Genomic DNA, 275027 nt, shown 5'->3' on the forward strand with positions numbered 1-275027 from the left:
CATCTATGGAAACCTCTGGAGCTGACTCGACTTTCCCCTGTAACTTCCAAGAGCAAACTCCTCTCCAGGAACCAGCAAGGGAACCTTTAGACAGCACATATGGACGCTGCTGGTTCTGGCCGAGAGAAGGCAGTGGACTCCCAGAAGGTGCGTCTCTCTGTCAGCAGCGCAGAGGCTCCAGCCCATGACTCCGAGAGCCCAGGCAGCATTCCTTGGCCCTCACAGAGCTGTTTTTGATGGCTATGCTTGTAGCAACAGGCTCCGAGGCCCCAGATGGACTTCCCCTGCCCTCAGCCTAGACAGTGTGGGTGAGGATCCTCCATGTGTCAGGGGGGGAAACCCAAGAGGAAGGGGAGGGTCACCTGAGAGAGATACTGCCGGGGGCGTCTTTGCATCAACATTCGGAAACGTATGAAAATCAATCAGTCCATGAATGCATGTATTGTAAAGAAACGTCAGGTGTTTTATTTCCGGTTCCTTTCCTTCAGTCGGGACATCCAAGAAAGATTTTTAGAAACTTCACTTATTAGCATTCCTAGGAGAGTTTCTGTGATCTAATTTAGTGCCTTTTAAGCACCTATTTGTCTGCATCCAGCACTTCATGTTCTGCCTGGAGAAAAGAGATTTGGACAAATTCATGGAGGAGAGGAAGCACCTTAGAGACCAACTAAGTTTGTTATTGGTATGAGCTTCCGTGTGCATGCACACTTCTTCAGATAGCACACAAAAGCTCATGCCAAGAACAAACTTAGTTGGTCTCTAAGGTGCTACTGGAAGGATTTATTTTTTTTGTTTCGACTACGACAGTCCAACACGGCTACCTACCTGTAACTAGAACTATGGAGGAGAGGGAGAGCAATGGCTTCTGGCCCTGATGCCTCTGCATCATGGGATCAGGTCACCTTCTGTGAAAACAGGGCGCTGGACCAGATGGGTTTCCTTGGGCCTGATCCATCCAGGCCGGTGGTCGTCACTGCCTTGTGAGAGTGACTTTCAAAGTTCAACTATATTGGGAAATGATTCATAAAGAATTGAAAAAGATGCTTAAAAGTACTTCCCCCCCAAAAAAAACCACAACCTCAGAGTCCTTTCTGTTGGGGATAATTGAGACTGAAATTCCCAGGTGTCAAAAAAGGTTATTTATGTATGCTACTACCGCAGCCCATGCTTTGTTAGTCCAAAAATGGAAAATGAGCAAGGTCCCAACTAAAGAAGAATGGCAACTTAAACTATGGAATATGCGCAGCTTGCAGACGTAACATAGAATAAGGGAACAAGAAGAACATACATTTAGAGAAGATTGGAAAATGTTTATTGAATATATGGGAAATAGTTGTGTACAGCTGAGAACACTGGCAGCATTAAGATAAATTCAACGGTGTAGATAAGCTTTGATGGATGCAATAATGGAACACTGAATGGTCTTTGTTGTTGTTGTTGTTTAGTCGTTTAGTCGTGTCCGCCTCTTCGTGACCCCCTGGACCAGAGCACGCCAAGCCCTCCTGTCTTCCACTGCCTCCCGCAGTTTGGTCAAACTCATGTTGGTAGCTTCAAGAACACTGTCCCACCATCTCGTCCTCCGTCGTCCCCTTCTCCTTGCGCCCTCCATCTTTCCCAACATCAGGGTCTTTTCCAGGGAGTCTTCTCTTCACTGAATGGTCTAGTTTTTGTAAAATATGCAGGGATTATTGAGATGTAAAATGAACCATGGAAAGAGAAGAGCAGAACTCATTGATATTTTAAGGATGTAAAAAAAAAATGAGTGTTTTAAATTGTAAAACAGAAAATTTAATAAACATTATATACAAAGTTCAGCTATGCCCTGCATGAAAAAGTGCCTCCTTTTATCCACAGTTTCTTTCCCGGTTTGCCATTAGCAGTGCGGACACCAACAACCGCATGTGCACGAAGGTCTGCTGCTTTGCGTTCACTCGGGGGCTTTGCAAAAATCTCTCATGTTCTCAAGAGAGGCTGAGCAGTCCGACTCTGAGCTGTTGAGACACCTTTCAAAGGATTTCCACACTCACTTCCCACATGAGATCACCCGCAACCTCTCAAGATCCTCAGTCTATATATGGTCCCAAAACCCAAGTCTTTTTCTTTGTCACCCTGAGTCCCCTAGAATTAATCACCCTCCCCTGAGCCCCAGAACCACTTCTCTGTTTGGTGGAACAGCAGCAGATGAGGAGAGAGTCCAGGAAGAGGTGGCTGCAGGGTCCTGGTGGGGGGCTCGCCTGCAGACCCTTGAAAATTGGAGGGTCCTTGCTGGCCAGAGGGGTGGACAGCTTGGAGAACCAGGCCAGATTTATCAGAAGCAGGTGATTCCACAAGCTCTCGAGCCACCCTAAGAACGGGCTCAGCCTTTCCTCTCCCCCTGGCCAGGTTGTGCATGAGTCTGCAGATTCCCACAGGCCGAAAAGGGAAGAGGGCTCAAGAAATCAGCACCCACTGCCTCTTGAGTCACAGCAGCCAGTCTCTCTGACACATGGGTGTTCTCTGGGAATCCCCACCCGGCGCTGCTCCCGCTCTCTTTGCAGCAGGACCCGTCAAATCCCAGCTGATTCGGGAGCAGGAGAGGACACGAATGTAGTTGTGCAACAACCCTTCTCTCCAGCACCAGAGGCAGCTCTTGTGCAGCAGGTCTGGTCCATTCTGAAACACCGGGCCATCACCCACTGCTTTGTCCAGGGCTGGAGAAGGACTCTTAAAACCCTCACACACACACACACACACACCACACACACCCCACAGCTAGAGAGGTCCAGGCATGGGTCTGAGAGGTTCTGTTTTGGTCCTACCGCTTTCCCTGGGAAAACCAGATGTTTTCTGCTGAGTCAGAACAAACATCAATTGGGACAAAGAAATAATATCTCGGACCCACGACAAAGGAAGTGTGGATGAGACCAAGTTTTGGAGCGATACCATTTTGGGGCAGCTCCAGTTTCAACATGCAGGAGGCAGGGAAGACGCCCCCTGGTTTGCAAGATCGCCCTTCCATAGTTAAAGCCACGCTCAAGGCGGCTGACAACACAACAAGATTTGCATTGTTACAAACACAACAAAAGTCAGAAGCAATAGAGAAAACACAACAAAAAGCACACAGCCAAACTGAAACCATTTCCACATAGATAATAATAAGATACAAAAATAAAGATACAAATAATAATAGCAAGAAGAAAACCAACAAATATGATCTCTGCGCAGCTAGTGGAGGGGAAAGGTGCCAAGCTGCAAAAAGCTTCCCAAGCTATCACAGACTGGTAGCACTGCGTGGGTCTGGGGGAGCCCAGTCCCTTCCAGGGGGCAGGAGAAGGCGAGGGATCCCAGCCAGAAGCCCAGCAAGCTCAGGTGGTACCTGGTGCAGGAAATTTTTGTCACACCCCCACACACATTGATGGCTCAGGGTAGGCTTGGGAGTCATGGGTGGGCAGTGGGCAGAATGTCACCCCCCTCAGCGATGACACCTGGGGCAGTTCGCCCCCCCCACCGCCCCCCTTCCTACGCTTCTGACCCCACCATGGCATGTTTGTGTGTGTTCACTGTCAGCTCCCATCGGCCCAGCCACTACGACTGAGATTAAGAGCCCCCAGAACATGAGAGCCCCAGGTTGGGGGTGGGCTGTCCATCAGTTAACTGGGAGGGTGTCTCCTCCAGACAGCCATGAAACTGCAGTGGGGGGGGGGAAGGCTTCAGTCCTTCCCATTGTGAGGAGGCCACAGACTCACAACCTGCAAGCCTGATATTCGTGATTCATGCTCTTTCCGATTGATTGATTGATTGATTGATTGGCTCCCAGTATGTTTCTGAGCACCATTCCGTGTTGGTGCTGACCTTTAAAGCCCTAAATGCCCTCAGCCCAGTATACCTGAAGGAGTGTCTCCACCCCCATCGTTCAGCCCAGACACCGGGGTCCATCTCTGAGGGCCTCCTGGCGGTTCCCTCATTGCGAGAAATGAGGTTGCAGGGAACCAGGCAGAGGGCCTTCTTGGTGGTGGCACCCACCCTGTGGAACACCCTTCCTACAGGTGACAAGGAGATGAACAGCTATAAAACCTCTGAAGGCAGCCCTTTATTGGGAGGCTTTTAATGTTTGGTGTTTTATTATGTTTTTATATGTTTTGGAAGCCGCCCAGAGTGGCTGGGGAAACCCAGTGAGATGGGTGGGGTACAAATAACACAATTACATCCATAGCCCCCATTTCCTGCAAGGAGGTCAAGGTGGTGTGCAGAGTTCTCCTCCCTCCCCCATTTTATCCTCACAACAGCCCTGTGAGGTAGGTTAGGCTGGCCCAAGGTCACCCAGTGAGCTTCATGGCTCAGGTTGAACCCTAACCATTTCTCTCCTCTGCCTCCCCCGCAGCATTCCTCCTCTGCAAGGCCTGCCTCCTCCCATGACAAAGTCTGCTCACACACTCTCAAGCCCCCTAAACAGTCTACATGGATGGCTGAGACAGGTAAGTGTTGGAGGAGGGCAGGAGCAGGCAAGGTGAGCCATGCCCCCAAAGGAGGCAGCTGCAGCAGCCCCCACCTCCTGCTGCCCTCCAGAATCAGGACCGGGAGGGACCAGCCCCCAGGAAGGACATCTTTGCCTCCATCTGCAGAGGTCAGAACAAGAGGGGAATGAGCCCTCTGGAGCACGGAAGGGCTCACCTACCTGGGGGAGGGGGGACTGCCTTCCTGGCAGGCAGTGGGGTCCGTTTCCCAGCCAGGGCTGGGCTTGAGCCAAGAGCCAGAGGAAGTCAGCAGAATGTGAAAGTGACGCCAGCCCAGGATGAACATAGCTCACGTTGCCACATCAAAGCCGGCCTGAGCCAGGAGCAGGTCGTGGTGCAGGAGCCCAGCTGAGGCGCCTGCTCAGCACCAGCCACAAACACCTCGTCCCGAGGGGCACAGAAGCAGCCAGGCCTGCCGGGATCCTTCCTCCAGCACCCCCAAAGCAGCCAACTGATTCCCAGGTCCTGTTTCCGATCTCCAGGAAGAGCTTAAGGAATAGGTTGGGATTGGTGCGCCCACCGTGGGGCTGGTGATGTCAGCCTGGTGGGGAGGAAGGGGCAGCAGTGGACTCCTTCCCATTACAGAGCCGTGGAGGCGTGAGATGCTCACTGCCCACGGCCACAGCAAATCCACCGTCACTGCTGGGGAGAGAGGGAGGCTTCCTGCTTCCATGCACAGAGCGCATGGATCATGCCAGGCCTGGCTCTGCTCCCAAGGATTCTGAAAGGTGACTTTGCCTCTCACACACCCATTAGGGGGTTCCCTGCGAAAGCAGGTCATGGGCTCACGTCCAGAGAGCCTGATATCCCCTATCTGTACCCTAGCCCAGCCCCATTACCCTCCCACTCCAGGGATAGTCCTCTTCAGGTCCACTGAATTGTTTCAGCTCCATCAGAGGCCCCTGGAACTCATCTAATCACACCATTTGGGGTCAGTTTCGGATGTTGCAGTGTCAGGCTATCTGCCCCCTTGGTCCCTGCCCATCAGGGCTGATAAAATGCCCTTTGCCTTGGAAGGGGCAGCGGTGAAGCTCCTCTTGAAGAAGCCCTCTCTGGATCCATAGGGTTTTGAGAAAACTGCTGTCCAGCCTCTAACACTCCCTTCCTGGACGAAGGGAGGTCAAGATATGCCTGGAGGAAGCAGGACAGCTAGAACCACTGCAGTCTGGTTTCAGGCCCAGCGTTGGCACCAAAACAGCCTTGACATCTCTGGTTGATTGCCTTTATTGGGAAACAGGGTAAGTGTGACTCTGTTGGTACTCCTTGACCTCTCAGTGGCTTTTGGCACCACAGACTCCTTCTGGAGCAACTCAGGGAGGTGGGAGCTGAATGTCCAGTATTACAGTGATTCGGTTCCTACCTATACAGTGGTACCTCGGGTTAAGTACTTAATTCGTTCTGGAGGTCCGTTCTTAACCTGAAACTGTTCTTAACCTGAAGCACCACTTTAGCTAATGGGGCCTCCCACTGCTGCCACACTATTTCTGTTCTCATCCTGAAGCGAAGTTCTTAACCCGAGGTACTATTTCTGGGTAAGCAGAGTCTGTAACCTGAAGCGCATGTAACCCGAGGTGCCACTGTAGTTGCTAACAGATAGTGGTAGGAGGCCGCTGCTCAGTCCCATGGCTTTGAGTTGTGGGATCCCACAAGGGCCTGGCCTGTCTCCTATGCCATTCCGCATGAGACCACAGGGAGCTGTCCTCCTTGGATGGGGAGCACAGCACCACCAATATGCTAAGAGCAAACAGCTCTCCCTCTCCAGTCCATTAAGATCAGGAGAGGCTGTGAAGATGCTGAGTTGGGGTCTGGGAACAGTGAGGATCCGGAAGGGGGCTAAGAAACTGACGTTGACTCCTGATAAGACAGAGGTGGGCCCATGCGGGGTTCCCAGGTGAAGGAGGGAGGTTTCTGACCTGTTCTGGAAAGGGCAGCTCTCCTCCTGAAGGAACAAGAGCCTAAGGCTGTTCCTGGATTCCAACTTGTCACTGGAGTCTCAAGTGGCTTCTGTGTCCAGGAGTGCTTGTGCCCAGTTTAGGCTGGCTCACCAGCTCTTCCTGGACCTCAGCTGTCCACGCTCTGGTGACCTCCCAGCTGGACTACTGTAATACGCTCTGTGTGAGGCTGCCCTTGAAGACGGTCTGGAGGCTGTTGCTATGCAGACAGCAGCCGCTCGTTTGGCAAACAGGGCAGCCTGATGCAAGCATGTGTCACTGGTTCTCAGAGCAATGGACTGGCTAGTTCAAGGCATTAGTAATAGCACACAAGGCTCATAAGACTCCTTAAATGGCTTGGGACCCAAGGACTTCCCCAAAACCAACCATCTCAGGAGCAGCAAAAACAGGGGAATGCCCTCCTTAGTGAGGCATGTCTCTTCCTCACTGGGAACTCCTAGGGGAAATTTAAAGGCACACCTGTCTGCCCAGGGATGTGGTGGCTGAAAGTTCTGCCCCTGGCAACCCTGAAATCACCAAGTCTGAGAGCAGGTGACTGCTTTGAGGAGTTCTTAACTGTTTTAAAGCAATTTATTTGGAACCATTTTCCAGAAGTTTTTGTGGCATTGTTCTAGGATCAACAAGTGGGGCACCTGGGCTCTTTGGGGGAAAGTGCAGGATGTACGTTTAATGGAAGGGTCATTTGGCTCAACCCCTCGCAATGCAGGAGTCACAGCTAAAGAACCCCTGGAACTAGTAAAACCTTGCAGCCCATCACACTGGCAATGCTCTCACACATCGTGAACAAAAAGCATGAGGGGAGTCTCGGGGGCACTTTCCCAGACTCACAGAACCGTAGCTGGCGGGAACCCCAAAGGTCATCAGGCCCAACCACCTGCAGTGCAGGAATCACAGCTCGAGAATCCTTGACTGGAGGCTTTCCAGTCTCTGCTTAGAAACCTCCAAGGAAGGAGAGCGCACCGCCTCTCCAGGGCGTCTGTTCCACTGTCTCCACATCAGAAAGGCCTTCCTGCACAAACTCTTGCCGCCTTCTGCAAGGGCAGGAGCAGGTACAGACACCTTGGGAAAGGCTTGAGGAGAGAGAGAGATGCATGGCATGGAAAGAGCAGCAGAAGAGCTCAGTGGGCATCGCTGGACCACGGAAGGGAGGCAGTGCTGGGATTGCTGGAACAGCCCCTGGTGGTGAATTGGTTAAGAGTGGACCAGGGAAACGAGGGTCTGCAACCCCACTAGGCCAGCCGCTGCCTCTCACTCTAACCTACCTCACAGGGTTGCTGTGAGGATAAAAGGAGGGGGATAAAAGGCCACCTTGAACTTCTTGGAGGTGGGATAGAAATGCAATAACAGAAATAAACACTATGCTCATGAGGTAGAACCTGCTGCAGGCAAGGAGTTGCTTGTCTCCAAAGCAGCCGAGGGAGGCAAACTGAATGCTCCTCCACCAGGAGTCTCCCAAGCTAGCAGCCCCTGTGAGGATGGATAACACAGATGACGATGTGGTCAGAGGTTGAATGATGGATGGATGAGGTCTCTGCACTGGAGGTCCAAGAGACTCTGCCATCCTCATTTGTAGGGTTGTGCATTTTTTGAAATGGTTTTCAATATTCTTTTTGTATTTTATTATTATTATAGTAATCACTTGTATTCCGCCTTTTTCCCTGACGGGAACTCAAGGTGGTTTACAGATAAAAATTGAAACAGCTAACAACATAGGAAAAGTAAGAATAAAAACCAATTAAGCATTCAGAATTAAAACTACACATTCATGCGTACACATTCTATTAAAACATACAAATCATTACAATAAAAATATCACAGCGCCAGCCTTTTCCTTAAAAGCAGTCCGTTCCCAAAGGCCTGTTGGAATAGGAAGTTCTTCACCCGTTGGCCAAAGGACAGCAAGGAGGGAGCCAGTAACTTCTCCAGGAATGAAGTTCCAAAGTTGCCTGGGAGCAGCCAGAACCAGCCGCCCTGGACCCTCAGGTCAAGGCTGGGGAAATGATCAGTGCAAGTCTCTGGCAAGCTGGCGTCTCCAAATGTTTCTGCCGCAGCTAAGGGGAGCTGCAGGTCAAAATGTCTGCAGGGCCTCAGCTTGGGGAAGGCTGATGGGAGCAAATCGTAGGAAAGGGTCCTCCGGGCAGAGGCCAAAGGGCCAGGGGTCAGCCCCAGAGCAGCGTGGTCACCGCCCAGGCCCCTCATTCCCAGCCAGCCCCGCAGCTCACGTGACCCAACCGCCCAGGCTCCGTGTCTCCAGCCCAGCCTTGTTGTTCTCGCTCGTTTTGCCACACTCGGCTGGTTTTTCTCCCCCTTTTGTAAACCAACCTGGCTGATGAATCAGCAACCCCTGAGATGTGCTGGAAGCCAGGAAACCTCAACGCTGGGACTGCAGAAGGCCAAGGAGGAGCCTCTGGGGAAATAACAAAACCCCGAGAGCCTCTCGCTGGAGGTCAAGGAGAGGGCTTGGGGCAGGCTCCAGCCTCCAGCAGAAACCATGGGGTAAGAAGAGCATCTGCTGGGTCAGGCCCGTGGCCCACCTAGTCCAGCTTCTTCTTCTCACAGTGGATTCAGCACTCCTGGGACCCCCTCCTCCTTCCAGGGCATCTCCTCTGTTCTGTCTCTTGGGCTAAGAGGCCACTTCTGAGCCAGGAGGAGGCAGATTCCCTGGGCCACATCCTGACTGGCAACAAGGTCCCTGAACCCAGAGATATGGTGGACATTAAGACTTTACTGCATTGCATCAATTGTTGTGATGAATTTCTAGCAGTACAGTCAGACCTCGTGTTAGAGACGCTTCAGGTTGTGTTTTTTCGGGTTACAGACATGCCAAAACCCAGAAGTACCAGAACGGGTTACTTCCGGGTTTCGGCAGTCACACATGCACAGAAGCGCCAAATTGCAACCCGCGCATGCGCAGATGCGGCGCTGCTGGTTGCAAACGCTGCGGGTTGCGAACGTGCCTCCCGCACAGATCACGTTTGCAAGCCAAGCGTCCACTGTAGTAGCTTGCTTTTTTTGCTATTGTGTTTTTGGGTGTTGGGGAAGGGGTGGTACCTCTGGTGGGGAACAGTGTGTGTTTGTAGATTGTCTGCCTTTGATCCCCACCCTGCACTCAGCTCTCACCTGTGGCTCCTAGCAGCTGTCAGCATGCCAGAGCAGCGACAACCCTGGGAAAGGCTTCGACTGGCTGGCTAAACAGGCGAGGGGAGCTGGTGGGTCTCAAACTCTTGGGGAGTTAGCGACACACCCTACGTGTGAAGACTGGCTCCAGTGGATCGAGTGGATGAGACCAGCAGTGGGTTCAACAGTCGAGAAGGTGGTTTCTGCACATGCTTCAGAGGGAATTTGGGGGCAGGTGAGGCTTGCTGCCTGGAAAGGTAGTGTTATAGGAATTTAAGGTATCAAATATATAAATTAAATGTTCATAAATTTACAAGGCAAACACATACATAAGTACAGTATATAAACCACATGTCTGAAATAGTACAGGAGAACAATCCTGAAACCATTTTGACTCTCCCAAATTGACCTCAAATGTTTCTCTGCAAGGAGGAAGGAAATGAGAAAGCCTCTCCATTGCCTTTTGCTTACCTGTCCTAAGAGCATATTTGTGTATGAATAGGGTGAGCCTGCGACCTGGATTCAGGAATTAAAGTATTTACCTTCACAAAAGAATGGCAGGCTGCCCAGGTAAAGTAATCAGTGACCACTGTCAGGTATCCTGGCAGACAGGATTTCTGTTGTAGACTGCCTCCTTCTGTGACGTATGTATGATGTTTTGGGGGTGGTCTTGAGCTACAGGGCAGGCAATTTCAAAAGTTTATTTAAGGCCTTGCGCACCATTGTCCTGGGTTCCTCCTCCCTCCTGCGTGTGGTGAGTGAGGACCCTGTTGCAACAGTTTAATAAAGATCAGGCTTACTAGCCGCTTTGCTTCTCAATATTCTCTGGTTGGTCTCTGTTATTTTCTCCTACCAATAGGGAGCCCACTTAAGGACTTTATACGGGCTCTTGGAGACCCCCATAAGGGGAAAGGAGCAGGTTTTTTTCTACATCAATAGCCCAGCTAGGAAAAGGAAGTCTCTGATCCCAAACCTCCGTTGCCTTGCAGGACATCTTTGGGAGAAGAAAGGCCCGGGGGGTAAACCCCAATACACAAATCCGTAGCACAGTCCCTAAGGTGGTTGGATGGCACCTCGGGTGCCTCCCTCCAGCAGCTCCTGCAGCCAAGCTGGTGCCAAATGTCTTGCTCTGCTTTCCTTTGGACCCCTTCAGTAAGGCCGAGAAAGGGGGTCTTGTCATCTGGGCAGCCCAGCACCTCTCCACACTGCCCAGGCTGGCGTCCCAGAAAGGTTACTTTGGCACTGCTAACAGCAAAAACACCGCAGGTAGCAGTTAGAACAGGGGTAGGCAACCTAAGGCCCATGGGATGGATCAGGCCCAATTGCCTTCTCAATCCGGCCCACAGATAGTCCGGGAATCGGAATGTTTTTACATGAGTAGAATATGTCCTTTCATTTAAAATGCATCTCTGGGTTATTTGTGGGGCATAGGAATTCATTCATTTTTGTTTTTATTTTTAAAATATAGTCTGGCCCACCACATGGTCTGAGGGACGGTGGACCGGTCCACAGCTGACAAAGGTTGCTGACCCCTGAGTTAGAAGTCCCCAGTCTCTGCATCCACAGCAGCTGCCGTGATTCTCCAGCAGTTTGACTTGACCCCTGGAGGCACACTCCATTGTCTCTCAAGACAGACAGTTGCCAACAACTAGGTTTTTTTATGTTGTAGCGATTGCAATGTATGTATATTGCTGTTGTGATTCTTGTGAGCTGCTTTGTTGTTGGAAAAGCAGCATGTGAGTATTGAATGGAATGGAATCAATTCCTCAGAGGTGACCTAGCTTAGAGAAGGAAACTCAGGAGTTGGCCACTGTGAGAAGAGGATGCTGGACTACATAGGCCTTGGGCTTGATCCTGCAGAAGCTCTTCTGATGTTCTTAACACCACCCTAAACTGGTCATTTGAACCAGTCCCAAGCCCAACACTCTCTTCTTTGGACCAGATCAGTCCAGGGCACTTTGGGAACCAGATTAAGAATGGCACCATAAGCCTAGCAAGCCTCAGTCTCTGGTCAACAGATCTGGAACGGCCTCCAAGGGAAGGAAGCCCCCCCCCCCCCCGTGACAAATGTACCCTCTGAGCAATGTGTCCCCTCCCTCCTCTCCGGAAGAGACCAGACAGGGGTGAAGCAAGAGGGGTGAAGTAAGGCCCGTTTCTGGCACAGGCAGAGGCAGCAGCTTTGCTCAGCCTCTGATGACACAGCTGCTGCTGATGCAAGAGCCGCTTGCCTAGGTGGAAATGAGCCAGCCAGAGCCACAGAGCGCATGCCCCCCCCCTGCAGGCTCCTAGTAAGGAGGGCATGTTGGTGGGCAGGAGGAAGGCCCATGCCCACAGAAGCCTGGGCACCAGGCCAGGGAGAGGGGGCCACAAGCCCAGGGCTGGCTCTGCTGGCAGCAGCCCTTGGAAGGAGGGGAATCGTAGATTTATGGTTGGAAGGGGGGTTGTGGTCATTTCAAACTCTGGAATCACAGCTAAAAAACCCCTGGCAGATGCCCATCCAACCACTGTGTAAAAGCTTCCCTTCTGAGGGGGCCCATGCCATTGTCAAGCAGCTCTCACCCTCAGGAAGCTCTTCCCGATTCTTAGACTGAAACAAGCTCCATCTTCCACGAGTCAGTTCTCATATCTCCTCTTTTTCAGGCTAAACATACCCAGCTCCTTCAACCGCTCCTCATCAGGCCAGGTTTCCAGATCCTTGACCATCTCGTTCACCCTCCTCTCTACACATCCCAGCTTGTAAGCATCCAATTCCAGGTGTGGTCTGACCAAGGCAGAATAGAGCAGGACTATGACTTCCCTTGGGATGCGGGAGGCGCTGTGGGTTAAACCACAGAGCCTAGGACTTGCCAATCAGAAGGTCGGCGGTTCGAATCCCCGCGATTGGGTGAGCTCCCGTTGCTCGGTCCCTGCTCCTGCCAACCTAGCAGTTCGAAAGCACGTCAAAGTGCAAGTAGATAAATAGGTACCACTCTGGAGGGAAGGTAAACGGCGTTTCCGTGCACTGCTCTGGTTCACCGGAAGCAGCTTAGTCCTGCTGGCCACATGACCCGGAAGCTGTACGCCAGCTCCCTCGGCCAATAAAGCGAGATGAGAGCCGCAACCCCAGAGTCGGCCACCACTGGACCTAATGGTCAGGGTTCCCTTTACCTTTATGACTTCCCTTGATCAGCTCATGATGCTTCTGTTGATGCTGCTTGCCTCAAGCTAAGCTTGTGGTTCTAGTAAGCCAGGTCTTCCCCATCTTATATTTGTGCACCTGGTTCTTCCTTCCGGAGTACAGAACCTGGCATTTGTCCCTACTGAAATTCATTTTGTTAGCTTGGGCCCAGCTCCCCAATCGGTTAAGGTCATTTTGAATTCTGATTCCATCAGCAAAAAGAGCCCTGCAAAGCAGTGGGTGGAGGAAGTCTATATGTGTACACACACACACACACACACACACACACAGATAATCACAGCTGAGCTGAGTTTTTCAGTCTGCAGGGTGGGCCTCACCGGACACCCTTGTCTTCAAAAGGATACCTGATGGGAAGGGATCACCTCTCCAAAGACAAGGTTTGGATCCTTGAGGAAGAGGGTCAATGAAGGGCGTATGGGGAACTTTCTAACATCACGGGAGGGAATTAAATCTCAACCGTTTCTCAAAATGCAGAGACACCATCCGCTTAAAACTCCTGAGAGCAGATTTAAAGGTAAATGAGGACATGTGGGGAACTTTTTAACATTGCTGGGAGTGGAAAGGAAATAGGATCTGACAACAGTTTCTGAAGAACAGAAACACCATTCACTGAGATTCCTGGAAACAAGATTTAAATAAAAAGGGAAGGTTTTTCCCCCCTGAACACCATAAATAATTATCCCAAGGAATTCAACCACAGATGATTTTGCAGTGGCCATTCTCACAAATGGCTTTAAAGATGTGGGGAAGGCATGGAGGATATTGGGGGGGAGTAGTTATGAGTAATCACTGGCTTTGAGAACAGTATCCTGGTCTCTCTTCTTTGACAGCATAGATGTCACAGCACAACTGACCAGCCCAAATATGGTGTGCATAAGCATCAAATGCCCTTTTCCTGGACCCATGAAGTATCTGGCTGACCCCTGCCTCTATCAGCTGTCCCCAGCTAGGTGCCCCCCCCAAACCCTGAATTCGACAAATTCATGAAGAGGACTATTGTGACCATATAACACTGGTCTTGAAAGACCTTCATTGGCTCCCAGTCCGTTTCTGAGCACAATTCAAAGTATTGGTGCTGACCTTGAAAGCCCTAAACGGCCTTGGTCCGGTATACTTGAAGAGCATCTCCACCCCCATCGTTCTGCCCGGACACTGAGGTCGAGAGCCAAGGGCCTTCTGGCAGTTCCCTCGCTGCGAGAAGTTACAGGGAACCAGGCAGAGGGCCTTCTCGGTGGTGGCACCCACCCTGTGGAACGCCCTCCCACCAGATGTCAAAGAGAAGAACAACCACCAGACTTCTAGAAGACATCTGAAGGCAGCCCTGTGTAGGGAAGCTTTTAATGTTTACTAGGTTATTGTATTTTAATATTCCGTTGGAAGCTGCCCAGAGTGGCTGGGGAAACCCAGCCAAATGGGCAGGGTATAAATAAATTATTATTATTATTATTATTATTATTATTATTATTATTATTATTACTATTGGCACCTAGCCAGGATGGCTCTGCTCTGCCTTCACACCCGAGGCAGCAAGTTGCTGGAAACCCCAGGAGTGGCGAGTTGCCCTTGTGCTTGAATCCTGCTTGTGGGTTCCCCTTTCGAGCATCTGGCGGCCCCTGTGAGAACAGGAGGCTGGACTAGGTGGGCCTTGGGCAGCCAGGCTCTTCTCATTCATGTTCTTATGTTCGTGTGCCAGGATTCCCGAAGGTGGGCCACTTCTGTCATCACATCATCTATCATTATTACCCAGACAGTGGGATAATAATGTATTAGCTTCACTACTTAAGGTGCAATTAGATTTAAAATTAAGACTAAAACAACAGAAAATAATATTCAGAGTTTATTGAACCCCTTTACGGTAGTATAAGGGTTAGCAAAGATAGCTCAGTGTTGGAGATGAACAAAGACAATGTCTCTCTGAAACACGTGTCTTTACTTAACAAGTCTGGGGAGAAAGTCCTGACTGCGCAGGAAAACTTAAATCTTTATACTATATACCTGTAGTATGGAAATTATCAAAAGGACAACGGAAATGGATTTTCCAGGAAATTTATATGATATCTGAAAGATTACTGTAAGCAATTAACAGGGATGTTTGAAGACTTGTAATGAGAAACTTTCTACCTTTCTATATTGATTTAAATTTTGAGTTATTTTGTAAGGTATGTAATTAGAATTGGAAAATGTACAAAATGCAGTAACATAAAGGTAAATTCTGAAAGCCATTAGGTGGGAGGGAAGGAAGTGGACAGGCTCTAAAAAGCCAGGGACGTAAAGTGGAGGGAAATGATGTGAACGTATATTATTAAATAGAAAATAAATAAAAAAATTATACACACACGCACACACACATATATGAGAAATGGATTTTCCATGCCCTAATGATGGCCAAGAGATTGATACTGAGGAATTGGAAAAACAAAGATATGATATCCTTCAGCCAATTTATGAACGAACTGCTTACAGACTCTGTATGGATAAATATGGTAACATGTGGAATGAGTTTATACAAAATGTAGTAGGCTATTAGCATTTACATAAGCACTTGAACAATAATACTATACCAATTTATACCAGAATGTATGGGAATATATTGCTTTTTTGGCATATATTCCATTTTATGTGTATCTTTGTTGTTGTTTTTCTCCCTCACTTTTCCTTCTATTTTTTTCTGTAGCACTTTATTTCTTTTAACTGAAATCACCTTAATAAAATATAAATAAATATATTTAAATTCCCTTCCAGCATTTGATTCTGCCACCGCACCAAGATGGGCTGTGCCGCAAGTCTTAGGGCCTCAGTGCTGCCTCCTGGTGGCCGCCTCCTGCCTGATGACAACACTCCTGCAGAGTGGCTGGGGAGAATGTTGGTCCGAGATGCCAGGCAACTTTCATCACTGCGGATGCTGCATCCTAAGGCTCAAGGAAGACAAAAACAAGCATCTCTTCACACAACACGCAACCTTCCAAAGGGGCTCCTCGACCCCCTCAAAAATTCTTACATTCAGAAAATGAGTTTTCAAGTACTCCTGGGGAGCAGGATTAAGTGCTCCTTGCTCATTTTAATATTAGATGCTTTAAGAGCAGGGCTTCTGTTTTGCCCTCCGTAGAACAAAAGGACCGTTTGGGGAGAGGGAGAGAAGAAAGCGGAATCAGCTGCATGGGTTCAAGAGAGGATTAGACAAATTGATGGAGAGGACCGCTGATGGCTCCTATCCACCACAGCTATGCTCTGCCCTCCACAGTTGAAGACAGGGGTGCTTCTGAACATCACTTGCTGGAAAGCACAGGAGACGGCTTTTGGGCATGAAGGAGCATCTCCACCTCCATCGTTCTGCCCAGACACTGAGATCCTGCGCTGAGGGCCTTTTGGCAGTTCCCTCACTGCGAGAAGCCAAGTTACAGGGAACCAGGCAGAGGGCCTTCTCAGTAGTGGCACCCACCCTGTGGAACACCCTCCCATCAGATGTCAAAGAGATAAACAACTATCTGACTTTTAGAAGACTTCTGAAGGCAGCCCTGTTCAGGGAAGTTTTTAATGTTTAATAGAATATTGTATTTTAATATTCTGTTGGAAGACACCTAGAGTGGCTGGAGAAATAAATTATTATTATTGTTGTTGTTGTTGTTGTTGTTGTTGTTGTTATTTCCCCTGCCCAACTGTTCAGCCATTGTGAGAACAGGATCCTGCACTAGACGGGCCACTGGCCTGGCCAGCAGACTCTCCTTATCCTCTTTTGTTCATAGTGCTTGTCATGATGCAAAGCATTTTGTTATTGTTCTTGTTTAGTCGTTTAGTCGTGTCCGCCTCTTCGTGACCCCCTGGACCAGAGCACGCCAGGCCCTCCTGTCTTCCACTGCCTCCCGCAGTTTGGTCAAACTCATGCTGGTAGCTTTGAGAACACTGTCCCACCATCTCGTCCTCTGTCGTCCCCTTCTCCTTGTGCCCTCCATCTTTCCCAACATCAGGGTCTTTTCCAGGGAGTCTTCTCTTCTCATGAGGTGGCCAAAGTCTTGGAGCCTCAGCTTCAGGATCTGTCCTTCCAGTGAGCACTCAGGGCTGATTTCCTTCAGAATGGAGAGGTTTGATCTTCTTGCAGTCCATGGGACTCTCAAGAGTCTCCTCCAGCACCAGAATTCAAAAGCATCAATTCTTCGGCGATCAGCCTTCTTTATGGTCCAGCTATACATCACTACTCGGAAAACTATAGCTTTAACTATACAGACCTTTGTCTTTTAACTTCATGACTGCTGTCACCATCTGCAGTGATCATGGAGCCCAAGAAAGTAAAATCTCTCACTGCCTCCATTTCTTCCCCTTCTATTTGCAAGTAAGTGATAGGACCAGTGGCTATGGGCATTACTGGACAGCAACGAGGAAGGAAACTTCATGGACTTTCAGAGGCTACATGAAGACCAGACCATTCTGCATCACAGCCACAAACTCCCAGCTAGGGGCTGAAATATGGCAAACCCAGAAGCCAGGGACCCAGCCCTGCCAGATCCTTCTGCAAGGCCAGGGGCACGGACCTCGGTCACTGGTTTCTTCATGCTCTGAGCAAAAGGGTCTTGGAGAAACTTTGGTCACTCCTGGCTCTCGGTGGAGAGGTTTCCAGGGCTTATGAACATGAAACGGAGAATTGCGTCCTGAATATGCAAAGCCAACTTTTCATTTCCAAGGCATTATCGCCTAAGGGGAGGCATTTTCCCTCCCCCGTCCCCCTTTGAAAAAAACATGCAAAAGGATTTAGGCAGATATTCAAACTTCAAATGGAGAATTACACAGCAGATGCAAATATCATCTTCCACTGTGAAACAGGTAGCTGCAGGGGCAAGATTAACAATATTAATAAGAGAGTAGGCAGATAAAATAATAAAATGGCATCAGTGGAACTGGTGCTTGACAGGAATAATAGACCACTGCCTGCCTAGAGGTGGTTACAATCTGAAATCCAATGCAGGAGAGCCAGGGAAGAACGATGGCAGGAAATGCTTGCAGGTCACTTGCTGTTTCTGTAGGGCAGGCATGGCCAAAGTGCATTTCGGAGGCATAATCTGGCCTGCCGGTCGGTTTAATCTGGGGCCCTCGTGGCAGTTCATTTCCTGGGGTAAAATCCCTTTTTAAAAGCTCAACAACTTTGGTTGGCCCTTTGGTTGGCCCTCACAGCCCTTCATTTCATCAAATCTGGCCCTCTTTGAAAAAAAGTTTGGGCACCCCTGCTGTAGGGGTTTGGGGATTATGGGGCTGTGTCAAAGGCACTGAGGGGACTTCTGAGGCAAGATGCAGGGAGTGGTCCAGCAGGAACTGCCCCTCTCTTCCTTCAGATGTTGTTTGAAAACTTCTTTGTTCACACAGGCCTTCAAAACATGACTTTTAACTAGCCAGCAATTATTGATATTTTAAAATGATTTTATGCATCTTTCGTTGACTTTGTAAGTTGTACGTAATTTTTTTTACATCATCTTTATTGAATTAAAATACAAATACAGATACACACATAAAGATAAAAAAGAAAAGATTAAGAAAAGAAAGAGGGGGAAAACATGCAAAACAAGAATTTGCATTACTGTATTATACAATCGTTCACTGAATTTCTAAATAAAAGATTTCCAATTCTTCTCATTGTACTTGTATTGTTATTTACGTTTAACACACAGCCTTCTATTACCCTAAATTGTTTTCGTGGACTCTAACAAATTAACATTTGCTCATTGTATTTTACAAGGATCAGTTTAATTCTGCAAGGAGATTGTTATTTGGACAATATGTTTTTAGGTAATCTTTGAATATTTCCCATTCTTTGCATACTTTCTGGTTTGAGAGCCCTCTTACTTTCCCCGTCATCTTTGCCAGTTCGAGGTATTCAATCATAAGAGTCTGCCATTTTATTACTGTGGGTGGTGTTTCATTTTTCCCGTTTTTTGCCACTAATATTCTGCCTGCTGTTGTTCCGTACATAAACAATGGTCTTATATCTTTTCTGATTTCCGCTGACATTATTCCTAGGAGGAAGGCTTCTGGTCCTTTTCTGAATGTAAATCAGAATAGCTTTTTGAATTCATTATATAATTTGTCCCAAAATTCCCAGATGACTGTGCAATTCCACCACATGTGTAATTATGTCCCTGTCTCTTTTTTGCACCTGCAGCAGGTTGGTGATCTACCTTTATACATTTTAGCAAGTTTTGCTGGAGTTTGGTGCCATCTATAAAGCCTATTTGATATATGATAAAGTGAGGGTCCATAAGGGTTTCTTGAATCATGTGATAAGAAAATCCCTGTATAAGATCTGGGAGAAATAGAAAAGGTTGTTAGAGCCAAAGATACCCTTGTGGACCTCTCCTGCAGAAGCCATAGCAGTCAAAAAAAGGAATATGAAAAAGGAATGGCCCACCTATCGAGTACTGCTAGAATTTGTTGAAGATAAGCCAATGTTGAATAAATATGACGAAATTAAAAGCCACTTGACAGACTGGCTCCAATACTTTCAAAGATTGAGTTTAGACAAGAGAGATGGTCTGGCAAAAGAAACATCCAAGTTTGAAAAAGAGCAAACTCACAATAAAGGAAAACATATCTCAGGAACATACAACTATTTATTAGAATGGGAAGTGAAAGAAGAGCAAGTTAAAGTTGTAATGGCGAGATGGGCACAAGATCTTGGATATAGTATCTATATGGAACAATGGAAAAGATTATGGAAGAAGGATATAAAATTCACGGTGTGCTATAATTTTAGGGAGAATGCAAGTTGTACATAATTAAATAAATGTGATCTGAAAGAAGAGTGGGACAGGGGTGGCTCCCCCCCCCATGTGATGCTGGCAGCATGTGATGCTGCGGGTGGGGCTGGCAGGCACCGTCCCACTAGTCCCACTCTACCTCTGGGTGTCTTGTCTTCTCGTGGTATCAAACCTCTGAGAAGGGCCCCAGAAAGCCCTGAGACAGAAATATTCCAAGAGTTCAAGGCACCTGGGGCAGAAGCGTTCAAGGGTCCGGGCGATCTCTGCGTGGCTGAGGGTGGAGGAGCAGAGGCCACAGGAAGCAGAGAGGGCAGGCTGGCATAGAAGGCTTCAAAAAGGAGGAGTTTGTGGTGGACCTGAGAGCAAACAGAAAGCCAGCACACTGATTTAAACTGGGGTGCATGTCACATAGCCTGAAAGGCAAGAGAGGTGAATGATTTGAGCACCAAACCATTCTGTGCACTGGGCAGAGGTGAAGCAACCGAAAGCCAGAGAGGAGGATCGATGGGGGAGCCTGGGCCATTGGAAGGCTCACCCCAATTCAAAGGCTTTGTCTGCCCTTTGGGGACATCACCCTGCAAGCAAGGCTCTGGCTAGTGTCTCTGATGCCTGGTGTGCTGTCTGGACCCCTGGCAAAAGAGAAGGGGGTTACATGACCAACTGGAACACTGCTGCAGCACCCACCCCGCTAGTCCTCTTGGCCCAGACTCCCTCCAGCCCCACTGAGACAGACTGTGTCAATACTAAATCACTTAGCAGAGCCAAAAACCAAATTGTTGGCTCCCTAATCAGAGTGTGAAAGAAGAACCCAAGAGGTGGAAAGCAGAGCAGAGCAACCGGGAGATGGAAAGAGGCAGATGAGGAGGGAGGGCGAGAAACAGAGAGCTGCTCTGGCATTAGCCAAGAGCTCACTTTTAGACAGAGAGGAAAATGTGTCCGGATCTGGGCATTACTGCAGAGCTACCCCCACTGCCCGCGGGACAGCAAGCTCAGTACAAGGAAAGCAGCACCCCTCTCAGCAGGACAAGAGGACAGGACTGGTCCCAGATTTCCAGACACAATAAATGGACATATTCACTCCAGACTACTCCATCACCAATCAAACTAGGTTTATAAAATTATTCATGGCATTGAGAAAAAGTCTTCTCCCTCTCTCCTAACACATGAAGCTGAATGTTAGAAGATTTGGGACAGATAAAAGGAAAGACTACAATGCAAAGCACAGAAATTAAACTGTGGAACTCAATCTGAAAGGAGGCAGTAATGGCCACCAACCTAAATAGCAAGGCTTCCGAACAAGAGCTGCTGGAAACCCCAGGAGGGGAGAGTTGCTCTTGTGCTCAAATCCTGCTTGGGGGTTTTCCAGTGGGGCACTTGGGTTGGCCACTGTGGGAACACGATGCGGGTCTAGATGAGCCGTTGGCCTAATCCAGCAGGCTCCTGTGTTCTTAGGTATCAACTGTTATACAACTAAAAAGAGAGCAAAGAGGAAACTAGGGGGAACTCCTTTAGCAGTATTAAATGTTAATCAGAGTATGCCCATTACTTTCAACAGGTCTCCTCTGAGCAATACTGTTTGGTATTACTCTGAGTCCTAGCACTTGGGAGTTTGCAGAGCAAGCCTTCAGCTGAACCCCAAAGGAACTGTGCACAAAGGTCTGCATTTTGAGACGACTGCTGGCTTTCATTCTCGGGTCACACAGTAGATAAACAGAATCCCCCTTCCCAAAATGATGTCTTACCTCTGGCCATGCCAAGCCACCAAGAGCCTTGGTGGCTGCAATTGTTCCATCCACCCTTTTTGAGACACTGAACCTCTGGGAACTATGCAGAACACCGTAAGGTCCAAACATTTGTCACTTTCCAAGCATGCTGGTCTGACAGCATCTCTCCCATTTTATGGAAGCAACAGTTAGTTACAAACACTCTCATAGAATCATAGAATCATAGAGTTGGAAGAGACCACAAGGGCCATCGAGTCCAACCCCCTGCCAAGCAGGAAACACCATCAGAGCACTCCTGATATATGGTTGTCAAGCCTCTGCTTAAAGACCTCCAAAGAAGGAGACTCCACCACACTCCTTGGCAGCAAATTTCACTGTCAAACAGCTCTTACTGTCAGGAAGTTCTTCCTAATGTTTAGGTGGAATCTTTTTTCTTGTAGTTTGGAACCATTGCTCCGTGTCCGCTTCTCTGGAGCAGCAGAAAACAACCTTTCTCCCTCCTCTATGTGACATCCTTTTATATATTTGAACATGGCTATCATATCACCCCTTAACCTCCTCTTCTCCAGGCTAAACATGCCCAGCTCCCTTAGCCGTTCCTCATAAGGCATCGTTTCCAGGCCTTTGACCATTTTGGTTGCCCTCCTCTGGACACGTTCCAGTTTGTCAGTGTCCTTCTTGAACTGTGGTGCCCAGAACTGGACACAGTACTCCAGGTGAGGTCTGACCAGAGCAGAATATAGTGGCACTATTACTTCCCTTGATCTAGATGCTATACTCCTATTGATGCAGCCCAGAATTGCATTGGCTTTTATATATTTGAACATGGCTATCATATCACCCCCCCTTTTTTAATATTTTTATTAAGTTTTGCATATCACCCCTTAACCTCCTCTTCTCCAGGCTAAACATGCCCAGCTCCCTTAGCCGTTCCTCATAAGGCATCGTTTCCAGGCCTTTGACCATTTTGGTTGCCCTCCTCTGGACACGTTCCAGTTTGTCAGTGTCCTTCTTGAACTGTGGTGCCCAGAACTGGACACAGTACTCCAGGTGAGGTCTGACCAGAGCAGAATACAGTGGCACTATTACTTCCCTTGATCTAGATGCTATACTCCTATTGATGCAGCCCAGAATTGCATTGGCTTTTTTAGCTGCCGCGTCACACTTTTGGCTCATGTCAAGTTTGTGGTCAACCAAGACTCCTAGATCCTTTTCACATGTACTGCTCTCAAGCCAGGTGTCACCCATCTTGTATTTGTGCCTCTCATTTTTTTTGCCCAAGTGCAATACTTTACATTTCTCCCTGTTAAAATTCATCTTGTTTGTTTTGGCCCAGTTCTCTAATCTGTCAAGGTCATTTTGAAGTGTGATCCTGTCCTCTGGGGTGTTTGCCACCCCTCCCAGTTTGGTGTCATCTGCAAATTTGATCAGGATGCCCTTGAGTCCATCATCCAAGTCATTGATAAAGATGTTGAATAAGACCGGGCCCAAGACAGAACCCTGTGGCACCCCACTAGTCACTCTTCTCCAGGATGAAGAGGAACCATTGATGAGCACCCTTTGGGTTTGGTCAGTCAGCCAGGTACAAATCCACTGAGTGGTAGCATAGTCAAGTCCACATTTTACCAGCTTCTTTACAAGAATATCATGGGGCACCTTGTCAAATGCCTTGCTGAAATCAAGGTAGGCTACATCCACTGCGTTCCCTTCATCTACCAGGCTTGTAATTCTGTCAAAAAACGAGATCAGCTTAGTCTGACATGACTTATTTTTCAGAAATCCATGCTGACTATTGGTGATCACAGTATTCCTTTCTAGGTGCTCACAGACTGTTTGCTTAATGATCTGCTCCAGAATCTTCCCTGGTATTGATGTCAGACTGACTGGGCGGTAATTATTTGGGTCCTCTCTTTTCCCCTTTTTGAAAATAGGGACAACATTTGCCCTCCTCCAGTCTGCCGGGACTTCGCCTGTTCTCCAGGAATTCTCAAAGATGACTGCCAGTGGTTCTGAGATCACATCTGCCAGTTCTTTTAATACTCTTGGATGCAGTTCATCTGGCCCTGGAGACTTGAATACATCTAAACTAGCCAAGTATTCTTGTACTATTTCCTTAGTTATTCTGGGCTGTGTTTCCTCTGCTGAATCATTTGCTCCAAATTCTTCAGGTTGGGCATTGTTTTCTTTATCGGAGAAGACTGAGGCAAAGAAGGCATTGAGGAGTTCAGCCCTTTCTGTGCCCCCTGTTTGCATTTCACCATCTTCTCCTCTGAGTGACCCCACTGTTTCTTTGTTCTTCCTTTTGCTACGAACATACCCATAAAAGCCGTTTTTGTTGCTTTTAACCTCTCTAGCAAGCCTGAGTTCATTCTGTGCTTTAGCTTTTCTGACTTTGTGTCTACACGTGCTGGCTATTTGTTTGAATTCCTCTTTGGTGGTTTCCCCCCTTTTCCATTTTTTGTACACATCCTTTTTTAATCTTAACTCAGTTAAAAGTTCTTTAGATAGCCACCCTGGCTTCTTTAGGCACCTTCCATGTTTCCCTTTCATTGGTATTGCCTGAAGTTGTGCTTTTACTATCTCCCTCTTAACGAACTCCCAACCATCATGAACTCCCTTTCCCTTTAGTATTACTGTCCATGGGATCTCACCCAGCACTTCCCTAAGTTTTATGAAGTCGGCTTTCTTAAAGTCAAGAAATTGAGTCCTAGTATGCTTGGCTGCTCCTTTCCGCTGTATAGTAAACTTCAGAAGAGCATGATCACTCGCGCCTAATTATCCTTCCACTTCTACCCCACTAACCAGGTCATCAACATTGGTTAGGACCAGATCTAAAATGGCTGTTCCTCTTGTTGCTTCTCCCACTTTCTGGACAACGAAGTTGTCTGCAAGGCCAGTGAGGAATCTGTTTGACCTTATGCTCTTGGCTGAGTTTGACATCCAGCAAATATCCGGGTAATTGAAGTCCCCCATTACTACTATCTCCCTTCCTTTTGCATGCTTGGCCATCTGTTCCAGGAAGGCATCATCTATGTCCTCCGTTTGGCTTGGGGATCTATAGTAAACTCCCACAATGAGGTCCCTGTTATTCTTCTCTCCCTTAATTTTGACCCAAATGCTCTCACTTTGGCCTCGAGGTTCTAAATCTTGGATCTCTTCACAGGTATACACATCCCTGACATATAACGCCACTCCTCCTCCTTTCTTGTCTGGTCTGTTTCTCTGAAATAGATTGTATCCCTCCATTATTACATTCCAGTCATGGGACTTATCCCACCAGGTTTCAGTGATGCCTATTATGTCATATTTAGTTTGCTGTACCAAGAGCTCAAGCTCATCTTGTTTATTTCCCATGCTTTGTGCATTAGTGTATAGACATTGAAGTCCATTAATCATTTCCCCGTGTCTCTTATTTAAGGATTTTTTCCTCCCACCACTAGGTCTGCGTGCTGTTTGCTCCATTTGGTCTATGACATTTGGATGATCATCTTTATCAATTGATAGACTCCTACCTTCAGGAGCACTGTCTCCCTCCCCCACATTAGTCAGTTTAAAGCCCTCCTGATGAGGTTTCTGAGATTTTTGGCAAAAACATTCCTCCCAACCGTTGTGAGGTGCAGCCCATCGCTTGCCAGAAGTCCATCTTCAAGAAACTGCAGTCCGTGATCTAAGAATCCAAACCGTTCCTGTTTACACCATTTGCGAAGCCAGCTGTTCACTTCCACTATTTTTCTCTCTCTCCCTGGGCCATGTCATTCAACTGGGAGGACAGATGAGATGACAATTTGTGCATTTAATTGCTTCAATTTCCTGCCCAGAGCCTCATAGTCTCTTTTGATCTTCTGGAGGCTATTGCTTGCAGTGTCATTGGTTCCCACATGAACCAAGAGGAAGGGGTATTTGTCAGTGGGTTTTATGATTCCTTGCAGTCGTTCAGTTACATCTTGGATCTTAGCCCCGGGGAGACAGCACACTTCCCGAGACATCTTGTCAGGCCCACAGATCACTGCTTCTGTTCCCCTCAGTAGGGAATCCCCTATCACCACTACACGCCTCCTCTTAGGTTTGGTCGGGGTTCTTCCGTGAGCTGTCCGTTCCAAGGTCGCCTGCACATTCCCTGAGGACTGACTTTGCTGCTCGTCTTCATATATCTGATCGACTGTAATGAGGGAGAGATCCTCAAATGGAGTCTGCTCTTCGTCTTCCATGCTAGGGGAGAGGACCTCAAAGCGATTGTGTATTTCTAAACAATCAGAGCGAACCCTAGGCTTCCTACTTCTTTGAGTCACGTTTCTCCATATATCTGGCTCCTGTGTTGGTGAACTAGCCTCCTTCTCAGGGGAGTCCCCTGTCTCCTCCTTGGTGGAGACGGTGCGCTCTGTTGCTTCCAAGAAGAGCTCCACCTCTCTAATTCTTTGGAGCGTAGCTACACGTTCCTCCAGTTGCTGGACTTTGTCTTTTAAGAGGGCAATCAGCATGCAATTGCTGCAGGTAAAGCTGCCTGCAACCTTTGGCAAGATGGCTAACATTGTGCAGGAACCGCAGGCGACTGCAGCTGTTCCCTCACTCTCCATCTTGAGAACATGTCGTTGTGGGTGGCTACAGCGGTCCTCCATCATAAGAAGCGTGCAGACAGGACAAATAACTCCCCCCCAAAAAACACTAGGTCTCCCCCACAGCTAATCACCTGCTAATCACCTGCCTCAACAGAAACCCTGCCCCCTCTGACCTTTGCACAGGGAGAGCAGCTAATCAGCCACAAGAAACACACACACAAGAAAACCTTTTTTACTCCTTCTTCAGCTGCTGCCCTGCAAGCTCTGATAAGCTCCTGACTCTTCTGCAGGCGTTTTGTGGAGGGACCCTCTTCTCACTTCTCTCAGAAAGCACCCAAGGGGGCATCGTGCAATATTTCCCTGTCAGAAGTGCATTACGTAACCCTTAGGTGTCCAAACTACTGAAGACACACAAAATTTCTAGCACATAACAAGCCTCTGGAGCTCTCACGAGACACGGAAGAGGCGGGTCTAAAACAGAGACCCTGGCAGAAATGGGGGTGGGGGCAGCAAAGACCCAAACTGAACACTCTAGACCAGGCATGTCCAACAGGTAGATCATGGGGTGTTCCTGGTAGATCTTTGGCCCCTCAGGGATCTCCCCCCCCCCAACAACTTTGGTCCATCCAATGACAATGGGCAGATCACTGCCAGTTTTTTTATACTGTGAGTAGATCGCAGTCTATTGGGAGTTGGACGTCCCTGCTCTAGACCTAACAGATCTGGTGAGATTCTGGCCTTTCCACTGTTTTGAAAAAAGGGTCCGCAGCTTGAGGGTGAGGGAGGGAGGGAGGGAGGGAGCAGGAGCACAGCCAGGAAGTCCTGCAAGGTGTCACTGTTTTTGCTGCCTTCAACCCCAAATTATTGTACTTCTCTGTGTGTAAGATGGGGCTTTTTTTAATTAAGAAATTAGGTTAAAAATTGGGGGTCATCTTATACATGGGTAGTGCATGGGGGGGGGGGGAATGTGGGATTGGTTGGTGCTGCGAGCCAGATATTGTCAGTGTGTTATTGGTGGCTGCTGCAAGGGCTGGTGTTGATATGCTGTCGCTGTGGCAACTGGACAGGCGACTGGCAGCAAGGGGACCGATGATCGTGGTTTTTCCTACATGCACTAGTGGCAGCGTAGGTCAGGCGGATGATCGGTTTTTGGCAATCCCCCCTAAAAAAAAAGCTCAACTACTCACTACTCTGGGCAATCTCCCCTTTTTTTCTTAATTCTGAGTCCCCCCCAAATAGGGGGTGTGTTATACACGAGGGTGTGTTACACACAGGAAAATACGGTATGTCAGCAGTAGTGGAGATTTCTAAATCTCTAGAAATGCCGCTGCTTTGCCGGGGTTCTTGAGACTGTTTTCCGGGGATCCTTACATACCTGAGGCTTTGGGGGGAGGGGTGACAGCGGCATGGATGCCTCAGGGCAGAGCCAAAGAAGCCCCTGCTGCTCCCCGTTGCCCCAGACCCAATGCCCACAGCTGTCAACTGTCCCGTATTTGGCGGGAAACTCCCTTATCCCAGTGCTGTGTCCCACTGCTGTCCCAGATTGATGATGTCCCTTAAATTTCCTGGGTTTCAAAGGAAGCAGCTCCTCTTCCTCCTTCCCTGCCAGCCAGGGAGGAGGGAGGCTCCAACTGTGTTGATTGGCTGCCCGGCCCCCTCCCACCAGCCTCGGCCCCCGGGAGCCCTCCCCGCTGGGACGGGCGGGAACCTCGGACCCTTCCGCCGCCATCCTCCTTGTGGCCGCTGAACTGAGCGTCTCTACCTGGGGCCTCCCCTCTGCCTGTTGCCACCGCTCCCGCCAAAGGACCCAGATGAGATGGGCAGCCTGGCATGGCCTATGAATTGCTGAGGAGCCTTGAGAGGAGAGCGAGGGCAACCATAGAAAAAGCAGTTCAGAGAGAGGAGGAAGAGGAGGAGGCGGAAGCGCGGGCAGGTGTTCCAAGGGCTACAAGGGAAGGACCGCAAGCGCTTCTCCCACAGATTTGTCGTGGCAGACTAGCATAGATGGTCTGATCTGCGGATTTACTTTGGGCGCTATTCCCCCCCCCTCCTCCCGCCCCGCCTGATGGAACTGAGAGCTGCAGATGGAGCACGAGAGAAAAGAGAGGAGAAAAGCAGCAGCATCTTCGTAGCTTGGACTTCGTTTTGCGCCCAAAGTGGTTGCTGCTGGTGGTTCTTTAATTGCAGTGTTTCATCGGCTGGTGTCTTGAGCAGCAACCTCTGGAAATGAAGGGCTAAAAAGCGGCGCTGCTCCCTTTTCCCTTCGCATTTCAGCCGGTTGACTAAAATCCCTCGTTTCCGAGGCTGCTGGTCCCTTATCATCAAATCTGGAAGGTTGAGGGCTATGCCACGTGGTCGGAGGCTCCCCCCCCCGCCCAGGCCCCAGCCCCTCTTCCGCTCCGGCACGTGACGCCCAGCGATCATGTGACACGCTCCGCACGCACGCCCCTTCACCTCGCGCACATACGTAACTGACGCCCTCGAAGCCTTCCGCGGAGAAAAAGTAGTTCCCCGCGGGCCGCCAGATTTCTCCGAGGAAACGGCCGGCTTGACGCTTCCCCCGAGGAGTGAGCAGCCAGGCTCCGGGGAAAAGAAGCCGGAGCAGCGCCGCCGCCGCCCGCCCGCCCAGCGCCGCCGCGGCGCCCTCGGAAGTAGTCCCGGCGCCGGCGGGGTCCGGCGGAAGAATCCCTCCGCCGCCGGGCGAGGGAAGCGGCGATGGCGGCCTGGCGGGTGCCGGGCGGGAGGGAGCGGGCGGCCGAGGGGCCGCGGGGGCGTCTGCGAGAGGCCCCCGGCGGTAAGGAGGCTGCGGTGGCGCGGAGGGTCCCCGGCGCGCTTGGGCGAGGGGAGGGGGCCTGGCGCAAGATGGCGGCGGGCGGGGGCTCAGGCAGCGCCGAGGGCAGCCCGCCTCGGACAAGGCCCCGCGGGAGGGAAGGCAGAGCGCGGCAGCCCCCCCCCGCACGCACGTCACGCCAGGGCGCTGGGCCAATAGGAAAAGGGGAGGCGGGGAGAGGGAGGCGGGGGCCCCCTGGCCTCTCCAGGTGCATTGTGGGAGAATCTCTCCATCCCTGCCCGGTGGGCGACCCGGCAGAAGGGACCAGGCAGCCCTTGCCGGCCCCGAGCCCTCCCGCTCCCTGGGCTCAGCTGCCTCCGCTGGAACCCTAGGGCTGCAAGGGACCCCCAGGGTCATCTAGGCCAACCCCCTGAGATGCAGGAATCGGGGCAAAGTCTGCTATCCATGCCCCCCCCCCCAGCCCCACAGCAGGGGGAATGGTTGGCCTCTGTTAACGGAGAAATCTGAGGGCTCCCTTGGACAAAAAAACAAGGACACCAGCCAGGGATACCAGAGCAAAAGAGCAACCAGGAGGCTTGGTCTTGATTGAAGACTGTGGTGACAGGACTCCCACCTGCCACCAGGTGGAACGAGATGGGAGCCCCCAACAAAGGAGAACCCAAACTTTTATTAGCTGCTAATCCCCATGTTAAACCCCCCCCCCAAAAACTGCATCACGGTTACATCATGAAAGGGGAGGTCTGGTGGCCGGAATCTGAGCCATCCTGGACCCTGCCCCATGGTTCCCCTTGCCCTCCACCAAACACCCATCAAGTGTAGCAAAAGAAATATTTGCATTTCCCTGTTTCCCAGCCAAGTTCATCCCACCCTTTTGTCTTCATCTGGGTTTGGTATTTCTGGAATGGCTACCTCTCTGGCACTCAGGTATCAGGATGCCAGGAATGATCACTCAGGCAGAGGGGCTGCTGAGCAGCTGAGCTCACATGTCTATATGAATTTCTGAAGTTTCCCCAGTGAGCCAGTACATAGATACATTGATCAGTGAATTCCAACATTTGGTATCGTGCAGCAAAGGCCCTTGGAATAGATAGGAAGAAACTGCGACGAAGTGTTTTGTGGGGACAAGTCACAAAAGCGATTGTGCTTGTTTTGGCAGTGGGCTGCATGTGCATGATATCTGCTGGAGGGGCAACCCCCCCCCCAACCTATACATAAATTCCTGCAACACCTCCCAACTCCTGCTCAGGGCAAAAACCCTTCTCTGCCACTGCCCCCTCCACTCTTGCTCTGCTCCAGCCTCAAAGGCTGCCATGCACAACTTTGGTCTTTGCAACCCTCAATTTAGGGAGCCCTGCAAGGAGTGCTCTCGGACACCTGCCTGCCTGGCTTCCTCCCCCACGGGGTGAATTGTGGGTTGCAAACACTGAAGTTGTGCAGGGCAGCCTCCCAGATCCTGGTCTGATACTCTAACCACTATCCCAACCAATATGAGCAATTAAGCGCTCAGCAATAGGAGCTCCGCTTTTCTTTCTACTTAGATCAAACTGTACTCTGGCATTTCTGGAACAGCAATACTCCCTCCAGCAGCTTGTTCAGTTTTACATTAAATTTCGGTGGTTAAACTGCTGGGAGGGGGGTGGGCAATAAGCAAACCAAGGCACAGGGTCACCTGGACTCCAAACCCAGTGCCTAGCAAGCTCAAGTTTTCCTGCCCAAAGGGACATGTAGGGTGACAAGCAGACTCTGGAGGTAGCAAAGTAATGAGATTGTCATTTGAATATTAGTTACCTTCCTGCTGCCAATATATCTCATTAGAGATTAGGGGATACACTAGTTGCTTGCTGCTTTCATCTTTGGTTCCCTGATGGAACAAAGAACCTGGAATTTGGTGCACATCTTGTGACTTTGAAGCCATCCAGGTTCAGAGATATGAAGCTGTGTTATGGAACACAGTGAGCCTTGCAGCTGGATCAATCTATACCAGCATTTTGCTTTTAAAGTGGCAGCCAGGTGCCCCAGTGAGAAACCCCTCAAGCACGATGTAAGCTCAGCAGCCCTCTCTTATGCCTCAGAATGTCAGAAGAGGCCATCTCGTCCAGCATCTTCTTCATGGCCAGGAAGATGCCTCTTCTGGGAGCCCCCACAGGCAGGATCTCATTCCCAGCAGCGCTTTGGATTCCCGACCTCTGATCCCAGGTCCCTCTGATCCAGCCATCATGACTAGTAGCCCTTGGTAGCCTTATTTTCTTTAAGTCCTCTTCTAAAAGCCTTAAGTTTACTGTCTCCTCTCTTCTCTCTTGCCTAGTCTGAGGTGCCCTAGATGTTGGTCGCTTTCTGGCCTCACTCAAGCACAGTTAGAGGAATTGTATCTGGCTCTGGCTGTAGTTGGGATATCCCCATTCAGGTATGTGCCACCAATATGTACCATGCAATGGACAGGCAAGATAGTTCCTGGGGTTGTCATGAGGGGGGCAAGATGGTGCACCAAAGAGTGTTGAACTGGCCTGGGTGCTAGGTTTGCAAGAGAGCTTCAGAAATATGACTTGGAAAGAGCTGGCATGGATTATAAAATAATAATAATAATAATAATAATAATAATAATAATAATAATAATAATAATAATAATTTATTATTTATACCCCGCCCATCTGGCTGGATTTCCCCAGCAACTCTGGGCGGCTTCCAACAGAACACTAAAATACAATAACCTATTAAACATTAAAAGCTTCCCTAAACAGGGCTGCCTTCAGATGTCTTCTAAAAGTTTGATAGTTATTTTTCTCTTTGACATCTGGTGGGAGGGCATTCCACAGGGCAGATGTCACTACCGAGAAGGCCCTCTGCCTGGTTCCCTGTAACTTGGCTTCTCATAGTGAGGGAACCGCCAGAAGGCCCTCGGAGCTGGACCTCAGTGTCTGGGCAGAAGGATGGAGGTGGAGACGCTCCTTCAAGTAGCATTGATTCCATTCCTGATTTTTTTTTTGGTGGGGAGGTGCTGTTGCATGAACACTCCTCTTTTGCAGTCAGAAGCTTCTGTTTCTCGTTCCACCTTTCACTGATGGGCAGTGTCAAGTGCCACATCCCAGTAGGGGGCGACTGAAGATTGGGGTTTCTTCCCACCATGACACACACGCTCTGCTTTTCCAGACTTGGCCATGGAAGCAGAAAATGAAGTGGAGAGCAGCAGCGATGCTGCCCCTCGGCTGGGGCAGCAAGAGGAGCCCTCCGAGAGCGGCCTGGGCATGGAGACCTCAGAGACCATGTCTGCAGACAGCAGCGATGCTGCCTCGGTGCCCGTCACCCTCTCGGAGGCAGATGAATCCGGGGTCGGCCAGAGCTCGGACAGTGGAGGGATCTCTCTGGTACGGACCAAGTCTCTTTTGCCTCTTTGGGGCCAGGCTTTCTGCCAGGGTGGGGGACACAGCAGGCCAGGCCCATTCCGCAAGAGCGGAAGATAGCAAGTCTGACCTGGTGGAAGAATGAGAGGCTAGTAGGAAGTCTCCTCTTGCCTTTCCTCATGGAATGATGGACTTGCCTTTATTTATTTGTGTAGAGTTGGAAAGGGACTCATCCAGTCCAACCCCCTTGCAATGCAGGAATTGCAACTAAAGAGTCTCTGACAGATGGCCACCTAAATTGTTCTTCAAATCCTCCTATGAGGGAGCGTCCACCACGTTCCTCTCTCTGCCACCTCTGAGTCGAGTTCCAGCCTCTGATTCTTTCCCCTCTCTGCCTCGCAGGCCGAAGTACCGGAGAGCAGCTCCAGCACGGACGCCTTGCCCAGGGCCTACCTGCCAGACTCCTCCTCCATTGCGCAGTCCACCCTGGTGTCCAGCGTCTCCACTGTCAGCCAGTCCGTCCTGGTCTCCCAGTCTCCCCAGGGCCTCGTTCACTCCAGCGTCCTCGCGGAAGGAGCCCCCGTCGTCTCCAACTCCACGGCCTCCACCTCCTCGGATCTGAGTGCCGCCATTGACAAGATCATAGAGTCCACCATTGGGCCAGACATCATTCAGCGTGAGCAGGCAGAGGGCTGTGGGTGGGGAGTCCGTGGTGGGAGGGTGCAGAGGGAGTCGGGGGAAGCAAACAGACTCTGGAAGTCGCTTCTCACAGCCGTTCTTAGGAGGCACCCCCACATGTGCCATTTGTGCAGGAGCTGACGCTGGTTCTCTTTATTCCCTGGTTCAGGGTGCATTGCTGTGACAAGTGAGGAGGATGGTGGGGCCCAAACCACCCAGTACCTCATCCTGCAGGGACCAGATGATGGTAAGGAAAGGGTCTTACGTATCCATTTCTTTGCCTTCCTCTCCCACCCTTTTCTCCAAGGAGCTCAAGGTGGCGTACGCGATTCTCCCTCTCCTCGTGTGATCCCCACAACAACCCTGTGAGGTTGGCCTAGTGGGGGATTCAAACCCTCTCCCAGGTCCTAGCCCGACACTCTTAACCGCTACACCTCACTGGCTCCAGCTGGTTGTGGTCTACCTGCCTTGCTTCATGAACTGCGGTGGCCTGAGGGCTCCCTCCTGGCCAGCCTAGAGAGGAGGGAGGGTGTTGGGAGGAGCTGTCCCTTGACCTGGCCCCTGCACTCGCTCCCTCTGCCGCAGGGGCCCCCGTGATATCCCACATGGCCAGCTCTGCCCTGGCCCGCAGCTTGGCCGTGGAAGCCCTTGCGGACGGCCCCACCTCGACGTGCGTGGAGCACCCTGGGCCCCTGGAGCCGCTGGAGCAGCCGGAGGAACCCGACCTGGGGAGCCTGGAGGAGCTGATGGAGGTGGTCATGGTGCAGCAGTTCAAATGCAAGATGTGTCAGCACAAGAGCGCCTCAAAGAGGGTCCTCATCCAGCACATGAGGGAGCGCCACTTCCAGCCAGGTGCGTGGGGCTCGGCCGGGGCTCGGCAAGCTCCAGGGGCGGAGTGGAGTTTTGGAGCGGTTCGTAGACTCAGAGAGTCGGAAGGGACCCCGAGGGCAAGGCAGGATTGGTGCACGAGGGCACGGAGTCGGCTCTTGCGCAGGCTTGCCAAGAGAACTCTGGCTCTGCACCATGAATCTATCAGCTTCTGTAGTTTGTGTGCAGTCAACTTTTGGGAGCTGAGGGGGAAAGGCGAGGGTTAGCAATATGAGAGGGAGGGGAGATTCTGTGGCACAAACAGGGCAGTATAAGAACATAAGAAGAGCCTGCCTGGATCAGGCCAATGGCCCATCTAGTCCAGCGTCCTGTTTTCACAGTGGCCAAACAGATGCCTCCTTTGAAACCCCGAAGCAGGATTTGAGCACAAGAGCATAACTATCCCTGCTGTGGTTTCCAGTAACTGGCATTCAGAAGCGCCGCTGCCTCTCACCCTGGAGGCAGAGCAGAGCCATCCTGGCTAGGAGCCCTCGGTAGCCCTCTCCTTCTTCTCCATCAATCTGTCTAATCCTCTTTTAAAACCCTCCAAGGCGGTGGTCTTCACTGCCTCCTGCGAGAGCGAGTTCCATAGTTTTACTCTGCATGAAGAAGGACTTCCATCCATCCAGAGTCTTCCAATGTGCAGTACTATTGGGCATCCACAAGGTCCAGCGTCATGAGAGGGGGGGGAAATACCTTTCCCTCTCCAGTTCCTCCAGGCCAGGGATCCTTTTCTCAACTCTGCTGCTTGCAAGTCAAGCTGCTGTACGATGGGAGAGATGGGAGGGGCACAATATATGGACTCAATCCAAATCAAAAATTTAAAAAGGAGTGAAAATGTTTTGATGAATATATGACAAATATTGCTCAAAGAAAGATATACTAATATGCCTAGATTAAAATGTGAAGTACTGGGCGGAAGAAAAATTAGTAAGGAAAGAGAATAAGAATATATAGATAATTTGAGAAGATTGTAGAATGCAAAGATTATTGTAAATTGTATAATGTGGAGGAAATCGAGTGGGGGCGGAGGGAAGTGGGATGAGGGAGAAAAGAATAATATGATGGATTGAGGAAATAGAAATGCAAATGTATGGGGGGATGGGGAGGAAATGGTGTTGGCTTTGGTACATTTGTATTGTAATGTAATATTTGAAACCTATATATATATATATATATATATATATATATATATATATGGACTGAATCGTGCTGTTTCCTCCCCACTAGCGTCAGCCCCCGGTGTGAAGAAAGGGCGCCCCCGGAAGGGGGCTCCTGTGCCCAAGGCCCCGGAAAAGAGGAAGGCAGAAGAAGCAGAGGACGAGGAGGAAGACGACATTGTGGACGCAGGGGCTATCGATGACCCTGAAGGTATTTCTCACGCAACCCCCCCAGCTGCAGTCACTCCCCTGGCTCCCCCGCCCCGCTCACCTGGCCTGCCTTTGCCACTCTTCTGCAGGGGACAGCGATTACAACCCAGCGGAGGACGAGCCCCGAGGGCGCCTGCCCAAGACCAGCAGCCGCCCTGTGCCCACGTCCAGCGAGGAGCGGCTGCGCCGGCGGCCGGGACGACCCCGCAAGGTCCCCTGCCTGGAGGTGGTCCCTCAGCCAGAGGGTAAGCAGTGGTGGCAGAGCAGGGAGAGTGTGCGGAAATGCACACAGAGGTGCGCTCCGAGGGGCAAGGTCAGCCGCACCTGCTCAGCATGGCGGATTCTCCATTTTCCACGTCATTGCCAGATTTAGGGCCAAAGTGAAACACTTCCAGTTGCTGGCTGCATATCAGAAACGGAGGTTTTCAGCGCTGACTTCCCTCCTTCCTTCTTCTGGTTTTTTATATCACATATAATTTTATCGCTTAGGAGCAAGTGTAAATGTAAAATGCAACACATTATGTGTGTGTGGAGTATGTAACCGGAAAACTAATAAAGATTATTTGGAGGGAAAAAGAAAGAAAGAAACGGAGGTTTTCAGATTCTCCAGGGGATGCTTGGGCGCCCCATTGGAGTTCGGTGGGACTACTCACAAGCAAATAGGCGTTCTTGCAAATAAGTGTGTTTCACAGTAGGGCAGTTTCTTCTACTCGGCTGCTGGTAGGAGGTTGGCAGAGCTTGCTGCCTTTGAGAGAGCCTCGCTCAGATCCCCCTGTGGGTCGAGTCGTGAGGGGAGCAAGGCAGTGGCACCAAGCAAAGACATAGAGAGGGTCCCCTGGGACATCAGAGAACAAGTTTGCTCCATCTCCCTGTCAGTTTGCATTTCTTGGTGCAGAAAGTATTGATCTGATGTGTAGAGATCTTTCCTATTCCAATTAGTTCAAGAAGGTTCTGGAAGCTTTTCTTTGTGAAAGAAACAAGCAGAAGGGTCATGATGTTTGGGTTATTCCTTCAGAGAAGCTGAGTACAGCTGATGTAAACTGGTTATCTCTTCTGTCAGGGTCACGCTGACTATCATAATAAGGCCAGAAGGAGTCTAGGCTTCACTTTCTCTTTCTATCTGTTTTCTTTCTGGTGTGCTGTTCTGTATAGCATGTAGCATTAAAGCTTAGACTTATAAGTTATTGTAAGCTTAAGTTAAGTCAGCTGCAACTGGATTTCTTACAGACAGGGCCAATCCTGAATGTATTGGATTTCTAACCATTGTGCTCATTTGCCTTCAGTAGCAGTAAAGCTCTGCTGGATGAAATATTCATTCCCTGTGGTCTATTTTTGGGGAATCCTGCAACGTGTTTAGGTTTTTCCTCTGCCAACTATATGTTGGAGCTCTGCTCTGGATCAATAGGAGCAGAATTCAATGACACTCCCGTGGGACAGCCCATCACATATTTGAAGATGGTTCCTTTGACACCTGTCAGTCTTCTCTTCTCCAGGCTAAACAGATTTCTTCATGCTAAATAGTTCTCGTCCTAGTTTTTTATGCTCTCTTTTCCTCCCCCTCCCCCAATTCGCACAATGGTGTTCCTGGATTGGCTTTGCGCTTGCTGTGGCTTCAGGCCCCCTCCCCTTCCTCCCCCCCCCCCAAAATAAGCTGACTGACTGTTTCCCTTGGGCAGGTGGCAACGCAGAGCCCGTGGTCTCATCCCAGGGCCTCCCCCAGGGCGACCCCCAAGGCCCTGAGGCGGCCAGCTCCTCGGACCAAGTGCCTGTGGGGGGCCAAAGCCATGGGGAGCAGGCCGTGAGCCAGTCCGACTCCGAAAACAGGGACCCTTCCTCCTGCGAGAAGCTGGAAGCGCTCCCCCGCCGGCGCGGCCGTCCGTCCCACCGCTTCCTGGGCAAGAAATACCGCAAGTACATCGGGCGAAGGTGATTGGTGGGGATGGCAGGCGGGGCTGGTTCCGTGGGGCTCCCTTCAAGAGACCCTGGGGCCTCCGTGGGGCTGGGCTCTCTGCGCTGAGCACCCCTGTGATGTCACGCCGCAGGTACTGTTACAAGTCAGCCAAGCCCTTGATGCGTCCCTACCTGTGCCGGATCTGCGGCTCCCGCTTCCTGACGCCCGAGGACCTGCGCTTCCACGTGAACTCGCACGAGGCCGGAGACCCCCAGCTCTTCCGCTGCCTGCAGTGCAGCTACCGCTCTCGGCGCTGGTCGTCCCTCAAGGTGAGCTGCTGGCCGCTGTCTCCCTTCTCCCGTCTCCTCCTAAACGCCACTGAGCAGGTGGGAGGAAGACAAATAAATGGAGAGCAGGGGACGTTTATGTATTCATTTTCTCTTCCCCACCTGTCTGTAATAAATAATAATAATAATACATTTTATTTATACCCCGCTCTCCCTGGCCAGAGCCAGGCTCAGGGCAGTTAACACCAGTAAAATTACAGTAAAATCATAATGGGGGGGGGGGATTAAAATACAGGTTAAAATGCAATTTAAAATTCGAGCCTTATTTTAAAAATAGCCCATAGATCAAAACCATAAGGGAAGGAAAAACATAAGGGTCAGACTGAGTCCAAACCAAAGGCCAGGCGGAACAGCTCTGACTTGCAGGCCCTGCGGAAAGATGTCAAGTCCCGCAGGGCCCTGGTCTCTTGTGACAGAGCGTCCCACCAAGTCGGGGCCAGTGCTGAAAAGGCCCTGGCCCTAGTTGAGACCAGTCTAACCACCTTGTGACTTGGGACCTCCAAAATGTTGTAATTTGTGAACCTTAAGGTCCTCCGTGGGGCAGACCAGGAGAGGTGGTCCTGTAGGTACGAGGGTCCTAGGCCGTGAAGGGCTTTAAAGGTCAAAACCAGCACCTTAAACCTGACCCTGGACTCCACCGGGAGCCAGCGCAGTTGGTAAAGCACTGTGTAAGTTTCTGATCACTTCTGTCAAGCGAGCGTCATGTTGCAGGTCTGCTGCATACAAAAGATCTATTAAAACATACGAACGATCAGTTTGTCCAATCAAAACATCACAGCGCAAGGCCTTTCTTTAAAAGCAATCTGTTCCCCAAAGCCTGTTTGAACACGAAAGCCTCTGTCTGCCAGTGGGAGGACAGCAAGGAGGGAGCCAGTATAACTTCTCTAGGCGGGGAGTTCCAAAGTTGCTTGTCATCAGCCAGCGCTGCGGAGGCCCTGTCCTGCATCCCCTGCAGACCTGCCTGAGAGGGAATCGGGACGGAGAGAGGGAATTTGAGCAGGTGGAGAGAGGCCAAGGAGCCAGAACCAGCCCAGGTTTATTTTTTAATATTGGAAGAATAGGAAGACGATGGTGTGAGCTACTTCATCTATACTTTATTTAGTCACAGCCACCGTTGAAGTTGCAGCATTTTCAGTTTCCTTTGATGGATTTGTACGTACAATTGACTTTTTCTGCTGTTCTTTCTAAAAGTAATAAACATGTTTTTTAATATATATATTCATCTGAGGTAGCAAAATATGATACAGAACAAACAATGAACTATAAAAATGGTTCTAACGTAACAGATGAACTCCTTCACATGGGGCTGCTCTGTGCTGTATATACCTTTACCTTTACCTTTTTACCTATATAGAAGAAATGAAGTTATTTGCATGGGCCATTTTAAAGTGCAATAAGAAATCACAGGTCAAAAGCGAAATATTTATTTCATAAAATCTGCTTTTAGTCTACTGCTGCTTTTAACTTCTCTAAAACTTTTGAGAAATATTGTTGTCAATTTTTCTGGGTGATAATTTTGTCAGCTGAAAATCTCAGGGCTGCTCACGGCATCAAAATACATTATGAGAACAATCAGGTGGTATATAAACTTCCTGAAACAAGCTAGATGGAAGTGCCTGGCGCTCTGCTCCTCCAGCCTCCTCCTTCCCCTTGCAGGAGCACATGTTCAACCACGTGGGGAGCAAGCCCTACAAGTGTGAGGCGTGCGACTACACCAGCGTCTACAGGAAGGACGTCATCCGCCACTCGGCCGTCCACAATCGCGACAAGTAGGTGTCCTCAGGGGCCCCGGCATACGCAGGCGGGCAGCAGAGGGGTGGCAGCGGGGCCTCCCCTCCCATGTCCAGGTCACGGGGTGGGTGGGTGGCTGCCTGTCAAGGGTTCTTCGGCTGACATTCATGCATTGCAGGGCATTGAGCTAGATGTCCCCTGGGGGCCCCTTCCTACTCTACGATTTTGTGATTTCTCAGTGGCCTCACTTGCTTCTTCTTCCCTTCCTTCCTTTGTTTTTTGTTTGTTTTTTTATTAAAGATTTCAACACAATAATTTAACAAAAATACATCATCCACATTGTTCCCCCCCCCTCCATTCCCCCCCCCCCCCAAATAGAACACTCCTGAACTTCCCTCATCTCCTTCCTCTGGCTTCTCAACACATATTTCTGTCTGCATGTTACAAAATTGTAAAAATCCTCAAATTATCTATCTGTATATTGCAGTAAAGAGTTTGTGAATGTTTATTCCAAACCTGCCAAAGAGTCCAATTCATTTTGTTGCTTCTTCAAATATTTCATAAAAGGTTCCCATTCATCTTTGAAATCAGAGTTATCCTTCTCACGTAGTTTGTGTGTCAGTTTTGCCAGTTCCACATAGTCCATCAGTTTTTCTTGCCACAGTTCTTTCGTCGGGGTTTCTTCGTTCTTCCATCCTTGTGCTATTAAGACTCTTGCTATCATTGTCGCGTACATAAAAATATTTTTAAATTCCTTTGGCAAATCTTTTCCCACAAACCCTAACAAGAAAGCCTCGGGCTTTTTCACAAATGTTGAATGGAATATTTTCTTTTAACTCATTATATATCATATCCCAAAACTTTTAATTTAACTGCAATCCCACCACATATGATAAAAAGTCCCTTCTTTTTCCTTGCATTCCCAACATAGGTTTGAGCCAGTTTTATACATTTCCCCTAATTGTACTGGTGTTATGTACCATCTATCCTTTTTTTTGTTTGTTTTTAGGAAGAAGCGAGCTGACCCGGTGAGTGTCCTCCTTCGCCTCCACCTGACTCCTGCGTGTGAATCTTTCTTGGTTCCCCAAGAGGGCGTTCCTTGCTGTGTGTGCCCTCATGGACAACCCTGCGAGGGAGGCTGCTTCTGCTTGGGAACTGAGAGGCTGTGACTTGGCAAAGCCACACACAGAGTCCAGAGCAGGACCAGGAGGGGAGCTTCAGCCCCAGAATAAGGGCCAGCTCTCTGGGCTGAGCATAGCCAGCTGCTCCTCATGGGGTGGGGGGGGCGTCTCACCTGAGCCAGGCAGTTCTGACCATACCTTAACCTCTCTCTGGGCAGCCCCCCAAGCGCAGTTCCTTCCCCTGCCCCGTCTGCAGCCGCGTCTACCCCATGCAGAAGAGGCTCACGCAGCACATGAAGACGCACAGCACGGAGAAGCCCCACATGTGTGACAAGGTGGGTGTCAAAGCAGGGGGGCCCCTCTTTGGCTGATGCATTGTGCCTGGGCATGGGGGGGCAGGTGGCGAGGTCCGCAGCTGCCACCCTGCATCAGCGGCAGAGGAAGCTGCTTGGGCGCCTGGGGTGGCACGCCCATAGGGGCAGGGAGCACCACGGGGACTCCGAGGAATCTGCCTGCCTCCTCCCACTCAGCCGCCCTACAGCTGTGGGGGGAGGCAGTGGGTGGACTGTTTGGGGCAGCGCAGAGCCTGTGGGCGCCCAAACCACTGCCTCACTCCCAGGAGAGACGCCTGGCTCAAGCGCGCTGCAGGCCCCGCGCTGAGTGCCCCCCAGCATTTTGTCACCCCCTCAATGTTGACACCCGGGTTGGACCTGTTAGGATATAGTTCCATTCCACCTTTAGAAGAGGCATCTGGAGTTGTTGCATATCACACATGTCTGTTTACTTCCAGCACAGTCGGCTGGGAACTTCCGTTGTATATTGCTTTTGTCTATACTGCTGTTTGCTTGGACACAAAGGGAAGCAGGCATGTTTTTCCTTTGTTCCTGATGCTGAATAAATGCCTGTAAATATGCTTGCATCTGCCTCTGTCCGCTACTTCTGTTGCGAAGAGTTCTTATCTCTGCTAGCTTGCGTGCTCAGTCCCTAATGGTCTCTGAGGCTCGAGTCCCTGATAGATGCTGTTCTGAGAACCAGAGTTTGCCCAGCTGCCGGCCGGTGGCTGGAGCCAGCTGGGGGCTTGCCAATTGCCCCCATTCCCCCAACGCATCCCAACAGGACCGCCCCCACCGCCCCCCCCCTCCTCCGCCCCTGCCCTGCATGACCTGAGCCCGTCCTTCCTCTCTCCTGCAGTGCGGGAAGTCCTTCAAGAAGCGGTACACCTTCAAAATGCACCTGCTGACCCACATCCAGCCTGTGGCCAACCGCCGGTGAGCACCCCCTGCATTGCCCTTGCGGGGTGGGGGGAGGAATAACAGGAGCGACAGCTGTGCACATAGGCCGCCACCCCCCATTGGCCCCGGTGACGGCCGTCTCCTCCTCCTCCTCCTCCTCCAGGTTCAAGTGTGAGTTCTGCGACCACGTCTGCGAGGACAAGAAGCTGCTCCTCAAGCACCAGCTGCTGCACATCCACGACAAGCCCTACCGCTGCAGCCTCTGCCCTTACGCCACCGTCCGGGAGGACTTCCTCCTCTCCCACATGGCCGTCAAGCACACAGGTGAGCAGCGCCATCGCATGTCATTGATTACTTAGGTTCACAAGGCAGAAGCACAAGTACTGTATTTTTTGCTCTATAAGACTCACTTTTTCCCTCCTAAAAAGTAAGGGGAAATGTGTGTGTGTCTTATGGAGCGAATGCAGGCTGCGCAGCTATCCCAGAAGCCAGAACAGCAAGAGGGATTGCTGCTTTCACTGCGCAGCGATCCCTCTTGCTGTTCTGGCTTCTGGGATTCAGAATATTTTGTTTTGTTTTCCTCCTCCAAAAACTGGGTGCATCTTGTGGTCTGGTGCGTCTTATAGAGTGAAAAATACAGTAAATGGTTAAACCAGAAGCAACAAGGCAATAACACAAAGACATTTAAAAGGCTATGGAATATGAATCAGCCCAAGGCCTGGCTGAGGAGGAACATTTTCACCTGGCGCCTACAGGTGTGCAATGAAGGCACCAGGCGAACCTCCCTGGGGAGCCACTGTGGAAAAGGCCTCCCCCTGGACTTCACTTGGAGAAGGCACACAAAGAAGGGCAGAGGCAGATTTGGGGCAGCAAGACCAGTCCCCGGCAGAGAGGACATTGCAGGAAGAGGGCTGGCGCTCGCTCTGCCCTCTTCCTGGGAGGTTTCTAAGCAGGGGTTGGATGACTGTCCTTCAGAGATCCTTTGGCTGAGATTCCTGCAGTGCAGGGGGTGGGACCCGGGGGCCCTCTGCAATTCTGTGTTTAGGACTGTTCAACGTGTGTGGACAGTCCCCCTGGGCTTTTTTGGAATCTTGCTTCCCGCAAAAAGGAAAGGGGGGGGCAGACTCTCTCCCCAATTGCCAAGCTGTCCCTCCCCCTGGCCCCAGCCAGGCAGGCTCCATCCTCACCCTGCGGCTGCTGCTGTCTCCCCTGCAGGCGGGAAGCCCTTTGCCTGCGAGTTCTGCCACTTCACCACCAAGCACAAGAAGAACCTGCGCCTCCACATCCAGTGCCGCCACGCGGAGAACTTTGAGGAGTGGGTGCGGAGGCACCCGGAGGAGCCCCCCTGCCGCCGCCGCCCCTTCTTCACCCTCCAGCAGATCGAGGAGCTCAAGCAGCAGCACAGCCAGGGCCAGGCGGCCGCGGAGGCAGCGCCCACCAGCTCCCCCGTGAGTCCCCGGCCATCGCCCCCCCTCACTTCTGCTGCCCCGTCCTTCCCACCAGCTCTGAGCTGCCCTCACCGCTTTCTCCCTCCAGCAGGTCACCTACCAACCTGCCCAAACCCCGCCTGCTCCAGAGCCCCCCATCCTCACGCAGGAGCCGCTGGAGGCAGCCACCATCATCTACGAGCCAGGTAGGGACGGGCCCTTCGAGTGCAGCACCTTCTTCTCACAGGGGCCAGCCAGGGGCCCCACTGAGAAACCCACAAGCAGCAGCCTTCCCCCCTCCTGCGGTTTCCAACAACTGGGATTCAGAAGCCTTTCTGCCTCTGCCTGGGAAGGCAGATCATTGCCACTGGGGCTGGTAGTCAACAGTGGCCCTCTCCTCCTCCTCTTTTAAAGCCATCTAAGCTGGTGGCCGTCACTGCCTCCTGTGGGAGGGAGTTCCACAGTTTAACTCGGCACTGCATGAAGAAGGACTTTCCTTTTTCTTCCCACGTTCGGCTTCACTGGACGTCCGCAAGTTCCAGTGTCACGAGAGAGGGAGAGAAACTTTCCTCTATCCACTCTTTCCAAGCCATGCAATAATTTTATAAACTTCTGCCATGTTGCCATTCCTTACTTGCCATTCCCCAAAGCTAAAAGGTCCCAAATGCTGCAACGTTTCTTCATAGGGGAGTCAGATTTTATTGGTCAACCAAATACCAGTTACAGTGGTACCTCTGGATGCGAACAGGATCGGTTCCGTAGCCCTGTTCGCATCCTGAAAGGAACGTAAGACGCGACTGCATCTGCGCATGTGTGGGTCGCGTTTCGCCTCTTCTGCACATGCACATGACATCATTTTGAGCGTCTGTGCATGCGCGAGCAGCAAAACCTGGAAGTAACGCTCAACCTGAAGTTTATTCATCCCGAGATATGACCGTATAGCCAAAAACAAACATACAAAAAACAGGTCTCAAAAACATGGGGTCTCACTCCACCCCCTTGATAATGTGGGTGGCCCTTTTCTGAAGGCGTGTCCTGGAGCAGCAGGAGGGGAGATAGAGAAGGAGCGCAGAAGGGACCCTGCGGAGTTTTGAGCAGGAGGTCTCCGATCTGAGCGTTGCCATTCTGCCAGCATCGGAGGACCCAGCACCAAAAGAGCTTTCAAGATCACTGCCTTCCTTGGGTGGAACTAGTGAGGTTTCAGCCAGCCTGCCTACAACTGCATACAGTGGTACCTCGGAAATAGTGTCCCGGTTTGAGAACTTTCCCTCGGTCTAAGAACGGAAGCCGAACTGTGGAAGGGCACTGGCAGAGGGAGGCCTCGTTAGGGAAAGCGCGCCTTGGTTTAAGAATGGTTTTGGTTTAAGAACGGACTTTCGGAACGGATTAAGTTCGTAAACCGAGGTACCACTGTACAGTCGTACCTCAGGATAAATATGCTTCAGGATAAGTATTTTCGGGTTGCGCTCCGCGGCGACCTGGAAGTAACAGAGCATGTTACTTCTGGGTTTTGCCGCTCACGCATGCACAGACGGTCAAAATGACGTCACGCGCATGCACGGAAGCGGCGACATGCGCAGTCACGTCTTACGTTCTGTTCAAGATGCGAACGGGGCTCTGGAACAGATCCGGTTCGCATCCCAAGGTACCACTGTATTGTTGAAATTGTGCAAGTTGCAATCGTACTGTACTCTCAAGCAAGCAAGCCCTCCCTCCCTCCCTCCCTCCCTCCCTCCCTCCCTCGTGGCTGGCTAAGGGCGTAGCAATGTCGGGAGCAGGAGCCCAGCTGACCTCCCTCTTGCTCCCCCCACAGATGTAGAAGGCTCTGCTGAGCTGGCCACACAGACAGCGCTGGACCTCTTGCTGAACATGAGCAGCCAGCGGGAACTGCCCGCCAGCAGCACCCTGGAGGTGAGGCCAGGGAGGCATTTGCAAGCCCCAGCTCCCTGGTGGGCCCTTCCATCTGTGTCATGCCATGACCCACGGCTGCTTTCTCCCCCCTCTCCCCCCCACAGGTGGCCGTGGTGAAGGCCGACGGCTTCTCCAAGGCCTCCGAGCCCCAGGGGCAGCAAGAGGAGGAGGAGGAGGAGGCCCAGAACAAGGTGCTGACGCTGCACGTCACAGAGGAGGCAGCCCTGGAGGGCGCCGAGATACAGCAGGTCACCATCCCCTTCAGCAGCAGCACGGAGTACAGCATCATTGCCCCAAGCGAGGAGGAGGCCACCAGCACGCTCTACGGGTGAGAGCAGGGAAGCCGGCCGCCTCCAGGCAGAAGGGCTCTGGCCGCAGGGAGTCGATAGCGGGAGGCAGCATGGTGCAGGGCTTAGAGTGCCAGGCTAGGACCTGGGAGACCGGGGTTTGAATCCCCACTCAGACACGAAGCTCACGTGCCATCTGGCATCCCAGCCAGATGGGCAGGGAATTAATAATAATAATAATAATAATTACTATTTACTATTTATTTTATTTATTACTTGGACCAGTCGCAGCCTTTCAGCCTCACCTACCTCACAGGGTGGTTGTGGAGATTAAATGAGGGAGCTTTGAGCTTCTGGAAAGGAAGGTGAGAGATAAATATATTGGGGGAGGTAGAAGGTGGAGCTTGTACGGCTTCTCAGACCAAGGCTCCCTCTGCATTCCTACTGCCCCTGTGGCTTCAGGGTTTTCTCTGGATCCACATGATTAATAATAATAATAACAACAACAACAACAACAACAACAACAACAACAACAACAATAATTTATTATTTATAGTGTGCCCATCCGGCTGGTTTCCCCAGCCACTCTGGGCAGCTCCCAAAAGATTAAAAACAGAATAAAACATCACACATTAAAAACTTCCCTAAACAGGGCTGCCTTCAGATGTCTTTTAAAAATAGGATAGCTGTTTATTTCCTTGACATCTGATGGGAGGGCGTTCCACAGGGCGGGCGCCACCACCAAGAAGGCCCTCTGCCAGGTTCCCCGTAGCTTTGCTTCTCGCAGCGAGGGAACCGCCAGAAGGCCCTCAGCGCTGGACCTCAGTGTCCGGGCAGAACGATGGGGGTGGAGACGCTCCTTCAGGAGGGAGCCAAAGGTGTGACGTGGCAGCTAAAACAGCCAATGCAATTCTGGGCTGCATCAATAGAAGTATAGCATCTAGATCAAGGGAAGTAATAGTGCCACTGTATTCTGCTCTGGTCAGACCTCACCTGGAGTACTGTGTCCAGTTCTGGGCACCACAGTTCAAGAAGGACACTGACAAACTGGAACGTGTCCAGAGGAGGGCAACCAAAATGGTCAAAGGCCTGGAAACGATGCCTTATGAGGAACGGCTAAGGGAGCTGGGCATGTTTAGCCTGGAGAAGAGGAGGTTAAGGGGTGATATGATAGCCATGTTCAAATATATAAAAGGATGTCACATAGAGGAGGGAGAAAGGTTGTTTTCTGCTGCTCCAGAGAAGCGGACACGGAGCAATGGATCCAAACTACAAGAAAAAAGATTCCACCTAAACATTAGGAAGAACTTCCTGACAGTAAGAGCTGTTTGACAGTGGAATTTGCTGCCAAGGAGTGTGGTGGAGTCTCCTTCTTTGGAGGTCTTTAAGCAGAGGCTTGACAACCATATGTCAGGAGTGCTCTGATGGTGTTTCCTGCTTGGCAGGGGGTTGGACTCGATGGCCCTTGTGGTCTCTTCCAACTCTAGGATTCTGTGATTCTACGTATACTGGACCGAGGCTGTTTAGGGCTTTCAAGGTCAGCGCCAACACTTTGAATTGTGCTCAGAAATGTACTGGGAGCCAATGCAGATCTCTCAGGACTGGTGTTCTAAGGTCTTGGCGGCCACTCCCAGTCACCCGTCTAGCTGCTGCATTCTGGATTTTCTGAGTCGCCTTCAAAGGTAGCCCCACATAGAGCACATTGCAGTAGTTCAAGCAGGAGATAACCAGAGCATGCACCACTCTGGCAAGATAGTCCGCAGGCAGGGAGGGTCTCATCCTGCATACCAGGTGGAGCTGGTAGACAGCTGCCCTGGACACAGAATTGACCTGCGTCTCCATGGACAGCTGTGAGTCCAGAATGACTCCCAGGCTGCGCACCTGGTCCTTCAGGGCCACAGTTACCCATTCAGGACCAGGGAATCCTCCACACCTGCCCTCCTCCTGTCCCCCCAAAACAGTACTTCTGTCTTGTCAGGATTCTACCTCAATCTGTTAGCCGCCATCCGTCCTCCAAAAGATGAGATTTGGGGTAACTGAAAGACCACCCTCACCAGCCTTGGCTCACTCTTCTGCCTCTCTAAGAGCCTGCTGGAAAGTCAGGAAAGTGGCCCACCTGGGCCAGCATCATGTTCTGGCAGAGGCCAACCAGATGCGCCCAATGGGAAACCCACAAGGAGGATCCGAGCGCAAGAGCAGCACTCTCCTCTCCTGGGGCCTCCAGCAACCGGCCTTTCGAAGCATCGGCCATCGATAGGCCTCTGCTCCTCCATGGGTTTGTCTGATGTCTCTTGGCAGGGAGGGGGAGAGTCCCAGCGAAGTCGTCCAGGCAGTGGTCAGAAGCTGCACCCTGAAGGATGCCCCAACTCCCAGCAGCACGCCAGAGAGCCAGCAGCACACCGTGGAGGTGAGGAGGAGGAGGAGGAGGAGGAGGAAGAAGGGGCCTGTCTGTCGCCCAGGGAGGAGGGAGCCCAGCCCAGCCCCAGGTCCAGGAAGTGCCACTCTAACCAGCCTCCCTCCTGTCCCTGCAGATGAGTGGGGAGCGGCCAGAGGCCCAGTGCGGTGTCCCCTGGCCTTTGGTCCAGTGCCTGGCCTGGCCAGCCCACAAGGCCGTTTCGCTGGCCCCCGCCGATCAGGAACCGGCCCCCGGCAAGGGCAGGCCTCCCGCCAGGCAGGGGGCACCCAAGCAGGCCTCCGGCAACGACGCTTCCCCCAAGAAGCTGCCGGCAGCCCCGGCGGGCAAGGTGCCCTCGGCCAAGAAGTTCTCCTGCAAGATCTGCATGGCAACCTTTGCGGGCCGAGCGGAGATGGAGAGCCACAAGCGTGCCCACGTCGGACCCAGCGCCTTCAAGTGCCCCGACTGCCCCTTCACGGCAGCTCTGTGGCCCGATGTCCGGGTAGGTAGAGGGGAGGGGGGGTCCCTTGCAAATGGAGGTGGAGGGTGCAGGCGGCTGGGAAGTGCCCACAGCGCTGCGGCCAGAGGAGAGAGGCCTGGCACAACTGCCGCTCTCCCCGGGTGCAGTTGGAGAGGCCCCTGGGCTCCCAAGCTGGGGGGGGGGGGTTGGGGTGTGCCTGAGTCACCCCTCAGTGCCACCCCCCGCAAGAGAAGGTCTGAAGGTCCCCATTCAGGGCCACTTTGCTCTGTGTGGGGTGCATTAGAAGATTTGGGGAGGGCTCTGATGGACTATGCAGAATTGGCGAAGTTGACACATAAACTGTGTGATAAGGACAACTGTGAATTTTAAGAAGAATGGGAACCATTTACGAAGTACTTAAAGAAACAACAATATGAACTGGGCTCCTTGGCAGGGTTTGAATAAACATACACAAACTTTTTATTGGTAACATATAGATAGATAAATTAAGGATCTTTACAATTTTATAATATGCAGAGAGTAACATGTGCTGAAATACCGGAGAGAGGAGCTGAGGGAGGTCTGGGGGTGGGGTGGGAGGGGGGGGTTCTTTTTTAGGGGGGAGGGGGAAATGGGGGGGGGAATGAGGATGATGTGTTTTTGGTAAATTGTTATGTTGAAATTCCTAATAAAAACTATTTTTTTAAAAAAAAAAGATTTGGGGAGGGCTCTTTCCTGGGGGGAGAGTGGCTGGGCAAGTGACTCATCTGAATTGTGGGAGTAGATTTAGGGAGCTGCCCCCGGGGAGGGCGAGGAGGAGGGGCCCCCGGGCTTCTCTCTCTGCTCCCTTCCTCCTCCGATTCCCGAGGCCCCTGACCTGGTTTCTCCCTCTCCCCCCTCCCAAACCAGAGCCACATGGAACAGCACGCCAGCCTCCGGCCCCACAAGTGCCAGCACTGCAGCTTTGCCTCTAAGAACAAGAAGGACCTCCGGCGCCACACCCTGACGCACACCAACGAGAAGCCCTTCGCTTGCCACGTCTGCGGGCAGAGGTGGGCGAGGCCGCTGCTGCCAGCATGGGGGGGGGGCGTTTCCCTTCACACAGCAGAGCCACCCTAGGGGAGCAGGGAGTCCAGCTCCCCACCTCAGCCTCTCCACTGTTCTCTCCTCCGCAGGTTCAACCGCAACGGGCACCTGAAATTCCACATGCAGAGGCTGCACAGCGCAGAAGGGGGGAAGCAGGCGCCTGAGCTGGCCCCCAGCGCCTCCCAGACCATCATCCTGAACAGCGACGACGAGGCCCTGGCCATGCTGCAGAGTGAGCAGAGCAGAGACTCCGCCTCCCTTCCTCTCCCTGCTGCCCATCGGCCACAGGGCGGGCAAAGGGCACGTCTCTGCTCCTCTCGAGAGTCCCAAATTGGGGGCCGGGGGGGGCAGAAATGCAAAATGGCACTGTGCACAGCTGAGACCACTAGTTCCCCAATTGGGGTTACCTAGAGGGGTGCTAAGAGGCAAGGGGCAGTGGGGGGGGGCCACTGGAGGGCCCCCCTCCAAGCACATCCATCGCCTACATAGGACTGAGCAGGCTAGAGCCTTGATTGAAACACCTTCCCTGCTTTGTACTTAAAGTTTTACTGCTCTTTTCACTTTCAAGTCTATTTCCTTTGGTCACAAATGGACACATTTACAGTTCTGAGTTGTCACAGGATGACCCATAATTGGCAACAGCTATTGCTTTTCTAATAAATTAGTTAATGTACCCCTGTGGTAGGTGAGAGACTGCACCTGTGTGGCAAGCAGCTGTGTACGTGTTTCCTTCACCTTGACTTTGCCGTTAGTCAGAATGCATACAAATATTTACCATGCTTGATTTTGGGGTTTTTTGCATTCCTTCGCACTCTTCTGAATAGTGCTTTCCAGGGGGCACCGGGAGTGAGTTTGTGGAATCAAGGGGATGGCGACCCCCAAAACATTTGGGGAACTTGCAGCCTCTTGCATGTGTGAAGACAGCAGCAGTATGACTGCCAACCGCACTCACCAGAGCGCTCTCTCTCTCTCTCCCCCTCCCACCCCAACAGCGACCCTGCAGTCCGGCCAGGGGGTCCTGGCTCCGGAGAGGCTCCAGCAGGCCCTGGGGCAGGAGCGCATCCTCATGACACAGGAGCAGAGCGTCCCTGGCCAGGTGAGGGGGACAAGCAGGCCAGAGTCCCTCCCTCCAGGCTTCTGCAGCCTGCATCTCCATCGCATGTGAATCTGGGCATGGGGCGGCAGTGGTGGGTCTTGGGGCCCAGAGCTGAACCCCCTTGTGTCTCTTCTCAGGAGGATGCCGCCTACATCCAGGAGATCGTGACGACGGCAGACGGACAGATGGTGCAGCACCTGGTGACGGCAGAGAACCAGGTAGGGCAGTGGCGGGGGGGGCGGAGCTGGCGTGGCAGAAACTCAGAATGCCTCAGGGCATTCTTCTTCACGCAGCGCACAGTTAAACTGTGGAACTCACTCTTGCAGGACGCAGGGACGGCCACCAGCCTTTGAAAGAGGCTTTGATTAAATTTGCGAAGGAGGGGGCTCTGGATGGCCCTCTTCTGCCTCCACGGCCAGAGGCAGCAATGCCCGTTTCTGGGCACCCCAGGAGGAGAGAGGGTTCTTGGGCTCGCATCCTGCTTGCAGTCGAAACAAAATAAAAAAAATCCTTCCAGTAGCATCTTAGAGACCAACTCAGTTTGTTATTGGTATGAGCTTTCGTGTGCATGCAAAGTGTATCTGAAGAAGTGTGCCTGCACACGAAAGCTCATACCAAGAACAAACTGAGTTGGTCTCTAAGGTGCTACTGGAAGGAATTCAGCAGAAATGCAGAGAGGCTTGTGGGATTTGATCAGAAATCATGTCAATGACTCAAACCCGGTCAAAGCGATGCTTTCATTGCTTTGTCATAATTCCTCATAGCACTCCCACCTGACCCCCACGCCTTCCCTTCCAGGTCCAGTACATCATCACCCAGGATGGTGTTCAGCACCTCCTGCCCCAGGACTACCTGGTTCTGCCCGGGACGCACCACATCCAGGTGAGACCCAGGGCTGGAGGGGAAGACAAGGGAGCAGTTGCCTTCCCTCCTTCCTCTCGCTACCCCCTGCTCACCAGATCAACCCACCTTTCTCTATCCCACCCCCCCCTCCGTCTCTCTTTTCCAGCTGCAGGACGGCCAGATCACCCACATCCAGTACGAGCAAAGCGGTCAGTTCATGCAGGAGCCCCAGGTAGGAGAGAGGGGGCATTTGGCAGGCCCTCTGCCCACTCCATGTGTTTTCAGCAGGAGGGTTTGGAAGCTTATGGGGTGGGGCAAGGGAATGGGGCTGGGGCGATGCCTCCCAGGGCTGCTGCCCACCCTGCCCGCTTCTTCCTCCGCAGATCCAGTATATCCCCGTGTCGCCAGGACAGCAGCTCCTCACGCAAGCTCAGCTGGAGGCCGCAGCCCATTCTGCAGTGACAGGTGGGTACAGGGAGGGGGGAAGGGGGGCTGCACATCCTCCGCCCGCGTCTCTCAAACGTGGGTCCCCTGCTGCTGTTAGACCACAACTCCCATCAACCCAGGCTAGCAGGACCAGGGGTCAGGGACGATGGGAGTTGTGGTTCACATTATCCGGAAGGGGCCAGCTTCGTCCAATCAACTCATGGAGCAAGAATGCAAATGGAGCCTGTTTAGTTTGCACAAGTTGCAGAATTTGGGCTGGGAGGGGGCACATTCTGCCTCTTGCTCAGCTGCCCCCTCCTGCCCCTGGTTTCACTGACCCCCCAACGCAGCTGCTTCTTACCTGTTTCCCACCCATCTCTCTCTCTCTCTCTAGCGGTGGCTGATGCCGCCATGGCCCAAGCGCAGGGCCCGTTCAGCACAGACTGCGCAGCGGACCAGATCCATGAGCTCCAGCCGGGGGTCCACTATGACATCATCACGCTGGGAGACTAGCAAGGGGGACCTCATCCTTCCCCTACCCCCCCCCCCAAGCATGGACCTCTGCTTCCTCTTGGCTCTACGGGGGATGAGAGGGGGCCTGGCTGCATTGGCAAACAGGATCAGCACCCTGTCTGGATTGTGCCTTTGCGCCACGACCAGGAACGCTCAGTGTGCCCTTGCCTCTCGGAAGGAGCTGCTCCCTGGGGCCTGGCAGGCCCAGCTGCCCCCAGCTGCCTGCCTGCCAATGGCTGAACTTGAAGCTGTGGGTACTTGAGCCCCAACTGTAGGCCTGGGGGGGGGGCGCCTTCCCCCATGGTGTGGGGTGTTGCTTTGCTGGCCTTGACGGCGCCTCTCAATAAAGGCACAGGACTGCCTGGAAGCGAGATCTGTGTTGGCGCTGCCTCTTCCTCCTCCTTCCCCCTCCTCCCTTTGTCTTTGCCACCTGCTCAGGTGACCTTGACTCTGGCCAGCCATAGCCCCCCCCCCTTTCCCCCACCCCTGGAATTAACCAACTGGTGAACAGGCTAAATCCCGTGTAACTCTCCCTCCAGTACAACCGCTGTCTCCCTGAGCCCGTCGCTTGGCAGTTGTTTACATGGGATTATAACAGCTAATCTGGGGCTTTAAGGAGGGCCATTTTGCATTATACTGATTATCTTCCGGGGGGGGGCAGGGTGGTGACCCACCCAACTTCTGCAGGAGGACACAGGCAGCTTCTCGTTCTTGCAGGACAGGTGAGCAGCCTGCCAGTCAGGGCAACAGTCTGTGAGAAAGGTCCCCGTCTTCCTGCAGCCCCACAGCCTGGCCTCTCCTCGCTGCGGACTGAATGGGCAAAGGGGTTTCAGATCAGGGAACCAAGGGGGGCGGAGCGTGGCCCATTTCGGGGGCAGGAAGCTGGACAGGGGGCTTCTTGTTGCAGGTGTTCTGCTTGAGCGCCGTGGGGAGGGTGCTGGTGCCCCCAGGATCCTGGAAATGTAGGGCACCCCAGCTGTGGTTCCTGCCTGGCCGGTCGGCTCCAGCTGTGCCCTGGCATTATAGCAGGTGCTGGGGGCGACGGCATTAGGGCCAGCTCCAGCTGTGTTGGGGAAGCGGGGCTTGTGCCTAGATTACAGGCCATTATCTAATAAAGCCGGATTGGCGCACAGCATGCTCATGATCAGGGCGGTGGCACCGAGTCCTCTGGGGACAAGGTCACGGCCACCAGATGTGAAGGATGCAGCCGCTAGGCAAGGCGAGGGCCGGGAGCTGCCACAGCCCCTTCCCAGGCCCCCTCCGAGACGTTGCTGCCAGGTAGGTAGAGGGCAGAAGGGTGCCCTGACCGTGCTCAGCGGCCCTTTCCTGTGCCAGGTACACGTGGGCACCTGTGCCAGGGGTGTAGAGGAGCGTGTTGTGAGGAAACTCGGGTTGGCTTTCACAGGTACCCTCGAGGTCCACTGTGGATTTAGAGACATAAATGGAGGATGCCAAGGTAGCAAAACAAGCTGCTGATCTCCCTTGGTCTGTTGCAAGAGTCTCTCTCCCCCTCCCTTGCAAGGAGATGGTGAGCCCAGAACAAAGGCAGTCTACAACATCCTGACAAGTCTGTCACTCAAGATGCCTGGCAATACCCAACAATGGGCTGTCATCCTTTTGAAATAGGGAATACCTTGCCTACAGAATCCATTGTCAAAGACCTGCTTCATTTATACATGGATACCTGCTCTTTTCACTGGTCAGTTAGGCCATTCAACAGCCATTGATCAAGCTGGTTCAGAGAGGGCGACTTATCAGGAATTTCCAGCTGCGTGACTTGAGGGGGTCTCTGAGGTTGGCTGGGGCTGAACACGGCTGCTGTGTTGCCCTCGGCACTATTTCAGTGGTGGCCAATTTGAAATGATTCCTTATATTTTTATGCTGCTTTTATTTCACATGAATTGCAAAGTGGCTTGCAAACAGTAACAATTGATGTTGTTATTTAGTCATGTCCGCCTCTTCGTGACCCCCTGGACCAGAGCACGCCAGGCCCTCCTGTCTTCCCCTGCCTCCCGCAGTTTGGTCAAACTCATGCTGGTAGCTTCGAGAACACTGTCCACCCATCATGTCACAATTGATAGAACATCACAAATTCACTTATGAGCATGCATTTTATTTATGACACCTTATACTTCTTACAAGAAATACATGCACCCTTGTGGCTATTTATGGCCCCTTGTGCCCCTGGAGAGCTTGTGTGCCTGTGTGCACCTTGAGAACTAGAAACTTGGAGGTGATGCACATTTTCTCCCTGCTGCATGCTGCAGCTCAGAGATGTGGGTTGAGTCCCTGCTGCTGCCTGATCAAGGGAGAGTCAGTCCCATTCAGAAAGGTTGAAAAAGGAGTGGGGTGGAGCAGCCATGTCTGGGGGTGTGAAGGAGCAGTGATTGGGTGCCAGGTGCTGGAGGAGTCTGGGAAAGCCAGCTTGGGCCAGGAGGGAGGAAGGGCCTTGGCGTAGCTCTTGAAAAAGGTGGTTAGCTTTGTACACAGAAGGTGGTCCTGGGTCTCATCCCTGTAGGGAACCCCTGAGCACACATACCCTAAGTAGAGATGGCTGAATCAGGCCAGTGGATCATGTATAAGGGATGCGGGTGGCGCTGTGGTCTAAACCACTGAGCCTCTTGGGCTTGCCAATCAGAAGATTGGCAGTTCGAATCCCCATGACAGAGTGAGCTCCCGTTGCTCAGTCCCAGCTCCTGCCAACCTAGCAGTTCAAAAGCACACCAGTGCAAGTAGATAAATAGGTACCACTCCGGCGGGAAGGTAAACGGTGTTTCTGCGCACACTGGTTTCCGTCACGGTGTCCCGTTGCACCAGAAGCAGTTTAGTCATACTGGCTACATGACCTGGAAAGCTGTGGACAAACGCCGGCTCCCTTGGCGTGAAAGTGAGATGAGCACTGCAACCCCATAGTTGCCTTTGACTGGACTTAACTGCCTGGGGGTCCTTTACCTTTACTTTAAGTAGCTCATGTAGCCCAGCCTGCTGTTGTCACAATGGCCAACCAGATGCAAGCAGGATCCGAGCACAAGCCCCTCCCCGCGCATGGTTTCCAGCAGCTGGCCTTCAGAAGCATGGCTGCCTGTGACTGTGGAGGCAGAGCAGAGCCATCTTGCTCTCATCCTCTTTTAAAGCTCTCTGCCTCCTGCAGCAGGGAGTTCCTCAGTTTATGGACTGCAGGAAGGGCTTCTTTTCATCTGCCCCAAATCTTCCACCCTTCAGCTTCACTGGACACTCAGGAGTTCTAGTGTTAGGAGAGAGGCAAGAAAACTTCTCGATCCTGCCTTGCATAATTTTACAAACTTCTGAGCCCGCAGATCTTGGTGGACTACAGCTCCCATCCATAGCTGCCAGCCTTCCCTTTTTTGCGGGAAATCCCCTTATTCCAGCGCTGTTTCCCGCTGCTATCCCGGATTGTTAGATATCCCTTAGACTGCCCACGGGACAGGTGAGGCTGCCGATCCCTTATTTTCTAGGCTGCTGATCCCTTATTTTCAAATCTGAAAGTTGACAGCTATGCTTCCATCATTCCTGGCTCATGCCCCCCCACCTCCCCCCTAGACTAAACGGCACTTAATAGGCCAGCGCTTTAAACTGGGTATCTGGGCAGTTTCCTTTTCTCTTGACTTGTGGCATTCCTCCCCTCGCCCAGTGATGCCCGCCTCTGTGTAACCCCAGGGCGTGTAGGGCTCTGCTTTCATGTCCTCGTCCACCCAAGGCACATGCAACCGGGTAGGGGGGCAGCTTTCCTTCCGGCTCAGGGTCCCCCCCCCCCCCGCGTGCGCTTTAGAAGCCCTTCAGGCGCGTTGGCTCTCCTGCGCCGTCCTTCTACTGGGATCTCCTCGGGGCAGCGACACCGGCACTTTCGTAGCCGGACGGTGCCCGGGAATGCGCTGGGTTCAAGCGGACACTTTCTCCTCGTACCGCCCTTCGCGGGTGGGGTGTGCTGGGGTGTCCCCTCTAGCCCCGTCCCAACCTCTCCGGGCGGACGGAAAGGAGACCGGGAACGGAAAGGCCTCTCGCGCGCGCTCTCGTCCCGCCCTGGAGGCCGTCGGGGGTGGATTCGGGATTTCGCAACCGGCGGCACCGGGAGGAGGAGGAGGAGGAGGAGGCTCCCGGGAGTTTGGAAGCGCCGCCTGCTGGGTCCTGGGGCGGATGCGCCGCTCCGGAGTGACGCTCCTCCGGGAAGCGCCCCGACGGGCGGGGAAAAGGGCCGGGAAGTCGCCGCCGCCGCCACCCCGCCATCCTCCTGGCGCCCCTCGACGGAGGGACCTTCTCGGGAGCCGCCTTAAGCGGGTGCGTTACTCTTCTTAATATCCGGAGAGAAGGCAAATGGATCCGGCAGGGAGCCAAGCGGCGCGCCCCAGGCTCGACGGCGCCGCTGCGGACCCGCTCCTCCTCCGGCGGCGAACAGCTGCCTGCTGAGCCTGCCGACGGGAGAGCAGCGCGGCGAGGGGGGCTTGGCACGCGGAGGTGGACGGGGCGAGCGCCCTGCCTGGCTGGCTGGCTAGCTGGCTGGCTGGCTGCGTCTTGTGCGCTCCGGAGCTGCGCCTCTTGCTGCGCTCCGCCCCAGAGCGGCATTAGGGGCGGTGAACGGGGTCCGGGAGCTGCCGGCCTGGGCTGGAGCACGTGGGATGGTGGGGAAGGGGCTCGCTCCCTCACCTCCCCCAACCCCAGTGCAGGGAAAGGAAACTGGCTGGCTGGTGCCAAGTCCAGAGGGCAGCCCCCACCTCTCCAGAGGGGCTTCTACCCCAGCCCTGCCCGGAAATGACTGAAACTCCTGCGTGCAAAGCATTGGGTCTACCCCTGAACTATGACTCATTCCCCCAAAAGCAAGCAAAGATTCTAGTCCTCATTATTCTGAGTAAAGGGGCGAAGCAACGGGAACATAAAACGCTGCCTTGTAGCAAGTCAGTCCTTTGTCTAATGACTGGCAGTGGGGGGTGGCAGGCAGGGGTCTCCCCCCGCCCTCCCTGGAGATGCCGCCATTGGGGGTTGAGTCCCAGGCCGTCTGCAAGCAGAGATGGATGCTTTGCAACTGAGCTGTGATAGCCAATGGCCCCCGCCCTCCTCATCCGCGGCTGACAAAAACAGGATGCTGCACTGAAGGAGGCGACTTCCTTCTCTCCCCCCCCCCTTCTGATTATCCCATCCATGGTGCTTAATCCATGGCGCCTGATTCACACGTGCACTGGTGAACCCTCTCAGCCTTCTTTCTATATATTTTTTAGCCTGTAAAGTCTGTACAGTGCTCAGTTGGAAAAGAAAAGCTCAAAGCAGTTCACAAGAAAATGATCAAATTATCAATTAGGAAAAAAACAAAAAACAATAATTTGAAACTTTTAGAAAGTTGAAGCCGCCATAGACTTAAAACAGATGAATACCTGCATCAATGGTCTAAGGACCTTGAGTTCCCAGATGCCACATTCTGGCACAATTTGTTTGTTTTGTTTTGTATAACACCCTGATTACACAGAAACCCCCATAATCCACAAATGAAGCATTGAAATAAATGTTTGTCAATACAGGGAAGAGAGCTGGGGGTCTTAACTGCATAGCAAATTTGTGCCAGGGGACAGCTAGGAGGGTCTTGCTAGAAAAGCTGTTTTGTTTTGCAGGAGAAGCGTCTTACTGTGGCGACTGCTCCAAAGTGGGAGGGGGCACAGAAGACCAGCCCCCAGCGGGACATCTGTCCAGCCGTCCAGTCGCTGTGGGACTCCTGAGAGTCTCTGTGCCGGCGAGACATGTCAGCCCCTCAGATCCTGGTCTCTGTCTGCGATGATGGGGCAGCGGTAGGTTTCCTGGGGCCTCTGGTGCTGCGAGGGCTCAGGAACTGAAAGCGGGTAGCTGGGGGGGGAGCTGCGGTGGGCTTGCCTCATAACTGTGGGGTGAGGATGGCCGCTTGCTCTGCCAAGACATTAAATCAGAGGTTGCATGTTGCCAAAGGCCCCAAACTATAGAATGGTAGAGTTGGAAGGGACCCTCAGTGTCATCTAGCCCAACCCCCTGCAATGCAGGGGTCTCAACTCAAGCATCCATGTGAGATGCCCCCCCCCTTCTGCTGAAAAACCTTGTTGTGGAAATTATGGGGGAGGGGCAGATCTTTAAAGTTGTTAAATGTTACAAATATTATGCCTGAATGTATCCTTTCGACTTGACAGCTCAGGGAAGTTACCTAGCTTTAACAATCATATAAAGTCAACTCCTTTGCCAGTTTCCTCCATTTCAACACTATTCTGCCCTTGGAAAAAGGACTCTTTTCCCTGCCACCTCCCCAAGCGTGAGGGCATGTATACGCCAGGAAGTGCCCAGAGGTGGCAATTGCTGAGCTGATTGTTGGCCAAGGAAAGCCTAATCCCATCACCGGACTTGCCAAGGGGACCGACATGCAAAGGAAGTTCTATTGCACTTTGGGTGGTGGGACTTCAGAGGTGTTTGCCTAGGCTAATCTTACACCTGGGTCTTGCCCTGCCATGTCTGCTTATGCTCATCTTGTACCAAGGACTTGTCTGGACATGTTTGCCAAAGTTAAACTAGTGTAACCCCTGTCTACCCCTCCCCTTTTGTGACATGTCAGGGATGTAGCAATGATGTAGCATGAACTGTATTCTGGGATATGGTGGGAAAGTTGTAAAAGTCATTGTCACCCCGTCCTCTTTGAACCTGTTGCGCAATAAACTCTGGTCTGCAGCTATTTGCTCCGGTTGGCTGGACTCCTTCCCTTATTCCGCAGGGACCCGCGGCCTCTGCCCGACCAGCTGGGGGACTGAGCAGCCTCACACCTAGATTTTTCCGTAACAAACTCCAAGGAAGGAGATTCCGCCACCTTCCAAGGGAGTGTTCCACTGTCAAACAGCTCTTGCCATCTTCCTAATGCTTAACCTGAATCTCCTTTCATGCCATTTGAATTGGCCGGTTCGAGTCCTGCCCTCTGGAGCAGGAGAAAACAAACCGGCTCCATCTTCCATGGGACAAATTCTCATGGAAACTCCAGGAGGAGAGAGGGCTGCTCTTTGGCAGGTGACCCTTTGGGTTGGCCACTGTAGGAGAACGGAAGGGCCAAGGTCCCGCTGAGCGGGTGCTGGGCTGCCCCCCTGCCCGGGGTCCCAGCCTGGAGAGAGGGAAAGCACCTGACAGGCAGGCAGGATGGTGCTCAGGACCACGGCCGAGCATCCCCTGGCCTTCAGCCTGCCTCTTTCCAGCTCAGCCCCTCTCATAAGCTCCTTAGCCATTGGCGGCAATCACTTTCTCGTGTTAATAGGATCATGGCGGATCAGGGAGTCTGCCTCCATGCAGGGAGCGGGCACAGGGCACCCACGTCTGGGGCAGCACCTCTGGGCAGGGGAGCTCTCTTTGGGGTGGGGAGGTGGCAACTTAGCATCTGTGCCCCATTCCCTCCTCTCTTTCCCCATTGCAGCCCCAGTCGGACCGAGACGCTGCAGACGATGGGGGTGGCAGTGGCCCGGGGGTCTCCAGCTCAGTGGCGGTGAGTGATGGGGGCTGGTGACTGATGGGGCCAGAAAGGGGTCAGGTGCTTCTGGGGAGAAGACAGGGGACTCTGCGTGGGGCTGGTGGAGATCCTGCAAGAAGGGGGGACTATTGGGTTAAGACAGCGGCTCACAACACAAATCCAGAAAGGCAACACAGTCAAAACATACAGAAAACTTCAGAAATGAGCCTCAGTGGGGAGACTGAGAGAGGGTCCTTCTCCTTGCAGCTGGAGCCCCTGGAGAAGGAGTGGCTGCAGGCGGCCGCCGGGGGCCACGTGGCCACTCTCAGCCACCTGCTCCAGCAGGACCCCACCCTCGCCTCCAAGAAGGTAAGATCGCCCGGCGGCTGGACCCCTCGGAGTCAGTGCCCGACTTGGCCAGCCCAGGCTGGTTCCAAGGGAGGGAGAGCCCAGCGAGAGAGCAAGACTTGAGGCCGGCTGGCTCTCCCTGCCTGGACGTCCGGCTTCAGAGAGTCCAGAGGCCTGCAAGGAAGGGGTGGGTCTGGCTCAGGCATCCAGCGTCCCCTCCCTCTGCCAAGGAGGGCCTGCTGCTAGACTGAGGGGGGGGAATGGGGGTGCCAGAGGTGGATTTAGGGCAGCGCGACCAGTTCCCCTGCTCAGTGGCGGAGCTTCATGCTCTGGCCCCAGGGGGCTGAGAGCAGGCAGGGGCAGGGCTGGTGCCCATCCTGGGTGCGTGGTGTGTATCCTGGGGGCATGGCGCACCGCCCATAAAAGTGTGGCATGCATCTTGGGGGTGTGGTTTCCCCCCATAGGGGCATGGCACCCAGCGTGGGCAGGGAAGCAGCTGCAATGGCACCCCGCCAGGATCGTGCTGCCGGGGGTGGTGCACTCCCTCCGCACGCCTCTTCCTCCACGAGTGCCCCTGCTCTGGGTGCTGCGCCTGGGGGGCGCTGCAGGGCATTTCAACTCTGCCATAATGAATTGAGCAGAAGGGAAGAGGCAGGGGTCAGGGGTCAAGGAGTTTGGGCCTTGCACAGGGCACTGCTGAAATTGGAAAGACCCCAGTCCCCCTCTAGGGTCGCCCTGCATCTGAAGGGACTCCTTCGCGCTTGCCACCCTCCCCATGCTGACTTGAGCCCCTCTTTTCTCTCCCTCCCGTGTCGCTCCGGCTGCTGCTTCCAGGATTTCACCTCGGTGAGTGTGAACGCTGTCCTTGATCTTGCACTCTGGGGCTCAGGCCCACAAGGGGCGCCTGGCTGGCTGTCTTGCCCAATGCAAGGTGGTCCTTTTAAAATGAGATTCAGACAAACACAAGTGAGTGAGAAGATTAAAGATTTTGTTCTAAACAGCAAGCATTACATACATTACCAAGCAAGCACTTCGATCTGCCACTGGGAAGCCCTCAAGAAGTGGCAAAGGGACTCCCCCAGGTAGCCTCAGTTTTCACAGCCCTGCGATCGATCAGTCCATGCAGGAGCTTCTAATAACTCTACCCAAACCTTCCGATTTATAGATAACTAACCTGTTAGCCCGCATGAATTGCCCGACTGCCTACATGCTACCAGCTATGTACAGATTATTCATTAGCCACCTCTCTCAATGCCTTGCTTTCTTCAAACAATGTCTAACATCAAGAGAAGGTACCCAGCAATATCGCTTCCTTCCCTTCTTACAGATTAAGGCGTTAAAGGCTGTTCTTCAGCCATCAAAGAGCAGAACAAGAGACAGAGAGGGGGAAGCAAACAGAGACAGGAAGGGAACCAAGTTAGAGCGCTATCTCTTCCAAATACAATTATCTTCTGGGTAGATTGCCCTGTGAGAAGAGGACGCTGCACCAGGTGGGCCACTGGCCTGATCCTGCAGCCTCTTCTCATGTTCTTCTTTGGGAGCCCAAGACTTCTCGGGGGGCTGAGCCCACGCAAACGGAGCTTCAGAGAGAAGCAGCCGCAGTCCTGGATCAAACAGACCCCTGTGTTGCAAAGAGAACGTCAGCAATGTTATGGTTTGAAGGAATTCTACAAAATATTGTTTATTGCATATGTACATGGTCATTGTGTTGCCTAGACATTGCTGCCGGTCCTGGATCCGTCAGTCAGCCCTCCCTCACCTGGAGAGTGCAGAATCGGGTCAGCTGCCCCCCAGCCACCATGTCTCACCTGGTCAGGAAGGGGCTGAGGCTGTGGGCCTTCCTCTCTGCAAAGGGTTCAGCACCAGATTAACTGCTAGAAAGACCCATGGGGGGGGGGTGAGCCTGGCAGACGGGGCTCCATTCAGGCAGGTGCTCCCACCTGGAATGGGGTCTCCATTGCAAACTGGGGGGGGCGCTTTGTGCTTTAATTCTAAGCCGTGTGGCTCCCGGCAGGGTCATGTTGGACCCCCACATCTTCCTCCTCTTGGGGTCCTTTGTGGGAGGGGGGGCTCAAGTCCCCTTGCAATGTTTCTGCCCCCCGCCCTCCTGGTGCCACCTCCCAGCCATCTGGGGGGGGGGATCCCTACTGCAGCCCCGGGTGCGTGAGTCCCGGCTGTGGGTGTGACACTCTGCACATGTTCAGAGGGCTTCAGGATGCACCACGTGGCTCTAACGCTCCCTTCTCTCTGTTCCCCTCCCCCATTGCCAAACCTGCCGCCTGGCCCTTCTCCTCCCGCTCTGCTCAGGGGGTAAATCTAGACCCAAGTGGGTCAGGTCACCTTGGCGTAGCTCTGGGGGGTGTCCCTGGGGTGTCCCTTCTGCCTCAGCATGCCTGTCCTCCTGATGGGCACTGTCTCTGAGACCCAGCGCCAATGCCACCCGCCTGCCTGGCACACTGCCCCTCTTTCTGTTTGGGGTACTCTCTGCTTGTGACCCCCCCCCACCCCACAGCCTCCCACCGTCTGTTTTTTTTTGGGGGGGAGGTTCTCCCTGGCAAGTGGAGTCTCTCCTGGGTGGGGATTTTAATGACTCTTCTTCTCTCCCACGGTTGCTGCTGCTGCTGCTGCCTGACCTGACCTGACACAGTTTGTAAGTATTTGGTCCCAACTACTGATTTCCTCCCCTTACCCCTAAATGCCCCCTTCTCCTCCTTTTCCTCCCCAGAATCCTTCATCTCACATTGCAGAGTTAAACTATGGAACTCCCTCCCACTAGATTAAGTGTAGGCCGCCCACCGATATGGCACAAAGTGACATGCATGCCTCATTTTACTTGCACGCCACCTTTCCATAGTTAGAACTGTGCTCAAGACGGCTTACAAGGGTGGGGTGGGGGGAATACAAACATGGCAGAAGTAGTCATGAACAAAAAATAAAATATCAAAAAGTGCACAACCAAATTAAACAATCTTCACATAAATCGTAACATCTAAAATAAAGACACAAAACAGCAACTGCCCCCCAGCAGAAAAACCCCAAGCCCAGCGCAGCCCAGCTTTTGCAGTTGGAGTCAGTCCAGGCCCCTGAACAGGCCTGCAAGGCAGGGAGCTGCTCCTCCGGGTCTCCCAGCCAAAATTCACAGAGGACCAGAGGGTTTTCAATGGCTCCTAGCGAGGAGGGCTCTGCAGGAGAGAGCCCTGCTTGTGGGGTTCCCCAGACGGGCCCCTGTGTTGCGTTCCAAAGGCAAAGGAAGGATTGAACCCTGATTAATAAAATACACACCAGGCTTGGCCAGCAAGACTCTGGGCGGAAGTGTCAATAGCCACTCCTTCGTCCAAAAGAGCTCTTGCACAGCATTTGTAAGAACCAATCAGATTTCCTCTGAGCATTTCAAAAAATCCCCACGTGGGACAAAGTCAGATCAGAGAAATTATTTTAACTACAAAGAACTAATTTGAGCATGCACACATAAAACAGGAATCAAGGAGGAATGCATTTAGCAAACTCCGGAGGCCATAAACAGGCAGTAAACAGGAAAGGAAGGACAGGCAAGGAAAGAGTATTTACCATCTCCTTGTGAACTCTCTTCCTGGCCCTTAAGATCTACCTAAAGATTAGCAAAAGCTACATCAAAGCTACCTCCTTATCTTATGTACTGAGGATGCCTGGTGAAGCAACTGGTCTGTATTTTAGAATGCTTATATGTGCCTGTCAGGCAGAGAAAATGGGCAGAGATGCTGAGGCTTGTGGGATTTGATCAGAAATTATTGTCAGTGGCTCGTCCAGTCAAGCAATGCTTTCATCGCTGACACAATGGCTTGCTCCATTTTTCATCATTCCTCATAGCAATCCCACCTGACCATCACACCCCTGGTTGGCTCCTGTGAGAAGAGGGTCCCTGGGCCTGATCCGGAGGCTCTTCTGATGCGTGTGAAGCAAGCCTCCGCCTTTCCTGCTCCTGGGAGGTTCAGGGGTGGGCAGAAGGGGGGCTCCCTCTTTCTTTCTTGCTGGGTGGGGGGATGAAGAGAGAGAGGAAGGCTCCCCCCCCCCCCCGGTGACCCCCCTGCGCTCTCCCCCCAGACAGCCCTCCACTGGGCAGCAAAGCACGGCCAGGAGGAGCTGGTGACCCTCCTCCTGGGGGCCGGGGCCGACGTCAACATGCGAGCGGTGAGTCCCTTGCAGGGCTGGGAGAAGGGGCTGCCACACCCCCCTGAATCCTGGCGAGAGAGGAGGTGCTGGGGGTGCCCCTAAACGGCCGCTTTTTTCTCCTCCCCTGCTGACCCCTCTGCATGAAGCATGTGAGTAGACCCTGTGAGTAGACAAGGGCACCACCGCAGGTGTGGATTTTTTTTGGGGGGGGGGGTCCTGCACCATCCAGGGCAGGAATTCCAGCTTCAGCGTGGAGCTGTATCCCTGAAGACAGTGTTGTTCCGCCTAGCATTTGGCTTGGAGCCAATTTGATTCCCTCCCTCTCTTTCTTTTTTCCTTTCCTTCTCCTCCTGCGATGAGGCTACATTTTAATATTTTAATGTTTCAATATTTTAATGTTGTATTTTAATTTTGTTTTTAAGTTGTAATCATTCAACTTGTTGCTTGTAAGCCACTCTGAGCCCGGCCTTGGCTGGGGCGGGTGGGGTATAAATAAAAATTATTACTATTATTATTATTAACATGGGGGCCCTAGTGGGAGCAGGGTGGGGGGCACAACAGTTGCACAAGTTGCACGAACCCAGCCAGATGGGCAGGGTATAATATTATTATTTTTATTATTAATTTTAATTATTTTATTAATTATTTTATTTATCTATCCATCCTTCCTTCTCCTCCACCCTCCTGCCCCTTTTCTCCTGGAACACACACAGGGGGTGAGTATTCAGATGTGCTGGACCTGTGGGTGCATGGCTTTGGGGGTGGGCAAGGCCCCCGAGAGCAGAGCCTGCTGGAGGGTTGCTGGAGACCCCAGGGGTGGGAGGGTTTGGGTGGCAGGTGGGGCGCCTCCCACTCCCCATAAAGTAGCGGGTCTCCATGCTGTGTGCAGGCATCTTGGTGCCAGAGGGCGAGGGGGGTCTGGTGGTTTCAGAGTCAGGTGCTTCAGAGCCTGTTCTTCCTCCTTCTGCCCCCCAACCAGGGCTACACCCCCCTGCACATTGCAGCTCTACACGGCCACCGGCGACTGATGGAGTTGCTCATCTGGACCCACGGTGAGGAAGACATGCGCCCCCCCATCATCCACACCCCTCCCTCCCTGCCAAAGAGGTCAGCCCTCCTTGGGGCTGCTTCTTCCTCCCCGATGGCACCTCAGCTCCCTGTCGCCCCACAGGTGCCAACCAGGACGTCCGGGATTACAGCGGCCGCCTGGCCAAGCACTACCTCTGCGTGGAGACCCCGGAGGGAGCCCCCACCCCACCCCGTAAGAACAGCACCCCCCCCTTCTGGCCTTTGCATGTGCCTCCACAGGGAGGGCAGGTTCAGGATGGGCCAAAGGAAGTCTTTCGCCATGGAGCACCTGGTTAGACTGCAGAACTCCCTGCCACAGGAAGCAGGGACGGCCAGTGACCTGGATGGCTTTGAAAGAGGGTGGGGCATATTCACAGAGGAGCAGACAGTGATGCTCCTGCTTCCCAGCTGCCGAAACTATAGGGGGGGAGAGTGCGGCTCTTGGGCTCTTTGGATCCTGCTTGTTGCCTTCCCGCTGGGGCATCGGACAGACAGGCTCTGCAAATGTTCTTAATAATAATAATAATATTTTTTTTATTTATACCCCGCCCTTCCTGGTTCAAAAGCCAGGCTCAGGGCGGCTAACAACAAATTTAAAACACTTTAAAACACTTAATTATAAAAGCAGCATAAAATACAGTATAAAAACATGAATAACAATGAAAATCAAAAATCAATTAGGTAATCTCTAGTGCTAGCTGGCTGAATTGGTCCTACTTGGGCCAGCGAGGAGGCCAGGGGAGAATTGGCTGTGGGGTCTCAGAGCGGGCGAGGGAAGGGAAGGGAAATAAAAGATCAGGCTGAATTCCAATTAAAGGCCAGGCGGAATAGCTCTGTCTTACAGGCCCTGTGGAAGGAGTTAAATCCTGCAGGGCCCTAGTCTCATGGGACAGAGCGTTTCACCAGGTTGGAGCCATCACTGAGAAGGCCCTGGCCCTGGTGGAGGATAGTCTGACCTCCTTAGGGCCCGGGACCTCTAAACTATGGTTATTCATGGACCTTAAGGTCCTCCGTGGGGCAGACCAGGAGAGGCAGTCCCATAGATATGTAGGGAGGGGTCCCTTTCTGCTCCTTGCTTGCATGTGGAAAAGGGGAAAGGGGGAGGGACCCTAAAGGGGACTGGCTTGCAGCCCCCTTCCCAGAGCTTCTAGGTTGTCTGGCGGAAGGGCCTGTGGGGAGAGGGAAGGGACGTGGGGTTGGACTAGATGACCTTTGGCGGTCCCTTCCAACTCTGCCATCTGTGTAAGCGTGCCCCCCCCGGGGGGTCTGCTGGTGTCTCCCCAGAGCTGAGCCCGATCCAGGGGGAGCGCAGCAGGAACCGGAAGCTGGCCTGCCTCTTCCTGCCCAGGACCATCCGCCCAGCGCAGAGGAGATGGGGCTCAGCCAATGACCTGGCGGAAGAGGAGGAGGAAGAGGAGCCCCAGGAGACCCCCCAGCAGCTGGCGCCCCCAGGCAGCTACCGGGCCGTGCGCAAGTTCTCTCGCTAGAGAGACGGAGGCCCCTGGACTCAACCAGCCTCTCTCTCAGGGAGAGGCAGTGGTGGCGCAGTGGTTAGAGCATTGGAGCAGGACCTGGGAGAGACCAGGGTTCCAGTCATTCCACAGTGACCTTGGGGGCCAGTCGCTGCCTCTCAGCCCAGCCTACCTCACAGGGCTGTTATGAGGGGGAAATGGGGGAGGGAAATGATGCCGGGCACCTTGAGCGCCGTGCAGAAAATGTTGGGCTATAAATGGAGCAAATGTTTTGAATAACGTTTTATATACATTACAGCCGACAGGTGAAGAATCAGAAGCACTCGTTCTGTCTCTCTCTATCTCTTTCTCTCTCTCTTTCTTCTTCTTCCTTTGTATTAGTTTTTATTTAATCGGGTTTTTTTACCTTTTGTACTCTAAAAAGATATTTTATAGTTGGTATTCATCTTTGTATATCTCCTTTCAAGCTTTAATAAAATATATTGGGGGGAAAGAGAAAAGGGTGGAGTATGAATGCAACAGATAAATAAACGAAAGCAGCCCCCGCCCCCTTCCTGAGCTAGGGAAGCCTTAGGCTCCCCCCCCCCCCGCTGCCCAGCTCCCTTCCTTCCATGGCTGGCTGTGTCTTCTTCCAGGCCTCTCCAACAGATGAGGGACTCCACGCCTCAGTCCAACATATCCTGGATTTGGTTTCCTTGGAATGAACATCAGCCGAGTCTGGCGTCTTTGGGGTATACGTAGAGATGGTTTTACTTACACATACATACAGCCTGAGCCTAGGATGGAGGGGTCACAGCATCAACATCCTTCTAGGAGATCTTGCTTTTCAATTATTATTATTATTATTATTATTATTATTATTATTATTATTATTTACTATTTGTACCCCGCCCATCTGGCTGGGTCTCCCCAGCCACTCTGGGCGGCTTCCACAAAGACCAAAAATACACTAAGCTGTCACACATTAAAAACTTCCCTGAACAGGGCTGCCTTAAGATGTCTTCTGAATGTCAGGTAGTTGTTTAGCATTTTGACATCCGATGGGAGGGTGTTCCACAGGGTGGGTGCCACCACCAAGAAGGCCCTCTGCCTGGTTCCCTGTAACTTGGCTTCTCGTAGCGAGGGAACTGCCAGAAGGCCCTCAGTGCTGGACCTCAGTGTCCGGGCAGAACGATGGGGGTGGCAACGCTCCTTCAGGTATACTGGGCTGAGGCCGTTTAGGGCTTTCAAGGTCAGCACCAACACTTTGAATTGTGCTCGGAAACGTACTGGGAGCCAATGTAGGTCTTTCAAGACCGGTGTTATGGGGTCTCTACAGCCACTCCCAGTCACCAGTCTGGCTGCCAGATTCTGGATTAGTTGTAGTTTCCGGGTCACCTTCAAAGGTAGCCCCACATAGAGCGCATTGCAGTAGTCTAAGCGGGAGATAACCAGAGCATGCACCACTCTGGCGAGACAGTCTGCGGGCAGGGAGGGTCTCATCCTGCGTAGTCTCAGCTTTGGCTCCAGCACAGAGCAACCAGGTCGCTGGGTCTCCAGCTCAGCTCTTGCACAACTCTCAGGGTCTTCTTCTCCTACCTGGCAGCTAGGTGGGGGGGGGGGCTGGAGGAAAGTCCCACCTATTATCCTGGAAGGTCCCATCCCTTAGTTGCAGCTCCTGCAACCTGGCTTATTCTTTTGGGATGCGTATGAGGACACCTAAGTGGCCAGCCAGGGACATTGTCTTACCAAAATAAATTTGTCTGACGAGTTTAACGATAGAATCCCCCATTAGATTCTAACCCTCCCTGCGTCCAGGACCCCAAGGACTGGAAGGAACTCGGGCATCATGCAGACGGACCTGCCCAAACCTCCTTCGAAGCTACATCTCATTGGCCTGGAAGTGAATCGCCCCCATGACCACCGTGCGACCCAGTTAGGGCCCCAATGCAGCTGTTCCACCAACAAGGGAGTAGCACTCTGCACATGCTCTTTAGCCAAGACTTAGAAGGGGAATCGCAGTCCAAATGAGGTTCTCTGTCCACCTCTCCAGGCCTGGAGCACCCAGAGATTTCCTAGAACCTAAACTTTTGTACATCTTAAATAGTCTTGAGGGGGTGAGGGACCATCCATGCTGCATCTTTAACATATTTTCTTTGATGTTATAAGACGCCATACATTTCATATTTGTTCTCCAAAGATTTTCCCATTTGGTCATCATTATTGGGCAGCCAATATCCTGTGCCCATCTAATCATTTCCTAGTGCTTCGTTGTGGGGAAGGAGAGCAGCCCCCCCCCCCCAGTCCTGCTCTGCTGTAACCAGGCATAAGCTCAGGGAGGGGGCTGCGGTGGGGGTCCCCAAACCCCTCCAGGACATGTGCCAAAGGCAGCTGCTCCGGTGAGTGAGAATCCAGCTTCTGGCCCAAGGCGGGGCTCCTCCAACTGCAGCCTCCTGACGCTGCCCCTTTAAAGTAAGCTGTGCCCGCTGTCTGCTAATGCCCCTAATCAGCTGCCCTTCACCCCTCTGCCCCTATAAATCCCCCAAGCGCAGCCTCTCCCGCCCCAGAGCCGGTCTTGCACAGCATGGCCTCAACACCCTCCCAAGAGACACCTGCGGGCACTGGGGATGCGGAGGGCTTTTGGTGTCCCCTAGGGGCCCTGCCTGCACCCCTGCCCCCCCTGCTGCCCCCCCTGCCCTGCGCCTACCCTGCTCTCCCTTGCTACAGCCTGCTGCAGCCACCACCCCTGGGGCTCTTTGCCCAGCCGGTAAGTGACTCCAGGGTGGGGCTCAGGGTGGCATGGAGGGGGGGGCATTCTGTGTTGCATTGGGGTGAGCGAGGGGCTGGGCCCAGGTGAGCCCCTGGGGGCTAGAGAGATGGGTGGGACTGGCTGGGCCAAACACCTTTCCCCCTCTCCCTCTCTCAGCCGCATGGGAGAAGGTCTAACTTCTGGTGCTGAAATGCTTCCAGGATCACTCAGATTCCAGCAGCCCTCAAGCTACACTTGCTGGAATCATAATCACTTGCATTTCTCCTCCTTCTTTAACAGCGCCAGCAACCAAACAGCAGGGAGTTCCGCAGATTAACGGCCCACCAGACTTCTTTTGTTCTTTCTGAATGTGTCAGTCTGGCGTTTTTTGTTTCCATGTGCCCGTTCTGTTAAATCTCATGGCTGGTTCCATGTGTCCATTCTGGACTCCTTTCTTTTTATATATATACATTTTTGTTGATTTTTTAACATATCAGTTTCAACAGCCATACAACATATCTTTTCATCTTAAATAATGTTTTAGACTTCCATCAACACCTCTGATGCTTTTCCGTTCTTTATCACTTATTCTGCATTTCTTAATTTCTATATTACATTTAATTGTCCTTAGCTAATAATTCTTTTCATAGTCCTTCCTTTTGGCCCTTCTGAAATAGATGCAAGGCTCATGAAGGTTTTCAGGCATTGATGGCCTCAGAATAGAATAAGTTTGGGGAGGGGCTGCAGCTCAGCCGGTGGAGCATCTGCCTTGCAGGCAAAGGGTCCCGAGTGCGAATCCCAACAGCATCTCCTAGCCAGGCTGGGAGGCACCTCTGCCTGAAAAACTAAACAGCTGCCGCCAGCCAGTGCCGACAATATTGGGAAAGCTGGACCAATGTCTCCGTGTAAAGCAACATGGGCGTAGCCGGGGGGGGGGCAGGGAGGGACAGCTGCCCCCCAAAATCAATAAAAACACATAGCTAACTGTGGTTCTGCACCCCCTAACAAAAATCCTGGCTACACCCATGTAAGCCAGCACCCCATGTCTCTGTGTTCCTACCTGGAAAATCTCTGTGTGCAGTTTCTCCATCAGTTCTGAGGTGGGAGCTCATTGGAGCTGCTTACCTGTGCCTGGGGGATGCCAAGCATGTGAGGAGAAGGAACTTCTGGGGAGAATATTGGGCAGGGGAGAAAGTAGCAGGCAGGCAGAGCAGGCGGGGGGGGGGGTGAGCAATGGGGCCAGCCGTTGGGGGGCAGGTTGTCAAACAAAGGCCAGGCAGCCACTGGCACCAGATCCCAGGTGGGTTGGGTGCAAGGGTGGGGTCAGACTGGCTTGCAGGAGACGACCTCACGAGTTCCCTTCATAGAAGCATAGAACGGTAGAGTTGGAAGGGACCCCGAGGGTCATCTAGTCCAACCCCCTGAAATGCAGGAATCACAACTGAAGCATCCATGACGGATGGCCATCCGATCTCTGCTTGGAAGCTTCCAAAGAAAGAGTCCACCACATGGGTAGGCAAACTAAGGCCCGGGGGCTGGATCCGGACTAATCTCCTTCTCAATCCGGCCCCTGGATGGTCCGGGAATCAGCATGTTTTTACATGAGTAGAATGTGTGCTTTTATTTAAAATGCATCTCTGGGTTATTTTTGTTGTATAAGAATTCCTTCACCCCCCCCCCAAAAAAATATATATAGTCTGTCCTGCTGACCCCTGGTCTACCACCTTCCAAGGGAGTCTGCTCCTCTGTCAAATCGCTCTTTCATGTCATTTGAATCTGTTGTTCGTGGTCATCCTTTTGCCAGCAGAAAAAATCAAGCTTTCTCTGTCTTGCATGGAACAGCAGCACTTCAGATATTTGGAGATGTCTCTGTGTCTCCAGCTTCCAGCCGGCTTCTTCCTAGCAGCCGGGCGAGGGGGGGGGAGGCCCAATGGCCATTTGCCCGATGGCACAGAGCAGCTTCTTTGCTTGTACTGATTGCAATGCGCAACTGGTCAGCAGGTCCACTACCTAGTTGAGGAAGCTTGCTCTCATACCCTTTAACACACACACACACACACACACACACACACACACACGGTCCCAAGAGCTGGAAGGGAGTCAGGGCATCATCCAGACTGACCCTCCCACACTTGCACCATCACCCCCTCCAGAGACCAAGAGGTCTGTCCCAAACCTCCTCCCCACCCTAGCCTCCTCCAGAGATCTTCCTCATGAGGGAGGGATGGGGAGGGAGGCCTTCTGCATGCAGCACAGATGTCCCATTTCTGAGTCCTGTCTCTGCCTGGGATTCATGTTCTCTGTCCTAATTCTCTTTGTGCCAAGTTCCCCCCCATTTGAGGCATAGCTGTCAACGTTTCCCTTTTTTTAAGGGAAATTCCCTTATTCCGAATAGAATTCCTTGCAAGAAAAGGGAAAAGTTGACAGCTATGATTTGAGGGGCTTTAGGAGGAGGCAAGCCCCCCTTGTGGCAACAAGAAACGCAGGCTGGCAAACGTACACAGTCTGGCACAGTGGGCAGGCTGGCATGGAGGCAGCTCAAGCCCGCTCCTCCCAGCCCTGGGCTGCATGACAGACGCTCCTCTCTCTGGTCTGGAGATGTTTAAAAATATCTGCAGAGCGGGAGTCTTTGTGGTGGCTTCTCAACCAGACAGGGAAGGGGCCTTCTCTGGGAGGCAGGAGAAATGCTGGGATGGGACTAAAAATAGCAGCAGAAAACAAGAGGAGGCAGCAGAGCTGAAGAAGCAGAGCCCCTCAGGGGCACGGTGCCCGCCTCTCGACCTCAGCAAAGGTGGCAGCGCCATCCACAAGGCTCTGCCTGCCCCACTCAAGCAGGAGGGGGCCAGAGTGTGACTAACCGGAACTAACTGTGTCCTGGTAGAGCCAGGGTTGGTGCAGTGGTCAAAGCTGATGAAAGGACCCTGAGGTCCTTGAAGGCAGCTGCAGCCGCAGTGGCAAGGCTGGACCCAAGAGCACCCCACATCCTTTAGGGGGAGAGGGATGCCCTCCGGGACAGATGGACCACCACTCAGGAGGGCATAGAAAGCTTCCATTCATTTCCATCATGCCTTTTCTCTAAAATGTCCCAAATGCCGCAACCTTTCTCTGCCTGCCTTTGCTTTCAGGGTGGAGCAGGTTTCCACTGCATGGGCCACATTTCAAGCACGCTTCAATTTCTGCTCTCTGGCGCTTCTGTCATTGACTCAGCCTGCATCCAGGCATGCTTCTTTCCTCCAGCAGGGACAAGTGTCCCGTTTTAAGCTGGGCATCCCAGATCACAGAAGCCAATTCTGGCTTTGCCTTGGATCCCGGAATGTCCTCTTTAAGACGTGCACCCTGGTGCGAGTCAGCAGGGTTATGCTGGTGAGTGCCAGAGAGCCTTCCGGGATCGCTTTGGGAATCATCAGAGTGGGACCAAAGCGCCTCCGGGAGGCTGCAGTGGCGGCGGCAGGAGGCAGCGGCGATGGGGGCAGAGGAGGCAGCAGGTGAAGGGGGCAGGCAGGCAAGGGAGGGGCTGGGTGAGCAGTGGTCTTGGAGCTGAGCAGGCAAGTGACAGGGGTGGCAGGATGGTGCGGGTGTGCCTCAATTTGCCCTTCCAAAATGTGGGGCAGTATGCAGGGAGCCGGAGCAGACCGGAGGAGCCAACATTTCCCTGTTAACAGAGAAATCTGAGGGCTCCCTTGGACAAAAAACAAGGACACCAGCCAGGAATACCAGAGCAAAACAGCAGCCAGTCAGCTTGGTCTTGATTGAAGACTGTCACAACAGGGCTCCCACCTGCCACCAGGTGGAACAAGATGGAAGCCTCAAACAAAAGAGAACCCAAACTTTTATTAGCTGCTAATCCCCATGTTGTGGGACACGGGTGGCACTGTGGGTTAAACCACAGAGCCTAGGGCTTGCCGATCAGAAGGTTGGCAGTTTGAATCCCCGCGACGGGGTGAGCTCCCGTTGTTCGGTCCCTGCTCCTGCCAACCTAGCAGTTTGAAAGCATGTCAAAGTGCAAGTAGATAAATAGATATCGCTCCGGCGGGAAGGTAAACACCATTTCCGTGCGCGGCTCTGGTCTGCCAGAAGCGGCTTAGTCATGCTGGCCACCTGACCCGGAAGCTGTACGCCGGCTCCCGGCCAGTAAAGCGAGATGAGCGCCGCAACCCCAGAGTCAGCCACAACTGGACCTAATGGTCAGGGATCCCTTTACCTTTTTAATCCCCATGTTACACCCCCCCCCAGACTACATCACTCATACATCATGGTTACATCATGAAAGGGGAGGTCTGGTGGCAGTAATCTGAGCATCCTGGACCCTGCCCCATAGTTCTCCTTGCCCTCCACCAAACACCCATCAAGTGTAGCAAAAAATATATTTACATTTCCCTGTTTCCCAGCCAAGTTCATCCCACCCTTTTGTCTTCATCTGGGTTTGTTATTTTTGGAATGGCTACCTGTCTGGCACTCAGGTATCAGGATGCCAGGGATTATCCCTCAGGTAGAGGGGCTGCTGAGTAGCTGAGCTCACATGTCTACAGGAATTTCTGAAGTTTTCCCAGTGAGCCAGTACATAGATACATTGATCAGTGAATTCTTACATTTGGTATTGTGCAGCAGAGGCTCTTTGAATAGATAGGAAGAAACTGTGATGAAGTGTTTTGTGGGGACAAATCACAAAAGTCACAAAAGTGATTGTGCTTGTTTTGGTAGTGGGCTGCATGTGCATGATATCTGCTGGAGGGGCAAACCCCCCCAACCTATACATAAATTCCTGCAACACCCGGAGTTGTTTGGGGGTCCTGCTGCTGACAGCTGCTCTTGCCTTTGTGTGCTCCAGGTCTCGGCCCCCTGTGAGCTGCCTGGCGGACCCCCCCTGCTGTGGCCAGCGCCCTTGCTCTACCCGCCCCTCCTGCGGCCAGGCACCCCCGAGGACCCGTCGCGGGGCAAGGCGTCCGCCTCCCGGGAGAGCACGGCGGCCCTCAAGGCCTGGCTGGGCCAGCACCCCAAGAACCCCTACCCCAGCAAGGGAGAGAAGGTGCTTCTGGCCATAGTCAGCCGGATGAGCCTGACGCAGGTCTCCACCTGGTTCGCCAACGCCCGCCGGCGGCTCAAGAAGGAGAACCGGGCTTGCTGGGCGCCCCGGGCCCCGAAGGCCGAGGGAGAGGCGGAGGAGGAAGAGGAGGACAGCGAGGGAGAGGCCGGCGCAGAAAGAGCAGCCCCCAGCACCCCTCCGCCAAGGATAAAGCTCCCCCAGAGTGGCTCTCTGGCAGAAGCAGCGGCCCCTTGGCTGAAGGCCGGGCGGTGGCAAGGCTTGCCTGCGTCTCCTCCACCCGCCACTGCTGAGGCGCAGGAGCTGCCCCCCAAGCCCAAGATCTGGCGTGTGGCTGAACTGGCCACCAGCACCCAGCCCAGCAGGGGGGCTCTTTGAGGAGCTGCGGGGCATCCAAGTGGGGTGAGAGGAGACCCCTTTGTCCAGCTAGGGAAGGAGGAGCCCTGGCAGCCCTGGAAAGGCTTGTCTGGCTGGTGGGGAAGCGGAAGAGAAGAGCTGCTGCTGCTGTTCTTGTTCTTCGCCTGTCCTTCAGCCTAAGGTCCCAGAGGGGCTTACAATAATTAAAACATCGTGTGAATACAGTTGAAAGTACCTGGGAGAGTCAACTCTCCTTTGTTTTTCAAGCAGCGTTTGGGTGGCCACCTGCCAGGGATTTTTTTAGCTCTCAGTCCTGCATTACACGGGCTTGGGCTGGATGATCCCTGGGATTCCTTCCAAGTTGAAATAAAAATAATTAAGGTCTTATATATAAATAATAAATGTTCATAAATGTACCAACCAAGCACGTACATAGATATGGGGACCACATGTCTGGAGCAGCACAGGAAGACCCTCCTGAAACCATTTTGACTCCCAAACTGACCAAATATTTTCTCTGCAAGGAGGGAGGGGGCGAGGGAACCTCCCCATTGTCTCAGGAATTGGGAAATCATCATTTTAAAGGAATGGCCAGACTATCAGGAAAGGGAATCAGATAAGGCATTATCAGATAACCTGGCAGACAGGAAAAACAACATTCAAATTTCTGTTGTAGACCACCTTTTCTGTGATGTAGGTATGATGTATGGAGGGGTGGTCTTGAGCTCCATGGCAGGCAATTTGAAATGTCTATATAAGGGCAGACACACCTGGGTTCTGGGTCCTCCTCCTTTCCTGCGGGTGAGGGGAGCACCCTGTTGCAACAGATCAATAAAGATCAGGCTAACGAGCTGCTTTGCTTCTCAGTATTCTCTGGTTGGCCTCTGTTGTTTTCTCCTACCAATAGGGAACCCACTTAAGGACTCTATATGGGCTCTTGTGTCCCCCATAAGGGAAAAGGGGCATATTTTGTTTACAACAAAGTCTGCAATCCTAGAATTATAGGAATAGAGGGGACCCCAAGGGTCAACTAGTCCAACCCCTGCAATGCAGTAATGAGAGCTCAAGGAGCCTTGAGAGATGATGGGCCAAACTCTACTTATAAACCTGCAACGAAGGAGAGCCCACCACCTTCCAAGAGAGTCCATTCCACTGCTGAATAACTTGTACAGTCAGAAAGTTATTCCTCATGTTTAGTTGGAATCTCTTTTGTTGCAATTTAGATTCCATTAGTTTGGGACCAAGCCTGCTCCATCTTCCATGGGACAGACCTTGAGATATGTGAAGGTGGCTCTCAGATCTCCTCTCAGTCTCCTCTTCTCCAGGCTAAACATGCCCAGCTCCTTCAACAGCTCCTCATCAGGCTCAGTTTCCGGCAAGGGGGGGGGGGTTAGATTCCGGAAGGGGTGCAGATTTAGAGGACCGAGTTGCATACTTTTTCGTCCTGAGGTGTGACGATGGAGGGGCTCTGTTTTGACCGTTTGTGTCGGTGCTAAAAAGTGCCCTATACAGAGCAGCTTGTGGGGTTAAACCAAGAGGGAAGAAGTGAAAAATTGCAAACATCCCTGGGGAAAAAGAAAACCAGCTCTGTGTGACCTCTGCTGGATGAAAAGGTCGTGGCAGCTCCAGGTTCCTCTAAGCCACGGGTAGGCAAACTACAGCCCGGGGGCTGGATCCAGCCCAATCGTCTTCTAAATCCAGCCCACGGACAGTCCAGCGTGTTTTTACATGAGTAGAATGTGTGCTTTTATTTATTTATTTGTGGGGCACAGGAATTCGTTCATTTAATTTTTTTCCCAAAATATAGTCCAGCCCCCCACATGGTCTGAGGAACAGTGGACCGGCCCCCTGCTGAAAAAGTCTGCTGACCCCTGGAAGCCGACTCTCCAACAGGATATCAGCTCCCTAAATCTCCCTCCATTACCCTGGCAATCCCCATTTAACTTTGGGAAGAAGCGCTTCCTTTTTTATGTCCCCAAACTTTTCTCCATCCACTTTCCCCCTGCAAGGCATCATTGTAGAAACATGTATCTCTCACTCGCCTTTTAAAGCCCCAAACACCGCCCCTCATAGGAGAGTCTCTCCACCCCCTTGATAATTTGGGCGGACTTTTCCCAAACCTTTCCCAGTGCTTTTGAGGTGAGCAAATGGAACTGCACACTTTCACTCCTCATGCGGTTGCGCCATAGATCTGCAGAATGGCATTACAATACTGGCAAGTTTCGTTTTATTTCATTTATTTCTGAACCAGTGGAGGACACAGACAACAGGAGGTGCTGTTCTGCCAGTTTTCACCAGGCACCGGGACTTGCAAACCAAAATAAGCAGCTTTTCCTTTAACCCTTTGGTGAGTGTCACAAAATGAGCAGACCAGGACTTGGCACTGAGCACTCAGGGGGAGGGGGATGTAAGGCCAGGGGTCTGACTCCCCTAGTGGGACACCCTTTCCCCCTTTGCCCCTTCAGGCTTGCCCCTTGAGCCCGCAGGTTGCTAAGCATGCTCTGCAGAACTTGCAGGGAGTCTCTCTGACTTTTGAAATGACCTCCTCCCCTGTTTGCAAGAGGTCACCAGTCTCCCTGGACCCACTGGGTGTGGGATGCTCTCCCCTCTGGGGAAATGGCCCATGTGCAAGGGGCTGGACTAGTGGACCTTTTAGGTGCCTTCCAACCATACAAGTCTAGGATTCTACGTCAAGGGGCTGGCAGGTTGCCACAGTAGGACATGCAATGAGCCAACGGGGTGCAGTGGTTCGAGTGCCGGATGAGGATCCGGGAGAGACCCACAGGGTGACCTTGGGGGCCAGTCACACTTCCTCTCAGCCTGGCCTACCTCACAGGGTTGTTGTGGGGATTAAGTGGCAATGGGGGTGGGGTGGGAACCATATATGCCCCCTTGACCCCCTTGGAGGAAAAACGTGGCCCCTAAAGGCAAGAAATAAAATAAAATAAATATATAAGATGCAGGGGCCAGCAGAAGACTGTTGGCTGTTCCCACATCACCCCCAGGCCCAGTTGCTCATTGGGGTGGGGGCCGCATCCTGTCCCCCTGCCATTCCCAGTTCCACCAGAGACACGTGGCAGAGGGGGTTTCCCCCCCCGGGTCCCCACCAACGAGGCAGCTTCTCAACAGGGCAGAATCTGTTTTCCAAAAGAGCAGCAGAGACAAAGGCACCGCCCTCCAGCTCAGCATCCTCAAAGCTTGCTCAGGAAGCTGAAAGGGCGAGGCAGGGAGGCAATGGGCTTCTTCCGACTGCTGTTGACAGGAACACTGTCCTGGCACATGGAGGTTCTACTTAGCCGTGTGGCCAACAGCGCCTGAAAGGCCCCTCCCTCCTCTTCCTCCTCCACAGAACTGCCTGCTCCTTCCTGAAGGGGGCCGGTGAGCAATAAATTCGAGCAACCTGCCAGCTATAAATCATCCGGCTGCCTCAATGTGGTTGTACTTGAGAACTCCTAATTTTGTCAGAATGAATCGGATTTGAAGATCTTATGATTTGTGGACCGAGATCTCTGACAAACAAACATCTATGTGTGAAATTACGGCATTCTTGCCTTTGCAAATATCTTTGGAGACAAATAAATTTCTCGGACAGCCAGGTTGCTACGTAGTTCTCATGAACGCTTGGCCAATCCTGCGCCATCCTAAGAGTCCATCGTCCATGTCTGAAGAAGCACATCATCGCCTTCCCAGCTCTGAAACATGGAAGGGCTCTCTTCCGAGGCTGGCACTGCCCTTCGTTCGGTTGGCGACCGTTGCAGGGAGAGGAGGGCAATGCTGCTGAAATCTGCTTCCAGGAAGGACGGTTGGAATGGCACAAGATTCGGGGAGGACAAGGAGGGCGAATTGTCTCTTGGGTGCTGGCGGGAGGCTCCGGGGGCCTGGCATTGGCCTCTGCCCTGCGGATCTCCCCCACTGCCCGACTCAAGAAGGCAAGTCGAAGATCTCGTGGCAGAAGCACTGGCAGAGGCTGTAGAAGACGCAGAGGATGAGGGTGGAGGGCACAAGGCTCACCAGGACGATGCCCAGGTTGAGACGCTCCACCAGCAGGAGGTAGATGCCAAAGGGCAGAGAGCTGAAGTAGACCAGGCAGAGGACGCCCACCAGGAAGCGCGGGAAGGCGCGCCATGTGGCGCAGGGCTGGCACTTGCCCAGGGGGCCGTAGCAGGGCAGCGAGGTCAGGCTGGGCGGGCGGTAGAGGCGCATGACGTCCAGGACCCCCACCCCCTCGGGGGCCGCCATGTCCTCGGGCACCTCCAGGAGGGTGATGACCAGGCAGTCCGAGGAGGAGCTGTGCCCGCCCTCTGCAAAGGGCTCCAGGACGCTGGGGCACAGCAGCACCTCCGGGGAGGGGGCCGCCCCCCCGGCCCTGGCGCCCCCTCCTTGCTTCCGGGCCCTCTCGCGGCAGCTGAGCAAAGCCAGGACCTGCCCGTCGTCCTGCAGGCACCCCACGTCCCTGTCCGGAGGCAGGGGCATCTCCTGGCGGCAGAAGGGGCAGCTGAGGGTCCCGGGCGGCTCGCCCACCTCCACCATCTTGCGCAGGCAGCGGGCGCAGACGCGGTGGCGGCAGCTCAGCAGTTTGGGGCGGCGGCCGCGCCCGTCAAATCGCTCGTAGCAGATCTTGCACTCCATCTCGTGGGCTGCGAAGACCAGCGGCTGGGGGGGGCCCGCTTTGGCCTTGCCAGGGGACATGGCGGCCGTGGAGGAGGGGAGCCTGGCTGCATGGGGGGCAGAGAGAGCACAACACAAGAAGATTAAAAGAGCCTCGGTGGGCCAGGCCAATGCCCTGCCTCGTCCAGCAACCTGCTCTCACTCGAAGAATCCTGATGAGATTCCCTGCCTTTTCCCCTGGTGAGACGCAGGTAGACTGTCTCTGGGCTTGGAGGTTCCATAGAAGCATAAGACGAGCTTGCTGGTTGCTGTGCATGCAGAAGGGCACAGGCTCAGCCCCTGGTGGTCCTGGCATCCGCAGGCAGGCGTGGGGATGCCCTCTGCCTGGAACGCTGCTGCCAGCCTGTGTCTCCAATACTACACTAGACTGCACAGGATAAAGCAGCTGCTGCCTGAATCCCTGTAAGACTTGGCAGGTCTCAAATGGTTACCATTAACCCTTAGGTCTAGGAATTTTAAAGCATTATTATATCAAAACATTGCTTTTTAAAAAAATGGAGGAAATGGCAGCATAAGATATTCTTTAAAAAAACAAAAACACCTTGCCCTGTGCCGGTGTGGCATAATAGTTACAGTGTCAGACTAAGTTCAGGGTTCGAATCTCCCTTTCGGAAATGAAGCTCACTGGGTGACCTTGGGGGCCTGTCGCTGCCTCTGCCTAACCTACCCCAGAAGGTTGTTGGCGGGATTAGACTTGGGGGGGGGGGCTGTGCGTCACCTTGACCTCCTTGGAGTAAAAGGTGGGATGTCAATACACTAAAATAAAAAAAATAAGAAGAAACTCTGGGAACGGATGCATATTCTGAAGTGGAAATATATTCTTCATTTCCCCGGTTTGTCTCTACTGCTGGGCCTTCCCATCGCTAGTTTGGCTGGGTCATGTCCAGGCTCCTGCCTGGGCACCAGGGCGCTGTCTCAGGAAGCCATAAGAAGAGCCTGCAGGATCAGGCCAAAGCGGGGCCCCATCTATTCCCCAACCCTCTTCTCACTGGGGCCAACTAGATGGATTCCAATGCAAGAGCCCCATTCTCCCCTCCTGTGGCTTCCAGCAACTGGTATTCCGGCCTCCACTGGGGAGGCAAGGCGGAGCCATCCTGGCAAGGCGCCATCGAGAGACCTCTGGTCTTCCTCCTCCTCTTCCCTGAATCCGCCTAACCCCCTTGGAAAGGTTGCTGAGCCCCATGGCCTCCTCCAGCTGGGCGTCCAGCAATGGCCTGAGCCCCCCCCCGGTCCCCCCGTCTTGGCTGGGCTGCTGAGCGAGACGCATCTGGCCTCTGGGCACACGCGCGCAATTGCGCGCAGGCTGGCTGAGAAGCAGAGCGCCTCACCTGCTGCCTCTGCTGCCAAGAACGGGGGCGGGGGGGCACCTGTGGCCCTCCAGACGTGCCTGGGCTCCAGCTCCCATCCTCAGCCCCAGCCAGCGCGCTCAGGGAGGGCCGAGCGCTGTTCAGAACAGAGGACACCCCCCCGCAAAAACCCCCACCATCCATGCAACCTTGTGAGAAGCGTGCTGCCCTTGCTCCCGGGTTGGGGAGGGGGGATTCTTTCCTGCCTTGCCCAGCTGCTGGCTTCGGGGACCCACCTCGCCCAGATCCCGCCCCCCCCCCCCCCGCACCGTCGGTACCGCTGCTGGGAGAGCCTGGCCGGGCCCCAGGCAGCACCGGGTGGAGTCCTTCCTCGCCCCGCTCCTCCCCCGGAGCTCAAGGGAACCCATCCCTCTCCCTACCTGGTGCGCGGAGGGGCGGGCGGGGGTCGTCCCGCCCGGGGGGGGGTCCCGCCGGCCTCCCAGAGAGGCGCTGCCCGCTCCGGCTCCGGCTCCTGCTGCAGCCCCGGGCAGACGCTCGCGCGGGCCGCCAACAGCCACCGCCTGGCCGTTGCCATGGCAACAGAGCCGGGATGCAGGAGGAGGAGGAGATGGAGAGGATGTTGATGGCTGGTCAGGCTCAGGCGCCCTCCCCGCTTCCCCCACCCCGGATGTACGGCCTGATTCCACCCCCAGCTCCGCGGATATGCGGGGATCAAGCCCCCCCCCCCACTCAGCAGCACAGCTGGGGGTCCGGCCGACCCAGCGCACCGCATCCTTTCCCCCCGAGGCCCCCATGTTGCTTGGGGAGGGGAGAGGCGACGCAGAAGATGCGGCCGCGGCCTTGCGCATCCTTCGCAGGGCGCTGCCCCGCTTTGCCGTGGTGACAATGGTGCCATGGTGGCGCTGCCCGCCGTTGTGCTCCTGGGGGGCCTTGAGCCACTCACTGCCTCTCCGCCTGCCTGCCCTACCTGGTTGGCTGGTGCAGAAAATATTGCAGGTCGGGGGAGCGAGCCATGGGCGCCCTCCTGTGCACCTCAGATGAAAGGTGGGAGACCCACTGAAAGGGGTTGGTTGGTGGAAGAGGACGCCTGAAGACGCCAGAGAAAATACCCCCCCCCAAAAAAAAAACCCAGCACCTTCTCTCATTATTATTTAAGATTGCAACCCCCCCCCTCTAATCTCAGTCTTGGCCTTGCCAATTAAAGGGAGCTTCTAAGGTTGCAAGCCACATGCTACTTACCTGGGATTAGGCCCCATTGAATTCAACAGGACTTGCTTCCTCTCAGACCTCTTTCGGATTGCTCCGTCAACCTATTGAAGCCAATAGTCATGGCAACTTACATCCATTGGTTTTGAGGGACAGCAGTACCTCTGGTTACATACTTAATTCGTTCCGGAGGTCCGTTCTTAACCTGAAACTGTTCTTAACCTGAAGCACTGCTTTAGCTAATGGGGTCTCCTGCTGCCACTGCACGATTTCTGTCCTCATCCTGAAGCAAAGTTCTTAACCCGAGGTACTATTTCTGGGTTAGCAGAGTCTGTATCCTGAAGCATATGTAACCCGAGGTACCACTGTACAATAGGTGCCACAGTCTATTTGTCTGTACCTACAAGCACACACAGAGTAAATCAAAATAGAGATATGTGGGTGATTTGGTCTTGAGAGTTAGTGGGAAGTAGCAGTCAGGATGTGTTGGGTCAGGAAGACCAGAGTTAAAGTCCTCACTTGGGTGACCTTGGCCCTGTCCCCACCAGTCTCACAGCAGAACTTGGCCCACTGATTAGGCAGGGTGAAGCACCGGTCTCATGCGGCAGAAGTGCAAGAGGCGGCACCCCAGCTCTTGCCGAATGCAAGGGAGCATTCCACCAGTGGCGGAAGGGGGGGGCAAGGGGCAGCACATTTGTTTCACCTCCAGTAGCCAACAGGACGGGCCACCCCTCCTCGCAGGGTTGTCATGAGGAAAGGAAACTGGAGTGAGGAAGCATGCAAGGAACCTTGAAAGGGAAGCAGAAAATACCGTATTTTTCGCTCCATAAGACGCACCTGACCATAAGACGCACCTAGTTTTTAGAAGAGGAAAACAAGAAAAAAAATATTCTGAACGAAACAGCAGTGGATGTATGATTTTTGTGGTTCAAGCTGTGGCCACTGACATGTGATTTGACTGCGCGTTTGGGGTAACCCAATGCAAAAATCCTGAGGATCCATGTGGATCCGTGCTTTGTAACCACATTTTTGCGCCACTGGGGCCCACGAAACGGTGGATGTGTGATTTTTGTGGTGTAGGCTGTAGCCATGGACATGCTATGTGATCTGATGGTGAATTTGGGGTGACCCAATGCTGAAATCCTGATCCATGGGCATTTACCTCCTCCCTCTCAGGCAGCCTCCTTTATCGCTAGTGTCCCTTATCTCCCTCCTGATCACTTGCAGATCAGCTGCTTCCTTTCAACACCCCCTTCCCGCTTTCTAAAAAAAAAAAAAAAGCACGATCTGCTTTTCACCCCTGGGCAATTCGGCTCCAGGGACCACGCATTTGCTCCATAAGATGCACAGACATTTCCCCTTACTTTTTAGGAGGAAAAAAGTGCGTCTTATGGAGCGAAAAATACGGTAAATGGAGAATAAAATAACCAAACCAACAAGCCAGGAACTTCTCCACTACAGACTTGTGGGAGCAAATCTGTCCAGAAGTGCCCGAGAGATATAAAATTAAGGCAGGGTGGGTTCAGGGAGTTTTGCTCAAATGAAATTGGGAAGATGGCAACTCAGGCTAGACAAGAGGGAGTCCTTCACATATTCAAGGAATTCGCCAGAGAGATGTAGCAAAGATGATGAGGTGCTTCTGGGCCTCCAGAGAAGGATGGCACAACTGTCAGCCAACCACCATTAGCTTTCTCAGTGAAAATGGGCCAGAGGCAGGTCTTGAGGTCACTTGCCAACTGACCAGGGAGCAACCCTGTGAAGGCAAACACTGGCTACCTCTCTCTCCATCCTCCATGTGCAGCAGCAAACCCATTGATGTTTCATGGAGGGATGCGAGGACCCTTCGCAAAACAAAATAATTCTGCACTTGCGTCATTTCCCGCTTGCGTCATTTCTTATTTTCCATAATTTATTCCAGTTTCTGGCATTTGGTATACTTTGGTTAGTCATGGAGGAAGGAAGCTGCACTGCTCACTCCACCACCCCCAGAATTATTCAGGCACGTCTCTGGCTTCTGAAGCTCCCGCAGGTTTCACCACCCATCTGACATGTTTCTGCAGGCATACTAAGGACTAGTAACCTGCTTTAAAAATAAAATGGAAGCAGAGATGCACATGAACTCACATTTCTGCAGCCTGTGGAATTAGGCCACACATATGCACAATCATGCTTGCATTCCGTTTACACCCTAGAATTCTTAAATATAGGTGATATAAGAAAACAAAATTATTTTTTCCTAAGTGGCCTGCAACCTCCACACCAAACAAAACTGGATGGTGACCCTTGCTTTGTATTTACTTGATTTATACCGAATTACACTTCAGGCACACTCCGTGCTCCTCCCCACAGTGAAACCGACTCCCTCAGAAGCCGGTGGATTCTCCTTCCTTGGAGGTTTCTCAGCAGAGGTTGGGGGGCCACTTGATGGCAATTCTTCAGCTGTGACGCCTGCATTGCAAGGGGTTGGGCTAGATGACCCTTGGGTGGCCTCAATCAATCCTAGAGGAAGGGGCAAGGGTGGCACAGGGAATGCAGAAGCTGAGCTCAGGCCCATCAGACACGGCCTTTGGCCAGTCTCTCCCCCTCCAGGTTCTCATGAAGTCAGAATAAGCCCAGACCATCGTGATGTCTTTGGAGAAAGGATGCGATAAGCAATTCAGTGAGATTCCACACGAAGGCACAGCTGGGCAGACCAAGGCTGCGCTAGAAGTGGTCTGGACTGCTCTCTTTGAAATCATACCAGTGCAAGTAGATAAATAGGTACCGCTGTGGCGGGAAGCTAGACGGCGTTTCTGGTTTCCGTCACGGTGTCCCGTTGCGCCAGAAGCGGTATAGTCCTGCTGGCCACATGACCCGGAAAGCTGTCTGTGAACAAACGCTGGCTCCCTCAGCCTGAAAGTGAGATGAGTGCCACAACCCCGTAGTCGCCTTGGACTGGACTTAACTGTTCTGCCTTGGTCAGGCCCCCGTCCTCAGATTTTCGTGCCCACTTAGGATCACAGAATGGTTAAGAGCTGGAAGGGACCCACTTCAGGGCACCACAATTTAACAAGGATATTGAGAAGCTGGCATGTGCGCAGAGGGCAAGCAAGATAGTAAAGGGGTCTGGAAAATATGCTTGATAAGGAACAGTTGAGGGAGGTGGGCATGTTTAGCCTTGAAGACACTGAGAGGCATGAGATTCACCTTCTTAGGGCTGCCACACAGAGGAAGCACCACCAGCATAAACTCAACAGGAAATTACTTCCTGCATCTTCAGAAGACCTCGTGGCTCCTTTTCACAACCTCCCCACCATCCCACATATGGAGCAAGCTTCTTCTCTTCTGCTCCAGAGGAGAGGACATGAACCACTGGCTTCAACTTACAAGAAAGGAGATTCCGACTCAACATCAGGAAGAACTTTCCAAGAGTAAGAGCTGCTGGACAGTGGAAGGGACTCCCTTGGCAGGTTGTGGACTCTCCTTCCTTGGAGGTCTCAAAGCTGGAGTTGGATGGCATGTGTATTTGTGGCATGACAAAGGGGAAGTACATAAAGGATTTTATAACCATATAGTTTAGAAAAGCTATAAAGGTCTATCGGAACAGAAGGCCCCGTGGCGGTGGTGACCAATGGAAGCAACATCAATAAGGAAAGTAAACAGGAAAGAAAGATGGCCTGCATATAGAGATATTTTAATAGAAACAAAAGGGAAATTAAAATTGGAAGAGCTTGAGGATATTCAAGAATATGTAAATGATTGTCTGCAGTGGTATCAATTAAATTAGCTATTTAAAGAAGATAGTAAGAAAGGGTTTAGCTATACTTTATCCAGATTTCAAAGAGAAATTATAGATAACACAAAAACACTGAAGAAGATGTATAGTCTACTGTTAGAGTGGGAAACCAAAGATGAAGAGGTTAACTGTGTAATGATTAAATGGGCTGAAGATTTATAACATAACTTACAAATGGAAGATTGGGGGAAAGTATGGAAATTGAATTTAAAATTCACTGCTTGTATAGCTCTTAAAGAGAATTACATGAAAATGATGTATAGATGGTGTATTACTCCTGTAAAAATGGCAAAAATGTATAGAACAAGCTCCAATAAATGTTGGAAGTGTAAACAGAAGGGAGGCGTGTTTTATCACATGTGGTGGACTTGTAATCAAAAGCTATTGGGAAATGATTTACAATGAAATGAAAAAAATGTTTAAGATAACTTTTGTTAAAAGACCAGAAGCTTTCTTGCTAGGCATTACAGGTCAAGACTTGCCAAAAGAGTGGAAGAAACCATTCACGTATGCTGCAACAATGGCTAGGATATTACTAGCCCCAAAATGGAAAGACGACAAGATACCAATGAAAGAAGAATGGCAAGTAAAACTGATGGATTATGCTGAAATGGCGAAGCTTACTGGAAAACAAGAGAGAAACACAATAGAGATTTTACAAAAGACTGGGAACCATTTATGATGTACCTACAGAAACACTGTAAAGAAGTAGACTCACTAGCTAGGTTTGACGAAGCACTTACAATTAAGAAAACAAGCATAAAAGTTAAGAGGCAATAATTGGGAAAATAATAAAAGCGTAAGATGTAATTTGGGAAATACGGTATAAAAATGATGTGAATGCAATAATATTTAGCTAAAGGATTACAAATTAAGGTAGAACAAAATAAGCAGAAGAAACAAATATTCAGAGAACCAGAAGGGGAAGTTGAGGGAAGTCAGGGGTTTTGGGGAGACTGGGATTTGCATATAGTTTTTTTGTAATAATGATGATTGTGTTGAATATAAAAAGGTAAAGTTTAATAAAAACTATTTAAAAAAATAAAAATAAAGCAGAAGTTGGCTGGCCATCTGTCTTGATGCATTGCAGGGGGTTGGGCTAGATAACCCCCAGAGACCCAACTCCACGGTTCTATGATACTATGGCTACACAAGAGTGACGGGGTGGGAGGGGAGGCTTTAAAACCCCCCTGCCCTGAAGCACTTCTGTGGCAGCCAGGATGCTATTTCCAGCACTTGGGGTGGGGGGAGAGACAGGGTTCTTTCATATCTGGGGAGCAGCTGGCTGAAAAGAAGAATTTGCCGCCTTGCAAAGCAGCACGCCAAGAGTCAGGGCAAGCCTTCAGAGGGAAGCACCCGACTGCTCAAGGCGGTCACAAAGCCCAGAGCTTGACATTTGCTCTCAAAATCATTGCAGGCCTGGATTATGTTTGCAGGTCAACAAGTCTTCCGTCTAGCAATCGCCAAGCAGGGCTTGAGTGGCTGCTCACTAACAGGTTTCAATGGTTCAAGCAAAAAACAAAACGAAACCTTCCCAAACTTCTTGCTACTGGATGCAGAAGCTGGGCAGAGGAGGAGACATTAACAACCTTTGCATGTGAAAGAGATCCTGGTCTCTGGACCGAAAGAGAGGTTGTGTATTGAGCCACTTAGGATGCTAGTGTCAGTTACACCTACATCCGCACACCCTTCGTCTTTTCTGCAGCACCAAAGCAAGTCCCGCACATCAGCTGAGCAGGAGGAGAAGGAAGAACAAGAGGCACACACCCCTTTTACGCACACGCACACACACACACACACACACACACACAGCTTGTCCTCTCATCTAGCAGGCGCAAGAGACACTTTTCCCTCTTCCAAGCTTCCCAGGGTTTCAACTCTACAGGATCAGCACCTTGTGAGCTACCTTTCCCAAACTCAACCTAACATAGGAAAAGCAGCCAAGGCCTGCGGGGGCACCGTAATGCTGGTTTTAATGTTCCTAAGAACTGGGAAACAAAATCAAAAATAGACTTTTCCTCTGCTCTTTTGATAAAAGTAATAAAATGGTTAGCACTGTTAAATTAAAATCCTTTAAAAAACACAAAACCCCTCTGCTGGTCTCCAAGGAAGCCCGGAGCCTCAGATAAAAACTGTGACGACTACAAAAATGGCAGCCAAGACCTCTGTACACACACAAAGGGGGGCGGCCTTGCCCCACAGGTTACAGTAAACAGCTTCGGTGAAAACACGCAACTGGTACAGCTGGGGAGGAAGAGAGGGGAGGAGGCGGCATGGCCTTTCGGAGCGTGAAGTCGCCACACGGACATGTATTTACAGTATAGACACACGGCTGGGGCAGCGCAAAGGACACCCCAGGGCACGGGGCCGCCAGCTTCCCTCTGTTCGTGCTCCTTTCCCCTCGCAGAAGACTGCCCACGTCCGGCTGCAGCACTGGGCCACCCCTTGGCCTCCAACACGGCAGGCCAGGCAGCCAGACCCTCACCCCGCTGTCCGTCCCACCTGCCCCATGGGATCCGTGGGGGAGCTACGACGTGGGCGGCAGGCACCTCCTCACCCAGTACACCTCAAGGAGGCCAGGAGCCGGTCCTGCCGCTGCGTGGAGCATACAGGGGCGGGGGAACGCCCCCCAGGGAGGGAGGAGGAAGGGCCTGCGGGGCTGGAGAGGAAGGCAGACGTTGCGGAGGAGCTGATCCCCGCCTCCAGCACTGTGGGGCCAGCCCCCTCCCCCTCCCGTGGGAGCAGAGTCCTCTCCCACCGCCGCTGCCCGTCAGCCCAGCCAGGAGTGCGCTAGTTCGGGGTGGTCTCCCGGCTGGTGCTCTGGTCCTGAACTGTCTCTCGCTCCTTCTCTGAAGCTGAAGAGGAAGACGAGGAGGAGGATGCAGACGAAGCCAGGGTCCGCCCCGAGTGCTTATAGGCTGTGACGAGCTCCTGCAGTCTCTCTGCGTTGGGCTCCCACTTGGCGAAGCCGGAGTTGTTTTGCAGGAAGAGGACAGCGGTGTTGTGCACAGCTTTGTAGTACATCTCCTCCCTGGAACCGAAGACAGGCGGTCAAAGCTGCCCCTCGGAGGAGACGAGGGCCCCCCCCCCCCAGGTCCTAATGCACAGAACAGGGACAGAGAGCTGGACTCCAGCTCCCATCAGCCCCGGCCAACAGCCAGGGATGGTGGGAGGTGCAGCTTGGCCTCACAGATTCGCTACTCCCTGTTTTGCATGGAGAACATCCAGTTCAGTCCCTGAAACCTGCTGTCAAAGGGATCTCAGGTGACAAGGCTGGAGGAGAGATGGCCAGACCAGACCGGGGGCTCCTCCTTCTGTCGGTGGCCAACTGGCGGGGGCAGCCACCACCTTCACCTCAGGGAAGAGAAGAGGTGCTGGGTGAAGCACCCCTGAAAGGAGCCCACATTTTCTATAATAGCCTGCAGCTTGGAAGGGGGCTCAAAATCCCCTGCTCTCCGCTTTCTGTGGGTTAACCAGTTCCTGATCCACAAGCTGACTTTGCCTGGTGTTCCATGACTTCTAAGCCCTGTTTAGGGAAGTTTCTAATGTATGGTGTTTTATTGTGCTTTTAACTCTGTTGAGAGCCGCCCAGAGTGGCTGGGGAAACCCAGCAAGATGGGCAGGGTATAAGTAAAATACCAATAACAACTATTAGCAAAGAGGCACTTTGTCAAAAGCTTGCTCAAAGTGCAAGTACACGATGCCAACTGGATCGCCTCTGTTTACAGGCCTGTTGACAGTTTTGAACGATTCCAATAGGTTAGTGAGAGCAGACTTGCTCTTGGAGAAGCCATGCTCATTCTTCTTCAGCAAGGCTTGTTCTTCTGTATGCTTGGCAATTCTACCTTTAACGTTTTCCACCAGATTCTCCAGAACAGATGTAAAGCTAACTAGCCCCTAATTTACCAGATTCCCCCTCTTTGCAACCCCTTTAAAAAAGGTGTGGCATTGGTAACTCATTAGTCGTCAGCCACAGAGGCCAATCTTAGGGGACAAGTTACATAGTTGTTAGAAGAGCAGCGATTTCACACTTTAGTTAAGAACTCTCTGCCACCATCCATATCCTGATTCACGACTCCCTTGCTGTGAAGGTTAGGCTCAGGCACAGGAGTCGGGCCTGCAGATTCGGCAGGGAAGACAGGAGCAAAGAACGCTTCTCTGCAACCTACTTCTGCCCCCTTCAGTGGCCTTTCTTCCAAAGGTCTAAACTGCCTCCTGCTACTAAGGTATTTAAAGGTTTGTTTTGTTGCTGGTCTTCAACGTTTTTAGGAATGCGCTCCTGGAATTCTTTTCAGATCCTCTACTGCCGGCTTGCATTTCTTCTGCTAAAGAGATTGCGTTCCTTTTTGTTCTCTGATCACTCACCGCATCTGGGTGACGGGGGCAGGGGAGAAAGAAGGGGCAGGTTTGGGGTTCTCAGCTTACTTTTTGCAGACATGCTGGGAGCCGCTGCGATACTCATGGTCGAAGGCGGGCAGGATGAGCTGGTGGCGCTTGAACCGGCTCTGCTCCATGCGCGTGAGGGCCGGCGTCGGAGGATCCCGCCACTCTGGGATGAAGACGATGAAGGACAGGGGCTCATTGGAGGCCTCCAGCAGCTTCTAAGGCAGCGGAGAAGAACAAGCACCCTCAGCCTCGTGGGCAAGGGGCGAGTGGCGCTCCAGATGTGTGGGGCAGGGCAGGGGGAGAAAGGAAGACCCCACCCGACAGTGAAGCAAGAAGGATGGACCAGGGAGGCGATGTGACCTTGTAGCAAAGCAACACCCCCAAGGGGGGAGAGGGGAGCATACCTCAAAGTGGGACACCATGGCATCCATCAGCTCCTCACAGAATGGAGGGTTTGCCTCAAACGAGCCACTGATGGGGAAGAAATCCAGGCAGGGACTGAAGGAGAAAGATGCAGCAGGGCCCGTGAGGGAAGGGGAGGCAGAAAGAACTTGGGGGAAGGTATACCCAACCCCCCCAACCCACAACCAAAGCCACAGGCGACCTCCGTCTAACACAGCAGGCTGGGGCCCCCGTCCTTCCTCCTCCTCCTCCTCCTCCTCTCCCCCTTAGGGCACCCCAAGCCTCTTTGGGCTCCCGCCAGCCTCCTTCTGGCACTCACCCCCTCGAGCCGAAGTAGCCGTCTGTGTCCAGAAAGGCCGAGCAATACTGCTTGAAATAGCAGTTCAAGGGGGAGGCAAAGCACTCGAAGCTCACGCCAAAGAGCTTGTGCAGGGCTTCGAAGATGTGCACCGGGAGCGCCCCCTGCAGGCCGGTCCCCTCGTAGAGCCCGGTGCCAAACATCATCTGAGGGGAGAGCAAAGGAGAGTGTTCATTACTGGATCGCCCTTCAAGTGAAACCCCGGGCCACCTGCTCCGAGCCCCTAAGCCCCGCAAGAGCCCAGGGCCCGGTGGTCTCGCCAGGGTCACAGGCATCTGCCCAGGGAAGCTCCTCAGCCGACTGAGGGGACACCTGGCCCACCAGCCTGGAGAGACAGCCCCCCACCTGCCCCCATCATATCAAGCTCAGCAGGGCAGGGCATACCTGATATCTGCGGAGGAGGCACCACACTCTCGGCAGAAAGCGCTCAAAGGCCGAGTCGTCGATGCAGCTGTACCGATAAAGCAGCCACTGAGGAAGAGCAGAGGGGGAGAAGGTGATGCCGGGATGCAAGGGGTGTGGGTGGCCTGGCCCTGACCCTGGCCCTGCCCGCCCCCCCGCCCCCCGCCTCACTCTCCTCTCCCTGCTGCCACCTACCAGCTTGCTGAAGTAGCTGCGGCTGACTTTCACCATCTCTCCCTTGTAGCGGACGCACACCACGTTGTTCTCCACGTGGATCTCCACGTTTGGCAGCGGGGGGGAAGGGGCGGCCAGCCTCACCGGGTAGCAGTAGACGAGCCGGTCCTGCACCTCTGGAGTCTCCGCCTCCGCTGCAGGTTGAGGGGAGGAGTTAGGGCCACCCAGGCCACGCGGGCGAGGGGCAGCTCGCACCCCAGTCCAAGCGCCCCGACCCAGTTCCCCTCAACACAAAAAGCGGCCGGGAGTCTGCAGCCTCAGCCAGGGTAAGCAGCTGATTGATTTAGGACGGATTTGCTGTTTTTGTTTATCCCAAGGGGGCACACATGGCTCTCCCTCTCCTTACTTAATCCTCACAACAGCAACAGCCCTGCAAGGGAGGACAGGCTAAGGGAGGGACTGCGACTGGCCCAAGGTGACCCGGTGAGTTTCAGGGCCAAGTACGGGATTTGAATCCAATGCTCTTGACGACGACACCACCTGGGCTTGCGCCTACCAGAGATGTTGTGCTCCTTGAGGATGGCCAGGTGCTTCTCACGAATGCGCTTGACGTACTCCAGAGAGATGTGGTAGATCTTACTGCAAATGCCCTCCACAGAGTCCTTGGCTGCTGCCGACACGTGGGGCCCACACTGCTTGCGCAGGTGCTCCAGGCGGTCCTGGGGGGGGGGGGAGGGGGGGGGCTGTTACACATGGTGGAGTGCCCCCAGGTGCAGAGAGGGGGACACGCAAAAGGCAACTGACCATGTAGTCCTCCTTTGAGGCGGAGTGGTCCCTTCGCAGCCAGCTGAAGGTGTCCTCTACGTTCCACTTCACCACCTTCCTGCTGTCTGGGGAGGCGCTCCTGCAGCACACAGAGGGCAACATGACTGGACCCCGGGGCCAACAGAGCACCTAACGCTTCTCCCCGCCTTTAAAACTGAACAAGGACTCAGCAACAGCTTTAAACACATCCTGCTCTCTCCCTCTCAGTGCTCCGCCTTTTGGCTACTTCCCTTTTCCTTGCAACCTTCCTCCACCGCGCAGTTTCTGGTGAGTGGCCTGACTCTCCTTCCTTTTAATCACGCTGCTTGCTTTCCTTCTCACACACACACACACACACACACAGCCTTGCCCATTTTGCACTGATTTTTGCCAACCCTCCAGACCCTGGCCCCCTCCCCCTCTTGCCCTCTTCAGCTTCATACTCTCCTAATGACAAGGAGGACAAAAATGCCAAGGTTCCCACCTGGACTCAATGAGCCTCTTTGCAGCCTCAGCGTATTTGAAGAGCAGCCGCTTGGCTTCCTCCCGGAACTTGATGCGGGACAATCTGCAGGACACATAAGAAGGTGGAATCACAGAATGGTAAAGTTGGAAGGGACCCCAAGGGTCATCTAGCCCAACCCCCTGCAATGCAGGCACAACAGCTAAAGAATCCCAGGCAGGGGGCCACCCAACCTCTGCATGAAGACCTCCGAGGAAGGAGAGTCCATCGGAGTCCAACCCCCGAGAGCCACTGCTGCGAAGACAGGGGTAGGGAACCCCTGAGCACAAATGCCCTAAGTAGAGCTGACTGGATCAGGCCAAGGGCCCGTCTGGCCCAGCAGCCTAGAGGCAGGAGCTGAGCAAAACTGCAACTCTCCACTCCTTCGATTTTCAGCAACTGGCCTTTGCGTAACAAAGAATTTGGAGGAGACTCCCAGGGACCCTCCTTCTCCCTCCCACCTTAGGAGCACCACCTGCCAGCAGTACCTGATGGGAATGTCATTCATGATTTCTCTGAACATGGAAGGAGACACGACCGGTTCACAGTTGCTCGGCAGCAAAGGATCCGTCCCCCTGTCCACCACTTTCCGCTCCAGCATCCAGCGGTTGAAGGATTCCCGCGGAGGTTCAATCCCTGGGGAGGGGAGGGAGGCAGGCTGTGGGCTCTGGGAAGAAGTGCCCAGCATGGGGCAGGTGTCTAGGGAAAAGGGGGCGGGAAGCTTGCAGTCAGAACTCACCCTCTCGCTGCTGGCAGAGCTCCCGGTAATGCTGGCGCAGCTTCAGCATCAGCTGGGACCGGAGGAGCTCCACTTCCGGGTGGGGGCTCAACACCTCCGAGGGCGCCCTCTGCTTGATCACGGCGTTGGTCTGGATGTCCAAGTCCCAGTACACTCTGCGGGGGGAGAGCAGCAGGCTGTGAACTGCCTGGTGGCTGTGGGTGGGGCTCAGCAGCACCCAAGTCCCTTGCCCAGAGCCCAGCTCCACGCCAGTCCCCTCCGGGGGCAGAGCAGGAGGACGCGACTCACTCGGTGGGTCGCAAAAGAGCCGCCTGCTTGTCTTCAGGAGAGGCACCAAACATCTTCAGCAGAGCCGCCCCAGGGGCGTTGGAGGAGTTGGGCGTTGGCTGAGTAGGGGCATTTGCCGGGACATCCACCTGAAAGTGAGAAACGCCAGGTCACCTTGGGAGAAGAGGGCACAGCGCCAAGGCCAGGCTGGCCAGGGCAACACCCATCTCTCCTCTTACTGCAGGGGACGGAACTGAGATCTCTTGGCTCCTCCCACAAGGAATAAGAGGAGGGCAGGGCAATAAGGGAGCAGAAAGGCAATTTGGAGAGCAACAAGTATTAAGAAGAGAAGGTGGTCACACCAGGGATGCCCAGTTGCCCCTGACGACTTCAACCCACAGGGAGACGTGTCTGCAGACAGCTGCTTCCTGCCAAGAAGTTGAACAGCCAGCCCGCCAGCCCCAGTTTCCGGGAAACATGCCACACCCATTTGACCTGGTTCCCTCTGCTCTGAAAGTTTCTGCAAGAAAGTTTCTGCAAGAAACAGAAGCAGCCCTGCCTGCCACCAAGGGGAGAAATGCCGTCCAAGCTTCAGTTTGACTGGTGTGGAAATTCTGCCAAAGCCATTATCAGGAAGGCAGAAGTGCGGCCTGCCCACCAAACTGGCAAGAACCGGTTTAGCAGGAGCCTAAGGCAGAGTGTTAGAAGCATGAAAAGCAGCTCCAGATAAGATGCAAGGAGGGCTCTGCATGTACAGCAGAAAGGCTTGGGATGAGTAAGTATTTCCATGGACTTGGAAGGTTGCATGGGGGGAGGTCCTGGGGTGTCAGGGGGGGCTGCCAGGAGTATCAACAGCCAGGACGATGCCCTTTTCCTTTACGGGCTGTGTGTTAATGGAGGCCCTTGTGGACTCTGCCCGGTGATGCATTTCTGAAGAGAAGTCCGACCAAGTGGGAATCTGCTTTAAGCCTCTGTCTTGACTCCCCAAAGGCAATCTCCTCCCACGCTGGGGGAGCCTTCGGTGCCCACCAGGCCTACCTTGGGCTTCTTCACACTGTTGCTGCTGGGCTGAACCTCCTCAGAGAGTCTCCGCTTTCGCATCTTGTTTTCAGAAGTGGCGGCAGCAGCGGCAGCGGCAGCAGCGGCAGCGGCAGCAGTAGCTGCAGCAGCCACATCACCAACTGCCCCTTCTGCAGGCATCGGGGTGGCGTTCAGGCCCAGAGGGTCAGACTAGAAAGCCCAGAAAGAGAAGAGTTAGGCCACCAGGAGCCCTCCACACACACCCCCCAATGCAGGCAGCTCTCCTTTCTCGAAACCCTCCAGGCGGCCAGGCCTCCCGCTGGCTGCGGACTCCCCTCTCTGCCTGCTTGCTCGCTCAACAGCCAACTCACAATGACGTCGTGCTGCCCCAAAAGCGGCATCTCCCAGAGCGACTGGTTGGTGAAGCGGTTGAAGTAGTACGGCCGGCTCTCACGCTTGCTCCAGCACTTCTCCCAGCCGGCCTGCACCAGCTCATCTGAGGGAGAGCAGAAGACGAGCTGTTATCACTATTGTTATATATTCATTTGTACCCCGGGACTCAAGGCTGCTTACAGATAAAAAACAAGAATCACTAAAAACCAAAAATGCAACATGCAAAAAACAATTAAACGTTAATAGAACTACATATGTGCATGACATCTGTTTAAAATGTACGAATAATTGCAATAAAAACAGCATGGCGCCAGGCCTTTCATCAAAAAGCCTTTTGGAACAAGGAGGTCTTCACCTCCCAGCAGGAGAACAGCAAAGAGGAGGCTGGTCTAGCTTCTCCAGGGAGGGAGTCCCAGAATCTTGGATCAGTCGCCACGGAGAAGGCCCCCCTTCCGTGTCCCCACCCAGGGGGAACTGAGAGAAGTGGCCTCTCCTGAAGATCCTGGGTCCCAGGCAGGTTCATATGGGAGAATAAAGTCTTTCAGCTGGCCTGGACCAAAGCCATGCAGGACTTGATAGGTCATAATGAGCACTTTGAATTGTGCCTGGAAAGAGGACTGTGGTTCTGTCTAGCAAGGGAGTCGTCTGCTCCCTATAACCAGCCCTGGCCAGCAACCTGGTTGCAGCTCTTTGAGCCAGTTGGACGTTTCTGAGCCCTTTTCAAAGGCAGCCCCACATGGAGCGCGTTCTAGCAATCCAAAAGGGACGCCACAGAGGCGTGTCTCATGGTGGCCGAATCAGGCACCTCAAGGAACAAGGGCAGCTGGCAGCCTGGCTTCAACTGTGCACATGCACTCCTGGCTGCAGCACAAACCTGAGGGCTCAATCCTGGAGCATGCCCAAGCGAAAAACTTGTGTCCTCGGAGGGAGCACAGGCTGCATCCCTAGAGCTATGGGTCAGAAAGGCTTGGCTGGGGGAGAGGGGGGGTGGGCGCCCACATGCAGTTTCCTTCCTGCTTTCTGCCCCCCTCCCCAACCCTGTGCCACACGGGGCTCTCCTAACAGCCAACAAGAACCTGGCAAATCAGAGGCCACTGTAAACAGATGGAAACATGGGCAGGATTCTGATTTCACTTGTAGTGCAACAATTATCATGGAAAACATGGATTAATATAAGAGAGTTTGGAGAAGATGCAGCATTATATGATCAAAATGGAACTCCAGGGAACGGGTGGGTGGAAGTCCCAAGATCTGAAGGAATCTCTTTATATGGATATGCAATTGGTGTTTCTTATAATGTTTTATTGTAAACAGCGAATGAGAATTAACTCAAAAACACAACAAGTACCTGGCAAATCCTGGACCTGCCGGACAGGCTTGGGGGAGCTGGGCTGGTTCTGGTGGGAGGTGCTGGGCGAGTGGCTCATCAGAGCAGCTTCTTCCCCAGAGCTGCCGTGGTTCTCATGGGCCATTTCTCACCATTTGCACTGGAGGAGACAGAAGGAAACGCGGTCACAAAATGCCCTGTTCGCACAGCCACTAGTCCAGACCGGAAGAGCTCTTGCATGCGCAGCCCTCTTGGGCCAGCCTGGCAAAACAGGCAGGCACACCTGAGTTTTGGGGGTCCAAAGGCAAACCTCACATGCGCCCCAAAGACAGGGAACACCACAAAACCCACAAGAGCATTTATTTGCCCAGACCCTGCAGGCTGAGCTAGCTAAACTCTGGTCATTCCAGCTCCCATCAGCCCCAGCCAAGATGGCTGTTGGCCAGGGAAGATGGGAAGCACAATCTGGAGGGCAGCAGGGTCATTCGTGACCAATAGGGCAACTAGCACAAAAGGGAGGGGACACCCTAGTTATAGCTTCTGGGCCGCAAACCCCCCTGCCTGTGGGCTGGCTATGTGTGCGCAAGGCAGGATGAGCAACCAAGAGGGTGGCTGGAGGACGCAGAGCCCCACGCAATGAAGTGGTGGAGATCAAGAGAGGTGCCAGCCAGCCCTCCCCAAGCCATCTCCCTTGGGGATGAACTTCCTGCCCATTCACTCTCTGCTGTCGAATTCTGCTGGAGCAGGAGGTGCAGAGCCCTGCGTGCCACGCCAACCCTGACTCCTTTCCCTATTGTTAAGGCATCACCAAGACACCATCTTCTCCATGGAATCCCTTCTACTGAGTCCTGGGCTGGGGCCAACCCAATCTGGAGGCACACGGGAACAGTTCTCTTGGAGCCTTGAGAGCTTTTGATCGTTTTAAGCCACGCTCCAGGAACACCAGCCGGACTGTGCGCACACTGCAAGGCATGAGTGTGCACTGCAGGGCACGAGGGCAGGCGGGTGGGCTGTCTGCATCTGCCTTGCCTGTATGACACTAGGCTCAGTCTGAGAGGGAGCAGGAGTCCCTCAAGGATGCAGCCCAGGGAGCCTGCTTTTGCTGTCCAAACAGTATCCAAAAGAAAATGACTTAGCATGGCTACCAGCTGAGCTTCCCTTTGAACATGCCTGCTCTTGAAGCATGGTTGTAGCAGAACAGAGTAGGAGTTCCACTACAGATCTCCAGGCAACCTCAATAGCTCTGCTTGGTTGCGCAAGACACCTGCTCGGGCAGCCGGGAGATGATTCAACTTAAGACACAGGCAAGCCCGTGCTGGGCGGGGAGCAGGCAGCTTCATCAGGCTACCTGCACCATTGGTGACCTTATCCTCTCGTTTGCCCCCTCCCATCAACTCATTCAAAGTTTAACAGTCAGAACAGAGCATTGTGCACGAGGGGCTGAATCGGGGTGGCGAACCTGCTGCAGACTCCAACCCCCAGCAGCCTCAGGCAGTAAGGGCAACGGTCAGGAGTGACAGGACCTGTGGCCAGAGGACACCCTCGGGCTACCCAAGCACGTAAGAAGGTTTCATCTGATCACATATCTAACGCCAACCATATTCCACCAGCCAGGACTCTTTGTGCCCAAGTCTGTTATACCCCTGGCCCCAGGACAGAGGGAATTATGCCAACGGACACCCAGAACCCCCTGCTCCTTTAGGCCCCAAAGGGATTAGCATAACTGTATTTAAGAACTTGCCCGGCAGACAGAGGTGAAAAGGAACTGCATGTGGGCAAAGGAGTGTGGCAATGGAAGAGGGGCAAGGCTGGCACTCAGCCCTCCTTTGTGCCCAGCAAAGGAACCACGTGGGCTGCTAATGGATGAAAGCCTCCCTCTGCCCCCTGCACAGAAACACAGCAGAGAAATGCAGATCTCGATCCCTCCTCTGCTACATCCCAGCAAGCCAGAATTTGTTTATTTAGAAAGCTCGTAACTTTTGTGGGCTTATTCACATGGCTGAACTGCCACCAGGGCACAGCTACCTAATATTGTACGTGGCCAATAGTATGGTAAGAGTCTGAAATGTTTTGAAAATCCAGGCTGTGCCCCCAAGGAGCTTACAGCTTAGAAGCGGCAACGGCAGAGAAACATTCCTGCTTCCTGCTCTGTGGAGAAGCCATTTGGAGTGTGGAAATGGGCACCGGGAGCAGCAGCTTGGAGCCCGACCAGTCCAAGGAATTATTTGGGATACAGAAGGATTCCTCCCGGAAACTGAGAAGACTGCTGTTTGGAAAGGGTGCTGGGGCCTTGAACACAGAGCTCCCAGCACCCTTCCCAAACCGGAGCACCCAGGATTCCTTGGGAGAAGAAGCAAAGGCACCTTGACTTGTGTGTCGGACAAATCTGTACACCAGGGGGAAATCTGTAAGAGGCTTTAGTTGGGGGCAGCAGATGCCTTTGAAGATCCCCAAAGTGGGGGGGAGAGTGCTGCTTGTGGTGCTCAGCCCCCCCCCCCCCTTGTGGGGCATCTAAGCCTCCCTTCCTCGCGACTAGAGCGGAGGGCACGGATCTGCTGGCAAGAAGGAAAAACAGAACACCGGAGGAGCTTCTGGAGGCCCCGTTTTAATGGGAGGGCAGCCGCCTGGGAGAGCCCCGGAAGAAGGTCCATGGGCTGCGGAGCAGCAGGAGGGGATACCCACAGGGGGCGGCCTCCGCCAGGAACCCGAAGCTGCGGCGACGGCGGCGATGATGATCCTGGGCTGGCGGCTAGTCACGGCTGGTGCGGGGCGGCGGGGCCGGGTCTCCTTGGGCCGGCGGTGGGGCGCTGCGGGGCTGCAAGGCAAGAGGCGGCGGCGGTGAGCCAGGGAGGGAGGGAGGGAGGGGCGGCGGGGCCGGGCCGGGCGGGGAGAAGCCATTGGCTCGGCGGCCCACGGAGGGTGGATCGGGGGCTGGGCCGCCCAGCGCAGCCCGGCCAGCGGCGCGGCAGCCAGAGAGAGGCGGGCGGGCGGGCGGGCTGGACGGAGGAAGCAGGACCAAGGGCGGCCGGCCGGGGAGGAGGAGGAGGCCGAGGCGGCTCCCGGGCGGGCGGGCGGGCGGGAGGAGCCGCAGCCCGCCGCTCTTCCAGCCTCCGCCAGGGGGCGCTGCCGCTCCTCGCCCCGGATGAGGGAGGGGGAGCCGCACCCAGACACCCAAGCGCGCTCCCGCCCCTCTGGGCCGCGCGCGCGTCTCCTTCCAAGATGGCGGCGGCGTCGCCCCGGGCGGCCCCTCCTCCCCTCCCCTCGCCCGCCGCGCCCCCGCCCCCTCGCGCGCGCGCCCCCGCCCGCCGCCCCGCGCGCCGCCTCCCGGGGCCGCGCCGCGCCGCCCTCACCTGGGGCCGGGGCGCCGGGCTGCTGGGGGCCTCTCCGCTCTGCGCCGCCCTCCCGCCGCCGCCTCGCCCGGGCAGCCGCAGCCGCCATCTTGTCGTCGGGACCCGCGGCCAGCGGCGCGCAGGCGCCGGACACACCCCGCCGGGAGCACTGCGCAGGCGCCGCTCGGGGGGCGCGGCGGGGCGGCGCAGGCGCACTGGCGGGGGAGAGAGAGAGAGAGACGCGTCGCCGCGCGCAGGCACAGACCGGAGACGCGCTCTGGGTCGCCCGGGGTGGCGAGTTCGAATCCCGTCCGGGGTGGCGCAGCTCAGAAAATAATTTGATTCTAGAATGAGGTTGGAAATCCCCCCCCAGCCCCCGCGAAGAGTGCGGTCGTGGAGCTGCGGTGTTGACGGGGCCACGGCACTGCCGGTTGCATCAGCTGCTGTTGCAAGTCTGGGTCAAGTTCAAGGTGTTGCAACTAGTAATAATAATAATAATAATAATAATTTATTATTTATACCCCGCCCATCTGGCTGGGCTTCCAACAAAACACTAAAATACAATAACCTATTAAACATTAAAAGCTTCCCTGAGCAGGGCTGCCTTCAGATGTCTTCTAAAAGTCAGATAGTTGTTCTCCTTGACATCTGGTGGGAGGGCGTTCCACAGGGAAGGTGCCACTACCGAGAAGGCCCTCTGCCTGGTTCCCTGAAACTTGGCTTATCGCAGGGAGGGAACCACCAGAAGGCCCTCGAAGCTGGACCTCAGTGTCCGGGCAGAAAGATGGGGATGGAGACACTCCTTCAGGTATACTGGACCAAGGCCGTTTAGGGCTTTCAAGGTCAGCACCAACACTTTGAATTTGCTTGGAAACGTACTGGGAGCCAGTGTAGGTCTTTCAAGACCAGTGTTATGAGGTCTCGGCGGCCACCTCCAGTCTAGCTGCCGCATTCTGGATTAGTTGTAGTTTCCAGGTCACCTTCAAAGGTAGCCCCACGTAGAGCGCATGGCAGTAGTCCAAGCAAGAGATAACCAGAGCATGCACCACTGTGGCCAGACAGTCTGCGGGCAGGGAGGGTCTCATCCTGTGTACCAGATGGAGCTGGTAGACAGCTGCCCTGGACACAGAATTGACCTGCGCCTCCATGGACAGCTGTGAGTCCAAAATGACTCCCAGGCTGCGCACCTGGTCCAGTAGCTGAAGGTCAGAGCGGTTTACCTGCGAGGGGGCCTGACCCACCAACGGTCCCTTGAGCGCCTCCTTAATTCCCCTTACACCTTGGCAAGAACCTTTCATTAATAATAATAATAATAATTTATTTACACCTCTAAACAGTAGCAGCAACTCCACTTTGGAACTCCCTGCCTCATGACACCAGACACTCAACTGCACTCCCTTTGACGCCTGCAAAAAGCATTTTTGTCTAGACATGCCTGCCCAAATATTTACAAAGCTAATGCAAGTTTTAATCTGTTTTAGTCCAGTGTTATTTTAACTTTTAGTAAGCCTTACATTAATGTTGTTAGTTTTTCAGGGATCAGTTTATGGGTTTTTTTTATTATAAACTGCACTGAGGGGGGCTTTTACAATCAAGAGGTGCATAAATTTTATGAAATAATAAATAGATGAATACAGCTGAGCTTTTCCCTAGTGTTACCAGAATTTATGGAAAGGTGGGGTGGAGGTTTTTTTGCTTTTTTCAGGGATCATTTTATGGGTCCCCCCCCAATAAACTGCTTTGAGGAGACTTTTTTACAATCAAAGAGGTGTATACATTTTATGAAATAATAAATAGATAAAGATGGCTGCACTTTTCCCTGCATCCAAATGGCAGTTTCATTTCATTGGGGGCCCCTGTTGATTTTAAAAATGAACACCTTATTTTTATATGCTGCATGTCCTTCAGTGTTCAGATGGGGCCATAAACATTTGCTGTGCAAAAGGAAATGGAGGGCAATAGGGCATTTTTATGGAACCCTTTGAAGAAGCTGCTCCTGATACCCAGGAGGGGGAACTGTTTTTCCTCCTCCTCCCTCGGAGGCAGGGCAGTCCCTTAGAAAAAAACGGATTTGGAACTTGCTAACCGGAGCAAAAGTCTGGGTGGCTTTTAAATGTTGCAACCCTGGTCGTCCTCGAGGAAAGAACAGCTGCAGGCCGACTGCAAGTTGGCAGAAAAAGCGGAGCTTCCACAGTCTGTTTATATTTGGGTCAGTAAACAGTCCAGGAGTCTCTGAGCTCTTGGTTTCCGTTTATTGACGAAAAGAAATCAAGAAACGAGATGTGGGTGGGGTATCATGCAGAGCCTTCCCAGTACCCCGCCCGTTGTCACGATAGCTTAAGGCAGGGGTCAGCAAACTTCTTCAGCAGGGGGCTGGTCCACTGTCCCCCAGACCTTGTGGGGGGCCAGAATATATTTGGGGGGGGGATGAATGAATTCCTATGCCCCACAAATAACCCAGAGCTGCATTTTAAATAAAAGGACACATTCTACTCATGTAAAAACACACTGATGCCCGGAACTTCTGTGGGCTGGATTGAGAAGGTGATTGGGCCCGATCCGGCCCCCGGCCTTAGTTTGCCTACCCATAGTTTGACCTTGCCCTGCATTGGTAACCTGATGGTTGAATTCCTGCACTGTGCTCTTTGTGGGGCTACCCTTGGGCTCGATTCAGAGGCTGCAGCTGGTCAGAACGCAACAGCTAGCATGTTGGGGGGGGGGGGAATTACCGCCAGCATATTCTTCTTCTGCGATCCCTTGTAGCCGAGTAAGATTGTCTTCCATAAACACGGTTTTAACAATGAGTCCGTTAGTGACTGTGGAGGCCAATTCTGGACCCACAAATCCTTCCACAGTGGGGACATTGGTTTTCGGGTGGGAGTTGATCCCGGTGTGGATTTGCCAAGCGTGCCTTCCTCTTAGCATGTTTCTCCCTTGCATCCTGAGTTCAAGTGTCTTCAAAGCCTGTGACAGCTTTGGTAAAGGCTGTTCTCCAACTGGAGCGCTCACAGGCCAGTGTTTCCCAGTTGTCAGTGTTTATACTACATTTTTTTAGATTTGCCTTGAGACAGTCTTTAAACCTCTTTTGTTGACCACCAGCATTACGCTTTCCATTTTTAAGTTTGGAATGGAGTAGTTGCTTTGGAAGAAAATAATCAGGCATCCTTACAACATGACCAGTCCAACAAAGTTGATGTTGAAGAATCATTGCTTCAACACTGGTGATCTTTGCTTCTTCCAGTACACTGGCATTAATTCGCCTGTCTTCCCAAGTGATGTGTGAAATTTTTCGGAGACGCCGTTGATGGAATCTTTTGAGGCATATAACTCCCTACTTGCGGGATTTGCCATGGCTGTCAATGCACACTGCTTGTCATGTTCAAGTGCCTATGCAGCTCAGGACCTGATTGCTGGGGGGAGAGAGAGAAAGAGAGAGAAACTGCCTTGTCCCATACACACCTAGTTGATCACTGCAGTCGGTCGGCAGGCGAGGCTTCTCTGCCAAAGATGTCAGAAGCCCAGTCCTTAGCAGGGCTTGTATTGTAGCTGCCCCTGTTCTGTGGAGCCACCGGTATCCATAGCCTGCAGTTTCGGGAAACAATTGAAGACATTTTTGCTCCAAAAGGTTTCCCTGGCTGGATAAGCGGGTCCTCTGGCCTGGGTTTTAGTCTTGTTAGAAGCCTATTTATTGTTTGCCTCTTACTTTATTTATAAAGGCGTTTATATACTGTATCGCTCAATCGCAAAACACGTCGAAGCAGTTTACAACATTACAAAAAATAAAAAAATAAAAAAATAAAAATAATTTAAAAGCAAAAGGGTTTTTGATGGATGCAAACTGCCTCGAGAGATGGGCGTTTAGAAGGAGATTAATGAATCAATGGTCATCCCCCAGTAGTAATAAAGTTACTTTAGGAAGAGGAGGGAGAAAATATTGACCCCTCTCAGCTGCTGCTGCTGCTGCAGCTTCTCTTCAGGCACGCTGGACGCTGCCTTCGCCTGCAGGTCAAACCCGTTGACCCATCCAGCTCAGGATTGTCTACATAGAGTGGCAGTTGCTCTCCAGGATTTCTTGCCCAGCCCTGTCTGGAGATGCCACGGACCGGGACCTTCGGCTGGCAGTGGATGCTTTGCCCCTGAGCTGCGAGGGCCCTTCTTTAAGGGGGCATTTTGAAAGCATCCAACTTGGCAGCTGCATCCCCCTGTGTGCACTGCTCTGCAATCTGCTAAAGCTGTTTCCAAAAGAGCTAAAACATTGGATGTGACTTAGAAATGTCTCCCTATTATTATTATTATTATTATTATTATTATTATTCCTTGTGGGTTTTGAAATTTGCTTGGGGCAGCCATGAGGCAGAGAATCTGCTTAGCCCTCTGCCTAAAAGCCGTATCCCCAAATTGTTACAGTAGTAATATAGTAATAGTCATATCTCGGGTTACAAATGCTTCAGGTTGCGTTTTTTCAGGTTACGGACGCTCCCAAACCCGGAGGTACTGGAACAGTTACTTCCGGGTTTCGGAGATCACGCATGCGCAGAAGCGCTACATCATGCTTTGTGCAGAAGCGCCAAATTGCAACCTGTGCATGTGCGCAGACGCGCTGGTGCAGGTTGCAAATGTGCATCCCACATGGATCACGTTTGCAACCCGAGCATCAAGAAGAAGAAGAAGAAGAAGAAGAAGAAGAAGAAGAAGAAGAAGAAGGGGAGTCTAGTATCTCTTCCACCACCTCCATGGGGTGGAAATCAGCTGGTGGGGATTTTGATGGGGGAAATGGCTTCCATTAATTCCCCACTCTTCTGCTTCTGGCTCAGCCTCATCCGCAGCAGTTCCTCCCTCCCTGTTGCTACATCCAAATGAAGAAATTGAAGCCCACGGGGACCCACCTGCATCAAATCTGGCTCTTGTGGTCAGAGCAAGGCTGGTGAGAATGGGGTGTTCCCCCACTGGCCCTCCCAGAGTGAGTCATTTCGTCCACAGCTATTTTGGTTTGCAAAGCCTTTCATCTCTCTGCCCTGCTTTGGTTCCTGCACCCGCAGCCAGTTTGCCTTGGGCTCTCCTTTGCCTCCTGCATCTCTTCCAGCTGGAGGCCGTCTTGCAGAAGGGCAGCCCTCAAGAAAACGCTCCAGGCTTGGCCAGTACTTTCCAGGGCGGGGGCCTCTGGCACGCTCAGCCTTGTCCAAACCGTAGACCTCCTGGGCTAAATCTGCCACTGGCTGAGCAAAAGCCCCGAGGTGGAAAGGCCACTGAAAAGTTGGAGGGGACAAAAAGGAGTTTTGCTTCAGTGAAAACACAGTGCTGGGGATTTTTACTGTCTGCAATACAGTGATGGTGTATTTTTGCTTGTAATGAACTAGCAGCAGTGCTTTCCAAGGTGGGCAGTTGTGCCACTGGTTGGTGGAGGGAATACCTGGGGGGGGGGGACGCTAAGTGGTAGGAAAAACTCAAGCTCATCAATTTTCTTGAATTAATTAAATCACTTTCATTGGATTTTGAATTAACGTGCAATTACCTGTTACTGTTTTGAATGTTATTGTCTTCCCTGGTGGGTCGTGCAAACCACTATTCTGAATAATGTTTTTAATAGGGTAGGGGGCACTAGGGATGAGTTTAACCAAGGGGGTGAGGCCAGATAAAGTTTGGGAATCCTTGAATGAGTTGAGCAGACAGTTCGGGTGCACAGAAGCAAGCACACAGGCCTTGCTCAAAACAGAGAACAGCAGAGCAGCACCTGCAAGCTCTGCTGGCTGAGGCTGATCAGAGCCCCAAACGGCTGGGGGAGGCCATTTTTCACTTTGACATTTTTTTAACGTGCCATTTCAGCTTTGTACTAAAAGGAAGCAAACATTTGTCAGCCCCGACATCTCGTTTATCTGCACTATTCTTAGCATGTTGGCTGACCCATATAATTGCTGGAGAATCATCTGGCTACCATTTCAAAACGCTTCTCACCTGTGATAGGGCTGTCGTCAAAAGTTTTGGAGGCACGTCCACCCACCCCCCGATATTTACTCTGATCTCACAAGCCCCATCCCAGGCAGGGCCTCCCCAAGACATTTTGGCACTTGAGGTTAACCACAAAATGCACATTCCCACGCCCACCAGGGAAGATGATCTGTGTTGGGAACAAGGTGTGTGGAATCAATTCAATCCTGTGGGTCTTTCCTAGAGGTAAGAGGAGACCAGCAGTGCAGCCATGCGGGGGGGGGGGGGGGAGGGGGGACTGCCAAGGATGCAGCCTAGAATAGCATTAGCCCTTTTTTTTGCTAATGCTTAGTGAGTTGTTTCAGAAGAGCCTGCTGGATGAGGCCAGTCTATTACCTATTATTCTTTTATAAAAGTATATACCGCTCAATCACAAAATGTATCAAAGTGGTTTACAACATTAAATATGTAAAAACCATACAATGAAAGTATTAAAAACAATTTTAAGAAGCAAAGCGGTTAAAAGCGTCATTAAACCAATTGTGGGAGATGTGCTCTTAGTCACCTACACGGACCTGGAGAAATAGGAGTTTTCTTTTCTTTTTTTGAAGATAATCTTTATTGATTTTATGATTACATACAATACATATACACATTACATTTACATTTACTCCTAAGAGTTGACTTCCCTCCTTCCTTCTTCTGGCTTTTTTATGTTGTGTCTTAAGTTTTCCGCATTGTCTTTATCGATTTTGTATATTGTTGTTCTTCTTTCAACTTTATCCGTACAGTGTCTATATACAAATAAATCTTTCTGTATATACACGTCTTGTTGTTTGTCTATATTCATTTACAGATACAATTAGTTACCTTGACTGTAATTTACATTTTAATTCATATTGTCCTCAATAGGAGTTTTCAGCAAGCATTTAAAAGTTGGCACAGAAGGTGACGGCTGAATCTCACAGGGACCAGCAGATGCCCACATGGGAAGCGCACAAGAAGGGCCTGAGCACCAGAGCAACTCTCCCCTCCTGCGCTTTCCAGCAACTGGGATTCAGACACATCACTGCCTCTGACTGTGGAGACAGGAGCATGGCCATCCTCTCCTACTCCATTGTTTTGTCCAACCCTCTTTTAAAGTCATCCAAGTTAGCAGGCATCCCTGCCTCCCATTTCTCTTCAAAACTTAGCAAAAGGAGCTGGAGAAGTGGCAGAGAGGGGGACCGTATAACCTGCCAAAACCATTTCTCACCCTTCAGAACAAGACACCGTTCAAGAGCAGGGGAGGCCCAGGAAGCTGCCTTCTGCTGCGTTGGAGCAGTGGTCCAGCCATTTCAGCCTTGCCAGCTCCTCTCCAGGTTTCAGGCAAAGGAACCCCTTCCAGCCCCCACTGGAGATGCCATTGGGGACTGAATCGGGGACCACCTGCCTGCAAACCCCACCCACACTCTGCGGCTGAAGCGTTGCATAACGGCCCTTGCAAGAACAAATTCCAGGGTTGCTTAAAGTACTAGCAGAGATTAGCTGATTAGTTGCGGATGGAGCCGCTGCCGGCCAGAGGCACAGAGAGGAAGAAGGGGCAATTGCCTGGCCAGGCCAGGCTGTTTTCCTGCTGCCACGGAGCCACAGTGCCAAACATGCTAAGAAAGGGATTCCCAGCATTAACCCTTCTTCACCCCCCCCCAGGCTCATTGGAGGGTCACTGAGGGATGGGGCAGGAGACAAAGGCGGAGCCATAGTGCCATGAGGGCAGGATGAAACTGGGACCAGGGATGGTGATTCCTGCATTGCAGGGGGTGGGCTAGATAATAATTATTAATATTATTAATATGTATTATCATTTGTACCCTGCCCATCTGGCTGGGTTTCCCCAGCCACTCTGGGCGGCTTCCAACAAAGACTAAAAAATACATCAAAATGTCACACATTAAGAACTTCCCTAAACAGGGCCTCCTTCAGATGTCTTCTAAAAGTCAGATAGTTGTTGTTCTCTTTGACATCTGGTGGGAGGGTGTTCCACAGGGCAGGCACCACTACCGAGAAGGCCCTCTGCCTGGTTCCCTGTAACTTGGCTTCTCGTAGCGAGGGAACTGCCAGAAGGCCCTCAGTGCTGGACCTCAGTGTGCGGGCTGAGCGATGGGGGTGGCAACGCTCCTTCAGGTATACTGGACCAAGGCCGTTTAGGGCTTTCAAGGTCAGCACCAACACTTTGAATTGTGCTCAGAAACATACTGGGAGCCAATGTAGGTCTTTCAAGACTGGTGTTATGTGGTCTCAGCGGCCGCTCCTAGTCCCCAGTCTAGCTGCTGCATTCTGGATTAATTGTAGTTTCCGAGTCACCTTCAAAGGTCGCCCCACGTAGAGTGCATTGCAGTAGTCCTAGCAGGAGATAACCAGAGCATGCACCACTCTGGCAAGACTGTCTGTGGGCAGGGAGGGTCTCAGCCTGTGTACCAGGTGGAGCTGGTAGACAGCTGCCCTGGACACAGATGTCTCTTGGGGTTCTCTTCCAACTCCATGACTGGATCTGGCAGATAGGCATTTTAATTACCCACTTGGACTCGGTTCCCCAGGTGTAAAATGGGAATAATGGTGACCCACAAGAGCCCTCAAAGGAGGCTCTGTTCTTTCTTATTTTGTCCCTGGCTGCAAAAAAAGAAAGAAAAGAGGGGTAAGATAAGCCCTGCAGATTTCCCACCCCATTGCCTCCTCCGCAGTGAATCATAGGAAAGGTGTGTCGCTCCTGCAAGGACCTGCGCTGGCATTTGGGTGCCAAGCAGAACGGCGGGCATCGGAGGCTGAGCCTGGGAGCATTTCAGAGGCACTGGATGTTCAGCACAGAAAACTCCGAAGTGGTATCTCTGGAATGCAGAGCCGCACAGTGACGCCTTTCGCCCCAACCTCCAGTCTGAGAGGGATGATGGGGTTGTCTCTTAAGGTTAGCAGCAAAATGAGGAAGAAGCAGAACCATGAGAGATGCTCTTTCCAGTGCCTGGGGAACTTTCCTGCTTTCTTGCTCTCCTTCGTTTCCCGCTCGGTGTGATTCGGAGATGGTGCTGGAGCCAGAAAGATGCCCTTCATGTTTCCCAGCCCAGTTTGCCCCCATGACCTCCCCCTCCCTCCCTTTCAGGTGGACTTTCATACAGGATCAGTTAGGGCCAGAGGCGCCCGCTTGCGAGGGCAACGGGGGTGGCGATGCCGTGCCTGTGACGTTGCGCGCATGAGCATCACACCTCCCTCCCTAAGCCAGCCAGAAGCTTCCCGGGCCTTGGGAAGGAGGCGCCAGGCTTTAATACTTTAATACAGTGGTACCTCAGGTTAAGTACTTAATTCGTTCCGGAGGTCCGTACTTAACCTGAAACTGTTCTTAACATGAAGACCACTTTAGCTAATAGGGCCTCCTGCTGCCGCCGGAACCCTATTTCTGTTCTTATCCTGAAGCAAAGTTCTTAACCTGAAGCACTATTTCTGGGTGGGTTAGCGGAGTCTGTAACCTGAAGGGTATGTAACCTGAAGCGTATGTAACCTGAGGTACCACTGTACTCTAATTTACTGGGAACATTTAGGGGGCTGGCCTAGTCCCCCAGTCCACTGACCACACGCCACTGCCATAATGGAACCAGCAAAGTCTCTGTTCAAACTCTCCTGCTCCCTTTACTTTGGCTAACTTCACAAGACCGACACCAGCCCAAACATATCATGGGCACTGGCAGCACGGAAGAGAAAGTTATTTTTAAAAGCGAAACATATCAGTTTTGCACCTAGTAAAAGAGACAGCCTTGGCTTCCATGAATTTGTCTGTCAATGGCAACTCCTTGGTTGTTTGCATGCTCCTTTATCTCCATGGAACTTAATACGGTGTACGTGGTTCCTCCTCTCTTCATTTACCGTATTTTTCGCTCTATAAGATGCACCAGACCATAAGATGCACCTAGTTTTTGGAAGAGGAAAACGGGGGGGGCGGGGGGGGGGATTCTGAATCCCAGAAGCCAGGACGGCGCTCGCTGGCTTGGCCACGCGCAGCCTCTCCCAGGCAAGGAGAGCCTTCATCCCCTGCCCGGGAGAGGCTGTGCGCGGCTAAGGCTCCCCCAAGAGCCGCACTCCCTTTAAAGAGCATGTGGAGTGTGCTTTTCCCTGAGGAGGGAGAAGCGCTGCACACATGCTCCACGCAGCTCTTTAAAGGGAGCGTGATAGAGCCTCCCGCCTGCATTCACTTCATAAGACGCACACACATTCCCCCTTACTTTTTAGGAGGGGAAAAGCGTGTCTTATAGAGCAAAAAATAAGGTAATCCCCACAACAACCTTGTGAGGTAGGCTAGGCTGAGGGGCAATGACAGGCCCCAGTGAGCTTTGTGGCCAAGTGGGGATTTGAACCCTAGTCTCTGCTGACCTAAACCCTAAAGGTAAAGGTAAAGGTACCCCTGCCCGTACGGGCCAGTCTTGACAGACTCTGGGGTTGTGCGCCCATCTCACTTAAGAGGCCAGGGGCAAGCGCTGTCCGGAGACACTTCCGGGTCACGTGGCCAGCGTGACATCGCTGCTCTGGCGAGCCAGAGTCGCACACAGAAACGCCATTTACCTTCCCGCTGGTAAGCGGTCCCTATTTATCTACTTGCACCCGGAGGTGCTTTCGAACTGCTAGGTTGGCAGGCGCTGGGACCGAGCAGCGGGAGCGCACCCCGCCGCAGGGATTCGAACCGCCGACCTTTCGATCGGCAAGCCCTAGGCGCTGAGGCTTTTACCCACAGCGCCACCTGCGTCCCTAAACCCTAGCCTGACACTAACCATGACGCCATGCTGGTTTCTAGAAGTAGATGGGCCACTGGCCTGATTTAGCAGGCCCTTCTTCCAGCCTTATGTGCTGACTTGCCGCTGGAAGGCAGAGAGCTGGCCCTTTGCGGCTTCTTCCATGCTGGGAGACGTGCTTGCAGTCGCATCAGAAGCGTGGGAGGCGACAGGAAGGAAGGCAGGGCTCCTTGAGGAAGCTGCTTTGATAAGTGGTTTCAATGGCAGGAGGGAAGCAACCTGCTGTGGAAACACACAGGGCTCCCCCCCCCTTCAATGTGGGATTCATCAAAGCGCAGGAGGGCCAAGCCCAGCTAGTGGCAGGGTTGAGGGGGGGGCATTGCTGAGGTCCCCCTCCTCCCCCAGGAGCAAAACCTGTGGGATCCAGCTTGGAAGCAGGAAAAAGGGTGGGTGGGCAGGAAGCACGGGGGCTCAACCCATGAGGACCCTGGCCCTTCAGTGTCCTCTCTCATGCCCTTCCCATGCGTAGACTGGCTCCTCCTAAATAACCCCTTCCCCCACCTTGTGTCTAGAACTCCCCACGGCTCCAGGGACCCTTCAAGGCCTTCCTCTGTTGGTCTGCCTGGTCACCTGGGAAGCTCAGCACCCTGGGGAGATGGGGCCAGGAGAGGAGTCTGCTGCTTTCTCTGAATCCAGAGAAGGCTATGGACCCCAACAGGATGGCTGAGTCACACTGATGTCCCAGTGTCCGAGCAGTTAGGCCACTCCAGCCCACAAAAGGAAAGACTGCCAGGCCAGCCTTGCAACCCGATTCGGAAGGTGCAATTGAACGGGAGGGAGGAAGGGAAAAAATGAAGGCAGGGATTGGTGTCCAAATGGAGAAGCTCAATGGTTGACCCTGCAAGAGGCTCTGGATTAAATCTCAAGCACCTCCAGATCGGGAGGGCAAGAGAAAGACCCCTGCCTCAATTCCTCTGTGGGTGGGGGGCCTGATTCTCTGCCACGTGACTTCCTGTGCTCTAAATTGTTGCTTCTTTTGGCTCTGCTTCTCCGGGCATCAAAAGTGAGACCCGGATTAGGTCCTGGAAGAGACCTGGGTTCAAATCCATCCTCAGCCATGAAGCTCACTGGCCAACCACTGCCTCTCAGCCTAGCCTACCTCACAGGGCTGTTGTGAGGACTGAATGAGGAGGGGAAGAAGCAACTCATTTTTCACACAGCAAATCTGGTTTCTTTCTTTTGTGCAAACAAGGGCTCTCCTGATGCAGCCTGGGGGGGGGGCAGAGCAAGGGCCGGTTCCCTGCTCCGTGGGCGACGTTGGCTCAGGCTGACCCAGCCTACAGGGTTGTTGTGAAGATAACCCAGTCAGAGAAACCCCCAAGGCGCTTTGGGAAGGGAATGGAAGGGGCAAGAAGGTCATTGCTCCAGCTCCAGCAGGCAGGAGGGCCAGGCGGTGGAAAGGAGGCCCTTCTGGGACTGAGAGCTGCTGCCGGCCAGAGCTGACAACGCTGGCCTCCCAGCGCTCATTCCGGGGCGAAGCAGGCGCGGGTGGGGCAAGCCAGGCGCGGTCCGGAGAGCCTCCAGGCCAGCTCCTCGGGGCGCGGCGAGGGATGCGCGCAGCGAGGCTCCTGTTCTGCACACCCCGGGGCGCCAACCCCGGAGCAAGTGCGCCCCGTTCCCTCGCCTGCCCGGCCCCGAGTGGCCTCGCCTCTCCCGCCCGGGCTGTCCCCTCCTCCGCTGGGGCGGGCGAGGAAGCGCCAGGAGGGAGTATAAAGGCGCCGGGCGGGCGCGCAGGCGGGCAAGCCGGGACGCGGGGCCAGGAGAGGCCGGAGCAGACGCCGCCGAGGGACCAGCGCAGCCGGCAAGTGCGCGGCGCCGCGCGGGGAGAAGGTGCCGCTCTCCCGGTTTGCGGGACCCTCCTTCGCCAGCCTCCCGGGGAACCCCTCGTTGGGTGGGGGGCAGGCGAGGACCCCCCGGCCCCAGCTGCTCCTGCAAGCAAGCTCCCCTCTCCCGGGGGTGGAAGCATCGGCTGGGAAGCGACCACCCCCATCTCCCCTCTCTCCGTCGCGCGCGCGCGGTGATGCGCCGGGAGGCTGCTGGCTTGGCCAGGGCTTCGGGGGGACGGAGGGCAGTTAGCGGGCTTCGTCCGCAAGTCACGAGATACTTGCAGCGGGAGGGGGGGCGGGAGAGAGGAGCGTTGGGTCCCCGCCGCCGCCGCCGCCTTCACACGGTCGCGGGCAACACCCGTGTGCGGGGGAGAGCCTTCCCTTCCCGGCGAGGAGGAAGAGACAAAGCGCGGCGTCGCCCGCCAAGCTGCTGAAAAGGAGAAGCGCGGAGCCGGGGCTCGTGATGCGCGTCTGGCGAGGAGCCTCCGGGCGTCTGCAGCGGGCATGACCGGCCCAGACCTGCCCGCGATGGGGGGGAGGAGGCGGCGGCGGCGGCGGCGCGTTTCCAGAGGCCCCTTCCCAGCAGGGGGCATGGAGAGGGGGGGCGTCGAGGGGTGCGGGAAACTGGCACCCCACCCACAGCGCCCGGGGGTTTCGGGGACGGGGGCAGTTGCGCAGGGCTGGGTAGCGGGCAAGGGCCAGGCTCGTCTGCGCCCCCGGGTCCGGCTTGGGGGGGTGTGTGCTCCGGCTCAGGGACCAGACAGCCCCAGGTGGGGTGGGGGAAGCTCAGGGGGCTGCTGGAGAGAGCTGCCCCCTCATCCCCGGGACTGCCCGGTGGAGCGCCTCTTTCTTGGGGGGCTGTATCCCCCCCAAACCCCCAGTCCCGCTCCCGCGCAGTGCGCAGCGAGAGGCCGGCGGGGCTGCGCCCGATGCTGCGCCCAAGTGGAGGAGAAGCGAGCCCGAAGGGAGCCGCTGGAAAACTCTGGCCCCAGCCTGACCTCAAACTCCTGATCTTCCAGCAGCTCGCCAGATCCCCCCCCCCCCCCGCCACACACACAAAGGACAAGCATAAGAAAGAGGAGAGTCCGCAGGCTGGACTCCCCCCTCCCTCGCAGAGCCCTCTGGGCCAGCGGCCAGATCTCCACAGTCCCGTTGGCCAGACGTTTGCGTCCCTGGTGTGTATTGCCCGTCCTCTGGAACTTAGTGGATAGCTGCCTCTGAACATGGAGGCTCTGCTGAGCGCTCAGCGTAGCAGCTGTTGGAGGAGGACGCTCCCCATTCCTTAGAAGAGAAAGGTAGGCTTGGTGGGGTCCCGTCTAGAAGCTCCGGCTGAGGTCTAGAGAGGATCCTTCCTCCTTCCCAGCAAGGACCCCTGTGATGCTCACCCCATGAACTGGGTCTGGCCTCCTGTCAGTCTTTAAAAAGCTTAGAATTTTAGAACTGTGAAGTTGGAGGGGACCCCAAGGGTCATGTAGTCCAACCCCCTGCAGTGCAGGAGTAGTGAACATCTGAAACCACGCAAGCCGCTGGCATGCTCCGAAGAAAATGCCCAGGGAGTCCCTCCCCACCAGCTCTGACCCAAAGGTCTGTCTTCTCCCGCCCTCTCAGCGTGGCCCAACGGACGGGCGCTCTGGGCGAAAGGATCTTTCTTCACTTGTGGACTGACTGGTGTCCCTCCAGCACTTCACGAAAAATTGTTGCAAAAACAAGGCTCCTCCTAGAGGAGGAGTGGGAGACAAAACACCAAAACCCTAGAATGGTAGAGTCAGAAGGGACCCCGAGGGTCATCCAGTCCAACCCCCTCAATGCAGGGATCTCAGCTGAAGCCTCCAGGACAGACGGCCATCTGTCCTCTTCAAGGAAGGAGATAAATTCAATAAATACTGTCCTTTTCTGTGTATAAGACTAGGTTTTTTTTACTCTAAAATAATGTTAAAAAACGGGGGCCATCTTATACGTAGGGGTCATCCATTTCCATAAATTTGAGTCCCCCAAAAGAGGGGTCGTGTTATACATGGAAAAATACAGTAAACAATTTCAAAAAATAAACCCTGTAAAAGTGTAATGTGCAATAATAATAATAAATTTTATTTATACCCTGCCCTCCCTGGCCAGAGCCGGGCTCAGGGCAGCTAACACCAGTAAAAATTACAGTAAAAACATAATGGGGGTGGGGTGGGGAACCCAATTTAAAATACAGGTTAAAATGCAATTTAAAGTGCAGCCTTGTTTTAAAAGTAGCCCATAAAGATATAGAAACATTAAAATTACCGTGCCCCATAAAGAACATCATCCACACACCAGCCTTTAAGAACATGAGAAAAAAGTTCTTTTTTAAATCAGGCACCTAAAAGAAGATAATGTTGGGAGGAGAAGCACTTCAGTGGGGAGGTCATTTGACAGGCACAGAGCCCCCGCCAAAAAGGCTCTGTCCCACAGGCCCCACCCACAGTTTAGCATGGAGACCCCCCCAGAAGAGTCCCAGCCGAGGATCACAGCGCCTGGGCAGGTGGGGGCGGGAGGGGGCATTCTCTCGGGAATTGGGGCCCCAGGTCAGTCAGGGATTTTCACCTCCAGCTGAGCACCTTGAATTGGGCCCAGGAAGTTCTCCTCTTAGACTGGCACAGAGCCAGTTGCATCCAACCCGCCCCCCATCTGGAAGTTTCTGTTGCTCTGCCTGTAATGTGGAGGAGGGTTTCCTCGGAGGACTGTGCGCAGTGAATAGCGCTCAAGATGGCCAAGTGCCCATCAAATCACTGGCCCTCAGCACTGTGGGAGGGACTGGGGCCAGTTCTGTATCCCGCATAGCCCCTGGCACACATCCCTTGTCGGGGGGGGGGCAGGGAAGGAGAGGGAGCTGCTGCCCACGGACTGTAAAAGCATAAGGGCAGCCCTACAGCTGGATTAGGCCAAAGAGGGCCCATCTAGTCCAGCCCCCCGTCCTCACAGTACCCAGTGCGAAACCTGCAAGTGCGATTTGAGCACAAGGGAATGGATATTATTAAAAAATACTGATGTTTTAGACCTTGAAGGTCACGACAGTAGTTTTGGTTGACATGCATCGAAGATGAAATGTAGCCCCAGAATCTACAACGTATTTGTGGTATGAAAAGGTTAAAGCACATAGAGATTTCTTGAATCATGTTGTAAGAAAATTGGTTTTGTCCAGTCCTGTGGGAGAGAGTTCCACAGTTTTAACGATGTGCTCCTGCATGAACCATGTTCTGGGGCCAACGACTTGCTCCTGCATGAACCATGTTCTGGGGCCAACGACTTGCTCTCCTCCGCCACCTCTTGCAGGGCAAGTGTCACCATGGTCCTGTGCCACTCTCTTCTCCTCTTCCTCCTCCTGCTGCCCTTCTTGGGCACAGCGGCTGCCGCTGGCACTCCAGGCTTCAAGATCAGGATGACAGCCAAGGGCTTGGACCTGGGTAAGGAGGCGGGAGGGCCAGGGGAGGGGATTCTGCAAAGCGGTTCACTTTGGGGTACCTGCCTGGTCCTCAGCACTGTTCCTGCCAAGGACACCTCTGACCTTGGGGTCTTGCCCCATTCTGCATGCCAAATGGGTCTTGGCGGGTCTCTTGGCCGGCACCTCCTGGCCCCAAGGGATGTGGGTGGCTGCTTGACCCCCCCTCCTAGGTTTGTGAGGGGAGCAGCTGGCAGTGACACCCCTCTGGGGGCTTTTGCAGTGAAGCAGGAGGGGCTCCGCTTTGTGGAACAGGAGCTGGAGAACATCACCATCGCTGATTTCCACGGCAAGGAGGGCCAGTTCCACTACAACATCAGCAAGTGAGTTTATTTTTTGTGGGGGGGCCTGCCCCACAGGGGCTTTGCTTCCTAGCTTAGATGATGCTGTGCTTGGCCAGGGACCAATCGCCCACCCTGGGTTGGTGGCTGTCTCCTGTGGCAGGGAGTTCCATAGTTTAGTTGCAGGCTGTAACTCTGCAATTCAGTACCAGGCTGCATCTCTCCCTCTCCCCGCAGGGTGAGAGTGACCCATCTCCACCTGTCCGCCTCCGACCTGCGCTTTGAGCCCAAGCAACACCTGGCCTTCAACATCAACAACGGGTCCATCAGCCTGCGCTTCCGCCGCCAGCTGCTCTACTGGTTCTTGTGAGTCACTCGCATTCCACTCTTGCACCAGCCCAAAGAGGGAGCCTTGGAGGAGGCCAGCTTGGGGGGGGGGTAATTAAGCCGCAGTCCAGTATACTTGAAGGAGCGTCTCCAGCCCCATCATTCAGCCTGGACACTGAGGTCCAGTGCTGAGGGCCTTCTGGTGGTTCCCTCCCTGCGAGAAGCCAAGTTACAGGAAACCAGGCAGAGGGCCTTCTCAGTAGTGGCGCCTGCCCTGTGGAACTCCCTCCCACCAGATGTCAAAGAGAAAAACAACTACCAGATTTTTAGAAGACATCTAAAGGCAGCCCTGTTTAGGGAAGCTTTTAATGTTTAACAGACCACTGTACAGCCAGATGGACTGGGTATAAATAATAAATTATTATTATTAAGCCCCCAGGGAGCCAGCTCCTTCCCACCACAGGCAGAGGGTCCTTGCAAGGGAGCTGTGAGTGGCAAGACCTCTTGTTAACTGGGATTCATGCGTTGCAAAGCGTTGGACCAGCTGGCCTTGCAGCTCTACAGTTTGATGAGTCTGCCTGAATAGCATGTATCATGCATGGGAATGAGGCAAATATGAATCCCTGTGACCCACGTGTGTGGGGTAAATAACAAAAGAATTGAGTGGGTGCCTGGAATCAAAGTGCGGGGCTAAGCTCACCTTCCAGCAAGGGAGACCCCCAAGCTGCAGAGTTTAAACTCGCAAAGTCAAGCAGCTCAGTGAAGCGAGAGGAATATAAGCGGCTTGCATATCTCGTTTAGTCTGTTTGCAAAGCGCTCCCCTCTTTCTACCCCTTTGCAATGAACAGACCACACACTGTTAAGTAAGTTTAAAATGCTTTACTTACAAAATGTTCCAAAAGTCGGATTAATGCATTTATCCAAGCAGCGGCAAAGAGAGCACAGGCAGAATACTGTTGGGTAGAAAATGCAGAAAGATTGCTTCAATCGCATGGGCTCTAAGCTTGGAGTTTGCTTAGGCACGTCTTCCTTGATCAGTTATATGGCACAGAGAGAGAGGGAACAGGAAGAGAAGGCTTAACTTCCTCCCTCTTCAGAGAAGAGGAGGCGTGACCTAGCTGAGTCTAGGAAAAGGACTCTGTAGTCTTAACCCCTTCATGCACTAACTAGTATTTATGCATTATTATATTTGACTGCAATCTCCCACAGAAACCTCTGTCTAATGCAGGCATCCTCAACCTTCGGCCCTCCAGATGTTTTGGACTACAGTTCCCATCATCCCTGACCACTGGTCCTCTTAGCTAGGGATCATGGGAGTTGGAGGCCAAAACATCAGAAGGGCCGCAGGTTGGGGGTGCCTGGTCTAATGGGCCAATTGTGCCCTCCCAGCCTGGTCCTCAGCATTCTCTTCTGAGACCCTGGCCTGATCCTGGCATTGAAGGCTGGGCCTGGGCTTCCAAGTGCCCTGTGGTGGGCTCCCTTTGTGGCTGAATTGTGTGGCTGCTGGCCTAATCATCATCATCATCATCATCATCATCATTTAATTCTTTATGCCCAGCCACTCTGGGCGGCTTCCAGCAAAATATGACGACTTGGGGATTGGCCTCCTGTGGGACGCCTGGAGAGTCAGCCTTCCCACCCCATGCCTACTTTTAACCCTTTCCGCCCCAGCTATGACATCGGCTCCATTAACACTTCGGCCGAGGGGGTCCACATCCACACTCAGCTTGAGCTCTCCAAGGACAACAGCGGCCGCCTCAAGATCTCCAACTTCAGCTGCAATGCCTCCATTGCCCGCATGCATGCCGGATTCAGCGGCACGCTCAGGTACGCCTGACTCCTCCTCCTTGGTTGCTGCTTTGGGGGGAGTCCCCAGGGGTGCCTCTGAGCTGGGCTGAGAGAGGTGGCGAGCTGCTTCAGGGACCAGGCTGGACTGCGGAAGGGTGCTGGCAACTAAGTTGGAAGGGGCAGGAGGGAGCCCATGGCAGCAATAGAGGAGCCCATGGTGGCTGAGGGTGCTTTGGGGGCAGTGGCTGGAAGGTCCACCAAGGATTTAGGGTGGCTCATTCCCACTGGGCAGAAGAGATAAGAAGAGCTGGCTGGATCAGGCCAATGGCCCGTCTGTTCTCACAGTGACCAAGCAGATGCCTCAATGGGAAACCAGTAAGCAGGATCTGACCACAAGAGGAACTCTCCCCCTTCCTGTGGTTCCCAGGGGAAGGCAGAGCACAGCCGTCCTGGCAAGCAGCCTTTGATAGCTCTTTACAATCTTCTTTTAAGGCTTCTAGGGTGGTGGCCCCCTACTGTGGGAGGGAGTTCCACAGTTTAACTATGTGCTGAAGGACTTTCTCTCATCTGTCCCGAGTCTTCCGACATTCAGCATCCTTGAAGGTCCACAAAGCCTTGTTAGGAGATGCTGCGACAGGAAGGGGCATCATTCTGGGACTTGGAAAGGATCAAGGGGCTCCACCAAGGTGGTTTTGATTTAAATTTGATTTGATTTAGGACTCAATTTATTATTATTATTATTATTATTATTATTATTATTATTTACTATTTTACAGAAAGACTCATTCTTGTTTGTATACTCTTAATATATACAACCAGATGAAGGTTTCATTTTTGGAATAAATACATTTTCAGAGTAGTTTTTACAGTTATATCAAAAATTACTGATTTAGTTATACTATTAGAAATACAAAGACAGGTAATTATGAAATTATTGTTTATATTTGGACAACTTTTCTGCTGTACTTTATCGGAAAGAGAAAAACAATCATTTCCTTAATAACAATTTAAACTATTTAACACAAAAACGTTATAGCATACTGTCAGGGACTCAGCGGGAGTGCAGGGAGGAGAGGAGATGGAGAGCGAGGGGGAGCAAACCGAGGGCAGCGTAGGAGAGGATGACAGCAGCCCAAGAGATTCCGTGAGCCTCTCCAGCGAATCGGAAGATTCACAGAAGGGGGCGCCGATGGGCAGGGCAAGGGGCGAGCCAAGGGGGACACCCCAGAAGCAAGGGGCCAGCGGGGACTCCCAGAGCAGCAGTTGGAAATCAGGACCAGCTTCCCCACCAGAGCGTAGTGGGGGGGAGGAGTCCCAGGTGTCAGAGCCCACATATGCACCACCAGCGAGAGAAGATGAGTCAGGGGTGGCCACGCCTCCATCGGAGAGCGAGTTAACGGTCAAGAGGAAAGTTGCAGGCTGGGCGCGCGCGCCAAGTTCAAAGGTACAGGCGAGCGGCACAGAAGGTAGCCCGGATAGGGAACCAGGTCCTAAAGCCCGCCGGAAGGAGGGGCAAGAATCGTCAGGGTCAGCGTCAGAGGAGTCCAGGAAGGATGAAACCCTAGCGGGCAGGAGGGCCCAGAGGAGAAAGGAACTTAGGAAGAGGTGGAGCAAGGCGAGAGTCTTAAACTGGTGTGGAAGGGGAGGAGACTCAGACGGGACTTCGCCGGTCTAAGGTCGAGACGTAGAGCTGCGCGCTGCGGCTTTAAAATGGAAACTGAACCTCAATAAAGACTTTTGTACATAACTACAGCCTAGCGTTGGTCCTCTGTGAGCTGGGACCTGGAGGCAGCTCTGACACATACGTAACCATGTTTGTTAACTGATGTGGTTAAACAATTAAAAACAAACAAAAAACTTAGACTGAGTTCTAGCACATATGAAAAACTTAAAACAAATCCTTATTTCCTGATGAATAGCCTTTGAACTATAATGTAACAAATAGAAAACTATCTTTAGAAAGATTTTTCCTCCAAAAGCATTTTATTATAAATATTTCCGATTTAAATAAAAAAATTTTTTTTAAAGAAAACCATTGATTTTTATCCCTTCTGGGCTCCACTCTCACGCTTTTGCGTTCTCTCCAGAAAGGTGTATGAATTCCTCGGCACTTTCCTCACCTCGGGGATGCGCTATCTTCTCAACCAGCAGGTAAGAACCACCAAGCCAGAGGTAGGTGGGGACCTTTGGCAGCCCCTCTCGCCGACAGGGGGCAGGAAGAGGTCCCAGAGAGGAGAGTGGGAGAGACCCTCCCTTCCCTCCGCATTGCCCTGGGGGCTGTTGCTTCCTGCTCCCCGCAGACTCCCCCATTCCCTTTCTCGCTTTCAGATCTGCCCGGTGCTGAACCACGCGGGGCTCGTGCTGATCAACTCTCTGCTGGACACGGTGCCAGGTGAGGAAGGCAGGGCAAGGCGACCCACACTCTGCCCCTGCTGCCTGCCTGAGCTCGAGGGTCAATAGTGGGGGGGCGTGGGAGAAGGCCAATGGCCCATCAAGTCCAGCAGCCTGTTCTTTTTTATATATAATATTTTTTATTAGGAATTTCAACAAAACATTTGATCAAAAAACATATCATCCTTAATTCCCCTTAATGTTATTCTCTGCATGTTACAAAGTTATATAGATCCTTAATTTATCTGATTGGCTATTATCAATGAAAAGTTTGTGAGTGTTTATTCAAAACCTGCCAAGGAGTCCAGTTCCTTTTGTTGTTTCTTTATGTTCTTTGTAAAGGGTTCCCATTCTTCCTTAAAATCACAGTTGTCCTTATCACGTAGTTTACCGTATTTTTTGCTCCATAGGGCGCACCGGACCATAGGGCGCACCTAGTTTTTTTGGGGGGAAATAAAGAGAAAAAATTATTCTCCTCCCCCCAGCCCCAAAGAGCAAAGAAGCCAAGATAGCCAGTGGGATCCATCCTGCTGGCTGTCTTGGCTTCCTCTTTAGCCACGCGCAACCTCTCCAGCCGGCAGAAGCTGCACGCGCCTTTGTTTATAGCCACAGGGCTGGGACAGGGGGAGCCCGAGCTTGCCCTGACACCAGCCACCAGAACAGGCCGCTATCTGCAAGCCTTTGGAGCCCGGTGGGAACTCCCGCCGGGCTCAGAAGGCTTGCGGGTAGCTGCTTGAAGCCTGGGTCGTGCAGCGGGGTTCAGGCTGCAGGCTGCTATCCGCAAGCCTTCAGAGCGCACCAACCCTTCTCGCTCTCCAGGCTTCAGCGAAAGCCTGTATTCGCCCCATAGGATGCACACACATTTCCCCTTCATTTTTGGAGGGGGAAAAGTGTGTCCTATAGAGCGAAAGATACGGTATACAGTGGTGCCCCGCAATACGAATGCCTCGCAAGATGGAAAACCCGCTAGACGAAAGGGTTTTCCGTTTTGGAGGTGCTTCGCAAAACGAATTTCCTATGGGCTTGCTTCGCAAGACGAAAATGTCTTGCGAGTTCCTGCGGTTTCCCCCCCCTTCCCCCCCTTTTTCTAAGCCGCTAAGCTGCTTATCAGCTCATCCACTAAGCCGCTAAACAGCTGATCCACTAAGCCGCTTATCAGCTGATCCACTAAGCCGCTTATCAGCTGATCCGCTAAGCCACTAAGCCGCTTATCAGCTGATCCGCTAAGCCGCTTATCAGCTGATCCGCTAAGCCGCTTATTAGCTGATCCGCTATGTGCCTAAGCCGCTAATAGCGCTAATCCGCTAAGCCGCTAATGGGCTTGCTTTGGCAGACGAAAAAACCACAAGACGAAGAGACTCGTGGAACGGATTCTTTTTGTCTTGCGAGGCACTACTGTATGTCAGTTTCGCAAATTCCACATAGTCCATCAGTTTCTCTTGCCACAGTTCTTTAGTCGGGATTTCTTCATTCTTCCATCCCTGTGCTATTAAGACTCTTGACGCCATTGTCGCATACATGAAAATGTTTTTCAGTTTCCTTGGCAGGTCTTTTCCTACAATCCCTAACAGAAAGGCTTCAGGTTTTTTTTACAAATGTTAATTGGAACATTTTCAAATCCAGCAGCCTGTTCTTCCAGGTGCCGGCCAGAGGCCTGTGGGGAACCTGCAAGCAGGATTCGAACACAATTCCCAGCAACTGGGGTTCAGAGGCATCTTCACTCTGACCGTGGAGGTGGAACATGGCCATGTGGCTCAGGCAGGCAGGCAGGCAAGGGATGCTGTGGCCATCAGCTGCGCTCACTCACTCTCTCTCCCCCTGCCCTGCAGTGCGGAACCCGGTGGACGACCACATTGGGATAGACTACTCCCTGCTGAAGAATCCCGTTGTCACGTCTGACACCATGGACCTGGATTTTGAGGTGCCTCCTGCAGCAGAGCCCAGGGCTGGGGAACACCAGGACTTGGGTGGGGGTCCCGGGCAGGGAAGAGGGCTGAAGACTGTTGCGATACTGCTGGGGAGACGGGGGCATTTGGCAGGCCCCCAGCTGTCTCCAGCCACCGGCCGGCAGCCGGGCGACACTCCGGTTCCTGGTCAGCATCAATCAGCAACACGAGCCTCAGATACATTTAGAGACTCGTGCACACTCTATCAGCAGAGTGAATAAATTTTCTCACAACGGAAGAGGCGGACAGAGAGATGTGTAAGCAGTAGTTACAGCATTTTATTCAGCATAGTTCAGGAACAAAGGAAAACATGCCTGCTTCCCTTCGTGTCCAGCAAAACAGCAGAAAACACAAAAGCTATATACAAACGGAAGTTCCCAGCAAGTGCTGGAAGTAAACAGGCATGTGACACACAAGTCATGCCTGTACCCTTTTAAGGTGGAACGGAACTATATCCTAACAAAAACATGGGGTGGAGCAGCTGAACAGGCTGTGCCCAACATCTGCCCAAGGGGGACAGGAGAAGTCTTTGCTCTCTGGGGTTGGTGGTAGGCAGAGCCCAAGGAACCGGGGACTGATGTGCGCTCCGGCTGCACTCCCGGAAGAAGCCTTTGCCAATATTTAAATTCTAGAGGTTTGGTACGGGGAGGTATCCAGCTTGCGTCAGAAGGAGCAGCAAGATGCGGGCAAGGGATTGAATATTTGGGGAGTCAAAACCCACCCTGTGGTCCCAGGCAGGCGTGCTTGGGGCACGGGCGAGCTGCGAGCAGGTGGCTCCTGGCAGTTGGGTCTGACCGGGGTCGTCACTCCCCCCCCCCAGGGCAAATTCTTCTACTTGGGGGACGAGAACAAGACCCTCCCCAACCTGGCCGTGGAGCCTGTCGTGCTGGAGACGGAGCGCATGGTGTACCTGGCCGTCTCCGAGTACTTCTTCGATTCCGCCCTCTTCTCCTACTTCCAGGCTGGCGTTCTGAGCATGGAGATTGCCGACGAAAAGGTTTGTTGGGCAGAGAAGCCATGGGGCCGGGGTGGTGGTGGAGAGATGGTCAAAAGCCGTGCCAAGCGGGCAGAGGCCAGGGAACCCACAGCGACTGCTCTGACCCGCTGGAACGCTTCGCTCTCGTTCCAGGTGCCAAAGGATTTGGAGGTTCTGCTGAGAGCCACGTTTTTCGGAAGCATTGTCATGATGGTGAGTGGCGGCAGCAGGGAAGGAGCTTGCGCTGGGCCAGCTCCTTCCTTCCTTCATCCAGACTCCATGCTTCTCGCCCACCAGAGTGGCAGCAGAGCTCTAGGAGAGAGGCTGAGGTGTGGGCAAAGCGGCACAACACAGGCTTCCGCCACTCTCTCTCTCTGTGTGACCTGATAGTCTCCCTCAGCTCCGCCCCAGGAACTTGTTGTTGTTTAGTCGTGTCCGCCTCTTCGTGACCCCCTGGACCAGAGCACGCCAGGCCATCCTGTCTTCCACTGTCTCCCGCAGTTTGGTCAAACTCATGTTTGTAGCTTCGAGAACACTGTCCCACCATCTCGTCCTCTGTCGTCCCCTTCTCCTTGTGCCCTCCATCTTCCCCAACACCAGGGTCTTTTCCAGGGAGTCTTCTCTTCTCCTGAGGTGGCCAAAGTCTTGGAGCCTCAGCTTCAGGATCTGTCCTTCCAGTGAGCACTCAGGGCTGATTTCCTTCAGAATGGATACGTTTGATTTTCTTGCAGTCCATGGGACTCTCAAGAGTCTCCTCCAGCACCAGAATTCAAAAGCATCAATTCTTCGGCGATCAGCCTTCTTGATGGTCCAGCTCTCACTTCCATACATCACTACTGGGAAAACCATAGCTTTAACTATATGGCAAGGTGATGTCTCTGCTTTTTAAGATGCTGTCTAGGTTTGTCATTGCTTTTCTCCCAAGAAGCAGGCGTCTTTTAATTTCGTGACTGCTGTCACCATCTGCAGTGATCATGGAGCCCAAGAAAGTAAAATCTCCCACTGCCTCCATTTCTTCCCTTCTATTTGCCAGGAGGTGATGGGCCCAGTAGCCATGATCTTTGTTTTTTTGATGTTGAGCTTCAGACCATATTTTGCGCTCTCCTCTTTCACCCTCATTAAAAGGTTCTTTAATTCCTCCTCACTTTCTGCCATCAAGGTTGTGTCATCTGCATATCTGAGGTTGTTGATATTTCTTCTGGCGATCTTAATTCCGGCTTGGGATTCATCCTGCCCAGCCTTTCGCATGATGAATTCTGCATATAAGTTAAATAAGCAGGGAGACAATATACAGCCTTGTCGTACTCCTTTCCCAATTTTGAACCAGTCAGTTGTTCCATATCCACTTCTAACTGTAGCTTCTTGTCCCACATAGAGATTTCTCCAGGAACTAGCTAGAGTCAAAGGGATCTCCTCCAGCCCCACTGTCGCAAGAAGGGGTCCTGGGCTCCAGGCCAGGGCTGGATAGAGCTGGGTGGGTTCAGGCACAAGAAGGACTGTGCCCCCAGGGCTGAAGTCCAGAGGGATGAGGGTCCCCAGCTGGAAAAGCACATGGCACCTCCATGCCCGTTCCCTGGTTCTCCTTGGCTGAAAGCCCTTCTTCATGCAGTGCACAGCTAAACTGTGGGACTCCCTCCCACTGGAAGCAGTGATGGCCTAGATGGCTCCTGAATCCCAGGAGGGGCAGAGGGCTCTTGCATTCAAATCCTGCCTGCAGGTTTCCCAAAGGCAACAGTCCAGCTATTGTGAGAGCAAGATGCTGCGCTAGATCTGGCCTGATCCTGCAGGCTCTCCTCATCGGAGTCCCTCCTTCTCTCCTCCAGAACCCCTCCGTGGTGGATGCTCCTCTGATGCTGAGGCTCCGGGTCTCCTCACCGCCCAGCTGCGCCATCAAGGCCTCGGGGATGTCCATCTCCGTCACAGCCACCCTCAACATCTTCTTGGCCCCCGTGGATCAGCCCCTGGTCCAGCTTTCCAGCATGACCATGGTGAGTGGTGCAGGCGAGGCCAGAGGTTGGGGAAACTGACCCCCACCAGGGACACAGACTGGGGTGTGTAGGGCAGAGATGTTTGTGGCAATGTGCCACCACCGTTGCAGCAAGATCAAACGCAGGAGAAGTTTCCTCTCCTTCTCACACCACAGAACAAGGGGGTGCAATTCTTCTGGGGAAACCCATTCAGATGCGTGGTGTATAAATAAATAAATTATAATTATTATGCCCTTCCTCTCTGTGGACCCTTTGAGGACTTGGGTGGCATTATTTTATTTTATTTTAATTAATTAATTATACCCCACCCATCTGGCTGAGTTTCCCCAGCCACTCTGGGCGGCTCCCAATCAAGTGTTAAAAACAATACAGCATTAAATATTAAAAACTTCCCTAAACAGGGCTGCTTTCAGATATCTTTCAAAGATAGGATAGCTGCTTATTTCCTTCACATCTGGTGGGACGGCGTTCCACAGAGGACGGGTGCCACCACCGAGAAGGCCCTCTGCCTGGTTCCCTGTAACTTGGCTTCTCGCAGGGAGGGAACCGCCAGAAGGCCCTCGGTGCTGGACCTCAGTGTCTTGGTAGAACGATGGGGGTGGAGACGCTCCTTCAGGTATCCTAGGCCGAGGCCGTTTAGGGCTTTAAAGGTCAGCACCAACACTTTGAATTGTGCTCGAAAACGCACTGGGAGCCAATGTAGGTCTTTCAAGACCGGTGTTATGTGGTCTCAGTGGCCGCTCCCAGTCACCAGTCTAGCTGCCGCATTCTGTATTAGTTATAGTTTCCGGGTCACCTTCAAAGGTAGCCCCACATAGAGCGCATTGCAGTAGTCCAAGCGGGAGATAACTAGAGCTGTAATTTCTAATGCAGCTATTGCAGTGACATGATTTTTCCAGGGGTGGTTGTGTGCTGATACAGCTCTTTGCCAAGGGCACAAAGGACCCTCAGGGCATCTCTGAGTGAGGCCAGAACTTCTCCCCAGATTCCCTCCTGCTCACTCTGGTGTTTCCCCCCCAGCTCAAAGGAGCTGCTAACTCTCTTGTGACCCCTTGTCCTCCTGCAGCGGCAATTCTTGCATCGCTGTGGGTTAGACTAGGTGGCCCCTGGGGTCCCTTCCCACTCGGCAATTCTACGATTCCTCCTCCTCCTCCTCCATCTCCTTGTGGTGTGGTTCACCTGAGTCACCTGCAGCGGTTTCCACAGCAAGCTCCTTGTCTGTAGAAGAGCGTAACTCTGGAGCCCCAAAGGCTGGGAGGGTGGACTGTCCGGGAGCAGTGCTGTTGGGGAGGGTCTGCTGTCATAGGATTAGGGCCCCGAGGGTCCCAGCTCATGGTCAAAGAGCTCTTAGAGGAGGCCGTGACAGTTCTTGGCCTCCAACTGCTGCTTCTGTCTCGGTTGGAAAGCCAAAGGGTGGCAGTCGCCCCCTTCCCAGGCAGGACGTCAGCCTCCTTTGAAACTGACCTGCCCCTTTTGGACTCCTTGGCATGTTTCGAATAAACGTGCACAATTTATTTGTTAACATAATAGATGGAGAATGTAGAGATTCTTACACTTTTGTAACATGCAGAGAACAATATATGCAAATAAATCAGAAAGAGGAACTGTGGGAAGTCGTGGGGGGAGGGGGCATGTGAGGGGGAAATGGGGGGAAAATACAATTGTTGAAATAATTTGTTATATGAAAATAACCAATAAAAAACTTTTAAAAAAAGAAAAAAGAGAAACTGATTTGCCCCTTGTTTCCTTTCCAGGAAGCTCGGCTGAGCGCAAAGGTGCTTCTGCGCAAGAAAGCTTTGCAGGTGCTGATGGACCTGAGAAGGTACCGCAAGATATCGCAGGATGGGGAGAAGGGGCAGCCATGGCCCACTATGGACAGCTGTCACTCACTTCTTCCTCTCTCTCTGCCTCGTTCAGGTTCCGGATCTACTCCAACCAGTCGGCGCTGGAATCCCTGGCCGTAAGTGCTGGGGGGGGCGGGACCTGGGGGAGATGGCCTGGGAGAGGCAAGGCAGGGCTGCAGCTCAGAATGGGGGTCGCCTCCCATGTCTTGCCATGTGCCCAGGGGTGCTGGGGCTCCATTTCCTGTGTCTCCCCCCAAAGGACCTGGAAAGAGCTCCCTGCTCCTGCCATCCTGAAAAGCCAGAGGGGAAACTGAGGCTGCTGACTCTCCTTCACTGGGGCTGTTTAAGCAGAGGCTGGGTGACCACCTGTCAGGAACCTGGCAATTTCTGTGTTATAGGGGTTGGGCTAGAGGACCTTTGGGGGTCCCTTCTGACCACTACGATTTTCCTATGGCTCTCTCTCTCCCTCCCTCCCAGCTGATCCCTCTGCAAGGGCCCCTGAAGACTCTGCTGCAGCTGACCATCATGCCCATCATCAACGGTAAGAGGCGTCACATGCCTCTGCGCCTGGGAAAAGGAGAAGCGTCATTGTGCAGAGGCCCTGGACCAACTTCTGACTCAGCCTGGCCACCGCAGCCAAGAACGAGAGCTTCCCTCTCTTCTCTCTTGAACTGGGGCAGCGGGGGGGGGGGGGGGCACAATGCTGAGCATCAGGGTGGTCACTCTGTGGGCCCACCACCACCAATTGTAGCTGGGTGGCAAGTCCCCCCATCACTTTTGGCCACAGGGGCCTCTGGGAGTCCAGAGACATCTCGAAGGCCAGTCCTTCAGCACAAAGGCAGCAACTGTTCCTTGGCCCCCTGGGTTCAGATCAAGATGAATGTGAGGAGAGCCTGGCTGCTGGATCAGGGCATGGGGGAGGGGGCAGGATCTAGTCCAGCACCCTTTTCTCACAGTGGCCAACCAGATGCCTGTGGATCTGTGGCAGGATCTGAGCCCAAGAGCCCTCTTCTCTCCTGCTGTTTCCAGCAACTGGTATTTGAGAAGCATTGCTGTCCCCGGCTGTGGAGGCAGAGTAGAGCCATTGCAGTGTTAACGGAGAAATCTGAGGGCTCCTTTGGAGAAAAAACAAGGACACCAGCCAGGGATACCAGAGCAAAACAGCAGCCAGGAGGCTTGGTCTTGATTGAAGACTGTCGTGACAGGACTCCCACCTGCCACCAGGTGGAACGAGATGGGAGCCCCAAACAAAAGAGAACCCAAACTTTTATTAGCTGCTCATCCCCATGTTACACCCCCCCCCAGACTACATCACTCATACTTCACAGTTACATCACGAAAGGGGAGGTCTGGTGGCAGTAATCTCAGCATCCTGGACCCTGCCCCATAGTTCTCCTTGCCCTCCACCAAACACCCATCAAGTGTAGCAAAAAATATATTTACATTTCCCTGTTTCCCAGCCAAGTTCATCCCACCCTTTTGTCTTCATCTGGGTTTGTTATTTCTGGAACGGCTACCTGTCTGGCACTCAGGTATCAGGATGTCAGGGATTATCACTCAGGCAGAGGGGCTGCTGAGTAGCTGAGCTCACATGTCTAGATGAATTTCTGAAGTTTTCCCATTGAGCCAGTACACAGATGCATTTATCAGTGAATTCGTACATTTGGTATCGTGCAGCAAAGGCCCTTTGAATAGATAGGAAGAAACGGTGATGGGGTATTTTGTGGGGACAAATCATAAAAGTCACAAAAGTGATTGTGGTGGTTTTGGTAGTGGGCTGCAAGTGCATGATATCTGCTGGAGGGTTAACCCCCCCAACCTATACATAAATTCCTGCAGCAGCAGCTAGTGGCCCCTGAGAGCCTTCTCCTCCATAACTCTTGCCTCAACTCTTCCTTTTCTTTTCCTTTTCTTGCAGAGAGAACCAAGAAGGGGGTGCAGATCCCACTCCCCGAAGGCATGGATTTCATGAAGGAAGTGGTCACCTATCACAAGGTAGGCATAAGGATATGAGCAGGATCTGAGCCCTCCCCTCTTGGGGCTTCCGGAAGCATTCACTGTTTCCAACCACAGAGGCAGAGACCGAGTCAGCTGCCTCACAGTCCTCGACAGCCTTTTTCCGCCATGCATTTTAGAGCCTCCTTTTGCAAAAAGAGCAAGAGTCCAGCTTCTCTGGCAGGATGCGGCCGTGCTGCTGCTGCTGTCACCGCCTCTGCCTCCCCTTTCCAGGAGCTCCAGCGTCTTCCCTCCCTTGGGAAGTGGCAGCAGCCGAAGCTCCAATCCTGCCCCAACTTTGCCCACCTCTCTCTTCTTCCTTTGCAGGGCTACCTGACCATTGGCGCAGACCTCCATTTCTCCAAAGGCCTGAGAGAGGTGGTAGAGAAGTACAGGACCCCGCAGGGCCCACCGCCGACCTCCGTGGCTGCCTGAGGGGCTTCACCAGCAGCCCCTCCTCTGGCCTCCCCCCCTCTGAAGGGCAGAGCGCCTGCCTGCCCTGGTTTGCCCTCCGCCAGCTCACGGCAGGACCAAGCAGGCAGCATCATCACCAGCAGGGCAGGACAAGGCGGCGGCAGCAGCTGCTGCCTCTTTGGGAACCTGAACCAATAAAACAGGTCAAAACCACTCATCTTTGGACACCTGCCTGCTGTCTTCTGTGGGGACGGGGCTGCTCCATTCCCAGGGTGCCAGTCTGCGGAGGTGCTTTGCCCGCTCTGTGGCTCAGCCCAGGACTGCTGAGGGCCTTGTGCCAAGGGGCAGCGTCTGGCAGGAAGGCGCCAGGCCTCGAGGGGGGCTTTGCCACAGAGCAGGCACTCTGGCCCAAACAGCGTGGCAACATCCTGGGGGGCTGAATTCCCCTCTTTGGAAAGGCAAAGCCACTGAGATGGAGAGCCCTTATTATTTCCATACGTAGGTTGATATGCAGGGGAGAAAAATCAGTCCAGAGTGGAAGGGCAAGCAGTGCCCCACTCCATGCCCACAGGCCTGTAACAACATGGTGCAAGTTACGACGACCCTAGAAGGTAGGCCAGGATCATTATCTCCATACTACAGATGGGGGCAGTGGGCCTGAGAGAATGTGCCCCCCCCCAAGGCCAGCTGAGGAGGAGTTTGGAATGAGTTTCAGAGCAGCAGAAGATCCAGCCCTCTCTCTTTGCAGCTGCACTTAGATTAAAACATTTAGTAACAGACCCTAATCATTTACGGCATTTTCTCCAAAGGCTTCCACCTTTCCAATCTGAAAAGCCACTTTCACCTTCCTAGGGGTGTTCGAGGTGCGTATCAATTGTAGATCTAAGGCAAGGTAATCTCGTGTGTTCGCAGGAGGAGCGTGTCCCAGCCCCTTCTTCAGTCATGTGACCCCCCCCCCAAAAAAAATAAAAAATAAAAAGCCTCTATGGAAGTGGAAGGACTTCTCCTGGGATGGGAAGCGGGAAGAGAGATTTTCTTCCATAAACTTCCTTACACAAACAGGTCTTAGAATCCAAATCCTTGTCTACATAGGCAGATGGATTCCTTTTTCAGAGCTGCAGACCTTATATACCAGCCTGGCACCCCCCCTAATATTCTGGGCTGCCATCCCCATCAGACCCAGCCAGGGGGGTCTGGGACACCGGGGGTTGCAGCCCAGAAGATTGGCCAGAGGAAGGCTGCTGCTTCTAAGGGCAGAACGCCGGCCGCTTATTTTTAAATCCCCCCTTCCTCATTAATCCTGGCTTGGTTACTTGGGGCTGTGACAGTCCAGTCTCCGTGGGCTTTATTGCTGTCAAGGGAGCCACAGGAACCTGCTTTGTGCCAAGTCAGTCAATGGGCCATCGAGCTCAGTCACTGACCCAGGCCGGCAGCAGGAGCCGCCCCCAAGGCCTCCCTAGCAAACCCAGAGCTGGCACTTTAGACCTTAGGAATGCCAGATCTCGTCTGCCACAGGGCCCCTCCTGGCCCCACCCAGGGCAGACTCTCCTCGCTCCACAGGAGGAAGTGCGCCTGGACTGAGCCGTGATTTAATGGGGAATAAATAAGCATTTCTGAGTTTAGGCGCTTGGGAGTTCTGCATTGTTATGGCTTGCTTGCAGAAATGGGTGATTTCTGCAAACGTAATGTCACTCGCTTACCAATGGATTCAAGTTACAAGAAAGGAGTTTCTGGCTAAACATCAGGAGGAACTTTCTGGCGGCAGGAGCTGTTCAACAGTGGACCAGACTCTCTGGGAAGGAGGTGGGTCTCTCCTTCACTGGGGGGCTATCTGTCAGGGCTTCTTTAGCAGAGTTCCCCATGTTGCAGGGGGGCTGGATTAGATGACCCTTAGGAGTCCCCTCCTAACTCTACAGTTTTATGATTCTATGGCGCAACTAGTAGGTTAAATATAGCAGTGGCGGCCCTAACAATTTAGAGATTCACTTCCTTCTTTATGCCGTTACGATGGCCTTAGACATCTAGTGGAAGACTTTTGATGTTGACTAAAAAATGAAGCTGTTTCGTTTCTGAGCTTCAACATTTGGTGAATGACCCCAAAATGTGTTGAGATGACAAAGCCAGAAGGCAGGTGGATTCACCGCATTGGATTCAGGATGCCAGGTATTTTCCAGGGCTTGTGGACAGGTGAGATTGGGAGACACAGGTAGCTGGTGCGAATGCTCCGCCCCCCCAACCAGGTAAAAGACACACCTGCAGCCACCTCTGCCGAGATGCATGCTTGAGCATGTCAGCCCCACCCAAGGCAGCTCTTGGAAGGCAAAGTTCAGGAGCCGGGTGGCTGCCTGGGAGCCAGAGCTCAGGGAAAATGGGCCCAACCTGCCCCCGCTACAAACGCCATCCCATAATGAGCCTCGGCTGAGTCATCACCTCCTCCAGCATCTAGAAATGGCCAAGGAGCAAGACGGGAAGGAAGAGGAAGCAGGCGAATGCGCTTCCTCCTCTTGCGTTTTCGACTAAGGCCATTTAGAAACAGCATCGCCACAGAGGCCTGTAGGAAACCCACAAGCAGGATCCGGCCACAAGAGAAATCTCCCTTCCTTTGGTTTCGAGCAAGCGCTATTCGGAAGCATTGCTGGCTGAAGCTGTGGGGAAGGGGCTCGGCTATCATTGCTGGCAGCCGTCAATCACTCTCCCCTCCAGGTTCTGCCATTTGGGGCAGGGAAGAGAAGGGCAGGCAGAGTCCTCTAGCCCCCATCCCTCCTCCCAAAACGCTGAATATAGCTAGAGGGGGAGGAAAGAGGGAGGGAAGCCACAGAGCCAGGTGAGCGAGCACCCCCCCCCAGGTGCCTCCAGAGACAGACACAGAACTCCAGTCCCCTTAGAAAAATAAGTTTTAATCGACGTGGGTGCAGCCCAGGAGTGGCTTTTCTTTCACCAGTGATTCAGATCCCTTCGTCAAGACTGACCGAGAACTAAGGCTGAGAGAGGTGGTCCCGTTAGGGGTGCAAGGGGGGAGAGGGAGGCAGGTCTCACCCTGCTCCCCAAAGGCAGTGCAAAAACCCCACAGGCAGTGCTGGGGAGGGAGGGGAGGGCTGCCCCAGGAGGAGAGGAGGAAGAGGGGGCCCCGGCGGACCCCACCCCAACCCCCAGGGCAGCCTGGAAGCCCAGGAGAGCGGCCGGCAGGGCGGAGGGTCGGGAGAGTCCTTGTGCCTCCCCAGCGCCTGGCAACGGGGGGCAAGCGGCCCTGCAGGAGGTCCCAGCTGCCACCTTGGCACAGGGGGTGCGGGCGGAAGGGCCCACTGCGCGCGGAGGACGCAGTTCCCCTCGGAGGCGGAAGAGGGCGCCACGAGGCGAGGGCTAGAAGGGCTGCCCCGTGATGAAGCGCTGGAACATGTTGAAGGCGGGTTTTGGGCGGTCCGAAGGCACCATGTGACCTGCTCCCTGTGGGTCAGAGATGGGAGAACATGGCAGGGTTATAATAATAAATAATAATAATAATAATAATAATAATAATAATAATTTATTTATACCCCACCTCCCCAGCCAAGACTAGGCTCAGGGCAGCTAACACCCAATATAAAAACAATTGATTGAAATTCAGCTTTAAAAAACAAGATTAACATAAAAATATTAAAATGCAGCCTCGTTTCAGTGGAAACTCAATCAAAAACTTTTTGGGGGATGAAAACGTCAAGTCTTCGTCAAACTACTGAGTGGGCCTACATGGGCCAGGAAAAAGCCAGGGAAGTCCCCAAATAGGAGTTCCATCACAGGAGGAGAAAGGAAAGAGGGAAGAGGGGGTTAGGGGTGGCCGAGGGTCTCCAGGGGGCAGAAATGATGCCCTGGCCAGGAGTCCAGCCACAGACCCACCTGGACCACTTACCTTGACGGTGAGGAAGGAGATGTTGGTGTACTCCTTCACGAAGCCGCCAATCTGGTCCTGCCCGTTCTCATCCGTGTAGATCCAGGGCCGCCGGGCCACTTGCACCTGCCAAGCAGAGACCCTGTTCTTAGAACCAGAAGGGATCCCCAGGGACCATCTAGTCCAACCCCCTGCTAGGCAGGAATCGCAGCTCAGGAATCCCTGGCAGATGGCCACCCAACCTCTGCTTTAATAAATAATTTTTTATTTATACCCTGCCCTTCATGGTTCAGAAAACCGGGCTCAGGGTGGCTAACAACAAAGTTAAAACACTTAATTGATGCAACAAAAAACAGCATAAAATACAGTATAAAACGTGAATAACAATAAATTCAGAATTCAAAAATCAATTTAGGGGGGAAATCCATCCAATAAACATTAGATGATCCCCAGGGCTAGCTGGCTAAGTTAGTCCTATTTGGGCCAGCGAGGAGACCAGGGGATAATTAGCTGTGGGATCCCTGGGGCAGCGGGGAGGGGGAGGGAAGGAAGGAGAATAAAAGATCAGGCTGAATTCAGATTAAAGGCCGGGTGGAATAGCTCTGTCTTACAGGCCGTGCGGAAGGAAGTCAAATCCTACTTGGGCCAGCGAGGAGGCCAGGGGAGAATTAGCTGTGGGGTCTCAGAGCATGTGATCTTCATAAAAGGGGAGGGGAAGGGAAGAGATGGGAAATAAAAGATCAGGCTGAATTCCAATTAAAGGCCAGGCGGAATAGCTCTGTTTTACAGGCCCTGCGGAAGGAGGTTAAATCCTGCAGGGCCCTGGTCTCATGGGACAGAGCATTCCAGCAAGTCGGAGCCGACACGGAGAAGGCCCTGGCCCTGGTGGAGGATAGTCTGACTTCCTTAGGGCCTGGGACCTCTAAACTATGGTTATTCATGGACCTTAAGGTCCTCCAAGGACGGCGAGTCCTCAGACCACCACCTGAGGGAGTCCACTCTTACTGTCTTAGGCGAAAAGCTGGCTGGGGGTTAAGAGTGGTTCTTGCCAGCTTCCTGGTGGTGCTGAGGTTAAATTAAAACCAGCTGGCTTCCTCAAAACATGCAAGGAGGGGCTCAGCATTTCGCGGCTCACTTCTGTTGTGTCGGAAAGCAGAACCGAAAGAGAAAACGTGGAACAGAAAGCAAATGCAAAGCCTCTCGCCCCTCCATTCCTGGAAACAGACTGGGCTAGAGCAACATTTGAATGTTTGGGTTAACAGGAGGAAAGAGGAATGAAGTATTCCCTCCCCCCAAAAATATGGGAGATGGCAGCCCCCAACTTTCCAAGTTCTTCCATTCCTGGTTTCCCAATTAGGGTCTGTAAGAACTTGAGGAGAGCCTGCCGGATCAGACCAGTGGGGCCCCACCCAGTCCAGCACCCTGTTCTCACTGTGGGACATAGGCACCAACTATAGGGGGCCCAGGCACCCACAGCGCAGGGTAGGAGTCAGGTAGGAGGTATCGCGAGGCCTCGGAGATCATGCCCAAGGTCCTGCCAGGCACCGTGAAGTCATGACGTCACATTATGGCGCAGGTGCCATTGGGCACCCATAACCTGGGGCCCAAGTTGGTGCCCCTGCTGTTGGAAACCAGCAAAAGCAGGATCCGAGCGCAAGAGCCCCTCTGCCCTCCTGTGGTTTCCAGCATCGGCCTGGAGGCAGTTGGAGGATGGATGGCGGCTAATGGATTGAGGTTGAATCCTGACAAGACAGAAGTACTGTTTTTGGGGGACAGGAGGCGGGCAGGTGTGGAGGACTCCCTGGTCCTGAATGGGGTAACTGTGCCCCTGAAGGACCAGGTGCGCAGCCTGGGAGTCATTTGGGACTCACAGCTGTCCATGGAGGCGCAGGTTAATTCTGTATCCAGGGCAGCTGTTTACCAGCTCCATCTGGTACACAGGATGAGACCCTATCTGCCTGCGGACTGTCTCCCCAGAGTGGTGCATGCTCTGGTTATCTCCCGCTTGGACTACTGCCATGCGCTCTACGTGGGGCTACCTTTGAAGGTGACACGGACACTACAACTAATCCAGAATGCGGCAGCTAGACTGGTGACTGGGAGCGGCCGCTGAGACCACATAACACCGGTCCTGAGAGATCTGCATTGGTTCCCAGTACGTTTCCGAACACAATTCAAAGTGTTGGTGCTGACCTTTAAAGCCCTAAACGGCCTTGGTCCAGTATACCTGAAGGAGCTTCTCCACCCCCATCATTCTGCCCGGACACTGAGGTCCAGCACTGAGGGCCTTCTGGCGGTTCCCTCCCTGCAAGAAGCCAAGTTACAGGGAACCAGGCAGAGGGTCTTCTCGGTAGTGGCACCCGCCCTGTGGAACACCCTCCCTTCAGATGTGAAGGAAATAAGCAGCTATCTTATCTTCTGAAGGCAGCCCTGTTCAGGGAAGTTTTTAATATTTAACACTGTATTGTTTTTAACACTCGATTGGGAGCTGCCCAGAGTGGCTGGGGAAAATCAGCCAGATGGGCGGGGTATAAATAAATGATGATGATGATGATGATGATATCTAATCCTTTTTAAAGCCATCCAGGTTGGTGTTCTGTGGCAGTGAGTTCCACAGTGTGACAAGGCACTGTGTGAAAGACATTGTGGTTCACTGCAGAAGCGGCTGAGGCATTTCCCATGATGCACACACCTGACTCAGCCTCAGTCCAGCCCAGTCTCCAGGGAGCAGTAGCCAGACATCACCCCCCACACACACCTCCAGAAGGATGGGGAGTTTCACACCAAGGGAACTCCAGCCCTGCAAACTGGCTCCTTCCTTTCCAAAGGTTCTGGATGCCTAGTTTCCAGCAGAACCTACAGGTGGAGGGAAGGAAGCGCCCCAGGACCTTCTGAAGTCCTTCTGTCCGTCAGTGGCCCTGGAGGGAAGGGGTCTGGCTGAAAGGCACAGGGGCCCGTGGGTGGCGCCCTCCCCCAAGCAGCCCCCCCCCACGGCTCCTGGCTCAACCCACCTTCTGGCGCAAGGAGTCCACGAACCACTCGTCCCCCAGGAAGTTGCAGGCCATGTCTACGTCGCCGTTGTAGATCAAGATGCGGTATTTCTGCAGGAAGGCCAGTCTGGAGTTAGTTGAGCCCCCTGGTGCTCTCTGGGGCAGCCCACCCATGTCTCCCCCACCCCCAGGTCCTGAGGAGGGGTCCCAAGGGCCTAGCAGTGGAGAAATCCCCACAGGGGCTCCCCTCCCTCCACCTCCATGGACTCACCATGGTGCCAAGCAGTTTCAGGTACTGGTCGTTCATCGTCATGTAGATGCGCTTGTAACCACGGCTGACGGGGAAGCTGGAGGGGGGGGCAAGGAGCGTTAGGAGGGGTGGGGTGAAGCTGCGCAGTCCCAGGCCAGGTCAGGGCCTCCTCCCCTCCAGAGGCCACCTTTGTGTCGTCCCCCCCACCTGTACTCTCTCACCTGCACATCTGCCATTCCGGGGCATTGTCCTTAACGTGCAAGGCCTTGCGCACCTGGGGGTCGTTCATGTAGGTGGTGGGGGACGAGGTGTTGATGCAGGGGGGGTCCAGGCGAGCCTTGTTACTTGCGACCGGCAAGGTGAGCAGGAACTGGGGGGGGGGGGTAACACATTTCAAAGTAAGTATGCTGAAGGTGCCAGCAGCTGCTCTGGTTGCTAGAAGCAGCCCTTTGACCCTCCCCGCCAAGACGGCACAAGTCTTTCCATGCCCAGGTTTGCTAGGCCACTGGAGGAAGAGACGGCTGAGGGAGGGGGGTGATTATTTTTTGGTGGTGATGGATACAGGTGTCCTCTCACAAGCCACCCCCCCCCCCCAAGTTCTCTCTCTTCCGGGTCTGCCCAACTGGAAAGCCTTGGGCTGGGCCTGTTGCCCCCTCTGCCTCTACAATAGTAGTAATAATAATAATAAATTTTATTTATACCCCGCCCTCCCCAGCCAAGACCGGGCTCAGGGCGGCTAACACCAAATATAAAAACAATTGATTAGAATATAGCTTTAAAAACAAGATTAAAATACAACATTAAAACATTAAAATGCAGCCTCATTTCAGTGGAACTCAATCAAAAACTTTTTTGGGGATGAAAACGTCAAGTCTTCACCAAGGCCAACTATCCAGACTGGTCCTACGTGGGCCAGAAAAAGCCAGGGAAGTCCCCAGATAGGAGTTCCATTACAGAAGGAAAAAGGGAAAAAGAAAGAGGGGGAGGGCATTAAGTTGATTCCAAGCCAAAGCCAGGCAGAACAACTCTGAAATCAGATCCCGCAGGGCCCTGGTCTCATGAGACAGAGCGTTCCAACAGGCCGGGGCCAGTGTTGAAAAGGCCCTGCCTCTGGTTGAGGCGAGAGAGCCTGATGCCAAGCAGAACTGGAGACTGAATCATGCCCCCCCAACCTCTAGAGAGCTGCTCTCACCTCCCTCCAAGAGGAACGAAGCGGCTGCCGAATGAAGTTGTTGCCCAGGTCGTAGCTGACCAGCATCCCATCGTTGTACCTGGAAGCCAAAGAAGGGTCGCGCTTAGTGTCACCTCACTGGAAAGCCAGAAGGGTTCCCCAAGGGTCATCCAGCCCAACCCGCTGCCATACAGGGACCACAGCTGAAGAATCCCGGAGCTTCAGCTCTTGCACCTTCTGCCCCTCTCACCCACCCAGGGCAGGGCAGCGGGCGCTGGAGTTGTGCGTGGCTTATAAGGCAGTCCCCCCCCCCCAACCATCTCACTGGGGAGCGAACCTGCCAGCAGCCGAGCCTACCTGTAGCTTCCAGGCACTCCGCCAGCACACGGGGCATACAGGTTGTAGATGTTGAGGCCGGACTCGTCCACAATACGGATCACCTCTGCCATCTGCAACGAGACGCGGGGAAATGCAAGGATCAAATGGAGAGAGAGAAAGAGAGGGCCCAGCCCCACTCCTCTGCCCAGGCAGTGCCCCACAAGTGGGTTTGGGGGCAGGGGGAGACGCCCTGGCCAGCCGCCCTCCACTCACCCCAAGAGTGCAGTTCAGGTTCTTGTTGTCGTGGAAGTTGCACTTCCCGCCAGAGCAGCACGAGGCCTGCAAGTCCGACCAGAGCCTGCAGGAAAGGCAGGACCAGAACCATCGTCACACCAAAGCCCTGGGCTTTGCCACAGCCCCCCCCCCCCGGCCAAAGCAGACCCCCGTTTCTCCCCTTCCACTCCCTCCCCACTGCCCATCTTCTCCATCAAAGAACTTAATTCTATCAATTTTTCACAATGCAGAAACATAAAACTGTTGTCCTTCCGGCATCACATATTTGCACCGCGCATTCGCCACGACTAAAATGTTCCTTTCCCCCCCCCCAAAAAAAAATAATATTTATTACTTTTAAAAAGAAAAAAGACAGAAGAGAAAAAACAAAAAAGAAAAAGAAAGGAAAAAAAAGACAATACAATACAATATATAAACAATACAAAACACAACCTAAAGCCATTAAACTAAACCCATTAAACTAAACTAAACCAAACCCGCTCCCTAACCCTAAATAAAACAAAACAAAAACTATTATTAATAATAATAATAATACATCCCCCCTTTTCGATACTCTTTCTTTCATTCCCTTGTTTCCTCGACCTCCTCTCACCTCCCTTTTTGTATTCCACTTCTACTAGTTATTTCAGAAAATCCTTTCCATCTTTCTCTATTCTCTATCATAGTATAAATAACATATTTTTTAACCTTATTTTAACATTAAAACTAAAATACCTATATATGCTTAGCTCCTTATAACATTTCTGCTAAATCCATAAAATATCAATCCACCATTTTTCTATCACTCATTAATTTTGCGATATTTCTATATATAAACTTTAAATTTTCCAATCTTCTTCCATCAACTCCTCTCCCTGGTTTCGGATTCTGCCAGTCCTTTCCATCAATTCCATATAGTCCATCAACCTCACCACGACTAAAATGTTCCAAGTGTGCTCTTATCTCTGCATTTAGGAGCTTAATTGCCGAGCTAGCCTCTCTGAAGATCTGTTTGTGCAGCAGGCAATGGGAAATTGCTTCCACGGTCCCCGATGTAAGAAACACGAGAGAAGTTCCTTTTGGAACCTTTGCGTGGCAAACAAGTCTTTCTGATAAGGCCCAATTGAACAGTAATTCAGACTGCCATCTTCTGCACCTAAGGACGCAGCCCCCACCCCAAGCCAGCAGATTCTCACCTGCTCCCCAAGAGGCCGTGGTAGTAGGCGAAGTAAACCAGGGAGTTGTCGTTGGTCTCGTAGGAGGAGAGCCCGTTGCCCACTGCGATTCCCTGGAAAACACAGGCACAGCCCCATCAGCAAGGAAGACCCCTTGGCACCCGAGCAAGAAGGGGCTGCCGTCACAAAATGTGGCATGTTTCTCTTACATTTGGAAAGCTGAGCTCTCCTTTGGTCTGCTGCCGTGGAAAACGTGTTGGTGTATATTCACCAACAGAGAGCTTATAGTGTTAAAACCACAGAATCATAGCGCTGGAAGGGAGCCAAAGGTCATCTAGCCCAACCCCCTGGAAAATGCCCCCCCCACTTCTGTTTATGGACCTCCAGGGCAGGAGAGTCCACTGTCTTCCCAGGGAGTCCATTCCACTGCCCAACAACTCTTCCCATCAGAAAGTTCTTCAGAAAGTGGGAGAAAACAAGCTTGCTCCCTGGGCTGTTGTGAAAGGAGCCACAAGGTCTTAGGAAGAGGTGAGTGAAGTAATTTCCTGCTGAGTTTCTGGCCCTGACGCTTCTTCCTCTGAGCCTGGGATCTCCCTTCTTGCTTGCCCAACCAGGCTGTTGCTTAGTTACCTGATGGCAACTCTGCCTTCTTTGTGACTTAATTTCCACAGGCGTGTCAAGGCGAGAAAATGCCTCTGCGATTTACAGGCCGGCCCTCTCCAATTTTTTTGTGGTTTCCCCAGCGGCTGCTGAGGCTCTGACCCAGCAAAAGCTGCCTTAAACATCACAACCGTTGCCATGAACTGAACCGCCCAGAGATTCCACTAGGTGCCCTCAAATGCCAGCGGTCTGAGAGTCAAACCTTTGTGCGCTTCTCTCCATCCTCGTCCCCAAAGCTAAAGCAGCTTCTAGAATCAAAATCACGTGACTGTAGGGTTGGAAGGGACCCCCCAAGGTCATCCAGCCCAACCCCGCTGCAATGCAGGGATCTCAGCTCAAGCATCCCTGACAGATGGCCCTCCAAGCTCTGCTTAAAAACCAAGGAGGGCGAGGCCGCCACATTCCGAAGGAGTCCTTTCTTGTTCCTCTGGAAGGAGCTGCCAGCTGAGACTGGTTCCTCTGGAGCTTCTGGGACAGATGAAGCAGGCGGCCTCTGAGGAGCCTCTGCATGCAGCTGCCACCCACGACTCTTTCGAGCGTGGGCTCAGCGCCAGGATCTTGAAATCCTCCAGAGCAGGTGAGTGGCAGCCGCCTCCTTTGTCAAGCAGAGGTTGGCAGAGGCCCCGATCCCCAGCCCAGCCCTTGGTCCTCCTCCTCCTCCCTCTAGAGGACCCCGCAGACACACACCTTCAAGTTGAGGCTGGGGTCCTGCATGACCCACTGCGCCAGCGTGGGGATGTAGATCCCGCCGTAGCTCTCCCCAGTGAGAAAGAGGTCCTTGCTGCTGTATTCCGGGTAGAGGCGCAAGAACTCCTTCAAGGCCAGGTAGTTTACGCGAGCCACCTGCCGGGGGGAGGGGCAAAGTGAGAGCACGGCAGGTGAAGGAACGGGAGCCCCCAGGGCCCACCTCCCAGTCCACCCTACCCACCTCGGTGTCGTTGGTCCGGTAGTCTTGGCTATCGGAGTAGGAGTAGCCCACCCCAACGGGGGCCTCCAAGTACAGGATGTGTGCCAGCTGAAAGAGACGGGGACAGCAAGTCACTTTTCGCCCACCAGGGGCAACATACACCTGGTGGCCTCAAGCGCTTGGTTTCATTCATTTCACTGCACCTTTTTCCTCCAAGGAGCTCAAGGCAGTGTCCAGGATTCTCCCCCTCCTCATTTTATTCCCACAACAACCCTGTGAGGCAGCACTGACTGGTCACAGCCAATGGGCTGCATGTGGCCAAGTGGGGGTTCAAAGCCTGGTCTGCCAGATCCTGTTGCGACACTCCAGCCCCCACGCCAGACTGGCTCTCTAGCTCTCTAGCAGAGACAGGCAACGGCATCCCTTGCTGCAAGTGCCCTTTCAGAAAGAGCCAGGAATTCTATTTTGATTCCCAGCCAGCATTTCTTAGGACCCCCTTGGCGGATGGGGGAGGAAGGCGGCCTCACCTTGTTCCAGGCATAGCTGTTGTATCCCAGAGTGCATCCATCAGGCTGAATCTGCCAAGGGAGGGAGAAGGGGCTGTTATTGCGACACAAGGCAAGGGGATTCCCTCTCCGGTGGCCCAAAGCGCAGCAGATCCTTATTTCAAGGCTCTGTGCGGAGCAGGCCTGGGCAAATCAGGAGGCAGCCGGCCTCACGGTGAGAAAGTTCACACATTCAGGTTTCGAATCTGAGTCACCTCGTGGTGCATCATCCCAATTAACTTCCAATTCAGATTATTTATTTCGCAAAGGGAGCTGACAGGCCATTATTTGCGATGAGTGATACTGGAAAACAATTGCACTTCCAGGCTCTCAAGAGATTATCCTCCTCGTCACAAGCCGAGCGCAGGCGGGTGGCTGATCTCATAAATGCTGATTGAGTTCTCGTCACCCACGGCTGGCGTGCACCTTCCCACCCTGAAAGCGCCACAGCTTGTAGAACAAGGAACCGCTAGGCCAGTTGTGGCATCAACCTCAAAGATGCAGCCAGGGCCACAAACCTGGACAGCTTTACAAGAGGATTAGACAACTTCTTACGAGGCAAATAAGGCTAGCAATAGCTACTAGTCAGGATAGCTATATGGAATCTCCCCTGCGCGTTTCAAAGGAGCCTGCCTGAAACCCTCCAGGGATCCTTGGATCGGGACCGTTTAAACACATTATTACCCCACTCTGTGGAATTCGATCCGCTATGTTTTAGCTGTACAATCACTAAAACATTCAGGAACCAAACTGCTTTTTTCGGTGCGGCCCGAGCAGGAGCAGTCACCATTCAGAGAAAGAGGTGGGAATAGGCCAATATTTGGGTGGAATGTCTCTGGATCAAGTGACTTTTCTGTTTTCGGTTCTCAGAGTTCTTAACCCGGCTCAAGACTGTCCTCTGAACTATCCGGATGTTTAACTGAGAATCACAAGTCAGTCCGCCATTTGAAAAATGAGACTTTAGAGCCGCCTTGGTCCCAAATGGCAACTAGACATTCCATTGAGACGACGGCAACCTTGGTTTAAGGAGCCATTTGGGGCCACCTTATATATATATCTGAATTTCTAACTCTGGTCAGGAGCAACAGGCCTCTGCAAACCAGACGCTGGAGGCTGTGTTGCACTGTGGCCCCGCTTGCGGACTTCTCAGGGGGCCCCAGTTGGCCCCTGGGAAAACAGAATGCTGGGCTCTGGGGCCCCTTTGCCCTGATCCAGCTGAACTCTTCTAAATTATTCCTATTGAGAAAGATGTTAATCGACCAAGTAAATTTTATGTGAAAATAGTTTTGGAAAACTACTACAATGATTTATACGGAAACTCAGCCAGGGGGACTCGAGGAAGGAACCCAACAATGTTAACAAAAGTGGAATTATTACAGTTAGGATGTTTTCTTTCTATTTGTTTGTTATAAATATGGACAGCTAATAAAAATTTTTTGAAATAAATTATTGCCATCTACTGTATCAAATCCACATGTTGCTGTTCCCGCCCCCCCCCAAAAAAAGCAACTCAAGGCAGCAATCACACCTCCAAAACCATTTGCAACAGAAATGCAGATTTCCATGCCTGGCTCTCTCCCACCTCGGCACAGCAAGTGCCCAGAGCTTCCCCATTTGCTCCAGGGGAAAGGGATCTCCTGGCCCACCAGATCCCCCCCCCTCCATCAGTCCTGGATACTGACCGTGAAGGGCCCATGCTCTGTCAGGAGGCCGGCGATGGAGCTGCAGCCGGGCCCGCCATTCAGCCAGAGGACAAGGGGCTTGTCTGCGGCGCCGTTGCCCTGCGCCTCCACGAACCTGCAAGGGAGGCGGAAGGAGGGTCAGCAGCCCAACACACAGCTGTCAACCTCCCCTTTTTTTGTGGGAAATCCCCTTAGTCCAGCGCTGTTTCCCGCTGCTATCCTGGATTGTTAGATACAGTGGGACCTCGGGTTAAGTACTTAATTCGTTCCAGAGGTCCGTTCTTAACCTGAAACTGTTCTTAACCTGAAGCACCACTTTAGCTAATGGGGCCTCCCGCTGCTGCTGTGCCCCCGGAGCACAGTTTCTGTTCTCATCCTGAAACAAAGTTCTTAACCTGAAGCACTATTTCTGGCTCAGTGGAGTCTGTAACCTGAAGCGTCTGTAACCTGAGGTACCACTGTATCCTGTAGACTGTCCCCGGGACAGGTGAGGCTGTGGATCCCTTATTTTGGAGGCTGCGGATCCCCTATTTTTGAGGCTGCTGATCCCTTATTTTGGAGGCTGTGGATCCCCTATTTTGGAGGCTGTGGATCCCCTATTTTTGAGTCTGCTGATCCCTTATTTTGGAGGCTGTGGATCCCTTATTTTGGAGGCTGCTGATCCCTTATTTTGGAGGCTGCGGATCCCCTATTTTTGAGGCTGCTGATCCCTTATTTTGGAGGCTGTGGATCCCCTATTTTGGAGGCTGTGGATCCCCTATTTTGGAGGCTGCAGATCCCTTATTTTGGAGGCTGTGGATCCCCTATTTTGGAGGCTGCGGATCCCCTATTTTTGAGGCTGCTGATCCCTTATTTTGGAGGCTGCTGATCCCTTATTTTGGAGGCTGCGGATCCCCTATTTTGGAGGCTGCGGATCCCTTCTTTTTGCGGCTGCGGATCCCTTCTTTTCGCGGCTCTGGGCGAGCGCCCTCCCTCCCTCCCTCCCTCCCTCCCCCCCCCCTACCAGTAGTGCAGGTGCTTGTCGCTCTCGGCGTCCAGGTATCCCGAGTAGTGCTTGAAGGCGGGCTGCTTGGCCAGCCCGGGCAGGTAGGTGACCTCGTGCCCGGCGGGCGCCGCTTGGGCAGCGCAGCCGAGGAGCAGCACCACCAGCAGCAGCAGCGGCGGCGGCGGCGAGGCAGCAGCAGCAGCGAGGCGAGGCGGCATCTGCAAGAAGCGAGAGATGGGCGGGCGCCCCGTCAGAGGACCCGCCAGGGAAGCCGGCCAGCGGGACCCCTCGAGGCCAGCCAGCCCGACCCGCCCGCCCGCCCGTCCCCCGCCCGCTTGCCTCGGCTCGGCGCGGCGGCAGCAGCAGCTCCGGCGGCTCGACTGGGGCGGCGCGCGCGTGACCCGCGCTCTTCTGGCCCGGGCGGGTCAGCTGACGGCACGCAAGAGAGGGGCGGGGCCCCGGGACGGGCGGCCAATCCGGGCCACGCAGCCCTCGCGGGGCCGTATGCACCCTAAGCGACGCGCCCTCGCGACCGTAATCTCCGGCGCGGAGAAGCGCGCGCCAGAAACAGGAAGAAGAAGAAGAAGGAGGAGGAGGATGATGATTTACAAAATTATTATTATTATTATTATTACTATTATTAGCTACATCGCCGAAATCCTGACAGAGCAAGGGCCCTTCACGGTCAGTATTATTATTATATTATTGCTTATTGTTTCTTACTTATTATTTTTATTTATTTTTATTATATTATATTATATTATATTATATTATATTATATTATATTAATTTATTATTTATTATTTATTTCTTCTTCTTCTTATTATTATTATTATAATAATAAATTATATTATTATTTATTATTTATTGCTTCTTATTTATTATTTATTTCTTCTTATTATTGCTTTTTTCTAGGGGGACGCAAGGGGACGCATACCCCTAAACATTTTCTAAATCTTTCTACTTTTGTCCATTTACTGTATTTATTTATTTATTTTTACTTTATTTACAACATAGTCCACAACAACTCCTACAGACAATCAAACAAACCCACCCACCACCATCGACAATTTCATTCTCAAATTAAACTCCTATCCCCTTACAGAAAGAAAACATAAGCTAAAATTAAAGACTTCCTTTATCCTGTCAATGGCCTCCTTGTTTACTTCTTGTGTACTGTTTCTTTTATTTGGGATTATTAGAATTTTTCCTAATCATGACTTCAAAAACCGCAGTCTCCTGTATTCCCCCCACCCCATTTGAACTATGAAATGATGATTTCTAGACTCAAAATGAGAGCATCCCTAAATATTTATATATTTTTTAAGAAAAAAAGCACTATTATTATTATTATTATTATTATTATTATTTTTCTTCAACATATACGCCACCCTATAGAGGTCTCAGGGCAATCACAACATATAAAATCAAACCGAAAGCAGTAACCCCGTGTTGGCCAAACTTGGGTGCACATGCCCATCATCTGAATGGCAATGCCCATCAACTTGGGGTGGGGCTCAAATATTTTATTGGGGGCCCTGAAGGGACCTCAGCCCCTCAGAGTTGGCTCCTATGGTCGATGGGAGTCCGACTCGGCTGAAGGCAGCTTCCTGCATGTTCCCAATATGCTGGGATGGCAGGGTAAGCAACACAGGTGGGGCTGTTGCCCTCCTTCCCCCCGGGGGGGGGGGGGAGGCATCTGGGTGGCTCCTATGAGATGCAGGCTATGGGACCTGCTATAGGGCCACTTTTCTGATGCAGCAGAACACTTACTTGTAGCTTGTTTCCTTTTTAGTAATATATATGGAACAACTGATTGGTTCAAACTTGGGAAAGGAGTACGACAAGGCTGCATTTTGTCTCCCTGCTTATTTAACTTATATGCAGAATTCATCATGCGAAAGGCTGGGCTGGGTGAATCCCTAGCCGGAATTAAGATTGCCGGAAGAAATATCAACAACCTCAGATATGCAGATGACACAACCTTGATGGCAGAAAGTGAGGAGGAATTAAAGAACCTTTTAATGAGGGTGAAAGAGGAGAGTGCAAAATATGGTCTGAAGCTCAACATCAAAAAAACGAAGATCATGGCCACTGGGCCCATCACCTCCTGGCAAATAGAAGGGGAAGAAATGGAGGCAGTGAGAGATTTTACTTTCTTGGGCTCCATGATCACTGCAGATGGTGACAGCAGTCACGAAATTAAAAGACGCCTGCTTCTTGGGAGAAAAGCAATGACAAACCTAGACAGCATCTTAAAAAGCAGAGACATCACCTTGCCATATAGTTAAAGCTATGGTTTTCCCAGTAGTGATGTATGGAAGTGAGAGCTGGACCATCAAGAAGGCTGATCGCCAAAGAATGGATGCTTTTGAATTCTGGTGCTGGAGGAGCATGGACCAGAGCACGCCAGGCCCTCCTGTCTTCCACTGCCTCCCGCAGTTTGGTCAAACTCCTGCTGGTAGCTTCAAGAACACTGTCCCACCATCTCGTCCTCTGTCGTCCCCTTCTCCTTGTGTCCTCCATCTTCCCCAACATCAGGGTCTTTTCCAGGGAGTCTTCTCTTCTCATCAGGTGGCCAAAGTATTAGAGCCTCAGTTTCAGGATCTGTCCTTCCAGTGAGCACTCAGGGCTGATTTCCTTCAGAATGGAGAGGTTGGATCTTCTTGCAGTCCATGGGACTCTCAAGAGTCTCCTCCAGCACCATAATTCAAAAGCATCAATTCTTTGGCGATCAGCCTTCTTTATGGTCCAGCTCTCACTTCCATACATCACTACTGGGAAAACCATAGCTTTAACTATACGGGCCTTTGTTGGCAAGGTGATGTCTCTGCCAGGGATCTACAGGTATTTTAATATTTTGTTGGAAGCCGCCCAGAGTGGCTGGGGAAGCCCAGCCAGATGGGTGGGGTATAAATAAATTATTATTATTATTATTATTATTATTATTATTATTATTATTATCATCATCATCATCATCATCATCATCATCTACTGGTTGGATGTGCCTGAACAGAATGGATGAGGATTCAAGAAAATGGCCAGTTGGAGACCTTCTTCGGGGAGCAGGCTAGCCATCTCAACTGACTTCAGCTGTCTGAGAGCAGGTGGAAGGAAGGTAGGTTTTTAGGGAAGGATGTTTGTGGCTTAAACCCCAAGTGTCACGTCAGTTTCCCCGTTGGGTCATAAGCAGCTGATCCCTGTTGTGCAAGCGTCACCCTCCAGATGCAAATGTCGCCATTTCAGGGAGCCTCTTCTCCACCCACACAAGAAGCACCTGCTGTTCTTTGAAGAGTCGCTTCCTCCTCTGGGCACAGAACTCAAGTCACAAGGTCCCCCTGGGAGGGGACACGGGATCGTGATGGGGAGACTGGCCAGGCCAGTTGGGGTGGCCAAAGGCTTGCTGGGCAAATGGCCCATTGCCTCAGGCCGTCTGCTGAAAGGATACTCTTGCTTGCAGAAGATCATCACCATCATGACTAAGCCTGTCAGTTTATCGGGTTCCACAGCACTCTTTGCCCCCCAACTCTGAATCATCCATGGCTGATTCTGGGGAGAGTGGCTCATGGACTGCTCACCGGGCGCCTGGTGCGCCAGAGAATTGGCGTAAGAACTGGAGGGCATCAGAAGAGACTGCTGGATCAGGCCAGGGGCCCATCCAGTCCCTCTTCTCGCAGGGGCCGGCCAGATGTCTATTATCGGAAGCCCGCAAGCAGGATCCGAGCACCAGAGCAAAAGGAAAAGAAGTTTTTCAGCTATTTTAAAGGAAATACGGCAGAATCTGGCTAGACGCTGTTTCTGGTGGCTGAATCCCAGAAATGTAGGGGGAAGTCCTTTCGTGGGGCAACTCTTCCTCAAGGGTCATCTAGTCCAACCCCCGGCAATGCCAGAACCACAGGGAAAGCATCCCTGCTTTAAAATCAGGGACCCCCACCTCTTGTTAAACTTGTGGTCTCCAAAGAACCGCCCCCCCCAATTCTTTCCTACTACTTGAAACAGGTGCCCCCCCAGCCTGTATTTGTGCATCAGAGGATTCCTGAGTGCAGAACCTGAGCTTTGATTGTCCCTATCGAAATTCATTTTCTTCATTTTAGTCTTCCTTCCCTCCCTCCTCTGAGCTCTTCAGGCAGCATGATAAGCTGGGCTTTGGCAATGGACTCCGAGGGAGGGGGATCCCTTGCAAGCCAGACTCTTGAGAAATCATTCGAACTCATGCTAGGAGGAAGGCACGCTTGGCAAATCCACAGCATGATCAGCTCCTGTCCGGAACCCAATGTCCCCACTGTGGAAGGACGTGTGGATCCAGAATTGGCCTCCACAGTCACTTACGGACTCACTGTTAAGACCGTGTTTATGGAAGACAATTTTACTCGGCTACAAGGGATCGCCAAAGAATAATGTGTGTTCCTGCTATGCCTCTCCCGTCCTGCAACAGTTGCTGGCTGCTGCTGCTATACGATACGATAATCTTTATTGTCATTGTCCCATACAGAACAACGAAATTGAAAAAAATCTACACAAGACATTCAAAAACCAACAAGCCTGCTATCCCAGCTATCCTAACCTGGTTAGCCCCCTAAAAACTCTGATACCCCATTTTAAAATACAATATACTCTCATAGAAACTCCTTACACTGCGTTTAAAACCAAAATTGCATTTGGGGAGAAACTGTTTCTCAGACGGCTAGTCCTAGTCTTTATGACCCTGGACCTTCTTCCAGAAGGCAGAATCTGAAAGAGATCATTTCCGGGGTGCGCACTATCCTGCGCTATCTCTGTCGCTTTCTTATGGCACCTGGCAGCCATGATTTGATCCAAGGTGGGAAGAGTGCACTCAGTTATTCTCACCGCAGTCTTTACAACCCTGGACAGCATTGTTTTTCCCTGACCATGCAGCTCCCAAACCACATGCACAGACCATAATACACTCTCCTCAGTGCAATGGTAAAATGCCATCAACAGGTCCTTTGTTTAATTCATTTATGAGCAACTTCCTGGCATACACCTCTGGGCGATGTGGCAATTGCTGCGCCACTGGCTGGCTGCCCGGCCTGCCCCAAGGCAACCTCATCGCGCCTGGCAAGTTCCTGGGCAGTGCAAAGGACTTCATGGAGAGCTGGAAGGGAGCCAAAGGCTCATCCCGTCCAACCCCGGGCAGCACAGGAATCACAGCTCATCATGCTGGCAGCTTTTTTCACGCACAATAATTTTTCTGAGCCTCTCTTGCTTGTGTGTCCTCACAACCAAACGGTGTATTAGGAAGAAGACTTTGGAGCCCCCCGGTTGGATCAGTCCCAAAGTCCTGCTGTAGCACCCTGCTTGTGGTTAACGCTTAGCTGGAATGAAATATTCAACGCAGCAATAGAGAAATTAAAATAATAATTTATTTGTCAGACAAATAAATATGAGGCACAGTGGTATATGGTTACCAAGCTCTGGCCTGGCCTCCTGCCATTCTGGCCAGCACTTATATTTCCTTAATCCAGCCCCCTTGCTCCTCCTGTGGCTGCCTCTGTCCAATCAGCCTGGTTGAAATTCCTATTGGCTGTTTGCTAGAACCAATCACAAAAGATACACCCATTTCCTCATGCCCTTTTATGGGAAACAAAAAGATACATATTCTTCTATCTATAAATGACAAATAAGTAGTAATATATCTTACATGTGTCTCAACAAGGAACCTTAATTACCAGCTCACCTCGCCCTATTGCCCTCCAAAACAGATGGTTTAATCTTAAATTTTTATCTTAAACAGATGTCAAGGATCTTGAATTCACATCATCATTGAAAGATCTCCTTCTCTTGAAGGTCTTTAAACAAATAACCATATGTGTGCTCTAATGATGTTTCCTGCTTGGCAGGGGGGGCTGGGCTGGTGGCTGATGGCCCCTGTGATCTCTTCCAACTATATGAAATAAGAATCTAGCATAAGGATTTAACATTTCTTAGCTTCTAATTCCTTTGCATAATTACATTTAAGCCAATATATTTAATACATAACATAGATAGCTTTTTAGAAGAATAAACATTTTCAAAGTAAAAAAGGAAGGAACATTTTACAGCCTCAAAATAAGATAGAAAGAAAACCTCTTCTCCAGCCAAGCCAGTTGCCTTTTTCACTGCTCTTGACCTTTCAACCTTAGGAAAATATGGCTCAAGTTTAATGGGAGGCACATGGTTTTATTTTACTATTTACCCACTCTTAATTATGTTTTTCTCTGCTTTTTTATCTTCTGTAATATGTAGGGTCAGTGTAACCTTGGCTGTCAGCCTGTAATTCCCTTTTTACGACTTTGAGAATTGTTTTCTGCTATAAATCAGGGGCCCCCTTGTCCAGGAGAATAAACATCTTGCCAAGGTTCTTAGGCAGCTGGTCTTCTGCCTGGCATGAACATTTGAAAATCTTTAAGCTCATTTTAAAATACAAGCCTTAATAAAAATGCAGGCTATGATTAGATGCCTCACTGCCTGTGCTTCCATGAAGCCCACAAACGGCCATAAAGGCAACAAGCTCACCCCGTGGTAGCTTCCAAGCAAGTGGATCCGCTGATAGACTGCCCCTGAACATGGAAGTTCTGTATAGCTGCCATGGCTAGCTGCTGTTACATCTGCAGAGTCTTCTGGATCAGGCCAATGAGGGCCCATCTAGACCAACACCCTGTTCTCACAGGGGCCAAGCAGATGCCCAAAGGGAAACCCACCAGCAGGATCCGAGCAAAAGAGCCTTCTCTCCTTCTGCTGTTTCCTGCAAAAGCTTTGCTGCCTCTGGCCAGGAGCCATGGAGAGCCTCTCCTTCAAAGCCACTAAGGTTGGTGGCCGTCACTGGCACCTGCAAGAGGGAGTTCCATATTTAAGGAGGAGCTGCTCCTGATACTTCAGCTGGTGGTTAGTTTCCGGGCCCAATTCAAAGTGCTGCTCTTGACCTATAAAGCCTTAAACAGCTCAGGATATGATCCTTCCCAGACCCTGAGATCATCCTCCGAGGCCCTTCTTTGTGTGTCTCCTTCACGAGAGGTCCAGGGGGTGGAAACATGAGAAAGGGCCTTTTCTGTGGTGGCTCCCTGCTTGTGCAATGCTCTCCCCAGGGAGTCCCGCCTGGCGCCTTCGTTACATCTCTTTAGGTGCCAGGCAGAAACATTCCTCTTTTCTCAGGCCTTAGGCTGGTTAAACTATCTATAGCTTTTAAAGGAGGGAGCAGGTGCTTGTTTCTGTTTGTTATTGTATTACTCATTTCTGTGTTTTTATACTGTCAACCGCCCTGTGATCCTCGGATGAAGGGCAGTATACAAATCTAACAAATTCATTAAATAAATAAAATCTGCTCCGTGCTGATCCTCCTCTACCACCAGTAATTTGTCTGTCCCCCTTCATCCCATCTAAGCTAGTGCCCATTACCTCCTTTAATTTATTAATTTGATTTAACCTCATTCCTTCAGGCCTGTAAGACAGAGCTATTCCACCTGCCCTTTAATTTGAATTCAGCCTGATCTTTTATTTCCCTTCCCTTCTCTTCCCTCCCCCTCCTCTTTTTTGAGACCCCACAGCTAATTCTCCCCTGGTCTCCTCGCTGGCCCAAGTAGGACTAATTCAGCCAGCTAGCCCTGGGGATTATCTAATGGTTATTAGATGGATTTCCCCTAAATTGATTTCTGAACTTTGAATTTTATTGTTTTTCATGTTTTTATACTGTATTTTATGCTGCTTTTACAATTAGGTGTGTCAAATTTGTTGTTAGCTGCCCTGAGCCCGGTTTTTGAACTGGGAAGGGCAGGGTATTAATAAAAAATTATTATTATTATTACCGCACCTCATGGCATTGCCATCCATCAAATAATTATACACTGGGTGAAGCAAGCTGGCATTGCCCACACCCAAAAGCAGCACATTGCCCTCTGTTGTGCCACCCTGATGCCCAGGGCTTCCATTCTGTCGCAGGCCAGGCTGCCCTTTCCGTGCAACTCACAGGGCATTAGGACCTAGCTGGCTCCTACCAGCCCACACCGTTCCCTATTTGGAGACCTTGTGTGTCCGGCGACAGCAGCTGCCCTGACTCGGAGCCCCCTTAAAATAGCCTCAGTCCTGCCCGAGAGAAGCCCAGGGATGAGTGCTGCAGGCCACCCGCCCACCCGCTTCCACCGAATCCACGGGGCCAATGTCTGCGTCGACCCTTCGGGCACCCAGGCCACCCGCGTGGAGAGCTTTGCCAACGGCGTCTGCTTCAGCCGGGAGCCCCTGGCGCCCGGGCAGATCTTCCTTGTGGAGATCGAGGAGAAGGAGCTGGGCTGGTGCGGCCACCTGCGGGTGGGGCTGACCGCCCATGACCCTCGCAGCCTGGAGACGGTGCCCGAGTACTCCCTGCCAGACCTGGTCAACCTGGGCGACAGCTGGGTCTTCGCCATCACCCGCAACCACAACCGGGTCGCCCCAGACGCTGCCAGGGAAGAGGCCTCCGCCCGGGTGAGGGGCTTCCTCTCTGACCCCTACTTGCTCATTGAGAAGGTCAGGATCCCTCGGGACAAGCTGGTGGGCCGCAGCAGGCCAGGCCGCTACAGCCACCTCCTGGATGACCTCTACAGGACCAACGTGCTCCCTGCCACCGCCCGGAGGAGCAGGATCGGGGTGCTGTTCGCCCCACAGCCGGACGGGACGGCCGACATGCACATTGTCATCAACGGCGAGGACATGGGTCCCAGCGCCAGGGGTCTCCCGGGCTCCCGGCCCCTTTACGCCGTGGTCGACATCTTCGCTTCCACCAAGAGCGTCCGCCTCATCCAGGTGGAATACGGATGTAGGTATTCCCAGCTCCCAAACTGGCATGGCCCCCCGGACCATCGGGCAAAGGGCCATAGCTCAAAGGTGGGCGGGTCTGGGAGAGACGACTCCTGCCTGGAACCCTGGAGGGGCATTGCTGCCAGCCAGTGTAGGCCGTACTAAGCTAGATAGACCAATGGGCAGACTGCACGACGCAGCTTCCTAGGCAGATCAGAGCTGGTGGCCGGCATTGTCACAGGAAGGGAGACTTTCTGGAGGTTCGGATCCTGATGGCCCCAAGGCAACAGTTGGGTGGGCTAGTGGGGTGAAGGGGAGAGGGAGAGAGGAGGAGGCCAAGCCCAGAAGCAGGCAGCCGGCTGCTGCGTCATCTTAGAAAGGGGGGGGGGGCGATGGACAGGGAAAGTGAGCCTTGCCCCAAAGGGGTCTGCAGCTGATATAAGAAGGCAGGAGGAGAGGAAGGTGTAACACTGTCCATACAAATAAGACACTTTGAAGAGCAGCTGGCAGGAGAATCCTAGAATTGTGGACTTGGGAGGGGTCCCAAGGGGTCTCAAGGGGTCATCTGGTCCCACCCCCCGCCATGCAGGAATCATAGCAGTTTGGTCTAGCATGGTGGCAGGAATGAGATGGAGCAATAACTCTGGATGTTCCAGGTGCGATTCTTGTCACTGGGAGACCTAAGCCCCTGCTCCCTCAGTCCGCACTAGGGGAATGATACTGATTCAATTTCTAAAGCTAGTGTAAGTACAGTGGGACCTGGGGTTACAGACGCTTCAGGTTACAGACTCCGCTAACCCACAAATAGTACCTCAGGTTAAGAACTTTGCTTCAGAATGAGAACAGAAATTGTGCGGCGGCAGCGGGAGGCCCCATTAGGTAAAGTGGTACCACAGGTTAAGAACAGTGTCAGGTTAAGAACAGACCTCTAGAACAATTTAAGTTCTTAACCAGAGGTACCACTGTATTATGAGAAGACAACAAAGTGCCTTGAACGCTCTGAAACAGGCTGTCAGAATGTCAAGCCCAATCGCTTGGGAGCAGAGAGACCAGGAGGCAGCGGAGCCATAGAGGCAGGGATCCAGGAGGGAGCCTGACAAAGAGGATCGCAGAATCCTAGGGTGAGGAGGGACCCCAAAGGGTCATCTAGCCCAGCCCCCTGCAAGGCTGGAAGCCAACAACTCTTGCCGCCAGAAAGATCTTCCTAAGGATTAGTCAGGCTCTCCTTTCTCGTAATCTGAATTCCGGGGCTAAAGGAGATCCAGGAGGTGTTTCTGCTCTGCATTATCTGTTGGCAAACAGAGCAGGGGTATAATTAGCAAGCATCTCCGCTCTCTTCAGTCCCATGTGTGCAAGGGATCTATTTTTAGGGAGGGTTTGTTTTCTCTGCCGCACTGGCAAATCCCTTGTCCCTGCCTTCATGGCCAGTGGTTCTCCTGCCTGGGCAAGGAGGAATGTGGCGGGCTGGGTGTGGGGTTCGGGGAGGCCATGGAATGCAGCCACCCCATGGGGCTTGCTGTGGCTTAGCTGCATGTGGCATTCAGCAGTTAACCTACGGAACTCCCTGTCAGCATCGCCCTTGAGCCAGTGCCACCGACTGGACTCATCCATTCAGCCCCGACTGGGCCAGGCGAGCTGGGGTAGCACTTCCAGAGACCACCTTCTGGACAGGAACAGGTCAAAGTGCTGTGGACTCACAGCTTAGAGTTGTGAGCACCGGATTCACTTCCACAAGACAGTCGTCGCACACAGCAGAGTATAGCAGAGCATAAACGACTCGGAGAGGAGCTCTTTAGAATATCTTCTTTATTCTATCTACAACTATTATACACAACTATATACAGAGCTAAATGAGGTCTAAACGAAAATGCTGAACTGCACTGAGTGTCTGCAGCTGCTCTTAGCAGCAACCTTATCTACAGAGATCACACAGAGTCTCTCTCTAACACTCAGTCTCTCTCTCTCTCTTTGATGTGAGGCTGGAGCGGAATAAGTAGAGAGCAGAAACCCCCCTCCTCTCTGGAGAATCAGCAGAGAACATCAGCAGATTCTTGGATATGGGAGGGGTGAAATCTCCTCACTCCCTTCCACAGGAGGCAGCGATGGCCATCAACTTAATAATAATAATAATAATAATAAAATAATAAAATTTTATTTATATCCCGCCCTCCCCAGCTGAAGCCAGGCTCAGAGCAGCTAACAACAATAAAAGTAACACAGCATTCTAAAATCAATTCATTCTGAAATCAATTCAGAGTCAAATTCATGGCAACCATTGGGCTAGAGTTCTGTGAGGATTACCAAAGGAGCGGGTCAGACGATGCCCTGGCCAAAGGCCAAGCGGAACAGCTCTGTCTTGCAGGCCCTGCGGAAAGATGTCAAGTCCTGCAGGGCCCTAATCTCTTATGGCAGAGTGTTCCACCAGATCGGGGCCACAGCTGAAAAAGCCCTGGCTCTGGTTAGGCCAGCCTAACCTCCCTGTGGCCCGGGATCTCCAATATGTTTTGGTTTTCAAGGAGGATTGGTCCAATTCATAGAAGAAAATAAAGCTACTGAAGGCTACCAACCGCAGTGGCTCTGGTTGGAGGCCTGAATCCTGTTTTAGTGTTTCTCTGCTCAGCGACTGTGAGGACTGGATGCTGGGCCAGGCGGGCCATGGGCCTGATCCAGCACCCTCTTCCTATGGAGGCTTGTTGTGATAGCAGCACCTCCAGGCCCAGGGACAGTCTATCTCTGAACACTAGATTATGGGGAACAACCACTGGAGAACGCTTTGGCACTCGGGTCCTGTTTGTGGGCTTGGATCTTGCCTGCCTCTGTGAGGCTGGGATGCTGGACTAGATGGGTCCCTGGCCTGATCCAGCAGGCTCTTCTGGTGTTAACAGACCATAATAACATGTTAAAAAGAGAGCGAGCCCTGCAGAGAGAGGCTGCGAAGGGCCAGGCACGAGGGCTCATTGGGCTGCAGAGAAAGGCCAGCTCCACTTCCTCCAGGTTTTGGCCATTCCATGCCCAACGCCGATTCCCGGAGGTTCTTGCCTGGCTTTGCCAGCTGTGCCCCATGAAGCTGCAAAGACAGATGAGCTGGGATGTGTGGGAATCCTCTTGCAGTGCAAGAAAGGACCCTTTCCTTCTCTAGCTGACGTTCACACCGAGAGGGTGCGAGGCAAAAGGCGCTTTCAGCGTTGTGTGTGGGAACAGTGGGAGGCTCCACACAGATTTGCTGGAAGCAGGGAATATAGAACCACAGAATCAGAGCTACAGAGGTGGAAGGGATCCCTCAGGGTCATCCAGACCAACCCCCAGCCATGCAGGAATCACACCTAACAAGCCCCCCCCCCAACCTCTGCTTAAAAACCTCCAGTGAAGGAGAGCAGCTTCCGAGTAACTTGGAGCGTTTCCTTTCCGACTTTTAGGGTGGTCTTTAAAAGATATCTGGAGGTTACATTTCTTCTTGAAACGGGGAGGGGCATCCGTTTTGCAGTCAAAAAACTGAGTATGCATTTCCGAGCATCAATTTCTCAAGTTAAATATCTGATGCCTCTTAGCAACAATGTTCTGCTGCAGCGCAGCTTCATTATTATTATTATTATTATTATTATTATTAAATTTTATTAAATGTTACCCAAAAAATGAAAAGAAAAAAAGAAATAGAAACAATACATAACCATACAGTAAAACATTCATCTACACAATTTTCCAGAATGCAGACTAGAAAAGAAGAAAGACAAAAGGTAAAAGAAAGAAACAAGAAAAAGAATGAAGGGGGGAAAAATACTTTTCATAATCAATTATTCCAAATTCATACTTCAAACATTACAATATATAAATCCTAGTTAAAATATTATAAAAGACTTCCACCGCATTTTTTCACAAGGAGTTTCCCCAAAACATGCTGAGAACTGGGTCTAGTTCTGCAAAGGCCTTTTTTTTTTTTTGTCTCTGGGATGTCATGCTGTGAACAAACCTCCCTGGAGAGATGTGCCAATTTCCTCTTTGGCCTGCATGCAAATTCCTCCCCCCTCTGCTTCCTGGTAACCTGGGAAAGGCATGCAAGAAGCATTAAGCCCAAGGCAGGGTTGATGCCCCACCTCAGTTCAGCCCGCCCCCCCACCTCTGGATGAGACCTGTCCAAACAAGGCGGCTTCTGTGGCTGCAGAGACCAATATGGGAGAGACATGTTTTGTTGCAGCTGGGGCAAAGAAAGGCGTCCGGTTGTGCTGCTTTCCTTGCTTCTCCCAGCGGTCGTTCCTCCTCTGCTTCCTGCTATGAATGTCTGCCTCCAGGCACCGCGGTCATCTGCAAAGGATTCCCACACAATGGGGTTGATGTTGCCAGCTTCGTGTCACAATTGATACAGCAGACCTTATGGTAACCAAATGACAGCGTCTTGCATCGCTAGAGGACTCAGCTCACACTTCGAAAGCAGTCCAAGTGTATTAGCAGAGTGACAGGCTGCTTGGTGTTTTTCAGTCTTCAGGAGCCTTTAGGGCGTTGAAAGGGAGGCAGTGGCGTTGGCAAAACAAGCCCGGTTGTTGTGTTAGGAACATGGAAGTTATGTCTGGAAGCACCAGGAGGTGAAGAGAGATGCTGCCTCTGACAGGGAGCCAAAGGGAGGTTTTCACCCAAGGTGTGAGCGCAGCTTGTCTTTGGCATGTACATACTGGCAAAGTGGGTGAGGAATAAAGGGGGAAGTTGGTTCCCCATGCCAAAGTGGCGTGGTGCCACCCCACGGGCTGGCCCTCCATGGGCTTATAAGTATCAAGCCTTCATCTTAACAAAAACATTCACAAGCCCAGAGCCGTCTTAACCATAAGCGCCAGGGGTGCAGGGCACCCGGGCACCGGGCTCTCAGGGGCGCCAGGCCGAGAGTCCGAGGCCCGAGAACTGGCGGCCGGGAAAGAGCCTGCCCATCGATCGGAGCGCCACAGCGGGCTCTTCTGCTATGGGCAGCTCTGTGCTGCGAGTTTGGGGGCAAGCGAGTCTGCGAGGTGCCAAGGCAGCCAGTTGGCTCCCCCCTCCTGCATGCCTGGGATTGGCGTGGGGCCGTGGAGAGGCCTGCCCAGCGCACACTGCTTACACCACGAGGCGCCACAAGGGGAATGGGTCCCAGTCCTCATGCTGAGGTTGTCTCACAGCCAAGTCCCCTTCTTTCTCTTCTTTTCCTCCCAGTCCCCTCCCTGCAGACCCTCTGCCGGCTGGCCATCCAGAAGCACATTGCCCACCGGCTAGACATCGATGGGCTCGACCTCCCTCCCTCGCTGAAGAACTTCTGCAAATACGAGTGAAGTGACCAAGGCTTCTTCTTCGCCTGCACAAGTCGCCCACCCAAGAGACTTGACGGAGGGTCCGCAAGAACGAGCCGAGAGCAGTGAAGCCGCGCATCGTCCTTGCTCCGTCCCCAGAATGCCAGCCTTATGGGTTTCACTTCCAACGTAGCCGCTGGGGCAGCCACGTATATGGTGAGAGACTCACTGAAGGGGCAAGACCACCAGCCCCCCAAACAACAGCAGGACCCTGAAATAGCAGAAACAGTCCAAGGGAGGATTTGGTTTTCAGATGGCAAGATGTAGCAATGAACTGGAAGCACCGGCCAACTGCCCCGTTTCTAGGTATACTGGGAACTACAGAATATGCTCTGACAGACAGCCTACATGCAAAGAGATTTTTTAAAAAAGATCACTAGGGGAATCTGCTTACTCGGAACATGCCAAGAATGTTTCTGCAGGAAAAATTCAGCCTTGAGCGAGTTTGGTAAGCGAGGAAGTGCCCTATTTTTCTCGCTGATCCAGCTCTCAGAACAAAGGCATGCTTTCCCTACGAGAAGGCGACTTAAGGTCTACACATGTGTAAAGCTAAGGCGAGGAGCAGCTCTACGCAAGCGTGTGAAGTTTGTGGGACCACGGGTTCCACTTTTGTGGGTTCCCCAGCGGCCCACTGTTGCTCTGACCCAACATCACAGTGGTGCGTTTATGGAGGAAATGCACTATGTAGACCATTCTGTGACATGAACTCCGAGGCCCAGAGGGTGTTGCTGCTATGGGGAAAGGGGGGCACACTAGGCTTTATGGAAGTCATGCCAGTTCAATAAAAGCTGCCTTAGAACAGCAACAAGTCCTGGGAGTGTCCCTTTCCTGCCGGCTTCACCAGATTTCCCCCCTCCTCTGCCACTGAGCCAAGTGGCCCCAACTCCTTGGAGCAGCCGAGGGGCCAGGCTGCCCAGGGACTCTGTGTGAGGTAAGGGCCAAGCCCTGTGACGCTGGTTCTAGAATGGGGAGAGTTCAGGACAGGCACAGCACTGAGGCAGCCACAGGCCAGCTCTCAGCCGACACCATGTCCTATTATGGGATGGGGAAACCTTCCGCAGGCTTCTTTCCATCTCCAAGTCCAGGTAACGGCTCCCCTTCCGTCCTGAGGCGTTTTGTGCAGACAATGCCCTCCTATGTGCGGCCCCACACATTTTCCTTCCCCCCCCCCCTGCCAAATTGGTGTGTGGCGGGAGCTCTTCATGCCACCCCGGAGATGGGTGGCTGTCTTCATAGACTCACAGAAGTGGAGTTGGGACCCCCAACGGTCATCTGATCCACCCCCCCCCCGGGCAATGCAGGAATCACAGCCAGAGGGCCAGGGATGAAAACCTGCAATGGACAAGAATCCACCCCCTTCTGAGGTGGTCCATTCTGCTGCCAAACACTTCTTTGACAAGGCCAGAGAACAGGCCCCAGCGCTACAGGGATGAGGCCCGAGGAGAGGCAGGCCTGGGGGGGGGGGGCAGCTGATATGGAACCATCTCCTAAGCTCTCTGGTTGCTTCTGGGGTGGAGTGGGAAGCCGGGAACCCATGGAATGAAAATTGCAGCTGCAGCTCGACTCTCGCTCCAGTTTATCATCCTCTTGGGAAAGAGATTACTCAGCACCAGGAGGCAAGTGAGTGTGTGGGCAATGGAAACTGGTATCGAGGGCACGGAAGGAATTTAGCACCCTCAATTCACCCCGCCTTCAATCTAGCCTGAGAACCAGAGTCCCCAAGTTGTCCTCCTCACACACCCTCCCCGCCATTCCACCTCTGCCCCAGACACTCCAGTTGGTGCCCCCCCAACACACACGCCTTTATTTTGGACAGGAGAATCGGGCAGCAGAGAGGTCGAAATGGCACCGAGTGGCCCGTCGAGCCTCTACCCTGGGATGCCAAGGGAGACCCCGGCTTCGGGGGGCCTCTCCTCTGCCATCGGGCTCCTGAGAAGGAAGCTGCAAGCCAAGCAGGGGGCTCCGCACCAGCTCAGCAGCCCCCAGCTGCTTCAGGATCCGGATGCCAAGCCGCATTGCGGAGGAGCCTGCTGGTCACCGGGCACACCTGGGCAAGGGGCGCCAGAAAGGTGGGAGCCACACCGAGGCCTCTGCTGCAGGAAGCTGTGCCCGCAGGGACCGGACCGGGAATATGCCGTCGAGCAGACGGGCGACCGGTGGCTCTTCCTCTCCTCTGTGCCACCGCCCCTTCCTCTCAGCCAGCCCCCCAAGGACTTTGCCAGCTCCGGCGGAGACTTTGCGCTGGCCAGGTGGGGATTCTTGCCCAGCGGGGTCTTCCTGATGTCGGCCAAGTTTGGCAAGGACAGAGAGGCCCAGCCCCCGCTGCACCTGCCCCCCAACATCTGCATCCTGACCCTGGCCATGATGATCGCTGGCATTCCCACGGTCCCCGTGCCTGGCGTGCGAGAGGAAGACATGGTCCACGCTGCCCAGTGCTTTGTGGCAGAGAACCTGGAGCCTGGCAATGCGCAAGGGGAGGCAGCACAGAGGAGGAGGAGGAGGTGGGCTGCCATGCAGCGCCTGGGCCCTTCCTGCAAGAGGGGGGACAAGCAGAGGAAGAGGGCCCCCCACAGGAGCCTCCTGCCCCTGTTCCTGGCGCAGCTGGAGAAGTGAGCACAGAGAGGAAAGAAACGCTTAATTCTGCTTTGAAAAGCCAACATAAAGGGTTTGTGAAAAGCGAGGCTCTTTGCTTATGTCTGTGCTTCTGCTTCGGTAAGCAGGTTGTTGGCCAGATCCTCTGCCCAAGCCTCCAAGCACCTGTCTGGATTGGACCCCAGGCAGCCCTTCCTTCCCATTCCCATACCACCACAGGGGTTACCCAGCCAGGCTCCTTGGGACCAAGCAAAAGGTATAACCCAGCTCTCCGCATAACAGCCCAAACGGAAGCTGCTTCTTGGAGCTCCTGCCCCTCTCCCCTCGTGTCCTTATGTCACCAGAGTTTCCAGTCTGACACAACGCCCACGGAGCGCTTCCACTGAACCCGGCACCAGCCGCCTGGCAGAGCCACAGCAGAGAAGCCCTGCCCTGTTTCTTAATGAGATTTTGAATGGTATTTAAAGGCTGATGTTGAGAAATGACAAACAGGAAAGACTTATTTATTGACGACATTTACGAAAGAGAAGTCCTGCTCTCGTGGGTGCAGGGGGGCCCATTTCAATAATCAAGGGGGGGGGGGGAGAGGGAGAGGAAAAAAGGACCTGGGGGATACACCTGGTCCCCTTTGACACGGAGAACCAGACATGCTGGTGGGGCTAAAACCAACTGACTTAGAGGAATAGTAATGCAGAGAGCTGAGGGGGTGGCCTTCACGGGACTGTAGGTCATGTCAGGCACCCCTGAGCCGCCACTGAGTTGTTGGCAAAGTCTCAGACAAGAGCACAGGTTTGCAGTTGTGTGCACAGTCTTGGGCTGCTCATCAAAGCTGCCCTCGCAAAGGAGGAGCCCCACAGACACTTGGAGCTGAATGAAATGTTAAGCTCAAGTCTCCGGCCGAGCCCCAGTAGCGCTCCCAGTAGCGCCCCTGAGCTCAATTACAACTTCACCTGCACGTAAGGCCCAATCCAGCTGTCGGCCAGCTCGCGGAGGGTGCTGTACCTGCGATCAAACTCCTCGTGACTGCACTGGCTCAGAAGCCGGCTGATCTCCGCAGTGAGAAACGACACAGCCAGGTACTTGTCCAACAACTTGTCCCACGAGCAACTCAGGACCTCCAGCAGCCCGTCGGCGCTGCTCTGTCCCTCTTGGGATGTGCTGTTTCCCTTGCGCCACCGCGCTGGGATCCTGCCAGGCTCCAAATCCTTCCCTTCGGAGTTCAGCACAGCCAGGACGTGCCGACAGGGCAGCTGGAAGGTCTGGCTGAAGTGGCAGGTGCAGCTGCTGAGGCCCTTGTGGCGCACGGCCTGGGCGTCCTCCAGGATCTGTATGCTGGCAACCTCTCCATTGTTTCCCATCAACTGCGCAGAGCTCTGGACAACCGCAAACTCGTTCAAGCACAGCCTGGCCGCCGGCTCTGTACAGATGTCGCTCAAGGACTGCTTGATCCGCTCCTCAGCCTCTCTGGAAGTCGCCTCTGCCTCCTCCTCGCGAGCCGACTCTTCAGCAGCAACCCCTGCCGCCGGCTTCAGGGGAGTCGGCGCGGCGGTCGGAGCAGAATCCCTTGGAAGCAGAAACCTCTGAGAGTTTGCAGCAGAGCAGCGAAGAACCAGCAGGTTCTGGATGGAGGAGCCGTTGTCTCTGAGCAAAGGGCCTGGGCCTGGCGCAGACTCCACGGAGCTCTTCTGGACAACCTTCTGGTAAGTCTTTGCTATTTTGGTGATGCAGGTCTCCAGGGATGGTCCTATGCAGAAGATCTGGCTTAAGCTGTGTGTGAGCATCTCCAGATCTTTGAAATACTGGCTGCACTGGCCCCAGGTCCGCCAGCGGTGAAAGGCCCAGATCTTCTCGTTGAGCAGCCACTCTTTGTGGAGCTGGGGCAAGCGGTTTGGCTTTACAAAGCCACACAGGATGGTGTACAGCTTCCTCAAGTTGCTCTCGCTGGGGGCACACATGGCGTTCCTCAAGGCGCTCAGAACCAGCCTTTCCGTGTGGGCTTCCAGGGAGACCTGCTGGATCTTGTGCTGCAAGTGTTTGCATATGTGGAAGACAGACAGCTGGACGTCCACAGAGGGGAACGCTTCCGACAGTGCCGGCAGCCACCGGAAGCGCGGGTCAACCAGGAAGGTTTTGATCTGCTTCCATTCGGGGTTGAAGGCCTTGAAGGTGCGGTACATTTGAGCCAGGCCTTCCGCCGACTCCCTGGTGGGGACCGCGAAGTGGATCACTTTGGTTTTCTCCCCTTCCAGCTGCATGAAAGGCTGGTCCACCATGAAGGTGTAGAGGGCCTTGCCCCATGGGTTGTGGGTTCGATGAATGAGCACAACCTCAGGGTGCTGTAAGAAGACGTCCCTCATTTGGCTGGTCTGAAAGCTGATGGACTCCAGCTGGGAGCTTTTGTACACCTGGTAAGCCACCAGCAAGCCGCAGTCAAAGCTCAAGAGCTCATTCACAGTTTCCAGGGCCATCGTGCACTCTCTTCCTGAACGTCTGCCTTGGAGAGATTTTCCCAGGGATTCCTGCCAGGGAAAGAGTTCAAGTTTCTGCTGCTCTTACACCGGGGTCAAGAGTGGCCAAGGTTTGTCTCAGACCGAAGGACCTAGAGTGAAAGAAAAGGGTGAAGCCAAGTCAGTTCTCCCGATTGGTGGTTCTGTTTTGGTGTGTAAAGGGATCTTCTTATGAGATCTAGAAGGTGACAAATTCAACATTTTTAACCCACCAAAGAGAGTGAAATTGCTGTACCAGTAGCAATGGAAAAGGCACATTGTGTGGGATTTTTTTAAATGGAGTCCATTGTGTTTCCCATTGTTTTTTTAAAAAATGTATTTTTAGAGTCAAGCTTCACATCTATATTTTTCAGTGTGTTCTACAAACTTGGCTTACAAAGAGTTTTGGTTTACACAAAGCAGCTGGATCTGGTTAACAAAAACCCACACAGAGCCAGGAGAAGGCCCAGTTGGGTCAACTTGTTCTCCCAATGACATCAGAGGCACTGAGGTGCAACGGGAAGGTGGAGAAAATGTCACCAGGGCCTCATCTATTTCTTCTGCTGAAATACAAAGCTGCTTAGGCAGTCCCTTCAGTTAGGCTGTTTATCTGTTTATTTGCAAGGCTAAGTGTTCTTTTATTTTACATATATGAAAGTTTGGGAGCTATACAGAAGAGAGCGTACCCTCCTGCACAGAAACTGAACAAAACAGTGGCATCACACGACTGTATTCTACGAAGCAGCACCAAACAGGATTTGACTGCCTGGGCGCATCTCTACCAAGAGCCGCCACACATCTTCCTGCGCCACAAACGGCAGCCATGTGCCTTCTGCCACGACACGAGGGCAATGTGCACAAGGGGCTTCGCTGCAGCCCAGTGGGAAAAGCGGGTGCGCAGGAGGCCCCGGCTTTGACCCCAGGGAGGGCTGGGTGGGGATAAAGCCCCCCCCCCCCGGAAGGCCAGCTTCCTAGGCTCCTACTTAGAACCTTATCTTTACTACTCTCTGGATTGGTCTGTGGCTTCATCTTGCCCAGGACAAGCCAAAGCAACTTTGGATGTATGGCCCACCAACCAGGCCAGTGCTGCCGCCGCAGAGGCATTAAAAGCAAGGGGGGGACCGGGGGTGTGTGTGTGTTTTTAAGCTGCTGCCCTTTCCTCTTGGAGTTGATTTCTCAAGGTGGGCATCCACAGCAGCGAGCAGCGGAGGAATGGTGGCAGGGAGGAGCGCAGAGAGGAAGAGGAGGAGGAGAATAAGAAGGAAGAAGCAGAAGAGAAAAGAAGCAGCAGCAGAAGAAAGAAGAAGCAGAGAAGAAGCAGGAGGAGGAGGAAGAAGAGAAGGAGAAGCAGAATACAGTGGCACCTCGGGTTAAGAACTTAATTAGTTCTGGAGATCCGTTCTTAACCTGAAACTGTCCTTAACCTGAAGCACCACTTCCCGCTGCCAGTGCACAATTTCTGTTCTCATCCTGAAGCAAAGTTCTTAACCCAAGGTACTATTTCTGGGTTAGCGGAGTCTGTATCCTGAAGCGTCTGTAACCTGAGGTACCACGGTAAGAAGAAGGAAAATGCAGAAGAAGCAACAGGAGGAGGAGGAGGAGGAGAGGAAGAAGAGGAAGAGGAAGAAGAAGAAGAGGAAGGAGGAGGAGGAGGAGGAGAGGAAGAAGAGGAAGAGGAAGAAGAAGAAGAGGAAGGAGGAGGAGGAGGAGGAGAGGAAGAAGAGGAAGAGGAAGAAGAAGAAGAGGAAGGAGGAGGAGGAGGAGGAGGAGGAGGAGAGGAAGAAGAGGAAGAGGAAGAAGAAGAAGCAACAGGAGGAGGAGGAGGAGGAGAGGAAGAAGAGGAAGAGGAAGAAGAGGAAGAAGAGGAGGAGGAGGAGGAGGAGGAGGAGGAGAGGAAGAAGAGGAAGAGGAAGAAGAAGAAGAGGAAGGAGGAGGAGGAGGAGGAGAGGAAGAAGAGGAAGAGGAAGAAGAAGAAGAGGAAGGAGGAGGAGGAGGAGGAGAGGAAGAAGAGGAAGAGGAAGAAGAAGAAGAGGAAGGAGGAGGAGGAGGAGGAGGAGGAGGAGAGGAAGAAGAGGAAGAGGAAGAAGAAGAAGCAACAGGAGGAGGAGGAGGAGGAGAGGAAGAAGAGGAAGAGGAAGAAGAGGAAGAAGAGGAGGAGGAGGAGGAGGAGGAGGAGGAGAGGAAGAAGAGGAAGAGGAAGAAGAAGAAGAGGAAGGAGGAGGAGGAGGAGGAGAGGAAGAAGAGGAAGAGGAAGAAGAAGAAGAGGAAGGAGGAGGAGGAGGAGGAGAGGAAGAAGAGGAAGAGGAAGAAGAAGAAGAGGAAGGAGGAGGAGGAGGAGGAGGAGGAGGAGAGGAAGAAGAGGAAGAGGAAGAAGAAGAAGCAACAGGAGGAGGAGGAGGAGGAGAGGAAGAAGAGGAAGAGGAAGAAGAGGAAGAAGAGGAGGAGGAGGAGGAGGAGGAGGAGGAGAGGAAGAAGAGGAAGAGGAAGAAGAAGAAGAGGAAGGAGGAGGAGGAGGAGGAGAGGAAGAAGAGGAAGAGGAAGAAGAAGAAGAGGAAGGAGGAGGAGGAGGAGGAGGAGGAGGAGAGGAAGAAGAGGAAGAGGAAGAAGAAGAAGCAACAGGAGGAGGAGGAGGAGGAGGAGAGGAAGAGAAGGAAGAGGAAGAAGAAGAAGAGGAAGGAGGAGGAGGAGGAGGAACTGAAGCAGCGGGAGCAGCAGCCTCTCCCTGGCGCCCCTGCCCCTGCCAAGCCGGGCTCCTCCTCCTCCTCCCTCCCTCCCTCCCTCTCCTTCCTCCCTCCCCGCAGCCCCTTGGCTCGCCTGGTCCCGCCGGAGGGACACGGGGAGACCCCCCTCCCTCCCTCCCCCCCCCGCCCCGCGCCCCCTCACCGGCCCCGGGCGCCGCCATCTTGCCGCCGCCGCCTCCTCCTCCGTCGCTCTCGCCAGGCCCCGCCCCTCGCCATTGCGCCGTCGCCAAGGAAACGCGTGACGTTCGGGGGCTCTGCCGGGCGAGGGGCGGGCCCTGGGCGCTCACGTGACCCGCCCCGGGCTGCAGCGCGGCGGGCGGCCCGGCAGAGGGCGCTGGGGCGGCGCTCATGGAGTTCTTGCTCATGGATCAGGCATCGGCCAAGTGGGCCCTCCAGCTGTTTTGGGACTACAACTCCCATCATCCCTAGCTCACAGGACCAGTGCTCAGGGATGATAGGAACTGTAGTCCCAAAACAGCTGGAGGGCAGAGTTGGCCTATGTCTGATCCATGGTTTTCTTTCTGGAATGGGCATTGCACCCTCCAGCTGGAGATCTCGGGGCGGAGAAGACACAAAATGCAGGGGGGAAGCAAGGGCAACAGGAAGCCCCCCAACACGTGCCAAAGGGATACAGGGGGGTCTTGATCCCCATCCCAGAGGAATGGCCTCTGGGCAAGGAAGGCTCCAGGCCAGGCTGCCTCGGGAGCGGGTTGGACTAGATGACCCTGGGACCCCTCCCGACTCCACCGGGCAAGGATTCTGCAAGTACTCCTTCACACAGTGCAGAGTTAACTAGTGGAACTCTCTGCTGCAGGAGTCTGAGTCGTCCATCATCTTGGGAAAAAGAGGGTCTGGCAGGGGCGAGGAGGAGGAGACAGCTGTATGCCTCTGAATACCAGTTGCTGGAACCCCTGGGAGGGGAGAGTCGCTTGTGGGCATCCCACGGGGGCATCCATCTCTGCCTTCAATCAGCTTGACACCAAGACGTAAGGAGTTACACAGGGAGTAGATGATATATCCTAAGGAACTGAAAAAGGCATAAATCCGTGAGATCTTTTCAGGCAAAATAATGTTAATGCTTTTTGGACCTCTTCATCCAGCCTGGTTTTATCAGTTCTTTCATGACCATTCACAATCTCTCACCTCTGTGTGTTATTCAGTCGACAAATATGGCGTCCTCTTGGTTTTCTATTCACTTAATTAATTCTAGGAATGAGTAGCTGACTCTAAGTCTACAACAGTTTGGAGCTGATTTCTGTCCCCAATCTGGAAATCAGTCCCCAACCTTGGGAACTTTTGTGGTTTGCTCTTCAACCCTTTCTTATTGAAAGAAATGGGAATTAGCCACCAGATTGTAGTCTGGATGCTTTTACATCACTGCTTCACCGCCTTAGAAGACAGAGGTCAGCAAAAGACGTCTTCAGCCAGCCATCACTCTCCGGAAACACCTCCAAGTGAGATTTTTCTTGTGCCTGAAGATCTTTCCACATTCTTGAAGTTCTGTTCACCCTCTTGACACTGAAAATGTTTATTCCCTCTGTGAATTCTTTGATGTTGGTGGAAGTGTGAGCCTGTGGGAAATCTCTTCCCGCATTCCAAGCACCAATATGGTTTCTCCCCTTTCTGAAATCTTTCGTGGGAAGCAAGACTTTTGTTTGTTACAGAAATTAGGGGGGGGCACATCTTTGAAGTTGTTAAATGTTACAAATATTATGCCTGAATGTATCCTTTCGACTTGACAGCTCAGGGAAGTTACCTAGCTTTAACAATCATATAAAATCAACTCCTTTGCCAGTTTCCTTCATTTCAGCGCTATTTTGCCCTTGGAAAAATGACTCTTTCCCCTGCCACCTCCCCAAGCGTGAGGACATGTATACACACCTCCTTCCCCAGGAAGTGTCCAGAGGTGACAATTGCTGAGCTGATTGTTGGCCAAGGAAAGCCTAATCCCATCACCAGACTTGCCAAGGGGTCCAGACATGCAAAGGAAGTTCTATTGTACTTTAGGTGGTGGGACTTCAGAGGTGTTTGCCTAGGCTAATCTTATAAAGGTAAAGGTAAAGGTACCCCTGCCCGTACGGGCCAGTCTTGACAGACTCTGGGGTTGTGCGCCCATCTCACTTAAGAGGCCAGGGGCCAGCGCTGTCCGGAGACACTTCCGGGTCACGTGACAAAGCTGCATCTGGCGAGCCAGAGCTGCACACGGAAACGCCGTTTACCTTCCCGCTGGTAAGCGGTCCCTATTTATCTACTTGCACCCAGAGGTGCTTTCGAACTGCTAGGTTGGCAGGCGCTGGGACCGAGCAGCGGGAGCGCACCCCGCCGCAGGGATTCGAACCGCCGACCTTTCGATCGGCAAGTCCTAGGCGCTGAGGCTTTAACCCACAGCGCCACCTGCGTCCCAGGCTAATCTTATACCCTTATGCTAATCTTGTACCAAGGACTTGTCTGGACATGTTTGCCAAAGTTAAACTAGTGTAACCCTTGTCTATCCCACCCCTTTTGTGACATGTCAGTGATGTAAGGAGGATTTACAGATAGATAAATTGAGGATCATTACAATTTCATAACATTTAGATAAAAACATATGTTGAGAAACCAGAGATAGGAGCTGAGGGAAGTCGCGGGGAGGGATTGGGAGGGTGGGCATATGTTCAGGGAGGAGGGGGGCAAATGAGGGGGAACAATGTGGATTATGTATTTTTGTTAAAATTTTTGTGTTGAAATTCTTAATAAAAATATTTATTTTTTAAAAGAAGTCCTTGTCATCCCATCCTCGGGGTTCAAAAATCCTCTTTGAACCTGTTGCGCAATAAACTTTGGTCTACAGCTATTTGCTGGACTCCTTCCTTTATTCGAAAGGGACCTGCAGGCTCTGTCCGACCAGCCGGGTGACTAAGCAGCCTCACACCTAGATTTTCCCATATCACCTTCTGCAAGAGGTCTGCCCTGACTACAAGTCTTCAAGGATGATGTCATCTGGATGGAAGAGAATGGAAATGAGAGTCGGTCCGGGCGCTGCCCTCCCCGGCCAGGTGGGAAAGGCCTGCCAGGCAGGGAGCAGGTGCTGCAGGATCCCAGCAAGAAAACCTGAGAAGAACGGACCTTCAAGCAAACAAGGGACAAGGGAGTTCTCCGTCTCCAAGGTGTGGGGCTTGCCTTCTTTGGGTCTCCTCCGGAAGCAGGCCAGGTCTGGCTGGATTACTGTCATCTGCAAAGAAAAATCCGGGTCAGATGATACTACGAAATCCACCCTGAATGGGTGCAAGAGAGCACAGAAGCAGCCCCAAGCCAGGAAGGACGGGCCTCCCTCTGCCTTGGGCCCAATCCCTTGTCCCAGAGGACCTCCCCGGGCAGCAGCAGCAGCAGCAGCAGGAAAGGGGGCAGGAAAAGCCTCTGGCCTCATCCTGGCCCCCACAGCACATCACTGGGGGATGTGCTCTTGTGGGGATGGAAGCAACGAGAGAAATGAAGTGAAGGCGAGGTACTTACTCTGAGTTGGGGGAATCTCCGCGCCACGGCCAGAAGCAGAGAAATGCAGCCGGCCGCTAGTGTTTGAGCCTCCCTGGTTTCGCCAAGGGCGTATCCTCGGAGGTCCTTCGGGGGGAAAGAGCGTCTCAGTTGGGGCCAAAGCAGCAGGGCAGGTGTTATGTACTGAGCTGAATAGGTTCCAAAATGCAGCGGTCTGATTGGTCCTAGAACAGTAGGACCCAGAATGCAGCAGTCTGATTGGTCCTAGAACAATAGGATTCAGAATGCAGCAGTCTGATTGGTCCTAGAACAATAGGATTCAGAATGCAGCAGTCTGATTGGTCCACAGGAGCCACCCAATCCAGCTCCAGGTGGAAGTGAATCCGCAACCTGATTGGCCTACAGGAGAATCCTGGAATTAGCCAATCACGTGGGGCCCATTGTGTAAATAATGTATATAAAGCAGACATTCTGGGGGAACTTCCATTCCTCCTCACCACTATGAGCTGAATAAAGAGCATGAAATCCACACTTGACTCCGAGTATATTTCAGCAGGCTCAAGGGCCTGAGCCCCAAGCAAGTTGGGGGGACACTTACACTGAGCGGCTGGAGGAGGGTGCCAGGATTGGGGGCTTCCATCAGGAGACTCCCCAGCAGGAGCCAGAAGTGCCGCTTCCTGTGGGAAAAGAGAGAAAAGAATTTGAGTGCTGGGTTAGATTCTGCATATGTTTGAAGAAGAAGAAGAAGAAGGGAAGTCCAGACCAAGGACATACCTCTCTGTCCTCCTTTTGTGGGCCCCCAAAAACAGCCTCCAGGGTCCTGTGAAGGATGGCACTGAGCATGTCTCCACTAAACTTTGGCCTCATGAAGGGAAGGGGTTAGACGCTGCCCCCTCCCAGTCTCCCTTGCCCCCTTCTCCCTCCTGCCTGCTCTTCCCCACCTGGAGCTCCCCCTGGAGTTCTGCCCCCCCTACAAACCCCATCCATCCCAAGGACCCCACTCACCTCAGCTGGATGAGGGCCTCCAAGTCCAGAGCCAGGCTCAGGGGGGCCACCCCTGAAGCGCTCCAGGTGGCCAAAGATGTCCTGGAAGAGAACAGAGGAGGAAAGTCAAGTCTCACGACATACTCTACACTTCTGTTATAAATTCATAGAAAATCAACCATACACCAGATCTGCACTGTTCCACTTTTATTTTACTCCATGAAGGAAGGACTACAAAATGGGGAAGGTTTGATACAGGGCAGCCATAATCCCTTGAACATACCAGCACATACACAGGAGCCCTGCCCAGTTGCTATGCCAACCCTTATGGTCCTAGACAGAAGACCATCAAGATCACAAAGAACTTGCATATAGGAGTGGATTCAGCACGGACTGCAACAAAGGACAATGATCAGCTCTTCCCTCTGGGGGCAGGAAACTGCCAACTCCCCTCTGTCACCTGGAAAGTACTCATGGGGAGGGGGAAAGGGGGAACCAGCCAGGTGACAAGACACTCAGGTTACCTCCACAACTCCTCCCTCAACCCCTCCTTTTTGTGATGTGTCAGTGATGTAGTCATGATGTAGTTGTGATGTAGTTCTAGGGGTGTAGTTTGGGGGATTAGCAACTAATAAAAGTTGGGGTCTTCTTTTGTTTGGGGCTTCCATCTTGTTCCACCTGGTGGCAGGTGGGAGTCCTGTCACCACAGTCTTCAATCAAGACCAAGCCTCCTGGCTGCTGTTTTGCTCTGGTATTCCTGGCTGGGGTCCTTGTTTTTTTGTCCAAGGGAGCCCTCAGATTTCTCCGTTAACACCCTACGCCCTAAGCCGGCAGAGTCCTCCTCTCTGGGGAATGCACAACCCCTTCCCCAAAGCCCCTCCCTCCCCGTGGGGGTCCCTCACACCACCCATCACTCACAAGAATGGCTTGGGCCGTCTCCTGCTTGGAGCACTTCAGGGTTCGGAAACCGCTGAGCTCAGCTGCCTGGCACCCTTGGATCACCCCCAGGAGGTACCGCTGTCCATCCTCCAGCAGCTTAAATACAAAAATCAGGCTGTCAGTCTTTGATGGGTGGGGTGGGGGCTTCTCTGCATCTGAGAGGGGAGAGTTTGGGGCAAAATAGCCCAGGCAATGGGGACGGGGAGGGCAGGTCTGAGGGATCCACTCCCTGCTCTTGTTTTCTCCAGTACTCACCCCTGGGGCAGGGATGTGGAACCGCAGCAGAACTGCAAAGAGAAAGACATGGGAAGAGGTGAGTTCGTCCCTGAGCCCCTGGCAAGGCTATTCCAAGAGTTTTCTCCTGGTTCCAAGTCCTACTACAGGTGAGGGACACCCCAGGCCTTGGGGGCCAATCCCAGCCTCCTCCCCCCAGAACGTGGCTTCCCAGGGAAGGTGCCCCTCCCGCTGACAACTGCCCCCCTAGCCCAGCCCCCTGCTTCCTTCATTGGACCCCACAGAACAGGTTGGCCGCTGGGGGGGGGGTTTCCAGCAACTGACCCAGATGGACCTTGGGTCGGATCTAGCCGTCTGTCTCTTTGCATCTTGATGTTTGATGTTGACGTTTCCATTCCACCTTAAGGAACAGACATGGGAGTGTCTGTTTACTTACATTCCAGCACAGGTTGCTGGGAACTTCCATTGTGTATTGAGGCATCTGATCAAGGCCTGTATTTTAAAATGAGCTTAAAGATTTGCAAATGTTTCATGCCAGGCAGAAAACCAGCTGGCTAAGGACTTTGGCAGTTGTTTATCCTCCTGGACAAGGGCCCCCCTGATTTATAGTAGTAGCAGGAGACAGGTTTCTCAAGGTTGTAAAAGGGAAATACAGGCTGGGAGCAAAGGTTACACTGACCCTACATATTACAGAATACAATCAAGCTGCAAAAACACTAATTAAGAGTTGGTAAATAGTAAGATCTCTGTTTAGATAGAACTTAATACCACGAGCCATCTGTTTTAGCCATCTGTTTTGGAATGCAGGGGCAACAGGGGCAAAAGGTGATCTGGTAATTAAGGTGCCTTGTTGAGGCAAATGTAAGATATATGGCTGTCTGCCATTTATGGATAGAAGGAAATATAGCTCTTTGTCTCCCATAAAAGGTAATAGGAAATGGGTGTATCTTTTATGATTGGTTCTAGCAAACAGCCAATAGGAATTTCAACCAGGCTGATTGGACAGAGGCAGCCAAAGGAGGAGCAAGGGGGCTGGGCTGAGGAAATATAAGTGCTGGCCATCAGGGCTGGAGGGCAGGCAGAGCTTTGGTAACCATATCCCACTGTGCCTATCATTTATTTGTCTGACAAATAAATTATTATTTTAATTTCTCTATTGCTGCGTTGAATATTTCATTCCAGCTAAGTGTTAACCACAAGCAGGTGCTACAGTATTGCTTTTGCTGTTCTCTCTGAGACGACATGTAAGAGCGACGACATGTTTCTTTGTCCTGATTTATGATTAATAAATCTGTAGTTCTACTTCTAGAAGCCTCACGCCTATTCTGTGTGCGCAGTTCAATCTGCTGATAATGTGCCCTGGCTGAGGAAGCCTGGGTCACTGATTTATGTCAGACCAGAGGTGATGGTCTTTGCCACGGGCTGCTGGAAGGAGACGGCCCAGCTGGGGCTAGCCAGCTGGCCTCCTGGCCCTCTGCACACCTACACTTTTGTCTAGCTGCCCCCATGCCCATTCCTGCCCTCCTCTGTCCCCCAAAGGAGGGCCACTTGCTCACTTGGCTCCACAGGCTGCTCCAGGGCTTGTTGGGGGGCCACCCTGTTGCAGCCTCTGAACAGACGCCTTAAGCACCTGATCCTAGAAGAGACGAGCAGAGAGAGCGACTCAGAAGCCGGCAGCCCCAACTGCCTGATTTTCATCTTCCAAAGCAACGACTCTATTCCAAACTTGAAAATGGGAAGCATAATGCTCGTGGTCAACAAAAGAGGTTTAGAGACTCTATCAAGGCCAATCCAAAAACATGTAGTGTAAACACCAACGACTGGGAAACACTGGCCTGTGAGAGCTCCGGTTGGAGCCTTTACCAAAGGTGTCCTGGGCTTTGAAGACACTTGAACTCAGGATGCAAGGGAGAAACGTGCTAAGAGGAAGGCACGCTTGGCAAACCCTCACCGGGATCAACTCCCACCCGGAAACCAATGTCCCCAGTGTGGAAGACAATCTTCCTCAGCTATGAGGGATCACAAAAGAAGAAGAAGCAGAAGGAGAGGAGGAGGAGGAGGAGGAGGAGGAGGAGGAGGAAGAAGAAGTCTTTTGTGTCTTGTTCAAGTTTGCCTAGTATCTGGTTGTAGCACTTGCCTACTCTTGCAGCAGGAAAAGCTTCAAAGATTCCTGTAAAAGCAATCCAACCTTGGATCGACACCGTTCCAATGCTGTTCTGCTCTGAAGGAAGAAGGCTCCCAGAGGAGGCACTTGGGATCATAGCTGTCAACGTTTTCGCTTTTTAAAGGGAAATTCCCTTATTCCGAATAGGATTCCTTGCAAGAAAAGGGGAAAGTGGACAGCTATGCTTGGGATATGGCTAGGGGCAGCCCTGATCCCTGAAGCAGGAGACCACGTCCACAGCAAGCCTTCCGCCTGGGTGAGAATCCCTGCCATCCTGGTCTCTGAGGGCCAGACAGGTCGCCATCTCAAGGACAAGAGTGGACCCAACCTCCATGGACTGGGGACTTGGCCAGGACAAGAGCGGGGACTCAACTGGGCTGGGAAACAGGAACATGTCTCTCTTTCCCTTTGATTTAGTCAATGGGTGGAAGGTGGAGGTCAAGGCAGGGACTGGGGCAAACCTGAGACTCAGATTTCCGCCAGAAAAACCCTCCTAGTTTGTGACACAGAAGTGATGCACGTAGGATGTTGTGGGTAAAATGGACTTCTTTCTGCTTCTTCCTTGTGGCAGTTGCAACAGTTTATTGAATAAAGACCAGAGAGCCAAGACTCTGCAGGGGACCCCAGGACTCACCCCCCCCCCAGGAGACGAAGAGAAAGGAAGGAATGCTACTTACAGCCTGACCATTTCCTCCACGGAAAAAAGTCCCACCCTCCTCTCTAAACTAGTTAACTATCTAAAATGCCCACCCAAGCCTAACTCTCACCCCAACCCAACCCCAGCCCTAAGCCTAACCCTAACTACTCCTCTACAAACAAAATAAATATATACAAAATAGGCACAGATGTGCACTAAAAAACAAAAACAAAAAAATTGTAAAATAAAGAAGAAAAAGGAAAGTAAAAAAGTGTTAAAATAAAGGAGTAAAATAATAAATCAACGGATTATTAAAAACGCGTGAGGTAAATGGTGGAAGTCTTTTTTAAAAAACCACACACTTTATTTACGGTAGATAAGGACAAGATGAAATTATACAACTGAATATAAATATAGATGGGAAACGGCTATGTATTGTGAGTACTTATCTACTTTTTAAAATTTTCACCTATGATCTTTTTCTTTTACTATTTATTCTTTCTTTGCTTTTTTTTTCTTTTTTCTGATATCTTTCATTTCACTGCTTTATTGTGAATAGCATTTTATAGAAGTATAAATAACTGTAAATATGAAAAGAGACAAAATATTCTCTATTTTTTTCCCCTTGGTTAGATGTATTTTCTTTTTCTTTTGTATTTTCTTGTTGTGAATATGTACATTTGCTAATTTGTACTTAATAAAAATATTATTGTAAAATAATAATAATAATAATAAATCAAATCAAAATAAAATAAAATAAAATAAATCAAATTAATCAAATAAAAGTCACAAATCAAATCAAAATCAAAATAACAAACTGGAAAAATAACAAACCAAACTCCTCTCCTAATCGCCACCGACTGCCACTAACTTCTGTCTCTCTCCTGGCCTCACTGCTAACCCACAATGCCACCTGCAAGCCGTTGGCTTTTAGAGAAGCAAGGGAGGTCACAAAGGAGGGCGGGTCCTGGTCACCATGGCAACCCACCTGGCCCCTCCCAAGAGGGGAGGCTCCCCTCTCAGATCTCAGCTGGGCTGCATCTTCCTTTCCCCTCCTTCTTCCCCATCCCCGCATCCTCCCAGGAAGGCTAGGGGTCTCCATAGCGCAGGACTGGACCATCGGCTTGGCATGCAGGTCTCCAAGATGGCGGTGCGTGCAGATGCTGCGGCTGAGAGCTCCCTGGAGGGGAGTCAGGGTTTGTTAGGACAAACTATTTATTTTAAAATGGGGTATCAGAGTTTTTAGGGGGCTAACCAGGCTGGGATAGGCGGGATAGCAGGCTTGTTGGTTTTTGAATGTCTGGTGTAGATTTTTCAATTTCGTTGTTCTGTATGGGACAATGACAATAAAGATTATCCTATCGTAAGTGTGTGTGTGTCTCCGCAAACTCCAAAGAGCCTTCTGGTGCTCATGATTCTGAGCCAAACAGCCCTTCCTTTCAAGCAGCTCAGAGGAGTTTCCTCATAGCCTTCTCACAGCCGTAGAGCAACAAAGCCGCTTCTGTGTGTGTCACTCTTCAGAGTCACGCCATGGACCCCTAGCACGAAACTGCGATTTGCGGAACACAATTCGGGCACCTCTGGCATGCACTAACTGGCAGTGGCTGTCCAGGATTTCAAACGGGTGTGGGGTGGGTGTGTTTGTCTCCCAGCTCTCTGCCTAGATATTGTGGGTTCTTTGGGGAGGGGTATAAATTAGAGAAATAACACTGAACCAGCCTGTGCTCTGCCATCCATAGCCCTTCGCCATTAAGGCGGCGGAAATGTCCTGGAAGGTCTGCTAATGAGGGTGACCAAGGTGATCAAGGGTCTGGAAACCAAGCCTGATGAGGAATGGTTGAGGCAGTTGGGTGTGCTTAGGCTAGAGATGACTGAGGGGAGATGTGGTAGCCACCTTCAAAGGTCTCGAGGGCTGTCACGTGGAAGAGGGAGCACAATCGATTGGTATAAGGGGCAACCTTAAAAAGTCCAGGAGGCCTGAAATTAGCAACTGCGATGTCCAGAACTGAACTCCCAAGAAGGGCTGAACTGCTGCTGAGCAGAGAGGAAGGCTCTCAGCACAAGGTGTGAGGACAGTCTCCTCTATTCACAGAGCCAGTGTGGTGTAGTGGTTAGAGCGGTGGACTCGTAATCTGGTGAACTGAGTTCGCTTCCCTGCTCCTCCACATGCAGCTGCTGAGTGACCTTGGGCTAGTCACACTTCTTTGAAGTCTCTCAGCCCCACTCACCTCACAGAGTGTTTGCTGTGGGGGAGGAAGGAAAAGGGGAATGTGAGCCGCTTTGAGACTCTTTTGGGTAGTGATAAAGTGGGATATCAAATCCAAACTCTTCACTTGCCTATTCTTCAGGCGTTCCTTTATGTCACTTGAGATGTATTTCCCCACACCTCTGCTCTACATTGGGTGCCCCAACCACCTTCCCCTAGCAAACACAAGTGGAAACCCAAGGTGGGTGGGAGAAATATAGCTCCTAAAGGTGCAATCCAGAGCAGAGAAGCTGCGAGTGTACCACCACACATTCTCATCACCCTCTCCCAAAACCTTTTCTATCCTTCTGGCAAATCAAACGCCGCTGGGTTGCACACAGTAAAGGTAAAGTGACCCCTGACCATTAGGTCCAGTCGCGGACGGCTCTGGCGTTGCGGCGCTCATCTCGCTTTATTGGCCGAGGGAGCCGGCGTACAGCCGCTTCTGGCGAACCAGAGCAGCGCACGGAAACGCTGTTTACCTTCTCACCTTGCCCCGCAAGACGGAAAACCCGCTAGACGAAAGGGTTTTCCGTTTTGGAGGCGCTTCGCAAAACGAATTTCCCTATGGGCTTGCTTCGCAAGAAGAAAATGTCTTGCGAGTTCCTGCGGTTTTTTGTCCCTTCCCCCCCTTTTTCGAAGCCGCTAAGCCGCTTATCAGCTGATCCGCTAAGCCGCTAATAGCGCTAATCTGCTAAGCCGTCAATGGGCTTGCTTCACAAGACGAAAAAACCGCTAGACGAAGAGAATCGCGGAACGGATTCTTTTCGTCTTGCGAGGCACCACTGTATCTACTTGCACTTTGACGTGCTTTTGAACTGCTAGGTTGGCAGGAGCAGGGACCGAGCAACAGGAGCTCACCCCATCACGGGGATTCGAACCGCCGAACTTCTGATCAGCAAGTCCTAGGCTCTGTGGTTTAACCCACAGCGCAGTAGTTTAGGCCTTTAACTGGTCTGTGAGTCTTAAATGAAAAGCCTTTGCTCTGTTGCCCCAGCTTTCTGAACTAATTACCTTCCCAAAAGGCAGAGAAACAGTGCGCTTCACAAACCCACTTTTGGAGTTCTGCTTGGAGTTTTGGCTACAAGGATATCCTGGCCACCTGGTCTTTTGTTTCGCTTTTTAACAGCAAACAGAGAGGAGAGAATTGAAACACAAGGTTAAACGGAAAAGTATGTTCAGGTACCAAAGGAGGACGGTTAGACTTTTATTTCCAACAATAATTTGGTCTAAGTACATAGCAGCAAAACTAGTCCCTGCTGGGAGAGGCTTCAGGATAAACAAAGAAAGCAACAACTCAGCATCGCCTTTCCCTGCCACTGAAGCCAGGCGGGGGGGCCCAGCCTCCACCCCAGAAGCATTACAGTAAAAATACAGCTAGAACCAAGACAGTAATTCTTTGCATGCATCAGGCCCAGAGAGTCACATCACGTTGAAGCAGCCAAACACGACTACCCCGGAAGGTGGGCTCTCCTTCCTCGGAGGTCTTCAGCAGAGGTTGGACGGCCATCTGCCCTGGAGCTGAGATTCCTGCATAGCAGGAGGTAGGAGGTGATGGCCCTTGGGATTCCTTCCAACTCTTAAAATGACCTGCGTTAAAGAAGAAGAAAAAACAAGGGAGACGGCAAAGAGGAAACAAGATGTGTGAGTCAAGAGCGACGGACGAAGGTTTGGCAAGGAAGATGCCCTGGAGAAGGGCCCCCCGTGGGAAGGAGACCTTCCCTGATTGTCAAGCCTGCAGCCGTGGGCTGCAAAACCTGGAGAATGCGTGTGTGCGTCAGAGTCAGTCAAAGGGGGACCTTTGTAGCACACAGGTCAGGAGGAACGGTTGTGCCCACCACCTGCATGCCAAGTCCTCATAAAGAGCAGCCACCAAAGGAGGACCAGAACAGAGTCTGCTTTCTTGCTGCAAAACTGAGCAGCAACCCTGAGTTTCTTTAGCTGGGAAAAACCACGGTGGGCTCGGAACACAGTCAAGGTTGCTTCCAGTTGCTCACGATTCCACACTGGCGTGGATTTCAAGCCAGGGAAGTCCGGACGTCTTCAACGGTTGGGCTGGACATTCCTGAAGTCACCTCAACTTCTTCCATCTCTTCCTTTTTCACCCAGAGAAAGGGGAGGTCTCCTACGTTCCGGACGCTGAGGGGCTTCTTCTCTGGCCCCTCCCCGCCCTGCAGCTCGCAACACTTAGTCCAGATGTTGACAATCATCTTAAGGGTGGAGGTGCGCTCCTCCAGCTCCTCCCCCTCGCTCTGCAGCAAGAGGTTCCCAAGTTCCTTGCTGAGAGACTGGATCTTGTCCCCCCGCTCCCCTGAGGCTGCCCCCACTGCCCCCAGCGGGCCTGCGGAGGGCTCTGTAAACTCAAGAAGGTTCTCCCCCAAGACGGAAAGGTGCTGGTATTCCTTCTGCCAGCGCTTGCCCACCATGGCTTCCCCCACCACCTCCCGGTTGGCCAGCAGCATGGACAAGATGTGCCGGCAGGGCAGCTGGTAGCGGCAGTGGAAGTAGCAGCTGCAGCTCTTGCCGTCCCTGCTGACCTGGTGGGTGTCCTCCAGCAGCTGCACCGTGGTCTTGAACCTGGCAAAGCTCAGGAGCTGGACGGACTTCTGCACCACGTCCCACTCGTTCAGACACAGCTGGTAGGCAACGTCCGTGCAGCTGTCCCGCAGGGCCGACAGCATGGTGGCAACAGGCTTGGCTGGGCTGTATTTGGTGAACTGCTTCGGAGGCTCCTCTGCTGCGTTCCTGGGCAATGGCTGCTGCTGCTGCTGTGAGGCGGTCCTGGAGCTGCGTCTCACGGCGGGCCGGGCCAGGACTTTCAGCTCCTGCATGAGGCCGCTGCGGCTGTCCTCCGCCAGGCCCTGGGTCAGGTTCTCCAGGCCTTTGGTGTTGAAGCTGTCGGCGTACTCCACGAAGCGAAGGATGCTGGTCTCCAGCGACGGCTGGGTGCCGAAAATCTGGGACAGCTTTTGAGCGACGAGGTCCAAGCTGTCGATGTAAGTGCTGCAGGAATGGAGGCCCTTTTTGGCGTGCATGTACCAGAGCATCTCGCAGGAGAACCAGTTAGTCCGCAGGTACTTGTACAAGTCCTGGTCCACCACGTGCCTCACCTGCTGGGACAATGCGTCCAGGTTCGAGGTGGAGGTGGAGAAGACGGCGTCCTTCAGGGCCAGCTTGAAGTTGTACTTGAAGGAGAAAGAAGCGTGGGACTCCTTCAGCTTCTTCTCCAGGAGCCGCACGGTGTGGTAGACCGAGAGGAGGACCTGTGCCGAAGGGAAGAGCTCCTGCAAACTGGCCCGGTGGAGGAAGGACATGTCCATGAAGACCACCTTGACCTTCTGCCACTCGGGGTTGAACTCTTTGAAGACGGAGAACATCTTCCGCGTGTTCTCCTGCGTGTCCTCCTTCAAGATGGCAAGGTGGACCAACTTCCCCACCCTCTCCTTGCTCTCCACGAGGAAAGCGTACAGGGTGTGGCCCTTCTTGCTCTGGACCCGGTGTAGCAGAAGGCTCTCGGGGAACTTGACGAAGAGGCTCCTCATCTTGCTGGTCTGGAAGCTCAGCCTCTCCAGGTCCTGGTCGCTGCCAACGCTGATGGAGGCCAAGGAGCCCATGTCCACCCGCAGGAAGTTTTTCATCACTTCGGCGACTTGGAGGAAAGCAGAGCTGGAGGAGCCATCTTCCCCCGCCTGAGGAGGAACCTCGGCTTCCTTGCGTGGGGAGGGCGGGAGCAGCGGAGGCTCGTCAGAGTCCACTTCGACCTCCACGCTCACGTCGCTGTCCCTTTCACAGGCTTCGACCTCCACTGGCTCCTCCCTGCGCAGCTTAGCTGGGGGGCTGCCGGGAGCTTTGGGGGGGCCAGGCAGCGTCGTTGCCATCCTGGTCCCAGGTGGGGCATTGGAGCTGACCAAGGAAGCCTTGGACTCTGTGTGGACGTGGTTGCCACTCAGCTCGCTGATCACCAGTCGGTCGATTTCCTCGTTGTATTGCAGGACAAAATACGCCGGGCACAAGCTGGTCTGCTGCCTCCTCTTCTTGCTGGAGTCTCTTGACCGGGAGCAGCCAAACTTCGCCTGCATAAACCTGGTGAATGGAAGAGGAAAGGGGATGTCAAGAGGGTCATTGCCCCGGCAGCCCAACTAATGGGATTAATCAGGAGAATCAGTGAGATAATGCCACAGTTCTCTGGGATTATCATTCTAGGATTATTGTAAGTGATTAGCGGTAGAATATACCTACTGAGCCATCAGACCAACCCCTCACAACCGCAGCAGCAGTCCTACCAAAAGGTATCTTAGATGTGGGAATTCTGAAAAGGGCACCCCCCCTTCCCACCCGAGAGGCTGAAGCGCCGGCCTCCTTACGTGACGTCCTCTCGGATGTTGGTCCCGTTCTTGCGGTTGTGGAAGCGGATGGAGACGCAGCTCCTCAAGCCGTACTGGAGCCGGTTCTCCTTCTTGTAGGTGCTGAAGCACTCCCGGAAGTCCTCGTAGTTCTTGAAGCAGGAGCCCAGCTCCATGGCTGCCCAGGGCAAAGGGTCAGGATGCTACCCAGAGGCACATCCCTACCCTAGAGCATCTCCCCTCAGGATAACTGGGGTGTGGAGGGTTGGGGAGAAGGGAGCCCCCTCCCCAGGCCCCTTTGCTGCCCCCCCAGGCCCCCTTCCCAACCCACCCAAAGGGAACAATGGTTCCAAATGAGGAGGGGTTAACCCCTTCCTGCCTGGAAGCTCCCAAAATCCACCCAGTCCCACCCAAAGGGAATAAGGATTTCTCTCTTTTTCGTGTGGGGAGAGGGGAATTAATGGGGTTTTTTTTGGGGGGGGCTTAACCCCTTCCTGCCTGGCCTCCCTCTGCCCTGAGCGTGTGGCCCATTAACCCTTCCCGCGCCACAGCCCCTCTCCCTCGGCTCTCCCCTCCTCCGCTCTCCCGGCCGGGCGGCCCCCCGCTCCGCCCCGCTCGCTCTCTCTCTCCCTCCGGCTCCTTCCCTCCAGGCCGCCCTGCAGAAGGAGACCCGCTCGGCCCGCCGGCATCCCACAGGGGACGGAGCCCGCCCCTCGCCCGAGACCCACCAATCAGGGGCCGCGCCGCAGGATGGGCAGCCTCTCGGCCAACGGGGAGGCCACGAGACCAGGGACCGGCGAGCAGATTGGCCAATCGGGAGGCAGGACCCGCCTCCGCCTCCGCCTCCGGAAAGGGAGCTTCCGCTTTCCGGACGTCGCGTCAGGAAGCGAGTGGGCGGGGCCACCGCCTCCCCCCCCCGCGCAGCCAATGGGAGAGAGCGAGGGAGAGAGCGCTTCCGGGTTCGGCCGCGCGGACTTCCGGCGGCCTCCTGTCAGGTGACGGTTCAAGATGGCGTCGCCTGCGGACACCGGCCGGCCTGAGCGGAAGGAGGGCGACCTGCGCAGCCTCCTGGTCACCAGCGTCCTCAGCCTGGAGCAGCTGGACTTGGACCTCTTTCGGTCAGCGGGGGCGGAGGAGGGCGGCCGGGGAGGGAGGGAGGGACCCAGGCCGGGCCCTTCGTCTTGGGCGATGTTGTGGACCTAGAGTCTCGGAATTGTAGGGGTGGAAGGGACCTCCAGGGTCATTAATAATAATCATAATCATAATCATAATAATTTATTTATACCCCGCCCATCAGCCACTCTGGGCGGCTTCCAACAGGAGATTAAAAAGACATTAAAACATTATTCATTAAAAGCTTCCCTAAAGAGGGCTGCCTTCAGATGTCTCCTAAAGTCTGGTAGTTGGTTTTCTCCTTGACATCTGGTGGGAGGGCATTCCACAGGGTGGGAGCCGCCACCGAGAAGGCCCTCTGCCTGTTTCCCTGTAACCTCACTTCTCTCAGTGAGGGAACCGCCAGAAGGCCCTTGGAGCTGGACCTCAGTGTCCGGGCAGAATGATGGGGGGTGGAGACGCTCCTTCAGGTATACTGGACCGAAGCCCAACCCCCTGCGATGCAGGAATCTCAGCTGAAGCATCCCTGGCAGGGGGCCATCCAACGTCTGTTTCAAATCCTATAATAATAATAATAATAATAATAATTATGTATACCCCACCCATCAGGCTGGGTTTCCCCAGCCACGCTGGGCGGCTCCCAACCGAATATTAAAAACGCAATACAGCATTAAACATAAACAACTCCCCTAAACAGAGCTCTCCAAGGAAGGAGAGTACACAACCTTCCCAAGGGAGATCCTGCCACTGCCAAGCTGTTCTTACTCTCGGAAAGTTTTTCCTGAGGTTTATTCAGAATCTTCTTTCATGCAATTTGAATCATTCGGTTCCTCCCCTGCAGAAAGCAAGTTTGCTCCATCTTCCATGGGACAACCCTTCAGATAGTTGAAGATGGCTATCGTATTGAGATCTCAATCTTCTCTTCTCCAAGTTTCTGGAAGGTTTCTTCCCGTCTTGCAGCACCAAATGGCACTGAAGCTCTTATGTTTTTGGTTGTTTGATTAAAAAAAAGCCCCCCCTTTAATTTTTTGTCTGCAATTAGGATCATAAGACAGCTGCTTATCAGTGTTTCTGTCTGTGGGGGTCTCTGAGAGCCGGACAGTGAGCTAGATGGGCCTTCTTTTGCCTAATCCAGCAGCCAGGCTGTACTTCTATTTCCACAGCATAGGCAACAAAGGCAACAGTGTAATCAAAGTCTTGTTGATGGATTCATATCTGTCTTGCAAACAAATGAAACAAAAATGGCCATCTCACACAAAGCGGCAAAGCCCAAGTATGTCTCTTTGACAGGTGACAACTTGAGTGGGTGGCTTTGCCCTTTGAAAGACAGTCCCTTGGTCTGGAATAACACAAGAAACAAAATGGGCTCTCTTGCTTCCCTGTCTTTTCTGAAAACAAGCCAAGCTTCGTGCTGGGAGTTGCTTTTGGGAGAAATTCAAATGTCCTGGGCCCTGACCCCAGATAGTTGTGAGAGTGGGCTGCAAGGTTCTGATTTGCAATGCTATCAGAACTATGCAAGAACTATTGCAAGAACTATGTGGGCCTGACTTGACTGCACACTATCCACCTTGTCCCCACAGGCCACCCTAGTATGCTAAAAAGCAACAAAAAGCAGGAATCATGGCCGACAGAAAGGTGCCATATTTTGGGGAATAACCTCACTTTGTTGTCTTTCTCCTAGTGGGAGGCACTACTGGGTGCCAGTCACACAGCGACTCTTCGGTGGGCAGATAGTGGGCCAGGCCTTGGTGGCAGCTGCAAAGGCTGTGAGTGAAGATGTACAAGTCCATTCGTTGCATTGCTACTTCGTGAGAGCAGGTAATAACAGGTTCTGGGAAAGGAGGGGGTGGGAAGGGTGGAGTTCTTGAGCAGCGCCTTATAAGCAGACCCCGGTAAGCTGCAGAACTGGCAGTAGAAGGTGATGACTCACACAACCACACCCAAAGTAAAGATCCAAAGGAAGCTCACAGGCAAGGTGTGATGGACGGAGATGGCCATTTGTGGCTACTGGGCCTCCACATCTAATCACCCAAGGGAGGCTGTTTCTGGTCACACAGATTCCACTGCTGGAGTAGATGGGCCACTGGCCTGATTCAGCAGGCTTGTCTTACGTTCTTTCTCTCTCTCTCTCCCCCCAAAACCAGTAAATACAATCACTCATTGTAGCTGTGATTCCCATTAATTCCTCAGTGCAGCATCTAAGTACTACCTACTTGTTTTTGCCTTAAGCCTGCTGCTTTTAGTGGATGGTGGTTTGTGTGTTGTTGGCCACTGGGGGACACTCCTGCTTCTCCTTCGAGGCCCAGACAGGCCACATCTTAGCAGGCAGAGTGTCCCAGGAAGCTGCAACAGCAGCTGTAAGGGTGGTGGCATCAGACCCAGTTCATCACCACTTTTGGTCTGACTGGGACTGAAAACAACAGAGGGAGGAAATCCTGAACTTTGTCCCCTCGCACTTCAGAAGCTGCTGCTGCTCCCACCAGTCCAGCCATACCCACCCCTGTTTCACTGTCATGCTCCTAGTGTTATTCCGGGGCACAGCCCAGACGCTGCTTGAGCACTGCTCTTGATCTCTGGCATGGGGGGAAAAAGGAGATAGAGAAGAAACCAAGAGAGCGAGTGCTTGCTTGCATAGCAGCCATAATGCTCCCATCGCTCTCCCTTTCTGGGGCGGCAAGTGAGCTGACCGAAGGCCCTTCCTGCTTCCAGGGGACCCCACGGTGCCGGTTCTGTACCAGGTGGAGCGCACTCGCACCGGGAAGAGCTTCTCGGTGCGGTCGGTCAAGGCCATCCAGCATGGGAAGCCCATCCTCATTTGCCAGGCCTCCTTCCAGCAGGACCAGCCCAGCCCCGTCAAGCACCAGTTCCACATGCCGGACGTGCCCCTTCCAGAGGAACTGCTGACCCAGGAAGAGCTCATCCAGAAGTACCTGCAGTGAGTGGCACGGGGTCCCCACCTCTCGTCCAGAAGACCGTCCGCTTGGCCACGTACCTAGAGAAGCTGAAGGCTTCCTGAGGCCGAAGTTACCGGCCTTGCCCTTGGCTCCTGCCTGGCCCAGGGAGCCAGCTGTGATGTGGGAAAAGTGTGTCCTCCAGGAGGGCAATGGGCTTTCCTGGAGCAGCTGCACTGACCTCAGCTCTGGGTTTGCTCACAGTTCAGAACTCTCCCCTGGATCTGCCACAGCTCCAGAAAACTTGGGTTGGCCAGGCTAGTCTGTGGAACTCCTTCCCACAAGAGGGAGTGGTAGCCACCAACTTGGGTGGCTTGGAAAGAGGATCAGGAAGTGAGGGCTCTCAATGGAGACTAGCCAGGATGGAAACTGCAGGAGGGGAGAGGGCTCTGCCTTTAGCCCATGACAGCTTCTACCCAGTGCTATTTTTCTGGTGCCAGAGCTCACCATGCACACCTCCCTTGTTCTCTTGTAAGAAGGCTCCAGTGAGTTCTGGTGGAAAAAAGCCCTGTTTCTACCAGTCTTTGTTGGTATGCCTGGCTCAGCAAGTGAGAATGAGGCCCAACATTTTCCTCCAGACCGTCCCTGTCCCCATTTTCTTCCAGACCCTCCCAGTGGTGTTGGGGCTGCAGCTCCACCCCTGGACATTTCCCAGGCTGCCTGGGACCCGTGGGCAAAGGCTCCCTGCTCGCCTGCAATGGCGCCCCCCTTGTGCCCCCAGCCAGCTCACTGCTTGTGTCTGCTCTTTTTTCTTAAAATATTTTTTATTAATTTTCAACACAAATATACAATCTTATCCAAATTTTCACAAATTTAACTCTGTTTGGACTTCCTTCAGCTTCTCTGACAATCATCCGTATTTACCTCTCAATTATGCATTTCTTCTGTGTCTGCTCTTTTTTCAAAGGGACCCAAACCTTCTGGACAGATACAGGCAAGGGCTCAACAAGATACTGGCCCAAGAAGTTCCCATTGAGATTAAGCCAGTGAACCCCCCAGACTTCTTCCACCGGAGACCCCAGGAGCCCAAGCAGCTCTTGTGGGTGAGAGCCAGGGGCCACATAGGTAAGCTCTTTGGCACCTGCCCCCCCCCCCCCCCGTTAACATACCAGGGATTGGTCTGAGGCCCAGAAAAGTCCTCTAAATCAGGTATCAATGTGAATCTGCATCCTTTCACTTGAATCAGTATTCAATTTACAGAATCTTAAAAAGAAAAAAAACCCAAACACACATTTTGGGGTAAGGGAGGAGAATTATGGGGTGGGGAGGGATGTGTGGAACATGCAGGCTCCTGCCCGGGGACTTGGTCTCTGGAGAGATTGCTGCACAATGCTGAGGCCTAGGAACTTGCTTTGGGAGATCATTTGGGTCTTTCAAGTTTGCCATGGGCTGCCCCACCTCCTCTCCAGCTCATACATCTTGCCCCCTCAGCAGGCTCTCTGCTACCCGCCCCTCTGCGCCTTGCTCTCTCCTCCAGCCAGCAATATCTGTTTTGCAGGCGAATGTGACATGAAGCTGCATTGCTGTGTGGCCGCCTACATCTCGGATTACGCCTTCCTGCAGACGGCCCTCTTCCCCCACCAGCACTACAGGGTCAGCTTCATGGTCTCCCTGGACCACTCCATGTGGTTCCACGCCCCCTTCAGGGCCGACCACTGGATGCTGTATGAGTGCGAGAGCCCCTGGGCAGGTAGGTGCCAGGCAGGGAGCATGGGGGGGCTGTGCGGGGAAGAGACGCCTGAGGGCTGTTCTGCATCACAGCAGACAGTCCTCAGCCACCGCCCTCCTCCTCCTCCTCTCTCTGACATGCAGGGGGGTCCCGGGGCCTCGTGCACGGGCGTCTGTGGCGCAGGGACGGCGTCTTGGCTGCCAGCTGTGCCCAGGAAGGCGTCATCCGTGTGAAGGAGCAGCCCTCCGGCAGCAAGCTGTAGCGAGGAAGAGAGCGGTTCTGCTCAGAGGCGCGGCCCCTGTGGACTTGGGCGGGCCCTGCAGGCCTCATGCTAGAACGGCAGCAGCTCTCCAGCCAGATGGAAGCCAGCTGGTCTGGGCGGCTTTTGCACAGAGACCCACAAACAGAAGCACTGACGAGCATCCTTTTTATTGGGTGAAGGGAGTTACAAGACTGGCCCTTGGCTTTCCCTGTCGCTAATAAAGGGGCGGTAGCCCCTCCCTCCAAGGCTCTGGTCTCCTGAGGCTGCAAGGGGAGGGAGGGAGGGACCTGGTTTCCACCCGATTTCCCTTTGACGCCCTGCTCCATTGGAAGAGGTGGGAGCAGGCAGCCCCTCTTCCCTGGAAACCACTCTAAAATCTTCCCTTTTTCAGCCTGGGGGCTGGAACCTCAGCTCCCCTCTCCCCAGTAGGCTGGAACCCCAACTAGCAGCAACAGCACCACCCACCTCTGGAGACCCCCAGGCTTCCACTTGGGGGGAGGAGCTGTGCCCCTCTGCCTACCGTAACAGCTTTTAGTGTCAGACAAACACGGCAGGCGGATGCTGCTATCCCTTTCCTCCTAGAGGCATTCAAGCATTACAAAGAAGTCCCTTTCAGAAGCCAGGGAGGCATCTAATTCCTCTACGGAGCCCCAAATAAACAGCCCCAGCGGCTGTTCCTCGCGGGGGCACAGTGGTCCTTGGGAGGGACGAGTTTACCGTCCCCTAAAACAACGGTCCAGTTTCTGCCTGGGCTGCTCCCCTCCCACGATCCAAAGTGAAGCCAGCCGGCCTCCTCAGGGCAGGGGCTGTTTGATGAGCAGTTCCTTCAGGGTGGGCGGGTGCATCTCTGCACTGCCGGCCTCCTGCAGTCGCTGCAGCCGGGCCTCTGCCTGGCGCTTGTCCCTGCCCAGCACCCAGGAGAGGCGGATGTGGGCCTGCAGGAAGGGGGCCAGCAGCGGGTGACTGTCCTGCGCCTCCAGGAGACACAGGGCCCGTTCGCAGGCCGCGTGCGCCTCCCCGGCCTGGCCCAGCTCCTGGTGGCAGACAGCCAGCCCGGCCAGCGTCAGCAGGAAGTGGCCCGAGCGGCAGGCGCCCAGCCTCTCCTGCAGCTGGTGGGCGTTGGCCCAGGTCGCCAGGGCCTCTGGGTACCTCCCAGAGCACGTCAGGCTCTGCGCCGCCTGCAGGTCACGCAGGAAGAAGAACTCCAGGTAGTCGGCCGAGCGCCGGATCTCCGGCAGCGAGTGCAGGTGGGACAGGAACTGCTCAAAGGCGCGGCTGCGCTTGGCGATGGTCTCGGCCGTGAAGTTGCACCGCAGCCGCTTCCGGGGGAAGGAGACGCCCGCCATGTCGCCGCAGAAGCGCCGGCGCAGGTGCCGGTTCAGCCGCTCGAAGTCAGAGTAGCGGCGGGAGATGCAGGCGGGCGCTTTGTCGAACTGCCCCGCGCGGATCAAGTAGATGGTGTAGAGCTGTGGGGTGGGACAGGGAGCGGGCAGTAGTGAGAGGGGCTGCCTGGAAAGGGAGGGAATCCAGTAACCCCCTCCCTACCCCACAGCAAGACAAACGGGGAGGCATGCCCCTCTCCTTGGCTTCCCGCTGCGTGAGCCTACCTCCCCCCTTCCGCGGACAGATCCCCAAGCAGCAAGGAATGGGCTGGGAAAGCCAGGCAGGTGAAGCAGCAGCAGCCAAGGGGAAGTTACCTGAGGCTCTTCTGCCCAAACCGTGGCAGCACAAAAGGAAAAAGAGAAAATAGTCAGGGCCAGGCACCCTACAAGACACCCCCCACCCTCCCAATAAGGCATGGCGGGTGCGAGAAGAGGCAACTCCAGTCTTAATAATTATAATAATAATATTTACACCCTGCCTACCTGGCTGGGTTTCCCCAGCCACTCTGGGTGGCTCCCAACAGAATATTAAAAACACGATAAAACATCAAACATTAAAAACCTCCCTAAACAAGGCTGCCTTCAGATGTCTTCTAAAAGTCAGATACAGTCATAACTCAGGATTAATACGCTTCAGCTTAAATATTTTTGGTGTGCGCTCCGCGGCGACCTGGAAGTTACAGAGCGCGTTACTTCTGGGTTTTGCTGCTCGCCCATGCACAAATGCTCAAAATGACGTCATGCACGGAAGTGGCGAAACGTGACCCATGCATCTTACGCTCACTTCAGGAAGCGAATGGGGCTCCGGAATGGATCCCGTTTGCATCCAGAGGTACCACTGTAGTTGTTTATTTCCTTGACATCCGATGGGAGAGCGTTCCACAGGGCGGGTGCCACCACCGAGAAGGCAGAGGAGGGTGGGGCAGGCAAAGTCTGACCACCCCCTTTTTTCTCCAGGTCGTAGAGTTGGAACTTCCTCAGGGACAGGGGGGACCCCAAGAACACCTGTCCATGGGCGTTTGGCTGACTTAAGGCCAGGAGAGGCAGCTTCTCTCTACAATATCCCTCCCTCTAGATGTTGGGTCCTTCTTCTGTCTTGTTTTTGCTGCCCCTCCAATCCCAGGTTCTTTACAGTCTGGGGGGGGGTTCCTTCCTTTGCCCCCACCCCCATCTCACTCACCACGTACTTGGAGTTCCGCTCGCTGACCACGTTGGCGCTGGTGACCTCAAACAGGAGGCGCTGGGGCACAAAGCTGCCCCGTGATTTCCTCCAGAGCTCCTGCAGCTGCCGGGTGAGCAGGTTGCTGCCCCTGCGCTCCGTCGGGGGGCTGTGCTCTGCAGTGGGGGGGGGGGGGAGGCAGAAAAGGAAGAAAGCAGATGTCAAGCTCTGGGAGGGGGTCCCTGCTTCCTGGTCTGCACGAGCTCGAGCTGAAGATTTGGTGGCTCCTGTCTCTGGCACGGAGAAGAGCTGGGACCAAACACTCTGAGAGAGGAAGGCAAACTCTTCTCTATCCGATTTCCCTGTGGAAGCATCACTTCCACATACTTCTGTCATGTGACCTCTTGCTTGCCTTCTCTCTAAAAAGCCCCTTCATAGGGGAGTCCCTCCATCCCCTGGATCCTCTTGGCTGCCCTTCTCTGAACCTTTTCCAACTCTGCAGCATCCTTTTGGGGGCGAGGCAACCAGTGCTCCGTAGCGCCGCACCTGTGAGTGATCTAGTTGCTTCTGAAGGGGCTGAGCCATGGCTGGCATCACAGGACGGGCACTGCCCCCTTCCCCCTCGACACACTTGCAAGGAATAATAATAATAATGGAGAGGGCCCCTTGGCTCCTTCTCGTTTCGGGTTCAGGCAGTTCCCTTAACTGAAAGCCCCTGCCCAACGTGCTCTCCTATGCACCTGTGCACTGACCATGTGCCCGCAAACCACCCTCTCTGCTGCCGGGCCCTACCAGCGTCCTCCGTGTCTTCGCCCAGCAGGTCTGGCTCTGGGGGCTGGCCTTGCCCAGCCACGCCAATGTCCTCGTCCTCCTCTTCCTCCTCCTCATCGTTGCTGGTGAAGCTCAGTGTCCCGCTGAGCCGCGTGGAGAGACCCTCAGTGTCATCCTCCAGCTCGGAGCTTTCTGGGAACTCTTCCGCTTCCGAGCTGCAGCCTGCCAGGCCGTCCCGCTCGCCCTCTCCGGTCAGGGCATGCCGCAGTCGGTGCAGGATGCGGGAGGCCATGGAGATGCCGGCGGGGGGGGGGGGAGAGCCCTGCAGGGAAGAAGAGGCAGTTAGGTCACTCTCAGCAGGCCTCCCCCCCCCCACGCCATGGGGCAGGGGTTTCCCCAGTGGAGCCCAGTTTCTCTGCTTCCCTCTTTCGCACTTCCTTATATATATTATTGGCTTCTCAACACACACAGAAAAGTGAAAATGTAACAAAAAGAAAACAGAGATTTAAACCCATAAAGCGTCACACCCCAAAAGGACAAAGTACAAAGACCCAGCACAGCTTCAAAGGGGGGTAGTAAAAGTATTGACTCGTACAAAGATTCCCTTCACAAATAATAAAGATTCATAACAGTAAAAGTATTCTCTGCCTGCGAGTTCCATCATTATTGAGTATGAAGGTTCTACATAGTCCTAAATGAGCCAGACATATGCATGTTCGGATGGCGTTGAGCTTCCACATGCTGCAATATCTCTGTAAGAAGTAAGACCATGCCATACATTTTACAAACAGTGATCCAAACTCTGCCTTTTAGATACTCAAGAAGGGCCGTTTGCCAAACTCTTGAATACCAGCAATCCAAACTATTACGGTAAGTTTAAAGGTCTTCCCAGCCTGCTGTTAAGAGATGTGAAGTAAGTGCTTTTCGAATCCCGTTCTGTTTCCATATGCAGGCTCCAAAGCGCCAGGTGGAAAGATGGGAGTAATAGTTTGTTTTGTTCTCCAAGAGAACTTGGCAAACACCTCTTTCCAAAATTCAGCCACGTTTGAGCAGCCGCACCACATGTGCTTCTAGGTACCAACTACACAGCTGCCCTCCAAGAGGGTGAAGATGTACCTGGATGCACAAAGGAGAGAAATTGTGGCGTAAGGCAGCAGCCGTGGACTAACTTCAGAGACAGCTCTCCAGTCTCTCCAGTCTTGGCCCACAGGCCATTCTGTGGCACTTCCTTTGTGACCCACCTCAGTCCTCTTGCTCTCTGGGCCTGTGGTGGCCACCAGCTAAGGAAGGAACCCTAACAGATTCCTCAAGCTGCTCCCACAAAGCTTAAGAGGCACCCCTTATGTAGGAAAAGACAGCGCAAAAATCTCAAAACTTACTGAGTATAAACGGTTGCTAAGGGAAGACTGAAGCTGCTTTTGTCTTGGGACAAAATTTAGTTCAATTGATTCAACAAAACTGATGAACTTGATCCAGGGAGATCAGCTTTTCAAAGTCTGAGAGAGATTAAGAGTCTTAGGTTCCACACGGAGTAACGACTGTTCAGTAAATTCTTAATGTGGTGGGTGGCCTTGATGACGGGATCACAGGTTCCCCATGTCTGGTTTCAAGTCTCTTAGCAGGCAGGCATCTTAAATCGCCACCTCCGGTGCCTGCTCCCTCGCCTCTTGGCACCCCTAGGTAACCCCCCAGCCCCCCAGCGGGCAGTATTATCCACTTTGGGAGCCAGTGACCTATAGGAAACGGCTGAGTGAGTCATCTGGAGGTTTGCTGGGCTGCTGTGTCACCTGTCAGCAGGTGACCAGCAGCTCTACCTCGTTTCTGCCGTTAAGCCAGGGAGGCGATAGAAGTTCAGAACAAGAAGTTTCTGGAGCTGTTTGGAGATGGATGATGGATATGGGTGGGGAAACCCACTGATGTGGGTCCACTGATCTGGACGGAGTTGTGCAACCTGTCTTACATGGGAGTTGCATGGGGGGGTTACATGGTTTGGGGATGGTCCTGGATTTGGTACTCTCAGGGCAGGAATCAGTGGCCAGGGATGCTTTTTAGAAGCTTCTGGAGAAAACACGGCTCTCTCTGATACCTGCTCTGTCTGCATCCAGGCTGGGTGACTCTAACACAGGGCTAGGCAGACTTCCGGCATGTGGGATCTGCTCCGTGGTTTTGCTGGAACTCCACAATCCACCAACCAGAGCCAGCTGCAAAAAGGTCTCTTGGGGAACGGATCCTGTTAGCCACTGTTCTCCATAAACCATGCACTGGAATTATCTGCGCAGAAAACTGCCATCTTGCACCTGCTCAGGGATTTGCAAAACTCTCAAGACAAGGCAGCCAAATGGCACCCATATTTTACGGGAAAGAGACATGGGGTGAAAAGTGAATGGCCCTCATATACGTAGTTTTTACTTGCTATGCTAATATTATTAGAACTTAGTTAATCCCTCAAAGGTCCACCAGCAGATCCTGATTTACCTTGTGCCCACTCCGGATACTACGATGCCCACTCTGCCTTGGAAGACAGTTTGGAAACACCAATGTCACAGATTCATCAGATCTCAGAATTGCAGAGCTGGAAGGGAACCCCAGGGGTCATCTAGTCCAATGTGGGAATATGGCAGCGAGAGTGCTGGTTGGGGCCAAGCCCCCCACCCATTCTCTACAGTTACATGGGCTGCCTCCTTCGTTTTGGGACCCAATTTAAAGCTCGAAGTTTGGCTTCTAAAGCCCTGAACTCAGAGGCGAGGATCCTGTGGCCCTGCAGATGTTCTTTGGGCTCCCACTCCCATCAAGCCCAGCCAACATCTGGAGGGCTGCAGCTTGCCCTGTCCCACCCTGCACCCCCTGCAAGCCTGCCTGGGCTTTTGCATTCGGCCAAGGAGGTCCTTGGCTCTGGCCTGCCTGTAGCAGAAAGAAAGCTGCCAGATGTGAGGGTCAGGGTTTGGGGGGTGGGGGTGGCAGCAGCTGCCCTGCACTTCATGGTGCTCTTGCGCAAATAGGAGTCATTTTGGACTCACAGCTGTCCATGGAGGCGCAGGTCAATTCTGTGTCCAGGGCAGCTGTCTACCAGCTCCATCTGGTATGCAGGATGAGACCCTCCCTGCCCGTGGACTGTCTGGCCAGAGTGGTGCATGCTCTGGTTATCTCCCGCTGGGACTACTGCAATGCGCTCTGCGTGGGGCTACCTTTGAAGGTGACCCGGAAACTACAACTCATCCAGAGTGCGGCAGCTAGACTGGTGACTGGGAGCGGCTGCCGGGACCACATAACACCAGTCTTGAAAGACCTACATTGGCTCCCAGTACGTTTCCGAGCACAATTCAAAGTGTTGGTGCTGACCTTTAAACCCCTAAACTGCCTCGGTCCAGGATACCTGAAGGAGCGTCTCCTCCCCCATCGTTCTGCCCGGACACTGAGGTCCAGCGCTGAGGGCCTTCTGGTGGTTCCCTCACTGCGAGAAGCCAAGTTACAGGGAACCAGGCAGAGGGCCTTCTCGGTAGTGACACCTGCCCTGTGGAATGCCCTTCCACCAGATGTCAAAGAGAACTACTACCAGATTTTTAGAAGACATCTGAAGGCAGCCCTCTTTAGGGAAACTTTTAATGTTTGATGTATTACAGTATTATAATATTTTTTTGGAAGCTGCCCAGAGTGGCTGGGGAAGCCCAGCCAGATGGGCAAGGGTATAAATAATAAATTATTATTATTATTATTATTAACCCTCCCCGCCAGCCTTGTTTTGGAAGTTTTTGACAAGAATATGCAAACCATTTTCATTTCAGTCTGCTCTGCATTAACCGCTGCTTTATTAATAATGGGTGTTAATCGCTGCTCCATTTTAAGGGGGTGTCACGTGGTCTTAACTGGACAATTGCTTAATTTTTAATATTTTGTGACCCTTGTGTTTCTCATGGTGCCTTGTGCACTATTTTGGAGGGGCAACTGTGCCCTAAAATGTGGTTTCGAAAGCCCATAATAATTAGAGTCAGTGCAGAGTGCTGGTTAGGGTGTTAGACTAGGACTTGGGAGAGCCCGGGGCTCAAAGCCCAATACAGCCATGAAGCTCACTTTGGGGCCCAGTCGCTGCCTCCCAGCCTGACCCGCCTCACAGGGTTGTTGAGGACCACGCACACCCCCTTGAGCTCCTTGGAGATATAAATGCAATGCAACAAAATGAAACATGATGATGACTCTTTAGTTTGCGTGGCTTTTCTTTATATATATATAATTTTCATTATAGTTTCTGTTTGACAATTTAAAATACTCATTTTTACATCTTTAGGATATCAAGGACTTCTTCTCTTTCCATGGACAGGTAGGTAGCCGTGTTGGTCTGCTGTAGTCGAAACAAAATAAAAAAATTCCTTCCAGTAGCTCCTTAGAGACCAACTCAGTTTGTTATTGGTATGAGCTTTCGTGTGCATGCAAAGTGTATCTGAAGAAGTGTGCATGCACACGAAAGCTCATACCAATAACAAACATAGTTGGTCTCTAAGGAGCTACTGGAAGGAATTTTTTAATTTTGTTTCTCTTTCCATGGTTCATTTTACATATCATAAATCCCTGTGTTTTTACAAAAACTAAAACATTCAGTATTATTGCATCCATCAAAACTTATTTACACTGCTTAATTTCTCTTAATGCTGCCAATGCAGTTGCGGGGCTTTTCTGCCAGAGAGAGGGTCTCTCTGCAGAGGGTACAGACTGGATGTAGAAGGAAGGGAGGAAGGAAGGAAAGGCCAGCCTGAAGAGAAGAGGCAGCAGCTGCATGCCAGAGCTAGCCTGAGGCGTCCTGCCTGGCATGGGAGAATGCTCGCCCCATGCACACCCAGCGAGGAAGAGCAACACAAGGCTGGCACTCAGCACCCTCCCGTCCCCAGAGGTTTCGTGGTTCTTGTCCCAAGGGAGCAGCTGGAAGCAGTGGCGTAGCGTGGGGGGTGCAGGGGGGCCCGGCCACACTGGGCGCAACATCTGGGGGTTAGGGGTAGGGGTAGGGTTAGGGAGCGCAAATCCATGGGTTAGGGGGCGCAAATTACTTGCCGTGCCCCAGGTGCTGACAACCCACGCTACGCCACTGGCTGGAAGCTGAGCACCCACAGGGGCAACCTGGGGCCTCAACCTGATGCCAAGGTGCCTCAGCCCCAGGGCACCCCCAGGTGAGGCAGGGCACGCCGGGCTCTTCCAGCTCATCATCATCATTTTATCTGCATGCTGCCTTTCCATGGTTAAAACAACGCTCAAGGCGGCTGACAAGATTTACATAATTGCCAACGTAACAAATGTCACAAACAGTAAATAAAACACATGAAAGCCCAGCCCACCTTGCTCTGGGGCGGCAGGTGCCAGGGCGGGCCTTGCCCTCCCCCCCCCCAGGTACAAGGGAGCAGGAGGGTGGGTGGGGGGCGCAAGCTACCCCCCGCCCTACTTTCTTTGGCAGGTGTTGCCAAAGGCGCAGGGGCGCAGCCCTGCCCTGGAAACCCTCCACCCCAGAAAGCGCGTAGGATCAGTCGGCAGGGGGCACTCTGCACATGCTCCGGGGCCCCTTTCGCGCAGCCCCACCCATGGCAGGCCCGAGCCGCGGCCCCGTCCGGGAAAAGGTCCGGGGGCTTGGCGGGCGAGGAAGCTTGCGCGCAAAGGGATGCGCGCTCTGCACATGCCCGGAGGAAGCGCGCTTGCAGCTCGCCCCGCCGAGGATGAAGTCCGGCTGGGGGGCACAGGCTGGGGGACCCCCGCCCGGTCCCCCCCCCGGCTCTTGGCGAGCGGGCAGTTCCCCGGGCGCCGCTCACCTGGAGGCAAAGGCGGCGGGGGGCGCCGGCGTCTCCGTCCTCCTCCTCCTCCTCCTCCTGCGATGGCCGCTCGGGCTGCGGCGGCTCCTCCTCCTCCTCCAGCCGCCTCCTCCCGGCTCTCCGTGGCCGGCCTCTCCCTCGGCTCCCCCCGCGCTCCGGGAAGGAAGCGCCGCCCCCGCCGCCCGCGCCTGGGAGCCGGGAGAGGCGTGCGCCCCGACGGGCTCCCTTTCCCGAGGCGCCCCTTGGAGACGGGGCGAAGAAATCAGCGACGCGCCCTGAGCTTTGGAGAGGGCGCAGCGCAAAGGCAACAAAGGAATTCCGTGGCGCGGAGCCGCAGGGCTGGAAGCGCAGGCGGGGATTCCCCGGGTGCGCGCAGCACCCACCAAAATCCCCACCAAGGGGCCGGGCACCCACAGATTTCAGTGCCGGGGTCGTGCGCGCCGCCTGGCACCCACAGGCCCGGGGCCAAGCTGGCGCTCCTGATGGGAAGAAGGGACCCCCGGGGCTCGAGGTGCGTTTGCTCACCTTTCGTGACTGACCTGTGTTTTGTCCCTAAGATTAGGCACTCTCTCTTGACGCCTGGAAAATAGAAGCAGAAGCTTCCTTATGGCGGGAGGGCAGGGAGCTGGTGAGCCGGACCGTCGTCCACAAAAACCTACGCAGCAATAAATGGGTCATTCGAAGTGCCCTAAACCTTGGATTGTTTTTCTCTAAAGTTATTTATCTTGTTGCATTTATATGTCATCTCCAAGGAGCTCCAAGATGAATCCTCACAATAACCCTGTGAAGTAGGTTAGGCTGAAAGGGAGGGACTGGCCCAAGGTCAGCCCCGATGAGCTATTATTATTATTATTATTATTATTATTATTATTATTTAGTATTTATACCCGGTCCATCTGGCTGGGTTTCCCCAGCCACACTGGGCAGCTTCCAGCAAAATAATTAAATACAATGATTCATCAAATATTAAAAGCTTCATGGCCAGTGGAGGCTCAAAGGTCTCCCAGGTCTTAGTCTGATGCTCTAACCACTACACAGCGCTGCCTCACCACACTTCAACAGGCTACACCAGTGAGCCTCTATAAATAATATTGTGCTTGGAGAATAGTTTTTCTCCTCCCAGCACTTGAATTCGTGGCCACCCAATGAAGCTGACCTTTGGAAAATTCGGGGCAGAGAAAAGAAACTAATTGTTCACACAGCTCCTAGTTACCGTATCTTTTGCTCTATAAGACTCACTTTTTTCCTCCTAAAAAGTAAGGTGAAATGTGTGTGTGTCTTATGGAGCGAATGCAGGCTGCGCAGCTATCCCAGAAGCCAGAACAGCAAGAGGGATTGCTGCTTTCGCTGCGCAGCGATCCCTCTGGCTTCTGAGATTCAGAATATTTTTTTCTTGTTTTCCTCCTCTAAAAAACTAGGTGTGTCTTGTGGTCTGGTGCGTCTTATAGAGCGAAAAATACGGTAACCCATGGAACTCGCCCCCCCCCCCAATATGAAGAAACTTCTACCTGCAGATGAGCCTCTGGAGGGGGCGCAGACTTAGAGGACCCCCACAAAGGCCACCTTGCCGAGGGCTCCTCAGACCTGGAGTTGGCCCTGTGGAAAATGGTGTCTCCATTTTTTAAAAGTTTTTTTTATTAACAATTTCCACATATCAAAATATCAAAACATATTATATTCATTATTGCCCCCCTTTTTCTTTCCCACCTTCCTATCAATTCCCCCCCATACTTCCCTCAGCTCCTTTCTCTGATTTCTCATCACATATTGTTCTCTGCATACTGTAAAAATGTATAAATCCTTATATTATCTATCTACTATATTAACAATCAATAAAATTGTGTATGTTTATTCAAAACCTGCCAAGGAGTCTAGTTCATTTTGTTGTCTGTTTAGATAATTTGCAAAAAGCTCCCTTTCTTCCTTAAAGCCACAGTTGTCCCGCAGTTTGTATGTCAGTTTAGCCAGTTCTGCATAACTCATCAATTTCCCTTGCCACTCTTCTTTTGTTGAGATTTCCTTGTTCTTCTATCCTTGTGCTATCAAGACTCCATTTCCCTCCTCCCCCAAATCTTTCTGTGCTGAATAAGGGGACGGAGTGTCTCCTCTTTGCAGAAAGGTTGCCATGTTTGGGACTTTTTCGTTCAGGGAAAGGGTGAGCAAGAGGCCGCATGATAGAAGTTTCAAATTCCTGCTGTGGACAGAGAGAAGTTTTCCTCCCTCTCTCCTAACATGGGAACTGAGGGGCGCCCAATGAATGTCGGGAGATTCAGGACAGAGAAAAGAAATGACTTCTTCACACAGCACAGAGCTAAACTGGGGGATTTGCTTCCACAAGCAAGTCATCAGGGTGTAATAAACGAAAAATCTGCCCTTATTCCCTTATGGGGGCCACAAGAGCCCTTATAGAGTCCTTTGCAGGTTCTCCATCTGTGGGAGAAAAGAACAGAGGCCAACCAGAGAATATGGAGAAGCAAAGCAGCTAGTAAGCCTGGTCTTTATTAAAGCTGTTGCAACAGGGTGCCCCCTTCACACGCAGGAGGAAGACCCTGAACAAAGGTGTGCCCGCCCTTATATAGACATTTTAAATTGCCCACTCTGGAGTCCAAGACCACCCCCAGAAACATCATACATACATCACAGAAAGGGCTGTCTACAACAGAAACCTGAGTGCATTGTTTATTTCCTGTCTGGCAGGTTACCTGTTAATGATCACTTGATTGGATACCCTGGGGAGCCTGGCCAGTCTTTTGTAGTGACAAATACTTATTTCCTGAGTCAGGTTACAGGCTCATACCCTATTCATACACAGACATACCCTTAAGACAGGATTTGTGAAGGAAAAGACAATGGGGAGGCTCTTCCATTTTCCTTGACCTTGCAGAGAAATCATTTGGTCAGTATGGGAGTCAGAATGGTTTCAGGGCTGTTTTCCTGTGCTGCTTCAGACATGTGGTTTATATATTTATGTACATGTTTGCTTAGTACATTTATGAACATTTATTAAGACCTTTTTTTTTTCAAGGGCCACCAACTTGGATGGCTTTAAAAGAGGATTAGGCAAATTCGTGGAGGGGGAGAGGGCTCTGGAGGGCTCCCGGCCAGGGTGGCTCTGCTGTGCCTCCGCAGTTGGTGAGCTGGAAACTGGAGGAAGGGAGAGGGATCTTGTGCTCGATTTCTGTTTGCAGGTTTCCCAGAACTGGCATCCAGTTGGCCACCGTGAGAAGAGGATGTAGCCAGGAGCTTCTAACATTCTTACATAAATCTGTAAAACTCCTCATTCTGGAGAGAAATCATAGAATCATAGAGTTGGAAGGGACCCCCAAAGGTCATCTAGGCCAACCCCCTGCAATGCATGAATCTCAGCTGAAGCATCCATCTGCAGGAGAGGGGCTGTGAGTGACAGCATGGCAGGGGTTGTCTCCAGACCAAGGGGAAACTGTCAAGCTCCCTTGCTATTTTTGTTACCGGATGCTGAATGTTGTTTATGCAATCTTGTTCTATTTAGAGTTCTGAAATATTGTTTCCCCCCATGTTATTATATTTGCTATTGAGTTGTTTTGATATGTTATTAGGAAATTCTTTTTGCACTGTTTGGTGTTGAAATGCATTTCGGTTTTCTTTGCTGCGTGTCTCTTTGAGCATTATTTTTTTTGCGAGTGGAAAAGTAGCAAAGAAATAAAATAAGTATTACCGCATTTTTCCGTGTATAAGACGCCCCCTATTTTTTGGGACTCAAACTTAAGAAAACGCATTGCACTCTCCATGTATAAGACGACCCCTTATTTTAAACTTCCAAAGTTTAGGAAAAAATATAGTCTTATACACGGAAAAATACAGCATACGCTTGACTGCACTTTGACAAGAACATCTCGCCTGCGTTTGGGAAGAACTCTGAGTTGTGTGCAAGTTCCGGTTATGGAAACATAATGTTCCCTGCACATTCTGACCTGATTTCCCTGGTGCACAAGGCAAAAGCCCTTCTGCGAAGCCAAGGACCCACCTTCTTCATCAAACTCGCTTGACTGCCTGATTTCCTTTGGCGTTTGTCGCCGGGCCAGCCTGGCTCGTTCAAAACACACCTGCAGCCAAGGAGGCCAGGGGGTGTGACCCAAATTCCAGGCAAGAGGAAGATTCCTTCCTTCCTGTGGAAAAGAAGCAGTGGGGAGAAGACTGGGGCGTGAGCAATGCACAGTAAGAGAGCCGGGGGTTAACTCCCTGTGGAAGATTCCTTTCCTCCTGTGGAGCATTCCTTTAAAAGAAGAACAACTGCACCACCCCACAGGTCATTTACGATACAATAATCTTTACAATCTTTACAAGGGACGCAGGTGGTGCTGTGGGTTAAAGCCTCAGCGCCTAGGACTTGCCGATCGAAAGGTCGGCGGTTCGAATCCCTGCGGCGGGGTGCGCTCCCGCTGCTCGGTCTCAGCGCCTGCCAACCTAGCAGTTCGAAAGCACCTCCGGGTGCAAGTAGATAAATAGGGACCGCTTACCAGCGGGAAGGTAAACGGCGTTTCCGTGTGCGGCTCTGGCTCTGGCTCTGGCCAGAGCAGCGATGTCACGCTGGCCACGTGACCCGGAAGTGTCTCCGGACAGCGCTGGCCCCTGGCCTCTTAAGTGAGATGGGCGCACAACCCCAGAGTCTGTCAAGACTGGCCCGTACGGGCAGGGGTTGACAGTCTTGACAGACTCTGGGGTTGTGCGCCCATCTCACTTAAGAGGCCAGGGGCCAGCGCTGTCCGGAGACACTTCCGGGTCACGTGGCCAGCGTGACATCGCTGCTCTGGCGAGCCAGAGCCGCACACGGGTACCTTTACCTTTACCTAATCTTTATTGTCATTTGTCCCATACAGAACAACGAAATTGAAAAATCTACATAAGACATTCAAAATCCAACCAGCCTGCTATCCAAGCTATCCCAACCTGGTTAGCCCCCTAGAAACTCTGATAAAGTAAAGGTAAAGGGACCCCTGACCAATAGGTCTAGTTGTGGCCAACTCTGGGGTTGTGGCGCTCATCTCGTTTTATCAGCCGAAGGAGCCGGCGTCCAGCTTCCGGGTCATGTGGCCAGCATGATTAAGTCACTTCTGGCGAACCAGAGCAGCGCACGGAAACACCGTTTACCTTCCCGCCGGAGCGGTACCTGTTTATCTACTTGCACTTTGAGGTGCTTTCGAACTGCTGGGTTGGCAGGAGCTGGGACCGAGCAACAGGAGCTCACCCCGTCGCGGGGATTCGAACAGCTGACCTTCTGATCAGCAAGTCCTGTTCCAGGAAGGCATCATCTATGTCCACCGTTTGGCTTGGGGATCTATAGTAAACTCCCACAATGAGGTCCCTGTTATTCTTCTCTCCCTTAATTTTGACCCAAATGCTCTCACTTTGGCTTTGAGGTTCTAAATCTTGGATCTCTTCACAGGTATACACATCCCTGACATATAACACCACTCCACCTCCTTTCTTGTCTGGTCTGTTTCTCTGAAATAGATTGTATCCCTCCATTATTACATTCCAGTCGTGGGACTTATCCCACCAGGTTAATAATAATAATAATAATTTATTATTTGTACCCCGCCCATCTGGCTGGGTTTCCCCAGCCACTCTGGGCGGCTTCCAACAGAGATGAAAAATACACTAAAATATCACATATTAAAAACTTCCCTGAACAGGGCTGCCTTCAGATGTTTTCTGAATGTCAGGTAGTTGTCCATCGCCTTGACATCCGATGGGAGGGCGTTCCACAGGGCGGGCGCCACCACCGAGAAGGCCCTCTGCCTGGTTCCCTGCAACTTGGCCTCTCGCAGTGAGGGAACCACCAGAAGGCCCTCGGAGCTGGACCTCAGTGTCCGGTGGGGGAGGAGACGCTCCTTCAGATATACTGGACCGAGGCCATTTAGGGCTTTAAAGGTCAGCACCAACACTTTGAATTGTGCTCGGAAACATACTGGGAGCCAATGTAGGTCTTTCAAGACCGGTGTTATATGGTCTCGGCGGCCGCTCCCAGTCACCAGTCTAGCTGCCGCATTCTGGATTAGTTGTAGTTTCCGGGTCACCTTCAAAGGTAGTCCCACGTAGAGCGCATTGCAGTAGTCCAAGCGGGAGATAACCAGAGCATGTACCACTCTGGCGAGACAGTCCACAGGCAGATAGGGTCTCAGCCTACGTACCAGATGGAGCTGGTAAACAGCTGCCCTGGATACAGATTTGACCTGTGCCTCCATGGACAGCTGTGAGTCCAAAATGACTCCCAGGCTGCGCACCTGGTCCTTCAGGGGCACAGTTACCCCATTCAGGACCAGGGAATCCTCCACACCTGCCCGCCTCCTGTCCCCCAAAAACAGTACTTCTGTCTTGTCAGGATTCAACCTCAATCTGTTAGCCGCCATCCATCCTCCAACCGCCTCCAGACACTCACACAGGACCTTCACCGCCTTCACTGGTTCTGATTTAAAAGAGAGGTAGAGCTGGGTGTCATCTGCATACTGATGAACACCCAGCCCAAACCTCCTGATGATCCCTCCCAGCGGCTGCATGTAGATGTTGAAAAGCATGGGGGAGAGGACAGAACCCTGAGGCACCCCACAAGTGAGAGCCCAGGGGTCTGAACACTCATCCCCCACCAACACTTTCTGAACACGGCCCAGGAGGAAGGAGCGGAACCACTGTATGACAGTGCCCCCAGCTCCCAGCCCCTCAAGACGGTCCAGAAGGATGTTATGGTCGATGGTATCAAACGCCGCTGAGAGATCCAGCAGAACTAGGAAACAGCTCTCACCTTTGTCCCTAGCCCGCCGGAGATCATCAACCAGTGCGACCAAGGCAGTTTCAGTCCCATGATGAGGCCTGAATCCCGACTGGAAGGGATCCAAATGGTCCGCTTCTTCCAGGCGTGCCTGGAGTTGTTTGGCCACCGCTCGCTCAATCACCTTGCCCAAGAATGGAAGGTTTGAGACTGGACGATAGTTGGCCATCGTGGCCGCATCTAGAGATGGTTTTTTAAGAAGCGGTTTAATAACCGCCTCTTTCAGCGGGTCTGGGAAGGCTCCCTCACGGAGGGAAGCATTCACCACCCCACGAAGCCCATCGCCCAGTCCTTCCCGGCTAGCTTTTATAAGCCAGGATGGGCAAGGATCCAGGAGACAGGTGGTTGGCTTCACTCGTCCAAGCAGCCTGTCCACATCCTCGGAGGTAACAGATTGGAATTGATCCCACACAACTTGACCAGACAGGGCTCTAGCACTCTCCCGCCCTGGCCCTGCTCCCACGGTGGAGTCTACTTCTTCCCGAATCTGAGCGATTTTATCTGCAAAAAACTTTGCAAAATCATTGCAGGAGAACATGTGGCCCGTACTGGGCCCCGATGTTGCAGGTGGTTCCGCTAAATTGTGAACCACCTGAAAGAGTCTCCTGCTGCTGTTTTCTGCAGATGCAATAGAGGCGGTGAAGAAAGTCTTCTTCGCCGTCGCTATCGCCACTTGGTAGGCTCGACGTTGAGCTCTAACCTGTGTCCGGTCAGATTCAGAATGGGTTATCCGCCACCGGCGCTCTAGCCGTCTCAACGATTGTTTCATTGCCCTCAGATCCGTGGAAAACCACGGGGCTCTCCGGGCTCCATGCAATCGGAGAGGGCGCTTCGGAGCCAAACAGTCAATAGCCCTGGTTAACTCCACATTCCAGCGGGCCACCAGGGAATCGGCTGAAAGGCCATCAACATGGGATAAAGCATCCCCTACCACTCTCTGGCCCCTGGCCTCTTAAGTGAGATGGGCGCACAACCCCAGAGTCTGTCAAGACTGGCCCGTACGGGCAGGGGTACCTTTACCTTTACCTTTACCACTCTCTGGAAACCATTTGGATCCATTAAGTGGCGGGGGCGGACCATCCGAATCGGTCCCACCTCCCTGCAGAGGGGATGGGTCGCAGAGAAGTCCAGTTGCACCAGGAAGTGATCTGACCATGGCACTTCTTTCGTTTCGCTTTTAGTTAGTGTCAGATCACCAACATCCATAGAGGTAAACACCAGGTCCAAGGCATGTCCGCGGCTATGGGTTGGGCCAGACTTATTCAGGGACAGCCCCATGGAGGCCATGCTTTCCACGAAGTCCTGAGCGGCCCCTTGTAAGGTCGTGTCGGCATGGATGTTAAAATCCCCTAGGACGACCAAGCTAGGTGTCTCCAGGAGAACATCCGCCACGACCTGAAGCAGCTCGGGCAGGGAATCCTTGGTGCAGCGGGGAGGTCGGTACACCAAAAGGAATCCTGTACTGCCCCTATTGCCCAACTTCCAGAACATGCACTCGGAAAACTGGGTCTTCCCAATAGGACGCCTGGTGCAAACTAATGACTTCCTAAAAATCACTGCAACCCCCCCCCTTCCCGCCCACATGACCTGGGTTGCTGTGCGTAAGAGAAACCTGGTGGACAAGCAGCGGCAAGGACAGGCCCATCTGCTTCATCCAACCAAGTCTCTGTTACACATGCCAGGTCAAGTCCTCCATCCATGATCAAGTAATGGATGGCAGTGGTCTTATGAATCATTGACCTGGCATTGCACAGCAGCACCTTCAGGTCATGTGGGTATCCCTTGCTGATTCTAGTATTCATCCGGTCAGGACCAGACCCGGAGGCAGGAATAGTCCTCAGACAACGACTAAACCTGCCTCCTCTGTAATGACATGGTCTGGTCTTAGCGTAACTCCTCCTCCTACCCGTGATCACTGAGATCGGTTGTCCCAGTGCATTCCCCCCCGTGAAACATATCCCAGCCATTTTGTGGGCTGGGGCCCATTCCCCGGCAGCCCTGACCTCTCCCCTTAAGAACAAAATAACCCCTTTAAAAAACAACAACAACAAAACAACACAAATAAAACAATACAAACAAAAAACAATAAAAATTATAAAAATTACAAAAACATAAAATCAAACAAATTCCCAGGCCCAATAAACATCCACCCCACCCCCCCACAGACAAAAAATTCAAAATAAAAATTTTAAAACATTTTAAAAGCACTCTGCACCCCTCCAGCAGTAACAGCAACTGTCCTAGTGAGGCCCGTCAGTCCTTATGAGGCTTCAGGCCCCGCCCCAGGCCAGATGGTGAGTGGCAGGAAGGAGCAGGGCCCTCAGACACTCACATACAGGAGAGTCCTCCTGGGCAGCAGAGCACAGCAGTCCCTGTGAGGCTTCAGGCCCCGCCCCAGGCCAGATGGTGAGTGGCAGGAAGGAGCAGGGCCCTCAGACACCCACACAGGAGAGTCCTCCTGGGCAGCAGAGCACAGCAGTCCCTGTGAGGCTTCAGGCCCTGCCCCAGGCCAGATGGTGAGTGGCAAGAAGGAGCAGGGCCCTCAGACACTCACATACAGGAGAGTCCTCCTGGGCAGCAGAGCGCAGCAGTCCCTGTGAGGCTTCAGGCCCCGCCCCAGGCCAGATGGTGAGTGGCAAGAAGGAGCAGGGCCCTCAGACACCCACACAGGAGAGTCCTCCTGGGCAGCAGAGTCCAGCAGTCCCTGTGAGGCTTCAGGCCCCGCCCCAGGCCAGATGTTGAGTGGCAGGAAGGAGCAGGGCCCTCAGACACTCACATACAGGAGAGTCCTCCTGGGCAGCAGAGTCCAGCAGTCCTTATGAGGCTTCAGGCCCCGCCCCAGGCCAGGTGGTAAGTGGCAAGAAGGAGCAGGGCCCTCAGACACTCACATACAGGAGAGTCCTCCTGGGCAGCAGAGTCCAGCAGTCCCTGTGAGGCTTCAGGCCCCGGCCCAGGCCAGATGGTGAGTGGCAGGAAGGAGCAGGGCCCTCAGACACTCACATACAGGAGAGTCCTCCTGGGCAGCAGAGTCCAGCAGTCCTTATGAGGCTTCAGGCCCCGCCCCAGGCCAGATGGTGAGTGGCAGGAAGGAGCAGGGCCCTCAGACACTCACATACAGGAGAGTCCTCCTGGGCAGCACAGTCCAGCAGTCCTTATGAGGCTTCAGGCCCCGCCCCAGGCCAGATGGTGAGTGGCAGGAAGGAGCAGGGCCCTCAGACACTCACAAGCAGGAGAGTCCTCCTGGGCAGCAGAGCGCAGCAGTCCCTGTGAGGCTTCAGGCCCCACCCCAGGCCAGATGGTGAGTGGCAGGAAGGAGCAGGGCCCTCAGACACTCACAAGCAGGAGAGTCCTCCTGGGCAGCAGAGTCCAGCAGTCCTTATGAGGCTTCAGGCCCCGCCCCAGGCCAGGTGGTAAGTGGCAAGAAGGAGCAGGGCCCTCAGACACTCACATACAGGAGAGTCCTCCTGGGCAGCAGAGTCCAGCAGTCCTTATGAGGCTTCAGGCCCCGCCCCAGGCCAGATGGTGAGTGGCAAGAAGGAGCAGGGCCCTCAGACACCCACACAGGAGAGTCCTCCTGGGCAGCAGAGTCCAGCAGTCCCTGTGAGGCTTCAGGCCCCGCCCCAGGCCAGATGGTGAGTGGCAAGAAGGAGCAGGGCCCTCAGACACCCACGCAGGAGAGTCCTCCTGGGCAGCAGAGTCCAGCAGTCCTTATGAGGCTTCAGGCCCCGCCCCAGGCCAGATGGTGAGTGGCAGGAAGGAGCAGGGCCCTCAGACACTCACATACAGGAGAGTCCTCCTGGGCAGCAGAGTCCAGCAGTCCCTGTGAGGCCTCAGGCCCCACCCCAGGCCAGATGGTGAGTGGCAAGAAGGAGCAGGGCCCTCAGACACTCACATACAGGAGAGTCCTCCTGGGCAGCCGAGCGCAGCAGTCCCTGTGAGGCTTCAGGCCCCACCCCAGGCCAGATGGTGAGTGGCAAGAAGGAGCAGGGCCCTCAGACACCCACACAGGAGAGTCCTCCTGGGCAGCACAGTCCAGCAGTCCTTATGAGGCTTCAGGCCCCGCCCCAGGCCAGGTGGTAAGTGGCAAGAAGGAGCAGGGCCCTCAGACACTCACATACAGGAGAGTCCTCCTGGGCAGCAGAGTCCAGCAGTCCTTATGAGGCTTCAGGCCCCGCCCCAGGCCAGATGGTGAGTGGCAGGAAGGAGCAGGGCCCTCAGACACTCACATACAGGAGAGTCCTCCTGGGCAGCAGAGTCCAGCAGTCCTTATGAGGCTTCAGGCCCTGCCCCAGGCCAGATGGTGAGTGGCAAGAAGGAGCAGGGCCCTCAGACACTCACATACAGGAGAGTCCTCCTGGGCAGCAGAGCGCAGCAGTCCCTGTGAGGCTTCAGGCCCCGCCCCAGGCCAGATGGTGAGTGGCAAGAAGGAGCAGGGCCCTCAGACACCCACACAGGAGAGTCCTCCTGGGCAGCAGAGTCCAGCAGTCCCTGTGAGGCTTCAGGCCCCGCCCCAGGCCAGATGTTGAGTGGCAGGAAGGAGCAGGGCCCTCAGACACTCACATACAGGAGAGTCCTCCTGGGCAGCAGAGTCCAGCAGTCCTTATGAGGCTTCAGGCCCCGCCCCAGGCCAGGTGGTAAGTGGCAAGAAGGAGCAGGGCCCTCAGACACTCACATACAGGAGAGTCCTCCTGGGCAGCAGAGTCCAGCAGTCCCTGTGAGGCTTCAGGCCCCGGCCCAGGCCAGATGGTGAGTGGCAAGAAGGAGCAGGGCCCTCAGACACCCACACAGGAGAGTCCTCCTGGGCAGCAGAGTCCAGCAGTCCTTATGAGGCTTCAGGCCCCGCCCCAGGCCAGATGGTGAGTGGCAGGAAGGAGCAGGGCCCTCAGACACCCACACAGGAGAGTCCTCCTGGGCAGCAGAGTCCAGCAGTCCTTATGAGGCTTCAGGCCCCGCCCCAGGCCAGATGGTGAGTGGCAAGAAGGAGCAGGGCCCTCAGACACTCACATACAGGAGAGTCCTCCTGGGCAGCACAGTCCAGCAGTCCTTATGAGGCTTCAGGCCCCGCCCCAGGCCAGATGGTGAGTGGCAGGAAGGAGCAGGGCCCTCAGACACTCACATACAGGAGAGTCCTCCTGGGCAGCAGAGTCCAGCAGTCCTTATGAGGCTTCAGGCCCCGCCCCAGGCCAGATGGTGAGTGGCAGGAAGGAGCAGGGCCCTCAGACACTCACATACAGGAGAGTCCTCCTGGGCAGCACAGTCCAGCAGTCCTTATGAGGCTTCAGGCCCCGCCCCAGGCCAGATGGTGAGTGGCAGGAAGGAGCAGGGCCCTCAGACACTCACATACAGGAGAGTCCTCCTGGGCAGCAGAGTCCAGCAGTCCTTATGAGGCTTCAGGCCCCGCCCCAGGCCAGATGGTGAGTGGCAGGAAGGAGCAGGGCCCTCAGACACTCACATACAGGAGAGTCCTCCTGGGCAGCACAGTCCAGCAGTCCTTATGAGGCTTCAGGCCCCGCCCCAGGCCAGATGGTGAGTGGCAGGAAGGAGCAGGGCCCTCAGACACTCACATACAGGAGAGTCCTCCTGGGCAGCACAGTCCAGCAGTCCTTATGAGGCTTCAGGCCCCGCCCCAGGCCAGGTGGTAAGTGGCAAGAAGGAGCAGGGCCCTCAGACACTCACATACAGGAGAGTCCTCCTGGGCAGCAGAGTCCAGCAGTCCTTATGAGGCTTCAGGCCCCGCCCCAGGCCAGATGGTGAGTGGCAGGAAGGAGCAGGGCCCTCAGACACTCACATACAGGAGAGTCCTCCTGGGCAGCACAGTCCAGCAGTCCTTATGAGGCTTCAGGCCCCGCCCCAGGCCAGATGGTGAGTGGCAGGAAGGAGCAGGGCCCTCAGACACTCACAAGCAGGAGAGTCCTCCTGGGCAGCAGAGCGCAGCAGTCCCTGTGAGGCTTCAGGCCCCACCCCAGGCCAGATGGTGAGTGGCAGGAAGGAGCAGGGCCCTCAGACACTCACAAGCAGGAGAGTCCTCCTGGGCAGCAGAGTCCAGCAGTCCTTATGAGGCTTCAGGCCCCGCCCCAGGCCAGGTGGTAAGTGGCAAGAAGGAGCAGGGCCCTCAGACACTCACATACAGGAGAGTCCTCCTGGGCAGCAGAGTCCAGCAGTCCTTATGAGGCTTCAGGCCCCGCCCCAGGCCAGATGGTGAGTGGCAAGAAGGAGCAGGGCCCTCAGACACCCACACAGGAGAGTCCTCCTGGGCAGCAGAGTCCAGCAGTCCCTGTGAGGCTTCAGGCCCCGCCCCAGGCCAGATGGTGAGTGGCAAGAAGGAGCAGGGCCCTCAGACACCCACGCAGGAGAGTCCTCCTGGGCAGCAGAGTCCAGCAGTCCTTATGAGGCTTCAGGCCCCGCCCCAGGCCAGATGGTGAGTGGCAGGAAGGAGCAGGGCCCTCAGACACTCACATACAGGAGAGTCCTCCTGGGCAGCAGAGTCCAGCAGTCCCTGTGAGGCCTCAGGCCCCACCCCAGGCCAGATGGTGAGTGGCAAGAAGGAGCAGGGCCCTCAGACACTCACATACAGGAGAGTCCTCCTGGGCAGCCGAGCGCAGCAGTCCCTGTGAGGCTTCAGGCCCCACCCCAGGCCAGATGGTGAGTGGCAAGAAGGAGCAGGGCCCTCAGACACCCACACAGGAGAGTCCTCCTGGGCAGCAGAGTCCAGCAGTCCTTATGAGGCTTCAGGCCCCGCCCCAGGCCAGATGGTGAGTGGCAGGAAGGAGCAGGGCCCTCAGACACTCACATACAGGAGAGTCCTCCTGGGCAGCAGAGTCCAGCAGTCCCTGTGAGGCTTCAGGCCCCGCCCCAGGCCAGATGGTGAGTGGCAGGAAGGAGCAGGGCCCCATACACTCACATACAGGAGAGTCCTCCTGGGCAGCAGAGTCCAGCAGTCCCTGTGAGGCTTCAGGCCCCGCCCCAGGCCAGGTGGTGAGTGGCAGGAAGGAGCAGGGCCCTCAGACACTCACATACAGGAGAGTCCTCCTGGGCAGCAGAGTCCAGCAGTCCCTGTGAGGCTTCAGGCCCCGCCCCAGGCCAGATGGTGAGTGGCAAGAAGGAGCAGGGCCCTCAGACACCCACACAGGAGAGTCCTCCTGGGCAGCAGAGTCCAGCAGTCCCTGTGAGGCTTCAGGCCCCGCCCCGGGCCAGATGGTGAGTGGCAGGAAGGAGCAGGGCCCTCAGACACCCACACAGGAGAGTTTCAGTGATGCCTATTATGTCATATTTAGTTTGCTGTACCAAGAGCTCCATTCTGAAGGAAATCAGCCCTGAGTGCTCACTGGAAGGACAGATTGTGAAGCTGAGGCTCCAGTACTTTGGCCACCTCATGAGAAGAGAAGACTCCCTGGAGAAGACCCTGATGTTGGGAAAGATGGAGGGCACAAGGAGAAGGGGGCGACAGAGGACGAGATGGTTGGATAGTGTTTTCGAGGTTACCAGCATGAGTCTGACCAAGCTGCGGGGGGCAGTGGAGGACAGGAGTGCCTGGCGTTCTCTGGTCCATGGGGTCACGAAGAGTCGGACACGACTAAACGACTAAACAACAACAACAACAACCAAGAGCTCAAGCTCATCTTGTTTATTTCCCATGCTTTGCACATTAGTGTACAGACATTGAAGTCCATTAATCATTCCCCCATGTCTCTTATTTAAGGATTTTTTCCTCCCACCACTAGGTCTGCGTGCTGTTTGCTCCATTTGGTCTATGACATTTGGATGATCATCTTCATCAATTGATAGACTCCTACCTTCAGGAGCACTGTCTCCCTCCCCCACATTAGTCAGTTTAAAGCCCTCCTGATGAGGTTTCTGAGATTCTTGGCAAAAACATTCCTCCCAACCGTTGTGAGGTGCAGCCCATCGCTTGCCAGAAGTCCATCTTCAAGAAACTGCAGTCTGTGATCTAAGAATCCAAACCATTCCTGTTTATACCATTTGCGAAGCCAGCTGTTCACTTCCACTATTTTTCCCTCTCTCCCTGGGCCATGTCATTCAACTGGGAGGACAGATGAGATGACAATTTGTGCATTTAATTGCTTCAATTTCCTGCCCAGAGCCTCGTAGTCTCTTTTGATCTTCTAGAGGCTATTGCTTACAGTGTCATTGGTTCCCACATGAACCAAGAGGAAGGGGTATTTGTCAGTGGGTTTTATGATTCCTTGCAGTCGTTCAGTTACATCTTGGATCTTAGCCCCGGGACATCTTGTCAGGCCCACAGATCACTGCTTCTGTTCCCCTCAGTAGGGAATCCCCTATCACCACTACACGCCTCCTCTTAGGTTTGGTCAGGGTTCTTCCGTGATCTGTCCATTCCAAGGTTGCCTGCACATTCCCTGAGGACTGACTTTGCTGCTCGTCTTCATATACCTGATCAACTGTAACGAGGGAGAGATCCTCAAATGGAGTCTGCTCTTCATCTTCCATTCTAGGGGAGAGGACCTCAAAGCGATTGTGTATTTCTAAACAATCAGAGCGAACCCTGGGCTTCCTACTTCTTTCAGTCACGTTTCTCCATATGTCTGGCTCCTGTGTTGGTGAACTAGCCTCCTTCTCAGGGGAGTCCCCTGTCTCCTCCTTGGCGGAGACGGTGTGCTCTGTTGCTTCCAAGAAGAGCTCCAGCTCTCTAATCTTTGGAGCGTAGCCACACGTTCCTCCAGTTGCTGGACTTTGTCTTTTAAGAGGGCAATCAACATGCAATTGCTGCAGGTAAAGCTGCCTGCAACCTTTGGCAAGATGGCAAACATTGTGCAGGAACCGCAGGCGACTGCAGCTGTTCCCTCACTCTCCATCTTGAGAACGTGTCGTTGGGGCTGGCTACAGCGGTCCTCCATCATAAGAAGCGTGAAGACAGGACAAATAACTCCCCCCCCAAAAAACCCAAGGTCTCCCCCAACAAACGTTTGAGACTAGCTCCCCTAAATCTAAAGATGGATCAAATTTCTGCCCTGCAAGCTCTGATAAGCTCCTCCCACAGCTACTCACCTGCCTCAACAGAAACCCTGCCCCCTCTGACCTTTGCACAGGGAGAGCAGCTAATCAGCCACAAGAAATCCAGGCTGGGGCACCTTAGAGGAGAGGTCGGCAAGGTTTGCCTCGCCTGGGCTGGTTCACTCCAGCGGAGATCTCTCTGTGGGCCAGATTGTCAGCGAGTGTGAGCACGCGCATGCATGATTTCCGGTGTCTGCGCATGCATATGCGCTATTTTTGGCACCGCAGCAGAGAGTCCCCACACCGTGCTGCGCTGGTTTATTGCAGTGTGCAGGGACTCGCCGAACAAGCAGCTCAGTTTGGGGGTGGCTCGGGGGCCGGTTAAACAACCCCCGTGGACCACAGGTTGCTGACCCCTTCCTTAGAGCCGAGATTCCCCCTCCCATCTGCTCCCCACACATCAGCCCATCTCAGAGGCAGCACTCCTACCCAGAGCCCCAAACAGAGGATGATCTCTTGTTGCCCCACAAGCCGCCTCTCCTGCAGTTACCTGGTTCCGCTCCATCCCCTCTGTCTCCTGGGTTTCTGTTGTTGCTGCTGCTGGAGGTTTCCTTTGGAGCTGTGTTTGTCTCCATGTCTGCGCTTTATTCTTTACCTTTCAGACTGTTGCCTGAGGGGCAGACCAGAAACACTTCCACTAAGCAAACAGGCAATTATGGGGAGGAACTGCCCCAGGAGGAACAGTCAAGGGGGAGGGTTGAAAATCCCCAAGCTTGAATGTGGAGATCAGAAAACACACAGTGTGCCTTGTTGGGGGAGCCAGCGCCTTGTCACAGAAACCACGTCCCCACAGCCAGAGCTTTCTCTGAAACGGTGCGTGCCAGTGCGCTGTACCGCCACCTCGCTTGTCTGACCCCCTCCCCCTCCCCCACCCCACCCCATCCCCGCACCTTTGCCTCTTCTTCCGCTGCCGCGCTGAAGGCACCGCTTTGGCTGCCTGTCACCGGGCAACTTCCAAAAAGGCGCTTTGTTGCTGTTGTTTATTGTTTAGTCGTGTCCGACTCTTCGTGACCCCCTGGACCAGTGCATGCCAGGCACTCCTGTCTTCCACTGCCTGCCGCAGTTTCGTCAAACTCATGCTAGTATCTTCGAGAACACTGTCCCACCATCTCGTCCTTTGTCGTCCCCTTCTCCTTGTGTCCTCCATCTTCCCCAACATCAGGGTCTTTTCCAGGGAGTCTTCTCTTCTCATGAAGTCTTGGAGCCCCAGCTTCAGGATCTGTCCTTCCAGGGAGCACTCGGGGCTGATTTCCTTCAGAATGGAGAGGTTTGATCTTCTTGCAGTCCATGCAACTCTCAAGAGGCTGTGCCTGCAGCCGTGGGATGAGGCAGCGGTGGGGGTAGTGGCAAAGTGGGAGGGGTGGAAGGGACGGAGAGGGTGGGTCAGCAGGCAAGCATCTGGGGTGGACATGGTGCCTACGGGCACCTAATTTTACTTGGAAAAAACCACAGCTGCTCCCAGTGGGGTGACCTGGCTGTGATCAGGCGACAGTGATGGGTTTAAGTTGGGAGGAGCTGAGTGCTGCCCACCTCAACACTTTCCTCCCCCCACTCCGAAACAGGGCTCATTATGTCTACCTGGATGTGCCTGAGCATATTTTAGAGATAGATAGATAGATAGATAGATTCTTTATTGTCATTACACAAGTGCAACATTGCACAGTGCAACGAAATTGGATGTCATCCCTTAAAAAAACAACAAAGCAAAACAGCAACAACAACCAAACAAACCACATTCCAGCCACACCCACACCCACACCCATCAAACTCCCAGGTCACACTATCGAGTTACAGCATTCAAAAAGGCCACAGCTCTTGGATAGAAACTATTTTTCAGTCTATTTGTCCTTGACTTGATGTTTCTATATCTCCTGCCAGAAGGCAGTAGTGCAAACAGACTGTATCCCGGGTGAGATGCATCCTGCAGGATGTTGTTTGCTTTCCTAAGACAACGGGAACCGTACAGTTCTTCCAAAGATGGGAGAGGATGACCAATAATCCTTTGGGCTGTGGTTATGACCTTCTGGAGCACCTTCTTCTCCCTAGCTGTACAACTGGAGAACCAAGCACAAATACAGTATGTGAGAATGCTCTCTATGGAGCCTCGGTAGAAGGACACCAGCAGTTTCTCACTCAGATTGTTCTTCTTTAAAAGTCTGAGGAAATAAATTCTCTGCTGAGCCTTCTTCACCAGAGCAGTGGTATTTGCGCTCCAAGTCATGCCCTGATCGATAGTCACTCCCAAAAATAATTTAATCTTACAATAATTTAATCTCTCCCCACTCTGAAACAGGAATGAGGATGTCTACTGGTTTCTGCCTTGGAGTTTTCCACTGGACTCAGTTGTACTTATTCATGTAACTGTTGACGGTGAGTGGCTCAGGCCTGCATCGCCTTCTTGGGAGCCGGAGGGGGGCGCGCAAAGGCAGCTCTGTGTTCCACCCACCACCAGCCCCTCAAAGCCCAGCGGGCTCCCTGCGCACTGAACGGGGAGCCCGAGACTTGTCGCCTCCTCACTCTCAGTTGGCACCTGAGCGCAGTGTTGCCTCCCAGCCCTGCTCCCGGGAAAGCTGAACCCTGTTAAACTATGGAACTCACTCCAGCAAGAGGCAGAGGTGGCCACCAACCAAGACAGCTTGAACATGATAAAATCAGGGAGGAAAAGAAGGCTATCAACAGCAGGCAGCTGCAATGGCTTTCTCCGCCTGTTCTAATGGAGGCAGCCCTGCTTCCCAATACCACTTGCTATGAACCAAAGGAGGTGGGGAGAGTTGTTTTCATGCTCGGATCAGGGCCTTGCAGGTTTCCCTTTGGAGCAGCTGGTTGCAAGCAAGAAGTTGGAGCAGAGAGGTTGATAGCTTGAGAGGAGGTCGATGAAACAAGGGAATGAAAGATAGTATGGACAGGTTTTTGAATCCTTTTTTTTAAATAATATTTATTACTTTTAAAGCTTACAAAAAAGAAAGAAAAGAAAAAAGACAGGAGAAAGAAAACAAAAAAGAGAAAAAACAATACAGTACAATATATAAACAATACAAAACACAACCTTAACACATTAAACTAAACACAATAAACAAAACAAAACAAAACAAAAACGATTTAAAAACATACATCATACCTTTTCCATACTCTATCTTTCTTTTTTTTAAAAAAAATATTTATTAAAGTTTCCAAATTAGTACAAAAGCGAAAATACACAAAAAATAACAAAAATACAAAAATACAAAATTAAAAACAAAAAAACAAACAAATACAATTTCCATTACTTATTTCCATTAACTTGTTTCCCAGACCTCCTCTCACCTCCCCCTTTTGTATTCCAGTTCAAATTCTTAACTCAGCAAATCCTTATTGTAACTTATTGTAACTTATTATAACTTATTGCTCAACCTTTACATTACAGCTGGAAACCACTTAATTTCTATCCAACATCATTCTAACATTCATTAATTTTACAATATTTCTGCAAGTAGTCTTTAAACTTCTTCCAATTTTCTTCCGCCGACTCTTCTCCCTGGTCTCGGATTCTGCCGGTCATTTCTGCCAATCCCATATAGTCCATCATCTTCATCTGCCATTCTTCCAGAGTGGGTAGATCTTGTGTCTTCCAATATTTTGCGATAAGTATTCTTGCTGCTGTTGTCGCATACATAAAAAAAAACCTATCCTTCTTTGGCACCAATTGGCCAACCATGCCTAGGAGAAAGGCCTCTGGTTTCTTCAAGAAGGTATATTTAAATACCTTTTTCATTTCATTATAAATCATTTCCCAGAAAGCCTTAATCCTTGGGCACGTCCACCAAAGGTGAAAGAATGTACCTTCAGGGGGGCCACTAGGTGGCGCATCGGAAGATGGCTGACAATAACATCTCTCCAACCCACACGAGGTAATTTGGAGGCTATGATGGGGGTAATTAGCCTCCTTAACCCTCCCAGGATTATGGGGGGGACGGCCCTTGCCTGCTGTGCCCTATACCACCCCCGAATTTGTGGGGGTGGGGGCACTAGGCACAAAGCCCTCCTGTGGGATTTTCGGCACTCTTCGACGCCGTCCCCGATTCGCGCCGCTGGTTGCAATGATCTTTAAAAGAAATAATTTGGACATGATTAATTGCACATACATCAAGGAAAAAGGGGAGTAAATACTGCTGACAGAAGAGATCTCTGATAACAAGACAACAATAAAATACGAGAAGAACGTCAAGATACGGTAATGACTGAGGGGGGAGAGGGGAAAAAAACCTGCCTCTACCTTTTTATGTGATTTAACAAGAATCCCCCTCCCCTAATGAGTCAGAAATTAAGGACTTAAGCTGTGGATTTAAGGCTGTGTGGAGATAAACTTTCGATCCAAAGCAATGTTTCAAGATGAAGCTGGAAAGCTAAGAGTTTTGGAGTGACGCAGTCAGGAGAAAATGCCGTTCGCCATTTTGTGAGGCATTGTGGGAGCTCTTGGGTCTGGGAGGAGAAAGAGAGAAATAGAGTTGTTTACATATCGTGAATCAACTCCTCGGTGGGACTTAAGAGCGACAAATGCCAAAATTTACGATGGATAAAGTGATGTTATCTACGAAGGAGATATATGGAAACCATCTGGACTTAGTGGAGGAACGGGAAATCCACACAGGATTATTACACTTGCTATCGGCTTAAGGAGACTAACAGAAGAGATCGTAAAGGAAAAAGAGAAATTATACGAACAAGATATGATGTGGCAACACCAAGATAAGACTGGATAGAATTATGAACTTTGTTTGGACTGATTGGGACTGATTTGGACATTAACGCAGTAATAAGAAGATGATCTGAATTCCCCTTTGGACCTTGAAGTATGGGTTCCCCCAACAAAATTTAAAAATTTGGCTTTGTAATTCGGAATTTATATGATGTGATTTAATTTGATGTGATTGGCCAGTTAATAAAAATTATTTAAAAAAAAGAAAGAAAGAATGTACCTTCAGTCTCTTTACATTTCCAACATTTATTATCGGGCAAATGATAATTTTTTGCAAGCTTGACTGGGGTCATGTACCACCTGTAAATCATTTTCATAATATTCTCTCTTAAGGCATTACATGCCGTAAATTTCATACCGGTGGTCCATAACTGTTCCCAGTCAGCAAACATGATATTATGTCCAACATCTTGTGCCCATTTAATCATAGCAGACTTCACCGTTTCATCCTGAGTGTTCCATTTCAGCAGCAAGTTATACATCTTTGACAAAATCTTAGTTTTGGGTTCTAACAATTCTGTTTCTAATTTCGATTTTTCCACCTGGAATCCAATTTCCTTGTCCAATTTGTATGCCTCCATTATCTGATAATAATGAAGCCAGTCTCGCACTTTGTTTTTTAGTTTCTCAAAACTCTGCAATTTCAATTTATCTCCCTCTTGTTCCAAAATTTACCAATATTTTGGCCATTTGGCCTCCATATTGAGTCTTTTAAAAGCTTTCGCTTCCATTGGTGACAACCACCTTGGGGTTTTATTTTCCAATAAGTCTTTGTATCTTATCCAAACATTAAACAATGCTTTCCTGACAATATGGTTTTTAAATCCTTTATGTACTCTAACCTTGTCGTACCACAAATATGCATGCCATCCAAAAGCATTGTTAAATCCTTCTAAGTCCAAAATGTCTGTGTTCTCAAGAAGCAGCCAGTCTTTCAACCAGCAAAATGCTGCTGATTCATAGTAAAGTTTAAAGTCCGGCAGGGCAAATCCCCCCCTTTCCTTTGCATCAGTTAATATCTTAAATTTTATTCTGGGCTTTTTGCCCTGCCAGACAAATCTAGAAATATCTTTCTGCCACTTCTTGAAACAGTCCATCTTGTCCACAATTTGCAATGTTTGAAACAAAACAACATTCTAGGCAATACATTCATCTTTATAACTGCAATTCGACCCAACAAGGAAAGCTTCAAATTTGACCAAATTTCTAAATCTTTTTTCACTTCCGTCCAACATTTTTCATAATTATCTTTAAATAAGTTCACATTTTTTGCTGTCATATTAATCCCTAAATATTTCACTTTCTTAACCACAGTCAAACCTGTCTCATTCTGAAACCTTTCTTTTTCAAAACAAAATAAAAAAATTCCTTCCAGTAGCACCTTAAAGACCAACTAAGTTAGTTCTCATGGTATCTGAAGAAGTGTGCATGCACACGAAAGCTCATACCTAGAACTAACTTAGTTGGTCTTTAAGGTGCTACTGGAAGGAATTTTTTTATTTTGTTTTGACTATGGCAGACCAACACGGCTACCTATCTGTAACTTTCTTTTTCAATTGGTGTTAAATTTTTCTCTAAAACCTTCGTTTTTGACTTGTTCACTTTGAATCCTGCCACTTGACCAAATTCTTGAATTAAATCTAAAACCCTTTTAGTACTAGATTCTGGCTCCTGTAACGTCAGAACTAGGTCATCTGCAAATGCTCTCAGTTTGTACTGTTTAACTCCGACCTGTATGCCTTTAGCCAACCGGTCCCTTCTAATCATATTTAGCAGGACCTCCAGAACCGATATAAAAAGCAATGGGGAAATTGGGCACCCCTGTCGTGTCCCTTTTTCTATCTTAAATTCTTCCGTAACCACATTATTTACAATTAATTTAGCTTTCTGTTCAGAATATATTGCACCTATACCGTTTTCAAAACCTTGCCCTGTAGGTTCTTTTTCATAAAACTCCAAGAAATGTTGTCAAAAGCTTTCTCCGCATCCACAAATATCAAAACTGCTTTAGTATTTATATTCACTTCTAATTTTTCCAAAATGTCAATTATATTCCTCAAATTGTCTGAGAGATGTCTTCCCGGGAGAAAGCCCGCTTGGTCTTTGTGAATCTCTTCCATCAATACTTTTTTTCAATCTTTTAGCCAAAATTTCAGCAAAAATTTTGTAATCCACATTTAATAACGATATGGGGCGGTAGTTCTTAAGTTGAGTCTTTTCAGTCTCTGTTTTCAGTATAAGATACAGGTAGGTAGCCGTGTTGGTCTGCCATAGTCAAAACAAAATAAAAGAAAAAAAAATCCTTAAAGACCAACTAAGTTAGTTCTAGGTATGAGCTTTCGTGTGCATGCACGAAAGGTATCTGAAGAAGTGTGCATGCACACGAAAGCTCATACCTAGAACTAACTTAGTTGGTCTTTAAGGTGCTACTGGAAGGAATTTTTTTTCTTTTATTTTGTTTCGGTATAAGTGTGATATATGCCTCATTCCACGACTCTGGCACCCTTTTCCCTTCCAAAATTTCATTGCAGACTTCCTTCAAAGGTTGTAATAAGCACTCCTTCAAAGATTTGTAGTACCTGGAAGTCAGCCCATCCGGTCCTGGAGACTTGTCCAATTGCATATTTTGAATGGCACCTTCTACTTCCTGTTCTGATATTTTATAGTTCAACATCAGTTTACTTTCTTGAGAGATTTTTTGTAATCCATTTGTCTTTAAAAATCGTTCTATGTCCATTTCTTTCTGTGGCCCTTGTGAGTATAATTGTTTAAAATACTTCTGGAAACAGTTTCTAATCTCAGTTGGGTTATGTATGTTTTTTCCTTCCACTTCTAGATTTGTAATAGTATTTAATTTTTGTCTTTTTCTCATTTGCCACGCCAAGAGTTTCCCACATTTATTCGCTGATTCAAATGTCTTGGACTTCCGGTCGGCGCCAGCGATTAATGGCGGACTTTTCCCGGAGCTCCGGGAGAAGCCTGCTCCGCGGGTTCGGGTCCTGCCGCTACGGCGAAGTGGGGACCCTTAAAAATTACAGGTGGAGAAGCCTGTAAACAAGGAGGCTCGGCGGGTACCATTACGACCCCTCCGAACTGCGAAATAGCCTTTTAAAAGGCTCCGGAATGGTGTCGGGGGGAGCGCGGTGCTGAGAGCCGCTACCCAGCCTGTGAAGCCGCGTCGCCATTATCGGAGAGCGCTGATTTCTTCCTGCAAATTGACTCCGAAAGCATCTACTCGTGAGTAGGATCAAAAGCTTAAATTGGATTTTAAAGAGTAAAGATTTAAAGACTTGAATCGGATCTTAAAGTTTAAAAGATTGGCCACCGCGGGAAAGGTACAAAAGGGAAGTCTGCCTTTACCGCATTGTAGAGAGAAGAAAGTAAAGAGACTTTTAAGCTGAAACCTTTGAGGATTATACTTGAATATCAAATCCATTGCCTAAAAGCAAAATACCCCCTCACTTAGCGGGCAGGAGCGGTGAGGGAGAACTGTCATTGAAACTATTTAACCTGCATGAAAGGGAAGAATTGAACTTTATCTACTGTCTTTTATACCCTGGGAACGGACTGCTTTCTAAGGAGGGAAAAAGAATCTTGAACTGTCAAAAAAGTGAGCCTGGAAATAACTGAGAAAGATACATTGTTGAGGACTTTACCTAGACTGTTACATATTTGTAATTATTTGAGAAAAAAGTGCCGGAACTGGGGATTCTTTCTCTTTTAGAAGAGATGGGGGGAACTTTGAAACAATATATCTGTTGCAAGAACTGTGAACTGTAAAGGTAACCTGTGAATTCCCCCCTCTAGAGGAGACTTTGTTACATTGTGAGAAACAACCAAGCAACTAGAAGCTGAGCCACTGGAAATTTACTAGTAAAAACAAAACTAGGAGTGTGGGACTGACCTTGGCCTGGCTGATAGTGGCATGGCAGATGGCAAAGGAAAGATAGATCAGGCTCAGGAGAAAAACCTCAGATCCGGCAAAACTTATAGTACTACGCAGCCAAGAAGGGCCTCAGTGGTAGGAGCAGCTGCGGCCTCGCAAATAAAATCTAAAGCTATGTCTGCAGAAGATGCTTTGGCGAAAGCTCTGGGAAAAATAAATGAATCTCTGGAATTTTTAACGAAACAAGGGACTGATACAAGTAAACAAGTAGCTGAGATCTCAAAAAAATTAGATTTGAATACTTCCAGCCTAAAAAAATTGGGAACTCAAGTAACTGCTAATGCTCAGAATATTGGAAGACTTCTAGAGGAATCAGCTACTACACGAAAGATTGCTGTGGAGGCTAAGGAGATTGCAACTGAAGTACAGGGAAAAATACCACCAGTTGTGAAGAAACTGGCGGACCATGATTTATCCTTTGCTATGCTAGATCTTCAAAGGAGGGATCGTAACTTAAGATTGAGATTTGTCCCAGAAAGTGAACAGGATAATCTGGTGGATTTTATCACAAAAGAATTTTATGACTTTTGGCAAGAAGGCCTGCAGGGGGAGGAGGTCAAGATTGTGAGTGCATTCAGATTTGGAATAAGACAAAAAAAGAATAAACCAAGAGACTGTCTGATCACTTTGGGATCAAAGGAGGAAAGAGACAAAATTTTAAATCTGCACTATCAAAATACACTGCAAATTGAGAGTTCTCACGTGGAGATCTTCAAAGATATCCCAAAGCCCATTCTAGATGCAAGAGAGGATTACAAAGATTTGGTTGTACTACTGAAAAAAAGCAGAATCTTCTTTAGGTGGGAATTCCCCCAAGGCCTATCTTTCAAATACAGAGGAAAGAAAGTCAGAATAAAGACACCGAGTGATAAAGATAAATTCCTGAGAGAACACGAAGAAGATTTAGTGAAGGAAGCAGAACTTGGAGAAGAGCCAACGATATCAGGAAAAGGAATATTGGACTTGGCAAATTTATCGTTTGGACTACAGCCACCAACAGACGAAGAGCAACAATCAGGAGCAGTAGGAGGAGTAAGTAAATAACCCCATCATGGCCTTGCGAATATTGAGCTGGAACTGTAATGGCCTGAATATTCCTCGGAAGAGGAAGAACGTATTTCATATTTTACAGAAACAACAATTGGACTTGATTTGCCTGCAAGAGACACATGTGATAAGAGCACATAGAAAATTACTTATTAATAAAAAATTAGGACACGAATTTATTTCATCGGACAGAGTGAAAAAAAGAGGAGTGGTTATATATGCAAAGGATAGATTGATGCCAAAACAAATATTTAAAGATGAACAAGGAAGATATTTGGCAATTGAAATTCAAGTACAAGGCCAAAAATTTTTGATTTTAGGAATCTACGCACCAAATGAAGGCAAATCTGAATTTTTTAAAAAGTTGCATGAGATTTTGCTGGATTACATGGACTCAAATATAATTTTGATGGGAGATATGAATGGAGTTGTCTCTACAAACATGGATAAAGCACAAAGACAAGTAATTTCTAAAGACGGAAGGCTACCAAAAACATTTTTTGAAATGACTGACAATATGGACTTAGTTGATATTTGGAGATTAAAAAATCCTCTTGAAAGAGAAGGAACCTTCTTTTCTGAAGCCAAAATGACCTGGACTAGAATTGACCAAATATGGGTTACTAGAGGACTGGCATCGAAGATAAAAAAAGTGGAAATCTGCCCAAAGACTTGCTCCGACCATAACGCCCTGAAGATGGAGATGAATCAAACAACAGCTGGCACTTTCAGATGGAGGATGAATGACTCATTATTCAGAGATAAAGAATTTTGTAAAAAGGCCCAAAAAACATTAAGAGACTATTTTGAAATTAACATGAGGACTAATGTGGAAAAAAGAGTAATCTGGGACGCAAGCAAAGCGGTTATGAGAGGTTTCTTGATACAACAAAATGCAATAAAGAAGAAAAGCCAAAATGAGAAAAAGGATAAGATCTTGGAAAAAATTAAAGAAGGAGAAAAGAAATTGAGATCAAAACCAAAGTCTCAGGAGATCTTGAGAGAAATTAAATTATACCAAATCCAATATATGGAACTGATGAATCAAGAAATAGAATGGAAAATTAAACAAATGAGACAGAAAACGTTTGAATCTGCTGATAAATGTGGGAAATTCTTGGCTTGGCAATTGAAGAAGAGACAAAAATTAAATACAGTGACAAATTTAGAAGTGGATGGAAAGAACATCAACAATCCAACTGAAATTAGAAGCTGCTTCCAGAGATACTTTAAACAATTATATGCACAAGGGCCAGAAAAAGAGATTGATATAGAACAATTCTTGAAGAAAAATGGGATGAAAGAAATTTCATGTCAAGATAAAGCGCTTTTGAATCAGAAAATAACTGAACAAGAAATAGAAGATGCCATTCAAAACATGAAACTAGGCAAATCTCCGGGACCTGATGGATTGACTTCCAAATACTATAAGGCTCTAAAAGAATGGCTAATACAACCATTGAAGGAAGTCTGTAATGAAATATTTGAGGGGAAAGAAGCACCTGATACGTGGAAAGAGGCTTATATCACGCTTATACCGAAGACAGAGACTGAAAAGACTCAACTGAAGAACTACCGCCCAATCTCTTTATTAAATGAGGATTACAAATTTTTTGCTGACATTTTAGCTAAGAGACTGAAAAAAGTTTTGATGGAGGAGATCCATAGGGATCAATTGGGCTTTCTCCCGAGAAGACACTTATCAGATAATGTAAGGAACATAATAGACATTTTGGAAATGTTAGAAGTTAATATAAACACAAAAGCTGTTTTGATATTTGTGGACGCGGAGAAAGCCTTTGACAATATTTCTTGGACCTTTATGAAGAAGAATCTCCATGGGATGGGGGTAGGCCAAGGTTTTGAAAACGGTATAGGCGCAATTTATTCTGAACAAAAAGCAAAGCTAATTGTAAATAATGTTATTACAGAAGAACACGTCAGGGGTGCCCAATTTCCCCATTACTTTTTATTTTGGTCCTGGAGGTTTTGCTGAACATGATAAGAAAAGACCAGCTGGTTAAAGGGGTTCAGGTCGGAGCGAGACAATATAAATTGAGAGCATTTGCAGATGACCTGGTACTTACATTGCAAGAGCCAGAATCCAGTACGAAAAGGGTTTTGGAATTAATTCAAGAGTTTGGTCAAGTGGCAGGATTTAAGTTAAATAAGTTAAAGACTAAGGTATTAGAGAAAAATCTAACAGTAAGAGAGAAGGAGAGGTTTCAGAATGAAACAGGTTTAACTGTGGTTAAAAGTGTAAAATATTTGGGGATTAATATGACAGCTAAAAATATGAACTTATTTAAAGACAATTATGAGAAATGTTGGAACCAAGTGAAAAAAAGATTTAGAAATTTGGTCAAACTTGAAGCTTTCTTTGTCTGGTCGAATAGCAGCTATTAAGATGAATGTATTGCCTAGAATGTTATTTTTGTTTCAAACATTGCAAATTGTGGATAAGATGGAGTGTTTTAAGGGATGGCAGCGAGATATTTCTAAATTTATCTGGCAGGGCAAAAAGCCCAGAATAAAATTTAAGATTTTAACTGATGCAAAAGAAAGGGGGGGATTTGCCCTGCCAGATTTGAAACTTTACTATGAATCAGCAGCTTTCTGCTGGTTGAAGGATTGGCTGCTCCTTAAGAACACAGACATTTTAGATAACAACTTCTTTGGGTGGCATGCATATTTGTGGTATGACAAAGTTAAGGTTCATAAAGGCTTTAAAAATCATATTGTCAGGAAAGCACTGTACAATGTTTGGATCAGATACAAAGACCTACTGGAGAACAAAACTCCAAGGTGGCTCTCACCAATGGAGGCAAAAACTGTGAAAAAACTTAATATGGAGTGTACATGGCCGAAATATTGGGAAATCTTAGAACAGGAGGGTAGTAATTTCAAACTGCAGAGTTTTGAGAAATTAAAGGATAAAGTGAGAGATTGGCTTCATTATTACCAAATAATGGAGGTTTACAAGATGGATAAGAAAATTGGATTCCAGGTGGAGAAATCTAAACTGGAAACAGAATTGTTAGAATCCAATACTAAAAATTTATCAAAAATGTATAACTTGCTGTTGAAATGGAATACGCAGGATGAAACAGTTAAATCAGCTATGATTAAGTGGGCGCAAGATATTGGTCATAACATTATGTTTGCTGACTGAGAAAGGTTGTGGACCACCGGCATGAAATTTACGGCGTGTAACGCCTTGAGAGAAAATATTATGAAAATGATTTATAGGTGGTACATGACCCCAGTCAAGCTTGCAAAAATTTACCACTTGCCAGATAACAAATGTTGGAAGTGCAAAGAAAATGAAGGCTCATTCTTTCACCTCTGGTGGACATGCCCAAGGATTAAGGCTTTCTGGGAAATGATATATAATGAAATGAAAAAGATGTTTAAATACACTTTCTTGAAGAAACCAGAGGCCTTTCTCCTGGGTATGGTCAGCCATGTGGTGTTAAAGAAGGATAGAACTTTGTTTTTATATGCCACAACAGCAGCAATGATCCTTATTGCAAAGTATTGGAAGACATCAGATCTACCCACTCTGGAAGAATGGCAGATGAAGATGACAGACTACATGGGACTCGCAGAGATGACGGGCAGAATCCGGGACCAGGAGAAAGAGACAGTGGAAGAAGATTGGAAGAAGTTTAAAGACTATCTTAATAAATATTATAAGATTAAAGAATGCTAGATTGACATGGATTTAGAAACATTGTGGTTTTCAGAGACATTAGAGTAAGAAAAGGAATGGAATTAGCAAAAAAAAAAAAAAACTTTTAGGAAATAAGGGAATGGATTTGCTGATGGGATAAGGAAACTAGAATACAAAACGGTGAGGTATGAGGAAGTCGGGGAAATTAGGTTGAGAAAGTAAGTTTCGAAATTATACTTGTTTTTTGTTTGTGTTGTTTTTGTTCTAGTTGTTTTGTATTTGTATGTTTTTATTGGAAAATTTAATAAATATTATTTTTAAAAAAACAACAACAAATGTCTTTTGTCTCATTTGTTTAATTTTCCATTCTATTTCTTGATTCATCAGTTCCATATATTGTGTTTGATATAATTTTATTTCTTTCAAGATCTCTTGCGACTTAGGTTTTACTCTTAATTTCTTTTCCCCTTCTTTTATTTTCTCCAAAATTTTATCTTTCCTTTCATTTTGGCTTTTCTTCTTAATTGCATTCTGTTGTATCAGGAACCCTCTCATGACGGCTTTACTTGCGTCCCAGATTACTCTTTTTTCAATCTCAGTGTTCATATTTATTTCAAAATAGTCTCTCAAAGTTTTTTGGGCCTTTTTATAAACTTCTTCATCTCTAAATAAGGTGTCATTCATCCTCCATCTGAAGGAGCCAGTTGCTATTTGTTTCATCTCCATCCTTACAGCACTGTGATCGGAGCAAGTTTTGGGGCAGATTTCCACTTTCTTTATCTTTGGTGCCATTCCTCTAGTTACCCATATTTGGTCAATTCTAGTCCAAGTCATCTTGGCTTCAGAAAAGAAGCCAAAAAAACCAGAAAAGAGGCCAAAAAACAGAAGTACTGTTTTTGGGGGACAGGAGGCGGGCAGGTGTGGAGGATTCCCTGGTCCTGAATGGGCCTGAAGGACCAGGTGCGCAGCCTGGGAGTCATTTTGGACTCACAGCTGTCCATGGGGGTGCAGGTTAACTCTGTGCCCAGGGCAGCTGTCTACCAGCTCTGTCTACCAGCTCCACCTGGTATGCAGGCTAAGACCCTACCTGCCCGCGAACTGTCTCTCCAGAGAGGTGCATGCTCTGGTTATCTCCCTCTTGGACTACTGCAATGCGCTCTATGTGGGGCTGCCTTTGAAGGTGACCCGGAAGCTACAACAAATCCAGAATGCGGCAGCTAGACTGGTGACTGGGAGCGGCCGCCGAGACCACATAACACCGGTCTTGAAAGACCTACATTAGCTCCCAGTACATTTCCAAGCACAATTCAAAGTGTTGGTGCTGACCTTGAAAGCCCTAAACTGCCTTGGTCCAGTATATCTGAAGGAGCGTCTCCACCCCCATCGTTCTACTTGGACACTGAGGTCCAGCTCCAAAGGTCTTCTGGCAGTTCCCTCACTTCGAGAAGCCAAGTTAAAGGGAACCAGGGCCTTCTCGGTAGTGGCACCCGCCCTGTGGAACGCCCTCCCACCAGATGTCAAAGAGAAAAAGAACTACCAGACTTCTAAAAGACATCTGAAGGCAGCCCTGTTTAGGGAAGCTTTTAATGTTTGATGTATTAGAGTATTTTAATATTTGATTGGAAGCCGCCCAGAGTGGCTGGGAAAAATAAATTATTATTATTATTATTATTATTATTATTATTATGTAAAGTAGTTTGAATGTTCTAAGTCTCGCACTTCACCCACAGCCAGTCGGCACATGACGCACCCCAAGATGCCACCCCCCTCTTATGTCATGGACTGGCTGGATGCAGAGGGGTCTTGGGGACCCCCCAGGGGAAGAAGTCTCAGAGCCTGGGGATTGGGGGTGGGACAACCATGAGTGGTCAGAGGGTGAAGAGGGTGCAGACCGGGAAGAGGAGGTGTCAGAAGCTGAAGAAGCAACAGGGCTTAGTGAGCGGGGAGAGTCTGTGGCAGAGAGAAGTCAAGAATTAGAGGCAGAAGTGGAGGGTGGAGAGGAGGGGAGAAAGAGGCAGAGATCGGGCTTGCCGATCAGAAGGTCGATGGTTCAAATCCCCGCGATGGGGTGAGTTCCCATTGCTAAGTCCCTGCTCCTGCCAACCTAGCAGTTCGAAAGCACATCAAAGTGCAGGTAGATAAATAGGTACTGCTCCGACGGGAAGGTAAACGGTGTTTCCATGCGCTGCTCTGGTTCACCAGAAGCGGCTTAGTCATGCTGGCCACATGACCCAGAAGCTGTACGCCAGCTTCCTCAGCCAATAAAGTGAGATGAGCGCCACAACCAGTGTCGGCCACGACTGGACCTAATGGTCAGGGGTCTCTTTACCTTTTCATAACTTGAATCACCAGCCCAACTCTAATAACAATTTCAAAGGCTCCCTCTAGAGGGAAACAATTTCTGTTTGTATCAATCCTTTTAAGCACAGTTCAAGAAGTAAAATTAGTTTCAATTTTCAGCTACTTTTACTCCTTTTTAAACGCAGAAGGAGACAATGGAAACAGTGTATTTCTTTTATTTAATACCTATCACAGTCAATGAACTTTCCCAAAAACGTCAAATCTTACTAGCAGTCCGTTCAGATCGGTGGTGATCCAACTTTCTTCACTCTCTCCTGCAGGCTTACACGATCCAAGATTTCCCCCCTCTTCTCCTGCCTCCAAGGGGGTTTAATGATTTTAGCCGATGGAAGTTTAATACTTTACATAGGACTTTCCAAGACTTTAGCTTGCAAATTCTTTGCTTCAATCTATTTACAAAAGGGGAAGGTGGACTTCCTGTTTGAAACCTCCCCGTTTCGGTTCCAAATTAAGACGTTTAAAAATCCAATTTTCCGTTCTACTCACGGGTAGTTGTTTAGAATCAAATTGTCCACATGAAAAAGTGAGCGCTCTCCGACAACAGCAATATGGCTTCACTCCGTGAAAGAAGCAGTCAATTCGAAGCACCGCACCGCTCACCCCACATCGCTCCGGATCCCCGAAACCGGGTCTCCCCGCGAGTAGGGGAGGCGCAAAAGGTGCCAGCCGAATCCCACGTTCACAGGCTTCTCCCACCTGTGATTTTTAGTGGGTCTCCGCCTTTGCCGTGGCGGCCAGACCCTGAATTCCACGGAGCAAGTTCCTCCCGATCAGAGGAATTCCGCCATTGCCAGAGGCGCTAACCCGGAAGTCTCTGTTTGTTTTTTGTTTTTAAAGGAAAATACACACAGAGAGACTCTTACTCTACTCTTTTCACCCCATCCCCCTCCTTCTTCTCTTTTTCTTTTTTCTCCTCCCCACAAAACAAAAGAATAAACATTACAAACCTATATACATATATCACTTCATCCACTTTCAATAGTGAATCTCCCCTTTTATTTTATTTTCCTTTCCTTTTGGTGGTCTTTTACCTCACACTATAACTTGAATCCCCATGGGACGTGGGTGGCTCTGTGGTCTAAACCAAAGAGCCTAGGGCTTGCCGGTCAGAAGGTTGATGGTTCGAATCCCCTCGATGGGGTGAGCTCCCATTGCTGAGTCCCTGCTCCTGCCAACCTAGCAGTTCGAAAACACATCAAAGTGCAGGTAGATAAATAGGTACCGCTCCGACGGGAAGGTAAACGGCATTTCCGTGCGCTGCTCTGGTTCACCAGAAGTGGCTTAGTCATGCTGGCCACATGACCCGGAAGCTGTACGCCAGCTTCCTCGCCCAATAAAGTGAGATGAGCGCCACAACCAGTGTCGGCCACGACTGGACCTAAAGGTCAGGGGTCTCTTTACCTTTTCATAACTTGAATCACCACCACAATTTTTTTATCATTATTATTACTACTTTTTTCCCTATTAAAAAATCTATTTTTTAATTTCTATACTTTTTATTTTATTTTTTATTTTATTTATCTTGTTTTTTGTTTGTTTTTTAAATATAACATCCAACCGTCACAAATACAGAGCAAATATTTGCAAATACATCCACGCCAAAAGTAACCGAAGAGAATTTACAACTCCTTAAGGCACCTATATAAGAAGAGCAAGCAAAAGATACCATCACCAAATTTGAAAAAGGATGGATTTATGGCTCCATGTTTTAAACTCTGCAACAACAACACCACAATTATGCCACAGGGATAAACCACTCACTGCAACAGAAATGCCTTCTGGCTAAATGGTCAGACGTCAGCCTAACAGTCATTCTAAACCCAAATAACAATCCATCTATAATGCATTCTTACGAATTTCAGAATTAAATCAGAAGAGTTTTACATCTGTTCTTGCTAAAAGTTAAGATACAAAAATTCCAATATGCATACACCAAGACCAAACTGGTGCTATAAAAAATAAAAATCCATCGACTTCAAACAGATCTTTTTAAAAATAAAAACGAAAACAGCAGATTGCCTAGAAATGAGTAAAAACAAACCAATTCAGCAAGCCAGCCATTTGTCTTGCTTTGAAACTGGAGAAAGCTTCTCCGTGAGTCCAGTGAAGTTTGCTCAGAAAGGCCATTCAAGAACTAAAACATGGATTGGGCTTCTTTGTAAAGTCCTGAAGTCTTAAATCTATCTATCCAGTCCAGGGTGGCCCATCAAGGGACATAATGCATTATTTTTTTTAAGTGTCCGAACCCAAAGAGTACTCATTAATGGTTTCTTGTCATCCTGGAAAAAGTAAGAAGCTGCAGGGTTCTGTCCTGGGCCCGTTGTTGTTTAAACGTTTTTATAAATGACTTGGATGAAGGAATTGAGGAGATGCTCATCCAATTTGCAGATGACACCAAACTGGGAGGGGTAGCTAATGCTGCAGAAGACAGAATCAGAATTCAATATTGCATTAACAGATTGGAGAACTGGGTGCAAGCTAACACAATGCATTTCCACAGGCAGAAATGTCAGGTTCTGCACTTAGGCAGGAAGAACCATATGCACAAAGATAGGATGGGGGACCCCTGGCTTACTAGCAGGACATGTGAAAAGGATCCAGGGGTCTTGGTGGACTACAAGCTGAACATGAGTCCACAGTGTGATGCAGCAGGAGAAAAAGCTAATGCTATTCTAGGCTGCACCAACAGAAGTCTGGAGTCCAGATCATGGGAAGAAGTCATAGTCCCGCTCTAGTCTGCCTTGGTCAGACAAACATCTGGAATACCACAATTTAAGGACACCACAATTTAAGAAGGATGTTGACAAGCTGGAATGGGTACAGAGGAGGCCAACCAAGACAATCACTGGTCTGGAAACCAAGCCTGATGAGGAACGGTTGAAGGAGCTGGGTTTGTTTAGTTTGAAAAAGAGGAGACTGAGGAGATATGATGGCCATCTTCAAATATCTTATAGGCTGTTCACATGGAAGATGGAGGAAGCTTCTTTTCTCCTGTTCCAGGAGGTACCGTATTTTTCGCCCCATAGGACACACCGGCCCATAGAACGCACCAAGTTTTTTTGGGGGGAAATAAAGGGAAAAAAATTATTTCCCCCCCAGGCGCTTGTGGGGCCGGCAGCGGGGAGAAGCGCTCTTCTCCCCGCCGCCCGCCTGCAGACCATGTCCGGGGACAGCGGGAGGACGCGCTGCGCCTCCCAGCTGTCCCCGGAGCTTGCGGGGCTGGCAGCCAGGAGAAGCACGCGTCTCCCCGCCGTCAGCCTCCAAACCACATCGGGAGACAGCGGGATGGCAGCGTTCCGCCTCCCCGCTGTCCCCCGACCTTGTGGGACTGGCGCTGCGGCTCTCCTGAAGCCTGGAGAGCGAGAGGGGTCGGTGTGCACCAACCCCTCTCGCTCTCCAGGCTTCAGCGAAAGCCTGCATTCGCCGCATAGGACGCACACGCATTTCCCCTTCATTTTTGGAGGGGGAAAAGTGCGTCCTATAGGGCGAAAAATACGGCAACTTTCTCCAGAAGAACTTTCTGACAGTAAGAGCTGTTTGACAGTGGAACAGACTCCCTCTGTGGTGGACTCTCCTTCATTGGCAGTTTTTAAGTGGAGGCCAAATGGTCATCTGTCGTGGATGCCTAAACTGAGGTTCTTGCATGGATTAGATGACCCTTGGACCACGTCCAACTCTACCATTCCATGGTTCTGTGATTCTATAAGGGCTGCTTACTGGTTCCTGTTGCTAGACCAATGGCTACTAGCCACAACATCTATGCTTTGTCTCCACAGTTAGAGGCAGCAATGTTTCAGAAACCAGGGGCTGGAAACCACAGCAAGGGAGGGTATTGCTCTTCTGCCCAGATCCTGGGTGGCCAGTTTGAGGAGAGGATGCTGGACCATTGGCTTGATCCAGCAGGTGCTTCTTGTGTTATTTTTGATTGATTATCACGGGGAAATTATCTGGACCAGGAGCCAGCTACACCCACACACTCAAATCCGCTTGGCTTCTGTCTCAGCCCAACCCAGGAGAGGAGGGGGGAGGGAGGAGGGGGGAGGATATATGGCTGCCGATCTGAGCCTTGAGCACCATTCAGAGCTGCCTTCCAGCGTGAGGTCCACCAGGTTCTCCTTCTTCTTTGCAATGGGTCCCTCGCTCATCCTCTGGGCTCTGCTGTCATCCATACTATGTAAGTTTGGGGGTTGCTTGGAGGGGCAAAGACTCAGGAAGGCATGGAGTCAGGGAGTCAGTTTAGGGTATTTATGCCCTGCCTTCTTCACGGACGGGATTCTAAGTAGACACCCCTGCCCTGAGCTGCTGCTGTGCAGCTGGCTCCAGATGGTGGACCTCAGGGCTCCGGCGAAAACCAAACTAGCCCCTGCAAATCTCAACCCATCTCTGAGCAAAGGAAGGTGGAGGGTGCTGCAGTTGGTGGTGGAAGGACCTCTGAAGGAAGCTTTTAATGACACATAGGCGGGGTATAAGTAATAAATGATTATGGTTATGGTTATGATTTGATGCTGATGGTAGTGAAGACATCAGCACCAAGCAGTTGGGCAGCATCATGAGGGTGCTGGGCTAGGTGCCCATCAAAGAGGAGCGGGATGCCATCATAGAGGAGTGAGGAGGAACTGCATCACTGGGGGGCAGGTGGTGGAGCATATGGGCATGGCCAGGATTTCAGGGGGGCAGGACTTTTGTTAGGGGGGCAGAACCGAGCTACCTGTGACTTGTTTGGTCAGTTAGCTGAGTATTTGTATTTATTTGCTTGATTTGTGGCTACACCCCTGGTGGAGGAGGAAGGGAGGCGTGGGCAGGGGGCTGGAGAGCGCGACCCTCACCCTGGACTGGGTTCCTCCTTGCAGGCAATGGAGCCAACGGCTTTGCAGGACGCTTGCAGCAGGGGATACGGCGGCAGATTCGACAAGCCAATGAGGAGGCGAAGGTGGAGGCGAAGGTGGAGGAAACTGGGGAAACAGTTAGTGGCTTCCATCTTGTTCCACCTGGTGTCAGGGGGGAGTCCTGTCGTGATAGTCTTCAATCAGGACCAAGCCGACTGGCTGCTGTTTTGCTCTGGTATTCCTGGCTGGTGTCCTTGTTTTTTGTCCAAGGGAGCCCTCAGATTTCTCCATTAACACTCAGAAGGTGGTGGGCCCTTCTGCCTAGAATCATAGAATTGTAGAGCTAGAAGGGACCCGAGGGTCATCTAGCCCAACCCCCGGCGATTCAGGAACCAAGCCTTCACTTGAGGCTTGTAAGCAGAGGTGGGATGGCCATCCATCAGGGATTCTTTAGCAGTGACCCCTGCATTGCAGAGGGTCAGGCTGGATGATCCTTGGAGCCCCTTCCGACTCTACTATTCTATGCCCTTCCGGAGAGGCTTTTGGTCGTCCCAGGTCCCTTCGAGGTGGAAGAGAGGATGGCAAACTTTGTTCCTGTGAATTTTCTTAAGCAAACTTTCCAGAGGAGCCACATGGGGAAGCTGCCAGTGCTTTGACACTTGAGCCCCCTGCAATGCGTGTGTGTGTGAGGGGCTGTTCTGGGGCACATGGCAGGAGCTGGGGGGTTGGGAAGGTAGCATTTCCAGAACACAAGGAAGGCCTGCCAGTCCTGAAAACTTTTTAAATGCCTTTCCAAGAAGCCAACAAGCGAATCCCCTCTGGTGCCAGAACCCTGCAACTCTGCCAGGTTCCTCTGTTGTGCCTTCAGTCTGGTGAGGGTTCAAGGTGTATTGGGGGGGGGGAGTCTAGACCCCCGCCACTTCTCTGCCTTATTTAGGAAGCTGCTCTGCTGGCCTCCTCAGCAGCTTTCCTTAGGAATGTCTATTAATAGGGGAAGCGGACAGGGGGGGGGCAGCCAGCTGCTCCCTTCCGTCAGGAGAGGACCGTTCCACAACATGGGTCCCTGGCGACGTCAGAGGAGTTTATAACATGATGCACAGCCTGGAGAAATGGGGCGGAGGAAAGCTTTTCTCCTTCTCTCCCATGAAGCTGAATGTTGGGCAGATGAAAGGAAGGGCTTCTTCAGGCAGCACGGAAATTAAACTGTGGAACTCCTTCCTGCAGGAGGCAGTGGGGACCACCAGGCTGGATGGCTCAAAGAGAGGATCCCTATTGCTGGAAGCCACAGGAGGGCTGAGGGCGCTTGGGCTTGGATCCTGCTAGTTGGTTTCCTATAATAGCCATCCTTAACAGGATGCTGGACTAGGTGGGCCTCTGCCTCTTCTGATGTGTCTTGTGGTCAGTGAATTTCCATGGACTGAGGCTGGGAAGTGTGGGAAGGAGAGAGAAAGGGTCCAGCAGATTCTTTGCTCTCCGGCCTTCGCCTTGTCCTATTTCACACACGACTTCCCTCAGAGCCATGGCAGAAACTGGATCCCTTTATAAACAAGGGACAGCAGGGGGCCCTCCACTGCTTGGGTGCCCAGCAGCTTAGCAAAAGAAGAAGGGTGCCCCCAGCCTAGGCAGACCTGGGAGGGGTGGGAGGGGAGCCCCACTCCCAGAACAGGCCATTCCTCTACCTGGATGGGTCAGGAGGATACTCAAGAGAGCAGGCTGTGTTTCAAGACTTCCCAGGCCTCCCTCCATCCTCAGTATATGGGATGCTTGTGTCTGGAGAAGGAGGAGGACACCCACAGCTTTGTCCCTGCTATTTTTAACCCCCTGCTGGCCTGGGGCAGGTGCGCTCAGCGGACGGGCATGTACAGTCTGTGGGCAGCCTGCCTCCAGCTCCTTATCCTTCTCTCGGGGAGGTGTTGGGTTTCTCCCCCCAGGGCACCCAGACCCTCCCCGCCTCCTCCTCCTCCAGCCTCCGCTGCTGCTGAGGATGGACGCAGCCAGGAGTGGCTTGGCTAAATTTGGCTAAAATGCCCCGCCGGCCAATGAGCAGGCAGGGAGGGAAGCGATTGGCTCTCCGGAGACCCGCCTCCCGGCAGTGTCCAATACTGAGGGCCTAGGCAGGGCCCCGCCCAGCGGGCAGAGTACAAATGGCCCTGCCAGGAGCCGCGGAGAAGCTTTCTTCCGTCGTCCGCCGGGGAGTGGAGTGGAGCGGACGCGCCGGGTCTCTTTCTCTCTGTGGGTTGCTGTGGGGTCTCTCCTGCCAACATGGTAAGCATGGTAAGACATGGGCACGTTTGCCCATTTTTGACGGCGGCGCCCAGGACGGTGGGAGACACATCTCCTCCCGGGATGCCGGACCGGGCCGCGGATCGTGCGCAGGTGGTGAGATGGACTGGTTGTTCGCGCGTCCGATGGGACAGGCCGGCGCCGGGGCCCAGGACCAGCACAGACCGTGGCGGCAGACGTGGCCAGGACACAAGCACGGCTCCCGGCGGAGCTGCCCTGTGTGGGGCCGAAGGGCAGGAGTGGCCCTTTGGCTGAGGCTGCAGGGGAGACTGGGGGGGGGGCTGGGAGGGGGCAAGGCAAAAGACCGAGGGCAGAGATGGGGGTCTTCTTTATTACTGCCCCCGTGGAGAGGGAGGGCGGAGAGGTCAACCGTGGCTTGGGGTGTTGGGGGGCGGTTTTTGCTGGAAGAGAGATGAGGGCAAATGCGGAATCTGCTTGGATCTGGGCGGGTGGTGGGCTGCCCTGGGGGGCACTGCATCCCCCGCAAAGCCTGGCCCAGGACACGAAGGATGGAGCCGGATGGCCGTGGAGAAAGCCAAGCCGCCGGTCATGAGAACTGGCCGGGAACCCTGCCTGCCCGCCGTCCGCTGAGCTGCAAGACCCGGCTCGAAGGAGTAACCCAATCCGCCAGCCGACAGGTGCTGGAGCAGCTGGCTGGCGGCCTGCTGAGCACCCTAGAAGGAGGCAGCCGGCGGGCGCTGCTAAGAATAGCATCCGGCGGTCAAGGAGCACCATCCTCTCCTCTGGCCAGCCACTGCGGGTGCCGAGAGGCCCCTCTCTCAGGACCCAGGAATCCTGGCAAAGTCCAAAGGAGCCTGAGGCTGCTGCGCAACGTGGGGGCAGAGCTGGCTGCCTCTGCCAGGGGGCACTGGGAACTTGGCACTGCAAGAAGCCTTCAATGGGGCTCCTCAAGGAGCAACTGCCTTTGTGGAGATGGGCCACCCAGCCCCTCGAGAGCAAGGGATGCTCTTACGGAATCGGAAGGGACCCCCCAGGGTCATCCAGTCCAACCCTGTCACAATGCAGGAGCCACAACAGGAATCCCAGTGCTCCTCCTGTCTCCTGTTGCAAGCTCCTGGAACTAGCAACTCCGGCCGCAGAGGGTTGGGTGCCATGAATCCCCTTCTGCTGCGCCACCTGCAGAATGCCAGGCGGAGCAAGCCAAGGCCAGGGTTGGGTTGGCGCGCCAGTGGCTGGCAGTCACCTTTCTGGTGATGCCAAGAGAAGGGGCTTTTTGTGAGCTGGGGAAAGAAAGTATCGGGAGAGAAGCAAAGACCTGAAGAGATGGGCAGCAGCAATGGCAGAGTGGATTGCAGGTAGCAGAAGTGGGGAGGGCATCCCTGGGCATGGCCCCGGCTGGGCCGGACTCTGCTCCCTTGGTGACTTCCTCCCCTTGCCTTGCAGACGGACCAGCAGGCGGAAGCCCGGTCCTTCCTCACTGAGGAAATGATCGCGGGTGAGTTGAGGGGCATCCCCGGGCGGCACGGGCACAGCGGGCACTCTGACTCAGCCGAGGGGCAAAGGGGCTGTGTTGGATGTGGGCCAACTAGGGAGGAAGGCGGGCTAACCTCAAAACATCATACTTTATTTGCTGGCACCCTGAGAGGCAGTGTGGTATAGTGGTTAGTGTGTTGGATGAGGACCTGGAAGAGACCTGGTACAACTCCCTACGCAGCCATGAAGCTCCCTGGGTGTGGCCTTGGGTCACTGCCTCTCGGCTTGACCTACCCCACAGGGTTGTTGTGCAGATAAAGTGGAGATAAAAGTGGGAGGCGAAGCCATTTATACCCTCTTGAGCTCTTTGGAGAAAGAAAGAAAAAGGCTGGATATAAATGTAAGACTAGTAAGAATTAATAATCCTGGCCAGCCATTCCACAAGTGGCTTTGGAGGCTCAGAGGATTAACCCATGATGGGTGAGGGAGGGGGGAGGCACCCCCTCTTCAAGCACCCAAAATATTGCCAAGCCCTTCCAAAATGGACTCCTAAATTGCAACCAAGCAACTGTCTTCCTCTCATTTGGGTGGCTCCTGAATCTCCAGCTGCCCACACAGAAGGGGAATGCCTGGAATCAGGCGGTCCAGGGCAGAGAGGCAGTTGCTGCTACCCCTAAGTGTGGGTCTGCTGCCCCCCTCCAGTTCTGACCTTGTGCTTAGCAGTTTCCCCACCCTAGACCTCCCCTGGCCAAGGACTCCCTCCGACCTCTGCATAATTAATAAATAATAATAATAATAATAATAATAATAATAATAATACATTTTATTTATACACCGCCCTCCCCAGCCAGAGCCCGGATCAGGGTGGCTAACACCAATAAGACCACAGTAAAAACATAATAGGGGAAAAGGGCGGGGGGGGGGGAGAGACCAATTTAAAATACAGGTTAAAATGCAATCTAAAATGCAGCCTCATTTTAAAGTAGCCGATAAATCAAGACCATAAGGGGAGGGAAACATAAGGGTCACAACGAGTCCAAACCAAAGGCCAGGCATGTGGGTTGTGTGAGGTCTGAAGCATTATCAGGGGCCTTCTCCATTCCATTCTCTGCCTGAGCAGAGCAGGGATTGTGTGCATGCATGGGGGGGGGGTTGTTTTTTGGGGGTTCCTCCCCCACCAAAGGAGCTGATCCCACCTGCAGAAGCTCCATGAGATTTTCCACAGAATGACACCTTCAGGCTAAAATGCAGAGGGGTCTGCATTGTGGGCAGATGGTTTTTCTATTATTCTTTTTAGCCCGTTGGCAAGCCCATTTCCCCCTCTCCTCCTTTGGCCCTTTAGAAAGAATGAAAACAGTTAGAACTGTAGTCAGAAGGGACCCCTAGTGGTCATCCAGCCCAACCCCCTGCCACTCAGGGCTTGCAGAATCTGGGAAACCTCTGAGTTGACTTGGATGTCGGCCCAAACTTTGCTCTGGTTCCTGCCAGGCTCACCCCCTAACCCCCCCGCTCTCCCCCCCCTGCAGAGTTCAAAGCCGCCTTTGACATGTTTGACGCGGACGGGGGCGGTGACATCAGCACCAAGGAGTTGGGCACCGTCATGAGGATGCTGGGACAGACACCCACCAAAGAGGAGCTGGACGCCATCATAGAGGAGGTGGATGAGGATGGTGAGGAGGGGCTATATCGGGGGGGGGGGTGAAGGTAGGCTGAGAGGGGGCCAGAGGGGGCAGCCCTCACCCTTCTCCCGGGGACCCTCCCTGCAGGCAGCGGAACCATTGACTTCGAGGAGTTCTTGGTCATGATGGTGCGCCAGATGAAAGAGGATGCCAAGGGAAAAAGCGAGGAGGAGCTGGCCGAGTGCTTCCGCATCTTTGACAGGTGAGGCCGAGATGGGGGGGGGGGCAGCAGAAGCCCCTCCTGCCTGGAGAAGGGCTTTTTAAAAGGCTGAACAGCTGGGGCAATGTTCAGGTCACACACAGAGATATGCTCTGCCAATAGTCTTGACAGTACCCCCCATTCAAAGCTCCTTATGGCGGCTGGACTGGCACTGAGTTCACAGAACTACAGAACTGGAAGGGTACCCCAAAGGTCCTCTAGTCCAACCCCCTGCAGCGCAGGAATCGTAGCTAAGGCATCCTTGGCAGGTGACCACCCGACCTCTGCACAAAAGCCTTCAGCGAAGGAGAGTCCGCTCCACCGTCAAACGACCCTTATTGTCAAAACAAATGTGGTGTGGTATAGTGGTTAGAGTGTCGGATGAGGACCTGGGAGACAAGGGTTCAAATCCTCCCTCTGCTCCGCTGTGAAGCTCCCTGGGTGTGACCTTGGGCTCGCTGCTGCCTCTCAGCCTGACCTACCTCACAGGGTTGTTGTGGGGATGGAGAGCAGGAGAACAACGTAGGCCACCTGGAGCTCCTTGGAGGAGAAAGAGGGACTACAGATGCAGTCAGTATATAAGTTCTGTCTGTGGGACTCTGGGTCTGTTGATGTGGATTAGACTAGGAGAGTTCCCTGGGTCAGGATTGCAAGCCAGGAAGGGGGGGGCACCCTTTGTTGTCCTCGCCTGCATTTAGATCAAGGAGAATATTACCTCCTCCAGCCATCCAAGCTGGGGCACCACAGAGCTGAGATTTCCCGACTTGCAGCTCTTCCCAAGGCTGGCTTTCGCACCCAGAGTCCAAAGAGAGAGTGAGCTGCAGTTGTCACAGAAGCTGCAGGATAGGGGCTTCTCCTGCCCCTGCAAAGGCTGAGGACTTGGCTGAGCTAAGTGTGAAAGGTGCAGAAGCGGGTCCCGGAACGTCAGGGGACCAAGCAGTGATCCTGGCTGCCCAGACACCATCTCCCTTCACTGCTTGGTCCCTGCCCAGCTGGTGCCAGGCTTGGAGGGGAAGGAAGAGTTGGGGGTCACCAGCCCTGGGGTGCTTGTGTGGAATCAGAAGGCCACATGCAGTCTCATCCTGGCACGCCAGGGGGGAGCCTTCCCGCACCACCAGTCTGCCACAGGCCAACTCATCCAAAACACACACATTGGCTCCATCCACAGAAGTGGGGCAGGGGGCACCTGCCCGGTTCCACCCCACATGCCAGTTGTGCAGCCAACAAACCAATGGAATCCAGACAAGATGGAGGCTCTGTGGGTGATCGGCTCTCTGATCTGGGTACTGGTGGGGCATCTTGTTCTAGAGAGGGTGGCACTGCCCTTAAAGGAGTAGGAGCGTAGCTTGGGGGGTGCTCCTTGAATCGCCTTTGGCAGGTGGCCTCTGCACCACTGTGCCACCCTTGGCCACTCCTGGAGAAACAGCTTGGCTCCAGTGATCTTTGCCCTGCTACTTCTCTTGCAATGCTCTCTACAGGTGACTTCCTGGCAGGGAGAATATCAACTCTGAGAACAATTGCACCCTTTGCTTCTTGTCTTCTGGGCCCATTTTAGGGCGTCAAGGCTGAAGGAACACCTCTTCTCACACCAAGCTGGCTGCATTTTAAGATCTGCAGGAGGTTCTCTGCTAGGGACTCTTTTTTAAAAAATCTTTTTTATTGATTTTAACATATAAATTATAATACATACCACAAAACTTCACCACTTATACAATCTTTTTTGGACTTCCATCAGCACCTCTGATGATCCACCGTTTTGACCACCTCTTATGCATTTCTTAAATTCATATTGCCTTTAATTATCTTAACTAACCATCTTCCCCTTTATCCATTTTTGCAATAGTCCCAATAATTCACCTCACAAAACTTCTTGCAAACCTACAAATGTAGTCTGATCATCACAATTACTTTTCAAATAGTCTGTAAATTTACACCAGTCTTCTGTGATTTTCTAGTCCCGCAGATTTCAAATCCTTCCTGTTAGTTTATCTAGTTCTGCATAGTCCATTAATTTCATCCCCCATTCTTCTTCTTTTGTCCCTGGCAAGAAACACCTAGGGACTCTTTCTTGCCTTTCAACGTACTTCTCTGGTCTCCCCAACTTTAAGCATTGGAGAGCAGAGAAGCCATAACCCGCCTTAGGAGACGACCACAGGAACCACGTCCCCACAGCTGTTCCCGTAGAGTTGGAAGGGACCCAGCGGGTCACCTGCCCCCGTTCCAGCCCCTCGATAGCCTTCTTAAACTGGGGTGCCCACCCCTGGCTCTGATCAGACTGCAGTTTAGATCAGGAGGAGCTCAGGGCTGCCTCCTTCAACACTTCTCCTCCCCCCACCCCAAAACAGGAATGGCGATGGCTTCCTGGACGCAGAGGAGCTGGTGGAGATCTTCCGGTTATCCGGAGAATCTGTCACTGAAGACGAGATCGAGGAGCTCATGAAGGACGGCGACAAAAACAACGATGGCCGGATCGACTTTGACGGTGAGTGGGTCAGCTAGCCTTTCTTTGGAGCTGGAGAGGGTGGGGGTGTCCGGGCAGCTCTGTGACCCTTCCAGCAGCCCCCCAGGCTCCCTGTCCCACTGCGCAGGGCCCTCAAGGCACATACAGCCTCCCCACGCAAGCAGAATACGAATTTTATATACAAACAAGTAAATCCCTGCTGATGAGGCTCGCTGACCTCCTGGAAAAGCAAAAATTTGACCCTTTCTGTTAGGCAAAGATCATAAGACGACCCGTATGATCACCAGATTCTGTGTACAGATCTGTAGGCACAGATCCCCTCCCCAACCCCAACTACCGTATTTTTCGCTGTATAACACACACTCGACCATAACACGCACGTAGTTTTTAGAGGAAAATCCGTAGGCATGCCACCCGTAGGCATTCCCTCCATAACACGCACAGACATTTCCCCTTACTTTTTAGGAGGAAAAAAGTGAGTGTTATGGTGCAAAAAATACGGTAGTTTAAGAAAATCCCCAAACTCGGTTCCATGGGTGACTCGGGGTCATCTCTCTGTGGTAGCTTATCTTAAAAGTTTTCAGTGTCTATATGCTTATCACATTTATAAATTTAAAATTTATTGTTGTACATTATTTTAAATGTTTGCTTTCCTTCTGGGATTCTACCCCCAAGTGTGTTTTATAAGCTGGTCTCAGACCGTAATAAATCATCTATCTATCTAAACAAGTAAATCAATTCCCAGCTTCGATGGATATACAGTGGTACCTCGGGTTACAGACGCTTCAGGTTACAGACTCCGCTAGCCCAGAAATATTACGTCGGGTTAAGAACTTTGCTTCAGGAGAACAGAAATCGCTTGGCGGCAGCAGGAGGCCAAGTGGTGCCTCAGGTTAAGAGCAGTTTCAGGTTAAGTATGGACCTCTGGAACGAATTAAGTACTGAACCCGAGGTACCACTGTATGCTTCCCTCTTCCTTCCTGGGCTTTGGCAGCTGTCGATTCTGGGCTCTTGGCAACCTGGCCAGAATCTTTCATCGGGGGGGGGGGGGGTTAGAGCCACAGCCAGCCCCGATCTGGGTGAGGTTGCTGCCCCCTTGAGATCCTGCTGCTCACGACTGTGGTGTGTGGAGTCCGCGCTCCTTGCCCCCTCCTGTTTTGGGACTGACTCCTCTTCCATCTCCCCCCACAGAGTTCCTGAAGATGATGGAGGGTGTGCAGTAAAGCGACTCAATACATTCCTGCAAAGCTGAGGGCCGCTGCCAGCCGCCAAGCCGGCCCCCTCTTGCCTCTGCTCCAGCCGCCAAGCCTCGCCTCGCCTTTTGAGCTGCCCCCACCCCTCCAGTCCTGTTCCGGCCTGCTGCTCCAACACAGCTCAGAGACTCGTTTTGGCTCCGCTTTGGGGGTGCCCACCGACCCCCCAAGCCTGTGATGCTCTCTTTATAGCACTCAACACATCAATAAAGAGCAAAGGACTGGAGCTGAGCATCGTCTGCTGTGGGGACCTGATCCAAACTCAGGGCGGGGGGAGGTTGATGGGAGCAGATGGCGGGGGCCTCCGGGTGTGGGTGGACCACGAATCCCACCCCCACCACCCCACATTGCAGGGGTTGGGCTAGATGGCCCTTGGGGTACCTTTCAAACGCTACAATCCCTTTTTCCTGAGCCCTGACCTCTGGGCCAGGCTGGCTCCTGGCAATGGGGGGAGCTGGAGTCCAGGAACCTGGAGGAGCCCACAGAACCCTCTGGCCCAAATGAACCCCCTGGGGTGGCTTGTAAATCAGGCAACCAGAAATGGGAGGGGTGGAGTCTTCTGGTGGGGCATAGAGATCTTTTCCTGGGGCAGCTACACACCGTGGGGGCCACTTCTGCAAGAGAAACTGTCCGTTTGTATGGAAGACAAATGGAGGTTCACTTCTCAATGGCTGCTTGCAGATTTTAAACTGTGTCACTCCACTCCACCATAAATCTCAGGCAAACACCCAAAGTTCTTTGGCCCCAAAGACCCCAGCAGGCAGAGGAGGTCTCAGCTGAAGGCTCAAAAAAGGCGAGATAGAAAGGAGTTTGCTTCAGAAAAGCAACTGAAGCGACATTCAGGACCAACAACAGCACAGACCTTCACTGGAGGTTTTTAGACAGCGGTTGTTGTGGCCACCGGCCAAGGATTCATGACAGGGGGCTGGGCTACAGCAGGCGCCCCCAAACTCGGCCCTCCAGATGTTTTTGGGACTACAACTCCCATCATCCCTAGCTAACGGGACCAGTGGTCAGGGATGATGGGGGTTGTAGTCCCAAAACATCTGGAGGGCCGAGTTTGGGGATGCATGGGCTACAGGAGCCTTTCTCAACCTTTCGGTCCCCAAATGTTGTTGAGCTACAACTCCCATCACCCCTAGCTAGCAAGGCCAGAGCTCAGAGATGATGGGAGTTGTAGTCCAACAACATCTGGGGACCCACAGGTGGAGAACTGCTGGGCTAGAGGATGATCCGGGGGGGGGGGGGTTCCTCCCAAGCCGGCATTGTGATGACATCTTCTCCCAGCCCATCCTAGAATTCAAAGCTGCGAGAGGTAGCGAATGGCAGCCTCCTCAAAGGAACTGCCGTATTTTTCTGTGTATAAGACGCCCCCTATTTGGGGGAGTCAAATTTAAGAAAATTGGGGGTGAGCTCCATGTATAAGATGACCCCCACTTCTTAGCATAATTTTTAATGAAAAAACCCCTGGTCTTATACATGGAAAAGTAAGGTAATCTAACTGGGGAGGGGCACGAAGAGTACGAGATCCAGCACGGCTTTTCTTAGGCAGTCTCAAGAACCCTTAGCAAGCCCCTGCTATTTATTATTATTATTAAAAAAGGTAAAGGTACCCCTGCCCGTACGGGCCAGTCTTGACAGACTCTGGGGTTGTGCGCCCATCTCACTTAAGAGGCCAGGGGCCAGCGTGACATCGCTGCTCTGGCGAGCCAGAGCCGCACACGGAAACGCCGTTTACCTTCCCGCTGGTAAGCGGTCCCTATTTATCTACTTGCACCCGGAGGTGCTTTCGAACTGCTAGGTTGGCAGGCGCTGGGACCGAGCAGCGGGAACGCACCCCGCCGCAGGGATTCGAACCGCCGACCTTTCGATCGGCAAGCCCTAGGCGCTGAGGCTTTAACCCACAGCGCCACCTGCGTCCCTTATTATTATTACTATTTATTAAATTTGTTAGTCTCTTTATCTTGGCTAAGGCCACTCTCTGGGCTGCCTAAAAAACTTCCTCCCCAAGCCAGCAACCCACATCCGGGCTCCCACCTGTAGAATGAGGTGTGCCCCGCCCTCGGCCCAGTGGCCAGCCCCCTCTTGCAGCATCCATAGGGAGAGATGCTCCAAGCTGCCCCCCACACCTCTGGGTTTCGGGGCCCAGGTGAGCAGCAGAAGCAGAGCAGGAACCAGGCCCCCATTTAGAAAAAAAAACCCCCAAAAGGAAACAGGTTTATTTATACATTAATCCACAGGACAAAATGCCAAATAAATTTAAAAACAAGTCTATAATACAGTGGCATTCACAGAGAAAGCGGTGCAAAGACGGACACAACACCAGGGGGAGACGGAAGACAGGAGGGGGGCAGGGGGGGGGCATCAGGTATCCTGGTTCTTCATATGCTTTGCATACGATTCGTGAAGGTACTTCTTGTAGGCTGTGGGGGGAAGAGACATGGAAATGCAGGTCAGGAGAAGGAGGCGGGGGCTTCTGAATGGCTTTTGCATCCTGAGCAACAGCACCCCCCCCCCAAAAAAAAACAAGACACCCCCTTCCCTCCCAAGGCCATGTCAAACGGGACTGCAAAAGCAGTTGGGGGCTGGAGGAAGAGACAACCACACACCCCAATTTCTGTGGGGTGGGGGCAAAGGATCCGGTGCTGTGGCTTTGATTCCTCCGCCATTGCCGCCCCCCTCATGGCTCACTTCTGTTGAGGACTCAAGCGGGGGGGGGGGGGCGCTTCCTTGGGCCTCCAAACAGCCCCCCCCCCAGTCTCAAATGTCTCTGGTGCTTGTGGGCCAAGGCCCATTTTCTACCTCCCAGTTCCAGAGGACTGTCCCCTGGGGGGCGGCTGTGTACAGGCCCTCTGCGCATGCTCCAAGGCACAGATCCTCGCAGCATCCTCTGGGGCTCAAAATGATGTGGGGAGGAGAAAAGGAGATCCAGAAAGACACCCCCCCCATCGCTATGCCTCCCTCCCTTGGTGCATAATCTGAATTTAGATGCATAATCTGAATTTCGAGACACTCACCTGCCTGGTTCTTCCAGAGCTCTGCAGCTTCCGTGTTCAGCGGACTCTCGACGTTTGGCTCTGAGGGAAGAGATTTGCTGTCAGGGCGGGGGCTGCGGTTGGCAAAGGCCCAAGACTACCTGGGTGTGTGTGTGTGGGGGGGGGAATCCTTCAACTGCACCCCCTATGCTCCAAAAACAGGCCAGGGAACTCTTCCCAGCTCAGAAAGCCCCACGGCAGAAGTTGCAACCAGGAAGATGCAGCCCCAGGAATCATCCTGGGTGGGGGACAAAGGAGGGGCCGTGGGGGCGAACAGACACAGGTTTTCATAGAATTGAAAAGCTGGAAGGGACCCTCAAGGGTCATCCAGCCCAACCCCCCGCAATGCACGAACCGTGGCTAAATCAGTTTTGGGTTTTCAGTGCCACCGTTGAAGGGTAGGAGTTCTTCAGGTAGAGCTGTGTGCTGGTTGTTTCACTGGGGCTGGAGGGGCCAGGCCTGGAGTTGGAGGGCAGGAGCAGCCCCCCAGCCCAGAGCGCTTCTGACTCACCTCCCAGCAGACTCTGGATGGAGAGCAGGATGGTTCGGACGTCGTAGAGAGCCGACCACTTGTCCTTGAGGATGTCCAGGCAGATGTTCCCCTGCAGGTCCACGTTGGGGTGGTAGCAGGGGGTGAGGAATTTGACGGTGGGCGCGTTGTAAGGGTACCCGCTGGGGAACTCCAACGACAGCTTGTACCTCAGGTCCTCATACACCTTTTTTGGGGGGGGGGCAGAGGTTGGGTGAAGAGCAGAGAGGCATAAATCAGATACAGTGGTGCCCCGCAAGACGAATGCCTCGCAAGACGGAAAACCCGCTAGACGAAAGGGTTTTCCGTTTTGGAGGTGCTTCGCAAAACCAATTTCCTATGGGCTTGCTTCGCAAGACAAAAATGTCTTGCGAGTTCCTGTGGGTTTTTTTCCCCTCCCCCCCCTTTTCTAAGCCACTAAGCCGCTTATCAGCTGATCCGCTAAGCCCCTAAGCCGCTAATGTGCTTGCTTCGCAAGACGAAAAACCGCAAGACGAAGAGACTCGCGGAACGGATTCTTTTCGTCTTGCGAGGCACCACTGTACTGCATTCCATCTAATTATAAATAATTGCACTTTCATTTCACCTTTTTGGAAGGAGCTCAAGGGAGTGCACATAGTTCTTCCCTTCCTCATTTAATCCCCGCAACAACCCTGCGAGGGAGGCTAGGCTGAGAGGCAGGTGACTAGTCCTCAGTGTGAGCTTCATGGCTGAGTGGTATCTCCCCTCCCCATGTCTGGCACCCTAACCACTGCACCTCGCTGCCTCTCTTGGCCTCCTGCCTCAAGGCAAGGTTCCCAACTCCACTTGCTCCCACCCTTTCCCGTCACTGTCACTGTGAGAACAGAGCGCTGCAGGTTCAGTTTCTGTTAATTGATTCTCATGAAAACTTACAGATTCTGGCTTCACACAATTAACTCAAGGCAGTGTCAATTTACTCTTGGCAGAAAGCCAAGGTCTGCTTGACCTAGAAACTACTTACTCCGATTGGTTAACGACCAGCACTCAACTCTGTTATCTAGGAATGCTAGCACAGTTTGGGGTTAGGTGTGTTAGGAGTAGGAGTGCTGTGTATGGTTAAGAGAGAGAGAGAGAGAGAGAGAAAGAAAGGATTTCTTTTACTTTGTTTTGTATGCAGAAACTCTGCTGGTTTCTTTTCCTTTTAATAAATCCTGTAAATAGTTATTCTGAGTCTAGCTGACTAGTCATTTCCACCTCGACTAGCTTCTTCGCTGTGCAGGAAAACTCTTCTACGTTTGGGCTAAAGCCATTAGAGCTATGCCTGACACTTCAAAGTTCCATGAATTCGGGACCCCTTTGACCTCAGGCAGCAGCCGTTCCCTCTTGCCTTCTGGAGATCCTGTTAAGCACGTGAAACCCGGCAGCAGTTTTCCGATGTGCCTCATTTCCTAGGCAATCTCCCAACTGCTCTGCCCTCAGTGGCAGGAACCCAAAAAGCTTCTGCAAGAGACGGCCGTGGCCTGAACTTCAGTCTCTGCCTTCTAACCGCAGATGCGGCTAAATACACGGCCATAAGAGAATGCACTTTGCACGTGCACAGGTGTTGCTTTAATAATAATAGTAGTAGTACTAGTAGCAAAAATTGTATTTATACCCCACCCTCCCTTGCCAGAGCCGGGCTCAGAGCAGCTAAAACCAATAAAATCACAGTAAAAACGTAGCAGGGGAAAAAAGAGAGAGAGGGGGAAACCAATTTAAAATACAGGTTAAAATGCAATTTTAAAAAGCAGCCTCATTTTAAAAGCAGCCCATAAATCAAAATCCAGACCATAAGGGGAGGGAAACATAAGGGTCAGACTGAGTCCAGACCAAAGGCCTGGTGGAACAGCTCTGTCTTTCAGGCCCTGCAGAGAGATGTCAAGTCCCGCAGGGCCCTGGTCTCTTGTGACAGAGCGTTCCACCACGTCGGGGCCAGTACTGAAAAGGCCCTGCCCCTAGTTGAGAGCAATGTAACCACCTTGTGACTTGGGATCTCCAAAGTGTGTCATTTGTGGACCTCAAGGTCCTCCGTGGGACATACCAGGAGAGGCGGTCCCGTAGGTACGAGGGTCCTAGGGCTTTAAAGGTCAAAACCAGCACCTTAAACCTGACCCTGGACTCCACTGGAGTACACTGGGAACATTGCATGTTCCCAGGTCTGCGCAGCACTCCAGACACTGCCAAGCACCCGGGACCCTCAGATTCACATTTTTGTTCCCAGGACAAACGGATGATAGCAGCATGGCTCATTTGGGGTCCCTGCTTTACCCCCCCCCCCAATTCTCACCCCGCAGGGTGGCTGCACCTTACGCATGGAAGGTTCTGGGTTTGATACCGCGCATGGGGGAGACCCCCCTGACCCTGCAGAGCTGCTGCTGCTGCTTCTGTCGGTGTAGATGAGGCTGACCTCCGAGTCCCAAGGCTTCCTCCCCCTCCGATCCAACTCACTGTCCCAGTTGCTCCATTAATGGTCCCGATCCATTTGAAGAGGTTGTCTGACTCTGGGAAGGCCGAGATCCCTTTATCGCCAGACATCTGCGTGGAGAAACAGGTGAGAGTGGCTGATGAAGGGGGCACTGGGAGACGCTTTGTGGTTTGCTGGAAGCACTGGGTTGCCTCACCCAGGAGGGTGAAGGAAAACCGCCCCAGCCGGCCAACCCACATTCCTCCCCCGGGGCAACAGGGCGCAGGGCAACAGGGCACAGCCTCACAAGCTGCCCCTCCATTAGTAATGTTTAGGGAAGTTTTGAATGTTTGGAGTTTTATTCCGTTTTTAGCGTTCTGTTGGGAGCTGCCCAGAGTGGCTGGGGAAAGCGGGGTATAAATAATAAAATGTATTATTATTATTACTGCCCACAAAACCCTCAGCAACTTGGGGCCAGTTTACCTAGGAGCTTGCCTTGCCTCCTATCTGCCCACTCAACCGCTTCGAACTGTGAATCGGGGCCCTGTCACAGGCGCCCCACGTTGCCCATTTTGCATTTGTAAGAACTCGGTTTTTCAGGGCAGCATCTACACTTTGGAACTCCTTGCCACTTGAGATGAGGCAGGTGCCTTCACTGAACGCTTTATGGTGCCTGAGTGGGATATTTTTTATTTATCCCCCACACCTGCTTTTACTGCATCCACGTGGGCTTTGTACCGTATTTTTCGCTCTATAACACACACCCAACCATAACACGCACATAGTTTTTAGAGGAGGAAAACAAGAAAAAAAATATTCTAAACGAAGCAGCGGATGTATGATTTTTGTGGTTCATGCTGTGGCCACAGACATGTGATCTGACGGTGAGTTTGGGGTAGCCCAATGCAAAAATCCTGAGGATCCATGCTTTGTAACCATGTTTTTGCACCACTGCGGCCCCAGACAACAGTGGGTGCGTGATTTTTTTGGTGCAGGCTGTAGCCATGGACATGCTATGTGATCTGACGGTGAATTTGGGGTGACCCAGTGCAAAAATCCTGAGGATCTATGTGGATCCGTGCTTTGTAACCACGTTTTAAGTGGGGAGGGAAGGAAAAGCACTCAAGGGACAAGGAACATGCCTGGGGTGGGTGGAGAAGGATGCTGTTAATAATGCAGAAGAGGGGTATAAGAGGAGAAGGCTCCTCTCCCCTCCTGCTTTGCTCCTTTAAAGTAAGCAGGCTTTCTGTCCCTCTCTCCTCCCCACTCAGCGGCTCTTCTCCCGCTTTGCTGTTTCAAAGCGAGCCATGGAGGAGGGAAGGAAGGGGAACCATGGATCCTCTGCTCACAACTGCAGCAGATCCCCCCGCCATCCGTAGGCATTCGCTCCATAACACGCACAGACATTTCCCCTTACTTTCTAGGAGGAAAAAAGTGAGTGTTATGGCGCAAAAAATACAGCATTTTGTTTGGTTTGCCCTTGAGCAAGATAAAGTGACTAACAATTTCAACAAATAATAACAACATAGTTCTTGTTTAGACAAGCCTGTTTAGACAAATGGGTGTGTTTCAATTTTTTCCAGCACATTGTTCTTGTAACCTTTTGTGTTTTAACTTATTTCTGTACTATTTTTTTCGTGGGATTTTTTTGTTCTTTTGACTTTTTCCTGTACTGCGCTGAGGTTTTTTATTTTTATTAATTTTTTTATTCACTTCTCATTTTCGTTCATTACATACATCTCAAATTCTTAACCTGCACTGAGGTTTTCAGCTACAATCAAGTGGGGGTATAAATTGAATGAAGCAAGCAAAGAAATAGATGGAAGGTGAGGCCCCGGCCCAGGGGCACTGGCTCGGTTCTGGGGTGCTCAAGACATTCCAGATGGATCTTCCTCCTTCCCTGGCAGAGCCAAGGCACCCCATCCCCCCTTACTGGGCCGGGACCCTTAAAGGGCATCCATCCTGGGCAGAAGGCAGGAAGCTCCCGCCCCCCTCTGGGCTCCCCATGCAGAAGCAGAGCAGCAGTTAAGGGGCTGCTGGAAGGGCGACTCACCATCAAAGTCATCAGCTCCTGTTGCAGCCTGTGGGGCGGAGACGGGGGAAAGAGGGTTAGATCGGCGGCAGCAGGGCGGGGTCCGGACAGAGAAGGTCCGCAGGGGGCACTCTGCACGCGCCCAGGAGCCCCCTTACCCCAGCAAACAGGAAGGAGCCCGACGGCCAATCTCCTTCTTCCCTACAGAAAGGGCCGCCGAGACACACTGCCCGCGCCCAGGAGCCCCCTTGCCCCCGCAAAGAGGAAGAAGCACGGCGGCCCTCTGCACGCGCTCAGGAGCCCGGCAGCCGACCCCCTCCCCCCCTACAGGAAGGACCGCCGAGACTCTTTGCTGGCGCTCAGAAGCCCCCTTCCCCCCGCAAACAGGAAGGGTCTCCGAGGCAATCTGCACTCTGCACGCGCCCGGGAGCCCCCTTGCCTCCGCGCCCCGGAGCCCTCCGCCGGCTTCTCGCCTACCTGCTCCGGACGGAGCCCCGGGCGGCGGCGCTCCCGGGCTCGGCGGCCTTCCTGGCGGCGGGGGCGGCGGGGGCGGCGGGGTCGGTGTTCTGCGAGGCCATGGCGGGCTGAGCGGCTCGGGCGGCGCCTCCTCCTCCTCCTCCTCCTCCTCGCCGGCCGCGGCCCCAGTTTGAATGTTGCCGAGCTCCCCCGCCGCGGCCAATCAGCGCCGCGCTCGCCTTGGAGCCGCCCAATGGGAGCGCGCGCGCCGCGGGGGGAGGCCGCCCATTGGCTGCCCGGGCCCGATTCAGAAAGAAAGGAAGCCGGGGGAGGGTTTCTTAAAGGGGCCGCGACCAGGAATTGAAAGAGCCCCGCCCGCCCAAAGGCTCCTGGGAACTGTAGTTCGCACTGAACTACATTTCCCCGGATTTTCTTCGGATGTGTGTGCATGGAAGTGATGTGTTTAAAATGCATGGAGTGCAATCTGCCTTTATTCAAGACTTGCACTGGCCTACCTCGCAGTTAGGACTGGATATGGAACAACCGACTGGTTCAAAATTGGGAAAGGAGTACGACAAGGCTGCATTTTGTCTCCCTGCTTATTTAACTTATATGCAGAATTCATCATGCGAAAGGCTGGGCTGGATGAATCCCTAGCCGGAATTAAGATTGCCGGAAGAAATATCAACAACCTCAGATATGCAGATGACACAACCTTGATGGCAGAAAGTGAGGAGGAAATAAAGAACCTTTTATTGAGGGTGAAAGAGGAGAGTGCAAAATATGGTCTGAAGCTCAACATCAAAAAAACGAAGATCATGGCTACTGGTCCCATCACCTCCTGGCAAATAGAAGGGGAGGAAATGGAGGCAGTGAGAGATTTTACTTTCTTGGGCTCCATGATCACTGCAGATGGTGACAGCAGCCACAAAATTAAAAGACGCCTGCTTCTTGGGAGAAAGGCAATGGCAAACCTAGACAGCGTCTTAAAAAGCAGAGACATCACCTTGCCAACAAAGGTCCGTATAGTTCAAGCTATGGTTTTCCCAGTAGTGATGTATGGAAGTGAGAGCTGGACCATAAAGAAGGCTGATCGCCGAAGAATTGATGCTTTTGAATTCTGGTGCTGGAGGAGATTCTGGAGAGTCCCATGGACTGCAAGAAGATCAAACCTCTCCATTCTGAAGGAAATCAGCCCTGAGTGCTCACTGGAAGGACAGATCCTGAAGCTGAGGCTCCAGTACTTTGGCCACCTCATGAGAAGAGAAGACTCCCTGGAAAAGACCCTGATGTTGGGAAAGATGGAGGGCACAAGGAGAAGGGGGCGACAGAGGACGAGATGGTGGGACACTATTCTCGAAGCTACAAACATGAGTTTGACCAAACTGCGGGAGGCAGTGGAAGACAGGAGGGCCTGGCGTGCTCTGGTCCAGGGGGTCATGAAGAGGCGGACACAACTAAACAACAACAACCTCACAGGGGTGTACTGTACTGGTTTGTTTTTTTTTAATTCTGTGCACAATTCCGCTTGCTTCACCTCCCAAACAGATTTGAGAGAGCTTGTAAAGGATAAGGAAATGGCAACCGAAACGATCAAGGGGATGCAGCAACTCCTTGACTAGGAAACATTGCAGCATTTGGGACTTTTTGGTTTAGAGAGGAAAGGGATGAGGTGCTCCGGTGAGAGTGGACAGGCCTGTATCACATTCCTCCCAAGGCAACTTGGCTGCTCCCCTTTAATCCCTTGCCTTCTCTTCTCTCTGCTGTTTCCCCTCCAGCCAGTTCCACTCACCTTTCTACACTCCTCCTCCTCTCTCCACCAATACTTTCCTGCTTCCCTGTTCCCTGAAACCCAAACCCTGCTTTCCACACCTTCAAGCACTGCTTCTCCTTCCCGCCTTCAGTTTTTATGGCTTCTTTTCCTTTCTTCCGTGTGTCCTTGGACTCCAGGTTCCATCAGCCGCAGCCAGCAGGCCCAGTGCTTAGGGCTGATGGGAGTTGAGTCCAGCAGGACACAGGTCCCCCAGTTGTGCTTTACACAGTAAGCCTTGAGAATAGGGTATGTCATCGTCCGTCTGTCCCCCCTGCTTTGATTGGCGAAAGTGGCTGTTGCAGGAGCACATCAAGACCCACTTTCTGCATTTGTAAGGACTCTAGTCTTCCCGTGTGGCAGCCACTTCACTTTGGAACTCCCTGCCTATTGACACCAGGCAGGAGCCTTCACAGTATTCAGCACCTGCTAAAAACATTTTTGTTTAGACATGCCTGTCCAGAAGCTTAAGATAGTTAATGCCAATTTTAATCTGTTTTCAGTCTAGTGCTATTTTAACTTTTTGGAAAGCCTTAAATTATTGTTAATTTTAATGCCTTTGAGGTTTTTACAAGCGAGCACTGTATAAAATTTATGAAATAATAAACAGTAATAAGTATTATTATTACTCATCAGATTCCCCCTCCCTGCTTCCTTCCTGTGTCCACCCACATGGGAATTTGCAAAGCTCGTGCTCAGCGGGAGAGAGAGAGAGAGAGAGAGAGAGAGAGAGAGAGAAGGCAGCAGCTTCTGCTGCTTTTCCCCTCCCGAGAGCTGTTGGAGAAACCCCACATTTTCAAAAAATAGGCTTATTGCATGGAGCTCCACCCCATGGGGGGACACGGGTGTCACTGTGGGTTAAACCACAGAGCCGAGGACTTGCCGATCAGAAGGTTCGGCGGTTCGAATCCCCGCGACGGGGTGAGCTCCCGTTGCTCGGTCCCTGCTCCTGCCAGCCTAGCAGTTCGAAAGCACGTCAAAGTGCAAGTAGATAAATCGGTACCGCTCCGGTGGGAAGGTAAACGGTGTTTCTGTGCGCTGCTCTGGTTAGCCAGAAGTGGCTTAGTCCTGCTGGCCACATGACCCGGAAGCTGTACGCCAGCTCCCTTGGCCAGTAAGGGAGATGAGCGCCGCAACCCCAGACGGCCACGACTGGACCTAACGGTCAGGGGTCCCTTTACCTTTACCACCCCATGGACTTGTGGATCCACCAATTTGCTGCATATTTGGTTCGTGGAAAGGCCTTTTCCCTGCGCCCTCCCAGCCTTTCAAAAGAGACACAGCAGGGTCAGGCAGAAGTGTTTATTTCCAAACTATTCCTAAGAGCAAGACGATTAAAGTACAGAAACGGGAAGCAGGTGAGCCCCTGGGAAGGATCCTGTGCTGCATCACTGCCCAAGGATGACCAGGCTGCACCTGGTGGCTTCTCTCGCCTGCCCTCAGGAAGCCCAGCGGGCAGTGCAAGCCCATCACTGCCCGGCGGCTCGAGGAGGAAGCGGGTGAGGACAGAATGAGGCCCTATGTGTCCTGAGTCCCCTCTGGCTGCGGCGGCTCCCCTTCGCTGCGAAGGGTCTCCATGAACCTCCGCATCTTGGCGGTCATCCACGGCGGAGGAGTGAAGGGCTTCAGTTCGTCCATCTTCAGATCCATGGAAGAACTGGAGGAAGGAGAGAGGAAGACCCCGTGAAGAGGGGGCAGCTCTTAGGACACAATGGGACAGGAAAGCCAGCATAGGACTCCAGCCTGCCTGCCTCCCAAACAGTCGTCCCCCCAGGACCAGGGTCCTCCGAGACTTGGGGGGCTGGCTCCATGCACAGGACACAAAGCTCAGCTGTGCACAGGGTAGAATCCGCACCCCAAGCAGGGCCTGCTCTGTAACTCACCGGTAATCATCGCTCATAGCCAGATCCTGGATGTCCTCTTCCAGGAGGAGATACGCCTTGGGATGGAGAGAGAGAGAGAGAGACCAAGAAGTTGCTGGCTATGGCAACCCTATGGCAGTTTGCAGCCCCCAACTTCCCCTGCAAAGGAGAAGACAGCCCAGCCCAGCAGGACAGGCCCACCACACAGCTCTCAGGGGCTTGCAAAACAAGCTTGTTTTCTGCTGCTCCAGAGGGGAGGATCCGAACCGGTGGATTCAAACGACAAGAAGGGAGATGCCAGCTAAACATTTGGGAGAAATGTCTGAGGCCAAGAGCAGTTCAACAGGGGAACGGACTCCCCCAGAAGGTGGTGGGCTCTCCTTCATTAGAGGTTTTAGAAGCAGAGGTTGGGCTGTCCTCTGTCAGGGATGCTCTAGCTGAGGTTGCTGCAGGGCTTTTTCGGCCATGGCCCCAATCTGGTGGAACGCTCTGTCCCAAGAGACTAGGGCCCTGTAGGACTTGGCATCTTTCTGCAGGGCCTGCAAGACAGAGCTGTTCCACCAGGCCTTTGGCCAAGGCACAGTCTGACCCGCTACTTCTGTAATCCTCATAGAACGCTAGCCCAATGGTTGCCATTAATTCGATTTTGAATTGATTTTAAAATGAATTGATTTTAGAATGCTGTGTTACTTTTATTGTTGTTAGCTGCTCTGAGCTGGGCTTCAGCTGGGAAGGGTGGGATATAAATATTTATTATTATTATTATTATTATTATTATTATTATTATTGCAGCAGGGGGTTGGGCTGGATGACCCCTGGGTTTCCTTCTGACTAGGAATTCTATGAAAACTGCATAAAGGAAGCAGCAGAGGCCCTAGACAGCAGAAGGTCTCATAAACGCCGTTCAGTCTGTCATGTTGTTCAGAGTGCACCCAGTTCTGCTTTCCTCAGGCTTTGGGGCGCTCACCATTTTGCCCCCCGTGGCTCTCATGTGCTGCTGTTCGGCCAGCCAGTGCTTGTCTTGAGCATCAGCTGCATACTGGAAGAGAGACAGATGTCAAGAGGATGCGGGAGACGCAAACTGCAATGAAGCCATGCAGGCTGGGCTGTGAGAGACCTCCTGAATGAAAGAGTGTCCCGTTCTGGGGACCACAATTTAAGGAGGATATCTTTTTTTATTAACATATAAAACACATACATATACATTTACACAATACACATATACATACCTAATGTTCATAACATAAAACATACCTACATTACTCTATATAATACCTACCTACCTATACTGTACATATCAACATACCTACACACCTACCCCACATGGACAACCACCAAGTGACTTGACTTCCAGCCGTTCTTGTTACACTACAGTGGTGCCCCACAAGACGAATGCCTCGCAAGACGGAAAACTCGTTAGACGAAAGAGTTTTCTGTTTTGGAGGTGCTTCGCAAAACGAATTTCCTATGGGCTTGCTTCGCAAGACGAAAATGTCTTGCGAGTTCCTGCGGGTTTTTTCCCCTTTCCCCCCCCTTTTTCTAAGCCGCTAAGCCGCTTATCCGCTAAACCGCTAATAGCACTAATCCACTAAGCCGTCAATGGGCTTGCTTAGCAAGACGAAAAAACCGCTAGATGAAGAGACTCGCGGAACAGATTCTTTTCGTCTTGTGAGGCACCACTGTACTTTATTTTTCTAACTAGCTTAAACACATTTCGTTATTTCTTTAATCTCTTCTTTTATCTTAACTGTACTCTCCTTTCACTTTAATCATTTTCTGGATTCACTCAGTATCTGTCAGAAATTCTACAAAATATCCACATAAATTTTGAAATTCTACAAAATTTCCACATAATTTTTGATGTCTTCCTTAAAGATAGCCCACTCCTTATTCACTTTTTGTACCATATCTCCTCTTATCCTCCCTGTTAGTTTGGCAATATGGAAGTATTCCATCATTTTAGATAACCGGTCTGTTTTAGTTGGGACGCTGCTGCTTTTCCAACTTTTGGCAATCAATAACCTTGCCGCCGTAGTTGCATAGATAAATATTGGTCTGACCATTCTTTTTATTTCCTAAGAGAAAGGATTCTGGTGTTTTTTTTTTCAAATGAAAATCTAAACATCTTTTTCAGTTCATTGTATTTTCCCAGAATCAGTTTGAGGAGGATATTGACAACTGTGGTTCCTGCACTGCAGGGGGTTGGGCTAGATGACCCTCGGGGTCCCTTCCAACTCTATCATTCTGTGATTCTATGAAAAACAGAGAGATGTTGTGCCACCACCCTCGGGGTCTGCTGTGCAAATGTCTCCTCACATTCTAAGACTTCTCTGCTGCTCAGGGGTGGAAAAGGAGGTCTGAGTTGTGCGTGTGGGGGGGGGGGAGGAAACACTAGGGTCAATGGTCCATGTACACACAGGTACACACACAGGGAAGATCAGTGAGTTCTACCGCAATCACTCAAAGCTCTGCGCACAAAACACAAATACAGTCATACCTCGGGTTAAATGTGCTTCAGGTTGAGCGTTTTCAAGTTACGCTCTGCGGAGACCCAGAAGTAACGAAGTGCGTTACTTCCGGGTTTTGCCACTCGCGCATGCGCAGACTCTCAAAATGACATCACGCGCACGTGTGGCAAAACGCAACCCGCGCAGACACGTCTTACGTTCTACTCAGGATGCAAACGGGGCTCTGGAACGGATCCCGTTCGCATCCAGAGGCACCACTGTACTCAGGAGCCAGAGGACAGTAATAGGCAGGGAAAGAAAACCACGCCTGCTTTCCTAGGTGTGCCCTGTCAAGATCTGACATGTGTGTTTTCTGACAATGCCACCAGCTCACCTCCCCTGTGGTCCAAGGGCAGAGTCAAGGGGGGGGGTCGAAGGACTGACCTTGAACAGGTGGGGGTGCTTGATGTAGAGCCTGCCTCTGGTTCCTCCCATCCCGAGGGCTCTGAATCAGGAACAAAAAGGGAGGGTGTTAGAATTCTGCAGCTGGTAAATTGTACCCCATCCGTGCCACCCAAGCTATATGCCTAAAGGAGGCATGTCCAAAGTCCGTTTAGGGCGCCTAATCTGGTTTAACCCGGCGCCTGTGGCAGTTTATTTCCTGGGGTACAATCCTAAAAAAGCTCCACAACTTTGGTCGGCCCTCACGCATGTTCACTTCATCAAATCTGGCCCTCTTTGAAAAAAAGTTTGGACACCCCTGGCGTAAAGCCACCTCCGCCCCCGCCTCAAAGAAGCACTGGCCAGTCTGTGGTTATCAGCTCAGTGCTCTGCTTGTCCCCAAGGGGGAGGGCGTGTGTGCAAAAATCCACCTGGTCTTCCCCCCCCCCCAGCCCTGTGCCCACCTGCCTGGCAAAGGCTTACTTGTTGGCCCTTGATCCAAGGACGAAGGTAGTGGTGTCTGTGATCCGCGAGGGATTCCACTGCAAAGCAGGAGCAGGAGGAGGAAAAGGAGAGATGTTAGTTTGCTCATGCCTCCCCCCACTACATCCCCGCTTCAGGTTTTGCTGCTGACTCTGTCTTACTCTGGGGAAGTCTTAGTGGTAATGTGCACACAGCAGCCCTCCTTTGCTGTTTGCCACTGTGTCCCCCCGTCCCTGACAGCTGGTGTTCAGTAGTAGTAGTAGTAATAATAATAATAATAATAATAATAATAAATTTTTATTCATACCCCGCCCTTCCTGGTTCAGAAAACCGGGCTCAGGGCTGCTAACAACAAATTTAAAACACTTAATTGATGCAACAAAAAACAGCATAAAATACAGTATAAAGTAACAATAATAACAATAAATTCAGAATTCCAAAATCAATTTAGGGGGGAAATCCATCCAATAAACATTAGTTGATCACCAGGGCTCGCTAGCTAAGTTAGTCCTGTTTGGGCCAGCGAGGAGACCGGGGGAGAATTAGCTGTGGGATCCCAGAGTGGGGAATCTTCATAAAAAGGGGAGGGGGAGGGAAGGAAGGGGAATAAAAGATCAGGCTAAGTTCAACTTGAAAGCCAGGTGGAATAGCTCTGTGTTACAGGCTCTGCGGAAGCAAGGTAAATCCAGTAGAACTGGATCTGGCAGAAGAGCTCCCTGCTTGCAAGAAGGTCCCCCCATCTCCCCCCGCCCCGGGAGACTCTGCATAGCGAGGGGGTGGGGGCTGCAGGGCACAGCCTACCTTGGGACCATCCCTCTGCACTGGCTCGCAGGACTTGGTTTTCCACCTGAAAGGAGAGAAGGCGTCGGAGCTGAGAATCATGTGACAAAAGGTGAATCTGAAAGAGCCGGGCGCTCTGCTTTGAGGGGACTCAGCCCTACCCAAAGCCCAATGGGATTAATTGCGGGGCTGGTCTCTCCAGCGCCTTCTCCCGAGAGATGAGCCCAGCCAGAGCCTCGCCACCCCCAGGAAGTGCCCTCATTTGGGAAGGCCTGTTCCCGCCCCTTCCTGGCTCAATCACGCTTGGGGAAGGGATGCAGCTCAGTGACAGAGCATCTGCCTTGCAGGTCAAAGGTCTCTGGATCAACCCCCAGCATCTCCAGGTACGGCTGGGAGAGACCTCCTGCCTTCCAAGAGCTGCTGCCAGTCAGTGTCGGCAATACTGAGCTAGCTGGACCAATGGCCTGATTCAGGATAAGGCTGCTTCCTATGGAGGCTTACACAAAACAAATGAAATACCGTGAAAATCCCTGAAACAAGAAGTAATCGACTAGAAATTTTATCTTATAGAATTAAACTAAATAACAAAAATCAAAAAGTTTAAGGAAAAAATTAGAAAAACCTAGAGTTGAACAAAGCCTTAATGGGATGCTGGCTACAAACCTCGTTTCACTGAACTATTCAGTTTCCTTAAAAGGAAATAAGAGAAATCATAAGCCTTATATGACCAAATTCAAAGAAAGGGGGTGAAACTCCCCAAAATTCTGAAGTATTATAATCCTAGCTCGACCTAAGTGAAGCAAAGCACAGTAATAAAGGATTGAGGATTCAAAGGTACAGTTTCTAAAACTGAGTTTACAAAAAAGGTTTGAAAACCTAAATGGCAAGTTTAAGACTTTGTTCAATTCTAGATTTTTCTCATTTTTTCCTTAAACTTTTTGATTTTTGTCATTTAGTTTAATTCAATAAGATACTATTTCTAGTCGATTAATTCTTGTTTCAGGGATTTTCACGGTATTTCATTTGCTTTGTGTAATTTCTCGGTTCCGTGACTGTCTTTTTTCTACTGGTTCCTATGATAGGCTTGGCTGCTTTGCTCTCTCTGCTGCTGAACTGGTTCCTGCCTTTGTCTCAGCAGGGGCTCTCCAAAGCACTGTGGGAGGGGGAAAGGGAGGTTGCAGCACAGACCCCCCTCAGCCCAGCTGGATGCCACACTTACATGCTCCCGACTGGAGCTGCTCGGTCGTTTGCCTGGCTCTGTCCTGGAGGCCGCCCTTTCCTCTGAAAAAGGAGATCTTTTATTACAGTGCCTCCTGGCCAACAGTTGCTCCTCCTGGTGGTGCAAGCCTTGCCCCCACTGGGAGCAGACCTCCCCCCAGCCCACAACCACAGAAGCAGCACAGCACAGGGAGGGGCCTGAATAATAATAATAATAATGTTATTTATACCCCGCCCATCTGGCTGGGTTTCCCCAGCCACTCTGGGCGGCTCCCAACAGAATTAATGGTAATAATAATTAAAGTGATAAAACGCCAGACATTAAAAGCTTCCCTAAACAGGGCCGCCTTCAGATGTCTTTTAAAAGCCGAAACAAAATAAAAAAAATCCTTCCAGTACCACCTTAGAGACCAACTCGGTTTGTTATTGGTATGAGCTTTCGTGTGCATGCACACTTCTTCAGATACACTTCGCATGCACATGAAAGCTCATACCAATAACAAACTTAGTTGGTCTCTAAGTTGGACTCGATGGCCCTTGTGGTCTCTTCCAACTCTATGATTCTATGATTCTAAGGTGCTACTGGAAGGATTTTTTTTATTTTGTTTCGACTATGGCGGACCTGTAACTTTTAAAACTTTTAACTTTTAAAAGTCAGCTGCTTATTTCCTTGACATCTGATGGGAGGACCTTCCACAGGGCAGGTGCCACCACCGAGAAGGCCCTCTACCCTGATGACCCTCGCCCCATGCCTATCTTGAAGGGTCAGGAGTTGAGCTCCAGAGTGACACCCCCCCCCCGCTGCCGCTTCTCTAACAGCTCCCAGGGTCTCCTACCTTTCTGGGGATGGGGCTTCCCTGCTGGCTCATCTCCTCTTCCATCGGCTTGGCACGCTGGTCGGGGAGAAGAGAGGCTCCGTTGGAAATGGGAGAAGCATTCGTCTCTCCCCGCTGACGCTCCTTGGCCAGCAGGGCCCTTTGGGGCAGTTCTGCTCCGAGCCAGCGCTCCCAAAGTCCTCCCCAGGAGGAGGCACAGGGCTGATAGCCGATGGCTGCTCAGAGGCACCTGAAGGTCCCACGCCCGGGCGCGCGAGAGAAAGCACCAGCCCCGTCCCATGCAAAAGAGAGAAAAGGGTTTCTACCTTCATCGCTGGCACTTCGTGGGGCAGCCTGGCAGCAGACTTCTTGCTGTCGCAGAAGAGGAGCTTGGCCTGGAGGGAGAGGAAAGGGTCAGGAGTGCAGCAGGGATGGCCGAGGCACCCAGTCTGTGCTCAGCACCCTGTGCTGAAACCCTAAAGATCCTAGGAATTATATGCCAACTGCCAATTGTAGCCGCTTCAAGGCTTCTGAGGATGGCCACTGGGAAGCAGCAGGTGGTTTGGTGGGGCAATGCAACACTTGGTCATAATATAGGTATGGAAGCATGGGAACAATTGTGGAATATGGATATAAAATTTACAGCATGTTATATTCTAAGAGAAAATTATATGAAAAACATATATATCTATGGTATCTAACACAGAGTAAATTGGCAAAAATGTATAAATCTAAACCAAATAAATGTTGGAAATGTAAAGAGAAAGAAGGTTGTTTTTATCATATGTGGTGTCTTGTAGTAAGGTTAAAGCTTACTGGGAAAGGATATGTAATGAATTGGAAAGGATGTTTCAAATAATGATTGTAAAAAAAACCCAGAAGCTTGTCTTTTGGGAATCACAGGGCCAGAACTACTGAAACTGTATAGAAACTTATTCATGTATGCTACTACAGCGGCAAGAATGTTACTTGCCCCAAAATGGAAAGGAGCAGAAGTCCCAGCAAAGGAAGAATGGATAAAAAAAACTTAGGGAATATGCAGAAATGACAAAACTTAACGGAAAAATAAGAAATCAAGATAACAAGTTCTTTATAAAAGAATGGAAATGGTTTATTGAATATTTACAGATAAATGGTAAATAGATAAGAACATTGGCAGGATTGTTGTAATAACCTGCAGTTTTATAATAGCATATATTTAAAGTAGATGAATAAATGAGTAAATTACGGTAAGTTAATTTGGATATGGGACGCAGGTGGCGCTGTGGGTTAAAGCCTCAGCGCCTAGGACTTGCCGATCGAAAGGTCGGCGGTTCGAATCCCTGTGGCGGGGTGCGCTCCCGCTGCTCGGTCCCAGCGCCTGCCAACCTAGCAGTTCGAAAGCACCTCCGGGTGCAAGTAGATAAATAGGGACCGCTTACCAGCGGGAAGGTAAACGGCGTTTCCGTGTGCGGCTCTGGCTCGCCAGAGCAGCGATGTCACGCTGGCCACGTGACCCGGAAGTGTCTCCGGACAGCGCTGGCCCCTGGCCTCTTAAGTGAGATGGGCGCACAACCCCAGAGTCTGTCAAGACTGGCCCGTACGGGCAGGGGTACCTTTACCTTTACCTTAATTTGGATATGTAGAAGATATTAAAAATAAATTTAAGGAATTGCAACAAGAGGGGGAAGGAAATGAAGTTTTGAAATGTGAAAATGATTGTAAATTTAGTGCAATGCATAAACCTGAAAAGAATGAATAAATAAAAAGACTGGGGGGGGGGATGCAACACACCCCACACGGTCGTCTGCCAGCAGAGCACAAGGACATCAGGACCCTAGTTTTAACAGCAGCAGCAGCAGCATGCGGGGAATCAGGAGCCTCGAAATGCTGTGGAATGCCTACTCCACAGAGGTGCGTCTGGCACCAAGGAAGGTACCCTGCTGGATCAGGCAAGAGTGGTCCCCTCTAGCGCAGCATCCTGTTCTCTCAGGGCTAAGCTCTTCTGGGAGACCCTCAAGCAGGGTCTGAGCACAGGGGCAGGACTCTCCCCTCCTGGGCCTTCCAGGAAGTGCTATTCGGAAGCATCACGCCTGCGGACGATCGCCGTCACGGCCAGAAGTCATCAGCAGCGACGACGTGTCTCCCTCCCCCTGCAGCATCCTGCTAGGCAGAGGTGGCTTCATCCTGGGAGGTCCTGAGACCTGCTGGTGTTGCTTTCTGCCCCCAGAAGAGGGCCTCCCCCCCGGGGCACTCATTTCTGACGCAAGGAGGACCCTCAGGCACCCACCTGCTCGAGGCAACTCCGGCACGTCTCTTGGATGAGCTGCTCCGTGTCCACGTCCTCCCCGACATTCTCCCGCACGTTCCCCGCTGCCTTCTGGAAGAACTTGGGAACGACAGGGATGGTGCAGACCAAATTAGCTGCTCCTCAGAGTCCACCCATCCCTTCCCAAGCTTCACCCGACTTGGCATACTGCAAGGCGGCTGAAACCTGGGCCAGCAGCCCTCTCTTAGTGCTGCCTCCACAGAAGCTCCAATGGGTTGAGTGGGGGAAAGGTCTGCCCCCCCAGGCACCCTGATGCTGAATGTGGGCAGGACTCCTGCACAGCCTCACAAGGCTGGCAGGTCCAGCACGGGCCTTTCTGATGTTCTTACCTTCATGTATTTGCTGAAGACAGCCTGGATCTCTTCGTTGATGCTGGGCTGCAGGACGGCTCGGAGGAGGTCCATGGAAACCACGGGGTCTGTGAAACTGGACCGAGAGATGGCCGGATGGAGCCAGCAAACATATGCACACCCCTGACACAGGCCAGCCCTGGGCTCTGCAGCAGAACGTAAGCAGTGTCTGCTGGATCAGGCCCATGGCCCATCTAGTCCTGTTTTCACAGTGGCCAACCAGGTGCCCATTAGAGGGGTCCCTCATGCAGGATCTGGGCACAAGAGCAATATGCCCCTCCTGTGGTTTCCTGCAACTGGTATTCAGAAGTGTTGCTGGCTAGTGGCCAATGATAGCCTCTCCTCCGTTAATCAGTCCCAAGCACGTGGTTTATTTTGTTCTTTTTATTATGTGTTTTCACCTTGCATTTATACGCAGTGAACCTCCCTGAGATCTATGGATGAAGGGTGACATACAAATCTAAAAAATAATAATTAATAATAGTAATAATTTGAAGCCATCTGGTTTGGCAGCCATCTCTTCCCTCCTGCAGGAGTGAATTCTGCAGTTCAATACTGCATCATGTGAAGAAGGACTTTGCTTTCCCTGTCCCAAACCTTTCCACCTGCAGCTTCATTGTTAATCTGACCTGCAGGGCAAGGCAAAGGAGGGGAGGACGGGATAATGACCTTTCCTTCTTTTGCATAGTGCACGTGCAGAGTTTTTGTGTCATGTGAACAGGTTCCTAATTTGCTTATTCATTTTTGATGGTGAGCCCAGAGCTTGGAGGATTGCCTTCGGTTGCTTGCAGTGTATTTGTGTGTGTGCGCGTGTGAGAGACAGAGAGAGAGAAAGAGTGAAAAGGATTATTGGGTCCAATCAGCGCCATAGCTTCCTATGCTGTGTGTGTGTGTGAGAGAGAGATCTTTCTCTTGTTCTCCCTTCTGCCTCCAGGTGATGAGCATCCTCAGCCCAGGGGGGATGGAGTTGGTAGCGAAGGGCAGGTGCTGGAGGAGGGGCTCCTCCTGCCGCTGTCGCATGTGGGGTTTGTGCAGGGCCGGATTGAGGTTTGATGAGGCCCTCAGCTCCTGAAGGCAATGGGGCCCTTTCTATGTCCAGCTCTCCTTTGTCAACAACAAATCGTCGCTGTTTTTTGTATTGAATATATGCTATAAGGACATTTACGGACCTAACAGGTATCTCAAGCCATTTGCACGTAACAAAATATGTGATATTTTAGTGAGCAGGCTAGCAGGCGGGGCCCATGACTTACATCAGGCATAGGCAACCTCGCCTCTCCAGATGTTTTGGGACTGCAACTCCCATCAACCCTGACCACTGGTCCTGTTAGCTAGGGATGATGGGAGGTGTAGTCCCAAAACATCTGGAGGGCCGAGCTTGCCTATGCCTGACTTACATCATAGGAGCAAACAAAACACTGTTGCTGTAGGTAGGTTTTATTTTGTTTTCTATCTTATATTTTGGAAACGTACATCCATTTCCCCCCCTTTAATTGTTTTTTTTGGGGGCCCCCAGAGAGTGGGGCCCTAAGCTAAAGCTTGTTTAGCCTATACCTAAATCGGGCACTGTGTGTGTGGTTTTTTTTTGGGGGGGGTCTTCTCCCCTCGACCCCCCTTTCCCCTCCCCCTTCCCCCCCCCCGCTCACCTGGTCATCACCTGCGACCTCCGTCCCCTCCGCTGCACCAGCCGGTGCTTGATCATGATGTTCCAGGGGCTCTGGGGGACGAGAGGCGCCTCAGTCGGGGGGTCTCCCTCTCCCTCCCCCCCCCCGGGAATGGGGTCCCCTCCCCTCCCCCCTCCCCGGCCTCCCCCCCCCTCACCGCGGCGCCCGACCCCCCGGGCCCGGCCTCCTCCTCCTCCTCCTCCTCCTGCTGCCTCGCCGCCGCCGCCGCCGCCTCTTCGTCCTCCTCGTCCTCCTCGTCGCCCCGCTCGGGCTCCGGCGCCGGCTGCTGCTCGGCCTCCCGGGCGGCCCCCATCCTCCGGGGAGAAGCAAGCGGGAAGGAGGAGAGGCGCCCGGAACTGCGTCATCGCCAGGCGCCGGAACCAGGAAGCGCAGCGGCGTCGCCTTGGCAACGGCGTCCGGGCAGGCGGGGCGCTCCTGAGCATGGGCAGAGCGCCTCCCCGCCTCGAGCCCCCCCCCTCGCCCCCCAGGGGAAGACTTTTATTTGCTTCTCTGGAGTTGGAGCCCGGAAGGGACCCCCAGAGCCCATCTAGTCCCACCCCCGGCCTTGTTGAGGGAAGCTTTGAACATTTGGTGAATTGTTTTAATATTTGATGTTATTGTATTTTAATATTTTGCTGGAAGCCGCCCAGAGTGGCTGGGGAAACCCAGCCAGATGGGCGGGTATAAATAAATAATAATACAGTGGTACTTCGGGTTACTGGTTTTCCCATTCTAATGGCCCCTTCACCAGTAGTGATGTATGGAAGTGAGAGCTGGACCATCAAGAAGGCTGATCGCCAAAGAATGGATGCTTTTGAATTAGAATCATAGAATCATAGAATCATAGAGTTGGAAGAGACCACAAGCGCCATCGAGTCCAACCCCCTGCCAAGCAGGAAACACCATCAGAGCACTCCTGACATATGGTTGTCAAGCCTCTGCTTAAAGACCTCCAAAGAAGGAGACTCCACCACACTCCTTGGCAGCAAATTCCACTGTGTTACGGAAAAATTCCGGGTGCTGATTTTCCTTGCCACCCGGCTAGTCGGACAATGTCCGCGGGTCCTAGCGGAAAAATGAGTTCAGCCGGAGACAGGAGCAATGAACGGAGATCCCAAGTTTATTGCGCAACAGGTTCAACAAGTGGCATTGAACCCCGAGAGTGGGGCGACATAAACTTTTAAAGGTTCCCTCCAGGTCCCAGAATACAGTGCAGAAAACGTCACATATACATCATAAAGAGGTGGGGTTACACGGATCAGCAGTACAAGAAATTGGGTGATGGGTTTACACAAATCAAGGTGGGGCTACATAGATCAGCAGTATAGTAAGGTAGGCAGGGCGGAGATCAGCAGTACAATAAGGTAGGCAGGGCAGAGATTGTATGGATCAGCAGTATAGTAAGGTAGGCAGAACAGAGATCAGCAGTATAATAAGGTAGGCAGAGCAGAGATTAGCAGTATAATAAGGTAGGCAGAGCAGAGATTGCCTGGAGTGGTAGAGATATGCATAAACGTTTCCTGAGTACAGGTGATGGCAAGACAATGGCATAGCCATGCATCGCCCATTATCTGGTATTGTCTGGAGGAAGGGCTTGGCTGGACCATCCGACAGGATTAGGGTCTTAACACCTTGCTTGAGGGATTATGCTGGACAGGGGGGTGTGATGGAGTCCTAGAGAAATTGAGCAAACTGGCACGTTGATTTTCTATGAATTTTATAGATTTTAGTCCCTTTTGACATTGACAATTGGAAATAAATTGATATATTGTAGCGAAGAAGAAGGTGAAGAAGACATGCCCCCCCCCTTCCGTAACAACTGTCAAACAGCTCTTACTGTCAGGAAGTTCTTCCTAATGTTTAGGTGGAATCTTCTTTCTTGTAGTTTGGAACCATTGCTCCGTGTCCGCTTCTCTGGAGCAGCAGAAAACAACATCAATGACACATCACAAAGAGGAGGGGTTCAGGGAGAAGTTCTGGTGCTAACCTGAGTGTCTTGTCACCTGGCCGGTTCCTCCTTTCCCCCTCCCCATGATTACATTCCTGAGGACAAAGAGGAGTTCACAGTTTCCTGCCCCCAGAGGGAAGGGCTGGTCACTGTCCTTTGTTTCAGTCCGTACTGAATCCACTTCCATATGGAGGTCCTTTGTGAGTGGAATGAACTTCTGTCCATCAAGGTTGGCATACCAACTGGGTAGGGCTCCCTGCAGACGTGTTGGCTGCCTTGTGTCAAGTCTCCCCCCTTTGATAGTCCTTCCTTCATGGTGTAAAATATAAGTGGAACGGTACAGATCCAATGTATGGCTGATTTTCTATTCATTTATAACAAGCGTCGCATATGTCGTGTGTGAATGTATGTGTGTCATGTTTGTACAAACTGAATGATGGGGGGGGGGGCGGGTTTCCTGCAACAAGACGCTTCAGGTTACAGACTCCGCTAACCCAGAAATAGTACCTCGGGTTAAGAACTTTGCTTCAGGATGAGAACAGAAATTGTGCAGCTGCAGTGGGAGGCCCCATTAGCTAAAGTGGTGCTTCAGGTTAAGAACAGATTCAGGTTAAGTACGGACCTCCTGTTCCAGGAATTCCCCCCCCCCAATCATTCAGTTTATATAACTTCACACACACTCACACACACTACATACGCTATGCTTCTGTTATAAATTCATAGAAAAGCAACCATACATCAGATTTGCACTGTTCCACTTTTATTTTACTCCATGAAGGAAGGACTACAAAATGGGGAAGGTTTGACACAGGCCACCATAATCCTTTGAGCATACCAGCACATCCACTGGAGCCCTGCCCAGTTGCTATGCCAACCCTGATGGTCCTAGACAGAAGACCATCAACAACCATATGTCAGGAATGCTCTGATGGTGTTTCCTGCTTGGCAGGGGGTTGGACTCAATGGCCCTTGTGGTCTCTTCCAACTCTATGATTCTATGATTTTATGAACAACACAACGGACTGCATACATGAGTGGATTCAACATGTTGTTGTTGTTGTTTAGTCGTTTAGTCGTGTCCGACTCTTCGTGACCCCATGGACCAGAGAACGCCAGGCACTCCTGTCCTCCACTGCCCCCCGCAGCTTGGTCAGACTCATGCTGGTAACCTCGAAAACACTATCCAACCATCTCATCCTCTGTCGCCCCCTTCTCCTTGTGCCCTCCATCTTTCCCAACATCAGGGTCTTCTCCAGGGAGTCTTCTCTTCTCATGAGGTGGCCAAAGTATTGGAGCCTCAGCTTCACAATCTGTCCTTCCAGTGAGCACTCAGGGCTGATTTCCTTCAGAATGGAGAGGTTTGATCTTCTTGCAGTCCATGGGACTCTCAAGAGTCTCCTCCAGCACCATAATTCAAAAGCATCAATTCTTCGGCGATCAGCCTTCTTTATGGTCCAGCTCTCACTTCCATACATCACTACTGGGAAAACCATAGCTTTAACTATACGGACCTTTGTTGGCAAGGTTATGTCTCTACTTCTCAAGATGCTGTCTAGGCCTGTCATTGCCCTTCTCCCAAGAAGCAGGCGTCTTTTAATTTCGTGGCTGCTGTCACCATCTGCAGTGATCATGGAGCCCAAGAAAGTAAAATCTCTCACTGCCTCCATTTCTTCCCCTTCTATTTGCCAGGAGGTGATGGGACCAGTAGCCATGATCTTCGTTTTTTTGATGTTGAGCTTCAGACCATATTTTGCACTCTCCTCTTTCACCCTCAATAAAAGGTTCTTTAATTCCTCCTCACTTTCTGCCATCAAGGTTGTGTCATCTGCATATCTGAGGTTGTTGATATTTCTTCCGGCAATCTTAATTCCGGCTAGGGATTCATCCAGCCCAGCCTTTCGCATGATGAGTTCTGCATATAAGTTAAATAAGCAGGGAGACAAAATGCAGCCTTGTCGTACTCCTTTCCCAATTTTGAACCAGTCAGTTGTTCCATATCCAGTTCTAACTGTAGCTTCTTGTCCCACATAGAGATTTCTCAGGAGACAGATGAGGTGATCAGGCACTCCCATTTCTTTAAGAACTTGCCATAGTTTGCCATGGTCGACACAGTCAAAGGCTTTTGCATAGTCAATGAAGCAGAAGTAAATGTCTTTCTGGAACTCTCTAGCTTTCTCCATAATCCAGCGCATGTTTGCAATTTGGTCTCTGGTTCCTCTGCCTCTTCTAAATCCAGCTTGCACTTCTGGGAGTTCTCGGTCCACATACTGCTTGAGCCTTCCTTGTAGAATTTTAAGCATAACCTTGCTAGCGTGAGAAATTAGTGCAATTGTGCGATAGTTGGAACATTCTTTGGCACTGCCCTTCTTTGGGATTGGGATGTAGACTGATCTTCTCCAATCTTCTGGCCACTGCTGAGTTTTCCAAACTTGCTGGCATATTGAGTGTAGCACCTTAACAGCATCATCTTTTAAAATTTTAAACAGTTCAGCTGGAATACCATCACTTCCACTGGCCTTGTTATTTGCAGTGCTTTCTAAGGCCCATTTGACTTCACTCTCCAGGATGTCTGGCTCAAGGTCAGCAACCACACTACCTGGGGTATATGAGACATCCGTTTCTTTCTGGTATAATTCCTCTGTGTATTCTTGCCACCTCTTCTTGATGTCTTCTGCTTCTGTTAGGTCCTTTCCACTTTTGTCCTTTATTATGGAAATCTTTGTGCGAAATGTTCCTTTCATATCTCCAATTTTCTTGAACAGATCTCTGGTTCTTCCCATTCTATTGCTTTCCTCTATTTCTTTGCATTGCTTGTTTAAGAAGGTCTTCTTGTCTCTCCTTGCTATTCTTTGGAAATCTGCATTCAATTTCCTGTATGTTTCACGATCTCCCTTGCATTTTGCTTGCCTTCTCTCCCCCGCTATTTGTAAGGCCTCATTGGATAGCCACTTTGCTTTCTTGCATTTCCTTTTCATTGGGATGGTTTTCGTTGCTGCCTCCTGTATAATGTTACGAGCCTCCATCCATAGTTCTTCAGGCACTCTGTCCACCAAATCTAAATCCTTAAACCTGTTCCTCACTTCCACTGTGTATTCATAGGGGATTTGACTTAGATTGTATCTTACCGGCCCAGTGGTTTTTCCTACTTTCTTCAGTTTAAGCTTGAATTTTGCTATAAGAAGCTGATGATCTGAGCCACAGTCAGCTCCAGGTCTTGTTTTTGCTGACTGTATAGAGCTTCTCCATCTTTGGCTGCAGAGAATATAATCAATCTGATTTCTATGCTGCCCATCTGGTGATGTCCATGTGTAGAGTCGTCTCTTGTGCTGTTGGAAAAGCGTGTTTGTGATGACCAGCTTGTTCTCTTGACAGAACTCTATTAGCCTTTGCCCTGCTTCGTTTTGATCTCCAAGGCCAAACTTGCCAGTTGTTCCTTTTATCTCTTGACTCCCTACTTTAGCATTCCAATCCCCTATAATGAGAAGAACATCCTTCTTTGGTGTCACTTCTATAAGGTGTTGTAAGTCTTCATAGAATTGGTCAATTTCAGTTTCTTCAGCACCAGTAGTTGGTGCATAAACTTGGATTACTGTGATGTTAAAAGGTCTGCCTTGGATTCGTATCGAGATCATTCTATCATTTTTGAGATTGCAACCCAGTACAGCTTTTGCCACTCTTTTGTTGACTATGAGGGCCACTCCATTTCTTTTACGGGTTTCTTGCCCACAGTAGTAGATATGATGGTCATCCGAACTGAATTCACCCATTCCCGTCCATTTTAGTTCACTGATGCCCAGGATGTCAATATTTATTCTTGCCATCTCATTTTTGACCACCTCCAACTTACCCATGTTCATGGTTCTTACATTCCAGGTTCCTATGCAATATTTTTCTTTACAGCATTGGACTTTCCTTTCGCTTCCAGGCATATCCGCAACTGAGCGTCCTTTCGGCTTTGGCCCAGCCGCTTCATCAGCTCTGGATCTACTTGTACTTGCCCTCCGCTCTTCCCCAGTAGCATGTTGGACGCCTTCCGACCTGAGGGGCTCATCTTCCAGCGTCATAACTTTTATATGCCTGTTGTCTTTGTCCATGGAGTTTTCTTGGCAGGGATACTGGAGTGGCTTGCCGATTCCTCCTCCAGGTGGATCACGTTTGGTCAAAACTCTCCACTATGACCTGTTCATCTTGGGTGCCCTGCTCGGCATAGTTCATAGCTTCTCTGAGTTCTTCAAGCCCCTTCGCCACGGCAAGGCAGTGATCCATGAAGGGGGGATTCAACATGGACTATAACAAAAGAACAGTGATTGGATTCCCCCTCAGGGGGCAGGAAACTGTGACTACCTTTTGTCTTATGAAAATGACTCATGGGGAGGGGGAGAAGGGAACCAGCCAGGTGACAGGACACTCAGGTTACCACCACAACTCCTCCCTCAACCCCTCCTTTCTGTGATGTATGCATGATGTTTCTGGGGGTGGTCTTGATCTACAGGAGGGGAATTTCAAAAGTCTTTATAAGACCTTGCACACCATTTTTTCTGTGTCCTTCCTCTCTCCTGCAAGTGAGGGGAGCACCCTGTTGCAACAGTTCAGTAAAGGCCAAGCCTACAGGCTGCTGTTTTGCTCCAAGTTATCCTGGTTGGTGTCTTTGTTTTTTGTCCAAGGGAGCCCTCGGATTTTTCCGTTAACACTCCGGAACCACTGTAATTATTATTATTATTATTGCAGGAATCTCAGCTGAAGCATCCCTGGCAGAGGGCACAGCAAGACGGTCTTCACTTCTCAGAGAATGGTAGGTGTGGACTGTCTGGTCGTGTGTCTGCAGCAGTGAGCAGAGGAGGAATGGCCACTGGGAGGAGCACGGAGAGAAGGAATGCCATGGTGGCATCTGCAGCAGCCCAACAGGATGCCATCCTCTGCCCCAGCTGCAGCAAAACATGTCTCTCCCGTATCAGTTTCCATAGCCACAGCAGGCGTCACAACTGCCTAAGGGTTTGACTTCACCCCAGAAGGTGTCCTCCTCCATTGGCTCCCGAGATGCACAGATGCGAGCAATAACTGTCAGATGCACAGCATCACTCTGCTTCCCACGGAGTCCTAGTTGTGGAGGCGGAAGGGATCCCCAGAGGTCATCCAGTCCAACTCAGTGGTATCCTGCAGTGCAGGAATCTGAGCTAAAGCATGGCCAGGACAGATGGCCAGGACAGACAGTTTCCCCTAAGATTTAGTCAGAATCTTCTTTCTTGTGACTCGAAGAGTAAGAGAAAACAAGCTTCCTGGTGTCTCTGAAGACAGAAAATATGAAGGGCATGCAGTTAGTTAACCGCCTCTCAGCTCCCACAGCGGCTGTTCCCAGTCCCCTGATGAAATATACTCGGAGTTGAGAGTGGATTTCGTGCTCTTTATTCAGCTCATAGTGGTGAGGAGGAATGGAAGTTCCCCCAGAATGTCTGCTTTATATACATTATTTACACAATGGGCCCCACGTGATTGGCTAATTCCAGGATTCTCCTGTAGGCCAATCAGGTTGTGGATTCCCTTCCACCTGGAGCTGGATTGGGTGGCTCCTGTGGACCAATCAGACTGCTGCATTCTGGGTCCTATTGTTCTAGGACCAATCAGACTGCTGCATTCTGAATCCTATTGTTTTAGGACCAATCAGACCACTGCATTTTGGAACCTGTTCAACTCAGTACAGTGGTGCCTCGCAAGACGAAATTAATCCGTTCCGTGAGGCTCTTCGTATAGCGGTTTTTTCGTCTTGCGAAGCAAGCCCATTGACAGCTTAGCGGATTAGTGCTATTAGCGGTTTAGCGGCTTTTAGCGATCAGCTGTTAAGCGGCTTATCAGCGGATCAGCTGATAAGCGGCTTAGCGGCTTAGGAAAAGGGGGGGGGGGAAGGGAAAAAAACCCGCAGGAACTCGCAAGACATTTTCGTCTTGCAAAGCAAGCCCATAGGGAAATTCATTTTGCGAAGCGCCTCCAAAACGGAAAACCCTTTCGTCTAGCGGGTTTTCCGTCTTGCGAGGTGTTCGTCTTGCGGGGCACCACTGTACATAACATCCATCTTCTATGGGACGGCCCTTCATATATTTGAATTTGGCTGTCAAGTCAGCCATCACTCTCCTCTTTTCCAGGCTAAACATGCCCAACTCCCTCAACCGCTCCTCCTAAGGGCTGATTCTCAAACCCTTGACCATCTCAGTCACCCTCCTCTGCCCACCTTCCAGCCTAGCCACATCCTTCTTAAACTGCAGTGTCCAGAACTTTCAGATGTCCCTTTCAGATGTCCCTATGGGCTGGAGGTGGGCAAATGTTGTCTTCATCTTCAAAAAGGAGGGGGGAGGAGACCCCATCAGCCTTCTGGGTAGGAGGGCAGCTGCCCCCGCATCCCCCATGATTTGGCCTAGCCATTACAGAACCACCCTTCCTGCATAGGGTATATGATTGTTAGGCCCACTGAAATTAATGGGCCAAAGTTAGCCATGACCATTAATTTAAGTAAGTGTGCTCTTAGTAACAAGCAGTTATGTGATAGGTATTTAGAGGTCTTAGATATGTGTTAAATGTTCATAAGTGTACCAGCCAAGCACGTACATAGATCAGCACAGGAAGACCAACCTGAAACCTTTTTGTTTCCCAAACTGAGCAAATGTTTTCTCTGCAAGGTCAAAGTGGAAAAGCCTCCCCATTGTCTTTTCCTTCACAAATCCTGTCTGAAGGGCACATTTAAGATATGAATAGGGTGTGAGCCTGTGACCTGGCTCAGGAACTAAGTATTTATGATTACAAAAGACTGGCCAGGCTCCCCAGGCAATCCAATCAAGTGACCATTAAACAGGTAACTTGGCAGGCAGGAGGTAAACAAAGCACTCAGATTTCTGCTGTAAACTGCCCTTTCTGTGATGTAGATATGATGTATGGAGGGGTGGTCTTGAGCTACACCCCTTCTGTGATGTATGTATGATGTTTCTGGGGGTGGTCTTGATCTACAGGGAATTTAAAATATCTATATAAGGCCTTGTGCGCCATTGTCCTGGGTTCCTCCTCCCTCCTGCGTGCGGTGAGTGAGGACCCTGTTGCAACAGATCAATAAAGATCAGGTTTACTAGCTGCTTTGCTTCTCAATATTCTCAATATTCTCTGGTTGGCCTCTGTTATTTTCTCTTACTGATAGAGGACCTACAAAAGGACTCTATATGGGCTCTTTCCCACAAGGGAAAAGGAGCAGTTTTTCTTATAACAGTTAACAACAACCCATTGTCTTTCAGCATCAAGAATGGACATTAATACGACATCTGTGAATACTGACATCAAATTTGCTTTAAACCCCCCCCCCCCCCAAGTTTCAACGAAGCGTTTCTGTTATGAAATGGCAGAAACAGACATAACTGGGCCGGAAGCTCTTTCTGCCCTGCATATTGTACAATTTGCTTAGGTGACATTGTTCTGCATTTTGGCAGTCGGTGCCTTTTGTCCTTGCGGGAAGAATGTGACATGGATTTAATTTGACATGTGGCGCCCAAACGTTGCAAGCCTTGTGAGGGATAAACCAGGGCAGGAAGCAGCAGGCTCACGTCAGAAACCGCCTCCAGCAGCTCCTCGCCCTCCAGCTCTCCAGACATGCCTTTGCGCCCTTAGAATCCTAGAACTGTAGGGTTGGAAGGGACCCAAGGGTCATCTAGTCCAACCCCTGCAATGCAGGAACCCTTGTTTCATGCAAGGACGAAGCCTGGGTTTTAATGTGCTCTGTGTCTAGGTTTTGCATGTGCTGAAAGGTTTGGGTGTTGGTGATTTCTTTGTTTACATCATTTATATAGTGCCTGTTCAACAAAGTCCTGGCACAACTGGTTATTTTGGGTAAGGTGCAAGAAAGGAGACTGTGGGGTCTTTAGAATACAGGTGAAGCTCGGAAAATTAGAATATCGTGGAAAAGTTCTTTTATTTCAGTAATTCAACTTAAAAGGTGAAACTAATATATGAGATCGACTCATGACATGCAATGCGAGATATGCTTCTACAGTACTTCTCAGAGGTCCAATCTTGCTCGATTTGCAGTCCTTGTTTTGCTGATTTCCTTGAATATTCTCATTTTCTGAGATTGTTAATTTGGGGTTTCCATCAGCTGTACGCCATGATCATCGCAATGATAACAAATCAAGGCTTGACATATCTCGCTTTGCATGTCACACGTCTATCTCATATATTAGTTTCACCTTTCAAGCTGAATTACAGAAATCAAGGAACTTTTCCACGATATTCTACTTTTTTGAGTTTTACCTGTATATGGATTTACTTGCACAGATATACAACCTGAGCATAGGATGGAGGAGCTCACAGCGTCGACTCCCCAGGAGATCTTGCTTCTCTACCAGTCACCGCTTTGGATCCTGCACAGAGCAAGCAGGTCTCTTGGTCTCCATCTCCCAGCTTTCCTTCCAGCCCAGCTCTCTCACACCACCCTGGCCATTGTTCTCCTACCTAACAGGGAGGTGAGGGTGTGGAGGCAAGGTACAGAGCAGCTTCTTTGGCTATGCTAATTGAGGTACGGTACTTACCTAGACAGCATCTTGAGAAGTAGAGACATCACCTTGCCAACAAAGGTCCGTATAGTTAAAGCTATGGTTTTCCCAGTAGTGATGTATGGAAGTGAGAGCTGGACCAT

The 275027-nt window shown here is 52.0% G+C and overlaps 15 protein-coding genes, 1 long non-coding RNA gene and 1 pseudogene across 29 annotated transcripts; 7 read left to right on the forward strand and 10 right to left on the reverse strand.

Moving 5' to 3' along the window:
- Positions 1-28452: 28452 nt before the first annotated feature.
- ZNF335 (zinc finger protein 335) lies at positions 28453-51941 on the forward strand. 3 transcript variants are annotated; one of them, XM_079978891.1, is made up of 29 exons: positions 28453-28554; positions 30857-30955; positions 31699-31913; positions 32292-32565; positions 32737-32814; positions 33153-33419; positions 34665-34805; positions 34894-35049; positions 36481-36730; positions 36847-37024; positions 38699-38811; positions 39783-39801; positions 40113-40229; positions 41086-41162; positions 41290-41450; positions 42342-42574; positions 42663-42759; positions 44367-44464; positions 44569-44792; positions 47050-47158; positions 47283-47648; positions 48516-48658; positions 48782-48924; positions 49685-49788; positions 49926-50006; positions 50587-50670; positions 50798-50863; positions 51015-51096; positions 51452-51941. In XM_079978891.1, the coding sequence occupies exons 3-29, from the start codon at positions 31707-31709 to the stop codon at positions 51568-51570; spliced, it is 3987 nt and encodes a 1328-aa protein (XP_079835017.1). In that variant the 5' UTR covers positions 28453-28554; positions 30857-30955; positions 31699-31706; the 3' UTR covers positions 51571-51941. The 3 variants fall into 3 exon arrangements, with proteins under 3 accessions (XP_079835017.1, XP_079835018.1, XP_079835019.1); XM_079978892.1 differs by having other exon boundaries at positions 42666-42759; XM_079978893.1 differs by having other exon boundaries at positions 36481-36715.
- Positions 51942-55587: 3646 nt separating this feature from the next.
- On the forward strand, positions 55588-66557 carry LOC307217923 (ankyrin repeat domain-containing protein SOWAHC-like). 3 transcript variants are annotated; one of them, XM_079979991.1, is made up of 9 exons: positions 55601-55866; positions 57189-57362; positions 58988-59056; positions 59288-59389; positions 60203-60220; positions 63449-63535; positions 64497-64569; positions 64689-64778; positions 65870-66557. In XM_079979991.1, exons 2-9 carry the CDS (start codon positions 57315-57317, stop codon positions 66070-66072), a joined length of 690 nt encoding a protein of 229 aa, XP_079836117.1. In that variant the 5' UTR covers positions 55601-55866; positions 57189-57314; the 3' UTR covers positions 66073-66557. The 3 variants fall into 3 exon arrangements, with proteins under 3 accessions (XP_079836118.1, XP_079836117.1, XP_079836116.1); XM_079979990.1 differs by having other exon boundaries at positions 55607-55866; positions 65858-66557; XM_079979992.1 differs by lacking the exon at positions 65870-66557 and having other exon boundaries at positions 55588-55866; positions 64231-64569; positions 64689-64765.
- LOC307217897 (uncharacterized protein) lies at positions 58319-174980 on the reverse strand. Of its 2 annotated transcripts, XM_079979940.1 has the most exons (8): positions 173120-174980; positions 171309-171616; positions 170403-170492; positions 170005-170079; positions 169428-169532; positions 169095-169146; positions 168847-168914; positions 58319-58352 (listed from the first exon to the last, which is right to left on the reverse strand). In XM_079979940.1, the coding sequence occupies exons 1-7, from the start codon at positions 173304-173306 to the stop codon at positions 168889-168891; spliced, it is 843 nt and encodes a 280-aa protein (XP_079836066.1). In that variant the 5' UTR covers positions 173307-174980; the 3' UTR covers positions 58319-58352; positions 168847-168888. The 2 variants fall into 2 exon arrangements, with proteins under 2 accessions (XP_079836066.1, XP_079836067.1); XM_079979941.1 differs by lacking the exons at positions 58319-58352; positions 169428-169532 and having other exon boundaries at positions 168662-168914.
- On the reverse strand, positions 76404-81515 carry LOC307217907 (E3 ubiquitin-protein ligase RNF182 pseudogene; annotated as a pseudogene). 2 transcript variants are annotated; one of them, XR_013844022.1, is made up of 2 exons: positions 81398-81515; positions 76404-78898 (listed from the first exon to the last, which is right to left on the reverse strand). The product of XR_013844022.1 is annotated as an E3 ubiquitin-protein ligase RNF182 pseudogene (transcript). The 2 variants fall into 2 exon arrangements; XR_013844023.1 differs by lacking the exon at positions 81398-81515 and adding an exon at positions 80578-80881.
- On the reverse strand, positions 87088-99373 carry PCIF1 (phosphorylated CTD interacting factor 1). 2 transcript variants are annotated; one of them, XM_079979211.1, is made up of 17 exons: positions 99264-99373; positions 98596-98728; positions 95935-96073; positions 94565-94689; positions 94212-94403; positions 93195-93322; positions 92907-93061; positions 92656-92803; positions 92150-92233; positions 91666-91765; positions 91418-91580; positions 90883-91055; positions 90670-90756; positions 90247-90431; positions 89930-90023; positions 89565-89740; positions 87088-88170 (listed from the first exon to the last, which is right to left on the reverse strand). In XM_079979211.1, the coding sequence occupies exons 3-17, from the start codon at positions 96056-96058 to the stop codon at positions 87930-87932; spliced, it is 2175 nt and encodes a 724-aa protein (XP_079835337.1). In that variant the 5' UTR covers positions 96059-96073; positions 98596-98728; positions 99264-99373; the 3' UTR covers positions 87088-87929. The 2 variants fall into 2 exon arrangements, with proteins under 2 accessions (XP_079835337.1, XP_079835338.1); XM_079979212.1 differs by lacking the exons at positions 98596-98728; positions 99264-99373 and adding an exon at positions 98277-98295.
- On the forward strand, positions 111367-129445 carry PLTP (phospholipid transfer protein). Of its 3 annotated transcripts, none has more exons than XM_079979284.1 (17): positions 111367-111779; positions 112827-112979; positions 115105-115235; positions 115494-115593; positions 115789-115917; positions 117550-117705; positions 119754-119817; positions 119995-120058; positions 121887-121978; positions 122824-123000; positions 123133-123192; positions 124803-124967; positions 126722-126789; positions 126885-126927; positions 127289-127352; positions 128730-128806; positions 129134-129445. In XM_079979284.1, exons 1-17 carry the CDS (start codon positions 111529-111531, stop codon positions 129239-129241), a joined length of 1902 nt encoding a protein of 633 aa, XP_079835410.1. In that variant the 5' UTR covers positions 111367-111528; the 3' UTR covers positions 129242-129445. The 3 variants fall into 3 exon arrangements, with proteins under 3 accessions (XP_079835410.1, XP_079835411.1, XP_079835409.1); XM_079979283.1 differs by having other exon boundaries at positions 111514-111779; positions 112824-112979; XM_079979285.1 differs by lacking the exon at positions 112827-112979.
- Positions 132097-144259, reverse strand: CTSA (cathepsin A; the record flags this gene model as incomplete). Its single annotated transcript, XM_079981960.1, has 14 exons — positions 132097-132664; positions 133107-133211; positions 136097-136186; positions 136347-136422; positions 136547-136695; positions 137518-137596; positions 137854-137945; positions 138088-138172; positions 139284-139375; positions 140610-140765; positions 140851-140937; positions 141357-141407; positions 143057-143171; positions 144060-144259. The coding sequence occupies 14 exons, from the start codon at positions 144257-144259 to the stop codon at positions 132581-132583; spliced, it is 1461 nt and encodes a 486-aa protein (XP_079838086.1). The 3' UTR covers positions 132097-132580.
- On the forward strand, positions 152107-158924 carry NEURL2 (neuralized E3 ubiquitin protein ligase 2). Its single transcript, XM_079980713.1, has 2 exons — positions 152107-152829; positions 157983-158924. The coding sequence occupies exons 1-2, from the start codon at positions 152142-152144 to the stop codon at positions 158096-158098; spliced, it is 804 nt and encodes a 267-aa protein (XP_079836839.1). The 5' UTR covers positions 152107-152141; the 3' UTR covers positions 158099-158924.
- On the forward strand, positions 159066-160796 carry SPATA25 (spermatogenesis associated 25). The gene is made up of 2 exons (XM_079981885.1): positions 159066-159201; positions 159933-160796. Exons 1-2 carry the CDS (start codon positions 159081-159083, stop codon positions 160727-160729), a joined length of 918 nt encoding a protein of 305 aa, XP_079838011.1. The 5' UTR covers positions 159066-159080; the 3' UTR covers positions 160730-160796.
- On the reverse strand, positions 161196-166149 carry ZSWIM1 (zinc finger SWIM-type containing 1). Of its 2 annotated transcripts, none has more exons than XM_079981883.1 (2): positions 166078-166149; positions 161196-163307 (listed from the first exon to the last, which is right to left on the reverse strand). In XM_079981883.1, the coding sequence occupies exon 2, from the start codon at positions 163174-163176 to the stop codon at positions 161647-161649; it is 1530 nt and encodes a 509-aa protein (XP_079838009.1). In that variant the 5' UTR covers positions 163177-163307; positions 166078-166149; the 3' UTR covers positions 161196-161646. The 2 variants fall into 2 exon arrangements, with proteins under 2 accessions (XP_079838009.1, XP_079838010.1); XM_079981884.1 differs by lacking the exon at positions 166078-166149 and adding an exon at positions 163428-164067.
- Positions 174981-177803: 2823 nt separating the features above from the next.
- Positions 177804-181258, reverse strand: ZSWIM3 (zinc finger SWIM-type containing 3). Of its 2 annotated transcripts, none has more exons than XM_079982413.1 (2): positions 180974-181258; positions 177804-180692 (listed from the first exon to the last, which is right to left on the reverse strand). In XM_079982413.1, exons 1-2 carry the CDS (start codon positions 181126-181128, stop codon positions 178628-178630), a joined length of 2220 nt encoding a protein of 739 aa, XP_079838539.1. In that variant the 5' UTR covers positions 181129-181258; the 3' UTR covers positions 177804-178627. The 2 variants fall into 2 exon arrangements, with proteins under 2 accessions (XP_079838539.1, XP_079838540.1); XM_079982414.1 differs by having other exon boundaries at positions 180893-180980.
- A 675-nt stretch (positions 181259-181933) lies between these two features.
- ACOT8 (acyl-CoA thioesterase 8) lies at positions 181934-187193 on the forward strand. The gene is made up of 6 exons (XM_079979856.1): positions 181934-182070; positions 183747-183883; positions 184775-185000; positions 185924-186081; positions 186515-186706; positions 186829-187193. The coding sequence occupies exons 1-6, from the start codon at positions 181961-181963 to the stop codon at positions 186945-186947; spliced, it is 942 nt and encodes a 313-aa protein (XP_079835982.1). The 5' UTR covers positions 181934-181960; the 3' UTR covers positions 186948-187193.
- On the reverse strand, positions 187099-191441 carry SNX21 (sorting nexin family member 21). Its single transcript, XM_079979782.1, has 3 exons — positions 190281-191441; positions 189510-189664; positions 187099-188413 (listed from the first exon to the last, which is right to left on the reverse strand). Exons 1-3 carry the CDS (start codon positions 190549-190551, stop codon positions 187742-187744), a joined length of 1098 nt encoding a protein of 365 aa, XP_079835908.1. The 5' UTR covers positions 190552-191441; the 3' UTR covers positions 187099-187741.
- Positions 191442-195878: 4437 nt separating this feature from the next.
- LOC307218155 lies at positions 195879-201034 on the reverse strand. Its single transcript, XR_013839831.1, has 3 exons — positions 200872-201034; positions 200049-200350; positions 195879-196700 (listed from the first exon to the last, which is right to left on the reverse strand). It is a non-coding gene; the product is annotated as an uncharacterized lncRNA (long non-coding RNA).
- Positions 201035-234586: 33552 nt separating this feature from the next.
- Positions 234587-242006, forward strand: TNNC2 (troponin C2, fast skeletal type). Of its 2 annotated transcripts, none has more exons than XM_079982455.1 (6): positions 234587-234736; positions 236159-236210; positions 237715-237858; positions 237955-238069; positions 240412-240548; positions 241719-242006. In XM_079982455.1, the coding sequence occupies exons 1-6, from the start codon at positions 234734-234736 to the stop codon at positions 241748-241750; spliced, it is 483 nt and encodes a 160-aa protein (XP_079838581.1). In that variant the 5' UTR covers positions 234587-234733; the 3' UTR covers positions 241751-242006. The 2 variants fall into 2 exon arrangements, with proteins under 2 accessions (XP_079838581.1, XP_079838580.1); XM_079982454.1 differs by having other exon boundaries at positions 234613-234745.
- Positions 242007-243971: 1965 nt separating this feature from the next.
- Positions 243972-250385, reverse strand: UBE2C (ubiquitin conjugating enzyme E2 C). The gene is made up of 6 exons (XM_079980074.1): positions 250258-250385; positions 249802-249829; positions 247793-247879; positions 245327-245531; positions 244798-244857; positions 243972-244203 (listed from the first exon to the last, which is right to left on the reverse strand). Exons 1-6 carry the CDS (start codon positions 250356-250358, stop codon positions 244145-244147), a joined length of 540 nt encoding a protein of 179 aa, XP_079836200.1. The 5' UTR covers positions 250359-250385; the 3' UTR covers positions 243972-244144.
- Positions 250386-253334: 2949 nt separating this feature from the next.
- On the reverse strand, positions 253335-264742 carry DNTTIP1 (deoxynucleotidyltransferase terminal interacting protein 1). Its single transcript, XM_079979808.1, has 13 exons — positions 264572-264742; positions 264397-264467; positions 262730-262826; positions 262362-262460; positions 260419-260487; positions 260114-260170; positions 259279-259340; positions 258081-258126; positions 257280-257338; positions 256800-256860; positions 254876-254947; positions 253930-253985; positions 253335-253703 (listed from the first exon to the last, which is right to left on the reverse strand). Exons 1-13 carry the CDS (start codon positions 264725-264727, stop codon positions 253565-253567), a joined length of 1044 nt encoding a protein of 347 aa, XP_079835934.1. The 5' UTR covers positions 264728-264742; the 3' UTR covers positions 253335-253564.
- Positions 264743-275027: the final 10285 nt, after the last annotated feature.

The sequence above is a fragment of the Podarcis cretensis genome, assembly GCF_951804945.1.
Source record: "Podarcis cretensis genome assembly, chromosome: 6".
Lineage (NCBI taxonomy): Eukaryota > Metazoa > Chordata > Lepidosauria > Squamata > Lacertidae > Podarcis > Podarcis cretensis.

What these genes read in the sequence shown, in the direction of transcription:
- TNNC2 (XM_079982454.1), top strand. An exon ending in CACTGAGGAAATGATCGCGG is followed by an intron (nt 236,211 to 237,714) that starts GTGAGTTGAGGG and finishes CCCCCCCTGCAG; the next exon opens with AGTTCAAAGCCGCCTTTGAC. An exon ending in AGAGGAGGTGGATGAGGATG is followed by an intron (nt 237,859 to 237,954) that starts GTGAGGAGGGGC and finishes CCCTCCCTGCAG; the next exon opens with GCAGCGGAACCATTGACTTC.
- SNX21 (XM_079979782.1), bottom strand. Translation starts at nt 190,551, where the DNA reads ATGGCCTCCCGCATCCTGCACCGACTGCGGCATGCCCTGACCGGAGAG. An exon ending in CGAAGACACGGAGGACGCTG is followed by an intron (nt 189,665 to 190,280) that starts GTAGGGCCCGGC and finishes CCCCCACTGCAG; the next exon opens with AGCACAGCCCCCCGACGGAG. An exon ending in AGCGGAACTCCAAGTACGTG is followed by an intron (nt 188,414 to 189,509) that starts GTGAGTGAGATG and finishes CCCACCCCACAG; the next exon opens with CTCTACACCATCTACTTGAT.
- ZSWIM3 (XM_079982413.1), bottom strand. Translation starts at nt 181,128, where the DNA reads ATGGAGCTGGGCTCCTGCTTCAAGAACTACGAGGACTTCCGGGAGTGC. An exon ending in AACATCCGAGAGGACGTCAC is followed by an intron (nt 180,693 to 180,973) that starts GTAAGGAGGCCG and finishes TCCATTCACCAG; the next exon opens with GTTTATGCAGGCGAAGTTTG.
- ACOT8 (XM_079979856.1), top strand. Translation starts at nt 181,961, where the DNA reads ATGGCGTCGCCTGCGGACACCGGCCGGCCTGAGCGGAAGGAGGGCGAC. An exon ending in CTGGACTTGGACCTCTTTCG is followed by an intron (nt 182,071 to 183,746) that starts GTCAGCGGGGGC and finishes TCTTTCTCCTAG; the next exon opens with TGGGAGGCACTACTGGGTGC. An exon ending in GAGAGCCAGGGGCCACATAG is followed by an intron (nt 186,082 to 186,514) that starts GTAAGCTCTTTG and finishes TCTGTTTTGCAG; the next exon opens with GCGAATGTGACATGAAGCTG.
- ZSWIM1 (XM_079981883.1), bottom strand. Translation starts at nt 163,176, where the DNA reads ATGGCCCTGGAAACTGTGAATGAGCTCTTGAGCTTTGACTGCGGCTTG.
- PCIF1 (XM_079979211.1), bottom strand. Translation starts at nt 96,058, where the DNA reads ATGGCCCATGAGAACCACGGCAGCTCTGGGGAAGAAGCTGCTCTGATG. An exon ending in GCTCTTTTGCGACCCACCGA is followed by an intron (nt 93,062 to 93,194) that starts GTGAGTCGCGTC and finishes CTCCCCCCGCAG; the next exon opens with AGTGTACTGGGACTTGGACA. An exon ending in AAGAGGCTCATTGAGTCCAG is followed by an intron (nt 91,766 to 92,149) that starts GTGGGAACCTTG and finishes TGTGTGCTGCAG; the next exon opens with GAGCGCCTCCCCAGACAGCA.
- LOC307217923 (XM_079979990.1), top strand. Translation starts at nt 57,315, where the DNA reads ATGTCAGCCCCTCAGATCCTGGTCTCTGTCTGCGATGATGGGGCAGCG. An exon ending in TCTGCGATGATGGGGCAGCG is followed by an intron (nt 57,363 to 58,987) that starts GTAGGTTTCCTG and finishes TCCCCATTGCAG; the next exon opens with CCCCAGTCGGACCGAGACGC. An exon ending in CCGACGTCAACATGCGAGCG is followed by an intron (nt 63,536 to 64,496) that starts GTGAGTCCCTTG and finishes CCCCCCAACCAG; the next exon opens with GGCTACACCCCCCTGCACAT.
- LOC307217897 (XM_079979940.1), bottom strand. Translation starts at nt 173,306, where the DNA reads ATGCTTCCCATTTTCAAGTTTGGAATAGAGTCGTTGCTTTGGAAGATG. An exon ending in ATCCAGCTGAGGTGAGTGGG is followed by an intron (nt 170,080 to 170,402) that starts GTCCTTGGGATG and finishes TCCCACAGGAAG; the next exon opens with CGGCACTTCTGGCTCCTGCT. An exon ending in CCCTCCTCCAGCCGCTCAGT is followed by an intron (nt 169,533 to 170,004) that starts GTAAGTGTCCCC and finishes TTCCCCCCGAAG; the next exon opens with GACCTCCGAGGATACGCCCT.
- NEURL2 (XM_079980713.1), top strand. Translation starts at nt 152,142, where the DNA reads ATGAGTGCTGCAGGCCACCCGCCCACCCGCTTCCACCGAATCCACGGG. An exon ending in CATCCAGGTGGAATACGGAT is followed by an intron (nt 152,830 to 157,982) that starts GTAGGTATTCCC and finishes TTTTCCTCCCAG; the next exon opens with TCCCCTCCCTGCAGACCCTC.
- UBE2C (XM_079980074.1), bottom strand. Translation starts at nt 250,358, where the DNA reads ATGGCCTCGCAGAACACCGACCCCGCCGCCCCCGCCGCCCCCGCCGCC. An exon ending in AGGAGCTGATGACTTTGATG is followed by an intron (nt 247,880 to 249,801) that starts GTGAGTCGCCCT and finishes TTCTCCACGCAG; the next exon opens with ATGTCTGGCGATAAAGGGAT. An exon ending in CATCCAGAGTCTGCTGGGAG is followed by an intron (nt 244,858 to 245,326) that starts GTGAGTCAGAAG and finishes CTCTTCCCTCAG; the next exon opens with AGCCAAACGTCGAGAGTCCG.
- DNTTIP1 (XM_079979808.1), bottom strand. Translation starts at nt 264,727, where the DNA reads ATGGGGGCCGCCCGGGAGGCCGAGCAGCAGCCGGCGCCGGAGCCCGAG. An exon ending in AGGTCGCAGGTGATGACCAG is followed by an intron (nt 262,827 to 264,396) that starts GTGAGCGGGGGG and finishes CTCTCGGTCCAG; the next exon opens with TTTCACAGACCCCGTGGTTT. An exon ending in CTTGGATCAAGGGCCAACAA is followed by an intron (nt 256,861 to 257,279) that starts GTAAGCCTTTGC and finishes TTCCTGATTCAG; the next exon opens with AGCCCTCGGGATGGGAGGAA.
- PLTP (XM_079979283.1), top strand. Translation starts at nt 111,529, where the DNA reads ATGCGCGCAGCGAGGCTCCTGTTCTGCACACCCCGGGGCGCCAACCCC. An exon ending in CCATGGACCTGGATTTTGAG is followed by an intron (nt 121,979 to 122,823) that starts GTGCCTCCTGCA and finishes CCCCCCCCCCAG; the next exon opens with GGCAAATTCTTCTACTTGGG. An exon ending in TCGGAAGCATTGTCATGATG is followed by an intron (nt 123,193 to 124,802) that starts GTGAGTGGCGGC and finishes TCTCTCCTCCAG; the next exon opens with AACCCCTCCGTGGTGGATGC.
- SPATA25 (XM_079981885.1), top strand. Translation starts at nt 159,081, where the DNA reads ATGGGGAGAGTTCAGGACAGGCACAGCACTGAGGCAGCCACAGGCCAG. An exon ending in CTTTCCATCTCCAAGTCCAG is followed by an intron (nt 159,202 to 159,932) that starts GTAACGGCTCCC and finishes TATTTTGGACAG; the next exon opens with GAGAATCGGGCAGCAGAGAG.
- ZNF335 (XM_079978891.1), top strand. Translation starts at nt 31,707, where the DNA reads ATGGAAGCAGAAAATGAAGTGGAGAGCAGCAGCGATGCTGCCCCTCGG. An exon ending in CCTGCAGGGACCAGATGATG is followed by an intron (nt 32,815 to 33,152) that starts GTAAGGAAAGGG and finishes CCTCTGCCGCAG; the next exon opens with GGGCCCCCGTGATATCCCAC. An exon ending in CAGCCTGTGGCCAACCGCCG is followed by an intron (nt 41,163 to 41,289) that starts GTGAGCACCCCC and finishes CTCCTCCTCCAG; the next exon opens with GTTCAAGTGTGAGTTCTGCG.